Consider the following 288,358-nt stretch of genomic DNA (forward strand, 5'->3'; position numbering starts at 1 on the left):
TACCTCTTAATCCCTTACCACCGTTTTGCCCTTCCTCCCTTCCCTCTCCCCGCTGGTAACCATTAGTTTGTTCTCTATATTTGTGAGTCTGATTCTTTTATGTTAGATTTACTAGCTTGTTCTATTTTTTTAGATTCCATGTAAAAGTGATATCATACAAAATACTTATCTTTCTCTGACTCATTTCATATAGCATAATGACCCTCCAAGTCTATCCATGTTTTGCAAATGGCAGAATTTTGTTCTTTTTATGGCTGAGTAGTACTCCATTGTATACATACACCATATCCTCTTAATCCATTCATCTGTTGATGGACACTTAAATTGCTTCCATATCTTGGCAATTATAAATAATACTGCTGTGAACATTGGGATGCATATATTTTTTTTGAACTAGTGTTTTTGTTGTTGTTTTTGTTTTTCAGATATATATATCCAAGAGTGGTGGAATTGCTGAGTCATATGGTAGTTCTATTTTTTAGCTTTTTTGAGATACTTGCATACTGTTTTCCACAGTGGCTACACCAATTTAGGGTTCTCCTCAACAGGGGATTCCCCTTTTCTCCACTTCCTCACCATCATTTGTTGTTTGTGTTCTTTTTGATGATAACCATCCTGACCTGTCTGTCATGATATCTCATTGTAGTTTGTATTTGTACTTCCCTGGTGATGAGTGATGTTGAGGATCTTTTCATGAGCCTGTTGATCATCTGCATTTCCTTTCTGGGAAAAATATCTGTTCAGGTCTTCTGCCCAGTTTTTAATCAGTTCTTTTTCTTTTGATGTTGAGTTGTATGAGTTATTTATATATGTTGGATATGACCACAAGTTGGTCATATCATTTGCAAATATTTTCTCCCATTCAATAAGTTGTCTTTTCATGTTGGTGATGGTTTCCTTTGCTGTACATAAGTTTTGAAGCTTAAATAGTTCCCATTTGTTTATTTTTTATTTTATTTCCTTTGTTTTAGGAGACGGATTCAAAACAATATTGCTACAGTATGTGTCAGAGTGTTCTGCCTATGTTTTTCTCTAGGAGTTTTATGGTTTCCAGTCTTATATTTATATCTTTAATCCATCTTGAATTAATTTGTGTATATAGGTTCTAATTTCATTCTTTCACATGTAGCTGTCCAGTTTTTGCAACACCAATTATTGAAGAGATTTTTCCCCTCCATTTAATATTCTTGCCTCCTTTGTCATAGATTAATTGACTGTAAATGTGTGGGTTTATTTCTGGGCTCTCTATTCTGTTCTGTTGATGTTTTCTGCCAGTGCCATACTGTTTTGATTATTGTAGCTTTGTAGTATAGTTTGACGGAGAAGGCAATGGCACCCCACTCCAGTACTCTTGCCTGGCAAATCCCATTGACGGAGGAGCCTGGTAGGCTGCAGTCCTTGGGGTCACTAGGAGTCGGACATGACTGAGCGACTTCCTTTTCACTTTTCACTTTCATGCACTGGAGAAGGAAATGGCAACCCACTCCAGTGTTCTTGCCTGGAGAATCCCAGGGACGGGGGAGCCTGGTGGGCTGCCATCTCTGGGGTCGCACAGAGTCGGACGCGACTGAAGCAACTTATCAGCAGCAGCAGCAGCAGTATAGTTTGAAGTCAGGGAACTTGATTTGTCTAGATCTGTTCTTCTTTCTTGGGATATTTTAGCTGCCTAGGGTCTTTTATGTTTCCACACAAATTTTAAAATTATCTGTGAAAAATGCCCTTGGTATTTTGATAAGAGACTGCATTAAATTTGTAGGTTTCCTTGGTATTAATTCTTCCAGTCTCTGAATATGGTATATTTCCCCATCTGTTTGTGTTGTCTTCAGTTTCTTTCATCAGTACCTTATGGTTTTCCCAATACAGGTATTTTACCCCTAAGGAGGTTTATACCTAGGTATTTTAATCATTTTAATGCAATGGTAAATGGGATTATATACTTAATTCCTCTTTCTGATTACTCATTTTTAGTATATAGAGATGGAACCGGTTTCTGTATGTTAATTTGTATCCTACAACTTTACTAAATTCATTGATGAACTCTAGTAGTATTCTGATGGTGTATAGGATATTTTGTGTATAGTATGTCATCTGCAAACAAACAGTGACAGTTTTACTTCTTCCTTTCCAGTTTGTTGTTGTTCAGTTGCTCAGTTGTGTCCAACTCTGTGACCTCATGGACTGCAGCATGCCAGGCTTCCCTGTCCTTCACGGTCTTCCAGAGTTTGCTCAAATTCATGTCCATTGAATTGGTGATACCATCCAGCCATTTTACTTTTCTTGTCCAATTGCTGTGACTAGGACATCCAAAACTGTGTTGATTAAAAGTACCTTGAGTGGCCATCATTGTTTTGTTCTTGATCTTAGAGGAAACACTTTCAGATTTTCACCTTTGAGTATGATGTTAGCTGTGTGTTTGTCATATATGGCCTTTATTATGTTGAGGTATGTTCCCTTTATACACATCTTCTGGGGAGTTTTTATCATAAATGGATGTTGAATATTGTCAGAAGTTTTTCTGCATCTATTGAGGTGATCATACAGTTTTTATTCTTCAGTTCGTTAATGTAGTGTTATACTGATTGATTTGCAGATACCAAAAAGTCCTTTAGGACTTTTTTTTAGGACTTATCTTTAGGATAAATCCCTCTTAATCATGTTTTACGACCCATTTGATGTATTGTTGGATTTAGTTTACTAGTATTTTGTTGAGGAATTTCTGCATCTATCTTTATTAGCGATATTGGCCTATAATTTTCTTTTTCTTTTTTTCTGTAGTATCTTTGGTTTTAGTATCACAGCGATGCTACCTTCCTAGAATGAGTTCAGATGCATTCCTTCTTCTGCAATTTTTTGGGAATAGTTTGAGAAAGATAGGTGTTAATTCTTCTCTAAATGTTTTGTTGAATTTACTCGTGAAGCCATCTGATCCTGGACTTCTATTGGGAGTTATTAAATTGCTGATTTAGTTTCATTACTGGTAACTGATCTATTCATATTTTCTATTTCTTCCTGGTTCAGTCTTGGCAGATTGTACATTTCTAGGAATTTGTCACTTTCTTCTGAGTTGTCCATTTTATTGGCATATAGTTTTCCATAGTAATCTCTTCTGATGTTTCATATTTCTGTGGTGGTGTTTGTAACTTCTTTTTCATTTCTGATTTTGTTGATTTGTGCTCTCTTTTCTTGATGAGTTCAAACTAAAGGTTTATCAGTTTTTTAAATCTTTTCAAAGAAGCATTTTTTAGTTTCATTGATAATTTTATTGTTTTTAAAGTTTATTTATGCTCTAGTCTTTATGATATGTTTCCTTATACTAACTTTGGATTTTGTTTGCTCTTTTTCTAGTTTAACTGTAACATTAGGTGGTTTGAGATTTTCCTAATTTCCTGAGGTCTTGTATCACCATAAACTTCCCTCTTAGAACTGCTTTTGCTGTGTCCCATAGATTTTGGATCATTGTTTTTCATTTTCATTTGTCTCATTCTTTTTTAATTTCCTCTTTGACTTCTTCAATAATCCATTGGCGTTTTTTTTTTTAGTAGCATATTGTTTAGCCTCCATCATGTAGTGTCCTTTGCCTCCTCCAGCAATCTCTATTTTAACATCTATTTTATCAGGTCTAAGTATTGCTACTCTGGCTTTCTTATTATCTTTATTTGCATTCAATACCTTTTGCATCCCTTCACTTTCAATATATGTATGTCTTTAAATCTGAGTCTCCTATAGGCAGGATTCCTTTTTCTTTTTTTGCCTTCAGCCACTTGATGTCTTTTGGAGCATTTAATCCATTTACATTTGAAGTAATTATTGCTATGCATGTTCTTATTGCCATTTTGTTAATTGTTTTGGGGTAGTTTTTGTAGGTTTTTTGTTGTTGTTCCTGTCTTCTTTTGTTATTTGATGACTATCTTTAATATTTGGATTCCTTTCCTTTTGTGTATCTATTATAGATGTTTGGCTTGTAATTACCATGACAATTACTACAGATGGTGATTGCAGCCATGAAATTAAAAGACGTTTACTCCTTGGAAGGAAAGTTATGACCAACCTAGATAGCATATTGAAAAACAGAGATATTACTTTGCCAACAAAGGTCCATCTAATCAAGGCTGTGGTTTTTCCTGTGGTCATGTATGGATGTGAGAGTTGGACTCTGAAGAAGGCTGAGCACCGAAGAATTGATGCTTTTGAACTGTGGTGTTGGAGAAGACTCCTGAGAGTCCCTTGGACTGCAAGGAGATCCAACCAGTCCATTCTAAAGGAGATCAGTCCTGGGTGTTCTTTGGAAGGAATGATGGTAAAGCTGAAACTCCAGTACTTTGGCCACCTCATGCGAAGAGTTGACTCATTGGAAAAGACTCTGATGCTGGGAAGGATTGGGGGCAGGAGGAAAAGGGGACGGCAGAGGATGAGATGGCTGGATGGCACCACGGACTTGATGGACGTGAGTTTGAGTGAACTCTGGGAGTTGGTGATGGACAGGGAGGCCTGGCATGCTGCAATTCATCAGTTTGCAGAGTCGGACACGACTGAGCGACTAAACTGAATTGAACTGATTTATATAGCAATCTATTTATACAAGATTGTTTTAAGTTCTTGACCTCTTAATTTCAAATGCATTTTAAGAATCCTGTGTTTGTACTTTCCTCCCCTCACAATTACTGTTTTTGATATCTTTTTTTTGTGGTTCAGTTTCTAAGTTGTGTCCAACTCCCTGCCACCCCATGAACTGCAGGACACCAGGCTTCCCTGTTCTTCACCATCTCACAACGCTTGTTCAAACTCATGTCCATTGAGTCACTGATGCCATCCAACCATCTCATCCTCTTATGCCCCCGTCTCCTCTTGCCCTCAGTCTGTCCCAGCATCAGGGTCTTTTCCAGTGAGTCAGATCTCTGCATTAGGTGGCCAAAGTATTGGAGCCTCAGGTTCAGCACCAGTCCTTCCAATGAATATTCAGGGTTGATTTCCTTTAGGATTGACTGGTTGGATCTCCTTGCTGTCCAAGGGGCTCTCAGGAGTCTTCTCCAGCACCACAGTATGAAAGCATCAATTCCTCAGCACTCAGCCTTCTTTATGGTCCAACTCTTGGTCCGTACATCCATATTCTTGTTTTTTAACCTCCCTACTAGCTTTGTGCGTGGGTGATTTCCTACCTTTACTGAATGTTTGCTTTTACCAATAAGCTTTTTCATTTTGTAATTTTCATTTTTCTAATTGTGGCCTTTTTTACTAAGAGAAAATCCTTTAATAGTTCTTGTAAAGCTGGTTTGGTAGTGCTGAACTCTTTTAGCTCTTGCTTATCTGAAAAGATATTGATCTTTCCGTAAAATCTGAGTGAGAGCCTTGCTGGGTAGGGTATTCTTGGTTGTAGGCTTTCCTTTCATCACTTTAAATATGTTGCCCTTCTGGCCTACATAGTTTCTGATGAAAAGTCAACTGATAGCCCTTTATGAGTTCCATGTTATTTGTTGTTTTTCCTTTGCTGGTTTTAATATTCTCTAATTTTTAACATTTAATTACAGTATTTTAGTGTGTTCTTCTTTGGGTTAATCCTATATGGGACTCTGCACTTCCTGGACTTGAATGTCTGTTTCCTTTCCCAGGTTAGGGAAGTTTTCAACTATTATGGCTCAAATATGTTCTCAGCCCCTTTCTCTCTCTCTTCTCCCCTGTAATGTGAATATTAGTGCATTTGATGTTGCCCCAGAGGTCTCTTATACAGTCCTCATTTCTTTTTCTTTTTGTCTCTTCAGCAACAGTGATTTCCACTACTGTGTCTTCCAGGTCACTGATCCATTTATCTGTACCATTTAGTCTATGTTGATTCTTTTTAGTGTATTTTTAATTTCAGTTATTCTTCATCTTTGGATATTATTTATATTTTCTAGTGAGTATGAGTGATAGTCGCTCGGTCATGTCTGACTCTACGGCCCCAGGACTGTAGCCTGCCAGGCTCCTCTGTCCATGGAATTTTCCAGGCAAGAATACTGGAGAAGGTTGCCATTTCCTTCTCCATTATATTTTCCAACTCTTTGCTGAAAACCTTTTAACTTTCACTCCGTGTACCCATTTTTTTCCCCCAGATTCTCTAATCATCTTTATGTTCAGTACCCTGAACTCTTTCTTAGGTATTTGCCTTTCTCCACTTCACTTATTTCTTCTCGTGGGGTTTTATCTTGTTCGTTCATCTAGAACATGTTCCTCTTTTGCCTCATTTTGCCTAAGTTGCTGTTGGTATTTTGTTTCTGGTGAGTTGGTTATGTGCTCCAGCCTTAGAGGAGTGGTCTCCTGTAGGAGACCTCCTGCTGTCCCAGCAGTGCACTCCCCTCTCATCACCCAAGCGGTGTGCTCTGATGGCTCCCTGCTGTGCGGGGCCTTCTGTTGTGCTGAGCAAACTATGTGGGCTGTCTGGTAGGCTTGATTGGCTCCTGGTCAGGTTAGTTGCTAAGCCCTGCCCTGTGCAGAGGCTACTGGCCCCTGGTTGGTAGGACCAGGTCACAGGGTAGCTGACTATAGAACCCCAGGAGGCCCTGGGCTAGTCCTGGTTCATTGGTGGGTAGTCAGGGTCTAGAAGACTCCTGGGCTGTTGCCCACTCTGTGGTGGGTGAAGTCAAGTCCTGAGTTAGCACTGGTCTACTGACAAGCCGGGGGTCCTGGAACTGTTTTCAGATCACTGCTGGGGAGGAGGGGTAGAAGAGGGGCTGTTCCTGATGCAGTTGGGTACAGGGTCTCAGATATCCCAAAGCTTTTATTGGGTTGCTAGTGGGCAGGGCAAGGACCCAGGCCCATGTCATCCCAGGACATGGCCTGGGCTGCTGGTGGGACTTCAGGCTACAGGACTGTGGCTATCTTGGATCTGGTGTCTGCCCTGGGTGAGGTCGGTCCAGAGGTTGGAACTGGCTCCCTGAACAGTAGAGCCAGGCAGGGCTACATCTTGGGGCTAAAAACTAAAGGGAAGATTCCACAAAGGCCCTTGCCAATACCAGTGTGTATGTGGTAGAAGAAACTCCCAAGGATGGCTGGTGCCAGTGTCTGCGTCCCCAGGGTGAGCTGCAGCTGCCTCCTGCCTCTGAAAGACTCCACAATCAGCAGGAAGGTCTGACCTAGGCTTCTGTCAAATTATCTCTTATGCCCTGAGTCCCAGAGCATGTGAGATTTTATATGTGCCCTTTAAGATGAATTCTCTATTTCCCCTGGCTCTCTGGGAGTCCTGAAAGTAAACCTCACTGACTTTCAAAGCTAAATACTCTGGGGGCTTATCTTCCTGGTGCAGGACCCCTGGTCTGGGGAGCCCAATTTTGAGGCTCAGACCTCGTAGTCCTTTGGGAGAACCTTTCCGATATAATTAGTCTCCCATTTGTGGGTCTTCTTTCCAAAGATATAGGACTTGACCATATCTTCAGTATTACCATTTATCCATTTTGTTGTGGCTCATTATGCTTAAGTTGTGTAAGATCTTTTGGTAGGTTCCAGTTGTTATCATCAAATGTTGTTCTGGAAATAGTTGTGATTTTGGTGTGCCTGTGAAAGGAGATAAGCTCAGGGTCTTTCAAGATGACTGACTGCCATCATGGTCAGTCTCCTCCAGAGTGAATTTTTAAAAGAATATTAAGTCTCTTGCAGAATTATAGAGGGCTAGAGCTATACAGCCAGGAATAAGGAATGCCTAAAATCATCATATCATTTTGGGCAGAAGACAGCTGCCGTCTTTGAAACGAAATGCTTACTTGATGGCTGACCCCACTAACACCAGACACTGTTCCCTATCACTACCAGACTTCCTCACAGTTCCCCCGTCTTTTGGTCAGTTGCTCCCAATCCACAGTCCCTTCCAATTTGAGGTGACACATGTTGTCATGCACACCAGAGTACAGGAAAGCACCTAACAGGCATTTCAACTATAGTAGGAGGTGAGTGCTGCCCTCTACTAAGACCCACAAGATGGAGACTTCCCCAGACTTAGAAAGGGCATTGAGGGCATGGTCAGCCCAAAAGAACAACATAACTTCTGCCAGGTTTTAGATCCATGCTGCTTCACCTTTAATGTATTCACCACCTGGAGCTGTTGCTAAATGCCTAGTCCAGTTGAGAGGAAAGGGCTTGGTTGAGCCACACTGGGACCTAAGGCAAAAGGGAAAATGAGTAATACTGACCCCGTATTTATTTAAAATTTTGATACTCGTTCATCATAGAATTTCCATTAATCTTTAAAAAAATTATTGCATTAAAATAGCACTTCTCTTACTTTTTTAGCACCCAAGGCAAGTGCCTTGTTCACATTACTCCATTTGCCCTCTGGCCCTGTGAGTCAGTTGGTCTGGTCTGGGGCCCTAACCTGTGTTTCTCACATGCTCTCAGCTTGTGCCATGCTGCTGTTCCATGGCCCATACTTTGAGTAAAGAGGTTGTAAAATCATTTTGTCTGAGACACTGCTGCTGCTGCTGCTGCTGCTGCTAAGTCACTTCAGTCGTGTCCGACTCTGTGCGACCCCATAGATGGCAGCCCACCAGGCTCCGCCGTCCTTGAGATTCTCCAGGTGAGAACACTGGAGTGGGTTGCTATTTCCTTCTCCAATGCATGAAAGTGAAAAGGAAAGTGAAGTCGCTCAGTCGTGTCCGACTTTTAGCGACCCCATGGATTGCAGCCTACCAGGCTCCTCCGTCCATGGGATTTGCCAGGCAAGAGTACTGGAGTAGGTTGTCATTGCCTTCTCTGTGTAAGTGTGGTGAGTGGCACTTTATACACCTGGTCTAATTTAACCCTCCAAAGAATCCTGTGAGGTAAGATAAAGGTCTATTCATTTCAACATCAAACATTACCATGTGGTCACACAGGTATAACACCTTTATGTCATGAAGGGCAAAAACTCATTCCTAGAACATACACTGTGACTAGCAACTGCCTCCCCTGCAAAAGCGGCCATCTCCTCAGAGGCTTGGGCTGTCGGGAAGTAGTTCAACTTGGTGTTTTTCACACAAGTGCAAGCCTGTTAGCATTTTGCCAAACACACATATCAGTGTGTGTTTCAACCTCTTTGAAGTCAATGCAGAATGTATGGAATGAAGATACGTACATTTTTGGTGTCTGAGACACAGACCAATTCAAATTTAGGATTCAGATAAACATTTTATTTGTCCCCTACTCATTGAAGTGAAAAAGTGGAAGTGTTAGTCACTCAATTATGTCTGACTCTTTGCGACTCCATGGACTGTAGCCCGCCAGGCTCTTCTGTCCAGGCAAGAATACTGGAATGGGTAGCCATTCCCGTCTCCAGGGGATCTTCCCAACTCAGGGATCAAACCTGGGTCTCCGGCATTGCAGGTGAATTCTTTTTTTATCATCTGAGCCACCAGGGAATCCCATTTTATTTGTCCCCTACTCATTATTTTTCTCCCAAAATATCTAATTAAAAAATAATAAGGTACCCTATAAAATGCCTTGAAATTTATCTTTCTTAACAAAAGTAAATATGAAGTCTCTGTAGATGGTCACTGAAATCGGTAAAAACTTCAACTTAAAAAGGAAATTCCATCAGTGCTGAAGATCTTGTGGGTATTTTTTATTGAAAGGTCTTTTTCCTTCAATAATGGACATTTTACATTAAAACTTTATACAACCAAAATCTCAAAATAATATTAAAATCACACTAAGGTATTTTCATTGTTAAGTCTACTACATTTTATTGTTGATAAAAATATTGCAAGACACTTGTAATTCTAATGTTTCTGCTTTAAAATAAGCAATTAAAACTAAATGTCACAAGAAGAGACAATACATACTACAATTTGCTAATAACTGGCTAAAATGATAATTTAATAGTAACATGTATAAGAAACAATTGCACTTGAAAAAAAAGTAAACAAAAAACCTCTAGTTTTGTATATTTAAGTCTTATGAACAGAGGTTAATCATCTATAACCTTGCCAGAAGTGTATATTTGTTTAAAAAAAAAAAGCTTGTGTATTTAACTAGCAATCATTCATTTCTTTTAAAAGTCTTGAATTCTTATATGCTTTACAGAATTTCCCCCATAGTTTGTTGATCAGAAAAGACTGCAACACAACTAAAGAAAAATAACACTTCATTGGTATTTAGTGCAAATTTGGAGTAATTTTTACATGAAGTATTAAACATGTAGCCTTTAGAAGTTGTTGGAAGTGCTATGACTGTCTTTTCTTCAGTATACTCTTAAAGATTTTGATGGAAAATTTTTAACTGAGGTATTTCTCCTCCTTTGCACGGGCTCAGTGGTAAGCCAGAACAGACTTGACTTATCTACCATTCTTTGTTAATGACCTGATCTCTTCGCCTGTTCTCTGCCATTACTGTGATTGTTATTCAAAGCCGACAGCATGAAAGAAAAAGTCAATGCAGAAGAATTAAAGTAGCACTATAATTCTAGGGCTCTAAGTGGAAAGATTCTTACTAAAAAAGTGTTATATTTGTGAGGAAATCATCAAAGGTAACAAATGCCTACATATTTGATTTAGAAATGAACAGTGTGGAAAACGTGCAGTGGAATATTAATTGCGTCTCATAGCCATTAAAAAAATTAACGTCCCATTGATTCTGTTGAAGGTCCACTATATATGTTAACTCCAACTTGCAAAAGTACAACTATCCATTTCACCACACATGCCAGGTACTACCATGAGGCTGAGCCATTGTTTCCAGAAAGAAGATGCCTTGTATATGGTAAATACTTTTGCACTCATCCTTTCTTTAAGGTACATAATAGAATAACAGCACATTGTCATTGCATAAACAAGGAAAATGATACTCATAAAATACTAATAAAATGTGTTTTTGTAGGAGAGAAAAAATGGGTGTAATTCCTTCCCCTGCTGCACTAAGCAAAGGATTTGTATTTAGATTTTGAAGTCAGAATTGAAGAAAAAAGGACTATGTCAACATCATGAAATGTAAGTTAAGTTCTAGCAACGTGTGGGTTTGCTCTGTGTTTCATGTAAAGCAAATTTAGGGAAATAAAAGTGAATATATGTGGCTTTTAAATTGCCAAGCCCCCCCCACACCTTTTAAAAAAATCTCATGTATATAATAACAAGGCCACTTAAAACTCTTGAGATGTTTTAATGCTATTGAACATTTGACTCCAAATATGAATTACTTGGCTATGGTAAAGAAAGAAATTCCCCACAGGAAGTCCTTAGTACAAAAGGCTTCAAATCTTGTCTTAACTGTTAACTTTCCCTAGCGACTTCAAAGATTTTCAGAGACATGTAATGTCAGTAGGCTCTTTTACTCCATAATAAATGGCTGGCTTGGAGGTTGTTTTATTCTTCTTCTTGTCTCACTTTTGCTGCTTTGGGTGAAGTGAGCCTCCCCTTCCGAGTTTTAAAAAGTAGGTAGCACTAGAAGCAGTGTATCCTACGCTTCTCACCCTTTGTGATATATCAGAACTGAAGCGTTTTTACCAGAATATACACAATCTGGCCTCATCCTTACAGGATCTCTGAGTAGGTCTGGGATAAAGCCTGAACTTGTTAAGAATAACTACACTAAATGGGGATTCTCAGAGACAGAGAATTTGTAGTTTTTTTTTTTTTCTTAATCATTTATTATTTAAACATTTAAATTAAAATGTTCCCTAGGAGACAGCTGGGCCAAATGGTTAACATGTCCCTAAGGAGAGTTCTGGTATAACAGGGCCTGTAGCTCAACAGCACAGTACAAGAGTGAATGGTCTCGCTGTGTTACAGTTTCCGGTCGGGGCAAAATCATGAGAAGCAGAGACGGGCACAGAGTTGGAAACCAGACTTTTAACTTGCTGTTCCCAGTGGCTGCATTCAGGAGAATAGGCGTTCTTGTCCTTTCACTAAGACTTTAGAAAAGGGTAGAAATCCCCAAGCACATGGTAAATAAATGGTTCAGAGAAAAGAAATTGGAGTAAAGAATCAAGAAAACCATTAATATTACAAAGGTTGGCAAAAGGGCATGTTCTGAATGGTGTGTGGGTGTGTGTGTGTGGAAGGGCCATGGCAGGCTCTTGTGAGGTCTTAGTCGAGAGATTTTACTTCATGTGGTCCCTTGGACGGAATTTTCTCTTCAAAACTAGGAGGAGCTCAAGGCACCAGGACCTAGGGTTGTGCAAATACACTCTTTACAAGGAACACCACCAGTTCAGTTTCTAAACATTATTTTAGAGCCTATCAAACATGCTTCTTTTCCCTAGTTTGGTTTTCTGTACCTCATATAAAAAATAAATAAATAAAAAGGGCAAGAGAAGAGCCAATGACTGCAATAAGAATGGATAAGAGTCACTCTTTACTTAATAATCTGCGGACAGTCGCTCCAGGCCTTGGCTTTCCTTTTGGCCAAAGCCAGCCAGGCTGGCTCTGTTGACACGGGGGCAGCATCTGGGTTGGAGAACCTCTTTGTGACTTCTTTCACCAGTGGCGCTGGGGGAGCTGAATCAGAGATCTCCACTGGATTTTGAAGGAAAAGGAGAAAGGAATATAAGTCAGAGCCACATTTTTTTGATTTATCACAAGTATGAGATTAAGAAAGCAAAACCCACTGAAGCACCGAGCATCTCTGGCAAGAAGAAATTAGGGAAAGAAACCTATGTGGTCCTAACAGCTGCATACAGAATTACAGTGATCACAGTGCAGTCAATCTTAATTTCAAAGAATTTCTAGAAACCCAGTTTTCTCTGTGCTCAGAAGCTATACCTGCACAATAATAGTAATAATAGGTAAATTCTGTGATTCTAAGTCATGCAACCAGTCAACTTGATGAAGAAAAAGATTAAACCAGTAGTTTGAAGTTTGAACTTGTTAGCTGGTAAGTTTAAAAGCTACTTCCTCCACCAAGCATGCCCTGGGTCCCTCCTCCCTCCAAGGCCTATGGATCCTTCCTGCTCTTATGACTCAGACTTGTCTAACAAATTCTTTTGTCTCCTATCACTAGTTATCAGACCTCAGAGGCTTTGTATGGTGAGGGCTCCCATCTTATTTTTGGGTCATATGTAGTGCCTACGGCAGTGGCCTTACAGGTATGCAGAACTCTGGAAATACTGATTAAAAAGACAAAACTTCAGAAGAAGGCTTGCTTTATTAAGGTGGAGCCAACTCTGAATTGCATTTACCCTTTGGTGTCTCTAAGAAATCAGGCAGACAAAGGTTGATCTCGTTGTTGACTTTGGAGAATTCTGAAAGAATTCTCTCTTGACCCTTATCAATATGATGTTTAGAATCCTTAATTCCTGGGTATAAGATCAAATTAAGTAAGTCCCTTGGAAGTTCTTGAGAAAATGTTCCAAAGTAGTTTTCAAATGTAAAATTTTTTTCCTCCACACCAAATAGTAAATATAGCTTTCCTCATGAGACTTCTTTACATTTCCAGACATCAGCTAGCAGGTATTTCTTAAGGCATAAAAAAATCTTGGGTCTAGAGGGTGGGTGTCCTCTGAGGAACAGACAGGGCTGCCTACTGGGGAAAACAGGGACCCTAACAGCCCGCGAGAGGAAGCTCTTTCAAACTCTCCATCCTCCAAGTGACTTGCAATAAGGAAACAGTCATAAACATTATTGGATCATTTTAGCTTTTAACAGGATAAAGATTTTTTTTTTTAACTTGCCCATGTCTCTTACATGTCATGAATTTGTATGAACACTGCTGTTGTTCATTAACATCAGGGACTTAGAGCAGAACAACTGTGCTCTCTAATGTCACACCTGAGTCAGAAGTTAGCTATCTGAAATCACATCAGTGAGAAGGGGCCAGCCCACTTTTGCCTGGAGCATCTGAGCCACTTGGCTCACCATGATTCAGAGAAGCAGTTTCCATTTCTAGCCAGGGCAGAGCTCCAGGTAGGGGATTTCTCATACAGCTTTTTCACACTGGTCTTAAGTATGTGGCGTCAAAGGAAACAGGCTCCTGAATCCGCTTTTCAGCTCAGGCTTGATGTCAACTACTTGGCTTTGAGACTATCAAAAAACACTGGCTCCATTTAAATTCTACCTAAAATTCACCCTTTCCTCACATCCTAATATAAACTTGTCTCATCTTTTGTTTAGACGGTTCTTATGGTATGCAGTCTTCCTTGCTACAGGAAGTCAAAAAACCTCATCTTGTTGGACCACAGGCAATGGAGGTGGAGAAGGCTCATATCACCTTGTTAAAGGCTCAGGAATTTAACAAGCCACTTGATATCACATTGGCAATCTGAAATTAGCCATGGTTGGGAGTATTTACACCACAGAAAAGGACAAATACTACAAATCACAGGTATCTCTAATCCCTGAAGACCTGACTGTTAAATGTGTATCATCACCCCACTGATAGTGGGTATGTTTCTGATGATATTTATCCATGTCAGAGTTTATGAATGGGGTGGCAAGACAGCTTGTGCTCTGAAATGCCTAAAATGCTGTGCTAGTTTCTACACTGGAGGAAATAAAACACGCTTTAAGGGGAAAAAACCTTTAAGTACACTTAAGTAGAAATGGACCTGTTCTCTCTACCTGTCACTGATGTAGGAAGAGTGTTGGCCTTTTTAAGTTGTTCTCTGCGCTCAAGCCTGGACACTGGTGTCTCTGGCTTCTTCTCTTCTGGCTGAGTGGTGGGCTTGTGCAGGGAACCAGCTCTGCTGACGCTGCTGCTTCCAGGCTGTGGGGTGACACTGACCTGCATGGACAGAAAGCCAAGGAAAGCATGTATTCATCCTAAAGACAGAGAAGGACCGACCATGCAAGGCAAAGCCGCTTGGAGGTTTCCCTCAGCTGGCCCCCATCTTCTGCTCCCAGAGGAGGAGCCAGACTGCACAGGGAGCAGTGTGTGCTCAACCCTGGCCCCCAGCCACGGAGCAGCTCAGTCAAATGTCTCAAAGAGGGGATGCTACAGGCTTTCCCGGAAGAGTCCCATCAAACTATACAATCAGAGCCACAGAGCAAGACTCCTAATTTCCTCTCGACCCACTGCTTAAAAGAAAGTTATTTTCGTTATTTTTCATAGAACTGTTGTGTGCGAGGATTCTGCCAAATCAGGTTAACCTAAGAGCATAAGGAAACCAAATCAAATTTCTAACTGAAAATACCTCTTTGGCTTAACAGTGGTCAACTGATTTACTGCTCTACTATCTAAATATTTTCCACCATTCCTGACCAGCCTTTTCTCATTACTGTTGTTTTAAATCCTGAACTAAAAGAAAGCCAAGCTTGGAAGTTCCCTGGCTGTCCAGTAGTTAGGACTTGGCACTTTCACTGCCAGGGCCTCGGTTCAATCCCTGGTCAGGGAACTAAGACCCCACGAGCCTTGTGGTGCTCAAAAAATAAAAGAGAGAGTGAGCCAAGCTCAGAGTTAAAGCCGAAGACCAGGCTACTTACTTGTTCTCTGGCGAGCTTCTCTGCCTGTTTGGCCTCCCTGGCCTGCTTCCTCTCTTCCCGAGTTGCCTGCTGCTCCCGAAACCCCTTCTGTTTCTGCAGTGCCAGCGTTATCCACAGTGGCTGCGCGGTCTCAACCTTCTCCACAAGTTTGGAGCCATCTAAGGAGTGTCTGCTCTGAAGCATTGGCTTTTCTATGGGGGGAGAAAAGACTGATATTGTGATATACTATAATACATACATATTTGATCTTTGTCCCTGTTTCTGGCACTGAATTCCTAAAACCCTTGCAATTTCCTAACTGATGAGAGCATAAAGGTCTCTTTTGTTCTGCTAAATGAGGTGATTCCTGGGAAGCATGTAAAGATGGAGTCTGGTTGGCAGTATCCATGTGATCAGAGGGTTAGAACTTTGAGTCCCACCCTCAAGCTCTGGGGAGGGGCAAGGGGCTGGAGGCTAAGTTCAGTCATCAGTGGCTGATGACTTAATTGATCACAACTCTGTAATGAAGCGTCCATAAATACTCAAAAGGACTAGTCTGGAGAGCTTCTGAGCTGAGAACACATAGAGGTGCTGGAGAGTGACTAGCTCGGAAAGCATGGAAGCTCTATGCCCATTTCCCATACCTTGCCCTCTTCATCTCTTCCATCTGAGTTATATTCTTTATATATATATATATATAAACTTTTATGTATGTGTGCGTGTGTGTGTGTGTGTGTATACACACAGGTTTCCCTGATGGCTCAGCAAGTGAAGAATCTAACAATGCAGGAGACACACGAGATGCAGGTTCAATCCCTGGGTCAGGAACATCTGGAGAAGGAAATGGCAACCCACTCCAGTATTCTTGCTTGAAAAATCCCATGGACAGAGGAGCCTGGTGGGCTACCATCCAAAGGGTCACAGAGAATCAGAAATGACTAAGCACAGCACACATATAAACGTTAAACTGATAACCTCGTAAGTAAAATGTTTCCCTGAGTTATGTGAGATCTTCTAGCAAACTAACTGAACAACGTGGATTTGCAATTGGCATCTAGTTTGGGGGCAGTCTGGTAGGACTGAGCCCATAACCTGTGGACTCTAATGATGTCTCCAGTAGAGAATCAGAACTGAGTTGAACTGACACCAGCTTGGCTATGTGGGACCCACACCCCACCCCGCCACAGAATCAGTCAAGACAAAAAGCAGGTTTGCCCTGAAACTAACTGCTCACTCATCTCAGTCCCTCATCCCCTAAAACTGTGACATATTAATCAGCCCAAGAAATAGTCAGCCATCCCTTTCTGACACAGCGTGCCAACGCCTGAGTGACTACCCTGGGCGGGAAAGTAGCATCTTCAATGGAAAAAAACAGGAACATTTCTCTTTCCTCAAAATGGAAGAAAAAATCGTCTCCACTGTCAAAAAACATCTGGCCTACAGAGGACCCAGGTAGTTATTTGATTGTTCTTTTTTATATTGCTTTTTAAAATTTATTTTTTCAATGGAACTTCCTCCTCCCCCAGCCCCAACCCCACACTGTCCCCTGACGAAACAAGTGGACCGAACGTATGAAAGAGGAAAAGGGGGCACTGCTCTGCTTAGTGGGGCTGCTAAGGGCACCAGGACTCAGAGGAAGACAGTGAGAAACAGTGGTTTTGGCCCATTGCCCTCATTTTATAGATGTGAGTACTCGAGTCCAAAGCCATCAAGGGCAGTGACCATGGTCATTTAGTGCACAGCTGAAGCCTGAGCCAAGGACTTCTGACTTCCAGTCTGTGCTCTTACCATGGTGGACTGTCTTGCCTGTCCAAGTCGGGGCAACAAGCTTCCCAGGTGGAGAGGATCAGAGGTTGAGTAATTGGGCTCTGGAATTGAGCAGATCTGAGTTTGACTTTATGTGACCCCAGAAAAGCTACTTAACCTCTCCAAGCTTTCATTTTCTAATCCATAAACTAGACTCAAGAATGGCACAGGCCTCATCAGGCTGATGTGAAGATTAAAAGGGGTCCTGGGTGTGAAAACGTTTAGAACAGTGTTTGGCATATAGTAAATGCTCTACAAAAGTAAGTGTTCTTGGGAATTCTCTGGTTATCCAGTGGTTAGAGCTCTGCACTTCCACTGCAGAGGGCATGGGTTTGATCCCTGTTCAGGGACCCTCAGTCTGGGGAGCTAACAGATTGAGCCACAGACTGGGCATCCCAGTCCTAGTATCTTTTGTGGAGGAGACAAGTCCCCTTGGCTGCTGGGAGAACCTCTGGGACAGAAGGCTGGAGAAGCAGAGACCTACTCATGAGGATGGTGCATGTACTGGCTTGTCAACAAAGTGGAGAGAGCTCTGCACTGCTGGCTGCCAGCCTGCTGCACTCTCCAGTCTGAGCTGGGTGAACTCCTCAGCCTTACTCCACACCACAGTTTGGCGTGTGACCTGGGCCAACTGTCCCCTGGGAAAAGACTTAGTCTAGCTGCTCAGAGACAGACTGGGGGCCCTGGGATGTGATCTGGATGGGGTGGTGGCCATTGTCAGCATGTGGTTGGGTGACCCCCCAGAAGCCTGCTGCAGTTTTGTCTCCCAGCCTGGCCAGAAAGCCCCAGCCACACCTCACTGCAGTTCAGTGCTGGTTCTGGAGCAGACCACCCTGGGAGAAAAGTGCCACAGAGGCAGCCAGATTTCTTGTGGCAGCGTAGCCATCTCAATTCCTGCAGCCAGAGTCTCTCCACTCCACAGCCATCCACTAGATCTGGGATGAACACAACGAGGAAGGGACAGAACCCTGGGCTGAGTATGAGCAGAGCACCTACATAGGTGTGTAGGTCCTCTGTGAATGCACGGGCTTCACTTGTTTCGGCAATCCCCTCCTTTGGAGCAGGGCATGCACTCAAGGAGAACAGAGCCTGATCAAGCCTGACCCACAAGGCTACTCTAACGACTGCAGAGCAGACCTCCCTGCTGAAAGTGTGGCAACAGCCACAGAGCAGAGGAGAAGTCCCATCTCACATCCCACATGGGCTCTAGATCCCCCAGTACACACCCCCTCCTCAAGGTGATAATGGCCAGCACAACTTGAGGGAAAACGTGGCTGGCATCCGTATCAACCCAGCCTTCATACCAAAGACACTGGGCACACATAATCCATACAGGGATGCACCCATGTAAAAATACTCCAAGACCACAACAGATAATGTTTCTCCTAAATTCATAAAGTAAAATGAAAAGGCAGAGGAACTACTCCCAGTTAAAAAAGCAAGAGAAATTCCCTGAAATAATGAAACAGAGCTCACCAGTCTACCCAACCCCAGTTCAAAACAGTGATAGTAAAAATGTTAACTGAATTAAGAAAGATTACTAATAGAAATTCAGGTCACTGTAACAAGGAACTAGAAATTGTAAAGATGAACCAATTAAAAATAGATAATTGCCAAGATTAAAAAAAAAAAAAAAGGCAATCTAAGACCAATGAATAGCCAGCTAAAAGACAAAGAATAAGTAACCTGGAAGACAGAATAATGAAAACCACCCAATCAGAACACAAGACAGAAAAAATAAATTAAAAAGAAAATGAAAGCAACATACAAGATCTATGGTATATATAAAACTTGCAAGCCTGTTTATAATAGGGGTTCTAAGAAGGAGAAAAGAGAAAGAAGATTGAAAATGTATTTGAAAAAACAGTGGCTGAAAACTTCCCAAAGCTAAAGAAGCAAACAGGAATCCAGGTACAAGAAGCTTGGAGGGTCCCAAACAAAATGAATCCAAACAAAACCACAACAAGACATATCATAATTAAAATGGCAAAAGTTAGAGAATTCTAAAGGCAACAAGAGAAAAACAGTCATTTACAAGGGGATTCCAGTAAGGTTATCAGCTGATTTCTCTGCAGAAACTTTGGAGGCCCCAAGGGAGTGGAGTGATATATTTAAAGTCTTGAAAGGTCAAAACTTGGAACTGAGAATACTCTACCCAATAAAATGATCATTTAGAATAGAAGGAGAAAGAATTTCTCAAACAAGCAAAAACTAAAAAGAATTCAGCAATAATAAATTTACTCTAACAGAAATACTGAAGTTTCTTCTCTAAATAGAAGAGAAGAATTTCTAGGAAAGGGAAAATCATGACAGGAAAGGCAAACCTTCAGTAAGAACTGAAGATCACCCAAATAATCCAGTGTGTGTGCTCAGTTGTGTCCACCTCTTTGTGACCCTTTGGAGCCCACCAGGCTCCTCTGTCCATGGGATTTCCCAGGCAAGAATACTGGAGCAGGTTGCCATTTCCTCCCCCAGGGATCTTCCGACCCAGAGATCAAACCCGAGTCTCTTGTATTTCCTTCATTGCAAGTGGATTCTTTACCACTGAGGCATCAGGGAAGCCCCCCAAAAAATCCAGTACTTAGATCAAAAAACAAACAAGTGTAAAAGCAATTATAACTATAATAAATAGTAAAAGGATAAGCATGAAGATGTAAAACAGGACAGCAAAATCACAAAACATGAGGGAGGAGAGTATAAAACTAGATCTTTTAAAATGTATTTGAACTTGAATGACTATCAGTTTAAAGCAAGCAGATACAGTCATGGGTCAACATACATGAACTCCATCATAACCACAAATCAAAAACATATAACAGATTCACAAAAACCAAAAATAAAAACTGAAGCACGTTACAAAAAAAAAGCATCAAACCACAAAAGGAAAAACAAAAAGAAATGAACAAAGAACTATAAAAATTACTGGAAAACAAAGATTAAAATGGTAATGAGTACATACTTATCAATAATTACTTTATGTTAAATGTCAAAGGACTAATGCTTTCATTACAGGGGGCACGGGTTTGATCCCTGGTCAGGGAACTAAGATCCTGCATGACATGCAGCATGGCCACAAAAAAAAATAGGAAAACAAAAAAGGACAACCCAATTAAAAAATGGACCTGAGAACTTTCTTGATGGTCCAGTGGTTGAGAATCCACCTGCCAATGCAAAGGACATGGGTTTGATCCCTGGTCCGGGAAAATCCTACATGCTGTGGAGCAACTAAGTCCACGCACCCCAAGTACTGAGTCCAAGCTCTAGAGCCCCCGAGCCGAGACTACTGAAGCCCACACACCTACAGCCTATGTTCCGCAACAAAAGAAGCCGCTGCAATGAGAAGCCTGCCAACAGCAATGAAAAGTAGACCCTGCTCACCACAACTAGAGAAAACCCACATGCAGCAACAAAGACCCAGCGTGGCCACAAATAAATTTTTTTTTTTAATGGACCTACATAGATATTTTCCCAAAAAAGATACACAAATCACTAACAGGCACATGAAAAGATGTTCAACATTGCTAATTATTAGTGAAATGCAAATCAAAACCACAATGAGACACAACCTCACACAGGTCAGAATGGTTGTCATCAAAAAGTCTATAGATAATATCGGAGATGATATGGAAAAAGAGGAACCCTCCTACACTGTTGGTGGAAATGTAAATTGGTGTCATCACTGTGGAGAACTTTATAAAAAACCACTATGGAGGTTCTTTAAAAAACTAAAAATAGAACTACCACATGATCCAGCAATTCCACTCCTGGGTATATATGTGGAAAAAATGAAAACTAATTTAAAAAGATACAGGTACCTCAATGTTCATAGAAGCATTATTTATAATAGTCCAGATGTGGGAGCAACCAAAGTGCCTGTCAACAGATAACTGACTTAGGAAGATGTGGAGTGTGTCTATATTGTATGTTTATATATGGGCTCACACAATACACACACATACATGTGTATACACAGGCTTCCCAGGTAGCGCTAGTGGTAAAGAACCCACCTGCCAATCAGGAGATGTGAGAGATGCTGGTTCTATCCCTGTGTTGGGAAGATCCCCTGGAGGAGGGCATGGCAACCCACTCCAGTATCCTTGCCTGGAGAACCCGTTGGACAGAGAAGCCTGGCGGGCTACAGTCCATAGGGTTGCAAAGCGTCAGACACAACTGAAGCGACTTAGCACGCATATGTATACACGAGTACATATATATACACACACCACATCTTTTTGGTTTCCTGGACTGGCATGTTGATCAGCAGTGTAAAGACCATATCTCCCTATTGGTTTCTGTTTGTCTTATGGAAGAGGAGCCACAGTGGAATATTACTGTCATAAGAACAAATGAAATGTTGCCTTTTGCAGTAACATGGATGGACCTACAGAATATTATGCTTAGTGAAAAAAGTCAGAGAAAGACAAATACTATATGATATGCATAATCTAAAAAAAATAATACAAATGGCTATACAAAAAAGAAACAGATTCATAGGCAAAGAAAACAAATTTATGGTTACCAAAGGCGAGAGAGAGGTGGGAGGGATAAATTAGAAGTAAAGGACTAACAGATACAAACTTCTGTACAGAAAATATGGAAGCAACAAGGGTCTACTGTACAGCACAGGGAATTGTACCCAATATCCTATAATAACCTATAATGGAATATAATCTGCAAACAAAATACACAAAAAATCAATCACTAGGCTATACACCTTAAACTGGCACAATATTGTATACCAACTGCACTTCAATTTTTTAAAAAATAGAAAATACAGACAGACTCAAGGGAAGCTGGAAGCCCTGTGATGTGATGCAGGGAGAGAGCTTGTACGCGTGTCCTCACTTGCTTCGCTCACTTGTACTAAGGATCTGCAGTTCAGTGAGTTTATGACATATCCTATCTTCTTTGAAGCAAATGATCTCTTATGAAATGGACAGATGGTATAATGAAATTCCAGCAAACAAACACAGATTAAACATACTACTGATAATGCAAGCATAGGAACACAGCAAAGCTGTCACGTTCTTTGCCTGATACTCCGTGAAGCAATCAGATCTGACAAGAAGTTGGCCCAATAAAATAAAAATCTGCACCATGAGCAATGTGGACTTACATCCATTGTTGTTTCAGTGAATCTCAGCCTCAGTACATGCGGTGCTCCATGGGTTTTAGCTAATGATGGCACTATATACATACAATTAACAAATAATTTGGAGGTCCAGGCTTAACACTTTTATCCTGATAGGCGTTCAGCTAAAGAATTTGGTCAGCCCAGGCCTGGAGTTGTAGTGTAAAACCCCAACAGTCTCAGGTAGAGACCACCATGTGGTCCTTGCTCTCACACTTCTTTTCTACCAAATAAAGAAAAATCCAGTTAGCAGAGACTGTCAGCCCAGAATCTCAATACTGAGAAAGAAAACAGGGGCAGCAACAGGTTTTAGTAAAAATTAGAAGAATTTCTCTAAGACAGAGCAGCAGGAAACAGGGCGTTGTTTCTCTGGGAGAAGATAGGAGAATCAGAAAGTGGGTCAGCTGTGAGAGGAGCTCTGATGGTACCACAAAAGGGAACAACACAAAAGCTTAAAGTCAAAACTGAAAACAGCGGTTCTGTTTCAAGATGGTGACGTAGAAAGATCCTGAGCTCCACTCTTCCCACCGACAACCAAGTTTACAGTCACATACAGAACAATTCCTTTGTAAAGAGATCCAGAAACTAGCTGACTGACTCCAGCACATCAGGGGAACAGAAACAAAAACCATCCATGGAAATGGGTAGAAGAGACTGAGACACAATCTCACCATAAACCCCATCCCCGGGCACAGTGATCCACAACCAGGAGGGAACTCAGCGGAATGCCCACTCTCTCTCTGAGAAGCAAAGGATTTGGACCCCCACCTCTGGACCTCAGCTTTTAAGACTTCTACTTCAGTGACCGGCCCCCAAAACACCTAGTTCTGAAAGCCAACGGGGCTTATGTCCAGAAGACCACAGGGAATCTAAGGCACAGCTCTTAACAGGCTTGTGGGGACTGCAGCTAACCCCTAGAGCCCAGTGCAGAGGTAAGACAACAACAAAAACCTGAAAATGGGCTCCTCTTTGGGAGGACAAACAGAAACCAATAGGGAGTTATGACCTGGTGCTGCTGATCAATGTGCCAGTCCAGGGAGCCAAGGACAGCTTGGTTAAAAAGGATGACAGGGTCTTCCATAAGGCAAGTAACCAAACCCATGTCCCTGAGGGAGTTCTTATCTCTGTAAAACCCACCCCAAATCTAAACAATTAACTAAACTTTCCCTAGAAAAACCTGAGGAGCAAATTTTGGGCTATGACTCAAACCTGACCACCTACTCTGCAAAACCAAAAAGTATCAGAGGAAGGTTTTTGGGGCCCCAAAGTCAAACCAAGTGATCACCACACTGCCCCAAACATCCAGTATGAAGAAACACGAGGGGCAGCCAGGAGTAAGGGTTGCCCTAAAATTTCCTTACCAGAGAGCTTCACAGTAGCAAGCTGGTGGGGCCAGGGCCCCACATATGCATATGCAGGGCCTTGTGCATAAACAGACAAAGTTGATTATGCACACTGCGGCTCCTTGCGGGGCTAGTTAAAAGTCCCCTAAGGTCCCACCTTAGTTTCTGTCGCTACTGCCCAGAAACAGAGCGCGCACACTGGGGTAAGAAACCAGTCTTTATCGTCACTGTACAGGCCCCTCATAAAGATTAATGACACCTGCTTCCTAGTGGCTCAGACAGTAAAGAATTTGCCAGTAATGCAGAGATCCAGGTTGGATCCCTGGGTTGGGAAGATCCCCTGGAGAAGTGCATGGCTATCAACTCTGGTATTCTTGCCTGGAGAATCCCATAGACAGAGGAGCCTGGTGGGTTACAGTCCATGGGGTCCCACAGAATTGAACAGCACTAAGTGACTAACAATTTCACTGTCATCCTAAAGTATATCAGTCTGTGCAGCATCTCTAACTTACTACTTGTGTAAGTAAGGGTCACTAATGGGTGTGAGCTGCAGACACGCAAGTCAGTCCACGTTTCCAAAACTGTGAAGACAAGTACAGAGCCTCACTCTGACTCAGGAGTCATGGCCCCTGGGGAACGGGGCACCAGCCTCTAATTAAGGAAAGTGCTCCAACAACAGCTCCAGGGGCTACCTCCAGCCCTGGGCAGTTCTGCCTTTAGCTGTGACTCAGGAGGCTGGACAGAGGCAGAGCTTTGCGATCTACAGCTACCCACCTTTCCTCCCCGCCTCCGGTGTTGGGACAGGCTTCTCTTGCCCAGTGGATGGCACTGGGGAAGCCGGTTTCCTCTCGGTTTCCACCTCTTCCTCCTTATCCCGCTTCTGCTCCTTTCTCTCCTCAGGCGGCGGGGGTGAGGGCGGCCAGCCACTGTCCCGGCCCTCCTTGCACGGCTCGCTGGGCTCCATCTCGGGCTTCCCCACCCGGCGAGTCAGCAACTCCACCAAGTAGGGCCTGCTCACCTTGGAGAGCGGGGAAGGTGGTGGGGTCTGGCCCGTAGGCTTGGGGGCCAGGGCTGGCTTCTGGGACAGGGGCAACCTGTTTGCTGTCTTGTCCTGCTCCGGAGCCGGGGGCTGGCTACCTGCCAGTGGGGGCCCGGGCTGGGCCACAGGAGGAGAGAGGCTGGGAGGGCTTTCAGAGGAGTCCTTCCAGGGGGCCGGGGCTGGCTTCCTCTCTGGGGGGAGCAAGGGGCCAGGCTTGAGGGCTGCAGCCTCCGTCTCTGGCTCTGCATGTGTGCTCCCTGGGGCTGACGGCGCCCCATCCATACTGTCCCCTGTGCTGCTGTGCCTTTTCTTCTTCTTCTGTTCTGTTTGTTGGTCGCAGTGGAAGCGCAGGGAGTAGTTGGTCCTTCTCAATTTTATTCCGAAAAGGGAAGCTTTATCCTCCCCACCTGGCATCGTGGGCTCTGACTTTCCTGCTCCATCTGTGATCTGGCCGTCTGAAGTGGTCACAGGCTCCACCTGGGCCACTGCTTTCTGTGGAGGGTAAGGGAGGCCTGGAACGAGGAAAGATGGAAGGTCTTTGGCAAATTTGCACCCCTCTGTGGTGTCTGTTGGCTCCTGGTGTGCCCTGGGTTTCTCTGCATCTTTCAGGGCCTCTTTAGTATCAGCAGCAGGGGGCTGGGGCATGGCCTCTTCGCTGGGTCCCGGCCCGGGTCTTTTCCTGATGCTCTCCCCTTCCCCACCCCCATCGGAGAACTTCTGCCAGGCAGGTTTAATGGAGAATTTGGCATTTACGGGCGGGGTCCTCCGGAGGTTTCCGCGGGAATCACACCGGCCCCTGGGCATGTGCTCATCCCCGGCCCGAGACTGCTCTCTCTCGCCACGCTGGTCACTCTCTGAGCTCTTCAGGATTCGGGATCGAATGGAGGCCCATTCAGCGAGCGCGGCTGCGCTGCTTGTAGACTCTGGTGGGGGCCTGGTCTTCGCACTGCCTGCCCGGGGTTCCCCCAGGGCTCGGGGTGGGTTTTCCAGGGTCGGGACATCCACCAGCTTCTTTTCTTCCGACAAGCCCAGGAGAGACTTGCACGCAGTGTCCTTGATCTGGCTCAGGTTGACGGCCGGGCCGCAGAGCTGGGCTCCGGTGACCAGGATGGCCGTGTGGGGGATGCTCAGGGTTGAGGGCAGGGCGTGGGAGGCCGGGCTGGTTTTGGGGGCCTTGGGCTCTTGGGGAGCTGAGGTGAGCCCCTCATCTTTCACGGGCTTCACCGGGCTCAGATTGACTTTGGGGAAGAGAATTTGTTTCCCTCCTGATGACACCTGGAAAGTGTAGGGTCTGGGCATGGTCTGCCTCTCATCCACCTCCTGCCATCTGAGTTCCTCCAGCTTTCTGTCTGTTTCTGGAGTGAAAGCTTCCTTCTTCTCTCCTGGCGCCAGCATTTCTTCCACCTGGGCCTCTTGCTTCTGGGGAGGCTGCATGTTGGTTTCTTCCCTCATTTCCTGCCGTCCACAACCACGATCCCCAGGAACATCCCCCTGCTTTCTGGGCTGCTCCCCCGATGTCTCAGTGGCCTCGTGGCTCTGCTTCACCCAAATACTCGGTTTCTCGGAGTTTTCTCTCAGCTTTTCGAGTTTCGGGTGATCTTGCTCTTCTGCTTTCTCTGCTAAGTCGCTCTGAAATGGGCTCCTCAAGCCGCTTTTGTGGTCCAGCTGCGGCTGATTCTCCTCTTCCACTCTCGGTGCTTCCTGAAGCTTCTTCTCCACTTCCTGCCTCTTCTTGGCCTCCAAGTCTTCTTGCTTCTTCAGTTCTTCCCTCTTCCTCACCTCCTCCTCCTCCCGCCATCTCTGGGCCTCCAGTTCCTCCTGCCTCCTGAGCTCCTCCTGCCTCCTGAGCTCCTCCAGCCTCCTGAGCTCCTCCTGCCTCCTGAGCTCCTCCTGCCTCCTGAGCTCCTCCATCCGTTTTTCCTCCTCCAGCTCCCGCTGCCTCTCCTCCTCTTCCAGCTGCTGCCTCTCGGCTGCCCACCACCCCTGCTCCTCCAGCTCCTCCAGCCTTCGGAGTTCCTCCAACTCTCTTTCCTCCTCCTTCCACCGCAGCTTCTCGGCCTCCTGCTGGCTCCGAGCCTCCATCTCCTCCTGCATCGAGCATCTTCCCAGGTGCTGTGCCTCTTCCTCTGGGCACACGGGCTCCTTGGCCTCCGGGAGTCCTCCATCCTCTTCCTCCCTCTGCTCTGGGCCCTGGGAGCCCAGCTCTTCCAGGCTCTGCGTTTCTTCTTCACGTTGCCTCTTCTTCACCTCTAGCTGTATTTCTCTTTCCTCTTCCTCCTCCTCCTCTTCTTCCAAGAATTCTTGCCTTCTATTCTCCTCCCAAAGCCTCCGCTCCAGAGCCTGGAGCCTCTGCTCTTTCAGGCGTCGCCTCTCCGCAGCTTCAGCCTTTTGCTGTTTGCACTTGGCCTCAAGTTCTCGCCAGTATTCTTCCTGGCGTCGCTTCTCTTCCTCCAAGTCCAGCGGCTCTGGCTCTCTTTCATGCCAGATTGGCTTGTCTTCTCCAGGGTGTCCGTTTTGGTCCAGGGACAGCTGATGCGGGAGGCCACCGTGCTCGTTCTGTCGATCCTAACATGGGTAAGGGAAACAAAATTAGCTTTCCCTGTGCACAGGCCACCTTTATTTACAATCCCATTCACCAATGTGGGTGGCCCTCCTAATCGTGAAAGAGGGACCACGTTCAAGCCAAAGACACAGGTCACCTCAGGCAGGGAAGAACTTCAACCGTTGGGTTTCCTCTCTATATGTCATCCTCAAATTCTTTTTTCTTAATACACATGCATAATCATAGGAAAACCAGTAGCCCAGCATTAGAAAGGTGAGGAAAAATAAGATTAGCACGTCATCAATGTCCCCTGAAACTTATGACTCAGAAGTCTAATCAAACTGAAGAAACTTTGACTCAGGCTATGGCATAGGAAAGTGAGCCATCTGTCTGCTGCAAAGCAAAATGTCTGGAGCCCCTCAGAAGGAAGCCTTTCTCTCTGAGGTCCATCAGCCACTGATGGGGGGCAATAGGTCAGAAAGGGTGGTGGAAAGGAAATGGGCCCATTCACCCTTGTGCCGGCAACAGAGCCATATCCCCGACAGGGAGAGACCAAGTTCCTTCCATAGGCGCCTCACAGCACCACCCGCTAGGCAGCATCAGGATGTCTGCCAGGCCACACATACCCCGACAAGTCGCCTGTGCTTCCTTGACACCCTCTGGTTTTTTGGCTTAATGGACAGTTTGTGCTTGGCAGCACTGTTATCCAGTCGAGCGATGGCCAGGGGGATGGCATCCAGGTTGACACTTTCGATGGTGCCAGCAGAAGAAAGGTGCCTCTTGGGCCGGGACGGTTTAACTGGAGCAACCTACAGTGGAGATTGAAAATATGCAGTCAGTCCAGATGAGAGAAGAGCCTGCAGGGAATCTAGCATGGCGGCCCTTGTTAGAGTCTGCTCCTGGTCCAGCCTGGCCAGGAGATGCTGTCAAGCGCAGGGGGTTCATGGGCACAGTGAAGTGAGCACTGCTTTTAGAACCAAAAGACACTGAGCATTTGTTTTGCCAGTGATATCCGTATTAACTGGTAAAGGCCATTTAATCTCTCAGGGACTAATTTTCCTACTGTGAATAATATGTGGGTTAGATTAGATCGGGGGTCAGTAAGACATAGTCAGGGGTCCTGTCTGGGTAAAGTCTTGCTGGTACACAGCAACACCACTGCCCGTGGCTGCTTTTGTACTACAAAGAAGAGCGGAACAAAGGAGAGTCTGGTAGTTGCAACCTTATGGCCACAAGGCCTAAAATAAGCAGTAGTGTGCTAAGCCCTGGACAAGCTCATCGCTATGCTAACAACACTGTAACTCTAAGTGCCTTCCATTGCCACAGACGTGCACACACCTCAGCTCTTACTTTAGCCCCTTTGGAACAGGTTTCAATGGAATGCCGAAAAGTTAAAAACCAGAAATACACATAAGTGAAGAAATGTTTATTGAAAGAAGGAACAATAAGTTCTCCACCTAGGGCATAAGATGTGTTATCGGCAAAAATGCTTTGCCACAATCACGCCAGAGTCACAGGGCACTGGCGCACTGGAAGCGAAAAGGAGGAGGCCCCCAGGTGAGAACGTGAAGGGCAGTTCTTCAAAGGATGAACTGCAGAACCGCTTGCAGCTCTGTAACACAGGTATGTATGGTCACTTAAAAACCACAACCTGAGACCAATCGTAAACATTTAAGACGTGGATTCCATCCCCTGGCTGGGAATCCCCTAGAGGAGGAAATGGCAACCCCCTCCAGCATTCTTTCCTAGGAAATCTCATGGACAGAGGAGCCTGGCGGACTACAGCCCGTGAGCTCGCAAAACAGCTGGACATGACTTAGCGACTAAACAACAATAGAAGGATACTCTTTCCTTACAGGCTCTTCAACTTCAGGTATTCTTGAATGTTTTTTTCAATGGCTTACCAGTGCCTTGAAGTATTAATACATGAGGCTGTTAGGAAAACTACCGACACCTGAGACTCCAAACAGACTTGGCGAGAGCGTGGCAGTTTTTCAGAGCAGGGTTCAGTTCCAGCTATTGCATTGCCATGGAAACAGATGCCAACATCTACCACTGGTTGAACTTTGAAGGGATTTAAAGTAATAGATGAAGGCAGCATTTATGAATGGAAAAATGAGGCAGCAGCTCGCCCAACAAAAAGAAAAACACAAGTTAAACTAAGGAAGCTACGCACACAAGTTCAAATCACATTACCTTCTCTTCCATCTCACTTCTGGCTCCCGGCAGATTCAGAGGACTTGGGGAACTTGGCGTCTCACTGGACTGGAACGGCAGAGAGAGTGCTCAAGTCAAACGGGAGCACAGGAAGTCCTGGGCAAACGCAGCCAGCGTCTGTGTGGAGGGCCACCCCCTCCTCTGAGCAGAGGGTGCTGGCAGGTTCACGGTGGAGACTCTGCTCGTGTCTGGATTCCACCAGGGCTCCGGAGGCTCAGTATTCACTCCCCTCTCCCTAGAGTTCAATTCATTTCCCATCTGCGTAGGCTCCAAACTCAGTCCCTGATGTGTTTCCCCACTGCTGAGAGAATCAGGGACTGCCCTGTCGCCAGCCAGGCAGAACTCTGACCTCACAGCTTTCAGCCTGGCTGGCTGCCTTCCACCCCCTTCACCTGCCAGACCTCTTCTCCATGAGAAAGCAAGGGGGCCCTTCCAGTGGCACACACAGGCCTGTGCTGAGGAGGTAGGTGACCAGAGGAGGCGAGAAAACGTTGGCGGAAGGGAGGGAGGGAGAGAGGAAAAGAGAGAAGAGGAAGAAAAAGGCTAACGATTCACATCCCAGTCACCTTGCAGGTCCTGGGTATATCACGCATATCACGTCACGTGTGCCAGCTCTACCTGCTGTCTCCTGTCACCTGTGTTTACAAAAGGGTCTCACTGCCCCTTCCGGATCCAGAACATCATCTCGCCCTACCCCAGTCCATTTTCTGCACAACACTTAGAAGCATCTTTAGAAAACATAAAATCAGATTGTATCACTGCCCTACTGAAAATTACTCAGAGGGGAACTTCCCTGGTGGTCCAGTGGTTAGGACTCCACACTTTGGATACGGGGGTGTGTGGGTTCAATCCCTAGTCAGGGAACTAAGATCCTACATGCCTCATGGCACGGTCAAAAGGTAAAATAAGATACTAAGATAAAAATAATAAAAAATATGGGGAGGGAGGAGGGAGGAGGGTTCAGGATGGGGAACACATGTATACCTGTGGCGGATTCATTTTGATATTTGGCAAAACTAATACAATCTTGTAAAGTTTAAAAATAAAATTAAAAAAAATAATAATAATAATAAATAAATTCAAAAATTTCTCAGCAGTTTCCTATCACTTTCAAAACAATTCACCCCTTCTCCCGTGGTCTGAATGACCCAGTATCTACACTGTGATCCACAGCCGCCCTTCACCCTCATCCGCACTAGCCTGCTTTCTGTGCCTCCTTCAGGACAAACTGAGTTCCGTCTCTGGGTGTCTGTACTTGTTCTTCCTTGTGCCAAGAACACCCTCCACACCTTCTCAGGGCCATCTGACTTCCTTATCTAAAGAAGCAAACCCCTCTCCAACCACATTGCTCACTTTTGTATCACCCGGTTTCATTTTCTAGGCAGCATTTTTATTAATCCGAAATTGTGATATCTATTTGCTGAGTTGTTTGTTGTGAGGCGCTCCTCTCACGAGAATGTAAACTGCACTATGGCGGTCCTGGGTTTACACTGTGACCCCTCGGCTGAGGGGGCACCTGCTGAACAAACGACCCACCTTGTCCCCCAGCCCACTGTGCCTTGTGCTTATCAGATCCAGTGACAGGGAAGACAGTTGCTCTGGTCCAGAGGAATCCCTGAATCAAGGCTGATGGCTGATGTTCCTGCCCAGCACTCAAGAGACTGGAGATGAGGACTGTTGGACCAGCCAAGAGAGAGGGGCTCTGTGCCTGCTTCACCTACCACCCTCAGGTGTGGGCGCCAGGGGGCATCAGGGCCGAGCCCAGGCAGAGACAGACAGCAAAAGAGACTGTCATCTTTTATCTCCTTCCTTCTTTTGCTCTACAACGTGGAGAGCACTTATCTTTCTTACTATTCTTATGATGCATTAGCTGATAATTAGTATGACTTTTTCCAGGGGCACTTTAGTAACACCCAACATCATTTCAGGCACCGTGGTAGGCATAGCACAGAGAATGCTTTCTTGTAAGCATGGGAAGACTCAGAGCCTCAGCTAAGAACCACTCTCTATCTACCGGTAGGTAGGTAGGACTGTTTTTCCCATAAGAGGCCTTCCCTCCTTTTCCCATATGAGGCCCGAAGGCACTCCTGCTGCTGCTAAAGGGACTCTTATTTCAGGATCTGCTCAGAGTGCTTCTCTCAAAGTGTCAGAAGAATGGACTTCTCTGGGGATACAGTGCATAGGAATCTGCCCACCAATACAGGGGACATGCGTTTGATCCCTGCTCTGGGAAGATCCCATATGCTGTGGGCTAAGCCTGTACACCGCAACTGAGTCAGAGCCTTAGAGCCCACGATCCACAACTACTGAGCCTGCGTGCTGCAACTACTGAAGACCATGTGCCTACAGCCCATGCTCCACAACAGGAGAAGCTACCACAGTGAGAGGCCCTCGCACTGCAACGAAGAGTAGCCCATGCTCACCACTACTAGAGAAAGCCCACACACGGCAACAAAGACCTAGCACAATCATAACTAAACTAAAAAAATAAAAAGAGACAAAATTTAGATAGGATAGTGCTGGATCAACATGAATTTGCACACTTAGTAAACTTAAGCTGGTCGGTTTGATATATTCTATTCTTGTGCAGCACCTGCTTCATTCTTTTCTCATTTCACGTCAGTCCAGTTCCACAAGTAATTATTCAGTGCTCCTAAGCAAGCAGTGATGATATCCTGGGGAGACAGATGTGTAAGATCCAGTCTGTCCTCAAGGAGCTCAACAGTTTGCAGATGGAGAGCAAACAGTTACATGGCCACAGATGCAGAGCAAAGACGTGGAAGAAACACTCAGGATGCACAGTGATGGCAGAGAGGGGACAGTGCAGCTCAGGGGTGAGGGCAGCCCGAGTCTCCAAAGAGTTAAGCGGAAGACGCTGGGAAGAGGGAGTGCAAAGGGCACATCTCCCTCGCCTCCCCCTCTTCCCAGCGGGCCCCTCTGCAGCTCAAGGCACTTGTGCCAGAGGTGCTGGGCTACTCATCAGGAAAGCTTCTTCCACCTTACTCCCCACCCTGCAGACCCCGGGCTTACTGACGCCCCTGCCCACTGCCCAGCCTCCTCCCGGCCTTGTGAGCAATCAAGTCATTCCCTGGAGGAGCTTTACTTTGTTCTCGGTGTCTGAGAGGATGAGGTCTTGCTGAGTCACAACTTCCACAGGACTGGTGAGGAATGGGTCCTCTTCGAAGCGAGCCTCGCCACTGTCTGCCTTCTTCATGGGAATGGCGTTGGGTGGTGGCTGCCCAAACTTGATGTTCTTGCCCAACTGTCGCTGGAGAGAAACAAAAGAAGGACGTTCTGAAGCAGTGAAGCGGTTCACAATAACCACAGTCAGGTTCCCCAGCATAGCTAGCAGGCACTGAGGCATATTCTCTACGTGACTGGTTTCTAGACTAGACACCAAGCCAGAAACCCCTGACGCAGTCCTGTAATTACTGAGTCTCCTTCCCAGTATTTCCTTTTCTTTCCCACCTTCGAGCCATGAGCCTTTTCATCCAGCCACCTCTTTCATGGAGATGCCAACATTTCCAAGGGGGCTAGAGAGATCATATTTCTGATCAAAAAAGTTGGGTATGACAGAAATTTTTTGATTTTTGTCAAAAAATCAAAAGTCTTTCAAAGGCACACAAGTACTTGAAAGGTACAAAAATTATATAGAAAATAGTTTCATGAGCTGCAAGAACCACTGCGGGAAATCAAGACTGTTATGGCTGCACAAACAAAGGAACCCTCCAGCCCCTTTTGGACACATTCCCCTTGAATATTTATTTCATCTACCTTCCTCACCAGCCCCTAACTTGAACATCCTGTTTGGGTTACAGTGGGTACCACGGCCAAGAGGAAGAAGGCCCCAGGCCAAGAAATCTTTCCATGATTGATGCTAAACACACGGAAAAGATGAAAGCAATCTTGTTCTGCCACTAGGATGTCCTCTTTGCCTTGCTGCAGCTGCCCACTGTGACCACAGGCCAGAAGGAACACAGTGGATCAGAGGAGGCGGCTGGAGTAAGGGCCAGAAAGAGACTGATCACTGGTGGGAGGGAGCTGAATGGACGGTGGCAGGAGGGTAAAGGACAGAAATTAGGAAGAAAAAGAGTATTTAGAATTAAAAGCCGGATTAAAAAGGGAATTATTTTAAAATATATAAACAAAATAGTTTTTAATATGAGGCAAAATATTTAATGGGCTTGATAAATTAGATATAAAATATTTAATATGTACAGAAAATGAATGACATTGAGGAAGAAAAAGAGGTAAGCCGTGGTCATCTGAAAGAAGACTGTAATGAATCGAATATATTGTAGAAATTACTGCCTTTATCTACATCGGGGATTCTCAAGCTCGGCACGATTGACATTTGAGGCCAGATAATTCTTTGTTGTGGGGAGCTCTCCTGCGCATTATGGGATGATTAGCATCACCCCTGCCCTCTGGACACCAGACGACAGCAGCAACCCCTGTTCACTTCTGTCTGGACAACCAAAAAAATGCCTCCAGGTGTTGTCCAATGTCCCCTGGTGGGGAAGATCGCCTCTGGCTGAGAACTACTGCTCTAGACCTAGGTCTTTTATGATTCAAAAGAAAAAAAAAAAAAAAAAAACAAAACAAAACAGAATACATCATCTGATCTTTATCTTTAATGTGGCTAATATTTAATCCCACAAAGCTGCAAAAAGCCTTAGCAATCACATTATCGGAACCCCTAGTTTTACAAAAAAAGTCAAGATCCAGTGACTGGCCCAAGCTTATGGAATGAATGAGTGGTACCAAAGGGACCTGAATCCACGTCTTCTAAAACATATTCAGTGCTGTTTTCATTGTGCTCCACGGGTTCTCATAAATTTACACTAAGCTTCCCTCTTCTTACTGGGACAGAAAGAGAGGATCCGGCATTTTTACCACCTTACTGAAGGTGGCCTCCCTTGAGGAAAATGCCCCTTCTCTCTCTGAACTCAAGAGTATCAAATCCACCTTCACCCAACTCCCCCTCGGCTTTACATGGCGGACGGTGAAATTGCAGAGACATGAAAGAGATGAGCCCCAGGTCCCCTCCCTGCACCCCGGGCACCCCAGCATGCCAAGTCAGGAGCACAGAGAGACAAGGACTCAGATTTGATCTGCTGTATCTCAGCCTGAACCCGGCTCCCCCTGACACCACGGGGAGGGAGCACACATCCAAAGCCCAAGTTCAGCCAGTGAAGTACAGCTTTTACAGCCTAAAGGAGTTTCAGGGAGGAGAAGGCTGCAATAGGGTGTCTTCTAAAATGAGTTTAGCAGGAAGCAGCAGTTAGTGTCTACTCTAAGCAGATCAATAAGCAGGCACAGTTAGAACAGCCGATGGTGTTAGACAAGAGGACATGGTGTAACAAAGCCACAGGCCCTGTGGCACTCTTGCTGCCCTGTGGGAGACGCATGGGGGCCTGGGCAGGAGTGGCAGGAAGAGCTCCTGCATCCTAGTCACAGTCTGGGCAGGGGTTCCCTCTGGGACTCCCAGCCCAGCCTTTGGTTGACCAGTTATCTCTTCTCTAAGTGTGCTGGTAAAGAGCTAAAAACTTTTATCCAATCACCCTAGAATGAGACCTCCTGTGTCAGGGTCTGCCACCTACCAATGTTCTTGAATATCTAAAATGAGGGTATTTCTTCTACTCAGAATGGAAAGAATAATTCTTTAATGAGTTCCCCAGGAGACTAAGCTTAATACATTAATGCTCTTTCATTAGGATTTTGGCCACCATCACAAAAAGAATGAATGTGCTGATTTTTTCGTTTGTTTTTGTTAGAGCCCTTTTTAGAACACTGATGTCAAGTTCACATTACTTATATTGAAATAAACGCCGAAGATGGGATGGTTATTGTGGCTACCAAAGGAAAATGAAAGAGAAAATGGGGGGGGGGCGATATTAGATGTGATAAGAACAGATGAAATAAGGTACGTGGGACAAAACTGGGGAAATGGAGAGCATGACGTTAAGAAACAAAGTTGAGAGTTAAAGTGGAAAATTGAGAGGAGGGTGCAGGGGGCAGACAGGAGGCCCAGGGAGGAGAATCTGCAGCCCTGATGGCAGGTACAACAGCTGAAGGGGGCAGGATGGGGGAGATTGGAAAGGAGGGAGAGGGAGAGAGAGGGAGGGAATGAGAATGTGTGTGTATCTGAGGGTTGATTTATGTTGCGGATATGTTCATCCTGGCAAAAGAAACACAATGCTGTTGCCTTTGAGAATAACAATGAGCATCTCCATAAAGTAGCTGATTTAAAATTCCTCCAGAGAAAACAAATCCAGGCTGCTGGTTAGGGAGCTTGGGAGGAGGGCGAGGGAAGGAGGAGGGGAGGACCCAGGTCATGCAAAAAGTGACGGCCACCATCCAGGGACAGGAAGGCAGCCGCTCTGTCCAGACAAAGGACTGTCCTCGCAGACACACCCTGCAGTGGTCACAGGCCAGGGCAGGGCTGCAGGGCCAAGGCCATGGTGACTGAGCCTCAGGCTCTCAAGGCCAAGGCTCTTGTACCTGATCTGTGGTTCCTGCTCCAAATGTTTCCTTTGGCTGACTCAGAGGGGACGGGACTGCTGGACACTTTGTCTGACTTTTTGACAACTAAAAGATGACTGCCAAAACCTATCTGCCATCTCAGATGTCGAACGAATTGAATACAGGGATAAATATGGCTTTTTGGTGACTTTTATTCTGCCCACTACTCAGGCATTGTCATGGGAAGAACTGTGATGCAAGCAGTCACTCAAAACCAGACCGTTAAGATGCGCTTGCCCTTAAGCTTCCAGGGAAATAAACTATTACCACTCCTTCCATCTATGGGCAGATGTATTTTAATAAATATGTATATTTTTACATATCCATGGATTCTTTATATGCACTGAGATAATAACCAGAAGGGAGAGTGGAACCTCTGTGCCTAAACTGAGTCTGTGTTACCGATGGCAATGAATAGAGTTACTGTTAGACTGGAATGTGAGCTAAAGGGGCAATATTTTATTCATTCAAATTTGGCCATTTGGCTGTAAAATGGAATGCTGGAGAATGATATTATAGGAATGCACATCTATATTTATGAGGCTCTTTTCCTATGGTGTAGAAATTCCAAGCACATCATATTCTGTAGCTCTCACACTGCCAATTTAGATTTCCCCAGATTTTTCATAGCCATCTTTCATACTACGACTATAAGAACAAGGCAGAGAGAAAATAAAATTGCTGTCTTCTCGAGCGAACTCCAGATACTCCCATAGTTAAAATGAATTTAAGAGAATAAGCAAAATCAAACACACACAGATTTAAAGACATCTGCTCTGTGCAGAAGTGGAGAAGAGCAGGTATTTATCCTTTGTGTCGACAGCAGCACGAGGTGCTCAAATCCTCAAAGGTAAGACACTTTGGCATTTTAAAGTGAAATCCAGCCTGGCAGGAGACAGCAGCTACTGAAGACAGAGGTTCTTCCTCCTGAGCTAAACAGTCCGTGGACTAATAGACTAAGCATTTTCCGACAAAGCTCTGGCATTATTCTAAAAATCACCTGCGGGCTTGGACTGTGATATTCCTGATTCCTATCATCAGTAGGTGCATACATACTTCACAGCCTGGTTTGCTCTGAAATAAACAGGCACCTCCCTGATATGTGCTCTGGGAGCATCAAGGTCATTGGAGTCCAATGCATTGCAGTGCAAAGCTTACAAAGCCACTCCGTGCTCTAGCAGATGAACAGTGACTTTCTATAAATGGCAGATTTTAAGAACTGGAGGGGCTCTTCAGATCATCCATCACATGCATCCTCTTGTTTTCCAGATGAGGAATATGAGGGTCAGAGAGCTTTAATGATTTGTCCTGAGGCCACAAAGCCAGGTGATGGCAGAGGCCTGTCAGGCATTTTTTATTTCACTTTCTGGCCATAGAACAACTGACTGTTATGTACAGGGTCCTCAAAAAGGACACCACTGTCATTTCTGTCCCTTATAACTATCCTGTATATTAAAATTGTTCTATGCACATGCATTATCTTTATACTCAGGGAAAAAAAGGTAATTTTTCTTTTAAAGGTTCAATTGCTTGCTACAGAAATTTTGGCAGGTGGTAGATTCACAGTGTTCAGGAAAGAGTAGGCTTATTTATGCTCTATTCAGTCATTCTGTACTCAGCAGACGGATACTAACCATTACTGGTACAACCTAGGACAGTTCTGGCTGAGATGACTATATGTGGACACTAGGGGGCAACCTTTCCAAATGCAGTCATTACAGGCACAGCTCTGGTTTCCATGGGCTGGGAAGTTTCTTGAGCCAGAAAAAAAAGAACAAACACGTTTTTGGGTTTTTTTTTTTTTTTTTTTTTTTTATGGCATTCCAGTAGAAATCTCATTTCAAAAGAATGTCTTAATAATGGTGGCAAATTAGCTTGCTAGGACATTTACTGTCAAATAGGTGTTATCCACTACTCTCTTTTTAAAATAAACATACACACATACACAAAGACAATTCCAGACATAAAAAACATACATGCGTCTGACATAAATAAACACCCTCATTCCATGCTGGAGTCTACGAGGGGGTAGTCTTTTATGCTGCTTACTAAGCATCAATACCAGCATAACGTTTTTATGGAAAAATGCAAAGCATTCATGCAAGTTAATAAGTTAACTACTATTTCTATGACTTACCAGGAACATACTGCTTAGTCGACTGAAAAATAAAGCACAGTCTTTTGGGAGTGATACAGTGATATCTTATGGCACTCCAAAAATCACATTTGCTATGATAAGGGTCCCCATTTCCCTCCTTGAAAAGCAAAAGTCTCTTATTATATTGTTTCAAAACATAGCATTAGAGCTGTAAGGAAGCTTATGCATATCCATGCAGCAGAAGCAAAATTAGGCAGACCTCATGTGAGTACATGTCGTCCAGAGGACAGCGTTCAATTAGACAGCTATTCTGTTTCCCTCACATTTCTCCTCCTGCATTAACAGAACTGTTGCTTCAGAGAAGTTAGTTGTTTTACATTTTATTAATTATGAAATCAGATTCCTTAAACTTATGCCTTACATCATTAACACAAACACATATTTCTACTGAGTTTCTACGTTTTCAATATTGCAGAATTATCTATTTTTTACAACTCCAAATCCACTTCATGGAGTGGTGCTGGCATGAGGTGTGGTATTACACAGGTGCTACCGTTAAAGACAACAGACTATTACCTAATTTTAAAGAACTCCTTGAAAGCCCTTGTGAAATACAGTTGGTTTGTAGGCTGAGACCTGCAGGTCACTCCCCTTAGAAAGGGACTATTATGAGGGTTCATTACTTCTTAGGAATAATATCCAGGAGCCAGAAACTTCAAGAAGGAAAGGTAAGGAGGAGGGGGGTGGGGTCAAGGTTTTCTTCGGCCATCACTGCCCTTTCCTCTTCTCCATCTGAAGAGAAGTGACTAAGGCTAACTTTCCTTTCTGAGTCTATAAAATGTGTAGCAGTACGGCCAGCAAGAACCAAGAACGGGAGCTAGTCAAGATGTGCTGGAATTTGAAGGAAGTTCCTAGGTTAGTTCTGAGGGCAGGACTATGGCATTGGGCAGTGAGGGGGTAGGTATAAAGATCTAGGCAAGTCTGGGTGTGGTTCCAGGGTGATGGCTGTTTCCCAGCTGCCATATGCTATATTTAGCTGAGTACATGTGGAATATGTAACCAAACACAGGTCACAAAATACATAGCTTAATATTCAGTAGAAACAAGAATATTTCAAGCAAGTAGAAAACTCTGAGTACCATGCTTCATCATGTCAATAGCTACTCAAGCCAGCTGTCTCCTTTGTTATTTTTTTGCTTGGTTCATTCATTCATTTGTTCATTCACTGTTGCAGACTTACAAACAGATGGAAACCAGCACACTAGAGTCCCCTGTACACAGTCTGGATCGCCTCCAAGCAACCCAAGCTCAGAGAAGTGCTTGCTTAGGCACTTCTGCCGGGTGAGTGAGTTCTACTGAGCACTCAGGCAAACCTATGTTGTCAGACTGCAGGGGTCTTCGCTCCCCTTGCTTTTCCTGGATTTCCCATTATTTCAATCTCACTCAGTGAAGAATTATTTTATCTTCATTATTAAAGGAGTTACCACCTGAGTCAGTTTTATGGAGGAAAACTGCCCACCTCTGCAGCGCAAACAGGAGGGAAGTGGAAAAGCTTCACAGCGTCCCTCTGGGACAGGATGGCTCGGGGAAGCCAGGGTCAGAAACACAACAGAACCCGTGACAGCCATTCACTGTCCAAGCACAGAGACTCAGAGAGGGTGCGTCTGCTGTGCATGCCTCCAGCCAACAGTCAACCCTGCACTCAGGCATTACGGCCAACACTCAGTGGAAAGGAGTGCTCTCCTCCCACCCAAGTTCTGCAGCTTCTCTAGGGTACCTGTCTTCATTAACTCCAGTTAAAAATGAGGAAACACCTTGAGAGAAAAGGAGACGGGGTGTTCTGAAGGTGGGTACAACACGACAGTGTACCTCTCATGGGTGCACAGAAGCTTCCAGAGAACTAAGCCAGGTTTGAGAAAGCAAACATTCTCACCGGGAGTTACCCCTGGACTTCCCAATCCATGACTCAAGGCCAAGCCAGGGACCTTTCCCACTTCCCTCCATGGCTGCCCCCCTCCCCCTTCCTATGCCTCTGACCTTCAAGCTGTCTTACCTGAAGAGTTTTGACTTTGCCCAGGATGTTGTCCTGTGACATTGCTTGAACTGTCTGCTCACTTTCTGCTCCCCCATCAGGGATAAAAATACTGTCATGGGAAAATGCCCGGGTTCCCATAGAATAGTTGAAGGACCTGGAATGCAAATCATGTGCTTCATTTTATTAGGATGATAAGACTTCTTTTGGCAATTCCATCATCTCCTGTTTCTCCTGATTCAGGGGACTCCACCCACGTCCCCAATCTCACTCAGAAAGCGCTTCCAGCCCGCTGTCCTCTTCTGCGAGGGGTCAGCCAAGTAGCTGGGCAGACAGAAGTGTCCCTTGGGAATAAGAGAGCATGTCTCCTACACAGCATGTTTTAGAGCCACTCACTGGGAGAACTCTGTGTACTTGCTACCTGTTTGTGGAGGACCCAGGACAGAAAGCACTGCAGAAATTTTAGCTGCAGGAGCCCTTTTCCTGATGAGCTGTCAAGTATGTCAAGCAGTCCTTTTTAAGCAACATGAAGATCTCGAAGTATGAGGCAAGAATTTCTCTCTCTCAGATTTTAATCACATTGGGAAGAAAAATACGTACATCTAAAACAAAGACTTGATGAGGACTGGAACTGCTGATGGGCACTATCGGAATAAAGAGTCTCTCTGTTGAGACTCCTCAGGAATTCAGAGGGGTGGGGGCACATGTGCTAAGGAGACTCTTAAATGGGCATTCTGCATTGGGCAGCTTATCAGTGGTAGGTTCCTAACAATAAGAACACTTCACTTGAAAGGCTGGACTTCAGAGGAATTCTAGACTTCTAACCTGACTGTGAGGTATAGGTTGGGTGAACTGCAGGAAGAGGGGGCAGCAGATGCCAACTGTTCCTCACTTGATCTGGGAAATTAAGCTATTTCTGGGAAGGAATACACAAGGACAAAATCACACACTTTCTGTAAGGTAAGACAGGCACACTTCCACAATGCCAGGCACACAGGCAGCTATCCCAGAGCTGAGAGCTCTACTTCTTCCTCTCCCCTCCCCCACAGAAAGGGGTCCCATCAGGAGGTTTTATTAGTGATCAAGGGCAGGAAAGAAGAGCCAGTACTGGGGGAAAGGGGTCTCTGGCTGGTACCTCTGAGCTGAATTACAGAAAAGCTGCAGGCAGGGTCCTGACCAAGTTTCTTGGGAAGACTGAGTACCAAATTATATCATCAAATTGGCCAAATTACCAGCAGTATGATAACAAAACATGAAGTTTAGAGACAAAAGACTTGGACATAAGCCTCCTGGCTGTGTGATAATAAAAACAATAATAACCACCAATTGCGACTTTGATGAAAACACTGTGCTGAAAGCTTTACTTTAGTGATCTCATCACCAATTTATTGTTGCAAATAAAACTCAGGGGGTAAATAGCCTTATATGGTAGTGCTAGCGGTAAAGAATCTGGCTGGCAATGCAGGAGACACAAGAGACTCAGGTTCGATTCCTGGGTCAGGAAGATCCCCTGGAGTAGGAAATGGCAACCCACTCTGGTGTTTTTGCCTGGAGAATCCCATGGACAGAGGAGCCTGGTGGGCTACAGTTCATGGGGTCACAAAGATTTGGACACTAGTGAAGCGACTTAGTACACAAGTAGGCAAAGTCACCTAAATAGAAGCTGTAGCATGAGAAACTAGAGAAGGCAGTGGCACCCCACTCCACTACTCTTGCCTGGAAAATCCATGGACGGAGGAGCCTGGTAGGCTGCAGTCCATGGGGTTGCTAGGAGTCGGACACGACTGAGCGACTTCACTTTCACTTTTCACTTTCATGCATTGGAGAAGGAAATGGCAACCCACTCCAGTGTTCTTGCCTGGAGAATCCCAGGGACAGCGGAGCCTGGTGGGCTGCCGTCTATGGGGTCGCACAGAGTCGGACACGACTGAAGTGACTTAGCAGCAGCAGCATGAGAAACAGGATTCAGAACAGCTGACGTCTATGGGGTCGCACAGGGTCGGACACAACTGAAGCGACTTAGCAGCAGCAGCAGCATGAGAAACAGGATTCAGAACAGCTGAACACAATCCCAGGCCAGGCAGCTGAAGTGTTTTAAAGTGGTAGAAGGTCTCTAGTATTCCTTCTCTTGGGCGGAGCAGTGGGAGAGGAATACAGGATGCCAATGTCATGTGGGCTGGAATATGGGAAGGCTGGAGATACTGAATAGCTGGAATAATCGGTAAGCCTTCGGCTACATAGCACGACACTGTGGAGTAGCAACCCACTTTATGAAATATGAGGCATTGTTTTAGAATATGAATACAAGAGGAAATTAAATGTGTCATTATGTCCTCGTTCCTCAGAAACTTTGTGACCTATGCTACAAAATGAACTTCCAAATTCACCCAAAGATGCTAGGAATTAAAATTTCATTCAAAGTTATGGAATCAAACCTTTTAATATCCTGTCTAAATTTTTTTCTCAGATTCCCTGGCTAGGATTCAGATGAAAGAAGAGGTAACGAACTTCATTTTCTACACAGTGTTTTTACAAATGGCTTATGTATACACAGAGGCTCTCAGATATTCTTACAAACACATATATGCACAAGTCCACTTTAGATGCTTAATAAATGTTTACTAATGTCTCACAGTTATATGCACTTAACAGGCCGACACTGGAAGGCCAAGTTCTCCTCCAGTTTCCAAGTCAATCTTCTGGCTGAATCATAACATTTTTTTTTTTTTTTTAATGTGGACCATTTTTAAAGTCTTTATTGAATTTGTTACAATATTGCTTCTGTTTAATGTTTTGGTGTTTTGGCCTTGAGGCATGTAGGATCTTAGCTCCTGACCAGGGATGAACACACACTCCCTACACATTGGAAGGCAAGTCTTAACCACTGGGCAGCCAGGGAAGTCCTTGAATCATGAAGTTTAACTCTCAGCTCCAATTCTTTTTTTCCAGGAAAACTAAGAACTAACAGTTTCCTGCTCTTCTGTGTTTGTCCCAAATGTCCCTTGCTGCTAGCCAGGATTTAATGTCCCCACATTCCCCACTTCTAGATGATCTTATTGCAAAATAGAGAAAATGAACAGTAATAGGAGGAGGAGTAATTATACTAGTGTAGTCAAAGTAGTAACATTAATACTGGCTAAATTTTATTGGGCACTTGCTATGTCCCCTCCATATGTGATAACTTCTTTAACATAACATCTCAATCCTTGTGATATACACTATTTAAAGCTTATGTGGTAGGAACTATTATTAAGCCCATTTATAGATGAGGAAACTGTGGCTGAAGACAGTGAGTGACTTGCCATAAATTAAATGACTGTATATATGTGAACCTGTTTCTGGCCTGTGTTCTACTGGTCTATTTGTCTGTTTTTATAGCAACAGTCCCATGCTGTCTTAGTTACTATAGCTTTTTTCTCACAGCCCCCCCCAAATTCTTTATTTATTTTTGGTTGCTCTGGGTCTTCGTTGCTGTGTGTGGGCTTTCTCTAGTTGTGGCGAGTGGACACTACTCTTCACTGCAGCGTGCAGGCTTCTCACTTCAGTGGCATCTCCCAAGGGCTCCAGAGCACGTGGGTTTCAGTAGCTGCGGCACAAAAGGGCTTAGGTGCTCTACGGCATTTGGGATCTTTCCAGACCAGGGGTTGAACCGGTGTCTCCTGCAGTGCCAGGTGGATTCTCACCCACTGTACCACCAGGGAAGTCTTACAGCTGTTTCATGAGTCTTGGTATCTAGCAGTTTATGTTCTCCAGCTTTGTTTTTTTCCCCAGGTGGCTATACTTATCTCTGCATTTCTACATAAACTTACATATACACAGACACACACACACTCTTAACACTCCTAGGATTGCTTCTGTGATGGCATCTGTAAATAAACTGATTTATTTACTGGATCTGTAAATAAACTCTGAGGATAACTCATATCTTTACAGCAGTCATTCTTTTCATACATGAACACTGGATATCCCTTCATTTATCTAGATCCTCTTTACTTTCTCTCCATAAAGTTTTGTAGTTTTCTGCATAGAGGTCTTTTACATATTTTCATAGATTTAGTCCTACATATATGATGTTTCTGAATCTACTGTAAATGGTATAGTTTAAAATGTTTATTTTTCTAATTGTTTATTGGCAGAGTATTAAAGTATCACCTGGTTATTGATTATTGACATCATAATTAGGCTTAACTAAATTTATTTATTAATCATAGTAATGTGATTGTTGATTCTTTTGGATTTCCTATGTATACAATCATTTTATCTGTGACAAAAGACAGCTTTATTTGTTTGTTTTCTTTCTTTCTTCTTTTTCGGCCACACCATGGTTTGTGGGAGCCTTGTTTTGTGACTGGGGATTAAACCTGGGCCCCTTACTGTGGAAGCACAGAGTCCACCACGGGACCATCAGGGAATTACCCTATTTGTCCATTTTTCAATCTCCCTCTTCCTTCCTTCCTTCCATACTGCAATTAGCTAGGATCTTCATAGGAACTTAAACAGAAGTGGTGATGGTAGACTTTATCATGTTCCCAAACTGACCAAAAAAGCGTTCAATATTTTTCCATAAATTATGAGGTTAGCTAGGCTTCTCAGATGGTGCCAGTGGTAAAGAACCCACCTGCCAATGCAGGAGACATAAGAGACGTGGGTTTGATCCCTGGATTGGGAAGACCCCTTGGAGGAGGGCACGGAAACCCACTCCAGTGTTCTTGCCTGGAGAATCCCCATGGACAGAGAAGCTGGTGTCCTATGGTCCACTGGGTAGCAAGGAGTCAGATATGACTGAAGTGATTTAGCTATAGAATTTCTGTTATATTATTGTTTCTTTGAAAAGACTTCCCTGGTGGCTCAGATGGTAAAGCGTCTGTCTACAATGTCGGAGACCTGGGTTCGAGTCCTGGGTTGGGAAGATCCCCTGGAGAAGGAAATGGCAATCCACTCTAGTACTATTGCCTGGAAAATCCCATGGACAGAGGAGCCTGGTAGGCTACAGTCTATGGGGTCGCAAAGAGTCAGACACGACTGAGCGACTTCACTTTCACTTTTTCTTTGAAAAGATAGGCAATCTGTCTCTTACAACTGATTTTAAGATTTTCCTTTGTCTTTGGTTTTCTCAGTTATTATCTGTTGTGGCTAGGTGTGAATTTCTTCTGATTTATCTAGCTCAGGTACATAATACTCCTTAAACCCATGGCTTGGCGTCTTTCCTCACTTTGGGAAAATTCTCAGCCATTGTTTCTTCAAATACTGCTTCTGCCCCATTTGTCCCTATTCTTCCTCTGATTCTGCAATGTTAGCCCTTTACAATATAAGTCATGTCTTTCATGGTCTTTTCTGTATTCATCATTCTTTTTAATCAATATGATTCAGTCTGGATTTTTCTACTGACCTAACTTTCAGCTCATTAATGTTCTCTTTAGCGGTGTTCAGTCTGCTGTTAAAACTACCTACTGAGTTCTTACTCTCAGTAGCAGTTTTCAGACCTAGAATTTCTATTTGATTCTTTTTAATAGATTCCAGTTGTCTCGTGAAATTATCCATCTTGTCAACTATTTTACTGAATATATTAATCACAATTATTTGAAAAGCTCTGTCTGAAAAAGCAATATTTTAGTCCCTTTGGGTCTTTTTTTTTTTTGCTGTACAGCATGCAAGATCTTAGTTCCCAGACCAGGAATCAAACCTGGGCCCTCTGAGGTAGAAGCAGTGTCCTAACCACTGGACCACCAAAAAAATCCCTTTTTAAGAAAAAATATTTATTTTTATTTATTTGGCTTGGGTCTATTTCTATTTTCTTATTTTCCTCATAGTCTGTTTCTTAAATGCCTGGAAATTTTTTATTGAATTAACACATATGCATGAAAAATTGTAAAGGCTGGGTACTCTCCTTCCAGAGAGGATTTGCTGGTTCCTCTAGCAAGCAGTGAAGGAGTAGATCACATCAATCCAATCAGGATGATCCAGTGATTAGCAACCTTTGTAAGGCTCAGGCTACCTCTGCTTTGTCCTTGCTTCTAGCATATAGGCCTCCTGGAGTCTCAGATAAAAACCTGGGTTATTATATGTAAAACAGATGACCAGTGCAAGTTCAATGCATGAAGCAGGGCACTCACAGCCGGTGCTCTGGGACAATCCAGAGGGATGGGGTGGGGAGGGAGATGGGAGGGGGGTTCAGGATGGGGGAACACATGTACACACATGGCTGATTCATGTTGATGTATGGCAAAGGCCACCACAATATTGTAAAGTAGTTATCCTTCAATTAAAATAAATTAATTAATTAAAAAAAACAACAAATGGGTTATTTCCTAAAAGTCCTTCTCCTTGTTAGGTTGGTGAGTCTTGAAACTGTGTACAAAACCCCTGTGTCCTTGTCTTTTGAAGGAAAATGCTGATTCAAGAGTTAATGACTGGGGACTTTCCTGGTGGCACAGTGGACAAGAATCCACCTGCCAATGCAGGAGACAGTTTTGATCCCTGGTTCAGGAAGATTCCAAACATCACAGAGCAACTAAGCCCTTGGATCACAACTACTGAGCCCAAACTTTAGGACCCGCAAGTTGCAACCACCGAGCCCATGCGCTGCGACTACTGAAGCCCATGCCTAGAGCCTGTGCACTGCAGCGATAGAAGCCGCTGCAAGGAGAAGCCCACGCGCTTCAACGAAGAGCAGACCCCGCTCGCTGCAGTTAAAGAAAGGCTCCGCAAATCAACAAAGACCCAATGCAGCCAAAAATAAAATAAATAATAAAAATTATTTTAAAAAGAAAGAAAAAATTGAGTAAAATTATACTAAAAAAGAGTTAATGACTGGGATATGTGAAGACGTAGAAACAAAGAACAGCCGTTGGACTAGGAAACTGATAACAATTTAGACTAAAATTCTGCCACATAGCAGAATCATCGAACTTACGGTTCCTTGAAAGATACAGATAAAGGTCTGACACACATTCCTAAGTTGTTTTTTATAGGAAGCAGAAGACAATGGCATCCCACTCCAGTACTTTTGCCTGGAAAATCCCATGGACGGAGGAGCCTGGTGGGCTACAGTCCATGGGGTCGCTAGAGTCGGACACGACTGAGCGACTTCACTTTCACTTTTCACTTTCATGCATTGGAGAAGGGAATGGCAACCCACTCCAGTGTTCTTGCCTGGAGAATCCCAGGGACGGTGGAGCCTGGTGGGCTGCCGTCTATGGGGTCGCACAGAGTCGGACACGACTGAAGCAACTTAGCAGCAGTAGCAGCAGCAGACCCCCTCCAGATGAAAACTGCTGACCACAAGAACACAGATCCTAGACTGGTTGAAACCAGAAGGTTGATGAAGCTTGAAACTCCACCTTGACGCCAACCAATCAGAGAATTTCTATGAACTGATCATGCCCTGCTCCTTGAACACTATAAAACTCCTCACTACCTGCTCCAGGGTGGTTAAACAGTCTTAAGAGCATTAGCCCACTGTGGCCCCCTCTGCCTGGCAAAGCAATAAAAGCTCCTTTCTATATCACCCAAAACTCTGTCTCCATGTTTCTATGTGGCACCAGTGAACAGAGGCTGAGTTTTGGCAACAATCTCAAACTACAATTTTTGTCTTTCCAGCACCAAAGATTGCCAAAAATTCTGCTGTTTTTCAGCCTTCATTCTTGTGCAGCTTTACCAACAAATGCCTCAAAAGGAAAACTGTTACTTAGATTTAGGTTTCATTCTGGGCTTCTCTCCTCTTGGGGAATTTAGTCCCTCAAGTCCAGTCTCAAACTCTAATTTTTGTGTTCCCAGCCCCATGAGTTTGCCTACAGCTCTTCTGCCTTCTCTTCCTCTTGGTGGCCACCCTGAACATTTCTGGTCTCTTGGCCTATACTCAAGAGTCAATAATGCCCACTGGAAAGAAGCAATATGCAGAAAGTATGGCTCAATTCAGTGGATCTCCCTTCTCTCCAGGATCTCATTGCTCAAGTCTGGGCCCCAGCAGCAATCTGACACCTTCAAACAGACATCCCTGTTAGAATATTTTATTTGTATTTTCAGTTGTTTTGGTGAGAAGACTGATTTGTTATAAGCTACTTCATCACAGCCAAAAGTGAAAGAACTAATTTTTTTTTTTTTTTTTTTTTGATATTTACTAAGTTTCTACACACGTCAGAATCTGTTTTTTGATATGGCCATTCCTGTTATGAGAATTACTTTACTTTTTCTGTTATACACATTAGTTTATTTTGCCTTTTCGTATGATAATTCCAAAATTTAACTTGAGGATAAACACAGAAGCAGCTGTGACATAAAAGGAAAGAGTCACTTGGCAATGCCCTGAGTCCTCCAGTGCTGGTATCCAGCCTCCCAGAACACTAGCAGGAAGACAATACCTACTTTTTAAAGTGATGAAAAACATTTGTACCTTTCTCTTATATCTGTTTTTGTGCCTTTTTTAAAGCCCTGAGAAGAAACGGCAGAGGAGAATGGTCACTGATTTATTAGTAACACTAATGAACACTCTCTTCTAGATAATTCACTTTACATAACATGAGTTTAACATTACATCCTTGGCAATTTGTGTAACTTTAGATCTTTGGTAATCATGGTTACCAATTTTGTCTCCAAACAACTCTACAATGCAGATTATTTTCTTTTCTCTGAAGAGGAAGCTGACACAAAGAGTGGGTAAGAATGTTGTCCAAAGTTCCAGATTTTGAGACAGGGCTGGAGTGGAAACTGAATAGCCCACGTGCAGAGATCTCAGCTTGAAACTATGTTCTAATGAACAAAGAGCTCGGTGGGATCTTTGTCCTTAACCAGCTGGGAACTATGAATTACGTGATTAGGAGGTGGAGGGGCAATTTACCACAAATTGCACCTTAGCCAAGTTCATCTGGACTTCTTTATTCTTGACATTTACAGATCTTTCACGATTGATTGCAAAGTAGGCCAGTTCTCCCCTTTCTGTTTATTAAGAGTGAGCCAAGAGGCAAGGGGTCTCTGCGCCTCCATGCTGCAACTTATCCTCGGAGTATCTGTTCAAATGGAAGAAATGGGACCTGCTGTGGCCAACTTCTCTTGTGATGCTTAGAATACCTAGCATTCTCTTGATCAACTGTGAGATGTATAAAGACCTCTAAAACTCCCCAGATTTTTAACTTCTAACTGAAAGATTATCAGTACAGTCATTTAACAGTCATCTTAATTTAAGCAAGATCTGAAGTCAAATGTAAAGCACATGGGGGAAAAGCAAACTCTAGAGGACAGGAAGAGAGGCCCACTTGGGAAATTTAGAACAACACTGGGCCCTGAGGAACTGTTTTCATAAGCTTAGAGAAGAATCACTGAGCCATGACTTACAGACGCCACAAAAATGGTCCCTTTGGACTTGGAGGTCCAAAGAGCAGAGAAGTTCCTGGGGCCTTATAGAAAGAAAGGATTCACAACTCTCATTTCTAGATTTCTGTTCTGGTTTTTTTGTTGTTGTCATTGATAATATTGTTATTTGCAGAGAGACTGGGATTCCAAACATCTATCAGAAGCTTCTAATCAGTTCATGGAGACCACTATTCATCTTTCTCCTCAACGTCTTACTGACTCGTTTGGTTATCCTTCCAAAGGCAGAGACAGTAGAATGGCCTGAGACTACTCTTTGGGCCTTAACAATCAGTTTTTAAAAAAAACGATTTATTTTTTTGGCTTTGTCGGGTTAGTTGAATCATGCAGGTTCTTTCCAGCATATGGACTCTCCAGTTGCAGTGCAGGAGGATTTCAGTAGTTGTGGCGTGCAGGCTTAGTTGCTCTGTGGCATGTGGGATCTTAGCTCTCCGACTGGACATCAAACCCATGTCCCCTGCATTGCAAGGCAAATTTTATACACTGAAATACCAGGGAAGTCCCAATAATCACTTTTAATAACTCACTCCAATACTGTACTCTCTTCTACCCACCTGTCTCCAGCTACACTAGTGGACCCCGTTGCTGCAATTTAGTCGCTAAGTTGTGTCAGACTCTTGCAACCCTATGGACTGTAGCCCGCCAGGCTCCTCTATCCATGGGACTTCCCAGGCAAGAATACTGGAGTGGGTTGTCATTTCCTTCTCCAGGGGATCTTCTTGACCCAGGGATTGAACTGGTGTTTCCTGCACTGGCAGGCGGATTCTTTACCACTGAGCCACCAGGGAAGCTTACTACTTGGACTGATACTACAGTGGACCCTACTACTTGGCTAGCCCATTGTCTACAAATTTGACACAAACAAAAGCAAACTTATCAGGCGTTTCCCACAAAATTCCAATCTTTCCTATTTCTTTGTTACTATCATCCCATAGGTTCTGTGCTACAATATTTTGTCAGTGAAGTCAGATCCAGGTTAGGGGAAAGGTATTGTACCAAAGGCCTTAATGAGTAACATTATCTGCCCTTTCACAGGTAGAAATCCTTCAAAAATAATATCAAAATCAATGAGTAAGACTGCAGATCCTGAGCTCCGGGACCCATTTAAACCTGCACTGGATCACGGCTGTGCCTGGAGTCCTGCAGAGTTCCTCGCCCCATCTCCAGCGAGTCCCTAATGGAAACCAGCACCAGGAGAGAGAGCTGAGACCCAGGGCGGCAGCAGTCCTCGCCAGCCAGCAGTCTCTGCTGACTCTGTGATCATCAAGGCATGACTTGTCCTTTTGGACAAAGAAGCTGAGGACCGGAAGGTAAAGAGAGAGGCTTTATCAAGACAGAACTGAAGGATTCCCTGGTGGTCCAGTGGCTAGGACTCAGTGCTCCCAACACAGGGGGTCCGGATTTGGCTCTGGTCGGGGAACTAGATCCTACATGCTGCAATTACAAGAACCCAAATGCTGCAAGGAACATCAAAGATATCCTATGTGCTGCAACTAAGATGCATCACAGCCAAATACATTTCTTTTTTAAAAAGAACTGAAACCAGGAGGGACAGTGACAATAATGTTCACTAGCCCTTCAACTGCCCTTTGCAGATCCTCTGCTTATTTCCTGTAATACGACTGACATCTGTAAATGATCTCCAACTGAAGTCTCCTCCGATTCCACCTCCTCTCAAACCTGACATTCATCTTTAAGCAGTTAATTCGCCAGCTCAGAAACCTCTAGCAGTTCCTTTTTGCCAAATTCTACCAGATGAAGCTGCAGTGGCTGCCTGGCACTTAAGGCTCTTCATGACGGCATTTAGGGACCCTTAAGCACGCTGGTTTTCTGAAGCAGAGGCCCTGCAAGCAGGGATTTAGTACTCAGACTGAAGCCAGTGTCCTCCCTATGAAACCTGGTTCTCCCACTTACAGCTGTGTGGCCTTGGGCATGTCACTAAACCTCCAGGGTCATCGGTTTCCTTATCTGTAAATGAGGATGATAATATGACCTACTTCATGAAGCTTAGGGCTTCCCTGGTGGTTTAGATGGTAAAGAATCTGCCTGCAATGTGGGAGACCTAGGTTCAATCCCTGGGCTGGGAAGACCCCCTGGAGAAGGGAAAGGCTACCCACTCCAGTATTCTGGCCTGGAGAATCCCATGGACAGAGGAGCCTGGTGGGCTACAGTCCATGAGTTCACAAAGAGTCAGACACGACTGAGTAAGCACAGTACATGGGGCTTATTTAGGATTAAATGAGCTACCATAGGCAAAAACCTTAGAGTAATGTGTTTACATAAATATTACCTGTTATTATCAAGTGTTACCCCACTTCAAACATCCAGAAATGCAAACCCAACCATTCAGTCCCCCAAATACCCTCTCTTGGCTCCATCACTGCATGGGCTCTTCCTCCCCATGACTGACTGCCCAGTGCCAATCTCTCAGTACAGGTCCTACTTATCCTTCACGGTCCAACTGACACCTTATCAATCCCACACAGCCTTGCCTGTTTTGCTGGAAGAAGGGGATCTTTTCTCCCTCAGAAAGCCCTATGCATGCACTTCTCGTTACATACATGTTTATGTTATGGTTACTAAAATCATGCCTTAAATGAGAAGGAAAACAAAAGTGCTTTCGCACTGTAAGATGTATCATTATATTTTCACTACAGCACTTGGAGTTGCATGAGGGTAGGAATCATAACTGTTATCTTTGTTTCTCCCATGAAAGTGTGAAAGTGTTAGCTGCTCAGTCGTGTCCGACTCTTTGCGACCCCATGGACTATAGCTCTGCCAGGCTCCTCTGTCCATGGAATTCTCCAGGCCAGAATACTGGAGTGGGTAGCCATTCCCTTCTCCAGGGGATCTTCCTGACCCAGGGATCGAACCTGGGTCTTCTGCACTGCAGGCGGACTCTTTAGCCCAAGTGCCACAACTACCAAAGCCTTAGTGCCTAGAGCCTGTGCTCTGCAATGAGAGAAGTCTCCGCAATGAGAAGCCCATGCACCACAGTGAAGAGTAGCCCCCGCCTGCCATAACTAGAGAAAGCCTGTGTGCAGCAAGGAAGGTGCAGCCACAGATACATAAATAATTTAAAAAAGAAATTTCTGAGATGAAAACAGGAATGTATATTTTAAGCAAATTCTATTTTCCTATTTTTTCAATTTTAAAAATATTTAAAGATCCATTTTTAAATGCATTGTCCGAAGTTTAGAGCCCATGCTCCACAAGAGAATAGCCTCTGCCCGCAGCAACGAAGACCTAGTGCAGCCAGAAATTAAAATAATAATGATAATAAATAAATTAATTAGGAAAAGAAAAGCTACAAGATGAACAGTGAGGGCTCAAAGGACAACCAAAGTTAGAGTGAAAGCCTGGAGAAAGACAGCGGTGAAGAGAGCTCTAGAGGTCAAGGCATCAGGAACCACAGCAGCTGTCCCAGCCCCCCACCCCCCTACACCCCCTCCCCCCCCTCAAAGAGCCCAGTTACAGCCTGCTCTCCTGGTTGTGTCTTTACTTCCTGGATCCACCTGCCCAGTCAAAGCCCTAGGAGACAAAGGCTGATTGGCCGGGCCAGATCACATGTTCAGGCTAGGCTTCAGCAGGAGGGCAAGTAGAAGATCCCGGCCTTTTGGCTTCTGACCTAGGAAGCAGGCACCAAGTTCTGTCAGAAGGGCACACAGCAAAACTGATTTCCTGAAAGGAAATTTGGGTGCTGTGGAGAAGGAGAACCAGAAGCTAATAGATGAATGACCCAAACCAGCCACCACACTATGCTTTGGGATCCCCTTTTGATTCTTGTCTCTCATTCAGCCCATCCATACAGACCAGTCATTTGAACAGCTAGCTCTCTGGTGTTCGGATTCCACTTGTCCTCCAAGAGGCTGCCTTTCTTCTCCATGGCACATGCTGTGGCCTGAGAGCAAAGGATGCCACACCCCATGCTCCTGGATGTCCACACCTAGCTCCAGTGCCCTATGCCCATGCCTCTCTGCAGAAGTGGCAGAGATCAGATAGAGGGTGCATGATGGGCCTGTGGCCTGGAGCTTAAGCCCTAGAAAGGGACAGTAGAGAGAGAAGGTGAGAAGGAAAATAAAACGAAGTTATCCCTTAGACATACTATTGCATCCCTCACCCACTGGGCAGTGAGTGCTAAGGAGCACAGGGAGGAGTCAAGCAGAGCCATCTCCATTTTAAGTTGTGTTGTCTGGAAGTACTGCTTCCAGTGGGGTCTGGTGTGAAAGGAACAATGAAACGGGAGAGAAAGTTTGCTGGTGGAGGTGTTTGGGGGTAAAAGTCCCCTCGTGAATAAAATGTGACACAAGACAGGGATGATCTCCTTTTTTGTTCCTGGTTTGTGTCATCTGCATGTGACAGCTGGAACAGAGGCAGCCACATTGGAGCCATGAGGAAATAAGCCTGGGGATAGCCATACTCCCTGAAAATGCCAGAGAAGAAAAGGAATCAAACTGGATCTTGATTATGTTGCTAGGTTGCTGCATCAATGGTCCTTGGAACATGGAAAGTCATCTAGACTATCAGGAATCAGATAATATACTTCATTACCATTGCAGAAAGATACCAGTAGATGTGTTTTCTGTTAACTCATAATGCCTGACACAGTCTTCTAGCCACTACTCTAAACTCTGGGCACATCTAAGACCCACTGACATCACCTAACCTTGGAGTAAGAGCCTACAGAGGGAAATTCTCCCCACCCAAAAAAGGAGAAGGCTTTCTGCAGCTGCACAGTTAACACATGTCTCAGGCCAGCCCTCCTACTCCTTCTCCTTTGTCTTTTTTGGACAAGCATCATGTAATTTGGGACCATAGATATTGGGTAATTATCATGGCAATGATTAGGGATTCACTTCAGGAATAAGGAAATATAATTATAGTTCAATTGCAGCTTGTTTCCATGACAACAGGGGCAATTGTAATTGATCAGCACTTTTCTTCCTAAACAGAGCCGTGCGTCTCATTTAAATGAAATGCTGAAGAGCAATTAACTATCATCATCAAACAAACTAGAGTTGCTGGAAGAGACTGAAGTCAGATTACATTTTGTGTGACATCTTGGAGACTCATCCTGGACTCTGACATTCTATGAAAATACACAGTTCTCAATGGGCTAAAGGGTACCGAATCACCTATAATTACAGGAGAAATAGGATATGTCATAAAAAATTCAAGGAAGAGGAAGAAAGTTTGGAGTCTTAAAACACAGACACTGAGGACTGTAAGTCAAAGGATCATCTACTCCAGCCTCTAGGCTCAGTCTCCGGTCTACATCACGTAGGACGATCAATCATCTAGCCTGCCTCTAACATTCTGTAGGGACTCCTCAGCCTTCCATGCTACCTGTTCCACTCTTCAGGTGCCCCACCTGGAGTAAGGTCTTTTCACAAACCTCTCTAGCCACCGTGGGAATCAGTTTAGTCTTGGTCTATGCTTTGGAAATAGAAAACTAGTTATCAACATCCTCTTCATCTCAGTAGTAATATTAGCCTGCATTTGGAAAGTACTTTTTTATAGCAAATAGTGTTGGGTCCCATGAATTTTTAAAATAATTTTATTTGGTTTATTTATTTTTGGCTGTGCTGAGTCTTCATTGCTGCTTGGGCTTTTCTCTAGCTGCAGTGAGCAAGGGCTACTTTTTGTTGTGGTGCTCAGGCTTCTCACTGCAGTGGCTTCTCCTGTGTGGAGCACAGGGTCTAGGCACATGGGCTTCAGCAATTGCTGGGCATGGGCTCAGTAGCTGCAGCTCACAGGCTTAGTTGCTCAGCGGCAAGTGTGATCTTCCCAGACCAGGGATCAAACCCATATCTCCTGCATTGGCAGGCACATTCTTTACCACTGAGCCACAAGGGAAGCCCCCACATGCATTTTTTGTCCTCATAATTATTCCGGAAGACAGCATATCCATTTAACAGATCAAGAGGCTGGCTTGGTTAAGGTCACACAGCTCTGAAAACACCTGGATTCACAAGAGGATCCTGGCTTCCAATCTACTGCCCTTCCACATTTTGTATCTCTAATAATTACTGAAACTGATCATCAGCCTTCTTTCTCCGAGACTTATTCAGCCCAGTCTACTCCTGCTTAGTCCTAATTTTCATGCATTTAATGTTTTTTGCACCTCTTGTCTATTCTCTGTTCAATTATAGCACATCCCAGGTTCTCATGGATAGAGAATAAATGATCAAGTAAAATAGTCTTTTCTGACTTCATCTTTTGAAAAGCAGTAAGGCCAAGGAACCGAAGCACACACAGTAATCAGAGAGCCTGAGCTTCACTGTAATTTCATTGGTGACATGCTGTCTCACTACACCAACCGTATAATTTTCCTTTTCCAGCAGGTCAAAGGGACAGAGATCCTCTTCACCACGGTGGGAAACTGAAGGATGAATTAGAAGAATACTGACTGGTACAGTGAGTGGGAAGAGTCAGTATGGTAAAAAGGGGAGGATTCATGTATTCATTCATTCAATGAATAATTATTGAATGCCTGTTATGTGCTAGGCACAGTGCTAGAGGCTGGAAATAGGATGAAAGGTAAGGTGTGCAGGCCTACTTTTAAGGAAAAGTAAAGAAAGTTGTGAGAACAAGGGCAGGGGGTCCTGATCTAGGCTCAGGGGGCCAGAGAAAGCTTGCTCCCTGGAGGAAGGTGCATTTGTGCAGAAAACTGCAGGATGAAGAGGAATTAGATGAGGAAGGAGGTAGAGGTGGGGGATGGGGCTTTCCAGACGAATTACCATGTGCAAAATCAGCTGAGTTGGAGTCATATGGTAAGTCTATGTTTAACAATTTGGAGGAGCTGTCCAAGTGTTTTCCAAAGTGGCGGCATCATTTTACATTATCAGCAAGTAGGAGGGTTCCAATTTCTTACATCCTTATCAAAACTTTTAGACAGTGGATTTGGTTTTATGGAGTTGTACAGTCCATGGAATTCTCCAGGCCAGAATACTGGAGCGGGTAGCCTTTCCCTTCTCCAGGGGATCTTCCCGACCCAGAGATCAAACCCAGGTCTCCTGCATTGCAGGCGGATTCTTTACCAACTGAGCTGTCAGGGCTTCCCTGGTGGCTCAGAGGGTAAAGCATCTGCCTGCAATGCAGGAGACCTGGGTTTGATCCCTGGGTCAGGAAGATCCCCTGGAGAAGGAAATGGCAACCCACTCCAGTACTCTTGCCTGGAAAATCCCATGGACAGAGAAGCCTGGTAGACTCAGTCCATGGGATCGCAAAGAGTCAGACATGACGGAGAGACTTAACTTTCTATCAAAACTTACTATTGTCTGTCTTTTTTACTACAGTCTTCCTAATGGGTGTGAAGTGATCAGGTCAGAACCTGTGCCCCAGGAAGAGGACTCAGAAAGAAAAGGAGACTATATGGGCAGAGATCCTGCCTAGGCAGTGAGGGGTTCAAGCCACATACTGGGTACCCCAGTCCTGGGGTCCAATGCAGGGAAGATGAGCCCTGGTGGCTGGTTGGAGGGCCAGTCAGAGGGACTAACAGGAGGGCTTTGGGAAGCCTGGACTTTTTTCTTAGGAGTAGTGGGCACACTGAAATACAAAACCCTAATCTTTTTTCCTTTTCCCCCCAAACTTTAAATGTCTTCTTTTGTATTGGGGCTTAGCCAATTGCCAATGTCATGGCAGTTTCAGGTGAACAGGGAAGGGACTCAGCCATACACGTATCCATTCTCCCTCTATACTCCCTCCCATCCAGGCTGGCACACAACACTGAGCAGAGTTCCATGTGCTATACCTAGGTCTTTGTTGGTTATCCATTTTAAATATAGCAGTGTATACATGCCCTTCCCAAACTACCCAACTGTCCCTTCCCCCAAGCCCCCTCCAACCCCACCCCCACAACCATAAATTTGTTTTCTAAGTCTGTGAATCTCTTTCTGTTTTGTAAGTAAGTTCATCTGTATCATTTTTTAGATCCCACATAGAAGGGATGTCATATGATATTTTTCCTTCTCTATCTAACTTACTTCACTCAGTATGATCCTCTCTAGGTCCAAACACAGAGTTGCTGCAAAATGCATTATTTCATTCTTTTTAATGGCTGCATAATATTCCACTGTATATATGTACCACATCTTCTGTATCTATTCCTCTGTCAATGGACATTTAGAAAACCTGAATCTCGTATTCTGCAATCTTGCTCAACTTTATTAGTTGAATGGTTTTCTTGTGGATTCCTTGGGATTTTCTATATATAAGATCATGGCATCTGCGGATAGATAGCTTTATTTCTTCCTTTCCAAGATTAAAGCTTCTATTTCTTGCCTAACTGTCCTAGTTATAACTTACAATAAGTACAGTGTTAAAAAGCGATTCTTGTCTTTTTCCTGATCTCAAGGGAAACGCATTTTTTTCACCATTAAGCATAATATTAGCTGTGGATTTTCACCACTGTCCTTTATCAAGTTGAAGAAATTCCTTTCCACTCCCAATTTTGAATGTTTTTTTATCATGTAAGGGTGTTGGATTTTGTCAAACGCTTTTATCTCCATCAGCTGAGATGTTGTGGTTTGTGTCCTTTACTTTGTTAATATAGCATATTATATTGATTGATTTTTGGATATAAAACTAACTTTGTATTTCTGGCTTAAATTCCATTAGGTCATGGTGTATAATCCTTTCTATATGTTGTTGGAATCAGTTTGCTAGTATTTTGTTTCGGATTTTTATGTCTTGATTCCTTAGAGATATTGGTCTGTAATTTTCTTTTTCTGTGATGTCTTTGCCTGGTTTGGGTATTAAGGTTAACAGTGGCCTCACAGAATGAGCTGGAAAGTTTCCTCCTATTTGCCACATTCGTTCTCAAGAGGAAGCCTCTGCTTATGCCATTTCTGACTGGAAACATCCGTGCCTTGTCTCTCAGCCACTTCAAGTCCTATCACTTGTTGGGAGACAGCTCAAGGCCTCCTCATTCCTGAGCCCCTTCCTGTCCTGCTCCAGCCCCAGGGTGAGCTCACCCTCCAGGGAGCCCCTTCAGTTCTTAACGTGCTTAGAGCTGGCACTTGCTGTTAAGTGCTGTAGCTGTGTGTGATACAGTCAATGCCAGGTGTTAAGTAGAAACTGGAAGCAGGACAAGTGCTGTCCTCGTAAGTAGCAGAACCTCCGTCAGCAGCTGAGGGCCAAAGGATACCCGAGCTTAGTGACCCAGGGCCACGTGACTAGCTCCCTAGCACAGCTGCAGCAGGACAGAGGCAGAGTAATGGGTGGTTCCGAGGGCACTCATTACTGTCTGAATAGTGCCTCAGCGACTTACCAGCAAGTCATTCTCAAATGGGAGTAATAATGTCAATCTCAGAGAGTCATGGTAAATATTACATGAATTCACCTATGTAAAACACATTTGTATTAAGTTTAACACGTGGTAACTTTAATATACACCAATGGATATTCTCTGAGGGGGGAAAAATTGTGGTTAAAGGAATCTTGGAAATGCTGCAAACGACAGCTCTCTTCTTGGAAATTCCCAGGGCACAATGGCATAGTAAAAGCTCTGAAAAGTCCTATGTAAAGAATTCTATTTAATTCGTTTCGGTCCAGGATTTCCCAGACCTTTTTGTCAAAATGACCTTCTCCCCCTTTTGAAATTTAAAATCTATTTAACACACTTTGGGAAACACAGTATTAGCTGTCTTTAGTTAATAAAGGAAGTCATATTAAATTGTTAAAAACTGATCATGTTTTACTGTTTTGCTTTTCCCACTGGCATGTATAATTTAAAAGTAGCAGCCTAGGAGAAATAAAGGCTTCTAACCTAGAGAAAGACAGAATGCTTTAAGACCCAAAGGAAATGAGAAATTTCAGGCAGAAGGAGCAGATCAATAATGAGCTATTTTTGGCCATGGAGACATTTCTAGAATTACAGATTCTTGGAGTTTGACAGCATGTTAAAGTTCAGCTCCTTTAAATTCCTACCCGGTGCAGAAATTGCCCTTCATCAGTCCCAATCCCCCTGGCATACATCCAGCCTCTCCATTTTTAAACAGCTCTAGTAATTATGAAATTCTCCTTCACACTGGGCCGAAGTCTGCCTCCTTGGAGCCTCCACCTGAGATCATGTTCACAGAATTTTGAGTTTTGTATTTTAGTACCAGCTGCCCATTTTGGAGATTGACAAATAAAATACACTACGTATATATATACTTTTTGAATCCTACACAACGTAAAAGAGCGTATCTGTTAATTGAGCAGCAAACTGAAAATAAGGATTGTTAGAAGCAGCATTTCTCATCTTCTCCTTCTGTAAACAGGGCAGATAATCAGAAGTTCAGCTATACTGTAAGTGATGCATGTAATATTTACTTCATGGGTGGAATTATTTCTCAGTTGGAAATTTCTGGGACTTCCCTGGTAGTACAATGGATAAGAATATGCCTCCCAACGCAGGGGTGAGTACAATCTCTGGTCTGGGAAGATTCTACATGACTCGGAGCAACTAAGCCCATGCGCCACACCTACTGAAGCCCGAGCACCTAGAGCTTGTGCTTTGCAACAAGAGAAGTCACCGCAACGAGAAACCTGTGCACCGCAACGAAGAGCAGCCCCTGCTGGCCACAACTAGAGAAAGCCTGCCTGCAGCATTGAAGAACCAAAGCAGCAATAAATATGTAAATAATTGAATAATTTAAAAAAGAAAATTTCTGAGAAGAAAACAGGAATATATATATTTTAAGGAACTTCTATTTTCCTATTTTTTTAATTTTAAAAATATTTAACGAGCCATTTTTTTTTGATTTTAAATCTTTTTAGTTTAAAACATATTTATAATTCCCAAAATGTCAACATTCATTACTAATTATTTACAGATTTAAAAATAATTTACATGATCAGATCATCCTACAAATAAGGTTTTTTATCTAAAGCAATTCTAACCAGATATGTTGTTGGAAAGGAGATTTTAATGGTCAGCTTCTTCAGATGATTGTGTATATTCTCTGATATGTTACCCAAAGTTGAGAAGTGATGCCTCCTTGAGACCTCCCCTGACTTCCCAAGTGCAGGTTCAAACAGTTGCTAATCAGGAAAGGGAGAAAATGAAGAAACCAGGATCAGTCAAGAAACAACAGTTCAGTTCAGTTCAGTTGCTCAGTGTGTCCAACTCTTTTCAACCCCATAGACTGCAGCATGCCGGCCTTCTCTGTCTATTACCAACTTCCGGAGCTAGCTCAATCTTATGTCCATTGAGTTCATGATGCCATCCAACCATCTCATCCTTGTCCCCTTCTCCGCCTGCCTTCAATCTTTCCCAGCATCAGGGTCTTTTCCAGTGAGTCAGTTCTTCACATCAGGTGGCCAAAGTATTGGAATTTCAGCTTCAACATCAGTCCTTCCATGGAACACCCAGGACTGATCTCCTTTAGGATGGACTGGTTGGATCTCCTTGCAGTCCAAGGGACTCTTCAAAAGTCTTCTCCAACACCACAGTTCAAAAGCATCAATTTTTTGGAAACAAGTGTTCAATATTAATACTGTATAGTAGCTCTTTGATATTGCTATAGTGACCCCATTTTACAAAGGTGAATCTGAATTTTCTTGTATCTTCTTTTAGAAATGAGGATAAAAGCTTTATAAGTAATATAGAAAACTGATGAAGCTGATCATGTCTGCAAATGGTCAAACATGCAAACTTAAAGGGAATGAATATATTTACATGTGTATATTTATAGTATGTAGATACTGACTTCAAAAAGAAAAACATGAAGTTCATTAGCTATTAAATATACCATCTAAGAAGAAAAGTAATCTACAGTAGGAGATTAAACCCTCTTGTCTATAACAATTTCCTGTGTGCCGTGCTGTATTTCTTGCCCATTTCACTCTTGCCACTATCCAAGCACAAACTGTGGTACAACTTTATGAACTGTATCATCCCAAAGAACAAGGGTTAGTTTTTATTAGTGCAATAAAAAAAGCATACTGTTTCAGAGGCAGGATTTTAGGGTCATTAGATCCCAAGAGGATCAACTGTCAATATGCTAAATCATCAAATTTGATCTGATATTGCAATTAAGACTTTCAAAATTATGAACTATATAATCATTTAAAAGTTATATTAGGATACACACCACTTTTTTGCTTTCATATAATAAAATGTGAGTGCCCCCACTGAAAAGCTGTAAACAAGACAGGCATGGTCCCTGCCATTGTAGAAATTAGATTCCAAGGAAGAAAGAAAACAGGTAAACAAAGTAAGTAAACTAAATATGTTCTGCTGCTGCTGCTAAGTCGTTTCATCGTGTCTAACTCTGTGCTACCCCAGAGACGGCAGCCCACCAGGCTCCTCTGTCCCTGGGATTCTCCAGGCAAGAATACTGGAGTGGGTTGCCATTTCCTTCTCCAATGCATGAAAGTGAAAAGTGAAAGTGAAGTCGCTCAGTTGTGTCTGACTCTTAGCGACCCCAAGGACTGGAGCCTACCAGGCTCCTCTGTCCATGAGATTTTCCAGGCAAGAGTAGTGGAGTGGGGTGCCATTGCCTTCTCCGTTAACGAGCCATTTTAAAACTCACTATCCAAAGTTTATCCTTCTAGCTTCCTGTACTATACAAATGTGTTAAACAATTAAAATACAGCTGTTATTTTGTTATATAATGTTTCATAAATATAGGTTTATTAACAAGAACAGGTAACATTACATATATTTAATGGAAATGTAGCTGTTAGATCCAATATAGATTTCCCCAAGGCTTTGTAAAACTTTAAACCTTAAGGAAAAAACCTAAGGGTAATTGGAATACCAATTAAGTGGGATGAGAACCAGAGTCTAGGGTCTTCTGAGTCTAATATAGTTCAACAAGAAATCAGAGACTTGACAGAGCTATAAAAAGGATAAGTTGTGCTTCCATAGGACAGTCCTTCTAAAGGAGAACTTTCCAGACTTGAGCTCAGATTTTGCATTAAACTGCTACTTGGTCATATTTTAGTATCTGTACCTCATTCTGACGTGTGAAGCAAAAAGTTTCACAGTCTTACTTTGCAAAGGAAGAAACTGAAGTAAAATCAAAACTGATTCATGCTGAACAATACTCAACTCTACATCAGTACTGATATTCCAGCAATTGGGTTTAGTTTGGTGCTAGCTGTGTTCTCTTTCAGTGAGATCGTTTCCTTTGGTCAGTAGTTTCCTTACTAAAGACAATGGAAAACAAATAACGGGCCTGTGGAGAAAAGAAGTCAGCATTACTTGGAACTAATAAATGTTGTCGTGGGCACTGTAAAGCTTAATGTGGATGGCTTGCTTGAGGATTCTGTAATCTGGGCTCAACTGCAGCTGACAACACTATACTCACAGACAGACCACTGAGGATGTTTTTGTCTTTGTCCTTGAAACACAATAATATCACAGATGACATCATCTATGCCATTAACACGTACTTAATGCATTGCCAAGCATTCACAGGAAACACTTTCTAAGCGCCTAAGATGAGGCTGAATAAACCCTGTCCCTGACTTCACAGAACTGACAGGTGAGTGAGAGAGACAGACAAGCCCATCAATAACGTCCAGAGAAAGCGACAAGCTCTTTGCTGGAGCCAGGCTCCCGATGCTGGGGGAATGCTGTCAAGGGCAAACAAACCAGAACTGGTAGTGGGAAAGGGCTTCTCAGAGGAGCTGACTGCAGACCTGTCAGGAGCAGAGCTTAACCATCTCTGACTTCAATTCCCAGCACTCAGGTGAGAAAGTACTGCCTGACCCTGCTTGTCTAAGTTCTTGACACTGTCACAGCCAGATGTAGTGTGCTCTAAGAGGAGGAGAAAGGGAGAGAGGAGGAGTGAGAGCAGAGACAGGGAGACAGAGAAGGAGGAGAGAGCAGAGACGGGGGAGAGAGAGAGAGGGAGAGAGTAGAGATAGGGAGAGAGACAGAAGGAGAGAGCAGAGACAGGGAGACAGAGAGAAGGAGGAGAGAGCAGAGACAGGGAGAGAGAGAGAAGGAGGAGGAGAGGGAGAAGGGATGGAGGAGTGCAGAGAAGAGGGGAGACAGGAGGAGAGAGAACAAGGAGCAGCAACTGAAAGCTCACTGGAGGCAGGTTCTGGAAGTTGCAAGAGATGGCCAGGGGTATGAGGGTGACATCCTGTGTCCCAGCAGTCTGTGTACTCAACATGGGTGTGAAACCTTTCTCCTTGCCAGGCAGTGGGACAGGGGACACAGTTTCCTTCAGCCCACGGAAGCTTGTTGAGCTGAGGCAGTGAGCTGCCACTTTCCTCCCAGGGCGAGGGCAGCAAGAGGAAGGCTTAGACTCCGGTGGTCTCCCGGCAAGTGAGACCCGTGTGCCAGCTCCCCGAGGTGTCTGCGTAGAGCAAGCACCCCGTGCACCCCGATCCTCCACCTTCCCGGAGGTGGAACCCTGGCCAAGGTGGCCCTGCCTCCCTTGGGACTCCACTCCCCACCCCGGAACTCCGCAGAAGGTCTGGGGGTAAAAAGTGTGAGTGATTACCTCAGACTGCCCTCCAGGGTCTCCTCGTCAGAAGAGAAGGTTCCATTGCTGACACTTGGGGGAGAGCAACACTTGCGCCCCGCAGATGCCTCCTGGGATACAGATGTGCCTTTCTTTTTCCTTTTGCCGAACAACTTCTTAAAAGGCTGGAATTTGCCTCCTTTCTTCTTGTCTGTGGATTACAAGATAAACACGCTGCAGCTGGACAAGGCTGCACCTCTGAGCCTAGAGCAAATTATGACCGGGGCTGCGAGCCAGGGCAAAGGGCGGCCGTCGGAGCCAACAGCCACCTGGCCCGGCGCCAGCATGGTCCTCGGGCAGCGGGGCCACACAGCTGCCGGGACGACGCGCCCCTGGGCAGGGTCTTCTGCCCCATGGGCACCACCAAGGGCTTCCAAGCTTCATGCTGGCTGGCAGGGCATCCCCTGTGTGTGCTACATGATGCCAGTGCCTGCTTTCTTTAACAAAGCAGATGGCCAGGGCCCCTTTCCGTGGGAGATGCTGAGAAAAACACCTAAGTTAGACAGGCGGTTAAAAGGTTTTATATATAGATATAGATAGATAAGATAGATACACATATAACTTTATATATATACATACATCATCTTCCCTGAGAATCACTCACTCTCTTTCAGCCTTTATTAGGTAATAGAAGATAACTGCTAACTCTTGGCATAAGCTTTGCCCCCAATTCCCTCCATCCCCATATATTTGCAGTTTATTCCTCTTGTCTCCTTTTAAGACATACTATGAAGAGCCCCAGAGGAGCTGTTATGAACATCTTTCCATATATTATTAGATCCAATCAGGACCCAGGCTTACTGCCAGCACTTTCTACAGTTATTTTAGGTAATACCTTTCAGTTCTACTCCTTTGTATACGAATTCTTCTAAATTACCCCACTCCTACACCCCAGAAGAGAAAGTGTTAATCAGCCTCTACTAGGAGAAGCTTCCTCTCAGATCTTTCCTTTCAAAAGCTTAGTCATTTATCCAGAGGCCAATCTTTTTTTTTTTAATTATTTAATCCTTACTATCTATGTATGACTGCTGGCTCAGCAGGTAAAGAATCAGCCTGCAATGCAGGAAGCACAGGAGATGCAGGTTTGATCTCTGGGTCAGGAAGATCCTCTAGAGAAGCGGTAACCACTCCAGTATTCTTGCCTGGAGAATTCCATGAACAGAGGTGTCACAAAGAGTCAGACACGACTGAATGACTAAGCATGCACATATTTGACACACGTATGACTTCTGTAAGAACTTTACAGATATTACCTCAGTTATCCTCAAAACTACCTGGGAAGTAGATACTGCAAACATCTGTGTTTTCTGGATGAGAAACCTGAGCCCAGAGATGAAATTACTTGTCTGTGTCATGGGAAACATATCTTGGAAGCTGGAGTCAGGAGCTTTGAGGGGAGAGGAGAGATGAGCGTTCATCATATGTATGGGAAAGTACCTGCACAATACACACAGGACTGAGCCCCCATCTGGGTGTCAAGTCCCCAGACCTCTGCTGTCCAGAGATCTGGGTATTAAAACAAGGCTAATCATCTCATTTCCTCTCGTGATCTGCAGTTATGGCCTTACTAAGAGTTCACAGAAAATCTGATGTGAGGAAGAAGTGGTTTAAACTACTTTGCCCTAAGCAGTGGTGAGAGAAAGTGAGGAAGCATGAAGAATAATTATCAATTACAAAAAGATAACAGTCTGGGATCCTTAGTATAGATGCAAACACACCTTCAGACTTCATCGATCCCTGAAATAACATATTGTATCCCCTTTAAAAGGAAAGGAGATTGATAACATAGCAAATAAGGCACTGTGTTAGGCATGTAGTCCTCAAAAAGAGTTAAATTATTTAAAAGACATGGAAATGTGCAATATAAATGAGATTACATTATTTAAAAATGGTAAAAACAAAAAACAATTGGAGGGTTTAATTTCAAAATGTTTTCAGTAATTATTTATTCAGGCATATAGGTCAGAGATTTTCACAAAACCTACTTTTGGTTTTCATCAGTAAAGTCTCCAATGGCTAATTTTAAAAATTATAATCAGTAGCTTTTGAAGACCATCACAGAACATTAGGTAAGTGTTAGAAGAACTGACTTCACATGTTTTCCTTGGTGGTCCAGCGGTTAAGAATCCACCTTCCAATGCAGGGGATTCCAGGGGGGATCCCTTGTTAGGGAACTAAGATCCCACATGCCGCTGGACAACTAAGACCACATCCTGCAACTGGAGAGAAACCTGAGACGCAACAAAAGATCCCGTGTGCCACATTAAGACCCAAGGAAGCCGAAAATAAATATTTTTTAAAAAGAATTGACTCTCTATAAAATGAGTCAATTTAAAAATTTAAACTAATAACATTCTGTAAGGTGCCACAAGTATTGTTACTTTACTATATAATTGGTCTTTGGCACTGCCTGATGAAATAAACGAGCGCAGTACTTTCTCCATGACTGTCCAAGGTTCAAAATACGTAACTGACATCACATCTAATTTCTAGGTCGACGGCATCAGTAAATGGTCAAACAGCAACTTACGCTACACTTCATTTATTTAGGAGGTAAAATTCTCCTTTTATATCAATTGCTTCTCTTCCCACTGTAGAAATACCTAACCCCAAGTTTTCTAATTGGAAATATTCTAAAAGATCATAGTAAAGTTCTAAAAATATCAGTTATGATGACATCATTACCCCCAGCCTGGGTCCACAAATAAAGCTTTTAAGCTACGTAGAGAATTTTAGATTGTCAGAATTTACTGATAGGAAAAAAGTCATCCCTTGCTCTAAAATTAAGGTGGATTTAATGGGGTTCAATTGAGCTGGAACGAAGGGAGTTATCTATAATTAAAGGCAAATTAAATGACAGTTTCTTGAATGGCTATTTAATTGATGGGTGACTTGGTCTACATGGCCAGGCAAGAAGGCTGATGAGGGCCTTTGTAATGCCTCAGTGTCTTGAATGGTGGCAGCCACCATATAAAATATTGGCTGCATTGATCATATTGATGGGGAGGACAGAAAGTGAACAGTCTGGGAGAGGACACCAGGCTATGGAAGCCTTAGCTCAGAGAACTTGGTGGGCTTCATGCAAGCACAGAAAGGCCCTCTTCGGGTGACTTGTTCTGCAGAGCTGGCTATTTAAGGACTGTTTGTAAACCAACCAGCCTAGCACTTTGTGCTGCATGTTATATGGGTAATCACTTGGCAGGAGTCCACACATATCATCATGCAAGACGTATCAAAGTCCACACGTCAGATAGCACCCTTCTCGTGAATTACTCAGCAAAGACTATTTCTTCAATGCCTTACTTACTACCAGAAAGGTACAGGAACAGTAAAACCTACCTGAACTCTGCAACCAATAACCATTTCTCTTACCACGGGAAAAAAAAAAAAGATTCTAAATCCTAGGAACACCAATCTTTCTTCAGGGGAGGAATCACAACACAGAAGCTTTCATTAGAAGTCTACTTCAAAGCCTTAGTGTTTAGTGACATCTCAATTATTAAACAAAATTTCCCCTGTCCCCATTTCCACAATTAATTAATGTTCCTGTTGGAAATATCTTTACATTTTAAATAAAACTCAAAAGTTTACTTTTATGATTATTTTATTATTGACTGCAGCAGTTAACTAATTTTCCAAGATTAACTTTAGGAAAAAAACTTAGTAATTCCAACTAGCAGTTAGGCCCACCCAGTATTCAGACAGCAGACTATGACCAAGCAACCTCAATGCTGTTGTTGTTCAGTCACTCAGTGGTATTCGACTCTTTGCAACCCCATGGACTGCAGCATGCCAGGCTTCCCTGTCCTTCACCATCTCCCAGAGCTTGCTCAAACTTATGTCCATTGAGTTGGTGATGCCATCCAACCATCTCATCCTCTGTCATCCCCTTCTCCTCCTGCCTTCAATCTTTCCCAGCATCAGGGTCTTTTCTAATGAGTTGGCTCTTTGCATCAGGTGGCCAAAGTATTGGAGCTTCAGCTTCACCATCAGTCCTTCCAATGAATATTCAGGACTGATTTCCTTTAGGATTGACTGATTTGATCTCCTTGCAGGCTGAGGGACTCTCAAGAGTCTTCTCCAACACTACAGTTCAAAAGCATCAATTCTTCGGCACTCAGCCTTTTTTATTAAAAGTCCAACCCTCACATCCATACATGAAACTACTAGAAAAACCACAGTTTTGACTATATGGACTTTGTCAGCAAAGTAATGTCTCTGCTTTTTAATACACTGTCTAGGTGTGAATAGTATGAAAAAGCAATCTTAATAGGGAATAAAATTTTATAAATCAGGTAAGGAGTTATACTCTTATTTACTTGACTCCCCAGTTTTATTCTCAATGTTTAGGTCTAAGATCTTCCATATCAAAAAGGCAAGTACCTACATTTTATGAAGCACTTGCAATTCTATACCACAGAAACCATCATGAAAACCTGAGCATATGTCTGTACATATCCTTCATTAAACTATTTTATGATCAATTTATGATTTGGCAGCTGTTATCAACAGTCTGTCTCCACCACAGAATTAATTGGATTAAGTGAGTGGTCATCACTAGCAGCTATTTTCTTGACAAATAACCCCAATTGTTATTGTGAATATTTTTGTACAGATGGGCCTAAAAAATCAAAGCAGTTTTCACAATGTAGCAAAACAGACAACTTCTGCAATGCTAATATGAAATACTCCCAAAATACGACAGTCATACAGAAGGAGTAGGACATAGCAAAATATTCTCTAGCATTAGAATATTTAGGATGGCATTTTACAACTTTACCACAGAAATTTACTCTTGTTGGGTGAATTAGGGCAGTGGGGAAAGGAGAGAAAGGAGAAGAAATAAGTATTATTTCTACTAAATTTGTTTTTTCTTACTGACTGTGGCTCTAGTTAGGGGTTAAGTGTGTGGGCCCTAGAGATGAGAGTGTGTAGTTGGCCTGAATCCTGATCCCATGTCTTGCTAGCTATGGAACATCTGCTTAGCAGCCTCTGTGGATACTTACCATCTTAAAATGATAAGACTGAGTTGATAGGAGAAAAAGCAGCGGGTATCACATTTTCTTAATATTTCAGCATTTTTCTGCTATAATTTTTCACATGAAAGAACCTATATCTGCATATACACTGCTTCGGGGATCACAATAATTTTCATTCTTTAAATACTGAATTGAATTAATTTACTTTCATCATCTAATAATTACTTAAGGGGATTTTTTTTTCATTTAAAAAAGTGCTCACTATCTATTATTTCATGGATATAATTACATACCATTTGATGGCTACATCAGTATAATTACTAGTTTATACAGAAGACTCTAAAAATTAAAAACCACTGGGCAAGTCAAGCAAATCTGATTCATTTTTCCATTTGTCATGAGGATGCAACTCTTACATTTTCATTTCTAAATCTAAAATAATAAAAGCATACAATTTCTCTGCATTAGATTTATATAACACCCTTCCAAATGAGAAACAGAATTTCCTCTCTTGGTTCATTTAGAACATCGTGTCTTAGTCTGGAGTTTCTCAGACTGTGCTCTGTGGGTCAGTACCAGGCTCTTATTCAAAGACCAGTCCACTTGAGAATCCATGTAAAACAAAGTTAAACTTGTTTCTTCACTATGGGACCTTTCAGGGTTTTTAATATGCTGATACCAAGTATTGTGCTCCAGAAGAGCAGTGCTGCCCAAACTTGACTTTCTGAACATCCATCATGACTAGTGCTCCTCTGAATACTCTGGGAAACAATGTCTTCATTATCTCTTTAAAATGTCTTGTAGTTTCTTTAGGTCCCATACACTCTAAATTTCTCCCCTAAATTCCAGAGCACACTGCTCAGTAAACAGGAGTTTACTAGAGTGTAGCTCTAGTGATCTTTTTTTTTTTTTTAACTGAACAGCTTCTTCTCAAAAGTATTCTGATGTTCCAGAATTAAGAGAAGCACTGCAGGATTCCTCTTAAGTTAGTAAAATTACAGGATTCAGGCAATTGCTGTGTACCGTGTCCTAACACAATGCTTGACACAAAACAGACACTCGATATACAGATCAACTGTTTCATTAGAGTCAGATGTGCTTTGAAAATCAGAAGTTTTCAGACTGTGTACGTGAAAGAAAGTGAAGTCGCTGAGTCGTGTCCGACTCTTTGCGACCCCGTGGACTGTAGCCCACCAGGCTCCTCTGTCCATGGGATTCTCCAGGCAAGAGGACTGGAGTGGGTGCCATTTGCTATATAGAGGCATGTTAAAACCCCACGGTGTGTGACTGCACTTTACAATCAAATGCAGTGTTTCTGGAAAACATTTATATTCATCCTAGTGTTAATAAATGAATTTTGCACCAAGCTGACAAAGAACCTTAGTGAGTTTGAAAGTACAGATAGGAGGTGGTGATCTCTTTAATCTCTTTAGGCAGTACAGTCAGTCTCACAATCACACTTGTTTTGAAACTGCAAATTTGTTCCAATGTGACTGCTACATGCTATCTCATCCATGACCAGCGGCAGGTGAGCGCTTGTTAAAGTGCACTCTGCTGAAATGAGGTGTGTGGAAACACACAAAACCTCCACCCACATACACCTCAAACGTCTACCAGTTCCCCCAGATGGCCACCTGTGCTTTGAGATAAACCCGTGCACACGCGGTGTTGCCGCTTTCTGTCTCCCTTCCACAGCCTCACAGCAACTCACAAGGTGCAGCCCTCCAATACTCCAATCCACAAGAAAACTCTAGGTCTTTTTCAAGGTAGAATACCATATATATTACAGTATTGGTTTATTTCATGACCATTTAACATGTGTAAAACTGTGATACCTTTTTTTAATTAGTGCCTACCCTTTTAAATATGGCACGGATAATTTTTTTGTGTTGTGCTGCTCTCCCATTTTCCAATGAGTCCCTGGTTCTCCCTTTGTGGTTCAGCATAGCTCATTGATTTTTAGCAAGACGTATGTCATGTGATAGTAGAACTCACTGCACATACTAAGGAAAACATACTGAAACAGGTTTGTACTGTACTTACTAGATCTACGCAAGGACCAACCAAAGAAAATGTAACTTCCTGGCTGCTTCTTGGGTCCTTTGTTTCTCAAAACCAATTTTTAATTTTCCCAGTTTTTCCCATTGGACTCTCAGAACCTCCTTGTACAGATTTCACAATAATTCACAAGAGAAACTAAATAATACTGAGAAACAGTTACAGAGGCAGACATAATTTTTAATGTGAAGTCTCAGTGTTTGGCCACATTTCTCCCACATACTAGAAGACGTGTGGGTGGTGGTTCTTTTCACTGCCAATTTCTGTCACTTGAGTTTCAGAGGGTGCTGTGAATCAACACCCAACTCTGAGAGGGAAATACTGGTTGGGGGAGCTGCCTGCTACCTTGCTCTGCAATTTAGTGCAGTAGCAAACTACCTCAAAGGATACCTCAACCCAAGGGCTGAACACCTTAAATTCATTTCAATTCAACATATGCTAACTAAACACCCAACACCTGTAGGATCTGCGTGGGGCCCAGCAGGCAGCACTAGTGAGTAAAGAAAGTTTTAGGGACATCTGAGTCTGTATCCGTCAGGGTTTAATCAGAGAAACCAAACCAGCAGGAGGTGTTTTTACACAGGCATGCGTGAGTGTGTGCATGTGTACGTGTGTGTGTGCATGTAAGATCCATTAAGAGAATTATTGCAAAAAATTGGCTTATGCCAGGTGCGGGCTGGCTAAGCAAGTTTGAACCCACAGGGCAACTCCTTAGGAAGGGCAGGCTCGAGTCTGCTGCTGCTTCACAGGTGGAATTTCTTTTCTCAGAGAAGCCTCAGCTCTTTTTAAGGTCTTTCAATGTATAGAATCAGGCCCACCCAGATTATCCTGAATAATCTCCCTTGCTTAAAGTCAACTGATTATGGACTTTAATTACATACAAAATATCTTCACAGCAACAGTTTAATTAAACAACATTTATGTTTCATTAAATAACTGGGGAGTATACCCTAGCCAAGTTGACACAGCAACAAAATGATCATCACACTCCACCCTCTCAACTTGGCTCTCATGCACACTCACACCACACTTCATTTCCAAATAAAGCCAATAACAAAGTCATACTTTCACTGACATGATACAGCTATCCTACGTACATCTGAAAACACCCATTCCGCAGAAGAAGTTCAAAGTCCTTGGGCAATGCTCACACTTCTCCTATAACTTATATACTGAGATATAAAGTAAAAGTGAAAGTGTTAGTCGCTCAGTTGTGTCTAACTCTTCACAACCCCATGGACTGCAGCCCGCTAAGCTCCTCTGTCTATGGAATTCTCCAGGCAAGAACACCGGGCAAGAAGCCATTCCCTTCTTCAGGGGATCTTCCTGACCCAGGGATCGAACCTGGGTCTCCTGCATTGCAGGCAGACTCTTTACTGTCTTAGCCAACAGGGAAGCCCCACTGAGATACAAAAGTTATTATTAAAACATCTTATGTTTGATGATGAGATAGGAAAACATATTTTGTTACTATACAGAAAAACATATTCCTATCAAAATAAGGAAGAAGTACCCATAACTAGTATGGGTTGTTTCTGCAACAGTCATGTGGTCTTCAGAGCTATCTTCTTTTTTTTAATATTTATTTTTAATTGATTGATGTTTGGTTTACAATACTGGTTTGATCATAGCTATCTTCTTCCACTACCCATTGCTTTTGCCCTCAGCAAGGACTTCAGCTGGTTGTGGTTCTTTGCCTGGTGAGTTGATTCACACCTGAAGAACCTGGTCTATTAGCTGTCCCCAACTGGGCTGTTGTAGTTTTCGATTACCCCACAGGATGTGGGAATACTAATATGCCCTAAGGGATCTCCAGGAGTCCAGACATACTCTTCCTTGCTTCCATTATACAGTAGCAGCAATTTTCCCTTGATAATCAGAGTCAATCACTGCATCCCGTACAGTAACTCTCTTCCTTGCCCATTGAATGAGAAGCAGGAAGAATCCACAGGGACCATGTGAATCTCAACAATTCACTATGTAGTCTCCTGGAATCACTGCTGTGTCTACTGATGGAAGTAATCCTCCTACTGTAACTAAGAACTCTAGACAAACAGAACTTGAGGTCAAGGGAACAGGAAGATACATTTTCCTAGTGGATCACAGAAAATGAAGCCACTCCCATTTCTACCCATTGATTCCTGGACCAATGAAGCCTGGCTATGAGAGAGACATTACTACATATTGGACACTGACATAGAACATATACCATAACCTAGAAGACACAGTCCCAGCCCCCCAAGGTATCGTTATGTCACTGCTGCTGCTGCTGCTAAGTCACTTCAGTCGTGTCCAACTCTGTGCGACCCCATAGACGGCAGCCTACCAGGCTCCCCCATCCCTGGGATTCTATAGGCAAGAACACTGGAGTGGGTTGCCATTTCCTCCTCCAATGCATGTAAGTGAAAAGTGAAAGTAAAGTCACTCAGTCGTGTCCGACTCTTCTCGACCCCGTGGACTGCAGCCTACCAGGCTCCTCCGTCCATGGGATTTTCCAGGCAAGAGTACTGGAGTGGGGAGCCACTGCCTTCTCCGGCTATGTCACTAGCACTATATAATTGAGTCTTCAAAGCCACTGCAGTATGATATCAAGCCAGCTGCTACAGGATGATGGGGAGCACAGACAAGACCAATGAATTCCACAAGCCAGGGCCTCTCAAGTTCCTTGATTAAAAATGATATTGTGGGTTGCAGCCCACCAGGCTCTTCTGTCCATGGGGATCCTTCAGGCAAGAATACTGCAGTGGGTTGCCATGCCCTCCTCCAGGGGATCTTCCAAACCCAGGGACTGAACTCAGGTCTTCCACATTGCAGGAGGATTCTTTACCATCTGAGCCACCAGAGAAGCCCCAAACTACCATAATAGAAGATAAGATAGTCTGTAAGTGCATGAATGATAGTTTTGACAGAAGCACCACAGGCAAAGAAGGCAGATCTTTTTCCAGAATGTCTGTTCTAGTAAGAATAAAGTGTTGTTCTTTGCATGATGGAAACAGGTCTTCTGTGCCTACCTATGGGTACTGAAAGTGAAAGTTGCTCAGTCATGTTTGACTCTTTGTGACCCCATGGACTATACAGTCCATGGAATTCTCCAGGCCAGAATACTGGAATGGATAGCCTTTCCCTTCTCCAGGGGATCTTTTCAACCCAGGGATTGAACCCATGTCTCTTACATTGCAGGCAGGTTCTTTACCAGCTGAACCACAAGGGAAGCATCTATGGGTAGAACTACTCTGATATAATTTCTGGAAACAGAAAAAAATACTGTTTTTAAAGATTTTCAAATGGAATTATATAGTCTGTGTCAGTACTCCAGATTGTGTCAGACAGTCCTGTCAGGCTATTCTTCTTTGATCTGAACCCCTTCCTTTGCACCAATACCATGTTTATTTCTTTTGATTCTACTCTGTTCTCCCTGGAGAGCATTTTGTGGGGATGAGGCGGTCCTTTGAGAATCACTGCCCTCCCAGCAGGTTTCTCATACCTAGACTAAACCTTGGACAATAGCTCAGACAGGTAATAGATTCACCCTGGCAATGTCCTATTCTGGGGAGACAAAAAAGACACAACCACTGTGTTTTATAGAAACCTTCCATTAGTTCGTGCACCAGATACTGGTAGAATAAGCGACAGCCCAATCCTGAGAGTCCAAGGGAAGGTGATTTAAATTTCCTCCAGTGTCTGGGATGTATTATCTCTTTGACTAATAATCCCTGGGTTCACATGATGCGGAAGTTGGAGAGAAACCTCAAAGGTGTCCTTTGTCCTTTTATGGTTGGGCATCATTTTGTAAGGTAATCTAGGTTCAGGGGTTACAAACACCTTAGAAATGCAAATGTTTCCCACATAACTCACTGTCCACAGCCTTCCAGGAGAGTCACAGGAGCTCTACTGCGAACACAAAGGTCACTCCTGAACCAAAAACGTTGTGGCTCAGATTTTATTACCTAAACACAGCCCTCTGGGCAAATACTGCTGCTTTTTGGTTTGTTTGTTTTAGCATCACCAAGTCTGCTGCTGCTGCTAAGTCGCTTCATTCGTGTCCAACTCTGTGCGACCCCAGAGACGGCAGCCCACCAGGCTCCTCCGTCCCTGGGATTCTCCAGGCAAGAACACTGGAGTGGGTTGCCATTTCCTTCTCCAATGCATGGAAGTGAAAAGTGAAAGTGAAGTCGCTCAGTCGTGTCCGACTCCTAGTGAGCCCATGGACTGCAGCCTACCAGGCTCCTCTGTCCATGGGATCTTCCAGGCAAGAGTACTGGAGTGGGTTGCCATTGCCTTCACCAAGTCTAACAGTGGCTAAACCTGTGATTTTTTTGTGTGTGTACTATTTCTCAATAATAAGGAGAGATGCTCTTCATCTCAAGAGGTTATGTAAATGCAGGGAAACAACCCCTCCAATCTTGAAGATCTGGGTTTATTTGGTCACCACTGCCATTTTCTAGCTTCTTGGGACCTCAGTTTCCACATCTGCAAAATGAAGCACCTAAGCTCTATACGAGGGTCCCTCCCTGTTTTCAAACTCTAAGAATCATTTCTTTAAAATGTTTGTGAACTTCAGGGGCTTCCCTGGTGGTCCAGTGGTTAAGACTCTGCCTTTCAATGCAAGGGACACCAGTTCGATCCCTGGTCTGGAAAGACATTACATGCTGCAGAGCAACTAAGCCCATGTGCCATAACTGCTGAACCCACGCTCTAGAACCTGCACTCTGCAACAAAAGCTACCACAATGAGAAGCCCATGCACCACAACCAAGAGCAGCCCCCACATGTAACTAGAGAAAGCCCACATGTGGCAATGAAGACCTAGCACAGCTGAAAATAAATAAATAAATCTTAAAAAAAAATGTTGGTGAAGTTAGAATATATTCTGGCTCATAAAACCTCTCTTTTCGTAAGTTATCTGTTAATTATATTCATTATATTTTCTCCATTCCTGGTTTGTCTCCTAATTACACTGGTTTTGTTACCATCATACTTATTTTGCAAAATTAAGGACCTTCAGGGTTTGGAAGAAGCAATAACATAGTCTGCAAGTCGGCAAAAAGAGAGCCAAGTCATTCCATTTCTTTGTGTCAGAATCCAGGTTCCCATTCCTAGGAATGCCAGTGCTGATGGAGAAGAAACAGTGCCACAATCCTAGAACCTGAATCCCCAACCCCATCACCCCACTGCCATTCTGGGTCTGACTCAGTGAGGTCTTCTAAGACAAGTGACTAATGTGAGCCTCAACTCTGGGAAAAACTTTTTCTGAAGGGAAAAAGCCTTCAGACACACTTCTGAGATTTCAGGGATTATATTAGGCACTCAGGGTTCCTGTTAAGTTCTGAAGGACAAAGTCAGATGGGTCCCAGACAATCTCAGATTTATGGGCCAATGATACAAATGGGGACAGCTTTAGTTGCTGACCAATTCTACCCCAGTATATTGGAAAAGACCCTGATGCTGGGAAAGACTGAGAGCAGGAGGAGAAGGAGGAGACAGAGGATGAGAAGGTTGGATGGCATCACCAACTCAATGGACATGAATTCGAGCAAACTCCGGGAGATGGTGAAGGACAGGGAAGCCTGGCGTGCTGCAGTCCATGGGGTCACAAAAAGTCGGACACGACTGAGCAACTGAACAACAATATTCAGATTCTGCTAGACTTGCATTTGCCTGTCTGCTTTTCTTAGCTGTATATTAAGGAATGCATGCCCTATCTGGATTCTTACTGTACTTAATAATACTACAACTTTATGTCCTGTCTACCAACTCAGCCCATCTGTGGAGAAGCAGTGTTATTCTGTCTAGCACAGGTCCTTGCTACCTCTGCAAGAGTCCCTTTTCCATGGTGATGAGTGCAGACCTGGGACACTGACTGATCAACCATATTGACTGCAGTCCTGCAGCACTGAGCTGGCACTGGCATATCACAGGAATGTTTGAGTTCCTGACACCAGCTAATAGGAACTCAAAATTTAGGAGGAGAATAAGTTGTTTTTCAAAATTCAAGAAGTTTTCAAGATTCTGGTCTCCTATGAGAAAAAGGTAGAGATTTGTTAGAAGAAAGCATCCTGGTAATGGTTCATAGGGCTCTCTCTACTGGGCTTCCCTGGTGGCTCAGATGGTAATGAATCTGCCTACAATGCAGGAGACCCAAGTTTGATCCTTGGGTTGGGAAGATACCCTGGAGAAGGGAATGGCAACCCACTCAAGTATTCTTGCCTGGAAAATTCCACGGACAGAGGAACCTGGTGGGCTACTGTCCATGGGGTTGCAAAGGGTCAGAAATGACTGAGCGACTAACACTACCCTACTTGATGGTCCAAAGGTTTTACTGACAGCGGTGATGGCAGTATGTGTGTACCCTGGGTCAGCTGAAAAGAAGATACAACGTCCTCCCTCAGGGGCTGGTGATGCTAGGGAAGCTTGGATGAAGGGAATCCTAAGGCCAGTGTCCTGTACATAGTGAGTGATAGCACACTTAGTAGTAGACCCCACATTCAGTTTAGTAGAATTCAGAATCCTTTAAAACTAAGTAGAAAAGAGAAGAAAATGGAATAAAATACAAAACAGGATGAGTATGATTTCAGAAAACTCTTGTCTCTAGTTTATATATGTGTGTTTATGTCTGTGGGTATACACAATTTTGTGCACACATATGTTCTGATATAAGATGTATTTCTTGCTCCAGATCAAGTCAAAAATACTTGAGAAATGCTAATAAAAAAATTAACACACTTTCCAGTAAACCAGGCATGCATTTCAATGCAAGAGTCAAAAACTGTTTATCAACACAAGCCATTGCATATGTTGTAGGCACGCTGGCTAAATGAGAGAAAGTAATACATTCAAAAACAAGCTAACAGCTGCCAAAGCAATTAAATAAGCTCCCTGACACTGCCAAAGCCAAAGCTGATGTTCATACTACACTCTACTTTGGCTTTGGTCATTCTATAAAATCTTCCACTGCTGAATTAAAAAAGGAAGAAAGTTTCATGAAACTTGCACCTTTGTGGCTGCTGAGCTTGGTTTTGGAGCATAACTTAAAAACTCCTAATTTGGGAAACATCTTTTAAAAAGGTATTACGTTTCACCTTTTGTACCTTCTTTACCCTCAATATAAAATTTCATGCAGGAAATCCAATCTGCTAGCACAAGATTCATTTTTGCTGAATCACATCACTTTATTTTTCAAATTCCTTTCTCAGAACAATTTCAAGGAGCTGGGAGTGACAATTAAGTCACTACTTGGGAAGTTAGCCGAATAAGGTCAGATGCCAAGTGAGTGAAGAAATCAGGTCTCTTGCCTCTGAGCCTGCTGTCCAGCCATCTAGTCAGGGAGGCACTCTGATCAGAAGATGGACCACTGAGGAATATCCTGCTTCTCTCCATCACTCTTCCCAGGATTCCTCTCCTAGACTGATATCCAAAGTATTGATGAAGCACTAGGATATTAGGCAAAAGAATGAAGGAGATCATTCTGGAACTGCTGAACAGAAGTACTGTATTAGACTCCTTCACAAGTCATGTGGGAAATTTCAGAACTTGTCACTAGCCCCTAGAATCACACAGGTGCAGATATCAATGGATTCAAGGAATCTTTAGATACTCTTAATGCTAAATTCCAGTGGTTATGGAGGACCCTTAAAAGACTATTTCAAAATATGACTGTAAGAAAATGAAGTTGCTAGCCGAGGAGTAAATGGTATTTTTTTTTTTTTTACCATAAAGAATAAAACTTGTTCAGTTCAGTTCAGTTCAGTCGCTCAGTCGTGCCCGACTCTTTGAGACCTCATGAATCGCAGCACGCCAGGCCTCCCTGTCCATCACCAACTCCCGGAGTTCACTCAGACTCACGTCCATTGAGTCAGTGATGCCATCCAGCCATCTCATCCTCTGTCATCCCCTTCTCCTCCTGCCCCCAATCCCTCCCAGCATCAGAGCCTTTTCCAATGAGTCAACTCTTGTAAACTTTGTTAAACTTTGGCTATGTGCCAGGCTTGAAGCTTTACATGTAATATCTCACAACCACTCAATAAGTTATTATTTTTCACATTTATAGGTGAGGAAACTGAGGCTCAGAGAGGTGAAATGATTTTTCCAGTGTTACATGGCTGATAAGTGGCAGTGCTGAGATTCAAACCAAGTCTGTCTAATTCCAAATACCATGATCTCAACCATTTTTGCTGCATTTCAAATGTGCGTCTTGGTGATGCTTCTTGACTGAACACTCCCTCTACAGGAGGCAGATGAGCTCTGAAGTAAGATCCTGAGTTTGAGTCTCAATTCACTTACTTACAAGAAATAAGACTCAAGTTTCCCAGTCTCCTAAGTTTCTGTTCTCTTGTCTATAAACCATGAATAACAATAATACAAAGCTTACTGATTTATAAGAGTTAAATACTGCATATAAATCATTTAGCAGAATGTGAGCATATAGTAAGTATTCAAAAAAAATTAGGAATTATAGTGATAGTATTAAGAAATTCATTGAACTGATGAATGGATATGTTATGACCTTTAAGTACCATTTCTTAGTTGCTACTAAAAAAAGAAAAGAGATGAGGAAGAGAAAGGAGAAGAGTGGGAAACAGGGTGCAAAATGGGAGAAAAAAGAAAATAAAGAGGAAAAGGGAATGTAAGGATATATTTAATGAGAAAAAAATTTAATTTTAGGTATTTTTCAGAGTAATTCAGACTTATTCAGAAGATGTACATAAGGCTTCTTGATCCTATCTCACCCCAATCCCAGAACATATTTAATCTCACTGGCATGTGGCAGTGTTCCAGATAGCAAGAAAGTAATGCTAACCCTCTTTCCAGTTGCCTACAGTTCTAGACAAATATATAAACAAGTAATGTTTGTAATATATCAGCGACACAGGCAATAACAGACACATGCACAATTTAAAATTAGAGTTCAAATAACCATGACATGAGGCATTCTCTTTTTTTCAATGAGGGCTAGAAACCAACCTGCTGCTGCTACTGCTGCTAAATCACTTCAGTCGTGTCCGACTGACTCTGTGCGACCCCATAGACGGCAGCCCACCAGGTTCCTCTGTCCACAGGATTCTCCAGGCAAGAACACTGGAGTGGGTTGCCATTTCCTTTTCTGAGAAACCAACCTCCATCCTAATAATTACACTAATCCAGGATGCTGCCAGGCTTTGGGGTAAAAGGCAAATAGACACATTCCAAGAGGAATCCTCCTCCTCCTCCCTCCAACACAATCCAAGAGGACTTTGTGGAAATGGAGGCTTTAGCAGACTCTGAAAGACAACTGTCAAGGTAGGGAACCTGGTGCTTTTGGCAAAATTTAGTGTCTCTAAATAATGCACTGAGCCTTGACTACATTTTAATTCTAAAAATCCATGCTGTTGTTCCCTCTCCAAACAGACTGCAAGCTCCATGACAGCAGGGCCCTCTGCTTCCTTGCACCTAACGGTGGTGGAAGAATGAGGCACTTAATAAATATTTCCTGGATGAGCTGTACTTCTAGCTCCCTGAAACAGAGCAGATGAATTATCCAAAGTTTAAAACAGAGTCTTCCATGTATGAACAACACCAGGTCCCTTAAATGTACATTTTGCCTAGTAAAGCATCAGCTCTCAGGATGAATTATTTCAATAAATATTTTTCGAATAACCTGAGTGAAAGAAGCTCTCTGAAAACAAATTGCACTGGGCTGCCCTCTGTGATGCTTCTGACTTTTGAGTGAGAAACAATCACGCTCCTGGTGTGTATGTAAGAAGAGGCTGCATGAGGACCACCAGCTAAGTATTCTCTAATGTGATCCCACAGCCCTGCTGTCACTTGGAAGATTAATTCCACATCTGGGGCTACTGGGATGTTTTATTCATTTACTTAGTTATTTGGGGGGGTACCTACAGAATTATCCTCAGCCTCACAGAATCCACTCCCCCATTTTATCATGAGAAAATACTGTGGGATGCTGTAAGTGTGAGACATCTGATGCAAAATCCCCTCCCGAATTTCACAACAGAACTCTCTGGTGAGTTCCTCTCCCAGTTAGGAACTGGAAGTCTCCCAACTCCTGAGAGAGAGGAGAGAAGCTGAGATCCATTAACTCAGCAGTAACTCTGCTGCTGCTGCTAAGTCGCTTCAGTCGTGTCCGACTCTGTGCGACCCCAGAGACGGCAGCCCACCAGGCTCCCCCATCCCTGGGGTTCTCCAGGCAAGAACAATGGAGTGGGTTGCCATTTCCTTCTCCAATGCATGAGAGTGAAAAGTGAAAGTGTGAAAGTGAAGTCACTCAGTCATGTCCGACTCTTAGCAACCCCATGGACTGCAGCCCACCAGGCTCCTCCATCCATGGGATGTTCCAGGCAAGAGTACTGGAATGGGGTGCCATCGCCTTCTCCATATATAACTCTGGAAAACCAAAATGCGCTTTTATTTAAATGTCCAAGTTACCATCATCTCCCACTCAACACCTACCAGATCACACAGCTGGAAAAGTGGCCGATACATTATTGCTCACTCGCCAATACAGAAATAAAGCCAGGTGAGCAAAGGCCACGAAGACAGTGCTTAATCATACAGTATGGATCCAGCAAGGGAGACTTGGGAGTGTCAGAAGATACGGACTCCACCTGGGTCTCGACTCAGCTACTGAGACGGAAAGAGAGGACCAGTTGGAAAAATGGTCTCAAGTCACAGTGGTTTTCAGCCTTTCCCTCAAGCCTCATGGCAGACGATGGTCACAGAGCACAAAGCCTGGATTATGAGTAACTACCTGACCTAGAGATAATGCACCCTGTTCTCTCACATGCAACAAAGTTTATTAAAATGAAGGCAAGTAGGATGATTTGCAGAGGGCTAACCAGGAATGCACTTGAACTCTTTTGAGAACTCAGTTCAGTTCAGTTCAGTCGCTCAGTCGTGTCCGACTCTTTGTAACCCCATGAATCGCAGCATGCCAGGCCTCCCTGTCCATCACCAACTCCCAGAGTTCACTCAAACTCAGGTCCATCGAGTCGGTGATGCCATCCAGCCATCTCATCCTCTGTCATCCCCTTCTCCTTCTGTCCCCAATCCCTCCCAGCATCAGGGTCTTTTCCAATGAGTCAACTCTTCGCATGAGGTGGCCAAAGTACTGGAGTTTCAGCTTCAGCATCATACCTTCCAAAGAACACCCAGGGCTGATCTCCTTTAGAATGGACTGGTTGGATCTCCTTGCAGTCCAAGGGACTCTCAAGAGTCTTCTCCAACACCACAGTTCAAAAGCATCAATTCTTTAGTGCTCAGCTTTCTTCACAGTCCAACTCTCACATCCATACACGACCACTGGAAAAACCATAGCCTTGACTAGACGGACCTTTGTTGGCAAAGTAGTGTCTCTGCTTTTCAGTATGCTGTCTAGGTTGGTCATAACTTTCCTTCCAAGGAGTAAGCATCTTTTAGTTTCATGGCTGCAGTCACCATCTGCAGTGATTTTGGAGCCCCCAAAAATAAAGTCTGACACTGTTTCCACTGTTTCCCCATCTATTTCCCATGAAGTGATGGGACCAGATGCCATAATCTTCGTTTTCTGAATGTTGAGCTTTAAGCCAACTTTTTCAAGAGAACTCAGGTCCCTTATAAAAATCACAGAGTGCTTAGGGGATACACCACTGTAGAAAACTGCTGCCATGGAGGTCATGCTCTGATGCCAGTAAGGGTTGACACTGGTTGCCTATTTTTTTTCCCCATTTCCTAATTTCAGAGGGCAAGTCCAGGGCCTTTTCTTCACATTCCACACACTCACCTTCTGGACTAACTAAAGCCAGCAGTTTCCCAATCAAACAAACAAGATTCTCCCAGCCAGCAAGTTATTCCAGTCAGAGACACTGCAATATGAGGGGGATGCATGGTGTGTTAGGATAAGACCTTCCACAGCTCAACTCAGGTTAGGTCCAGGTACCTTTGGGGTGGCTTCTGACACGGTTCTAATTCCAGTAAGGAGAAAACTGCCAAAGGAGTATTCAACTCAGGATTCTGTCCCTGACAGTTACTCCAAGAAACCCTGTGTGAAACAGCAGAACTGTCCTCCATGCTACTGTATCTGCTTTAGTTATTTCTACAACAACTAACTTCTCTTAGATTCACTCCCATACATGGCCCCCAAGAAAGGGGTGTGTGTGTGTGTGTGTGTGTGTGTATATATATATATATATAATCTTTTCATTAAAATAAGGGAGTTGACTTCCGTGGTGGTCCAGCAGTAATACTCTGCACTCCCAACGCAGGGGGTGCAGGTTTGACCCTTGGTCAGGGAACACAGATCTCACATGCTGGGCAGTGTGGCCAAAAGTAAAATAAATCACATAAAGTAAGGGAGTTGAGAGGGAAGAGATTAGATATTTTGGTTCCATTCAGCATTTCCTAGTGTTAGAAGACAGGAAAGTGGATATCGAAGTTTCATTTCCCCTCTGTCTGGCAAAATAAAGATTTTCTGAGCTCTGCAGACACGAGATGCGGCCAGGCGCGGGGGCTGGACGTCACAGCCGTATCTACCCGCAGGTCTCTGCCAATCCTCCTTTCCATCACATCTACCTAGAGCAAATGCCAAACATGGCTTCTGAGCAAAACAGACTGAGGTGTCATGTGAGAAACACATCAGAGTCTATCTTTTGCCTGAATCTTATTTAAAAGAAGAGAGGGAAAAAAGGAAATTACATGTATGCTAATATACCAATGACCTTAAGTACAAATTACTTGCTACCTCAACCAAACATTGGAAGTTTGATTTTCACTTCACTTCCACACAGGGCAACAGGAGTGAGTGAGTGAGAGAGAGAACAGGTAGCGAGGTGCCATTAGTTATCCCGCTCTCGTATCTGACTTCAGGAAACACTTCGTCCCAGCCAAGCGATGACTCATCTGCCGCTGCCAGTGTTACAAAAGGAGCCTGATGTGCTGCAGCAGAGCAGACAGAGCAAACGCTCCTTAGAAGAAAAGCTCCGCTCTAGCATTTCTGAAAGATTCATTAAAGCCAGTGCAGAAATGGAAAAACACCATCACCCTTTCACATGAAAGTGGGATGACCACAGCACAACTTGATATAGTTCAGAAAATCAGCAAACATTTCTGCATCTGTTTGTGGTTGTTGCTGTTTTGTCTTATTTTGTTTTTTGGCATGTAATGAAATATCATATTATAGAAATCAGGCCCAAGGAGATCTGGGGAGAAGCTGAAATTCTACTATATGAATATTCAAAAGAAATGATGAAACTGCTAGCCACTATATACCAGTGATAATTGGTAGAGTTCTTATATTTAGATTCATATCCTAATCCACCCAACAATTACTATTGCCTATGCACTATGAAAAATTCTCTACAAGGATTACAGTATCACCAGCGTAAGATAGAAAATGGTATGCTACACGGGAAGGAGATGGTCATTTCAAGGTGGGAATGATCATTTCTAGATAAGGAAGGCTTTCTGGTAGAAGGGGACAATGAACTGATCTTAAAGGCTGAATAAAAATGTGGAATGTTCAGAAATCAGGGAGAAGTTTTTATGAATAATGAGCACAGAGATGAGGTGAGAAAGTGTAGGGAGTCCGGCAGCAGTGAATAGTAATTCAGGTAGTCAGAGGCAGAGGAGATGTAAAGAGGAGAGCTACCAGATTTGCAGAACAGATTCGTGGAAGGTCATGACACAGACTAAACACATGCATATGTGGGGAATGGATCCAGCCTTCACAAGCTATAAGCAGAAGTTAAATAAAAACTTTAACAATTAGAGCAGACAGGACAGCTACAGGGCTGGGACAGCCCACTTCTGGGCCCTTTAGCTGCTGTAAAGGATTGAATGGATCGACAGGAAGAGTTAGGACAGCTAGAGTGTGGGGAGAAGTGGCACTGGGGGCTGTGAAAGAGGTGACCGTTTACCAGTGACTACAGGGTATTTCATAATCTTGGCAACTAATACAACCAGACCAATGTATGCTAGCCGAATTTCAGTTCTAAGGTTAAATAAATAAATAAGAGAGAGACAAATAAATAAATACATGCCTAAAGCTTACTTAAGCTTCTGTTTTTCAGATCTGTGGACTGGATCTCTACTTGGGTATCCCATAGATACCTCAAACTCAGCAGGTCTAAAACTAACCCCATCGTATTCTTTCCTAAACATGTAACATCTTATGATCACTTAAGGGAATGGTATCATAAACTGCTCAGGCACTGATGCCACAATCTGGGAATCATTATCAGGCCTAGAACATTATTGTCAGCACATGGACCATCTTCCTAGTTTGGGTGAACCATCATCATGTGAATTTTGATGGGAGCCCAGGGCTACTCTCTGGAGAAGGCAATGGCACCCCACTCCAGTACTCTTGCCTGGAAAATCCCAAGGACGGAGGAGCCTGGTGGGCTACAGTCCATGGGGTCACTAGGAGTCGGACACGACTGAGCGACTTCACTTTCACTTTTCACTTTCATGCATTGGAGAAGGAAATGGCAACCCACTCCAGTGTTCTTGCCTGGAGAATCCCAGGGACAGGGGAGCCTGGTGGGCTGCCGTCTATGGGGTCGCACAGAGTCAGACACGACTGAAGCGACTTAGCAGCAGCAGCAGGGCTACTCTCTCTCTCACACTGTGCGTCCGCCTCCAGGACCTTCTAAAATTTCCAGAACATATCAAACATAAGGTAGTCCTGAATCACAGGCACTCTTGCATTTTTCCTGTAAGACTATCTTCCTATCCCCTGACTTTCCGATCACCTTACATAACATTTTAGGGATACAGTTGAAATATAGTCAAACATTTTCTTCAAATACATTAGTTTAATTGTGCCTATATTAAGTTAAGTAATATATTAATCTGGAAATACCCTATTATTCAACTCTGACATTTTATAAATCAATAATAAATTGTTTTTGATAATTTTTCTTTACGAATTCTCACTATTTCTCTTCCCACTGTTTCTGAAACTCATATTAGTAATATGTTGGTCTTACTGGAATATTCTCCAGTTTTCTTAATTTTTTTTTTTCTCACCCTGCTCATCCTTTTTTATCTTTCTGGAAATTTCTGCAGCTTCATCTTCCAAAACTTTTACTGAACGATCTACTTCATAAATGATTAATTTCCAAGAGTTCTTTCTTATTCTCTGAATGAATAGGTTTCTACTCTTTTTTTCACATAGGCTGTGTCTTTCTCTTATATCTTTGAGGATTTAACTGTTTTCTTTGAAGTTTTCTTCGGCTCCCTGCATTGCTCTGATGTCTTTGAGTTCTCTTTTCCTGTTTCCTCACTCTGGTCTCTGTCTTTCATGCTGGATACTTTAATCAAAGGTTGAGTGATTCTTAGCTATCTACTCATATTTAATAATGAAGCATGAAAAAGCTATTTTGAAGCTAGCATATGAACTGGTAGACTTCACAATAAAGTATTTGAGCAAAAAGTCAGGTTAATTTTTTTTTTAACTACATAGTGTATTAGGTTATAGGCTAAGTTGCTACAACAAAGAGGTCCCCAAATACAGAGGCTCACACAAGTTAAGACTTTACTTCTTTCTCTTTTAACATTTCATAGTTGATGGTTGGTCCCGGCTGCTGCAATGCTCTTTCTGTTCTATTCTGCTGCTCCACTGTCTCCCAGGGTCTTGTCCTTCCCTTATCAGCACCACAACCACATCCCACCCTAGAAGGGAATGAGGGAAAGGGGAGAAAGAAGTAGAGGCTCCTCACAGGGCTCAGAAAAGTTTAATCAGCAGTCACACCTCACCGCAAGGGAGCCTGGGAAATGTAGTTGCAGCCTAGCCATGTTCCTTGCCAAAACTTGCAGGTATTCTATTAGTAAAAAGGATAGAAGGGAAAAGAGATAGGGGCAGGGGCATTAGAGCCTTCTCCAAATTATGAAATCCCAAATGACAGGATCTCACTAGAGGTGGATCATCCAACCTCCTCCCTTGCAATACCCAGGCTGTTGGCATTCACTCTCAGGTGTTTCTCATGCCCACCTCCTCTGTGCCTTATACCTGAGTCTGGCAGTCTTTTGGTTTACTTCTTCCAGAGGATAAACTTCTTGTTTTACGTGAGGAGGGGAGGGAGTGGAGGCCTGGTTTCCTGCCCAAGGGGAATGGGGATGGGGATCTGGGGTGCAATGGCTCCTTGGACAGACTTTCTTCTAAATCCCCTACTTCTCAGCCTTCTACCCACCACTCCCTGTGGTCCCCAGTGCCTTTATTTTTTCAGGTGTCCTTTGAATGCCTGTATTGCAGGAACTTGTTTGACCTTCCTTACCATTCTTACCATCTCTCTGTCACTTTGCAGTCTTTAAAAATTCTAGTTCAAGGTTACATATATCTCTCCTAATGTCATCAAAGGTGAAGTCTGAATTTCTGTTTCTTGTTCACTTTACTATTTTGGGGAACTGAAAAAAGGGGAAAGATGTGAAAATGGCTTTCCTTCTTCATCTTGAAACTGGAAATAGTTTTTTCATCTGTACATGATATTATCACTGGAAATTTTATCCCAAGCCACAAATATCCATTTGCTTAAAATAAGAAGAGTTTTATTTTTCCATTCATCCTGTGGGTGTACACTCATGATCTCCACAAAGTAACCACTAATTGTATTTCATTTTGAAGTGATCTTTAAAAGGCTTATTTGCAATGATATCCAAGACTTGCAGTTGAAAAGTCATTCCCCATCCCTGCCCCCAAATACTTATTAAATCTATATTGAATTTCTTTGCTTCCTTGGTCAAATGACCTCTATAAGCATACAAACCAGCAGTGACCTAGGTAATTCTGGGCTATTGTGTCTTTCCTAAACAGTTCTTTGTGGCTCAAAATAAAGTAATTGACAGAGTGCCCTACAACGTAAAAAGTTTTAAAGACCTTAATATAAGGCAACTCTCTTTATCCTGAAAGATAATTTCGAGGAACAAAATTTTATATAAAAACTTTATAATTTGGCATGTCTTTTACTTTCCTATTTTCGCTTATGTTACATTATGTACACGGTACACCCTCTTCAATTTCTTTCTCTGGCTAACTCGTGCTCATTCTTCGAGACTCATTTCAGGTGTCAGCTCCTATAAGAAGCCTATCTTGACTGCCTCCCAGAGCTCTTCCAAAGGCTGATCAAGTGCTGTCCCTGTGTTTCTGTATCACTCAGTGCTTCCCTAAATAGCATTTACTATATTGTAATCCCTGGTTTATTTGTCATTTTCCTCCACTAAACTGTGAGCTTCTGGAGGACAAGGTCCATATCTTATTTAATCTTCACATTCCGAGCACCTATAAACCATGCCTGGAACATAGCACTTGCTGGTTATATATTCACTTATTGAAGGAATAAAAGAAATCCTGGCTTCTAACTGTAATAAAAGTCCCTCAATGAAATGAAGGGCAGAGGAATCAGGAGGGATCATTCACTTTGGTTACTTCCATTCACTCATTCCCTCAATGACTCAGTATTATCTGACCCAAGCATAGAAAACATCTTCTGTAAGACTCAATTCAATGACATTTCAGGAAGAGAAACTTATCTTGGAGAATTAAGCCACTGGATTGCTGATCAGATAAAACAATGCATAAATGTAGGCTTTGAGAATATCTGTCTTAGTCAAGGCCCTTTGGCTGCAATGGGCAGGTTAAAGTGGGGGGGATTTATGGACTCAGAAAACAGAGAAGCCCTATAATGGGCAGCCATACTAGAGAGAAGAGCCGTAGAGGACAGGAAAATTTCATGAGCAGAAATAAAACCCAAGCAGACTTGGGTTATAGTCTTCCCTTTTCCATATGTCAACCAGATACACAGAAGAAAAGAGCAACTGCCCTAGTGTGGATTTTGACTCCTAGGCTGAACAGCTGACTGCAAGGTTTGAGCTTCTCTACTGCCTTCATCCACTGCAGCTGCCATGACATGGGCCCATCCGTCATGTGGGATGTCTCCCAACTCATGGGGGACGTGCAGGCGGACTTACAGCTGTATTAATGGGACTCATGGTGGGGGAAGGGCTACATCAGAATAAGTTTCTGAGATAGACAGGAACGGGCTGGAGGAACAGCAGACACAACCTATGAATCTTCTTTTAAACGGTCAGGCATAGTATTAGTCGCTTCAGTCGTCTCCGACTCTTTGCGACTCCATGGACTGCAGCCTGCCAGGTTACTCTGTCCGTGGGATTTCCCAGGCAAGACTACTAGAGTGTGTAGCCATTTACTTCTCCAAGGGATTTTCCCAGCCCAGGGATCGAACCTGGGTCTCCCACATTGCAGGCAGACTCTTTACCGTCTGAGCTACCAGGGAAGACCAACGATCAGGCATGCACCTAGCTAAATGCAAGAGCACCTCTGTGACTAAGCCTAACCACCGACCCCCTGCTTAAAGTCGTGGTTGGTCTCCCAGGACGAAGCAAGCCAGGAGAGGGGCAAACCGAGCAAAATGTAAAGCACACATACTCAACAAGACTGTGCTGATTTTTGTGCAGTTTATTTACTCCTCCAGGGACTCTTTCTCAGGGGTTACACCCCCACTTCAGTCTGTATTAGGTGGTCCCTCCCCAGCCACGCTGTGCTTTGGAGATCTTTGGCATATCTCTCCCAGGATATTTATCATCTGAATTCTTGTCAATCTTCCCCACTTCTTGAGGTTGGGGATAATACCATATATCTTTTAGTATGAACAAGGGTATACTTTTTTTAAATTGGACAATAATTGCTTTACAATGTTGTGGTGGTCTCTGCCATACATCAACGTGAGTCAGTCATAATTATATATGTATTCCTCCTCTCTTGAGCCTCCCTCCCCCCAAGGGTATACTTTTAATAAATGAATATTATGCCATAAGCTCTGTAATCTTGGAGCCTAGTATACACCTGGGTCATGTTAGAACAATGAGCAATTTTAAAAATCAGGAATGAAATTAAAACATCGGGAAATTAATTGCTTTTTACAAGTTCTATATAGATTTAATACTTTCATCTGATTTCATACATTAATATCAGCAGGGCAGATATCCATGTGTTCATCTTCCAGAAGTCTGTAAGTTTGGAGGTAATTATAAGACAAAACTTTATTATGGTCAGTCTTCAGACACAGAGGAGACTAGTGCAGGGAGTCTGGCTGGGGTTCATAACAAAGCTGAGGACTAATCGACTCTGATGGTGGCTGATTTTGTTTTCACAATGGTCGATTGAAGCTGACAATAACCATCCTATTTCTAGATTTAGACACTTTTTTTTTCCAGGTGCAAAGATGACCTGAATTTGCTGCAGGTTTAGTTCTGCTTAAATGCATCTAGATGGCATGTAGGCCATTACTCGTTTCAGCTAAATTTGGAGACATGGGAGATTTTGACGGTTCTCTGATGTTGATGTTTTACATAAAGGTCCATTTCCACATCTGAAAATTGAGCACAGCGACATCCTTCTTCCAAGGCCACAGTGAAGGGATAAATAGGATGACGTCAGTTCACCACAATGCCTGCCTAGGACATTGCAGGTTCTTGGTCCATGTCTATGGATCTGAATCAATTTAATAAGAATTCAAGTCCAAAGATGCTACTTTTTCTTTTTTTTCCCTCACAGAAGGCAACTTTTCTTATAAAGAATTTCTTTCTCAGAAGATTGCCAGAGAGAAAACAGAAAGTTTTGATGAAACAGTGGAGAACAAAAAGTCTGAAAAACAGAGGATCTGGATGCTGTTCCCTGCTTCCTCTAAGCTGCTCCAGCTGCTCCAACCCCATTCAGTTCTCTTCTGAGAAACCCAAGGCCTTCATCGTGCCATTTCTCCTCTGCTTCAGGAGGTGAGGGGAAGCCAAAAGGGGAGTCAGAAGGCATGTCAAAAGGTGTCTTTTCTTCCCTTGCCTGCTGGAGCATCAAATCAGAAACCCACGGTTCCCTCTGGACAGCTCTGGCACCACGGGGCCACAGCGAAGTCACTCTGACATGTTAGAGATGGATTCAGAAGAGGTCATGGTCAATAAAGGCTGAGCCCTCCAGGATCCCAGGACACAGAATGAATCAAAGGCAGCACTGAAGTGTGAAGCAGAATTCCAGTTACCCCTACCTAAAATACTTGTCACATTTTGCCTATCCACCATCAGCACCCTTGTCTAAGTCACTCTCATTTTTGCTTGAATGACTGCAATCCATTTACATGCTCACCGACTCCAGCCCTTTAATACTTCCATAGTAGCCAGGGGATCTTTTAACAAAGTAGGTCAGATAAGGGCCAGAATCTGTACTGCTGGCTCACCAGCTACGGCCTTGCTGGCCTCTCTAGATGCATTTTTGCTCACTCCCCTCGGGGCACACTGATAAATCCTTTCAGCCCCCTCCTTTCATTGGGTCTTTGCCTCCTCAGTGAACACTCTTCCCTAATTCTTGCCTCAGCATCTCCTACTCCTCTTTCAGTTTCAGCTGAACTGTCCACTGCCTCAATAGCACTTCAACAGACCCCCTGCTCGGTGTTTCACGCACCCTGAACTTTTCCTTCACAACATTCATGGCGACTTACAATTTTATATTTGTTTCATGATTATTTGTTTCATGTCCACTGTTACCTGCAGAGGAAAAGCTCCTGAGGAAAGAGAATCTGTTTTACGAACCACTGTGTAGCCAGGACCCAACATACTGCTTGACTCATTGTTAAGTGTGTGTGCTTAGTCACTCAGTCGTGTCCAGCTCTTTATGACCCCATGGACTGTATCCCACCAGGCTCCTCTGTCCATGGGGATTCTCCAGACAAGACTACTGGAGTGGGTTGCCATGACCTCCTCCAGGAGATCTTCCCAAGCTAGGGATCGAACCCAGGTCTCCTGCATTACAGGTGGATACTTTATAGACTGACCCACCAGGGAAGCCTTGTTAAGTAAGTTGAAAGCAAAAAGGTGTTTGTTAAGCACCTGCTCTTTTGTTGGGGATGTCCTCTGGAGTAGTACTGAAATCTTTCTTAAGAGCTGCTGCTGCTGCTGCTGCTAAGTCGCTTCAGTCCTGTCCGACTCTGTGCAACCCCATAGACGGCAGCCCACCAGGCTCCCCGTCCCTGGGATTCTCCAGGCAAGAACACTGGAGTGGGTTGCCATTTCCTTCTCCAATGCATGAAAGTGAAAAGTGAAAGTGAAGTCACTCAGTCGTGTCTGACTCTTAGCGACCCCGTGGTCTGCAGCCTACCAGGCTCCTCATCCATGGGATTTTCCAGGCAAGAGTACTGGAGTGGGGTGCCATTGCCTTCTCCATCTTAAGAGCTATATTATATATATTATCTATAGGAAGAATCTTCATAGAGAAGGGTTCCTTTTCACTAAATTTCTACCAAGACATTATTGTCAACCCACCATGGCTCCATATGATGAATTATTTTCAATCACAGCCACATTCAACCAGTGTTTAATATCAGTTTGAAGTGCTGGATTACCTGACATAAGCTTTGCACGAGTTCATGGAACTCTGAACTTGGGGCTCTTCGTGACTCAGTTTCCCTATCAGTAAAAGGAGTGGGTTTGAAGAAACTGCCCTCTGAAATTCTAATTAAAAACCAGACTTATAAAGAAGACATCATGACTATCTTATTACTTCTGGAAAACATGAGAACAGGCAGCTCACAAGATAAATAAAAATGGCCAAGAGTAACCAAAAAAGTTAATTTAAAAAAATGAAGCACCATCTTTGCTGATCAGATTGGCCAAAGGGAAAAATAATAAGACTCTTGTGTAGCATTTCCTTTTTCAAAAAAATAATTTTCATCACTGTACAATATTTGAAGTGGCTATCTGGCACTATGTACAAAATGTCTTAAAAACATATGTTATTCAATTGCTCAGTCATGTCCAACTCTTTGCAACCCCATGGACTGCAGCACACCAGGCTTTCCTGTCATTCACCATCTCCCAGAGCTTGAGCAAACTCATGTCCGTCGAGTTGGTGATGCCATCCAAGAATCTTGTCCTCTGTCATCCCCTTCTCCTCCTGCCTTCAATCTTTACCAGCATCAGGGTGGCAGATTATATTTTCCAAAGATGGCCACAACAACATAGCCCCTTATCCCATTATGCTCTTCCCACAATGTGGTCCTGATGCTGCTCCGTTGAGAGGTGGGAGTCTACGTGTCCTCCCCAACCTGCATGGGCCTCTACAGTGGAAGTGATGCCGCATGGATTCCAAGGCCAAGTTAGAAAAGACCACATTGCTTCTACCTGTGCTCTAGTGGCACACAAGCCTTTGGAGCCCTAAGCTGCCATGTGAGGAGCCCAGCTACCCTGAAGTGACAGGCTCAAGAGATGACGCACAGATAGAGAAAAATGCTGGGCAGTTCCAGCTGTTCCCACACCAGGTATGAAACTCTTCCCCACCCAGCACCACAGAGCTGAGTAAAAGCCTTCAGAAGAGTCCAGCCTCCCGGCTAATGTCAAATGAAACAGAAATAAGTAATTTCTGTGTGTTGATTTTATATCCTGCAACTTTACTATAATCATTGATTAGTTCTAGTAATTTTCTGGTGGAGTCTTTAGGGTTTTCTATGTAGAGGATCATGTCATCTGCAAACAGTGAGAGCTTTACTTCTTCTTTTCCAATTTGGATTCCTTTTATTTCTTTTTCTGTTCTGATTGCTGTGGCCAAAACTTCCAAAACTATGTTGAATAGTAATGGTGAAAGTGGGCACCCTTGTCTTGTTCCTGACTTTAGAGGAAATGCTTTCAATTTTTCACCATTGAGGATAATGTTTGCTGTGGGTTTGTCATATATAGCTTTTATTATGTTGAGGTATGTTCCTTCTATTCCTGCTTTCTGGAGAGTTTTGATCATAAACGGATGTTGAATTTTGTCAAAGGCTTTCTCTGCATCTATTGAGATAATCATATGGTTTTTATTTTTCAATTTGTTAATGTGGTGTATTACATTGATTGATTTGCGGATATTGAAGAATCCTTGCATCCCTGGGATAAAGCCCACTTGGTCATGGTGTATGATCTTTTTAATGTGTTGTTGGATTCTGATTGCTAGAATTTTGTTAAGGATTTTTGCATCTATGTTCATCAGTGATATTGGCCTGTAGTTTTCTTTTTTTTGTGGGATCTTTGTCAGGTTTTGGTATTGGGGTGATGGTGGCCTCATAGAATGAGTTTGGAAGTTTACCTTCCTCTGCAATTTTCTGGAAGAGTTTGAGCAGGATAGGTGTTAGCTCTTCTCTAAATTTTTGGTAGAATTCAGCTGTGAAACCGTCTGGACCTGGGCTTTTGTTTGCTGGAAGATTTTTGATTACAGTTTCAATTTCCGTGCTTGTGATGGGTCTGTTAAGATTTTCTATTTCTTCCTGATCGAGTTTTGGAAAGTTGTCCTTTTCTAAGAATTTGTCCATTTCTTCCACGTTGTCCATTTTATTGGCATATAATTGTTGATAGTACTCTCTTATGATCCTTTGTATTTCTGTGTTGTCTGTTGTGATCTCTCCATTTTCATTTCTAATTTTATTGATTTGATTTTTCTCCCTTTGTTTCTTGATGAGTCTGGCTAATGGTTTGTCAATTTTATTTATCCTTTCAAAAAACCAGCTTTTGGTTTTGTTGATTTTTGCTATGATCTCTTAAAAGCTTCTGCACATCAAAGGAAACTATTAGCAAGGTGAAAAGACAGCCTTCAGAATGGGAGAAGATAATAGCAAAGGAAGCAACTGACAAACAACTAATCTCGAGAATATACAAGCAACTCCTACAGCTCAACTCCAGAAAAATAAATGACCCAATCAAAAAATGGGCCAAAGAACTAAATAGACATTTCTCCACAGAAGACATACAGATGGCTAACAAACACATGAAAAGATGCTCAACATCACTCATTATCAGAGAAATGCAAACCAAAACCACTATGAGGTACCATTTCACACCAGTCAGAATGGCTGCGATCCAAAAGTCTACAAGTAATAAATGCCGGAGAGGGTGTGGAGAAAAGGGAACCCTCTTACACTGTTGGTGGGAATGCAAACTAGTACAGCCACTATGGAGAACAGTGTGGAGATTCCTTAAAAAACTGGAAATAGACCTGCCTTATGATCCAGCAATCCCACTGCTGGGCATACACACTGAGGAAACCAGAAGGGAAAGAGACACGTGTACCCCAATGTTCATCGCAGCACTGTTTATAATAGCCAGGACATGGAAGCAACCTAGATGTCCATCAGCAGATGAATGGATAAGAAAGCTGTGGTACATATACACAATGGAGTACTACTCAGCCATTAAAAAGAATACATTTGAAGCAGTTCTAATGAGGTGGATGAAACTGGAGCCTATTATACAGAGTGAAGTAAGCCAGAAAGAAAAACACCAATACAGTATACTAACGCATATATATGGAATTTAGAAAGATGGTAACAATAACCCTGTGTACGAGACAGCAAAAGAGACACTGATGTATAGAACAGTCTTATGGACTCTGTGAGAGAGGGAGAGGGTGGGAAGATTTGGGAGAATGGCATTGAAACATGTATAATATCATGTATGAAACAAGTTGCCAGTCCAGGTTCAATGCACGATACTGGATGCTTGGGGCTGGTGCACTGGGACGACCCAGAGGGATGGAATGGGGAGGGAGGAGGGTTCAGGATGGGGAACACATGTATACCTGTGGCAGATTCATTTTGATATTTGGCAAAACTAATACAATTATGTAAAGTTTAAAAATAAAATAAAATTAAAAAAAAAAAAAAGAAAGAAACAGAAATAAGCCACCCTAACTGAACCCTGTCCAGACTGCGGATTCATGAGAAAAATTAATGACATTTGAAGTACTAAGTTTTGGGTAGTTTGTTATATAGCACTAAATAATTAAAACATTATATATATTACTAGGTTAAAAGATATATGTATTCATATATATATAATAGATAGAGTTCTGGAGTAGTTATACAGTACTAGGTAACTAGAAGACTATATATTATATATATGCTAATATATTATACTATAATATATATTACTGCATTTAAAGATAGCTATATGATTTATACATCTGTATTTACATATCAGTCTATCTATCTATGTATAGGTGTATACATATAGATATCTTTTAACCTAGCAATTTCAATTCTAAGAATTTATGTTAAGAAAATACTTAGAAACTATGCAAAAATGACTCTAGCATTATTCATAAAATGAAATATTTTGAAACAATCTAAAATGTTCGGCAATAGGAAAATGATTAAATATATTTCTCTATATTCATATGATCAGTTACTAAGCAGCAACAAAAAGGTGATATATGAAGCTGCAGTTGCTGACAAGATAGTGAGTCATGAATCAAAAATTATAATTAATCAAATTCTTTGTGCCTAAGGTCCATTTTTCTTACTAGTTTTTTATAGGACCTTATGTGCAAATAAATGGACCTTGGGTGTAAAAAAACTAGATTAATCATATTCATCAGTAGCTCATGCCTGGCTCTTTTAAAAATTTTTTATTCATACAAAGATATTAAAGGATATTTGCATGCACCCTCACCAGCAACTAACCCTCCCTCCCTCCCTCCCTCTCCTTCTCGCTCTCTCATGGGTAGAAAACAGTCCCATATTTTACATATCTAGGTTATAAACTTCTTGTCATATGTTGCAAATATTTTTTCTGTCTGTTTTTAAACTGTTTTCATGGCATGTTTTGTAGCACAGATGTTATAATATGGTCAGATTTTATATGGTCAAATCTCTCAATCTTTTCCTTTATAGTTACTTAGACCTTTGTTTTAAGAGCTAAAGACACTGTTAATGATTAGCATTAGCAAGTGCCAGAGCCACTGAATAGACTCATCTGGACAGGACTGTCCTTTCTGCACGGGGCACTGAAGTCTGACCTTCACTTAATACTTTGCTGCCACCGTTCAGGGAGCCTATACTTCTGTGATCCTGGGCTCTAGACAAGTGGTTTGTCTGACACTTTTGTTCAAAAAAGAGCAATTCCATTCCTCAATGAACTAAGCTTTACTGATGGGATGTGAGCTGGTATTTAATGTGCTTATAGCACTACAAAGCATGCTAATATATTTCTTGTTCCTCCAAGGAAATAAAAACAACCTTCAAAATAATCTTTCCATAGGCATTTCATAAAATGCAAGTTTCTAAGTTCTACAATTTTTCCTAAACAGAATCTTTCAGTGGTTTATGCAAATCCAGGCTGCTCCAGCTTTAGATGCCTTATCTGCTTTTGATGAAAGCCTTGACTTGACAAATACCCTAAGATTTATTGCTTTATGGCATCTGGCCAGATATGAGTTCATGAGATTTTATAATTCTTCCCCTACTCCCATTGTATTTCTTCAAGGAAATCTTGTGTTTTATAGTGAAAATAGTGTGAGGCATTTTAATTCTTTTAAAATCCACAGTATGAAGACATCTTAAAATTCAATTTTATTATAAGTCTACACATGTCAATGAATTGTTGAAAACATGATCTAAAACAAAATAGGATGTTATCCTCTGAATACGATAGGAAGGTGGGGCAGAGGGCAGCATGTGCTTAATTCCCTATTAATGCTTGGGGGAAATCAGAGAGCTCCCTTGGCTTTCACTGTACTACTATGGTAATTTCTGAGTCTATATTTTCAGTCCTAATCATCCTCCTAAGTTCAAATTGTCTACCAAAACTTTTCCACTTGTCATGTCATATACAATGAAGTCAAGTAAAACCAAATCAACTTACCATTTCCCAACTTCTGTCAGTGGTACCACCAATACTTGAAATCCTGGAATCACCTTTGCCCTTTTGTTTACCCAATCAAATTCCACTGACTTTTTAACCATTTAGTCATTCAATAAACACTGACTATTCATCTACTCCCTTCTATTGTAGTAAAATATTATTATTGTTGTTTAGACTTTGAGTTGTGTCTGACTCTTTTGCAGCCCCATGGACTGCAGTCTGCCAGGCTCCTCTGTTCATGGGATTTCCTAGGCAAGAATACTGGAGTGGGTTGCCATGAACCAGGGGATCTTCCTGACTCAGGGATCGAACCCACATCTCCTGCACTGGTAGATGGGTTCTTTACCACTGAGTCATCAGAGAAAACCCATTTTAAGCCACTACCCACCTATTAACATTTGCTAAAATCAAAAGGACTGAACGCATGGATTACTGACAAGGATGTGGAGGAAATGTAATTCATATACTGCTAGTGGGAATGCAACTTCAGAAAAATACTTCAACAGTTTCTTTAACGGAGAAGGCAATGGCACCCCCCTCTAGTACTTTTGCCTGGAAAATCCCTACGGTGGAGCCTAGTAGGCTGCAGTCCACTGGGTCGCTAAGAGTCAGACACGACTGAGCGACTTCACTTTCACCTTTCACTTTCATGCATTGGAGAAGGAAATGGCAACCCACTCCAGTGTTCTTGCCTGGAGAATCCCAGGGACAGGGGAGCCTGGTGGGCTTCTGTCTATGGGGTCACACAGAGTTGGACATGACTGAAGCAATTTAGCAGCAGCAGCAGCAGCAGCAGCAGCAGTTTCTTTAAAAGTTAACCATACATCTATCATACGATCAGCCACTTCACTCCTGGGAATTTCCCCAAGAGAAATGAAAACATACCAAAGAGAATGAAAATATACAAAAGAGTATTCTATTATACTAGAATACTTATTCATCGAAGCCCCAAATGGGAACAACCTAAATGTCCATCAGTAGACGACTGGATAAACAAACTGTGACACAGCCATACAATGCAATACTACTAGGCAATGAAAAGGAGTGAACCATTTATACATGTTATACACAGATGAATCTGAGTTATTCAAATTAATTATGCTGAGTTTAAAAGATAGAGAACAAACATACTGTATGATTCCATTATATAAAACTCTTAAAAATGTAAACTAATACAATATGACAGAAAGTAGATTAGTGGTTACCTAGGGTCGGGGTAGGGGAACAGGAATGGGAATGGAGGAAGGGGTTATATCTCTGCTGATAGAGATGGGTTGTTTTCATTTTTGTCCATATTTGTAAACTTACCAAAACTACCATAAACATTATCAAAAACTATCAAACTTATGAAAAATGGCAAAACAGCATTATTCACCTGTATTGTTCTTTTATGATGCAAAGTGTATATTCAATAAATGTTCTTTAGTGAATTAATCACTGGAGGATTAAATGTATAGCTGCCTGAATGTAAAGTCTGAAAAACTAAATTGCTGGATCAAAGAACAGCCAGATTTTAACAATTTTTATACATTGGCAAATTTTACTCCAAAAAAATGCCAACTTTTAAGTGGGGTTTTATTTAATTTTTTGTACCATAATTTATCCATACATAACTACTGCTGATCTGTTGATGAAAATCTTCAGTCTTTTTTTTAATATGCAGTTATTTTTCTATTGTCCTGTATGCAGGACAAGAAGCAACAGTGAGAACTGGACATGGAACAACAGACTGGTTCAAAGCTAGGAAAAGAGTACACCAAGGTTGTATATTGTCACCCTGCTTATTTAACTTACATGCAGAGTACATCATGCGAAATGCTGGGCTGGATGAAGCTCAAGCTGGAATCAAGATTGCCAGGAGAAATGTCAATAACCTCAGATATGCAGATGACACCACCCTTATGGCAGAAAGCAAAGAGGAACTAAAGAGCCTCTTAATGAAGTTGAAAGAGGAGAGTGAAAAAGCTGGCTTAAAACTCAACATTCAAAAAACTAAGATCATAGCATCTGGTCCCATCACTTCATGGCAAACAGATGGGGGAACAATGGAAACAGTGAGAGACTTTCTTTTCTTGGGCTCTAAAATCACTGCAGATGGTGACTGCAGCCATGAAATTAAAAGACATTCCTTGAAAGAAAAGCTATGACAAATCTATACAGTGTATTAAAAAGCAGAGACATCACTTTGCTGACAAAGGTCTGTCTAGTCAAAGCTATAGTTTTTCCAGTAGTCATGTATGAATGTGAGAGTTGGACCATAAAGAAGGCTGAGTGCCGGAGAACTGATGTTTTCGAACTGTGGTGCTGGAGAAGACTCTTCAAGAAGACTCTTCAAGACTGGACAGCAAGATCAAACCAGTCAATCCTAAAGGAAATCAGTCCTGAATATTCATTGGAAAAACTAGTGCTGAAACTGAAGCTCCAATACTTTGGCTACCTGATGTGAAGAGCTGACGCATTGCAAAAGAGCCTGATGCTGGTAAAGTTTGAAGGTAAAAGGAGAAGGGGACGACAGAGGATGAGATGGTTGGATGGCATCACTGACTCAATAGACATGAGTTGAGCAAGCTCTAGGAGTTGGTGATGGACAGGGAAGCCTGGCGTGCTGCAGTCCATGGGGTCGCAAGGAATCGGACACAACTTAGTAACTGAACAACAACAATAATCTATCAATGAATTTGACTTTTTTATTGTTTATTTGCTTATTAGCCATCTTCACTCCTTCTTCTAGCTCTTTTTACACCAAATTTGTATAGCACACAATTAACACTCTAATATACATTTTTATTTGTATTGAATAATTTGGCATTTTATCACCTTCCCATACCATGTGGGTATATATATTAATGTTGTCTTTCTGTAGCTTATGTAGAGGCTTGACAGGGCCTCTTATTAGTTGCTGCTGTTGGCCTTATAATCCCAGCATGCAATATTATTATTCATTAATTGTTTTTCCCATGTGTATATAGCACATATTTTTATTGTTTCTTTTCTTTCATATGTATTTTTTAAGTAGATTTAAAATTAACTGATATAGTGCTCAGTGCTCAGTCACTTTACTCATGTCTGACTCTTAGTGACCCCATGGACCATAGCCTGCCAAGCTTCTCTGTCCATGGGGTTTTCCAGGCAAGAATACTGGAGTGGATTGCCATTTCCTCCTCCAGGGGTTTTTCCCAACCCAGGGATCAAACCCATGTCTCCTGTGTCTCCTTCATTCCAAGAGGATTCTTTACTACTGAGCCACCAGGGAAGCCCCTAACCGATATAAAGACCATATTAATTATGTATTACGGCTTGGAGAATTTTGAGCATTACTTTACTAGCGTGTGAGATGAGTGCAATTGTGTGGTAGTTTGAGCATTCTTTGGCATTGCCTTTCTTTGGGATTGGAATGAAAACTGACCTTTTCCAGTCCTGTGGCCACTGCTGAGTTTTCCAAATTTGCTGGCATATTGAGGGCAGCACTTTCACAGCATCATCTTTCAGGATTTGAAATAGCTCAACTGGAATTCCATCACCTCCACTAGCTTTGTTCGTAGTGATGCTTTCTAAGGCCCACTTGACTTCACATTCCAGGATGTCTGGCTCTAGGTGAGTGATCACACCATCGTGATTACCTGGGTCATGAAGATTTTTTTGTACAGTTCTTCTGTGTATACTTGCCATCTCTTATTAATATCTTCTGCTTCTGTTAGGTCCATACCATTTCTGTCCTTTATCGAGCTCATCTTTGCATGAAATGTTCCCTTGTCAGTTTTCATTCCAATCCCAAAGAAAGGCAATGCTAAAGAATGCTCAAACTACCGCACAATTGCACTCATCTCACACACTAGTAAAGTAATGCTCAAAATTCTCCAAGCCAGGCTTCAGCAATATGTGAACCATGAACTTTCTGATGTTCAAGCTGGTTTTAGAAAAGGCAGAGGAACCAGAGATCAAATTGCCAACATCTGCTGGATCATCGAAAAAGCAAGAGAGTTCCAGAAAAACATCTATTTCTGCTTTATTGACTATGCCAAAGCCTTTGACTGTGTGGATCACAATAAACTGTGGAAAATTCTGAAAGAGATGGGAATACCAGACCACCTGACCTGCCTCTTGAGAAATCTGTATGCAGGTCAGGAAGCAACAGTTAGAACTGGACATGGAACAACAGACTGGTTCCAAATAGGAAAAGGAGTACACCAAGGCTGTATATTGTCACCCTGCTTATTTAACTTATATGCAGAGTACATCATGAGAAACTTGGACTGGAAGAAACACAAGCTGGAATCAAGATTGCCGGGAGAAATATCAATAACCTCAGATATGCAGATGACACCACCCTTATGGCAGAAAGTGAAGAGGAACTCAAAAGCCTCTTGATGAAAGTGAAAGAGGAGAGTGAAAAAGTTGGCTTAAAGCTCAACATTCAGAAAACGAAGATCATGGCATCCGGTCCCATCACTTCATGGGAAATAGATGGGGAAACAGTGGAAACAGTGTCAGACTTTATTTTTGTGGGCTCCAAAATCACTGCAGATGGTGACTGCAGCCATGAAATTAGAAGACACTTACTCCTTGGAAGGAAAGTTATGACCAACCTAGACAGCATATTCAATAGCAGAGACATTACTTTGCCAACAAAGGTTCGTCTAGTCAAGGCTATGGTTTTTCCAGTGGTCATGTGTGGATGTGAGAGTTGGACTGTGAAGAAGGCTGAGCGCCGAAGAATTGATGCTTTTGAACTGTGGTGTTGGAGAAGACTCTTGAGAGTCCCTTGGACTGCAAGGAGATCCAGCCAGTCCATTCTGAAGGAGATCAGCCCTGGGATTTCTTTGGAAGGAATGATGCTAAAGCTGAAACTCCAGTACTTTGGCCACCTCATGCGAAGAGTTGACTCATTGGAAATGACTCTGATGCTGGGAGGGATTGGGAGCAGGAGGAGAAGGGGACGACAGAGGATGAGATGGCCGGATGGCATCACTGACTCAATGGACGTGAGTCTGAGTGAACTCCGGGAGTTGGTGATGGACAGGGAGGCCTGGCGTGCTGTGATTCATGGGGTTGCAGAGTCGGACTGAACGACTGAACTGAGCTGACTGAAAGTAAAGGAAGGTTATTATATGTAATTAGTAGATGATCTGAGTCAAAACATAAAAGATTATCAAAAGAAAGAATAGAGTGTTGGTCTGATATGATTCCAACTATGGTTCTGCAGCACTATTTTTAAGGGATTTAGAGCTCTTTCCTTTAACTGCAGTTTTCTCCTGTACAAAATGTGTGCAAACTCAGGATAAGGACATAAACTTTGCAGAACATCATAAATAAGACACCAGAATGACCACCAGGAACCCAGGACAGTACCCCTATTCACAGATCTTCCTCATGTGGCCTATTCATTCTATCCACTCAGCAAGTTCTTGAGTCCTACTGGGTGCTGATGATATAAGAGTGATCAAACTAGACAAGGTTCCTGAACCCAGAAAAGTTAAGATCTACTGTGGAGAAGAGAAAAACAGACAATTAAAACATAGTCTGGTATGTGCTATATAACAGGGAACTAACTATACAATGACATCAGAATATGTCCAAGGGGTACCTTGATAAATGGATGCATACGAGATTCCATTCTACCTTTTAATGAATATATTATGAAATCCTTAAAGTACTTAATAGTGGTTTATTATTATATTAGATCATCTGTAATTTAGCAAACAACAGGTTCTTTCAAAATTAAATTATATTTAAGTATAATAAACATACAGACAGCACTCATATCTTAAGCACACAGCATGATGAGCCTTTGCAAACGGATGCAATCATGTAATCAGCCTTCAGAAGAAGAAATCAAACAGTGCCAGCATCCAGAGGTCTTCTCCATGCTCCCTAAACGGGATTCTAACAGAACAGATTGGTTTTTCCTGAACTTTTAAATGAAATCATGTAGCACGAATTCTTCTGTGTCTAGCTTTGTGTCTAGTTGTGGATTGCACGTTATCACTGCTGTTTTGTATTCCCTGTGTGAATCCACAGATTTATCTCAACATATGTTGACAGACTGTTGGGTAATTTTTAGGTTAGGGCTATTATTAGCATCGCTCCTACGACATTCTAAAACATATCTTCTAGTTAATATATGTATGCATTCTATTCAGTATTCACTTAGGACTGGAGTTGGTGGATCCTCCAGTGTGTGTACATTCAGTTTTTTTTTTAAATTTTATTTTATTTTTAAACTTTACATAATTGTATTAGTTTTGCCAAACATCGTATACATGTGTTCCCCATCCTGAACCCTCCTCCCTCCTCCCTCCCCATACATTCAGTTTTAGAAATAGGCAACAGGAGCTTTTAATATCACAGAATAGGCAGAAACAGAACTTTCAGATTTGCTTGGAATTAACAAGTAATTTGATTAGTTGCTATTTGTTGACCACATCCTGTTAGCCAGGCATTGTGCTACAAGTTTTTTTCTGGCTTTTGCCTCATAGCCCTCAGGAAAACATTTCTGCTATAAGATTAAATAAAAAGCCAGAATATAAAACTGTGTGTGTATATATATACATATATATATGTGTATACACACACAGAATATAAAACCATGTGCTTGTGTGTGTGTGTGTGTATATATATATTACACATTCAGAACTATGTTAAAATATCATGGTATACAGGAAAAAAACCTGGAAGTAAAATAAGTCAGCAACATAAGAATAATTGTCTTTATTAAGTGGAAGATCTATTAACAATTTTTTTCTACTTTTTTATATTTTCTAGGACTACCAGCCATATAAAATTTCACATAAATTTTGATCTAAGTCCACAGCATACCTAACTGAAGACAATATGGTGTTCAGAAGCTACAATATTCTCCAATCTGCAAGGAACCTAGTGAAAGCTGAATGACTAACAGAGAATTCTATGTCACACACTTAGCATATGCTTCTTAAATGTTCTTATATTTTGTTGCAAAGTCTCGGACTCACAAAAAAAAAATCACAATTAGAAGAGGTGTTTTCAAATACTTTTAGCTCTGAAAGCCTTTTTTTTTTTTTAAACATTTTATATGGAAAGCTAATACATAAAAGTGAGGGACTTGGAGCATTTGGTAGAAGCCTTGGGAACTAGAGCCCACTTGCTTAGCTCTCTAAGGTTGATAGTCCTAAGCATCTTCAATTCAATCCATTCATTTTCTAAAGAAAAAAAAAAAAAGCCAAAACAAGGCGATAAAACAAGATAGCTGCCGATAATTTGACTTGGGAGTCTAATCTTTTGCAACCCACCATGGACTTCCCTGGTAGCTCAGCTGATAAAGAATCTACCTCCAATGTAAGAAACCCTAGTTCAATTTCTAGGTCGGGAAGATCCACTGGAGAAGGGATAGGCTACCCACTCCAGTATTCTTGGGCTTCCCTGGTGGCTCAGTTGGTAAAGAATTCGCCTGCAACATGAAGACCTGATTTTGACCCCTGGCTTGGGAAGATCCCCTGGAGAAGGGAAAGGCTACCCACTCCAGTATTCTGGGCCTGGAGAATTCCATGGACTGTATAGTCAGTCCATGGGCTTCCCTCATAGCTCAGTTGGTAAAGAATCTGCCTGCAATGCAGGAGACCCGGGTTCAATCCCTGGGTCAGGAAGATCCCCTGGAGAAGGAAATGGCAACCCACTCCAGTATTCTTGCCTGGAGAATCCCATGGGCAGAGGAGCCTGGCAGGCTACAGTCCACAGGGTCACAAGAGTCAGACACGACTTTGCGACTAAATCACCACCACCACCATAGTCCATGAGGCCACAGAGTCGGACACAACTGAGCAACTTAAGATTGCATTTCAAGTAGACTCTACTCTCAAATTATAGAAGCAATGTCTTACATCTCCATGTCTCCCATCCAGGCCAGCATAGACAGATGGCAGTACTCAGAATATCTTTTCTAATCAAACAATTGATATACACTTGCTATTCAATTGGAAAAGGCCAGATCACCACCCAAGGTGAAATATATACAAAAAGTTTACACATGCTTTTTATAAAGAAACTAGGGACCATTTCAGTCTCCAAACTTAATCTGCTCAGTGGCACCAAGGACATTTGCCAACACCAAATAAGAGGAAGATTAAGAAGTTAAACAATAAATCAGCTGGGGTTACGTAATGGACTTAAAATCAACAGCAGGAAGAAGATCTATATTGAAGAAACTCCTACCAGCCCAGAGCAATTAATGTGGTGAACAGATGGGAAGGGAAGTGGACTATTTTCAGCTTTAAAAGGAAGATAAAAGACACAAAGAAATAATAAGCAGGAAGCCCCGCAGTGCAGGGGCAAACATGAGGGCATGCCTTTCTTTGTTGTCCAAGAAATCTTTTCATTGCTATATTAATTTTTATTACTATATTGGCTCCAAGTTTTATCCTGTCACTGGTTTCTCCATCAATAAAGGACCTGAGGACTGGAGAGAAGGAATAACACAGCTGGAGAAAAAGCGCACAGCAGAGATATCCAAGGAAGCAATGGAGTGAAAAGGAGCTCCTGAATTCTGGCATGTGCCTTTCCCTAGCTGAGTTTATGAAAGGGCAAGCTTCTCTTTATTTAGAAAATAGCATACCATTTTTTTAGAACTGAAGTTTATAATAATGACCAGGAGGTGGCATTTGTATTAACAAAGAAGCATCAGGGTACAGGTTCAATAAAGTCTTACTGTGGATTCTTAAAATTGTGTTTGAGCTGTTTCTCCATTGGTAATCCACACATAGTATAGCACTTTGGCAACAAAGGGAGGTACCATATGCTTTGATTCATGGACATGTACCAATGTCTGGCACAGGATGGGCACTCAACAACAAAAGTTGATTATCTTGGTTTTGTTTCAATAAAGTGCCTAATGTTGTAGGAGGATACCGCCACTGCAGTGACTGGGGTTAGAGGATAAGGCAGAATGTCAGTCTTAGGGGAACCAGAGTGCCAGGAGGGCTCCAAGGTAGGAACCCAACACCGAAACTAAGTACACAGTGAAAGTAGACCCAGCAGCAAGGCTGACTTGATGCTCCTTATACATCCATGGCTAACTGGATACTGAGAAACTTCAAAGAACACTTGCTTTTCATGGTCAGGATTTTAACCCACAACAAGAGCTTTAAGATGCATTTCCAAGAATAAATTTTATCTAAAAAAATGGAGGTTTCTCTGTACTACACGGTAATATCTCAAAGAATCATTTTAAAACAATCTTGAATCACTTCCTAAAGATCCAAGAGACATTAGGGAGTCTCCAACACAAGGCTCCTGCCACTCTAACCTGTCATCCTGCCTCAGCTTCACAATGACAAAGATAAAAGTCTTAAATATTGGTACCCAATAAAGCATGTTAAGTCTAGCTATAAGATTTTTTTTATAAGAAGAATCTAACTACCCCAAGACTCAAAATCAAATATAATACAGAGAATAACGGAGAACTGGGGAAAGAGAAAAATAGAAGAGAGAAATAAAAGAGAGGTAAGGAAAAGGGTCCAGGGAAGCAGAGGGAAGGGGCTTCCCATATTGCGCTAGTGGTAAAGAATCTGCCTGCAATGCAGGAGATGTTAGAGACATGGATTCGATCCCTGGGTCAGGAAGATCCTCTGGAGAAGGGCATGGCAACCCACTCCAGTATTCTTGTCTGGAGAATCCCCATGGACAGAGGAGCTTGGCGGGCTACAGCTGATTGGGTTGCAAAGAGTCAGACACAAACTGAAGCAACTTAGCACGTACACACGGGCAGAGAGAAATAGAGGCAAAAGAAAAGACAATCTAGCATAGAAGGGGAAGATTCAATCAAGAGGTCTATTCAAAAAATTACAATGTTGAGAGAAGATCACAAATGAAGAGCTATTTACCTATTCCCCTTAAAAAAAAAAAAAAGGTGTGAAGAGCCTACTGTTTAGATGGAGAGACACGGCCTAGTGCTTGTATCCTCTGACACCCAACTCTCCCTAGATCTGATACCAGTTGGTCATACCTGGCATGCAGCTCCAGGCAAAGGAGGCAGCTGTGTCACCTGCTGCCAGGTAATGCTGGGAAAGTGGGATTTAATCCAAAGCAAATTTGCAGTAAAGCAGCACTAGCAGCTAAATAAGTGAAAGGTTTATCCAACACAATAGAAAGGAGTTGGATAAATAAAAGAGTGGAGTAGAATAAGTTAAATCACATTATTTGCAGATGATATGATGAAAAACCCAAGAAAAGCCACTGAAAACTACTAAAACAGAAGAGAATTTCTAAGTCTGATGGAGTAAGGATCAATGAGAACACAGAGCAGATAGAATGGATGAAAAGTCCTCAATTATAATGACAGTCAAAACAACAAAATAAATTTAATAAGGATGTAAAGGGATTGAAAAAGGAAAATGTCAAGACATTTCCAAGGGCTAGACAAGTGATCAAACAGAAAGGCATACCATGCTCATGGAAAGGAAAACCTGACATCATGAAGATATCATTCTCCTAAACTTAACAAGTCAAAGGCAATCCCAGTAAGAAAGAAGAATGAGCAATGCTCTGAGAAAGAAGACTAACAAGAGGAAACTAGCTCTACCAGACAATAAGATGCTTTATAGACCTTCAGTAATTAAGTATGCAGAGTACAGCATGCGAAATGCCAGGCTGGGATTAATCACAAGCAGGAATCAAGATTGCTGGTGAAATATCAACAACCTCAAATATGCAGACGACACCACTCTAACAGCAGTAAGTGTAGAGGAACTAACACTAACACTAAAGAGCCTCTTGATGAGGGTAAAACAGGGCAGTGAAAAAGCTGGTTTGAAACTCAACACTCAAGAAACTATAAGATCATGGCATCTGGTCCCATCACTTCATGGCAAATAGAAGAGGAAAAAGCAGAAGCAGTGACAGATTTTACTTTCTTGGGCTCCCAAATCACTGAGGATGGTGACTGCAGCCATGAAATTAAAAGACGCTTGCTCCTTGGAAGGAAAGCTATGACAAACCTAGACAGTGTACTGTAAAGCAGAAACATCACTGGGACCCCGATAGGGGTCCATACAGTCAAAGTTATGGTTTTTCCAGTAGTCATGTATGGATGTGAGAGCTGGCCTGTAGGGAAGGCTGAGCACCAAAGAATTAATGCTTTCATATTGTGGTGCTGGAGAAGATTCTTGAGAGTCTCTCCAACTGCAAGGAGATCAAACCAGTCAATCCTGAAGGAAATCAACCCTGAATATTCATTGGAAGGACTGATGCTGAAGCTGAAACTCCAATATTTTGGCCACCTGATGCAAAGAGCTGACTCACTGGAAAAGACCCTGATGCTGGGAAAGATCAAAGGCAAAAGGAGAAGGGGGTGGCAGAGGATGAGACGGTTAGATAGCATCAGTGACTCAGTGAATATGAATTTGAGCAAACTCTGGGAGACAGTGGAGGACAGAGGAGTTTGGCATGCTACAGTCCATGAGGATACAACTTAGCGACTGAACAACAACAAGAAGAATTAAGACAGTATGAAACAACTGTATGGAGACTTCTTTGGAGGCCCGGTAGTTCAGACTTCACCTTCCAGTGCAAAGGGTATAGGTTTGCCCTTTGGTTGGGGAGCTAAGATCCCACATGCCTCATCACCAAAAAACTGAAACATAAAACAGAAGCAGTATTCTGACAAATTTAATAAAGTCTTTTAACATGGTCCACATAGGGGAAAAAAAACTTTAAAAGGAAAAGATTGCATGAATATACAGATCAATAGAACAGAATAGAAACTCATAAAATAGACCCAAATACACTTGGGAATTCAATATATAATACACGTGGCATCTTAAATCAGAGGAGAAAGATAGCTTACTCTATAAATGTTGGAATTACTGGATAGCCAACTGGAAAAGGATAAAGCTGGAACCATACTCACATTGTTCACTAAAAAAAACTCCAAATGGGGCAAAGATGAAAATATTAAAAAATGAAACAGTAAAAGCAACAAGAAAAGAGACAACCTGGTATTGTCTGCCTCTGTTGGAAGAACACACCACCTATGAAACAGTCTTGGAAAAAAAAATCTAATCTAAATCTGATAACACTTTGATCAAACCACTAATTTACAAAAAAACACAAAGGACAGAGGAACATATAAACTCCACTGCAGGGATGCAATCAGCAAAACCAGACTGTGGGAGACTCCAGGATACCCATGGGGCAAAACTCCAGTAAAAACAGCAAGAATCGTGTGCCTGGCAACCATATTCATTACAAGGTATAAAAGAGTATAGAATAGAATCTTCTTGTATATACATTAAAAAAATCTCTAGAGTCACATAAAACTAAAAACAGTGATACCTTGGGGCGGGAGAAAATGAGAAATGGGATGGGAAGAAGAATTCACTTTATAGTTTTTAAACTTTGGTGTTTTCGACATATGTAAATTCATTACCTGTTTTAAAATTAAAAGAAATTAAAAACCCAATGAACTTAAAAAAAAGAAAAAGCCTCAGCTCTTAACTCCTGAGTAGAAGCCCTTGTAGCGGTTAACAGCAGACAAGAAAAAATAAACACCTGAACCAAGGGACTGTGCCTTGCTTTTCTCAATGGGGTATTGCAATCGTTTCCAAATTCATTTTCCTGACTGATTTTGGGCCTTCCAGTCCATACCACATGTGGCTGTCAGAATGATCTTCTAAAATGCAGATCTGATCATGTTTAAAAACTTTCAGTATCTCTCTTACCCTACAGGATCAAGCTCAGCTCCCAAGCATGGCACAACATTGACATCTTTCATAATCTAGCCTTAACCTACTCCCTTTCCAGAGGTCTGCCCCATCCCTCCTCACTACAGACCCTCAACAGAAGCACACTGGATTACCGGCTAGATTCTGAACACATCAAACACATTTTTCTTGGTCGTGGTTACCCATCTGCCTTTCCTTCCGGATATTATTTACTTTCTATTCACCCTTTGAGACCCAGGTAAAATGCTACATCCTTAAGAAGCCTGCCCTCCCTTTTCTCCAAGCAGGAGTTCCCTTTCCACTAATTTCCCCCTCTCACTAGGCTCACAGAGTCCTTTGTTCAAACCTCTAATACAGCATGTGTCACAGCATGCCATAATTATTGTTTCTTCTAGTCGGTATTTAATAAATGAATAATCATGCCTTACAGGCAATCCAACTCCTTCAAGGGTCGTAAGCTCAAAGAAGAAAATTTTTAAAAAAAATCAAAAGCCACGCTTGCAAAAAAAAAAAATGACTAGGCCACCAAAATGAATTTATCAGCCTATCCTCATTGCAGATGGTCCTGAAATCAACATCCTGTATTATTCACACAGCACACCGAGAACCGAAGCGAGGCTTGGGTCCCTCCTCCAACAGGCTCCGGCAGACTATGCACTCCTTCAAAGAAAGGCAAGTTTCCCTTAGGCACAAAAACTAAAACCCCGCTGTCTCATTTCTTAGGGAGCAGAGTGAAGTCCAAAGAGCTCGTTTGGATGAGGGCCAAAAATTGGTCTCAAGAGCGGAGACTGGAAATCACAGGTTGTCCTAACGAGACTCCTGAGCTAATCTCCTAGAAACCAAAGAAAGCCTGCAATCTGAGAACTTTCTCTAGCATGTTCAGGATATTTGAGATTCAGAGAAAGTAAATATTTGGCTTCAGAAATACACCTGAGTGGTAATAAAGACACAGGTGTGGCTGCTAGAGTTGAGGAGGCCCTTCTGACAGGTGCCTGCCAACCACAGCCAAGGGAGGGCTTCTGAAAGCTTTCACTCATATAGAATCCTTTGATCTCCTTTCTCATATTTCTTACAACCGAATTTCCCCATTTCCTTATTTTACCTCCTTGCAGTATAAGCCTCAGCGCACCTGATAATCATTTATCTGTTTCACAAATTATGTGGAATCTCTAACAACACCTTTTAAGATCTTGCCAAGCACCATGTTTGGGCACTGATGGAAATCATTACTATCTACCTGCATTTACTTATGCAGCAGTGACCCTGAAATCACAGGACTTGAGCTGAAAGGTCATCTAATGACCCAATGCCCACAGTGTAGAGACAGTAAACAGGTGAATTTGCTCTTCCAAGGTCACATTAGCTAACTGCAGAATCTTGACCATAATCTGGTCTCCTAATACCCAGCTGACCATTATTTCTATTGCATCAAGCTATCTTCATCTGTTCCATTTCATTTCCTAATCTTAGATATTATATTCAAATTTGTTTCATAACAAACTGTGATCAAGGCCACCAGAATCTTCAAATGAAGGAGTCTCCTGATACTAGAAACATCTTCCTGAATTATATTCAAATACCTCTGTAACAGGAAGAAGTGGTGGGCAAGAGGAGAACTAGGGTTGGGAAAAGACCCATGTTATTTGGTTTTAATTGGAGGAACTCATCTTCAATTCCCCTACTGGTTAGAAGGTGCTGAGACAATCTGATATTGTCAATTCTTTCACAACATCTTGTATTCATAAATTATATTCAGGGCAATGAAAGTCAAAAGGCAGTCAGGCTCCACTGCAACTACTTGGCCAAACAGTTGGTGGTTGTTGTTCAGTTGCTCAGTCATGTCCAGCTCTTTGCGACCCCATGGACTGCAGCATGCCAGGTTTCCCTGATCTTCACCATCTCCCAGAGCTTGCTCAAACACATCTCCATTGAGTTTGTGATGCCATCCATCCATCTCGTCCTCTGTCGTACCCTTCTCCTCCTGCCTTTCCCAGCATCAGTGTCTTTTCCAATGGAAGATGGTAGCTTTAAATGCCCTGTAGTATAGCCCAAGGGGCCTCCCCAGTGGTTCAGTGGTTAAGAATCCGCCTGCAATGCTGGAGACACAGCAGATGCGAGTTCGATCCCTGGATTGGGATGATCCCCTGGAGGAAGGCATGGCAACCCACTCCAGTATCCATGCCAGGAAAATTCCATGGACAGAGGAGCCTGTAGGGCTATAGTCCATAGGGTCACAAGAGTCAGACAAGACTGCAGTGACTGAGCACACACACATAGCCCAAAATAAATAAAAGGAACAATATCAATATAAAATAAATAATATTTTGAGAGGCTTCCTGCAATCATCCAAAAGTCTTCAGGGCACAAATTATTTGTAGCTATTGTCAGAAGAAAATTTTTGAATATTCAAGTAGACACCTGTTATGAGCTGAATGGTGTCCCCTCCAGAAAAGATATGTTGAATCCTAACCGCTAGTGCCTTAGAATGTGACCTCATTTACAGAGAAGGTCTTTACAGAAGTAATCAAGTTAAAGTGAGGTCTGTGGGGTGGGCCCTCACTCTATGACTGGTGTCCTTATAAACAGGGAAGGTTTGGATAGAGATGCACATAGAGGAAAGATGGTGTGAAGACGCAGAGAGAACATCATGTACAAGCCAAGGAACACCTAAAGTCCCAGAAGCTTTGAGAGAGGAATAAACGTATCCTTTCTGACAGCACTCTGCCAACACATTGATTCTGGACTTCTAGCCTCCAGGACACAGAGAACAGAACAATCAATTTCTGCTATTTAAGCCAGCCAGTCTATGATAATTTGTTATGGCAGCCCTAGGAAATAATACAACATTTTATGACCAAGGCCGAGTGCCGACAAATTGATGCTTTCAAACTGCGGTGCTGGAGAAGATTCTTGAGAGTCCCTTGGACTGCAAGGAGATCAAACCAGTCAATCCTAAAGGAAATCAACCCTGAACATTCATTGGAAGGACTGACGCTGAATCTGAAGCTCCAATACTTTGGCCACCTGATGTGAAGAGCCAACTCATTGGAAAAGACCTTGAGCTGGGAATGATTGAGGGCAGGAGGAGAAGGGGACAACAGAGGATGAGATGGTTGGATGGCATCATCGACTCAATGGATGAGAGTCTGAGCAAACTCTGGGAAATAGTGAAGGACAGGGAAGCCTGGTGTGCTGCAGTTCATGGGGTCACAAACAGTTGGACATGAGTGAGCGATTAACAACAACAAGGTTTCCAATGACCACCTGCCAATGCTGGCAGGAATCAACTTCAGGTTGGCAGAGGAATGTTAACAGAGGTGTACTGCTCAGCTTATTGCACAAAATAAATCCAAGGGTTTTTCCACTTTACAATACGTAATTCACATATTTATGCAAAGGCAAATTGTAAATGACACTTCTCTGTAAATATCACACAGCTACTTTTGCCAAACTAGAGTACAGAAAGTGGTCTCACTCACACAGTCACACACACAGTATATTCCTATATTTGGCCTTGAATAGATTGGACGTTTCCACAGTTGCTGGGACGATGATTCCAACGATTCCTGTCAGTTTAGCAGATGAGATCGGAACAGCTGCATCTTCAATACACATCATTGTCTTTAAAAGATGCTCAGAGTGAATTACAATTAAATTACAGAGCTGTCAAAAAGGGTTATAATTATAGTATTTATTCACTACATTTACAAGGCCAGACATACACAAAAGGAACTGAAAGCTGAAGAGAAACACACAAACCCATTCCACATTCCTTACCTCAGCAGGAAATCTGGGTGAGGGGAGAGGGGAAGACGAGGCAGTTATCATGCAAAGAGCCCATTTACTGCGACAACAATGCTTCCTGCTTCCAGAGGGGCTTCGTTCCAGGAGTCGGAGGCACGTTGAGACATCTGGTGGCAAAGGCATCTCTCTTTTACAACAAGGTTGCCATGACTCACCCCCAGTTACAGACAAGTAAGGGAGGAGCCGGGACCTGAACCGAACGGTAGGCGACTCCCACCAGTGGGCTGCACAGGGAAATCACAATCAGGGCAGCCGACCTGACCCCTTGCTTTGCGCTCATCTAGAGGAGGATATTAATTTATCCAACAATTATTTATCATGCAGCATGGAGAGCCTTGAAAATTGCCTTTCACTTCTCCTGCCACAACAGCATCAGGTAGAAGAGAGGAAGAAAACCCTCAGCTGCCATTTATGCTAGTCAATTCTGCTACTAATCAATAACGCATTTAGAACTACCGGAAGAACGGTACAATTCACTTAGTCACCGTCAACCTCAGCATCCGGAAGACAAACAGAGGTAGTAATGCTTATGCAGTGAGCAAACTCCTTGAATACACAGAAGCACTGCAAACTAGAACACCATACATGGTTTCAATCCTGCAATGAACAAATATCTCTCACTCTCTCTGTAAGACCTTGCATGTAGACTGGTTTCTCAAGACCGCACAGTTAGTTGAGAGAAAAGCAAAACAAGGCAGTACACACACAGAATCTGAAAACTACAAACTCAGCCACGTCAACAAGTTCAGAGCAAGGAGAAAGTTAATTGATGCTTACCAATCTGTTTCTCACTCTTTTCTGAATATAATCACACAATGGTGGGCTTTCTTAGTACCTTTGGGTTTTCTTCTGTGTTCTAAAATTTTATTTCAATCGGTCATTCAATAGACCCTGCTTTTCCACTAGTCAGTGGTATTTCCATTACATATAAAACCCCAGCCCCATCCTCCATTAAATGCTTGCTTGGTGGCAGTGAAATGACTCATTGGGGAAAAGAGAAAACATCTCTAACAGTGCTACCGACAAAAAGAATCTATGACTTTACAAGAGTCCTTCTCTGAATTAAGATGATGATAGCAAACATATGACCGTATTATCCTATCTTGGGCCCAGGATAGGAGAATAACTTCTCACTTATTGATCATGTAATTATTTTCCTGTTCAGCGCAAATACAGAACCACAGTTCTTCTTAACATGCCACAGGCAGCCACTGGCATATGATCAAAATTGACTGCTGATATGGAAACCGTTTGCAATTCACGTCAAATTTCGTGTCTAACTTCTTAATGAGCCAATTAGGTCATATAACATTTAGAGCTCTGGTTTTAACATGTGATGGGCAGAATGATCTCAGAGATGAGTGGGATGGAGACTGACAGCTGTAGCTGTCCCCCGTTTCTACTCTCCCTTTCTTCAACAAGGTTAAACTCCACCATGTTCAGTGAGTGTCTAGCCATCCACTATGAAGTTTATGGCCAAGGTATGACTCATGGGATGTAGGAAACTCCCAGGGTGCGTGCTAAAAAGAAGGCAAAGGCCGTTTTCCTACCCTTCCTCCACTCTGGTGCCAAGAAAGTGCACACGGTGGGAAACGATCCTGGACCACCTTGGTGAGGAACACACACTAAGGATGGCCAAGTAACAAGGGAGAAGGAATTTAGGTCCCAGATGTCCTTATGGAGCAGGGCCACCATACTGTCCTGGGCCATCTACCCCTGAGCTGTTACAAGAGAAGGAAATACGTTCCCATCATATTTCTGTTATTTGGTGTCTTGGTCTTCATGGTCAAGTTCACATCCTAACTGGTAAAGTAAGCACATATCAATTCACACTAACCTAGTGATCCAAATCCTTTATCAGAAACAAAACAATATGGAAGAGTAAAAAGAAGTTCTGCTTTCAAATAAAAATCAAAGAAAATATTCTTCTAGTCTGCCTTACAAACTTTTAATGGCAGAAACAGCATATTCCTATAAATTCTGAGTTTGCCTAGAGAAAAGATGAGCAAGAACCTATGCACACATATCATACATTTTTGTTTATCAGTCAGTTCAGTCGCTCAGTCATGTCTGACTGTTTGCGACCCCATGGACTGCAGCACGCTGGGCTTCCCTGTCCATCACTCACTCCCAGAGCTTACTCAAACTCACATCTATAGAGTCGGTGATGCCATCCAACCATCTCATCCTCTGTCGTCCCCTTCTTCCCCTGCCTTCAATCTTTCCCAGCATCAAGGTATTTTCCAATGAGTCAGTTCTTTGCATCAGATGGCCAAAGTATTAGAGTTTCAGCTTTACCCTCAGTCCTTCCAATGAATATTCAGGACTGATTTCCTTTAGGATGGACTGGTTGGATCTCCTTGCAGTCCAAGGGACTCTCAAGAGTCTTCTCCAACACCACAGTTCAAAAGCATCAATTATTCAGCACTCAGCTTTCTTTACAGTCCAACTCTCACATCCACACATGACTACTGGAAAAACATAGCTTTGAGTAGATGGACCTTTGTTGGCAAATCTTTGTTTATAAATCTGTTCATATACAATATCTCTAAGTTCATAAGTACAATACCAAGCCACAGGAGTATCAAAATCTGTTCCAAAATCATAGAGCCTGAATTTCTGCCATCAGAAATGGCAAACAAATCAGAAATAGATTTGAGGATCCAAGCAAGCAAATACAGTATTTTTTTTTCCACTTTATTTAATAAGTACTGGAGTTTTAGTTTCCAGTCCTCTCTCCAACACATTCACACATGCATGCTCACACACACACATGCTCACACACATACACATACACAGTGTCCGGAGGTCATAATGTTTACACAGGTTATGAAAATGCTTAGAAAAGTTCATGGGCGCTTAGTGTGTTTTAGATGATTTTCGCCTGTCCCATTCCTGGGTACGACTACAATCTGAATACCAGGCTGGATGGTCTGGAAGTAACTCAGCACAGCCCTTCTGCTGCTCTACAAGCAACCTACATGTTGCAACTGAGTTCACATGCCAAACTACAATTTCTGCACAACTAAAGCTTATACATGCTGCAACTAAGACCTGGTACAGCTAAATAAATAATAAATAAATTAAAACAAAACAAAACAAAACCTAACCCTCTCAAGAACATGACTTCATTTGTTCTTCTCTCCTCTCACCTCAGTCCTCACCCTTCCCTGGCTTACTCTCAAGCAACTCTAGCCATAAATTATAAAATACTATAGAGACTATAACAATTCATCTTTCTCTTTTTATACTTCATTCATTTCTTTTCTTTGTTTAAACATATATCATCTTAAGGGTGAGGCTGAAAACCCCTCCAACTTAGAACAGAAAGAGTCTAATGGATCTGTTTGCCTACTCTTAGTAGGTGGATCCCAATAACATATGACTTTTATTCGTAAGAAAAAGAATTTTGAAAATGAGTGAGCAAAACCAACTAGCAAAAAGGGCAAAGAGTTATATCTTAGAGTACAAATCCAAGAAGCCTAAGTACTCAAGTCAAAGGATTTGGATCTTTATGTGGGGCTTCCCAGGTGGTACTAGTGGTAAAGAATGCTCCTGCCAATGCAGGAGACACAGGAGACATGAGTTTGACCCTTGGGTCAGGAAGATTTCTTGGAGGAGGAAATGGCAATTCACTCCAGTATTCTTGTCTGGGAAATCCCACAGACAGAGGAGCCTAGAGGGCTGCAGTCCATGGGATTGCACAGAGTGGAACACAACTGAGCAACTGAGCACGCAAGCGCACAGGAACAATTAAGGAGAAAGGACATTTAGCCCTGGGCAAATGGTTGGATAGGATTATGCAGGCTGTTCCCTGCATGAGGATGTCTAGTCAAGCACACTGGAGGTGAATGAAATCCAGCTTGCACTCCACTCACAGAATGCTGAGCTAGGGGCCCCAGCACGGAGTCGTGTCTGCAGGAAGGGCAGTCTTTTTTGAAATATACTCAAGGTGTCAGATGGGGCTCCATCTGCCCAGGAAGGACACTACACGGCAACAGAAAATGCCACCCCAATGTATGCCACTTCACCATGAGGATTATATTGAGCTGAAGGCAACTGAGAAGAAGCAGATAGAAGGAAAGCTCTCTGTCTTCCTTCTATTTGCTGAAAGTGAAAGTGTTAGTCACTCAATCAGGTCCGACTCTTCGAAACCCCAGGCTCCTCTGTCCGTAGGCCTCTCTAGGCAAGAATACTGGAGTGGGTTGCCATGCCCTCCTCCAGGGGATCTTCCCAACCCAGGGATCGAATCTGGGACTCAAACATGGCAGGCAAATTCTTTACCATCTAGGCCACCAGGGAAGCCCCTTCATTTGCCTAAAGCAGAACATAAATTTACAAAGGTGTCCTCCCTCTAACTCTCTACCATGAAGAACAAGGGTAACCTCCAGAGACTTTAGACCTGTGTCCACCCAGAGATGGCTCCAGAAGATTCTACATAACAACTCTTACTAACTAGTTCTTACTTATTATCCATTAGTTACCCATATATTTGCTTTCTATCAATTTACTGCCCCTAGAAACTCAAAGTCCTTTGTCTCATCACTTCTCTAAAAATGCACTGTTCCCTTGCTAAGATGCTATATAAGCCCAAGCTCTAACCATTCTTTGGAACTATCCATTTCCGGGTATGCCCATGTGTAAGTGTTTTGCAGACGTTAACACATGTTTGTTTCTTTTCCCCTAGTTAATTTGTCCTTGTTAGTACAATCTACAGGGTCCCAGATGGAGAATCAAAAGAGGGCAGTAGGAAAAAGAATGTTTTCCTCCCCAACAATACCTGTCCTTCTCAAAGAACAGGTTTGTCCCAAGGATCAGCAGACCCATAGCCCCATGTAGATAGTAAGTACTAAAATGAACTCAGAAAAGGAAAGGAGCCAGAATGGGGGTACTATCTATGTGCCCTCTGTTCAGCAGATGGGGCTAAGGTGAGCAGAGCCAGCCTCGTGGGGCTGCATCCTGCAGTTCCAAAAGGCCCCCACTTGTTCTAATGCTTTGACTTAAAATTCTTAATTTTTGAACAAGGGGCCCATGTTTTTGTTTTGCACTGGACAACAAAATTTATGGGCCATCCTTAAGGTGAGGATGGCCTAGTAAAAGTGCTGAGGAGTTAGAAAGAACTCAAGGCTCTAGCCTCTGGTAGCACAGCACAATATATGATTCTGGCCTTGGGAGTGAGGGGACGAAGGGACTGCACAAAACCACTGACCAGACCTGCCTGTGATGTATGGACTAATTATCAGGGAGGAATCGGGGTCTGTCGTGGCAAACAGAAGACTTAAGGAGCAGTACCAGGGGTGAGAAGCTTGGGGTGGTTAACTCTGTTATCCAGTCTCTCCCCCAACAAGTATGAGTATATCCTGAGGATTCGAGTCCCTCAGACGATCACCCTCCAGGTACCAAATAACACCGGGCTTCCCACGTGGCGCAGTGGTAAAGTATCTGCCTGCCAACGCAGGAGATGCAGGAGACACAGGTTTGATCCCTGGATTGGGAAGATCCCCTGGAGGAGGAAATGGCAACCCACTGCACTATTCTTGCCAGGATAATCCCATGGACAGAGGAGCCTGGAAGGCGACAGTCCATGGCGTTGCAGGAGTTGGACACAACTGACCACACGTGCACGTGCCAAATAATACAAGTACTCCTCACTGATGGGCCTTTCCCTTCTCACTAGCTCCTCAGTGACTGTTGGTTGTCTGCCAGCACCATCAGCAGGAGGGGAGAAACAAAGGGAAATTTCTTTTCTGGCTGGTTTGATCACAGACACTTCTACTCCCTTCTTTAATTACGTGAAAATATAGGATTTGCTTGTCACACTTGTCTATCCTTCGAGCTCCCTTCTTTTTCACCTTCCAGCATTTCTACCCTTCTCTTTTAACTCTGTTTATAACGTGGAACATTACCAAAGCTAATTTTCTATAGGAAACATTTCAGGAAACTTCAATAAGATTGTATGGATTCCCTCTCTAATTCAGTAATTAGACAAGGTGATTAAGGTGAAGCATACTCTCACTGAAAATAAAATCTTTTTGAACTTTCAAATTGATGGCACAGATGAGGTTTTAAGACTTAGCCTATTATTATCTCTAGGTGAAAGAATTACAAGTAATTTTTATTATCTTTTAAAATTTTTTTTCAAAGTGTTTTCTAATGACATTTTACTTTTATGATTAGAAAAATAAAAATTACTTCAAAAGATTTAACCTAAGTGAAAACTATTTCCACCCACTTTAGAAACATCTTTTTCCATATAAACTGCTAATATCCTAATTAGAAATCAGTTAGCTATTCATTAAAGCTGGTTCCTTAAGGAGTTCTACTTGGCAATATTTTGACAGCTTGGTTCAAATTATTGCATTCTTTGCAAGAGCCTTATAAAAATGTCACTTAATTTTCCTAATTCTGGATTCGAGAAACATGGGGTGGTAAAGGGGAAGAAAATAAACATGGGCAAGAAAGTAAAAATCACTCACAATCCAATCAATTGGAAAAAAAGCATATAAAACAAAAAGTAAAATATTCCCCCACCCCTGTTTTCCTACACATAAACAGACGTACCTACAATCACACTTTTTAAAAAATAAAAGAGGGATTATCATATTTCTACTTTTTCACATACACATCTGCACTGGGCAATACATATATATGTACCTTGTCCTTTTTATTGGCTATCTGAACCATAATTTATTTAGCCAATTTTCCTACTGCCAAGTAACAGGTTCTTTCCAATTTCTTGTTATTGAATTATGGCTTCAATGAACATCTATATACATGTATTTTTATATACAGTGATATTACTTCTGCAAAATTCTTAAGAGTACTATTCTCCAATTAAAGATGAGTTATTCTAAATCTTAATAAATGCTATCAAATTAGCCTCTTAAAAGGTTGAACGATTATACTCTCATAGTGCAAGTACTTCCTTTCCATTTATAGTTATCCATTTTTTTCAATTGTTCTTAATCTGATTCCAGAAAAAAGGTTTTCATTCATAACCTCAGAGCACCTTTTCATATATTTTGTGCCATTTCTGTAACTTCTGTAAACGTGTTTAAATCCACTATGAATGTTTTACTGTCTTTTTCCTATTGTTCACTCTTACATACTTACTGTCCAGTCCTCTCTTTGATGCTTGCTGAAATCACTCCTTTACAATACTCAATACCAAGTCTGCCCTGAGTTTAAGGAGACACCATCATCTAAGGACATTCCAGCTTCTAACGTTTTCATACCGTAGGAATAAAAGACACCCATTCACTATTAGTGATCAAAAGTCTAAAGCTCAGCAGTGCACTGAAAATGCTCAAATACCAAGAGAAACAGCATCACACCACAGGATACACAGCCATGAAGTTATTTCTTCACTTGAATAATTTCATGTCCCCACACCACAGTAAGAATCACCACACACTTCATCACACTGGGAGCAGCTTAAAGAGACAAAGCCATCTACTCTCAAATTTTTAAATAATGACATAGAACACTCTCATCATTAGTCATAAAAATATCTCAATGCTTAAAAAATCTAAAATAAAATGCACCAAGAATGACAAGAATTTGGTTAGAACGGGGAGTTTGAAGGATATTTTTCTCCTTTTCTTTAAATTTTTTAAATGGCATTTTACTTTCATCATTTAAAAGTAAATCTTAATTCTGAACTTAGAGTGGTGATGGTTACTCCATGAACATACTGAAAAACACAGAATTGTACAAGTTAAAAAGGTAAATTTTATGTGTGTATAATATCTCAATGAAGTTATTTTTGTATAAGTAGAATTTTAAAGTTAAAATATCACATTGATTTTGCTGTGACTCTAAAACTGCTGTATAAAATATATTTAAAACAAAAAACCTTGAGTACTCTGTGTTCTCATTAATTTTACATTGAAAATTCTAGAAGACAGTAGGATACATAAAAGCTACAGTGTGATAGGCCTCTTTGTAACCCCTTGTTCTTTATAATAATATCTGATGAGCAAGTGGAGTGGCTTCTTACAGAATCAGTGAAAAGATTATCAGCATATTCAAAAACATCTAGGTGACTTTTATCCTAAGGCAACTTATAGATCCTGCATAGAGTGACCCATGCTCCCATTATGCTTATTAGAAGTTAACAGTGTTAATACTGGAAGAAAGGCTCACAGAGTCTTAAAGGCATTAGCCCTTGTGGCCCCCTTTAACTGGCAAAGCAATAAAACTATTCTATTTCACCCCTACCCTCAAAAACATAGAGAGAGAGAGAGCCATTCCTTCTCTTTCTATTCTGGCTGATGATTAATGAAAATTTCACTGTGTAGCAATATTTCATAGGAAAAAAACATAAGTTTTAGGTTAATTAAAAAGCAGAAGAAAATAAATTAATCCCATTTATCACTAGCATAATGAAATGAATGAGAGCACTCTGGGGGATGGCTATACTCTTTTAGAGCGTCCTCAATGAATGCGTAGCTCAGTCAATAAGGAAACTGGCTGCAATTCAGGAGACCGGGTCTTGATTCCTGGGTCGGGAAGATCCCCTGGAGAAGGAAATGGCAATCCACTCCAGTATCCTTGCTGGAGAATCCCATAGACAGAGGAGCCTGGCAGGCTACAGTCCATGGAGTCGCAAGAGTCAGACACGACTGAGAGACTAAACCACCACCACCAATGAATGCTGAGCCAGAAAGAAAGGAGAACCTGCAACAAATATTGCATCCAGGATGCTAATCAAGAAGCTGGAGTAATCATCAAGATATGAGGGAAACTGTTTCATTCTAATGAACTTGATAAAAATAGACTTCTGCATGTTTTAAAGTTTCTACTTTTTGAAAGTAAATAATAAAAATAAAATCCATTTTTATTCCCAGATCAAGCACGGGAACAAAAGAATATTTCCGTGTTATGGTTGACAGGTCTCTGGAAAGAGTCACTACCCCCATCTTGGGAGTCTAAAAGTTAGAAACTTCAGTTAGCTTTCAGTGACATGAAATCTGTTCTTGGAAGTTCAGGGGAGAGAATACTTCTTTCTGGAAGGAAACTTGAGAAGTTCTTCGGGAACAAGGGATAAGTCCCACCAGTATTGGTTAGACTTCAAACTAAGGGCAGAAAGAAATGTTAGATTCTCTCTAACCAAGCCAGTCCCTCATTTTCAAAAAGAACATACCACCAAAAGTATGAAAAAAGATTTAAACGGTGTTTGCCACAGAAGTTCAGCATTTCTTCTACTTTCAGTTTGCCACCCTGACAACATTTCTGTGGGAAGTACCTTATTCCAAGGCTGTTTTTTCAGATCATCTTCCCAAGACAGTGTATCTTAGGGGAAGCATCTACGTCTGGAGGTAACTTCCTTTAGGATCTGTCTTGTCTGCTATGCCTCTCGTTGTGGGGGCTGACCTCCCCAAAGTGCCATTCTGTTTTGGAAGAGACGAGAAGGAGCCCACCAAAACACAGACAAAAACCTGGAAGCTGATAAAGATCAAGGGAATCCGCTTGATGAGTGAAAAATGTAGGAAACTTTTGACTAAACCTAAGTGATCTATTCCCACTCCAAATCAGGAAAGGAGTACGTCAAGGCTGGTATATGCAGAGTACATCATGCGAAATGCCGGGCTGGATGCAGCACAAGCTGGAATCAAGATTGTCGGGAGAAATATCAACAACCTCAGATATGCAGGTGACACCACTAATGGCAGAGAGTGAAGAGGAACTAAAGAGCCTCTTGATGAAAGTGAGAGAGGAGAGTGAAAAAGTTGGCTTCAAGCTCAACATTCAGAAAACGAAGATCATGGCATCTGGTCCCATCACTTCATGGCAAACATGGGGAAACAATGGAAACAGTGAGAGACTTTATTTTGGGGGGGCTCCTAAATCACTGTAGATGGTGACTGCAGCCATGAAATTAAAAGACGCTTACTCCTTGGAAGAAAAGTTATGACTAACCTAGACAGCATATTAAAAAGTAGAGACATTACTTCGTCAACAAAGGTCCATCTAGTCAAAGCTATGGTTTTTCCAGTGGTCATGTATGGATGTGAGACTTGGACTATAAAGAAAGCTGAGCGCCAAAGAATTGATGCTTTTGCACTGTGGTGTTGGAGAAGACTCTTGAGAGTTCCTTGGACTGCAAGGAGATCCAACCAGTCAATTCTAAAGGAAATCAGTCCTGAATATTCATTGAAAGGACTGATGCTGAAGCTGAAACTCCAGTACTTGGCCACCTGATGCAAAGGGCTGACTCTTTAGAAAAGACCCTGATGCTGGGAAAGACTGAAGGTGGGAGAAGAAGGGGAAGACAGAGGATGAGCTGGTTGGATGGCATCACCGACTTGATGGATATGAGTTTTGAGTAAGCTCCGGGAGAGATGAACAGGGAAGCCTGGGGTGCTGTAGTCAGTCCATGGGGTTGCAAAGAGTCAGACACAACTGAGTGACTAAACTGAACTGAAAGTGATCTATGGCTGCTCAGGTTTTTCTACATTTGAATTGCCAATCAGCAGCATGAAAATTAGCACCCTAAGGTAACTCTTTGGCCTCATTTTAAAGTACATTATTTTCTCTATGCCATTTATTTTCCCCTTCAACTTTAAAGACAACAGTCTTCTATTCTGCCTTTTTTTAAGTCAGCATGGGAAACAGACAAATGGTCTCTTTCCATCCTGTGGACAATAAAGCCATGGCTCCAAGGAAAAAAATGATACTTGTGAAGTAACGTAGAGCACAGTGCCTGGCACACAGTAGGTAATCAAAACAACTCCAATAAGAACAGAATAAGAGCTCTTTTTATGACGGTTTCATGTATCTGCTTTTTCACAGGTACTAAGCAGTTCAACAAATACTTTCTTTTTTTCTCCTTCCTATTCCTGCATTGGGCTTCCCTCATGGCCATGAATCTGCTTGCAACACAGGAGACCCAGGTTCAATCCCTGGGTCAGGAAGATCCCCTGGAGAAGGAAATGGCAACCCACTCCAGTATTCTTGCCTGGAGAATCCCATGGACAGAGGAGCCTAGTGGGCTACAGTCCATGGGGTCACAAGAGTTGGACACAACCTAGCAAGTACCCCACTACCATTCCTGTATTAAATACTACCCATACGTTGTCCACGAACAGACAGAAATATCTTGCTGTATTACAGAAGTGTAGGAATGAGATCATTACAGGTTTGTTTCTTTCCCAATTAAAGGCTAGAGTCAAAGATCAAAAATAGTATAAATTCCCTAAGGAGAAATTGCCTTCTCTCATCTTTCTATCGAGGTTCATGGCCAATGGGCTGGACAATTTCTCATATGTCAAAGAAATAATAGCTTAAAACAGATAGGAGGTATACTGCCATTATGTATATGGTAGTATATATGCTTTTTTTCCCCCTAATCCAAAAATAGAACCTGGTTTATTTGGGGTTAAGATAACAGAAACTTGAGAAACCAATGCTTTTGGGATCTTTCCAACTCAGGGATCGAACCTGAGTGAGTCTCCTGCATTATAGGTGGATTCTTTACCATCTGAGCCACACAGGGAAGCCCCTTTTATATTCCAGATAACAATAAATAACTGTAGAACTGTGTAGATGAATCACACAGCAAAGTGAAATTGTGATTTCTAGTGATGAAATATAAGAAATAATGTTGTCAACTGAGTCACCTGATCAAGAAAAATAAAATACATGTCCTAAAATTTTTTTTTTTACTCCAAACAATATAAGGAAATAGGGAGATCTCATAGACTTTGTATTTCCCTAAAGATGCAGTAAAAGCTTCACAGTCTGAGTCACAGAAAGCTACTCTCAGGACAGGGTTTCACAAACACACTGAAAAGCCATGTTGGCCCAAGGGAGTGTGTTGAGGAGGAAAAGGAAGGGACGTTTAGTGCAGGCATCATGCAGAATGTTTTCCAAAGTTCTCACTTGCCATTGTTTAGATTTCTATTTTCTCAAAGAGAAAAATATATAAACATCTAAATATGCTATTTTCAACCTAACTCCTTTTTTGAAAGGGAGAGAAAATTGCTCTGGATAAAATAAAATGAAAACATTGAACACCCAGGACATGAACCAGCAAGAATGGACTAGTATACACATATCATTTTTATCTCTGCCAAGGAAGGTAGGGTAAATCCAATTGTTGGTAGTTTCCATGTAATTCCTTTGAAGGAATTTTGAGGGGAAAACAAGAGAGGAAATGGAAGTTGAATATCAAAATGTTCTGATTATTAGTGACAAAAACAGATGTATTTTAAGGTTCATTTAATGCTCTATATTATAATGCTTCCTAGGTGGCACTAGTGGTAAAGAATCTGCCTGCCAATGCAGGAGATGCAAGAGGCACAGGTTCAATCCCTGGGTCAGGAGGATCCCCTGGACTAGGAAGTGGCAACCCATTCCAGTATTATTGGCTGGAAAATCCCATGGACAGAGGAGCCTGGCAGGCTACAGTCCATGGGGTCCCAAAGAGTCAGACGTGACTTAGCGACTAAAGCTGAGCAAAGCAGACTGAAGGAAGAGGTTAAGTAAATGTTATCCCTATCAGTATCAAAATTTTAAAAAATTAAAGCATTTTGAACAGAAAATTTTTCTTTAATAAACAATACATTGTGTAGAATATAAATTAATGTCTTGATGTCTCAGGGCTATTACTATTAACCTCAGATGCAATAACTTGAAGAGAAACTGAAGTAGACAGGATGGTCTGTCTCTATCAGTGGCCCTTCTGCCTTAAAACATTTTTGTGCCTATTTCAAAATAAGTTTTCTGCCTCCTTCTTTCACGTGTTTAACTGTCTCTTCTTATTAGGTTGTGTGTGTGTTAGTCACTCGGTTGTGTCCGAATCGTTGCAACCCCATGCGCTATAGCCCACCAGGCTCCTCTGTCCATTGGATTTCTCAGGCAAGAATACTGGAGTGGCTCCTCCAGGGGATCTTCCTGACACAGGGATCGAACCCACGTCTCTTATGTCTCCTGCACTGGCAGATGGGTTCTTTGCCACTAGCACCATCTGGGAAACCCTCTTATTAGGTTGGTGAATCTTAATTCTCATGATTCCTTCTCCTTTCTAATTTATGGCTTCTTGTGCCTGTGAGATAGGAAATTAGATCATCTAGCATGATAAGATTATATGCAGAGAGTCACTAGGTGCTGAGGGAAAGACTAGGAAAGTCCCCCAGGAGTTTAGAGGATGAATGGCTCCTGTTCTGCTGCCTTTGCTTTGCTCGCTTACATCCGGGTGTTTCACTGTGTCCCACACAGTTGAGGTTATTGTACGGATTTGTAGTTAAATCCACTCAAAACAATAGGGAAGAGATGGCTTCTGTCTCTTTAATTTGCAACTCAGAGTAGCCACTTCGTACCATACCTGAAACATCAGCACTCAGAGACTCAGTATGGACATTCTGTGTAAGTTTAAGTTCCTCCATGGCCAAGATTTTGTTAAATGTTACTGAAATAAAAAGTATAGCATACAGACTATGAGCACAAAGCTTATGACACTGGAAAAAAACAGTGGGCCGCACTTATATTACCAATTCTGTTCCATGTCTTCCACTTCAGTGAAAGAAAACACATTACCTTTCATCATGTTGATGCATATGATATGTAATAAAATGGAAGAGATGGAGGAGACAAAGTAATACCTGTAATAAAACCCTGAAATCATTATTGCATTTCACAGTCCACAAAACTGCACATTCAGTGAATTACAGTCTCCATCAAATTGCTGACCCCTACCCCTAGGGAGAAATTTACTGTATTCCTCATACCTGAAAAGGAAAGGCAGAATTAGCTCAGGGATGCTTTCTCTTTTAGTAGTAATAAAGTCAATGTTTATTCTGAGTAAAACGACATAATTTTAAAACTATGCATAAGAAAAATATATCTTGCCAAATATACAACTTTCTCACATCTCTTCAATTTCAAAAGCTCATGAATACCCAAGATTTGTAATCTGTTAGTGTAAGTCTAATTTCTCATAATATTTTTATGATAAGAGAACAGGTTTAAAAAATATCATTACGATCCAAGTCTTCTTTTATTCCTGTATTATTTCCCAAGTAATTCAAAAGTGTTTACCTTGTAGAGATTATTAGAGAAAAAAATCTTCCTGGCTTGCCAAACTAAGGCAAAAATCATTTTTTGAAATGTTTGCATTTATATAAGGTCAATTTTTATCCTCCTACTTTCCCAGCTATAACACATTTCCATTTTAAGTTCCGTTTCTTTAGAAGAATTAAGTTCCATGAGTTTTTCTAGCTTATGCCCACAGGTTCCTTTGGCAACTATCTCTCTACTTGGGTAAGTAATCACCTGTGTATGTGCTCAGTCACTTCAGTCGTGTCTGACTCTTTAAAACCCCATGGACTGTAGCCCACCAGGCTCATCTCTCCATGGGATTCTCCAGACAAAAATAGTGGAGTGGGCTGCCATGCCCTCCTCCAGGGGATCTTCCCAACCCAGGGATCGAACCCGCATCTTCTGCATCTCCTGAGTTGTGGGCTGATTCTTTACCCACTGAGCCACTCGGGAAGCCCAAGTTATCACCTAAATTGTCTTAGTATCATAATGTCATTTATATCTTTTTACCTTTATTAAACTTTTTCAAATTCCAATCACATTTTTGAAGCATTCATTTCTCTGTGCTTCCACAAAATTCTAACTTTGGATCTTTGCAATTTGTATAGTTTTTATCAATTGTTTCTTATAACATTTTGTCATGAAGCATTTGTACATCTTTTCCCTGCATATTAAAGCCATGTTGTGATTACACCCACTTCTATGCCTTGAAACTCCCATATCACAGTGGCTGTGTTAAACAAGTTAAATATCCTCCCTACATTTACATCCCAGTATGAAGTGTTTTCTTAAATTCAAAATACCCTTTTCATGACCCACGTTGCTCACAAAAAATCTCAGGTAGAACGATGAAACTGAATGTTTTTCTTACACCTTTCCTCAACATTACAATACAAATCTCTAAAGTTATTACTTCCATCCCTCTCTATGGTTACTGAATTTATTGATAAGACAATCAGTCTCAAATGTCATCTCTCTACTTAGACTAGTCCAGATGTATCCAAGCTGGTCAAACCACAGGAGGAGGTCAAGCCACTCTCAGAGGACTACTTCTATCCCCCATGGTTTTACTTTTCATTTTGGTTATTTTTAAAACATAAGGTATAATATTTACAGTTCTTTATTCAATTTTGATTCCTTTTATGCACCTCTTAGCTGCTTCCTTAGCTTCACAACTCTGTTAAAGGTAACCTTAAATTCCATCATCACTGAACAACTGGATATTCTGAAGCTTCACTACTTTTTTCTTTGGTACCACTGTCATATTGTTATAAAGGACACAATATTGCTTTTGAATGCAATTTTCTAGGGCTGACTTACAAAAGTCCTCTGTTAGATCCACCTGGAATCAGATACATGTTTTCTTTCACAGGCTCTATTGGTATACTGCGAAGCATAATCTACCCAACCTATGTGAAATGTTAGGACAGGGTCCTGAAAATGTATCAATATAGTTGATACATGCAAATGTGTTTCTAATCTGTTATGCCTACCCACACTGACTTTTACAGTGCTCACAATGGTATATTTTTCCATTTAATCCAAGTCCTCTACTACTTATTTACTGAATGCCCATGAAGGCCACAAAATTGAGCTACATAAATTGGGGAGAGAAAAGAGGCATAAGTCATATTCTGTCCTCAGAAAATTCATAATCTCAGTGGAGGCAGAATAGAGAATGCTCCAACTGGAATACAAAAATGACAAAACTTGTCTTCCTAATCTTCTAAGTAAAACATAGTAGCCTGTCAGAATTCTTTGATCTAGTAATTGCCAAATTTGATTATTTGCAAGTGATTCCTTAAGATTATGTATGCAATAGTGGGTATACCACAAGTAACATATGCAATTTAGTTGAAGAATGATTCTCATAACTTAATATCAACATCAGAATCTCAATATACTTTTGTTGTTCTCTATTGATAGTGCATATGTGGTTTTTTTTTGATGTAATACTTTAGTATAACTGTAGTAAAATGAACACTTTGGGAATGAAGAACATCTCTAGACATCTTCTTTGAGAATCTCAACATACCACACTCCTTCTCTTTTCTCATACACCCCTCGCTTGTCAGCTTTTTCAAACATAATTTCCTCAAAATGAATCATCATACAGGAAGGGACTAACTTCGCAACCATTTTACTTGGTGATCAACAAACATTATGATAATATGCCAAATTACACACTATGACACATGCCAAATTACATGTGAGGGCTGGGGACTCAAAGATTAATGAGACAATGTCCTTGCCTTGGAGGAACTTGGTGTCTCATGAGACAATGTTGTCTGTGTGGGCTGAAGGGAGGCTGATATCAATCAGTTTTACACTGCTCCCTCTTAATGCCTGATAATGTAATTCTGTATGGCATTTCAAAGATCTTTCATGGCTGTATTTTGTAATAAAAATCCAATTTTTTGACACTAGGGAGAAGTATTCTCATTCTAGTTATGTGAAATCAAGTAGCTTCCTTAGGTAACTTGGTTTCCTTTGCACAGGACAATGTTTATGGGTTTACTCCCCCACAAAGTCTTTTAAAACATGACAGACTTTAGACTTCAATTCATAATTCTATCCCTTGGTCAGCTTTTTTTTTTCATCTCTAGTTTGATTTTTAAAAACATCTGCCTGGGGTATAGTTGCCTTACAATGCTGTATTAGTTTCTGTGGTACAGCAAAGTGAATCAGCTATATGTTTACCTATATCCCCTCTTTTTTGGATTTCCTTCCCATTTAGGCCACCATAGAAACCATAAAGCACTGAGTAGAGTTCCCTGTGCTATATGGTAGGTTTTCATTAACTATCTATTTTATATATAGTATCAACATGTATATATGTTAATCTCCCAATTCATCTCACCTCCATTTTCCCCTTGTTGGTGTCCATATGTTTCTTCTCTACATCTGTGTCTCTGTCTACTTTGCAAACAGGTTCATCTGTACCAGTTTTCTAGGTAGGTTCTACATATATATGTTAATATATATTTGCTTTTCTCTTTCTGACTTACTTCACTTTGTATTACAGTCTTGAGGTCCATTTACAAATGGCACAATCTCATTCCTTTTTATGGCTGAGTAATATTCCATTGTATATTTCTATTCTTCCTCATAGTCAACCTCTTTCCACAAGTCTTCAAACTTTATCAAGCTTCTCATGTACCATGTTTCTAGTTTACCATTTGCATCATGCCCCTACTTAGTGACTATAACCCTGGATAGATGTTACTCAAGTCTATGGGGCAGTGGGTAAGACATGGCTAAAAACAAGACTACCAGAAGTGTACAGCTTCCTGTACACAGAATAAACTCATTGCAAAATGATGTATAACAGGTTCACATTTGTAAACAGTTTAAAAGGTCATGAAAAACTCTCAAGGGAAAAATAATCCTAGTGGACAGTTCTATCATAAAATTTGTCTGATGTACTGTGAAAACAAGGGCTATATACCTGGGACTGTGAGAGAAGAGTTTAGGCAGATTTGGGTGTAGGATGGCTGTCAGCGATTTTTACTGTCATAACTGCTGAGGTTGCTATACAAAGAGTTCACAGTTCATCCATGATTGTGTATTGCAGATGTGAACTTGTTTAGCACCACAACTCAGAATTCCCTTTCCATTAGAAATAATGGTGTAGCTGGTGGTGGGTATTCCATCCAGTTCGCCGTCGAGGAATGAAAGGTTTATTCCCCTAACTGCTGCAGACACAGGAATCCCAGAGATGGTGACTTTTTAATCTCCAGAACCTGTGAAAGTGCTATCTTCTGTGCACTGGAACTTTGCAGAGGTGATTAAATTAAGGGCATTGTGATGGGAAGAGTATCCCATGGGAAGGATTTTCCAGGTGGGCCCAATGCAAACACAAGTACCTTTAAAGGGGTCATAGGAAGAGACGTGATGACAGAAGCAGAGGTCAGAGAGGGAGAGAGACTGGAACATAAGACTGAAGGCAAGCAGAATATGCCACCCTAAAATACGCCATCTGGGCACCCTGATCATTTTGAGTTAAAGTTACTTGGGAAAGAGCCAGTGCAAAAAGGGCACTTTGACCTTCACATGTCACCCTTAAAAATGGGAAATAAGTCTCCCATGTGAAAGGTATCCTCCCTGGGGGATAGAAGGCATCCTTCTCACCAGACATGGGGAATTCAGGACCAAGAAGGCTGTGCAAAGAAAACTTGTTATTTCTTCACTAATTTACTACCCCAAGCCCAAACCTCTTTGTCTATGCTGCACAAATTTATTGTTCCTTTGTCTAAGAGGTATAAAAACTTCCTACTTTGGTGATTTGAGTTTCATATTTTTACAGGACCTCCATATATACAAAATTAAATTTGCTTTTTTCCTGTTAATCTATCATAGCTTCCCGGGTGGTGCTAGTGGTAAAGAACCCACCTGCCAATGCAGGAGACAGAAGAGATGCAGGTTCAATTCCTGGGTTGGGAAGATTCCCTGGAGAAGGAAATGGCAACCCACACCAGTGTTCTTGCCTGAGAAATCCGATGGACAGAGGAGCTTGGTGGGCTACAATTTATGGGGTCGTAAATAGTCGAATGTGACTGAGTGACTAAACAACAACAACAGACTTTCATATGGCAATTTAATTATTAGATTAGCCAAAGAACCTAGAAGGGAAAAACAAAAAAATTTTCCATCCTTATACTACATTGCCAGCTTTGAAGATGGGAGAAGGGGCCATGAGTCAAGGAAGGCAGACATCTCTAAAAGCTAGAAAAGGCAAGGAAAGGGATTCTCCCCTCAAGCTTACAGAAGGAACACAGCCTTACTGCCTCATTTTAGACTCTGAAACTAAAACTCCTCAATGCTTACAACGTGAGAAGTCCTACAGTAAGAATTCTGTTTAAAACTTTGTTTAGAATTTCCCAAGCGTTTTTAACCATAGACATTTTAAGAATTCTTTTTTAAACATTCTTCAGAATAGTTGCTCATGAAACATACTTTGGGAAACACTGGTATAAAGATTTATGCTATGGATTATGGTATCTGGAAAAGATGTAGACATTCTTGGATACATTTACTGAGATGGAAATTCCATCCACTGACTCCATTTAGTGAATTATTACCAAGTATCTGTTTTATTTTGAGACAGCTATTGGGATGAGAGAAGAGGGAATGATGAGGGAAGAGGAGATGAGACATATATAAAGACATAAAGAAAATATCACGGGCTCCATGGGAAATATTATTTAGTAGGAGGTATATTTACCAAAAAATTATAAACCAGGTAGAAAATGTTAGGTTTTGAGTGTGTATGGGTGGATGAAGGGACCATAGTGCTATGGATGTTTGGAGGAAGAAAAAAAACCACTTCTGGGAAGAGTGGGAGGCGTCAGAGAATGAATTATGAAAGACTTGGCATTTGGATTTGAAGTTCTTTGCAGATAGTGATTGCAGCCATGGAATTAAAAGACACTTACTCCTTGGAAGGAAAATTATGACCAACCTAGACTGCGTATTAAAAAGCAGAAACATTACTTTGCCGACAAAGGTCCGTCTAGTCAAGGCTATGGTTTTTCCAGTGGTCATGTATGGATGTGAGAGTTGGACTGTGAAGAAAGCTGAGTGCCGAAGAATTGATGCTTTTGAACTGTGGTGTTGGAGGACTCTTGAGAGTCTCTTGGACTGCAAGGAGATCCAACCAGTCCATCCTGAAGGAGATCAGTCCTGGGTGTTCATTGGAAGGACTGATGCTGAAGCTGAAACTCCAATACTTTGGCCATCTCATGCAAAGAGTTGACTCATTGGAAAAGACCCTGATGCTGGGAGGGATTGAGGGCAGGAGGAAAAGGGGACGACAGAGGATGAGATGGCTGGAAGGCATCACTGACTCGATGCACATGAGTTTGGGTAAACTCCAGGAATTGGTGATGGACAGGGAAGCCTGGCATGCTGCGATTCATGGGGTCGCAAAGAATCAGACATGACTGAGTAGCTGAACTGAACTGAAGCACAGCTAGGCTGATGACTGGAAAAGCAAGAGAGAAGAGGGAAGTTTGGGTGAGCAACCTTACCTATAATAAAGCTTCCCTGGTGGCTCAGACGGTAAAGCATCTGCCTGCAATGCGGCCCAACTCAAGAATTACATAAGGGACTTTCCTGGTGGTCCAGTGGTAAAGAATCTGCCTTCCAATGTAGGGAACACAGGTTCGGTCCAGGAAGATTCCACATGCCGCAGAACAACTAAGCCCATGTGTGCTGTAACTACTGAGCCTTTGCTCTAGAGTCTATGCTCGGCAATATTCGAGAAGCCACCGCAGTGAACTTACACAGCGACTAGAGAAAGCACACGCGCAGCAACAAAGACCCAGTGCAACCAAAGATAAATAAATATTTTTAAAAAGGAACTACATGGGGAAGACAAGATGGGCTTTGCTAAGTGACATCCTCATCTGTGTAATCATCAGAATTATAAATTGGGGTTCCAGTCCTAGGAAAATTCTTAAGTTCTACAACACACTGAAATTTATCATAGATAAATGAAAATAAAATGATACAGGCTCTTAAAATACATGAATATACATAACCAAATAATAAATGCTCCTTTTGGGTAAACGCTCCTTTTGGGGGGTATTTTTCTGCATAGAAAGGACTTTCCGAGGTTTCTTAAAATATATGCCAGTGAAGTTTGGACTAAAGATGCTCTTCTGGTAAATCTTTTGGTAGTGAATATGGTTCTTTTCACTGTTCCCTGGGCCTTGAAACTTCTAAATTTCAGTTCAGGGATGTCCCTGGTGGTCCAGTGTTTAACACTGCCCTCTCACTGTCGAGGGCCTGGGTTCGATCCCTGGTCAGGGAAATAATATCCTACAAGCCATGCAGTGTAGCAAAAAAATAAATTAATTTTTAAAACTTCAGGATTAGAGTCAGCTATGTCAAAAAGTGTCAATGTCAACTCTGTGTGCAAGGAAGACTTCGCTTTAATAGTAAAGGGCAGAAGAGGAGCACTTCTGTGCTGATGTTCGCTTCTTGTTTGGTATGGATTCTGGGCTTCCCTGGTGGCTCAGACAGTGAAGAATCCACCTGCAATGTGGGAGACCTGGGTTCGATCCCTAGGTTGGGAAGAACCCCTGGAGGAGGGCATGACAACCCACTCCAGTATTCTTGTTTGGAGAATCCCATGGACAGAGGAGCCTGGCGGGCTATAGTCCATGGGGTTGCAAAGAGTTGGACACGACTGAGTGATTAAGCACAGCATTAGGCTCTTTAGGAGCAGAAAGTCTCTCCCTGTTGGGTCTCTGTAAGTGTCCACTCCAGAGCAGTACAGGCATTCTCTGGGTGTGTTTGCTGCAAGGGTGAAAGGATCATTGGAGTGAAATCCTGGCTCCAAATCAAACTCGTTTAGGAAATGAAATTTTGAATATTTAATATTTCAATAAGGAAAAGGAAGATGAAAGCAGGTTGCATTTTAGGGGTGAGGAAATCAACAGACTTTTCTTTTTTTTTGGTGGGAGAGGGGCTTTAGGCCCTAGAAGAAACCAGCTTTGTCACCTTCTGGAAAGGCACCGGTACTGTTTCAGTTGTTGTTTAGTCACTCAGCCGCGTCCGACGCTTTGTGACCACGTGGTATAGCCCAAGAGGCTCCTCTGCCCATGGAATTCTCCAGACAAGAATACTGGAGTGATTTGTCATTTCCTTCTCCAGGCGATCTTCCCGACCTAGGGACTGAACTCGCGTCTCTTGGCAGGTGGATTCTTTCCCACTGAGACACCAGGGAAGCCCATACTTAATCCCAGACTTGACCCAAAGCTACTGGCAAATCAAGCAGAATCACTTACTTCGTTTGAAATTTCATTAAAGAAAGAAAAGGGCAGGATTAGAGGATGACCTCCCAGGAAACATTCACGCAGGTGAGACCTCAGGAGACTGGGCACCCCCTTTGTTTGTCTGGCAAACTCCTTCTCATCTTTCAAGACAGCTCCAGTGACACCTGCAGGAGGCCCGCGGCTGCCTTTGGCAACTGTTGACTCTGCCCCATGTGCTTCCAAGCACTGTGCAAAATTTGCTCAAATATCACTAACTGTATTTTATCCAGTTATCTCTTTACATATCTGAATTCAATTCAATAAATTTCTGCTAGGGCAATGCTATCAATAGAATTAAAGGCTCAAAGGCAGGAAGGACTCTGGCCTTTGGCAGCTACTTCCTACTATGAGAGATGGATAAACACACAGCTGCTTGCAGTTCTCTGTAACAGTAGAAGAACAGGAAGCAAAAGAGAGAAAACAAAAAGGGAGTGACCAGGAACTCCTGGGTGGCAGGGTCTCATTTCACATCCTTACTGGAGAAGGCAATGGCACCCTACTCCAGTACTCTTGCCTGGAAAATCCCATGGACGGAGGAGCCCGGTAGGCTGCAGTCCATGGGGTCGCTAAGAGTCTGGCACGACTGAGCGACTTCACTTTCACTTTTTACTTTCATGCATTGGAGAAGGAAATGGCAACCCACTCCAGTGTTCTTCCCTGGAGAATCCCAGGGACGGGGGGAGCCTGGTGGCCTGCCGTCTGTGGGATCGCACAGAGTCGGACATGACTGAAGCGACTTAGCAGCAGTAGCAGCAGCAGCAGCCCTTAAAATATGTTTGTTCCTTGGAAGAAAGCTATGACAAACCTAGACATATTAAAAAGCAGAGACATAACTTTGCCAACAAAGGTTCGTATAGTCAAAGCTATGGCTTTTCCAGTAGTCATGTACAAATATGAGAGTTGGACCATAAAGAAAGCACAGCACCAAAGAATTGATGCTTTAGAATTGTGGTGCTGGAAAAGGCTCTTGAGAGTCCCCTGGACAGCAAGGAGATCAAACCAGTCAATCCAAAAGGAAATCAACCCTGAATATTCATTAGAAGGACATATGCTGAAGCTGAAGCTCCAAAACTTTGGCCACTTGATGCGAAGAGCCCACTCACTGGAAAAGACCCTGATGCTGGGAAAGACTGAGGGCAGGAGAAGAGGGTGACAGAGGATGAGATGGTTGGATGGCATCATCAACTCAATGGACGTGAGTTTGAGAAAGCTCCAGGAGATGGTGAATAACAGGGAAGCCTGGCATGCTGCAGTCCATAGGGCCAGAAAGAGCTGGACTGAAGAACAACAACAAAAGCCCTCAGCACAAGGTCTGGTTTACAACAAGTTCCTTACAGGTTAATGAAGGGAGGGAGATGGGGAGAGAGGAGAGAAGGAGGGAGGGAGGGAGAGAAGGGAGCAGGAATCAACAAAAATGCTCCATCCCATCCCTGTCATTGCTGGACCCTATCAAATCCATCAGCTACTCTAAAGTGGAATTTTCAGGCTCCCGGAAGAGATATTTCAGAGCAGGCAGTCAATGATTCAATCTCACCTAGCACATAAAACAGTAAATGATAATCACCACTTGGTGCAGACAAGTCATCATTTGTCTCATATTTAACTGTCATCCCACAGAACACATTAGTAACACCCCCGGGGGTCTACAGAAAAGAAATTTCACTCGATAAACCCCTAGCACTACATTAATTTATTTCTTGGATTCCGCATTATTAGACCAGCCGGCTCTTTTGCTCCCACAAAAGGATTTAGCTAGGATTTTCGATCCCTTAGAACCTTGTCTGCCATCCGGTTCCCCATTTCTCTGCCAGCTTCATCTGTGCAGCTCATCTTGGATTACGTCCGGCAGATGAGAGAGGCATCTTATTTCAAGCCTCTTCTGTCTGCATCCCAAAGCCCTCTTGGGCAGCCTCTATTTCATCAGGGAGGGAAGAGAGGAGGGAGGATGAGCAGCCTCCCTAAGAGAGGAGAGTGTAAAGTATTTCTCAAATTTTCGTCTTCAACAGCTAGTATCATTTTACTCCCTGGGGGGAAACTATGCTTTGTTGTTCAGGCCAGCAATATAATCTCTAGTATCCTGATGCCAAAATATCAATTACAGGTTCATTTGGATAATGGGATAAATTGGTGTCCAGACCACTATACAAGACATAAACTGGAGATGCTGCTGGAAGGGACCAAGCCTCAAGATAGATGTGAATAAGGTAAAGTCCAATTCTTCATATCCTTGCAAAGTCAGTAACTTCATTCTCAACTGTTATTTGTCTCATAAGCTCACCAGCAACCAAGGTGAAGTAGATATTCCTGAAGAGGTTTTCTTAGGTCCTAATTAGAGATTTTAATTTTCCCAGAGCATTTCAGCTATCCAAGGGCAATGCTAGGAGCAGACTGAAAGAAATAAATGACTTATAACAGAAAACAAATGCTTCACCAGACACAGAAAGAATATTGCATGATTCCCTTTATATGAAATAGCTAGCACAGGTAAACCCCTAGAGCCTGGTGGCTCAGATGATAAAGAATCTGCCTGCAATGCAGGAGACCTGGGTTCAATCCCTGCATTCAGAAGATCCCCTAGAGAATGGAATGGCTACCAACTCCAGTATTCTTGCCTGGAGAATCCTGTGGATAGAGGAGCCTGGCGGTCTACAGTCCAGGGGGTTGCAAAGAGTCATTTCTAGTGTTTGTCACCCTTTAGTCTTTCTTATAGAAACTCCAGTGTTTTGCCATAATGTCTGTTTCAGGGAAGTAATTTTAATCATTGACCCCTGATTTGCTTGGTCCTTCATCATCATCACCATCAGCAGCAGCAGGAAGAGCAGCAACTGTTCACCTGCAGTTACCTGTGTGGCTGGAGAATCACAAGTGGACCGGGTGCCCCTGTGTTCATGAGCCCTCTGCCCCCTGCCAGAACTGTGTGACCAAGCAGTGCTCTGGGGAGTGGCCTTCTGTGGTGGTGACATCAAAGGCCAGGGGTCATTTTTGTTTAGTATTAAAATATGAAGACACTGCTCTTTCCACACACTTTCAGGATCACAGATAATCAATTTTAACAAAGAGTAGAAGCATCTTTGGAGAAGGAAATGGAAACCCACTCCAGTGTTCTTGCCTGGAGAACCCCAGGGACAGAGGAGCCTGGTAGGAGGCCGTCTATGGGGTCGCACAGAGTCGGACACAACTGAAGCGACTTAGCAGCAGCAGCAGAAGCATCTTTGGAAGAAAGGCAGTTTTTCCCCACTTTTTTCTGATACTAAGAAGAACATATGCTTCTACACATAGATCTAAAGCAGTCAGCTGTTAAGTGGAAAGAAAAGTCCCAGAATGTAGGGGGAATAAGAATAGAGTTGAGGTAAAAAGCAGGGAATTTGAAAAGAAACTTGTAGACTATGTAACAACAAAAAAACAGCTACTGATCATATTTGGGAAAAGCAGGTATGGGACTGCCCAGTCTTACCCAACAACTTCCTTCTTGGGGCCCCGCCCCGTGCAGTTAGGCCCACAGAATATCAGGCCTCCCTAACGCTCACCCGATCAATTTTCTAAACCACTCAGTTAGTCTCCCACTAGACTTGTTGATACAGCTCTGATCTTTTGACCTTATGACTTCCCTGCCTCTGAAGACTTCATGTGTTCAGCCTGGCCAGGGGATGTTGAAACCAAGTCCCCCCGAAACTGAGTTTCTCTGCTGAGTTTATGATTAATCCCTTTATCCAAAACTTTGCTTCCTTTCTTTTCCCGAACCTGTTCCCCTCAAGATTGAGGAGTATCAAAAAAAAGTGAAACCCTAAAAAAGCCCCTGTGTACCTGTACTTTGAAGTAAAAGGCTTTTGCTTTAGTCTCCCAGGCCTCCCTTGAGTCTCTATGGGCTGACTCAAGAGTTAATGATAAGGAAATGTGAAGATATAGAAACAAAGAAGAGCTGTTGGGCCAGGAAATTGCTAATAATTTAGAATATAAATCTGACACATTGCAGACTCATCAAACTGAAGGTTCCCTGAAAGATACAGATAAAGGCCTGATACACATTCCTAGTTTGTTTTTACAGGAAGCTCCAGATGAAAACTGACCACAAGAACATAGACCCCAGACCGACTGAAACCAAAAGGCTAATGAAGCTTGATGCCAACCAATGAAACTCCACCTTGATGCCAACCAATCTGAGAATTGTGCGCTGATCACATGCCCTGGGGGCCCCTCCTTCACGCTGCTTTTAAAATCCCTTCTGAAAAGCTGCCAGGGAGTTTGGGTCTTTCCACCATGAGTAGCCTGTTCTCCTTGCTTGGTGCCCTACAATAAATGCTGTATTTCCCCTCATGAGAACCTGGTATGAGATTTGCTTTACTGCACAAGGGTGAGTGGACCCAAGTTTGGTTCCATAGCAATGTCACTGCTCACTGTGACAAAGTGTTCAGTTCAGTTTCGCTGTATCCTTCTTTTTTTTTGGTGTTTCCCTTAGTCTTAAGACTGAGCATAAACAAGGTTCTAGAGTTGATTTCAGGCTTACCAATGGCTAGATAAGCTTTATGTCAAGAAGAAATACTTAAATATAATGAGAAAGCAAAATATATTAAATGCTTTCAAAATCCCCTAATTTTATTGCAATATGCCAACTGATTCAGAGAGTTGTATTTTTTTTTCCTTTGTTTTGTGAGAAAAAAAACATGCGGTCCTGTCACAAAATGTTCTACATGCCACAGAAATTGTAGCAATATTTTCCCGGGAAAAAATCCTGAAGGAGGGAAAAAGCATCTGTTTCCTAGGTTTATCATGCTATGGAATGAAATGCAAAATGGGGAGTGGGCTATGGAGGGGTACCTATTTTCCCTCTGACAGGAATGCTGAGGTAGAGTATTAATTGTGAGCTACCTTAGGGGTAAGCAGTAGGGATGAGGACCACAATGCGCGTACGTGTGTAATGCCTGCCCTCGACCTGCGCAGTGCTCTGTCACCTCCATCCTTACGTCACTGTCACAGCATGGTAAAATCGCACTGATAAAAGCACTGATACGTCCATGATAAAAACAGCACTAACCAAGCTCTTCTGCTTACTGGCTCTGACCTTGGCCAAGTCATTTAAGCTTTCTGAGCCTGTTTCTCTACTTGCAAGATGGGAATAATAATGACTATTACATATTATTTTAGGTACTGTCATGGTTGAATGTGTCCCCCCAAAGGATGTGTTGAATTCCTAACCCCCAGTACCTCAGAATGTGAACTGATTTGGAAATAGGGTGATTGCTGATGTCATAGTTAAGATGGCGTCATACTAGAGCAGTTCCCAGTCTTTCTGGCACCAGGGACTGGTTTCGTAGAAGACAATTTTCCATGAACCATGGTGGGTGGGGAGGATGGTTTCAGGATTGACTCAAGCACATTTCATTTATTGTGTACTTTATTTCTAGCATTATTATTATATCAGCTCTGCCTCAGATCATCAGGCATTGGATCCCAGAGACTGTAGACTCCTGGGTTAGACTCTTAATGTCTGGATTCCTTAAAAAGAAAGGACCACCAAGGGAAGACGCAAACATTTAGGGAGTATGTCACATGCCTACAGAGGCAGAGACTGGAGTGACCCAGTTCAGGCCAAGGAACGCCAGCCAATGACTGCCACCACCATGACACCCTCCCATCCCATGGGAGGGAGCATGACCCTACCTTCATTTGGGACTTTCGCAGAACCAAAAGACAATAAATTTCTGTTGTTTTAAACCACCCAGTTTGTGGTCTTTTGTTATAGCAACACTCGGAAACTGATAGAGTGGTGGAGGTACAGTTTACTTATTGTGCATGTGTGTGTTTTAATTGCAGAGGAAAGACACTTAGAATAAGCCAGAGAGACAAGAAGAAGACAAGGTAACTTTTCTTATGTATCTAAACCAAGGAAATGACATTATTTCCTCTAAAGCTGACATTGCTACTCTCTCTCCCATCCACTCTACTCTTGCTCATAGGCCTCCTGGCAATGTCTGGGACATCACCATGTTCCCTTGTTAGGAGCTTCGTATTAGCTCCTTCTCGACTTGGAACACACCAGGGCTAACCCCAGAATTCCTGTCTTTCCTCAATAAGGCAGACCCTGCCACCTCACTTAACCCTGAAATCTATCTTCCCACCCACCCAGCATATTTCCACATTCCCTTACCTGGCTCTGCTTTTTCTTTTTTCCATATTCTTACTGGCTTCTAATATCCTGATTACTCTTAATTTATTTCTCTATTGTGTACATTATTTATTATTTGTTTCTCTCCATACTAGAATAGGCTCCATGAGGGCAGGGATCTTCACCTGTTTCATTCATGATGGGAATTAGCATCTAGAATAGTACCTAATTCATAAGACATGCTCAACAAAGATTTTGTTAATCCATTATTTATTTTTAATTAGGCACTTTGTCATTATAGAAACTGTACATGTCATCAAAAACATTAGAAAAAATTAAGAACTTCAAGTTCCTTCCATCCAATATCTTCCCAATCATTATAAAACAAAATGGTTTTTATCTGCTTTTAAGTGATTCCCTAAGGAATCCTGTCTCTTGAGAAAAAATGTCATGGTAGGTATAAAACCCACTTTCCAAGGCTTGGTGTATGCATTAAACAACACTGAATATAATGCTTGTTGTAACAAATAATACAGGTAGTTATTTTCTCATCTTTGGTCTTGTCTTTAACTTTCACCCTTTCCTCCAAGTTTCAAAAAGTAGGTGACAGATAGCTGCAGTTGAAAGAAGGGTATGATGCTGTTTTTACTGGGGGGCAGGTGTGAAATGCCTTCCATTCCAGGCACTCAGGACAAAGCCCTCAGTTTACAGTACCAAGCTCAACAGACCAAATGCACCATGAGACACAGGGCCGCTAACTTATTCCATAGAATTTTATAACAGCAGCAAATAATAGTTATTAACAATAAATAATAACAGTTTTATTTTTATATTATACTCTCCCATTGGCAAAGCATTTTCATACGAAATTTTTTCTTACAGATAAAAGAACTGGAGCTCTGAGAATTTAAATGACTTGTCCAAATTTACACAGATGGTGAGTAAAAGAACTGAGAATTAAATCTAGAATTAGAAGACCATCAATGACAAGGATCTTTTAACTTGATATTTAGTGAAATGCATACCATCCATGTCAAGTCCCACTCACAATAAATGAAATATTCTTTAGTATTTTCTTTGTGAGCTACCTCTTTCCCCATCCTCTAAACAAATGACTTACCTCTCTGAATAGCTATACGTCCTTTCCTTGTAGATAGCTCTTCTCCAAAATTTTCTTCTTGTAAAAAGAAGAATTTATCCTCAGTGGTAAGTGTGCCCAGAAATAGGGTACATTGTTGAGAAAGCCTGGGAATCACTGCTCTTGTGACCTGTTGAGAAAAAAAAAATCATGAGCTTTATATCTTCAGTTCTCTCTGAAGACATCTTTAAAATGAATCTCTTTTCCATTCCCTGGCAGAAGTCATTACAAAAGAGGTTTTTTTATTGCTTGTTTTTTTTCTTGAGGTTTCCAATTAGGTTTAGTGATATTAAATTTGCATTCTTTAGCCTAAATTTATTCTAAGGCCTTAAAAGCACTTATTATAAACTGTTTCCACTTTTGAAGAGGCTGAAAGGATCATGAATATTGAGGCTCCCATCCTTCTTATACACAGAATTCTCATGTTTATTTTTCATGGTAATTCAGCTAAAATTCAAGGAGCTAGAAGACACAAATTCAGTCTCGGGAAGGCAGTAATCATTAGACTATTTCCTTCCCTAGAAATAATGAGGGCACCTTTTTATTCAAGTACCAACTGCAGCATTAACTAGGTTAATGGGCTCCCTGTGAGTAGGGCACACACAATCCCTTTAAATACACTGGAAGGGAAATGACTTAATGACTGGAGATGTTAACTGGAAAGGAGATGGGAAATGTCCAGGAACAACTCCAGATTTATATATGCCCTTCACAAACCCCAGGAAAAGAAGACAACATTCTGGGGCAATGACACAGAAAGAAATCACTTCAATTCTCAGGATGACAATGGCCATTGGGAGGAGTTCACAATGTGGGCTTAGAGAAGGATTTCCAGTCATGGCTAAGAGGGAAAGCTTGTATCAGACCAACTTTCATTGAAACAGCTAGAAAAGCTATACAGAATTATTTTTAAAGGCTATTGAAAGGTACTGGAGTACTACCAAGGCAGACAGGACATAAGAGGATAAGAACTTAGGGAGAAGGGAAATAAAAATGAGGTACTACTTTTCCTCTGAAGAAATCTACTTTTTTTTTTTTTTTTACTTATTCATTTATTTTACTTATTATTTTGTGTTGGGTCTTCGTTGCTGGCTATTTCTCTAGTTGCAGTGAGCAAGGGCTACTCTTGCTGCAGAGCACAGGCTCTACAGCATGTGGGCTTCAGTAGCTGTGGCACATGGGCTCAACAGTTGAGGCTCCAGGGCTCTTGAGCACAGGCTCAATAGTTATGGCACATGAGCTTAGCTGCCCTGGAGCAAGTGGGATATTCCTGGATCAGGGATCAAACCTGTGTCTTCTGCATTGGCTGGAGGATTCTTTACCACTGAGCCACCAGGGAAGCCCCTGAAATCTACTGATCTTTAAGAGGCACAGGACAAAACTGCTGAGAAGCCAAGCAGCTGCTTATAGACAACATGAAGTGAGGAGACCTTTTAATAGGCTGACAAGGTTGAGGAGACCCCAAAGTAAAGGGAAGTCCAGAGAAGCAAGTTCCACATTCTTTCTCTCTAAGCATTTGCTCATTGATAGACAATGTAAACCAAGCAGAAAACAGCAGCTAAGAGGCTGGGGAGTTAAACAGTGCATTTGATAGTTCGATGATGCTGGAGGAATGAAAAGCAGAGTTCAGGGCCCACTGATAAAGGAAAAGCCCAGGTAAATATCCCATGCTTTCAGTTAGGATGCCTTAAAGGGGAACATCCTCGGAGAGGGCAATGGCACCCCACTCCAGTGCTCTTGCCTTGGAGAATCCCATGGACGGAGGAGCCTGGTGGGCTGCTGTCTATGGGGTCGCACAGAGTCAGACACGACTGAAGCGACTTAGCAGCAGCAGCAGCAGCAGCAAAGGGCTACGTCCTAGAATGAAGGCCTTAAAAATACAACTGAAGCCTTCAATCAGTTCAGTCCCTCATTAGATTAAAGAGGTCTGTGTTACTCCAACTGCCTGTCAGAAGCAAATGTAAGCCTCTGGAGAAAGATACTATCATCCATAGCAACTATGACTTTTTATACATGTGTGTACTTAGTCACTCAGTCATGTCTGACTCTTGGCAACCCTAAGGACTGTAGCCTGCCAGGCTCCTCTGTCCATGGAATTCTCTAGGCAAGAATACTGGAGAAATGGATTGCCATTTCCTCCTCGAGGGGATCTTCCCCACCCAGGGATTGAACCAGAGTCTCCTGTGTCTTCTGCATTGCAGGTGGATTCTTTACCCACTCAGCCATTATGTATCAGGGAAGCTTATACATAAAGTCCCACATTCATTCAACAATTACTAGGCAATGATTTCTCTTTCAAGAAAAAAAGAGACAGTGAAAACTGCACTCAACAACTGTGATTACATAGTGCTTAAAGAACACACATTAACGTTTATGGAAATTAACCACATGTGGATCACAAAAGTTTCAAGAAATTTCAACAAATGGAAACGATAGAGTACTTTTCTGAACCTATTATTTTGGATTAAATAGATTCACAGGAAACTACAAAAATAATATAATTTTTTAAGTTAAAGTAAAATTTACATTCAGTAAAACACTGGTTTTAAGTGTATAGTTTGATACATTTTGACAAAGAAATCAAATTGTGCAATAACCAACAAAATAAAAATACAGAGGCTTTCCATCATTCCAGAAAGTTCCCTCAGGTGACTTTTAATCAATCTCCACATTCCAAAGGCAAGCACTGTTTTCATTGCTATTACCATAGATTAGTTTTGCCTGTTTTAGAGCTTTAAAAAAAAAATGGGCTCATATAGTATGTCAGTCAGTCAGTCAGTTCAGTCACTCAGTCTTGTCTGACTCTTTGTGACCCCATGAACCACAGCATGCCAGGCCTCCCTGTCCATCACCAGCTCCCAGAGTTCACCAAAACTCATGTCCATTGAGTCAATGATGCCATCCAACCATCTCATCCTCTGTTCTCACCTTCTCCTCCTGCCCTCAATCTTTCTCAGCATCAGGGTCTTTTCAAATGAGTCAACTCTTCGCATCAGATGGCCAAAGTATTGGAGTTTCGGCCTCAACATCAGTCCTTTCAATGAACATCTAGGACTGGTCTCCTTTAGGAGGGACTGGTTGGATCTCCTTGCAGTCCAAGGGACTCTCAAGAGTCTTCTCCAACACCACAGTTCAAAAGCATCAATTCTTTGATGCTCAGCTTTCTTTATAGTCCAACTCTCACATCCATACATGACTACTGGAAAAACCATAGCTTTGACTAGATGGACCTTTATTGACAAGGTACTGTCTCTGCTTTTTAATATGCTATCTAGGTTGGTCATAACTTTCCTTCCAAGGAGTAAGCGTCTTCTAATTTCATGGCTGTAATCACCATCTGCAGTGAATTTGGAGCCCCCCAAAATAAAGTCAGCCACTGTTTCCACTGTTTCCCCATCTATTTGCCATGAAGTGATGGGACCGGATGCCATGATCTTAATTTTCTGAATGTTGAGCTTTAAGCCAACTTTTTGACTCTCCCCTTTCACTTTCATCAAGAGGCTCTTTAGTTCCTCTTCACTTTCTGCCATAAGGGTGGTGTCATCTGCATATCTGAGGTTATTGATATTTTTCCTGGCAACCTTGACTCCAGCTTGTGCTTCTTCCAGCCCAGCATTTCTCATGATGTACTCTGCATGTAAGTTAAATAAGCAGGGTGACAATATACAGCCTTGATGTACTCCTTTTCCTATTTGGAACCAGTCTGTTGTTCCATGTCCAGTTCTACTTGCTTCCTGACCTGCATACAGGTTTCTCAAGAGGCAGGTCAGGTGGTCTGGTATTCCCATCTCTTTCAGAATTTTCCACAGTTTATTGTGATACACACAGTCAAAGGCTTTGGCATAGTAAATAAAGCAAAAAAGATGTCCTTTTCATTACAGGGGACTGGAATACAAAAGTAGAAAGTCAAGAAACACCTGGAGTAACAGGCAAATTTGGCCTTGGAGTACAGAATGAAGCAGGGCAAAGGCAAATACAGTTTTGCCAAGAGAACGCACTGGTCATAGCAAACACCCTCTTCCAACACACAAGAGAAGACTCTACACATGGACATCACCAGATGGCCAACACTGAAATCAGACTGATTATATTCCTTGCAGTCAAAGATGGAGCTCTCTACAGTCAGCAAAAACAAGACCAGGACCTGACTGTGGCTCAGACCATGAACTCCTTATTGCCAAATTCAGACTTAAATGGAAGAAAGTGGTGAAAACCACTAGATTATTCAAGTATGACCTAAATCAAATCCCTTATGATTATACAGTGGAAGTGAGAAATAGATTTAAGGGCCTAGATCTGATAGATAGAGTGCCTGATGAGCTATGGAATGAGGTTCGTGACATTGTACAGGAGACAGGAATCAAGACCATCCCCAAGAAAAAGAAATGCAAAAAGGCAAAATGGCTGTCTGTGGAGGCCTTACAAATAGCTGTGAAAAGAAGAGAAGTGAAAAGCAAAGGAGAAAAGGAAATATATAAGCATCTGAATGCAGAGTTCCAAAGAATAGCAAGGAGAGATAAGAAAGCCTTCCTCAGCGATCAATGCAAAGAAATAGAGGGAAACAACAGAATGGGAAAGACTGGAGGTCTCTTCAAGAAAATTAGAGATACCAAGGGAACGTTTCATGCAAAGATGGGCTCAATAAAGGACAGAAATGGTATGGACCTAACAGAAGCAGAAGATATTAAGAAGAGGTGGCAAGAATACACATAAGAACTGTACAAAAAAGATCTTCACAACCCAAATAATCACAATGGTGTGATCACTCACCTGGAGCCAGACATCCTGGAATGTGAAGTTAAGTGGGCCTCAGGAAGCATCACTATGAACAAAGCTAGTGGAGGTGATGGAATCCCAGTTGAGCTATTTCAAATCCTAAAAGATGATGTTGTGAAATGCTGCACTCAGTATGTCAGCAAATTTAGAAAACTCAGCAGTGGCCACAGGACTGGAAAAGGTCAGTTTTCATTCCAATCCCAAAGAGAGGCAATGCCAAAGAATGCTCAAACTACCGCACAATTTTACTCATCTCACACGCTAGTAAAGTAATGCTCAAAATTCTCCAAGCCAGGCTTCAGCAATATGTGAACTGTGAACTTCCAGATGTTCAAGCTGGCTAAAGCCAGCTTCTAAAGAAAAGGCAGAGGAACCAGAGACCAAACTGCCAACATCCGCTGGATCATTGAAAAAGCAAGAAAGTTCCAGAAAAACATATAGTATGTACTGGCTTTATTTACTCAGCATAATGTCTTGAGATTCATCTACACTGTTGAGTGTATCAATAGTTCACCCTTCTTTATTGCTAAGCAATAAGTCCACTGTATGAAAATATCATAACTTTTTAATATATTCCCTTATAAATGGGTATTTGGCTGTTTTCATCTGGGGCTACTATGACTAAAGCTATTATATTCTTACATGTCTCTTTATGAATAAATATTTTCATTCCTGTTGGGTAAATACCTAGGAGTGGACATGCTAGGTTATAGAATTGGTGAATGTAACCTTATAAGAAACTGCCGAACATTTTCCCCAAATAGCTGTTATCATTTTATACTCCCATCAGTAACACATGAGAGTCCAGTTTACACAGACTCATCAACATTTGGTGTTGGCAGACTTTTAGTTTGTGCCATTCCAGTGTGAGGTCGTGATATGCATTTCTTTGGTGGCTAATCATAGCTTTTTGCATATCTTTCTGCACAGTGTCTGTTCAAGTCTTTAGTCCATTATTTTCAAATTGTTATTTTTTAAAATTACTTATAGGAGTTCATTTTATATTGATGCCAGTCTTTCGTCAGACATATGTATTGTTTATATTTTCTCTGAGCCTGTGGTTTGCCTCTTCAATTTCTAACAGTCTTTTGATGAGCACAAGTTTTTAATGCTGATAAATCCTATTTTATCATTTTTTTCTTTACATTAGTGCTTTTGGCATCCTTTAAAAAATCTTTCCCTGCTTCAAAGTTTAAAAGATATTCACCTACTTTTTTTCCAAGAAGTACAGTTTTAGCTTTATGTTTATGCCTATGACCTATCTCAAAATAATTTTTGTTTGTGGTCTAAGGAAGGAGTATGTGGTTCATTTCCCCCCAACTTATTCCCACAACATTTGTTGAAAAGACTTTCCTTTTCTCATTAAACTGTCATAACACATTCGTTGAAGATTAATTGACATATATTAAAGTGAAAGTAGTAGTCACTCAGTCGTGTCTGACTCTTTGTGACACCGTGGAGTGGAGCCCACCAGGCTCCTTTGTCCATGGAATTCTCCAGGCAAGAATACTGGCGCGGGTTGCCATGCCCTTCTCCAGGGGATCAAACCCAGGTCTTCCCCACTGCAGGCAGATTCTTTACCATTTGAACTACCTGGGAAGCCTGACATGCATTACAGCATGTTTTCAATGTTTCATGTTTTCTTTAGTCAATCCTAAAGGAAATAAATCCTGAATATTCATTGGAAGGACCGATGCTGAAGCTGAAGCTCCAATACTTTGGCCACTTGATGCAAAGAGCTGACTCTTTAGAAAAGACCCTGATGCTGGGAAAGACTGAAGGAAGGAGGAGAAGGGGACGACAGAGGAAGAGATGGTTGGATGGCATCACCAACTCAACGGACTTGAGTTTTAGCAAGCTCCATGAGATGGTGAAGGACAGGGAAGCCTGGTGTGTTGCAGTCCATGGGGTTGCAAAGAGTTGGACATGACTGAGCTTTTGAACAACAATAGCATGTTTTTAATTAAGCTAGAAATCAACACAAAAATGCTAACCAGAGAATTCTCAAATGTTTGGAAATGAAGCAGTACACATCTAAATAGCACAGGTCAAAGAAGAAATCACAAGAGTAATTAGAAAAAATTTAACTAAAGTAATAAAAAATGACAAATAAAAACTAGTGAAGTGAAGCTAAGCTATATTTTAAAAGAAAGATAGAAATCAATCATTTATAATCTATATCAAAGAATTAGAAAAAGAACAAAGAAATAAATCCAAGGAAAGAAAGAGGAAATAAACAATAAGAAAAAAAATTAATGAACTAGACAGAAAACAATTAAGAGTACAGAAAAATAAGCAAAGGCAAAAAAGTTGGTTCTTTGAAAAAGACTAGTAACACTAAACCTTCAGCTGGTCCTCAAAAAGCATAGTCAAAGCCTTTCACCCCATCCCTATGACCTAAAAATCGTCTCCCTACCACACTGATTTCACACAGATTAAGTCTTATTTCCCTATCATTGGTCCCAAAGACACAGGGTCTATTTTGCCTGTAAGACTTCTGTGTTCATTCGTTACAGAGAAACAAATAGAGAAAAACAGAAATAAACACAAGGAGGTTCCAGAATTTCTAATATGAGCTCTCTGTCAGCAACTCTGTGAAGTTAAAACAACGGTGGCCTGAAGAAACCTCAGCTTCCAAGATGTGAAACCGTCAATACGAGTATTTGAAACACTGCTTTCCATCCATGATCATTAAGAACTTCATTCTAAGTGCCTTAAAAAGGCAATGAACAAAAATATAAAGCCAGTGTGATTAGTAAGACATTTTACAATTAAGTCTACAAAATGTGAATACAAATCTATTTTCCCCTGATACTAAGGCACTATGATACTCAATATTAGCAATAATTATGTTCAAACAAAAGATAAGTCACACATCATCTGTGAAATATTTGTTCTCCCTCCCTCTGTATAAAATGATTTTATAAATGATACACAAAAATCAACCAACAGTATTAATAACTTTCTGATAATTAATGCACAGATGAAAAATTGGCAATAAATCTAATTCATTTCTTAGTCAATAGTTAAAATGTTGGTGAAAATTTGAGGAAATATTTTAAAATTACTTGAGATGAAAATGGATCATACTATTGATGAAAATACAGAAAACACTGTCTCAATAATGAAATCTATAAAGAATTATTTTTTAGTGAGCCACTAAAGAAAGAAAGGCAGAAGAAATATACATTCTAATAATAAATGACTTCTTGAATTTAAAAAAAAACAATTGTTTTATGAAGAGCCTGTACAAATTGATGGAGTAAAGAAATGAGTCCAGGAAAAGATAACACCAGCTGTGAAAGGCATTCATTGCATCACTCAGAGGCAAGCTATTACAGAAAAGAAGTTGACTCCAGAAAAACACCAAGTGCTACAGAATGTCACTGGCATTGTTAATTTAGTAGAATCATTGTGCAATCTCGTCATAACATGGAACTGAGCATGAAAATCTTTTATACTACACAGTGGTTCCTTGGTTATTTCACACCATCACACCAAGACTTGTCAAATATCAATCTGACTTATACTTGTTCTTTTATAAGTAAACATGTGATCTAAAATATCCTGACTGCTCCAGTGAAAGCAACTGTCAACTGTTTGCTTCAAAAGATATGCTTTTGGTGAAGAAACAAAAAGAGAACATGCTTATTCTTTTTTTCTTTCCAAACATTTTCCTAAACAGTGATCCAGGTTATAAGCTAGTTGTCATTTAATTTTCTGATACAGTTGAGGCTTTAATAATGAGTGGTAAATAATTACTTTTCAAGGAAACTGACTCTGAAAAGAATATTTTGAAAATGGGTGTTTGGAGAGTTTTCCATCAGGTGATTTTTGTTGTTGATGAAAATGATGGAAGTCATCACCTTTAGGAGTCATCGTTGAATCCTCTTTCTCACACTTCCCACAATTGTTCCAAACCTAATTTTTCTCTTCTGACAGCTAACTGGTAACACTTTTAAAATACATCAAGACCACAACCGTCTTATCAGCTCGGATGCTCCCAGGCTAGTCCTGACTACTACCATCTCACTCCTAGATTAAAGCAGCGGCTTGCTGTTGACCTGCCTGTGTATACTTCCCCAATTCCTTCACTACACCACTGCCCCCAGCAGCGAGTCACCCTCACTCTTCTGCTCAAAACCGTCTGACGGTTTCTCACATGTCTCTGAGTAAAAGCCAAATTCCCTACAATGGTCTACAAAGTCCCTACATGATTGGACCATCACACCCACCTCCAGCCCCGATGGACCTATGCCTCGAAAAGGCCAGGCACACGTGGTCTTAGGTTTTGTACTGGCTGCTCCCTTTGCCTGGGGAATATTTCCCCAGATATCCTCCCTTACCTCCTTCAGATTTTTACTGAAATATCACTTTCCCATGTGGCTTCCCTGGTCCCCATCTAAAACAGTAACTATTCCCAACACTTCACATTCCCTTTCATTGCTTTGCTTTTTTCTTTAACGTTTATCATCATCTAACAAATTTTAATTACATGTGCTTATCTGTTATTGTCCATCTCCCTTTCTCACTGAATGAGGGGAGGAATTCTGTCTGTTTTGTGTTCAGTGTTCTAGCTCCAAGATCTGTAACAATGCCTAGCAATAACACTTGAATATGTGAATACCTGATGTGCAAAGAATAAGGAGTTTATAGAAATCTTCATATCTGCACACTTTAAAAACTTGGAAACAGCATTTTCTAAATCTTCCGAATGAATTTTAATGAATTTTGAACTCTTTCTTAGAAATATAAAAATGTAATATGCTTTATAAGGATGATTGAGTGGGAAAAATAACAATTACTAGCTGAACTGAAACAAAAACTTTGGCACTGTTGGTGAATGCCATTGAAAAAATATATATTTTGATTTACTAAGTGCAGCCAATGATGTCATTCTTCTATTTGGATCAATTCCTCTTTATGAATTACCTTTTTTGGCTATTAAAACTCAATTATCAAAATAAAATGAACTTACAACCACATCATTAAATGTATCACACAGGGTTACATCAAAACAAAGCACAAAATGATATATATTCAATTACTGTGCTCTCACAAAGCAAAGGGAATTTTTCTGAAATGTTAATCAATAAAACATCTACTTCTGCTTTACTGACTACACGAAAGCCTATGATTGTATGGATCACAACAAACTGTGGAAAATTCTTCAAATGATGGGAATACCAGCCCACCTTACCTGCCTTTGAGAAACCTGTATGCAGGTCAAGAAGCAATAGTTCGAATCAGACACAGAACAACGGACTGGTTCAAAACTGGGAAAAGAGTAGGTCAAGGCTGTATATTGTCATCTTGCTTATTTAACTTATATGCAGAGTACATCATGTGAAATGCCAGGCTGCATAAAGTACAAGCTGAAATCAAGATTGCTGGGAAAAATACCAATAACCTCAGATATGCAGATGATCCCACCCTCATGTTAGAAAGCAAAGAGGAACTAAAGAGCCTCTTGATAAGAGTGAAAGAGGAGAGTGAAAAAGCTGGCTTGAAACTCAACATTCAAAAAACTAAGATCACGGCATCTTGTCCCAGCACTTCACAGCAAATAGATGGGGAAAAGTGGAAACAGTGATAGGTTTATTTTCCTGGGCTCCAAAAATCACTGTGGATGGTAACTGCAGTCATAAAGTTAGAAGACATTTTCTCCTTCAAAGGAAAGCTATGACAAACCTAGACAGTGTATTAAAAAGCAGAGACATTACTTCGCCAACAAGGTCCGTATAGTCAAAGCTATGGTTTTTCCAGTAGTCAGGTATGGATGTGAGAGTTGGACCATAAACAAGGTTAAGCACCAAAGAACTGATGCTTTCAAACTGTGGTGTTGGAGAAGACTCCATGGAGTCTTGGAGAGTCCCATGGACTGCAAGGAGATCAAACCAGTCAATCCTGAAGGAAATCAACCCTGAATATTCACTGGATGGACTGATGGTGAAGCTGAAGCTCCAAAACTTTGGCCACCTGATGCCAAGAGTCACCTCACTAGAAAAGACCTTGATGCTGGGAAAGACTGAAGGCAAAAGAAGAAGGGGGCAGTAGAGGATGAGATGGTTAGACAGCGTCACTGACTCAATGGACATGAATTTGAGCAAACTCCGGGAGTTAATGGAGGACAGAGGAGCCGGGCATGCTGTAGTCCATGGGGTCGTAAAGAATTGGACACAACTGGCACCCTACTCCAGCACTCTCGCCTGGAAAATCCCATGGACAGAGGAGCCCGGTAGGCTGCAGTCCATGGGGTCATGAAGAGTTGGACATGACTGAGCAACTTCACTTTGACTTTTCACTTTCATGCACTGAAGAAGGAAATGGCAACCCACTCCAGTGTTCTTGCCTGGAGAATCCCAGGGATAGGGGAGCCTGGTGGGCTGCGGTCTATGGGGTCGCGAAGAGTCGGACACAACTGAGCGACTTCACTTTCACTTTAGTGATTGAACAAGAATGACTTGGCCTCTGTCCTCCTTTACACCTTTGGCTCTCACTACCACCAAAATGATTCCAACTCTACAAGGTTTATGTTCCAGCAACACCTAATTTCTGGTAATTTCTCATGTACAATTCCTGATTCTGGACCCCTCTGCATGGATCTAGGGCTGCCAGGTAAAATGCAGGATGCCCAGTTAAATTTGAACTTCAGATAAACAATAAATAATTTTTAGTATAGGTATGTCCCATGCAATACTGAGGTCTCCTGCATTTTATCTGGCAACCCTGTGCCATTGAAACTCACAATGAGGGCACCTAACTCAGGCTGAATTGGAAATGCTTCCCCAGAAAGGTAATGCTTGAGATAATACTTCTCTTCCACTTTCTTTTCTTACTGTGTCTAAACTCTTAACAGGATAAAACACTGATAGCAATCTAATATTAATAATCTTGGAGGAGATCTTCATCTACAACTTTTAAGAATAAAAGTACTGGAAGGAACTTTAAGATAATATAGTATCATATTGTATTTGTCAGGATTCATTTAGTTGCATGTAACAGAAACTGACTTAGGCAAGCTTGAGCAAAAAAACTGTAATTATTATAATTAAAATCTATTATAATTATACTTACAAATTTACACAGAATTTTTGGAATAAATATACAGACTGGCTGAAGAAAACTTGAACCTACAGATCATTTCTCATATCTGTTTCTCTCTTTGTTTCTACTATCTGTTTTTCTCTCTACAGGGTCATTTTTTTCCTGGTATTGTGTCTATTCAGCAGGCAGAAGATGGGTCATGCCACACACTTTAGATATCTTCTGTTTAATAGTACAGCCCAGATTAAGGTTAAAACCTCTTAATTCCAGTGGACTCTGATTGGGTCCAACTGGGATCCAATATAATTTGCTATAATCTGAAAGACAGAGTTACAGTGTGTAAAAATGGGTACCAGGGAGTCATTCCTGGAGAATGGAGGGCAGCTATTTGTAATTCACAAAGAATAAGGAATGGAAGTTACTGATATTTGGGCAAATACCACAAAGGGGAACTTAGCACATACATCCACGTGTGGGCTACACAAAACACTCACATCCACCACCATCATTCTTCCCATCACCACCTACCATGACCCCTACCACCTCCACCACCCACCACCACATGGTGCATATCCTTCTCTCAATCTCCACTCTTGCGATCAAGAAGGTAATGCTTTCCTGGATTTAAGGACGAGGTAAGGCATCTAAAGACTGGGGTCTTTGTTACTGTATATGCTTTCCTAAAGTATCCTGGAAGTTAGTCTGCCCAACATGATTATCACAAAAGGACAGAAAAAAAGTATCCAGAATCTTTGCTTTCAAAATTAGCAGGACATCAAGAGGCTGTAAGTAAATGGCTCACAGTATTTAATGTTCTAAAATAAATTCAAATAAAAAGAAAATAAATTTTAATAAATTAAAATACTTATCCCTTTCTTTAAATTTTGGTTTAAGTTTGCTACAACAAGACTAAAAAACAAACACAACATCTTTCTCAGTCACATTCTAAAAGCAAACATACATACAAACACACACACACCAGTCAAGCTGCAAAACCATTTTCTGGGCAACAGGGATCAAGAAGAATTATTAATATCAATTTCCCCAGGAAAACAGTGAAAGTAGAGGATAGCAGCAAAAAAGGCAGTCCTTAAAAATATTTGCTTTCTCTTAACTTTTTATCTTTCTGTTAGTGAAAACCGAGAGCTAGGTTTAAATAATCACTGAGCGGTACTGTCTAGAGGGCCTCTCATAACCCACCAGATGCTGAAATGAGCTCATCCTCTCTCTTAAAGAATCCCCCCTTCTTCCGGCACTCAAGGATCCAAGCGTTGACCAGCAAAGGCAACCCCTGCTCCTCAGTCCTTTGAAGACTCACTCCAGCCTTATGATGTTTTTATCATTTTCATGAGTCACTTGAGGTGGCATTTACTATACAACATTAACCCAACCTTATGAGTGAAATGTTGCTTATTCTAAAGGAGGCACTCACTTTATGTATAGCTGCTTCTCATAGTAGGTGTTTTCTATAAACTTAATATGGACACTGAATTAATGAACACTAAACCACTGCTCCTTGGAGAAGGCAATAGCACCCCACTCCAGTTCTCTTGCCTGGAAAATCCCATGGATGGAGGAGCCTGGTGGGCTGCAGTCCATGGGGTCACTAGGAGTCAGACACAACTGAGTGACTTCACTTTCATTTTTCACTTTCATGCATTGGAGAAGGAAATGGCAACCCACTCCAGTGTTCTTGCCTGGAGAATCCCAGGGATGGGGGAGCCTGGTGGGCTGCCATCTATGGGGTCTCACAGAGTTGGACACAACTGATGTGACTTAGCAGCAGCAGCAGCAGCAGCAGCAAACCACTGCTCCTAGAGGAAATATAGGGTTAGGTTCCTGAGAGCCCTGTTCGTAACATGTTCAGCAATCAATACATGTGTATCATTTTAGGTGGGTTTCTGTTTAAAGATACCTTATTTAGTACATATTGATTCATTAACATTAAACTCAGGCCAACAGCCTACAACTCATGACTGAATTAAGTTTACCTAAGGCTATGGTTTTTTCCAGTGGTCATGTATGGATATGAGAGTTGGACTGTGAAGAAAGCTGAGCACCGAAGAATTGATGCTTTTGAACTGTGGTGTTGGAGAAGACTCCTTAGAGTCCCTTGGACTGCAAGGAGATCCAACCAGTCCATTCTGAAGGAGATCAGCTCCGGGTGTTCTTTGGAGGGAATGATGCTCAAGCTGAAACTCCAGTACTTCGGCCACCTCATGGGAAGAGTTGATTCATTGGAAAAGACGCTGGGAGGGATTGGGGGCAGGAGGAAAAGGGGACGACAGAGGATGAGATGGCTGGATGGCATCACTGACTCAATGGACGTGAGTTTGAGTGAACTCCAGGAGTTGGTGATGGACAGGGAGGCCTGGTATGTTGTGATTCATGGGGTTGCAAAGAGTCAGACACGACTGAGCGACTGAACTGAACTGAACTGAACACACACATTTCTCCATAAAGCACATTACAGTCTTCCTGCATTTCAGTAATACTGCATATAGCACACTGGCATCATGCTGGGTTAAGTAGCAAAATCACCTCCACCACCAACAAAAACCCCACAAATATGAGAAAACACAGCAATAAATAGACTGCGAAAAGGACACTTGTTTACACAATGAGAGCAGGAACAATAAGGCCGAACACTGCCTTGTCTTACCTTGGCTGGGAATGTGTATGTTGGACAACTCAAATTTTTTTGCCACTCTGTGTATGTCTGCAAAGGACGACTAAAGTGTCACGAGTACTGATTTTAGGGTTATAAATAAATTTTAACTTGTAGGCAAACTGTCAAATAGAGAATCCAAGAATAATGAGGACTGACTGCAGGTATGGTTCCAAGTCTGATATCTGGTTTTCTTCTCTTAAATTTCTTCCCATTTAGACAAAAGGGGTTTGGTGAAGCTCCAAGTAAATTTCATGATCCCCAAGCAAGGTTTTAACTGACTGGAACTAGTTTCATGGAAGCTCACTTACTGTGGAGATAGAAATTTACATCTCTTTGGGGGTTTTTTGGCCACGGCATGCAAGATCTTTCCTGACCAGGAATCAAACCTATACCTGGTGCAGTGGAAGTGAGGAGTCTTAACCACTGGACCACCAAGTAAGTCCCTACAACTCATCTTTCATCCCAAGTTGAAAACCTAGGTTTCAACCCTCAACCCACCTCTATTCACTTCCTTTCTCACATCCTCAGGGGGAAGCTTAGAGAACCCATGAAATGTGACCAGTTTGCAAATTCCTACACCTGGGTGTTTTCAGACACAAGAACAAAATCAGCAATAACGATGCCATGTATGTTTGATACCATACTCCAGGGACTGCCTGTGATCCTTCACTGGACCCAGAGTATGTATCCCCAGGTAAACTCCTTTGAACAAACTGAAAGGTGGAAATTTTCCTTCTTCCAGGCCATGCATAGACTGTTTCATAGCCCCTAACTGGCTGTGGGGTCTGCCCCCCAAAAAGCAAGTGCTAAGAATCACTTTCCTGCATTTCTAGCTCTCATCCAGCAGTCAGTAAGGCAGGGTGTCAGACCACAACTCCAGGATTCATTTACTTCTTCAAGTCAGGATGCCTATGACCTGCCACTTGAGAGCAGATTGTAAAAGAAACAGCAGCTGAATGAATATCTTGGAAGGTTTCTGCCCAGACTGGTAACTGCGCTGCTGGTTATGGCCAGGTAGAATTAGGTTTTTTGAGTGGCTTCAGCTTTGCCGGCAGATGCAACACAGTCACCTGGAACAGTGTCTTCTCAGCCCATTATCAACAGTAACGGGAAGAAAACCCGGGACACCAAATGGCTCTCAGCAGACAGCAGGTCCTGAGTAGTGATACTATCCTCCTTTTCCTCCTGTAAGGCCCCCACCTTGACAGCAGGGGGCAGTAGGAATAATCTGAACTTCAGGCCAGGAGAGCCACAATCCAGTCTTCACTAGATGTGAAATTATATTGTGAAGTTCAAACGAAGGGTATCAGTGGCCTCCTTCCCTTTTTCCTCCATCTCCATGCAGTAGCAGGAGGAGAACAGAAATTCTGTTCCTTCATCTCTCGCCTTACCCAACAGAACTTCTGGGAATTCGCAGGTACAACAGCTACACGTAAGTAAAGCTGTGTGGTATAAATAAAGACAATCTAAAGCCATCAGCACATGAAAACATCTCACAGATGCTCCATTCATAAAAGTCAGGCTCAAGGGTTGGAATCCACCCTTTTCCCCTCCCAGATCTTACAATTTTCTAGAATTCCTCTGCACAGAAAACAGGTGGCTAAACCACAAGTTTTGGTGACCTGTAAGGTTGCTGTTACTATTAACTTTAATTAATAGTCTTCCTTTCACTGTTCACTTCAGAGGCAAGTGGTCTGTACCCTTTATTTATCTCAGCATTGTCTTCTTAACCCCCCCAAACCACTCTTGTTCTCACCGTTCTACTCAAACTGCATAGTGACCCGAGTCCCAAACAAGTCTGTGCTCAATTCACACGCGTCTCAACACTCACCACCCTCCCGTCCACAGCTGCTAGTATACGATGCTGCCAACTGGACACCACTATTTGAATTTGTCTGTTTCTTTAGGCTCCTTGAAAACTGTCTTCCTGATTGCTTTTAATCCTCTACATACATTTCCCCTTCCACTGATAAACCTTCAAAGCGAAGAAAATATTACACAGTTTTTCTAATACCTGTAATTTTACTTTTTCATTTCTGTCATTCTCCATGCCTGATTAGTTTTCTTTTTAAATCTTATTTGTTTCCTTCCCTGATGCCTCTTTAATCTGTTCTCCATTAATCCATGCTGTCATCTACTCATGCCTGACTTGCTCAATATCCCATTATTCAGTCAGTCTCTCTCTGCTCTGCTCTAAACATTACTGTCAGATTAATTCAGGAAAATCTGCTTGCATTGTTACTCCGTTTCCACAAAACATGCAATGACTTCCTATTATTTATTTCAGAAAATATTTCTAGCTGAGTCTGGCATTCAAGACCCCTCACCCCAAAACCTGGCCCCACTTAACCTATCCACTCCAGTTTCTATTACCTAACATCTACCATCCCCCATTACAAATTGCCTGCTCTGGACAAATCAATGTTTCTGCATCCCACAAACATCCAGGATGAGTCTCAACTCTAAGCCTCCCCTAGTGTCAACAAGCATCAGAAAAAAACCCTTTTGTTTTCCCTGGACTTCCACTTTACATTCCCTCTACCACTGTGACTCATGATCACCATTTCCAACAGAGCTAGAGCACACATATATCCCCCAACAAGGAGCCCACCATCGTCAAGGCTAACTGGAGTCTACCACAAAGTACTAGTTCACTCAAAGCAGAATGCATGTGATAGGGAGTGTCAAACCAACTGATGAAGCCTTCTGTTTGTAAAGCTGGCGTCAGGAGCTTATTCTATTAGAAGGTGGAGGAGGAAGAACAGGGAAAAGGAAGGTGTTCTGTTCTGCTACTTGGTGAAAGTACAAACAGAATCTAAGCATCACACCCTGAATTTATTTAATTCTTTGCAGGAAAGTACCTCACCAGATAAACACCTCTGCTGGTTGTTTGAAATACAGATGAGTAAACTAATCTGTTTCTTTATTTGCAGCTTCTAAAAGGTAACTGTTCAAAAGCACATTTTAGGGAATAAACTGCATCTCTCTGATATTTAGTTGGAGAATAAATGGCTATTTTATTTCCTATATTCTTACAGGAAATTTTAGGGTTCAGGCATGAGAGGACAGACATAATATGGGATCAAGAACTGGTTCACCTGTTCACCAGGTATCAAAGGTAGAGTTCTTTTTTTTTCTTTTCTTTTGCTTAAAATGACTGCATTTTCTTTTTTTTTTTAATTTTATTTTATTTAACTTTACAATATTGTATTGGTTTTGCCATATATCAAAATGAATCTGCCACAGGTATACATGTGTTCCCCATCCTGAACCCTCCTCCCTCCTCCCTCCCCATACCATCTCTCTGGGTCGTCCCAGTGCACCAGCCCCAAGCATCCAGTATCGTGCATTGAACTTGGACTGGCGACTCGTTTCATATATGATATTATACATATTTCAATGCCATCCTCCCAAATCATCCCACCCTCTCCCTCTCCCACAGAGTCCAAAAGACTGTTTTATACATCAGTGTCTCTTTTGCTGTCTCGTATACAAGGTTATTGTTACCATCTTTCTAAATTCCATATATATGCGTTAGTATACTGTATTGGTGTTTTTCTTTCTGGCTTACTTCACTCTGTATAATAGGCTCCAGTTTCATCCACCTCATTAGAACTGATTCAAATGTATTCTTTTCAATGGCTGAGTAATACTCCATTGTGTATATGTACCACAGCTTCTTATCCATTCATCTGCTGATGGACATCTAGGTTGCTTCCATGTCCTGGCTATTATAAACAGTGCTGTGATGAACATTGGGGTACACGTGTCTCTTTCCCTTCTGGTTTCCTCAGTGTGTATGCCCAGCAGTGGGATTGCTGGATCATAAGGCAGGTCTATTTCCAGTTTTTTAAGGAATCTCCACACTGTTCTCCATAGTGGCTGTACTAGTTTGCATTCCCACCAACAGTGTAAGAGGGTTCCCTTTTCTCCACACCCTCTCCAGCATTTATTGCTTGTAGACTTTTGGATCGCAGCCATTCTGACTGGTGTGAAATGGTACCTCATAGTGGTTTTGGTTTGCATTTCTCTGATAATGAGTGATGTTGAGCATCTTTTCATGTGATTGTTAGCCATCTGTATGTCTTCTTTGGAGAAATGTCTATTTAGTTCTTTGGCCCATTTTTTGATTGGGTCATTTATTTTTCTGGAATTGAGCTGTAGGAGTTGCTTGTATATTTTTGAGATTAGTTGTTTGTCTGTTGCTTCATTTGCTATTATTTTCTCCCATTCTGAAGGCTGTCTTTTCACCTTGCTTATAGTTTCCTTTGTTGTGCAGAAGGTTTTAAGTTTAATTAGGTCCTATTTGTTTATTTTTGCTTTTATTTCCAATACTCTGGGAGGTGGGTCATAGAGGATCCTGCTGTGATGTATGTCGGAGGGTGTTTTGCCTATGTTCTCCTCTAGGAGTTTTATAGTTTCTGGTCTTACGTTTAGATCTTTAATCCATTTTGAGTTTATTTTTGTGTATGGTGTTAGAAAGTGCTCTAGTTTCATTCTTTTACGAGTGGTTGACCAGTTTAAAGGTAGAGTTCTGAGAGAGATGGTCAACGATCCTTCTGAGACTATGTAGCACTGCTTGTGCTATGCTAAGTCACGTCAGTCGTGTCCGACTCTGTGCGACCCCATAGACGGCAGCCCGCCAGGCTTCCCCGTCCCTGGGATTCTACAGGCAAGAACACTGGAGTTGGTTGCCATTTCCTTCTCCAATGCATGAAAATGAAAAGAGAAAGTGAAGTCGCTCAGTCGTGTCCGACTCTTAGCGACCCCATGGACTGCAGCCTACCAGGCTCCTCCGTCCATGGGATTCTCCAGGCAAGAGAACTGGAGTGGGATGCCATTGCCTTCTCCGTAGCACTGCTTAAGCTGATGCTAAGCAGCTGTGGTTCCTTCAGTTCAGTTCAGTTCAGTCGCTCAGTCCTGTCCAACTCTTTGTGATCCCATGAATCGCAGCACGCCAGGCCTCCCTGTCCATCACCAACTCCCGGAGTTCACTCAAACTCACGTCCATCGAGTCTGCGATGCCATCCAGCCATCTCATCCTCTGTCGTCCCCTTCTCCTCCTGCCCCCAATCTCTCCCAGCATCAGGGCCTTTTCCAATGAGTCAACTCTTCGCATGAGGTGGCCAAAGTACTGGAGTTTCAGCTTTAGCATCATTCCTTCCAAAATCCCAGGACTGATCTCCTTTAGAATGGACTGGTTGGATCTCCTTGCAATGCAAGGGACTTTGAAGAGTCTTCTCCAACACCACAGTTCAAAAGCATCAATTCTTCGGTGCTCAGCTTTCTTTGCAGTCCAACTCTCACATCCATACAGGACTACGGGGAAAACCATAGCCTTGACTAGACGGACCTTTGTTAGCAAAGTAATGTCTCTTCTTTTCAATATGCCGTCTAGGTTGGTCATAACTTTCCTTCCAAGGAGTAAGCATCTTTTAATTTCATGGCTGTAATCACCATCTGCAGTGATTTTGGAGCCCAAAAAGATAAAGTCTGACACTGTTTCCACTGTTTCCCCATCTATTTCCCATGAAGTGATGGGACCAGATGCCATGATCTCCATTTTCTGAATGTTCAGCTTTAAGCCAGGTTTTTCACTCTCTTTCACTTTCATGAAGAGGCTTTTTAGTTCCTCTTCACTTTCTGCCATAAAGTGGTGTCATCTGCCTATCTGAGGTTATTGATATTTTTCCCGGCAATCTTGATTCCAGCTTGTGCTTCTTCCATCCCAGTGTTTCTCATGATGTACTCTGCATAGAAGTTAAATAAGCAGGGTGACAATATACAGCCTTGACATACTCCTTTCCTATTTGGAACCAGTCTGTTGTTTCATGTCCAGTTCTAGTTGCTTCCTGACCTGCATATAGGTTTCTCAAGAGGCAGGTCAGGTGGTCTGGTATTCCCATCTCTTTCAGAATTTTCCACAGTTGATTGTGATCCACACAGTCAAAGGCTTTGGCATAGTCAATAAAGCAGAAATAGATGTTTATCTGGAACTCTCTTGCTTTATCCATGATTCAGTGGATGTTGGCAATTTGATCTCTGGTTCCTCTGCCTTTTCTAAAACCAGCTTGAACATCTGAAAGTTCATGGTTCCTTACCAGATGATAAAAATGATTTAGACTTTAGACATGATTCTAAAACAACAATCAAGTGTGTATCCTTCTTGAAGTCTCTCCAGAATTGCCAATTCTCCTATTTTACTTCCTTTCATCTTGTACTTTTCGACTCAACTTGTTTCCTTTGATGAGATTTGAACACAGTACAGAATCTTTCCTGATTTAGCTACAAAGAAAACTTCTCCAGTTAGTTTGCTCTCCAGCAACAGGAATAGACTTCCACTGATCCACCCACACTCCTGCCCTGATGAATCTCACCAGCTTCAGTAATGACTTTATTGTGGCATTAATGTAGGCAGTATTTAACCCCCCAAAATATGATTTTATATCCTGCTTTGTAAAATCAGTGTCTGTTCTATATGTAGGTTCTATATGTTGGTTTTATATGTTGGCTTGTAAAAGCCCATTGTGGAAATGTTGATGGTCTTTTCTTATAAAATCCATATGATAAATTGGCATTAGGCTCTCAGGCTGGTTCTCATGATATTATCCACATCACTGCAGTAGTGTCAGAGGGATCTCAAGTCCTTCTGTGTTCCTAAATCACCTTGATCTAAAGGAAGGTGGGTAAGGATGGTTCTAGCTTCTTCTGTCTTTCCAAGGAACCTTTGTATTTATCACATATATGTGTATGTCCTCAACTCTTTTCCTCTTTCTTTCTCTTAACACAAAAATTAGATATAACACACACTGTCTTACACGTTTCTATTTTCCCTTAACAACTAAGGCTATTGCAACAGTACCATGTAGACAAGTGTGTTTATTTTTAGTACAATATGGCTTACTTTAAAAATTAAAATAATGTATGCTGCGACTGCTGCTGCTGCTAAGTCACTTCAGTCGTGTCCGACTCTGTGCGACCCCATAGACTGCAGCCCACCAGGCCCCGCCGTGCCTGGGATTCTCCAGGCAAGAACACTGGAGTTGGTTGCCATTTCCTCCTCCAATGCATGAAAGTGAAAAGTGACAGTGAAGTCACTCAGTTGTGTCCGACTCTTAGCGACCCCATGGACTGCAGCCCACCAGGCTCCTCCGTCCATGGGATTTTCCAGGCAAGAGTACTGGAGTGGGGTGCCATTGCCTTCTCCCAAAATAATGTATAAAGGTATTAATAATAAAATAAATTTTAAATTACACTACAAAACATAAACCAAGACATTTAAAAATTATCCACAATCCCACTAAGCTATGTTGGTTTAGTTCTTTTAAGATAGTGTTTTTAAAGTCTGGATGGATTGTTCATACCAGAATCACCTCGGTGCCTGGCAAATAGGCAGATTTCAAGGTCCCATCCCACACTTGTTAAGACGTTCAGAGCATGGGGCCTTAGCACTGCAAGATTTACAGTTCAAGCTTGAAAATTTGAAGACCTTTGCTCTGCCTTTAAAAAAGTTTTAACTACCTGTCAAGGAGATTAAAATCTGCCAGAAAGTTTACAATCGGAAAATAATCAGGCAAAGTTTCTATTTAATTTGACAGTCCAGGGAGGCAAGAGAAATTCCTGAGGCACTTGTAATGTCCTGACCCAGATGGCAGTTTTAATGCCTCCAAGGTCAGTCCAATTCACTTCAGTCCCTCAGTAATGCCTGACTCTTTGTGACTCCATGGACTGCAGCATGCCAGGCTTCCTTGTCCATCCCCAACACCTGGAGCTTACTCAAACTCATGTCCATTGAGTCAGTGATGTCATCCAACCATCTCCTCCTCTATCGTCTCCTTCTCCTCTTGCCTTCAATCTTTCCCAGCATCAGGTCTTTTCTAAGGAATCAGTTCTTCGCAGCAGGTGACCAAAGTATTGGAGTTTCAGCTTCAGCATCAGTCCTTCCAATGAATGTTCAGGACTGATTTCCATTAGGATTGACTGGTTTGTTCTCCCTGCAGTCCAAGGGACTCTCATGAGTCTCCTCCAACACCACAGTTTAAAAGCATCAATTCTTCAGCACTCAGCTTTCCTTATAGTCCAACTCTCACATCCATACATGACTACTGGAAAAACCATAGCTTTGACTAGATGGACCTTTGTCAGCAAACTAATGTCTTTTTGCTTTTTAATATGCTGTCTAGATTTGTCATAGCTTTTCTTCCAAGGAGTGTCTTTTAGTTTCATGGCTGCAGTTACCATGTGCAGCGATTATGGAGCCCAAGAAAATGAAATCTGTCACTTTTTCCATTGTTTCCCCATCTATTTGCCATGAAGTGATCCAACTGGATGCCATAATCTTTGTTTTTTGAATGCTGAGTTTTAAGCCAGCTTTTTCATTCTCCTTTTCCACTTTCATCAAGAGGCTTTTGAGCTCCTCTTCACTTTCTGCCATAAGGGTGGTGTCATCTGCATATCTGAGGTTATTGATATTTCTCCCTGCAATCTTGATTCCAGCCTGTGCTTTATCCAATCCAGCATTTCGCATGATGTACTATGCATGGAAGTTAAATAAGCAGTATGACTATATACAGCCTTGACATACTCCTTTCTCAATGTTGAACCAGTCCATTGTTCCATGTCCAGTTCTAACTGTTGCTTCTCAGGAGGCAGGTAAGGTGGTCTGGTATTCCCATCTCTTTCAGAATTTTCCACAGTTTGTTGTGACCCACACAGTCAACGGCTTTGGCATAGTTAATAAAGCAGAAATAGATGGTTTTCCGGAATTCTCTTGCTTTTTAATGATCCAACAGATGTTGACAATTTGATCTCTGGTTCCTCTGCCTTTTCTAAATGCAGCTTGAATATCTGGAAGAACATGGTTCATGTACTACTGAAGCCTGGCTTGGAGAATATTGAGCATTACTTTGCTAGCATGTGAGATGAGTGCAATTGTGCTGTAGTTTGAACATTTTTTGCCATTGCCTTTCTTTGGAATTGGAATGAAAACTGGCCTTTTCCAGTCCTGTGGCCACTGCTGAGTTTTCCAAATTTGCTGGCATATTGAGTGCAGCACTTTCACAGCATCATTTTTTAGGATTTGAAATAGCTCAACTGGAATTCCACCACTTTCACTAGGTTTGTTCATAGTGATGCTTCCTCAGGCCCACTTGACTTCTACATTCCAGGGTGTCTTGCTCTAGGTGAATGACCACACCATCGTGGTTATTTGGGTCATTAAGATCTTTTTTGTACAGTTCTTCTGTGTATTCTTGCCACCTCTTCTTAATATCTCCTCCTTCTGTTAGGTCCCTACCATTTCTGTCCTTTATTGAGCCCATCTGTGCATGAAATGTTCCCTTGGTATCTCTAATTTTCTTGAAGAGATCTCTAGTCTTTCCCATTCTATTGTTTTCCTCTTTTCTTTGCACTGATCACTTAGGAAGGTTTTTTTTAATCTCCTTGCTGTTCTTTGGAACTCTGCATTCAGATAGACTTATCTTTCCTTTTCTCCTTTCCCTTTAGCTTCACTTCTTTTCTCAGCTATTTGTAAGGCTTCCTCAGACAACCATTTTGCCTTTTTGCATTTCTTTTTCTTGGGGATGGTTTTGATCACTGCCTCTTGTACAATGTCATGAACCTCCATTCATAGTTCTTCAGGCACTCTATCAGACCTAATCCCTTGAATCTATTTGTCACTTCCACTGTATAATCATAAGGGATTTGATTTAGGTCATACCTGAATGGTCTAGTGGTTTTCCCTACTTCCTTCAATTTAAGTGTGAATTTTGCAATAAGGAGTTCTTGATTTGAGCCACAGTCAGCTCCAGGTCTTGTTTTTGCTGACTGTATAGAGCTTCTCCATCTTCAGCTGCAAAGAATATAATCAATCTGATTTCAGTATTGACCACCTGGTGATGTCCATGTGTAGAATCCTCTCTTGTGTTGTTGGAAGAGGGTGTTTGCTATGACCAGTGCGTTCTCTTGGCAAAATTCTATTAGCCTTTGCCCTGCATTATTTTGTACTCCAAGGCCAAACTCCAGATCTTTCTTGACTTCCTACTTTTGCATTCCAGTCCCCTATGATGAAAAGTTGCCTCCAAGGTAGCTACTCCTATTTTCTATATTTTGCAGAGGAAGAAACTCCAGCTTAGAAGAATCAAGCGGCATACTCAGCATCACACCATGAGTGGGAGGATTGAGATGTGAGCCTGGACAGTATGACTCTAAGGCAGGAACTGCCAAACTTTTTCTGTAAAGGACAAGTACATGTTTTAGGCTCTGGGGCCAGATGGTCCCCAACGTAAGTACTCAACTTTGCTGTTTTCGAGACACGGCATCCACAGCAGACACTTTAATGAGTAGGCGTGTCTGTGTTCCAATAATTTAACGGGCCAAAAACAGGCTCCTGCTCTAGGACAGATAGCCTATTGCACTCCCTCATGCGGCCAGTCTGATATATTGTGCACCTTCTCCGTGTGAGGTAAATGCAGCCACACACGAGGCTGCAAAGTAAATAAAATGAATCTCTGTCCTCCAAAAGCTCCAGGATGAGAAAACAATCAAGTAACTTGAGTAAAACATTTAACCTCTGTCAATGGGCTTCCCTAGTAGTTCAGTTGGTAAAGAATCTGCCTGTGATGCAGGAGACCCAGGTCCAATACTGGGGTCAGAAGATCCCCTGGAGACGGAAATGGCAACCCACTCCAGTACTCTTGCCTGGAGGATTCCAAGGACAGAGGAGCCTGTCGGGCTACAGTCCATGGGCTAGCAAAGAGTTGGACACAACTGTGTGGCTAGCTTTCACTTTTGCTTCCATCAATGACTCCATTTTAAAATAGAAATATTGATAATATTCCCTTGTACAACACAGATGTTGTAAAGACTGATGAGATGGTTTACATTTTCCGATTGCTCAACTGAATGACTTTTTCTTATGTTAAATTGATTCGTGCTTTTTAGCAGTCTAAAAGGAGATGAGTAATAAACCAATCAATCCTTTGCTCACATAGGAAGGAGTCCCCTTATGTAAGCAAACTAGCAATTTTGTCTAGTTTAATTGCAACATTTTATTTTTAGGATGCACTTGTAAAATTTATAATATATATAATTTTCTACTGGGACCAAATAGTTTTTAAACTTTTATTTCTTAACACAATGGAAAAGAACAGAAACAAAAAAATCAGTGTAATTCAGAAACACTTCAATATGTACTCAGCAAGTTACACATCCACAATATCCTCCTGTTACTCAGATTTTCTGAGTCATAAAAGTCCTTTGTGTGTACTTCACAGGCATTCTGACACTCAAGGAGCTTCTGTTAAAACAGGCAAAAAGAGTCAGCCATTTACTCTTGGGGGTAAAGAAGATCATTTCTAAAATTGCTCACAAAAGCATATACTCAGAAATAAAAAGGGAGGAAATACTGATACATTCAACAATGTGGATGAATCTCAAGAGCATTACGCTGAGTGAAAGGAACTGAACTCAAAAGGTGAGTGTTGTATTGAGTTGAGCAAAATCTCATTCTGGTTTTTCTATAAGATGGTACAGAAAACCCCGAACAAAGTTTTTGGCCAACCCAATATGATACCCCTTATATGGCACAGGAAAGGGCAAGACAATACAGACATATTTCAGATCAGTGGTTGGCAGGTTTGGAACAAGAGGAGGGGACTAATGAAAAGGGACAAGAAGGGCCTTTTTGGAGTAATGGGAATGTTCTCTACCGATTGTGATATGGTCACACTGTTCAAAGTGCTCCTGAAAAAGGTTGAAATTCACTGTATGTAAACTAGACCCCAATAAACCTGTACAAAACTGCTACGGAGAGTTCCTCAGGCAAAGATAAATGGAGACTAGGTCTAAAAGGTTCCAATAAATTGTTCTTCAAGTTAAATTCTGAACGGGAGTTAATACTGTGATCTAATACTGTGATTTTGGTCAGAGGCGCTTCATTTGTTGCCTCTCAAAGATTGTTCAGGGGGCAGCTCAGGGCCAGGCCAACCTCTGAAAGCAAACGGGAGGAAGGAGAAACAGCCTGGGCATCTGGAAGGTCCTGACCCAGATGGCAGTTTCTGGCCTTCTTCACAGACTCCTGAAAGGTTCTTGATCCACTGTGTTAAGGAAGCTGAGGTCAATCATATCACTTCCTGCTGTGTTTGGCCGACCCTTACGTTCATCTCAAACTGCCCAGGAAAAAGAAAAGTGCCAACTGCAGACACTTGGGCAGTCATATCACTGCTCTCAGTGATGTTTCTAGGACTAGTTACTGAAGGAACACCCATGAGGGTATCTCCCAAGCATGTGACATAATAGCAAACAAGACCAAAGGCCCTGCTGTCCTGGAGCTTAGGTTCTGAAGGATGGCAAACAGCACACTTTTTTTTTTTTTTCCAAACAGCATACATGCATTAAGTGCTTGCTGTGTGCCAGGTGCCACAGGGGCTGACCTTGAATTCATACAACTATGGAGTGCAGAGGCAATTATTAGCATGTTCATTTAAAATTTAGGAACCTGAAGCCCTGCAAGCCAAGTAACTTGTCCAAAGATGCACAGCTAGAAGGTGGCAGAATCTGGGGTGAAACCCAGGCAGACTCACTCCCTAAGTCCATGCCCTTAGTAGGAACACTGCCTCTCTGAGTGGTGGACAGTCAGCAGAAATGTTGTCCTTAGAGGGTTCCAGAATGTCAGTGCTAGATGCCTTATGAAATATCGATAAACATCAAAACTTTCCCACTTATATAGAAACAGTGTTACCTCATGAGATAAAAGGTCAAATATCAATAACAGACAATTTACAAAAAAAATGAAAGGCTAATTAACATATATAGAGAAAAATGATAACCTTACAATCAAGGAAATAAAGCAATTAAATGAGATTTAACATTTTTCTTAGGAGACTTCCCTGGCAGTCCAGTGATTGAGACTCTGTGCTTCCAATGCATGTTTGATCCCTGGTCAGGAAATTAAGATCCCACATGCCACGTGGCCCAAAAAGAAAAATATATATTTTGCTTATTAAATTAACAAGCAAAGAGTTCACATAGAGACAGCTAAGATGAATGCATTGTTAATGGAAATGTAAATTAATACAGTTTGGAAGGCAGTTTGCATTTTGAACCATATTCATTTCTCTCAATCAGGTTTTCAGTTTTATGACTTTAGGAAATAATCCAAAGCATGGGAAAAGTTACGTGCAGCAGAGATGTTTGTTGCAGGAAGTGGAGTTTATAAATTTATAACAATATTTATTATTTATATGATGCATTCCATTTGGCAATTCCATCATAAAAATAAAAAAATAAAACCTACACAACTCTGATCCCTAACTGTGCTTTTCAATAAAGTAGGTTATCTGTATAGTTTCACCTGCCCCAGTTAGGATGTGGTTAATATCAGCCAAAAGTATGCATAAGCAGAAGTGTATCAAAACACAAAGTATCAATAGTTCAAAAAGAAAGAGATTTCAGTTGCTGGAAATGGGAAGAATCTGGTGGGCATATGTGATAAAGTCAGTCTTGGACCCCAAATCACATCAATCTGTGTGGCTCTCTTTCTGTTTTTTAATCCACAAATGCCAGAGGAAAACAGAAAGGCTTACACATTGCTTAAACATGCAAATGTATGCAAACACAAAGTGCTATTTTAGTCCTTCCTCTTAGAATCACTTTCATTAAGTGATCTTCCTATAAAAACAAACATCTTATGCTGTTACCCCTGCAAATCCAAAGACTGAGAACTAGTTATTACAAATATCAGGAATAAGGAACACTTCTCAGCTAGTTATTTTCTTGATACACATTAATTTTTTTTTTAGACTACAGATCTTATTTAGGATAAGGACTGTGTCTGTAGTTATCTTCCTCTATCTAGAACCTCCAGGAAAAGCCGTTGTCTCCAGTCCTTTATCTTCCCCTACATCTTCCCTCTGCACTAGTGAACACAGCAGGATGTAATGAGTCATGAGTACATCTGCACAAGATTCGCTGGTCTAGTTGATGAACTGCAGGAAGATCAAATGGCAGAAGCACAGGGGGCAAAGGTCAGTGACAATAAAGCTCCACAGGTAGGTAGAGGTGAACAGATTAAAAAGATTATGTAACAGGTGCGTGTATGCACATCAAATCATTTCATTTTTATGGTGCCTGGAAAAGGTAGGCATTAACTGTCCTCATTTTACTTGGGAAAAAAAAAACGAAGGCTCCCAAGGTTTAAGTAGCTTGCCCAAAGTCACCCAGCTGACAAAGAGCAAAAGCAGAATTCAGACCTGGATTCAGTGCACAGTTTCTATTTGATGTCCTTAATGATCCATCACGCAGCACTTGTCTTCTACAGAAAGGGGACATATTTTCTGTAGAGCTTGCTCATATTAATACAAACTTTATATAAGTAACTTGGTTTAAAAAGCAGGTAGCAAAATAGTTATGAAACTTTTCCCAATTCAAAATATGGGATGGTTAAAAATATCAAAACACAAGCGTGACCTAGCTGTGAGTTTTCTTGTCTGGCTGTTTTGCCAGATTTTCTATAATTTTTATGCAAAGGCAAATTCCAATAAAAATTAGTTTTAATAGTCTACTTTTTTTTTAAGTCAAGATAAAAGCACAGGTACTATGTAGCAGTTCACCCAGGAGGTTGGAGTTAGTTAACACTTTGGTGATTACAGCATGTGGACAGCGTGACTACATTTATGAGGATTCTGTATAGCTTTACAAGAAATGCTCTTCCAAGAACTAGGAGAAAATGTACGAAATAGGAGAATAAATGCTAGAATCTTTTTTCTCCTCTGTGAGTATTAATGATAAGTTTCCTTATTTTTTCATGATAGTTCTATAACAGGACTTTAAGAGTAATTCCTCCCCAGGGTGGTGAGCAACCACAACACAACAAGTCTTATAGTAACTGCTATCGCATAACATACAACATGCAACTACTTCTGCATACTGGAGGTGAGCCGTGGTCTACAGAGCAAGTGACCTTGGGCTGAATGTGAAGAGTCAGATTTTTACCTTCTGGGGAAAGAAGAAAGGAGAAGAGAAAAGAGCGTTTAAAAGTTCAGAGGAACAGGGTACAAGCTTATATTTCTTTAGAATTCAAAAGATGTTACTGAAAAAGAAGTTGTGCTCTAAAATCCATCCTGATCAGCTATACTCCAAAATAAAAAGTTTTTAAAAATAAAATAAAATCTGTCCTGAAATAGTTCTCTACTTTTCATCAATATGTGAATTTAGAATTCAGCCAGAACCCTTAAAAAGCTGATTGATGGTGGTGCCAGCTCAGAGAAATCACCCTGGCGGATGTGGCACTTTGCTGTCACCTGTCATTATTTGCTGTTAAATATCAAATAGACAAGTTGTAGGTCTTCTGAAGAGCTTTATCCTTTTCTACAAGCCACTAATAATATAATTGCCAACTGAGCTGAAATGATTCAGTTCAGTTCAGTCGCTCAGTCGTGTCCGATTCTTTGCCACCCCATGAACCACAGCATGCCAGGCCTCCCTGTCCATCACCAACTCCCAGAGTCCACCCAAACCCATGTCCATTGAGTCGGTGATGCCATCCAGCCATCTCATCCTCTGTCGTCCCCTTCTCCTTCTGCCCCCAATCCCTCCCAGCATCAGGGTCTTTTCCAATGAGTCAGTTCTTCACATCAGGTGGCCAAAGTACTGGAGTTTCAGCTTCAACATCAGTCCTTCCAATGAACACCCAGGGCTGATCTCTTCAGGATGGACTGCTTGGATCTCCTTGCAGTCCAAGGGACTCTCAAGAGTCTTCTCCAACACCACAGTTCAAAAGCATCAATTCTTCAGTGCTCAGCTTTCTTTACAGTCCAACTCTCACATCCATACAGGGCTACAGGAAAAACCATAGCCTTGACTAGACGGACCTTTGTTGACAAAGTAATGTCTCTGCTTTTTAATATGCTATCTAGGTTGGTCATAACTTTTCTTCCAAGGAGTTAGCGTCTTTTAATTTCATGGCTGCAATCACCATCTGCAGTGATTTTGGAGCCCAGAAAAATAAAGTCAGCCACTGTTTACCCTGTTTCCCCATCTATTTCCCATGAAGTGATGAGACCGGATGCCATGATCTTAGTTTTCTGAATGTTGAGCTTTAAGCCAACTTTTTCACTCTCCTCTTTCACTTTCATCAAGAGGCTCTTCAGTTCTTCACTTTCTGCCATAAGGGTAGTGTCATCTGCATATCTGAGGTTATTGATATTTTTCCCTACAATCTTGATTCCAGCTTGTGCTTCATTCGGCCCAGTGTTTTCATGATGTACTCTGCATAGAAGTTAAATAAGTAGGGTGACAATATAAGCCTTGACGTACTCCTTTGCCAATTTGGAACCAGTCTGTTGTTCCATGTCCAGCTCTAATTGTTGCTTCCTGACCTGCATACAGGTTTCTCAAGAGGCAGGTCAGGTGGTCTGGGATTCCCATCTCTTTCAGAATTTCCATAGTTTATTGTGATCCATACAGTCAAAGGCTTTGGCATAGTCAATAAAGCAGAAAGAGACGTTTTTCTGGAACTCTCTTGCTTTTTCAATGATCCAGCAGATGTTGGCAATTTGATCTCTGGTTCCTCTGCCTTTTCTAAAACCAGCTTGAACATCTGGAAGTTCACGGTTCACGTATTGCTGAAGCCCGACTTGGAGAATTTTGAGCATTGTTTACTAGTGTGTGAGATGAGTGCAATTGTGTGATAGTTTGAGCATTCTTCCGCATTGCCTTTCTTTGGGATTGGAATGAAAACTGACCTTTTCCAGTCCTGTGGTCACTGCTGAGTTTTCCAAATTTGCTGACATATTGAGTGCAGCACTTTCACAGTATCATCTTCAGGATTTGCAATAGCTCAACTGGAATTCCATCACCTCCACTAGCTTTGTTTGTAGTGATGCTTCCAAAGGCCCATTTGACTCACATTCCAGGATGTCTGGCTCTAGGTGAGTGTCAGTGATCACACCATCGTGATTATCTGGGTCATGAAGATCTTTTTTGTACAGTTCTTCTGTGTGTTCTTGCCACCTCTTCTTAATATCTTCTGTTTCTTTTAGGTCCATACCATTTCTGTCCTTTATTGAGCCCATCTTTGCATGAAACGTTCCCTTGGTATCTCTAATTTTCTTGAAGAGATCTCTAGTCTTTCCCATTCTACTGTTTTCCTCTATTTCTTTGCATTGATCGCTAAGGAAGTCTTTATCTCTCCTTTGTATTCTTTGGAACTCTGCATTCAAATGGGTATATCTTTCCTTTTCTCCTTTGCTTTTACTTCTCTTCTTTTCACAGCTATTTGTAAGGCCTCCTCAGACAGCCATTTTGCCCTCCTGCATTGCTTTTTCTTGGGGATGGTCTTGATCCCTTTCTCCTGTACAATGTCAGCAACCTCCATCCATGAAATGATTACAACTCCTCAAAATGTCCTTTTTTTGAGATTAACAGACAGAGCACAAACATGGTCTACTTTTACCCAAGAAGGCAAGGACTTACTGGATGATCTTTGGTCTTTCCTTTGAGCAAGTTACAAAAAAAATTCATTTATTTATAGGATGGGCCAAGAGACTTTCAGGTAAAAGCACTACTTTAGCAAACTCAAAGAACCCAAAAGTAGGCCGCCTTCTCAGAAAGCTACGCCTGATCCATACCTTTCGAAGAACTTATTTATACTGTAGGAACCATGGAGACAACACAGAGAAAGAGCATATGGGAGTTCTACTTGATCTGTGGAAACGAGATTCTTGCTACTAGGTGTCAGCAATCCAATTTAGAGGCCTTTGTATACATAATTGCTTTGGGATGGTAAGAATGCATGAGTGTGTATTTATTTATAATTTACCTCATTCCATAGGGATTTGGGGTGGCTTTCAGCAAGTACATGTGTAACCACGTAACAGTAAAATATTAATAGACATTTTAAAATCCAGACAGGGAGGACATAAGTGAAAGCAAAAATTCCAGACCTCTGAAATGAAAGATACAAATATACTATAATTATACTCCAAGTTTGACTCCGGGGCTCCAGGGAGTCAAACTGAAACAAGAGGCACAATTAGTCACATCGTTTTCACAAGCAGAAAGAAGGAGGCAGACAACACTTCAGGAAAGCAAAATTTTCCTAGCATGAAATTTTAAAGGTAAATTCTCAAATGGAATCCTCTTTGGGGAGGTTTGTTGGGGGTTGGGGTGGGTGGGGAGTGAATTGAGACAACAGACACTGCCCTCAAAACGTCTGTAATAAATGGAGTAACTAATTTATTTACTTCCTTGTATCATCCTTTGATTAAAAATAAACACAGCCCAAAACATTAAAACTCAGCTCTGTGAAGGGAATTCTTTAAGTGACTAAGGTGATTTTGCTCAGCAGTGTTATTTGCTAGCAGAATGAATGACAAGACTCAGGAGTTCAAAAAAAAGTGGATGGATGATATTTCTTCATATCAATCTTTCAGAGAATAGACACTTGTCCATCCATTCATTTGTCCATTCATTTCTTAAGCTTCTCCAAGATGCTGAAAATCAAGCTAATTGTGTGGATTCAAAGGTACAGTAAGACACATTCTCAATTCTTGAAGAACTCATGGTTTGGTAAATTCTGATTTCCAAAAATATATATTTTTTTTGGTCAGAGACCTTATTCTCCACAAGTTTTGTTTATAACTCTTCATGGCAACTTGGAAAGGATGATACATAGAACAGTATTTACCATGCTTCACTGAAAGCATTAAAAACAAAACCCACATAATTTCAAGGCCATGCAAATAGACATCTAGTCAAAGTGTAATGAAAGAATCAGAGAACTTGTAACTTAATTTAAGGTTAAAGGATACAGTGTTGATAGTTTATTTTAAAAACATTAACATACTATTTTCCTACAGGAATCTCATAGAATTAATTTTTTAAATAGGATGTTTTGATTCAATAATAGTGATGACTAATCATTATATGCCAATAAGTGTATTTACTAATCAGCTAAAATTCAATCTCCAAATATTCAAAGATTAAAATAAGAGCAACGATTTTTAAAAAGCACTTACTACATATGATTTCACATTGTCTTTTATTTTTTTCTCCACAAGGCTTATAATGTTCACTCATTCATTCAACAAATATTTATTAAGAACTTATTGTTCCTAGGCACTATTCTTGGCACTCAGTCATGGCTATGAAATCACTGCCCTTATGGAGAGAGTGTGTGTGTGTGTGTGTGTGTGTGCGCTCAGTGGCTCAGTCATGTCTGACTCTTTGTGACCTCATGGACTACAGCCCACAAGGCTTCTTTGTCCATGGAATCCTCCAGCTAAGAAAACTGGAGAAGATCCCTTCTCCAGGGGATCTTCCTGACCCAGGGATTGAACCCAGGTCTCCTGCACTGCAGGCAGATTTTTTTTACCGTCTGAGCCACAAGGGAAACCCATATGGAGAGCATGGTTGTTGTTCAATAGCTAAGTCGTGTCTGACTCTTTGCGACCCCATGAACTACACGCACACCGGGTTTCTCTGTCCATTATTATCTCCCTGAGTTTGCTCAAACTCATGTCCATTGAGTCAGTGATGCCATCCAACCATCTCATCCTCTGTCGCCCCCTACTCTTCAATTATCCCCAGCATCAGGGTCTTTTCCAGTATGTCAGCTCTTCATATAAGGTAGCGAAAGTACTGGAACTTCAGATTCAGCATCAGTCCTTCCAATGAATATTCAAGGTTCATTTCCTTTAAAGAGCATACATTAAGAAAAAAAATATTTGGCCACACTCTGTGTCATGTTAAATCCTAGTTCCCCGACTAGGGATCAAACCTGTGCCCCTGCATTGGAAAGTAGAGTTTTAACCACTGGACTGCCAGCAAAGTCCCATGGAGAGTATATATTCCAGCAGATAATGATATACATCAGGCAAAGTTCCCCACAATAAGCCAAGAGATAAAGATATCATTACTACTTCCATTTTACAGATTAGAAAATTAAGGCAGGGTAAGGTTAAATACTAAAGGAGATAAGTCCTGGGTGTTCTTTGGAAGGAATGATGCTAAAGCTGAAACTCCAGTACTTTGGCCACCTCATGTGAAGAGTTGACTCACTGGAAAAGACTCTGATGCTGGGAGGGATTGGGGGCAGGAGGAGAAGGGGACGACAGAGGATGAGATGGCTGGATGGCATCACCGACTCGATAGACGTGAGTTTGAGTGAACTCCGGGAGTTGGTGATGGACAGGGAGGCCTGGCGTGCTGCAATTCATGAGGTCACAAAGGGTCGGACACGACTGAGAGACTAAACTGAACTGAACTGAACTCAAGGTTAAATATGAAGCTGATACAGTGAATGCACAGTAGAGCAGGGATTTAAACTCAAGTAGTCGGGTCCCCTCATAGCTCAATTGGTAAAGCATCTGCTTGCAATAACGCAGGAGACCCAGGTTTGATTCCTGGGTCAGGAAGATCCCCTGGAGAAGGAAATGGCAACCCACTCCAGTATTTTTGCCTGGAGGAGGAATACGACAGGCTACAGTCCATGGGATCGCAAGAGTTGGACACAACTTAGTGACTAAACCACCAGTCGGTCCCAGAGTCCATGTCCCTAAGCACTGCAGTGACTGTCCCAAACAGCAGGGTCCAGGAAATATCCGTTGGGTGAACCAACAGAAGAGAGGACAGAAAGGTCAGGGAAGAAGTCAGGAAGAATGTTATAAAGATTAATCATATCCTTACATCTTTGCAGAAAACTTTAATGGTCACAAAGTACTTTCAAATGAAACATTACTGAAGCTTCATGACCGTTCTGTGAGATGTATATCCTGATCCTCTTTACTCAGAGAGGACAGAGCCTGCCCCCAGGTCACACGGTTGCTAAATGGCAACACCAGGTCTCCTGGGCTCTTTCTAATGCACATCAGAGGCAGGAGTGGCAAACTTAGCTTGAAATGCCAAGGAAAGCTTCCCAAGGGAAGAGATGTTGAGCTGTGCCTTTAAGCAAACCAGTAGGATTTTAATGTCATACTTTGGTTTGCTAGGCAAATAGTAAGAACTCAATAAATATATAAGCCAAATATATTTATTTCTACAGGTTCACAAATCAGAATGCTGATATGAAAGGCAACTTGGAATGGAGAGAATTCTCAGGTCCTTAGAGATCAACAGACTGGTCCATCTAGTTATCAGAGTTAACATCTTTTTAAATTTTATGTGTTAGTCGCTCAGTCATGTCTGACTCTTTAGCCGACTCTATAGCCCACCAGGCTCCTCTGTCCATGGAATTTTCCAGGCAAGAATATTGAAGTTGCCATTTCCTTCTCCAGGGGATCTTCCTGACTCAGGGATTGAACCCACATCTCCTGTGTCTCCTGCATTGCAGGCAGATTCTTTACCCACTAAGCCATGGGGGAAACCTTATAGTTCCTTGGAAATATACTCTACTTCGGAGAATAACTACCAGTATAATGTAACATTAATTATTATGCAGCACTGTTCTCAAAAAGAACACACCAAATGTTTCAATACAACTTGTGCTCATTCTCAAATTTCCTAGAATGAGGATGCCTTAAAAACTAGATGCCCAGGTTTGAAGCCTGGCTCATACCTGCCAGCTATGTGGACCTGGGCCTCAATTTCCATATCTGTAAAACAGGAGTAAGTAATAAAAGCTATCTGATTGGATAATTATAGGGACTAATGAGTTAATATGGATAAGTAACTGGCAAATAGCTTCAGTAAATGTTTGCCAACATGGTATATTGCACTACTGTTTCCAAATACTCAGTTCCCAGGCTCCTCAGGTATTCGCAGGATGTGCCCTGTTATCTCCACTGGTTCCATGTGGTTCATAGGATCCTTTAAGAGAACTTTTATCCCCAACCCACTGACGAAGGGCTTGTCCATGTGGCTTGCCTTGGCCACAAGCCTGTTAGTAGACACAACACAGATAATGCCTGATCAGAACTTTTAATAGGCAATGCACATTTCCACTGGCTCTTCTCCTTCTGCCAGAAGCACATCACATCCCAGAGAGAGGCTGCTCCTTCGGCCTGGACCACAGGATGAAAAGACACGGGTACCAGGAGTAGATTCAATGCCCATCTGCCAAAGACACATAATGTGTGCAAGAAATAACCCTCTGTTCTTGAAGACCACTGAAATTTGGGGCTATTTGTTACCAAAGAATTGCTGACTAAAACAGTCATCATTATTATTGGATTAAATTTCTATTTTAACTAAAAAAAAAAAATTAGCTTTGAAAAACTTAAAAAAAATCAATATGTAAAAATTCTAAATCTTTACAACAGATCTGAATGGGTCTAATTGTTACAAAAATCTCAGGAAAGTAAGTAACTGGGTTCCTGTTCTTTCCCATGGCTTGTTGTCCCTTTACCTAGTAACTATGTCCCCTGACCAAACCTTATGGATACTGATAAGCATCTCTGCTGAGTTTGGTTTACTATTCTACATATACTACAGGACATCTTTCTTGGGAGCTATGAGTTACACAATGGAAGTTGGTAGACTGGCTTTCAAAGGCCTCTCTTATAAGCGCTGTGGCCTTGGAGAATAACGTGGGTTTTTGGTTTTAAAGGTAAGAGAACTCCCTGATGCAGATTTCATCATGGTCTATTCATAGATTCTCACTGATTTTCCCTTCTTGGCCATTTGTAGTTTTGGAAAAATTAAGCTTCTAAAAATCATTTTATTCTCTTATAGTAACAGTAGCACTTAATCTTCTTCTCCATACCTCAAGAAGGATGCATTTCCTCTTTTAGGCAATCGCACCGCATTCATTTCTGGTGGCCTTGAGTACTGAACCACTGTTACTTTCTTCTAACACAATGCTGTGCTTGGGCACAAGCTACTATTCTCCTAAGCCTGGAATCTAACGGGCTAAAGAAGACAACAAGCAAGTAAAGAAGCAATGGAGACCTCCTTGGAGGTCCAATGGCTAGGACTTCGCCTCCCAATACAAGGAGTGTGGATTTGATCCCTAGGCAGGGAGCTAAGATCCTACACACTTCGTGGTCAAAAAACCAAAACATATAACAGAAACAATACTGTAATAAATTCAATAAAGACTTTAAAAATGGTCCATATTTTTAAAAAAAAAAAACCTCTTAGGAAAAAAAGAAGCAAATACCTTCAGATCATATAAAGTGCTATGAAGAAAAGAGGGTGTTTTAATAGCGTAATGATGTGTGGGGCGAGATGAACTTTGTGATAATCCAGGAAGACCCATTTCAGGAGGGGACAATTAAGGTGAGACCTGAAGGCTAAGAAAAGTGTAGCTGTGTGAAGGGCATGAAGACACATGTTCAGGCAAGGCCTTAAGGTAGAAAAGAGCTTCCAAGGTTTAAGAAACTGAAAGAAGGGGGTGCTTCCCTTGCTGTCCACATTTCAGCAGGGAAAAGAGAAACATGAGATACAGCTGAGAAACAAAGCAGAAGCCAGAGCCTGCAGAGCTTCATGAGTCTGGCTTTTATTCTGAAAGAATGAGAAGACATTGCAGGGTTTTAAGCAAAGGAGTGACCTGGTCTGATTTGCACTGATAAAAGGGATATGGGAAAGGACTTGAGTGAAGCAAGAGTGAGAGTGGAGAAACCAATGGAGAGGCTGCTGTAAACATCCAAGAGGAAGGAGAGAGTGAGCCCAGAGGGACTGGAAAGAAGAGGGAAGACAAGATGCATATTTAGGAGGTAAATGTACAAAATTTGCTGACAGCCTGAAGCTGCGTACGATGGGGAAAACCACAAAGCCCAAAGGTTGAGATCCATGTTTCTCAGCCTGAGGAAGGAAGAAGATGGCAACGCAACTGAATGAGATGGAGATGCTGAGGGGAGGAAGCCATTTGGTTTATGTCTTATGGAAGTCGAGAATTGCATTCTAAACTTAAAATAAAATTTAAGATGCCCATTAGATACCCAACTAGAAATGCCAGATAGACAACTGGACAGACAGGGATGAAACTCAAGAATGGAGATCTGAGCAAGCAATAAATCTGGGAGGGGTTACCTACAGGCAAAGAGGGCATTCCCATGGAAGGGTGGCCTAGGCTGGGGAGACTATGCCAGAAAGTAAAGAAGTAGTAAAAGAGGGTGACCTGTAAAAAAGATAGAAGCCAGCTTGCAGTGATTCTCACTCGCCAAAAATTTCTTATTTATTACAAGACGAAAAGATTAATTGTATGATGTAGAACTTCAGCGGTCACCACCTTAATCAAGTGTTCAGCAGCTGCAGCAGTAATAAGACAAATCAAAATAATCTGTCACTGGATAGGATGCAATGAGAAGAACACAGCAGACCATCTTCTGTGATGCTCCTGGAAAGACACCTAATTGAATCTAATCATGAGAAAATAACAGAGAATCATAAACTGAGAGAGAGTCAACAAAATGATTTGCCTGTTATTTGCACAAGTATCAAGGCCATAAGAGTCAAGGAGAGACTGAGGAATGGTTCCCAGACTACAGACCAGAGGAATATACCAACTATATACAGTACATGTTCTAATATGGATCCTTTCATCATAAAGGACAGCATTAGTTGCTCAGTCATGTTGCCTCTTTGGGTCCCCATGCATTGTAGCCCACCAGGCTCCTCTGTCCATGAGATATTCCAGGCAAGAATATTGGAGTGGGTTGCCATTTCCTTCTCCAGGGGATCTTCTCCACCCAGAGATCAGACTCAGGTCTCCCACATTGCAGGAAGATTCTTCACTGTCTGAACGACCAGGGAAGTCTAAAGGACATGCATCTGACAATTAGTGAAACCGTTTATGGGGTTTGTAGATTGGATGGTCATAATGTAATTGAGTAAGTTTCCTGATTTTATTGGCTATATTATGGATGCATAAAAGAATATCCTTCTTTGTAGAAGACATAAACCAAAATATTCTGGGACATTAGGGTATCATGTTGGCAAATTATTCTCAAATGCTTCAAGAAAAAATGGTTATTTGTACTGTACCTGCAAGTTTCCTATAAGTTTGAGATTTTTTTCTAAACGAGTTCTAATAATTTATCTACATACCAGAGTGTACACATTAAAAGTCTGACCAGTACCAGGTATTTGTGAGAATATGAAGTAACGGGAAGCCTCATTCAGAGCTAATGACAGTGAAAACTGGAAGAACAATTTGACAAAACTGTTTGATTACAGAAAACTGAAGATATATATCCTATATGACTCAGCAACTGCATTGCTAGAGAATTTCTTGAATATGAACACCACAATGTTAATGATAGCACTGTTTTTAAAACGCAAAAACTGAAAATAACTTAAATATCCATCATAATAAAATAGATCAATAAGTTATTTATATACTTATATAGTACAATACCATACAGCAACGAAAAGAAATGAATTAGAGCAACACTCATCAACAAGGATGATTCTCACGGACAGTGTTATAAGAAAGAGCAAAACACAGCCATTTTTAATAATCCAAAATAGACAAAACTAACCTATATTGCTTAGGCAGTAAAACATAAGAAAATGATTGTAACACAAGTCAAAAGAGTAGAGGCAGGGAGGGAATAAGCTGTGATGGGGAAGATGCAGAGTCAATTTCTATATGTTGGCAAAGTTCCATTTCTCACCACTGGCGTGGTGATTCCTTTGGAGCTCATTCTATTATGATTTGTTAAATGTATATATGTATGATTTGCTCCCTTTCTGGATATATGTAATATTTAATCATTTAAAAATCGTTAAAAACAATCGCTTACATTTAGTGAATGCTTACTATGTGTCAGCTACTATATTGAGCACATTTACATGTTTTATCCTATTTAAACTTGCCCAGTCTATAAGGTAGGTACTATTATATCCTCATCATTCTACATATGTTCAAACTGAAGCTTAGTGAGTTATCCAACATCAGCACTAACAAACACGGACATAAGGCTGACTTGGAGCTTGCAAATTTAACCGCTAAGTTGTGCTTTCAAGCACTGCTTTGATTTTTCTCTATTTTTTGATATATGTCCTTAGAATTTGGGTTCATGAGGGATTTCTCTGTAAGTTTCCACAGTATTTAGAACAGTGCTTTAAAACTGAGGCTTGATTAAGGACCGTTGACTAGCTGAGCAATTTGTTGTAATAGCTGTGTGCTGAGATATTGTTTAGTCCTTCCATCAATGCTGAGAGCCTGAGCTTTAAAATAAAAGGCAGAATTCTTTAAAACCTTATTTAAACTAGAAAAGCATTTATACTAAAGCAAAAGGCAAGAGGTTTACATGATTTTGACAGCAAGAATGCATGTAAGTACATTAACGCACTCTCAAAGAGACCAATAGGCTTGAGACAGGATTCCATACATAGCTCATTTGAAGGAATGATGTGTAACCATAAAAATTCAAACTCACTCTGAAAACCAGTTTTTTATTGGACAAAGTTCTACTGAGCCAATTTCACTATATTATATTTTGAAAAGAAATCATACTTTTTGATTTTCTTTACTGGTTCTGGATTTATGTAATGTCTTTCTCCCTAAAAAACCCCACATTTTGTTTTGCTGAAACATTATCCCACATACTTTTCAGGGGTTAGTTACATTTCCAAGTGTAAAATTTACAAATAAATACAGAACATTTAAAAGAAACTTTAAAAGGCGAAGCTCAGAAAGCGATCTTTTTTTTTTCTATTTAAAAGATTTACCAATCTCAAGCTATAGAATTCAAGAAGTTTAAGAACTGTATCTTTCTTTTTGAAAGGCAAGAACTTTGTACTGAATCTGCAGTACAGTCCAGCAATAAACTTTATCTCTATGTGACTCTAATCAGTTTTAAGATGACAGAAAATACAGTTGTGGCAGCAGGGGACTGGGAAGGAGAGTTGGCAGTCACAGAATTGGAGAAGAGAAGAAAAAGACTGCTATGGGTCTCATACTTCATTCTTATGGATAGAAAATATGTGTTTAAATTCATTTATAAAAATCCAAGGATAAATGTTATTACAAATGAAATAAAAATTTTAACTTATTAAAGTTAACTCAGCAAAAGATAAAGAAAATTAAAGGAAAACATGAAATCATAATAAATAGAAGACATTAAAAATGCAATGGATAAAAACAAATATAAAAGATGCTCAGTATCCATGGAGAAGGAAATGGCAACCCACTCCAGTGTTCTTGCCTGGAGAATCCCAGGGATGGGGGAGCCTGGTGGGCTGCTGTCTACGGGGTCACACAGAGTCGGACATGACTGAAGTGATTTAGCAACAGCAGCAGCAGCAGCAGTCATTTGTATCTTGGTTTGAAGGGGGAGGGCTTCCCTGGTAGCTCAGCTGGTAAAGAATCCGCCTGCAATGCAGGAGACCCTGATTTGATTCCTGGGTCGGGAAGATCCCCTGCAGAAGGAATAGGCTACCCACTCCAGTATTCTTGGGCTTCCCTGGTGGCTCAGTTGGTAAAGAATCTGCCTGCAATGCAGGAGACCTGGGTTTGATCCCTGGGTTGGAAGATCCCCTGGAGAAGGGAAAGGCTACCCACTCCAGTATTCTGGCCTGTAGAATTCCACGGGGTTGCAAAGAGGAGGACACAACTGAGCCACTTTCCCTTCACTTGAAGGTGGATGAGTGGGTTGTTGAGTGGAGTTTGGAGAGAGAGAGAGAATCTAGATATTTGAGGGTTGGAAAGGTTGAAAGCACCATTTAGAGGAATAAAGGAGGAAAGAATGAGAGTTTTGGAGCTCTAAGATATATTTCTGCTACTTTACATTATAGTTGGAGCTGTGCTCTCAAAAAAAAAAAAAAAAAAAAAAAGATGCTCAGTATCTTTAGCCATTAGGGAAATGGAAACCAAAAGTGCAATGAGATAACAATTCACACCAATTAGAACATTGCATTAGTTTGCTAGGGCTGCCTTAACATACCACAGACTGCAGAGTTTAAACAACAGAAATCTATTTTCTCATAGCTGTGAAAGCTAAAGTCCAAGATCAAGGCCTCAGCAGGTTTAGGTTCTCCTGAGGTCTCCTCTGGATTGCAAATGGCCAACTCCCTGTGTCCTTACATAGCCTTTTCTCTGCGTTTGTTCGTGGTATCCTGGTATCCCTTTCTCTTCTTATAAGGACATCAATGCTGTTGGATTAGGATCACACCCTTAAGACCTCATTTAACCTTAATTACCCCTTTAAAAGCTGTATCGTTAACGCAGTCACTGTGGGGGCTTAGGGGCCAATACACAAATGGCAGGGGAAAAGGAGGCAATTAAGGACATAGTAGTTAATCAAAAAGTCAGTAAATAAGAGTTGGTGGAGAAATTACAACCTGTAAACATTGCCAATGGGAGTGTAAAATAGTGGAACCACTTTGGAAAACAGTCGGTTAGTTTTTCAAAAGCTTAAACACAGGGTTACCATATTATCCAGCAACTCCACTCCCAGCATATGCTCAAAATGAAGGCATATAGATACACAACAACTTGCACATGAATGTTCACAGCACTATCATTATAACAGCCCAAAGGAAACAACCAAGTGCTTATCAACTGATGAATGGATAAATAAAATGCGAAATATCCACATAGTGGAATATTATTTGAGAATAAAAAAGGAATGAATTATTGACACATATTACAACACAGATGAACTTTGAAAATATGCTAAAAGAACTCAGTGACAAAAGCCCTCATATTACATGATCTCATTTATATACAATGTCCAGAATAGGCAAATCTATAATAGAGACAGAAGGTGGATTAGTGGTTGCCTAGGGTTAGCACAGTTTTGTCAAAAGAACACACTTGTCACAGCAAACACCCTTTTTCCAACACAACAGACAACTCTACACATGGACATCACCAAATGGTCAATACTGAAATCAGGCTGATTATATTCTTTGCAGCTGAAGATGGAGAAGTTCTATATAGTCAGCAAAAACTAGACCTGGAGCTGACTGTGGCTCAGCTCATCGACTCCTTATTGTAAAATTCAGGCTTAAAATGAAGAAACTAGGGAAAAACCACTGGGCCATTCATGTCTGACCTAAATCAAATCCCTTATGATTATACAGTGGAAGTGACAAACAGAGTCAAGGGATTAGATCTGATAAACAGAGCGTCTGAAGAACTATGGACAGAGGTTCATAACATTGTACAGGAGGTGGCAACCAAAATCATGCCAAAGAAAAAGAAATGCAAGAAGGCACAGTGGTTGTCTGAGGAGGCTTTACAAATAGTTGAGGAAATAAGAGAAGTGAAAAGCAACAGAGAATAGGAAAGACATATACAACTGAATGCAGAGTTCCAGAGAATAGCAAGGAGGGATAAGAAGGCCTTCTTCAATGAACAATGTAAAGAAGTAGAGGAAAACAACAGAATGGGAAAAACTAGAGATCTCTTCAAGAAAACTAGAGCGATCAAGGGGACATTTCATGCAAGGCTGGGCACAGTAAAGGACAGAAACAGTAAGAACCTAACAGAAGCAGAAGCTACTAAGAAGAGGTGGCAAGAATACACACTATATAAGAAAGATTTCAATGACCCGGATAACCACGATGCCGTGGTCACTCACTCAGATCCAGACATCCTGGAGTGTGAAGTCAAGTAGACCTTAAGAAGCATTACTATAAACAAAGCTGGTGGAGGTGATGGAATTCTAGTTGAGCTATTTCAAGTCTTAAAAGATGATGCTGTGAAAGTGCTACACTCAATAGGTCAGCAAATTTGGAGAACTTAGCAGTGGCCACAGAACTGGAAAAGGTCAGTTTCATTACAATCCCAAAGGGCAACGCAAAGAATGTTCAGACTACCATACAACTGTGCTCGTTTCGCTTGCTAGTACGGTTATGCTCAAAATCCTTTAAGTTAGGCCTCAGCAGTACATGAACTGAGAAATTCCAGATGTACAAGCTGGGTTTAGCAAAGGCAGAGGAACCAGAGATCAAATTGCCATCATTCTTTGGGTCACAGAGAAAGCAAGGGAATTCCAGAAAAACACCTACTTCTGCTTCATTGACTATGCTAAAGCCTTTGACTGTGTGGATCACAACAAACTGTGGAAAATTCTTAAAGAGATGAGAATATCAGACCACTTACCGGTCTCCTGAGACTCCTATATGAGGGTCAAGAAGCAACACTTAGAACCTTACATGGAACAACTGACTGGTTCAACATTGGGAAAGGAGTATGACAAGGTTGTATATTGTCACTCTGCTTATTTAACTTTCATGCAGAGTACATCATGGGAAATATCAGGCTACCTAAATCACAAGCTAGAATCAAGACTGCTGAGAGAAATATCAACAATTTCAGACATGCAGATGATATCACTGTAATGGCAGAAAGTGAAGAGGAACTAAATAGCCTCTTTTTTTTTTTTAATTTAATTTAATTTTATAAATAGCCTCTTGATGAGGGTGAAACATAGAAATGGAAGAGATTAAAAATAAGAGAACTGCATGTAAGCTTTATACTTAAAATGATGCAAATATACACAAAATGGACAATTTTTAAGAAAAATATGCATTACCAAAGTTTATTGAAAAAGAGGTAGAATAACAAATAATTTAACAACCATGAAAGAAATACACATTAAACACCACAAGTACAGTCAAAATCACTAACTCTTCTTGGAACAGAGGAGCTTCCTACTTCTCTAGCATACAGTAAAACCCTAGTTTTCATTACCATCACCCCTTCCCAGGAGCACCACAGCAGCTTTCCAACTGCTATCCTCTCTCTCTCTCTAACAGCTGAGATTTTCACCAATCAATAAATCTGATTAAAGGACGCTTACTCCTTGGAAGGAAAGTTATGACCAACCTAGACAGCATATTCAAAAGCAGAGACATTACTTTGTCAACAAAGGTCCATCTAGTCAAGGCTATGGTTTTTCCAGTGGTCACATATGGATGTGAGAGTTGGACTCTAAAGAAAGCTGAGTGCTGAAGAATTGATGCTTTTGAACTGTGCTGTTGGAGAAGACTCTTGAGAGTCCCTTGGACTGCAAGGAGATCCAACCAGTCCATTCTAAAGGAGATCAGTCCTGGGTATTCTTTGGAAGGAATGATGCTAAAGCTGAAACTCCAGTACTTTGGCCACCTCACGCGAAGAGTTGACCCATTGCAAAAGACTCTGATGCTGGGAGGGATTGGGGGCAGGAGGAGAAGGAGATGACAGAGGATGAGATGGTTGGATGACATCACCGACTCAATGGACATGGGTTTGGGTGGACTCCGGGAGTTGGTGATGGACAGGGAGGCCTGGCGTGCTGCGGTTCATGAGGTCGCAGAGTTGGACACGACTGAGTGACTGAACTGAACTGATCATACCACTTCTCCACTTAAAATCCTTTAAAAACTCATTAATCTTGGGATGAGAATCTAAAGTTCTGAACATATTCTACGAGGTTCTGTCAGTTCTGATCTCCGGGAAGCATTCTAGCCTTATGTCTCAGCTGTCCACTTCCTCCCCTTTTGCTCAAATCCTACTGAACATTTTTCCTTTTTTTCAGAAGCACCATGTTCTTCTTCACTTTCAGGTCTTCCCACAGGCCCCTCCATCTCTCAAGGATACTCTCCTCTCCACTCCACTACTCTTTAGAATGGACATTCTTACTTAAATGTCAGTTTAAATGCTACTTTCTCTAGAAAGTGTCTTCCCATTTTCCCAAATATGGGGTAGAAGCTCCTCCTATTTCCCCCTTATCCTTACTATAGCATTTATAACACTGTGCTTTAATACCTTGTTTTCTTAACCCTACTTCTTAACAGACTACAAGCTCCAAGACAGCAGAGATTTTATCATCTTGTTCAACACTTAATCCCAAGTACCTAACAGCATTCCAGACACATAATAGAAATTCAATACAAATTTATTGAGAGAATGAATGAAATTGAACACTGATACCAAAGATGAGAAAAATAACATTCATAATAAAACTGTAGGTCCAGTTCATCTATGAATACAGATGAAAATCTGAAATAAAGCATTATCAAGTCAAATCCAGCAGTCTAACAATATTATATCATGGTCAAGATGCATTTACTCTAAGACTACAAGGATGAGTCAACATTAGGAAAAATGACATAATTCTTTGGATAGATAATACAGAACATTTGGTAGATATCAAAATTCATTATGATGACCATTCGGTAATTTTAAATAGATATTTAATTTTATATAAAGCTTTTATTATAAGAGAATAGAAATTCTATCTTAATGATAAACCAATGGAGACAAAAATGACTAAGACTGGAGGTCTGTGAAAACTGATATTGTTTTAAACACTGTAGCTGAAAGGCAGTAAGACAAAAAAGAAAGACACAAAATACTGGAGTAGAGACAATTATCATTATTTTAGCTTATGACTATCTACCTTAGTACTACTGAGAACTAATTAGAAATTTTAATACATTTTCCAGTTACAAGATAACAATTTTCCCACACTAGCTAATTAGAAAGTATAATGAAGGAGGAAAAAGGTACCATTTATGAAAGCAACAATAAAAAAATAAAATTCCTGAGAATAAACTTAACAAAAAAAGTACAAAATTTAAATGAAGAAAAATTCTCCAAACTAGTTCCTCATTTATTAACTTAAGTCCAAAAAAGTCAATGAAATTTTTATGCCTGGAATTGGATACTATAATCTAAAATTCTTTTAATAAAATAAGTGATTGATAATATGTAAAAAAAAATTGTGAAAAAGAAATTCAGTGGAAAAGGGCCTGCTTATTAGATGGTAAAATGAAATACAATGCTGAAATTTAAATAATGTGATACCAAAACAGGAACAGCAAAAATAATCAGGACCAAGCTGGAAAGTATATAAATAGATCTAAAAATCACTGGAATTCAATAAGGTTACATATGGACTTTTAAATTAGTGTGGAAAGATCAACAAAATATTGTAAAGCAATTACCCTCCAATTAAAAATAAAATTTTTTTTAAAACATGAAGGAAAAAAATCTTAAAGAATCAGGTGTTGTTTTCCCCAAGGTATAGGACTGCTGAGACTTTTACTTTCAATGTCATTTATTTACGTGCTTGCCTATTTCATAAATCAAGTATCAAAAGGAATAGAGATTTTATCACTTAAAGATATTTGTAATTGACTATATGGAAGAATCCATAGTGAAAACAAACTTCCAAAATGACTTTTCTGGCTTACTTTGGACCCACTGATAAATAGATGCCATTGACAATTTAATTAGCAATCTTCTTCAAGTCATCAATAGACCTTACAGAGAATAATTATTATATATACTGCCCTAATTTTGAAGTCCACTAAAATTACGCTTATTACTGGAACACTGATAATCAGAGCTTTTTGAAATCTGCTATCTTCAGGAAAGGATGAGAATCAGAAATTATCAAATGTATTTCCTCTGTTGATTGAAAGAGAGACAAATTATTTTCAGTTTTCTAGGTCAAAGGGCTTGAAATTAGAAGAGGACTTTCTTCTAGTCTTCAGTTCCGTTCAGTCGCTCAGTCGTGTCCGACTCTTTGCAACCCCATGAATCGCAGTCTTAGATAGTCTTAAGTCTTCTAGTCTTAGATAGGGTCAAACCTTTTCAAATCTCATGTTTCAGACTCCTCTGATAACGGATGATAAACTGTCCTTTACACACAGGGAGTTGAAGTGCAACCACATGGTACAGGATAGTTAATAGACAAAGTCTGAATTCAGAATCAGAGACTGAAGTGTTAGTGATTTAATATCACTCTTTCATCAATCTATCTCCAAAATCAATGATTTAAACCTTTAGATCATCAGTTCAGTTCAGTCACTCAGTTGTGTCTGACTCTTTGCGACCCCATGAATCACAGCACGCCAGGCTTCCCTGTCCATCACCAACTCCCGGAGTTCACCCAAACCCATGTCCATCGAGTCAGTGATGCCATCCAGCCATCTCATCCTCTGTCGTCCCCTTCTCCTCCTGCCCCCAATCCCTCCCAGCATCAGGGTCTTTTCCAATGAGTCAATTCTTCGCATGAGGTGGCCAAAGTATTGGAGTTTCAGCTTTAGCATCAGTACTTCCAATGAACACCCAGGACTGATCTCCTTTAGGATGGACTAGTTGGACCTCCTTGCAGTCCAAGGGACTCTCAAGAGTCTTCTCCAATACCACAGTTCAAAAGCATCAATTCTTCGGTGTTCAGCTTTCTTCACAGTCCAACTCTCACATCCATACATGACCACTGGAAAAACCATAGCCTTGACTAGACGGACCTTTGTTGGCAAAGTAATATCTCTGCTTTTGAATATGCTGTCTAGGTTGGTCATAACTTTCCTTCCAAGGAGTAAGCGTCTTTTAATTTCATGGCTGCAATCACCATCTGCAGTGATTTTGGAGCCCCCCAGAAATAAAGTCTGACACTGTTTCCCCATCTATTTCCCATGAAGTGATGGGACCAAATGCCATGATCCTAGTTTTCTGAATGTTGAGCTTTAAGCCAACTTTTTCACTCTACTCTTTCACTTTCATCAACAGGCTTGTTAGTTCCTCTTCACTTTCTGCCATAATCATAATCTCAGAGAAAGTCATGTATATGTATACATATATCTGAAACAACTCTTTAAATCCACATTCCATTTTTCTCACTGTTTAAAGTGTTATCTGAATTGTGGCCATGGTGAGGTATAAGGGACTAGATTTTTTTTCTTAGCTTAAAACAGCTAAGAATTGGACAAAATACATGAGGCAATGTTTTTCAGACACTAGATAACAATCAGCACAGGACAGAAATCCCCAGAAGAAGAGAAATAAGAGGGGTAAGGCCTTCAATTGCCCTAATTTACTGATTGGAGAGAACTTACAGCCCATAGTACAGGAGGAAAGGGACCAGGAGCAGCCCAGTGATCTCTCTGAGTTGAGGAAAAAGAGTTGAGAGTTAGGAAAACCAAGTCACCTAGAATTCAGGGACAGGGTATTAATCAGGAGAGGGCCACAGAGAGAGAAGTCTAGAGATGCAGATCACCCCAAGTCTGTAGCTGAGTACTGACTGGCACATGCATGTGAACAAACTACCTAAACCACGGATTAGAGGGCACAGTAAGCGGGGTTCACACAGAACCATGAACAGTTCATGTTCCCACCAGCCAGAATAGAAAGACCTTCTGAAGATGGGCAGCAGTACAGTCCTCAGAAGGGTACTGCCTGAGTAGTGGGGACAACTGAGCCCTAGAATAAAGGCTGTTATGAGCTCACTTAACAAAGGCCAATACGAAGATTTGAACAGATCAGCTACTTCTCAGAGGATCAAATTGTTCCCCAGTTAGCTGCATCCTTAGTTTAGTACAAAGTCCAAAACTATTCTAAGGAATTAAAAAGGCCAACACCCAACAACATAAAAATCACAATGTCCAGCATCCAATAAAAATTTCCAGACCTAGGATGAAGCAAAAAAATGACCAATAATAAGACAAAAAAATCGTCAAGAGAAACAGATCCAGAAATGACATGGACAAGAAACTGAGTAGTCAAGGGTGTTAACATGTTAGCAGCCTGAGGATTTATTTATCTGAGTCTGAATATATCTGAGTCTTGAACATATACTCAATATGTTCAAGAAGACACAGTCATGTATGAGAATGATAAAAAGAAAATATATAAAGAAGACCAAATCAAATTTCTAGAGATGAAAAATACACTGAATGGGATCAATAATAGGCAAGATAGTATAGAAGAAAAGATTAGAAAATACAAAGACACAGCAATAAAAATTCTCCAAAATGCAATACAGAGAGCAAAATTACTGAAATAAAGGAAACAAACAGACCAACAACAAGCTGCGGGAAACAGCAGTGCCCTAACGTAAGTGTAACTGGAGTTTCAGACGGAGAGAATAAAGGTAAGAAGAGAGAAAATTTATTTGAAGAATAATGGTGACAATTTTTTCCATTTTCTAAAAACTATAAATTCAGATTCAGTAAGCTAAACAAATCCTCGAGTAGAAAAAATATGAAGAAAACCATACCAAGATAAAACAAAACCAAATTATTGAAAACCACTGGTTAAGAGGAAAACATTAAAAAAAAACAAAAAAAGGATATAGTATACACCAAAGAATGGCCTTCCCAGATGGAAGTCAGTCAGTCAGTCAGTTCAGTCGCTCAGTCATATCCGACTCTTTGCAACCCCATGGACTGCAGCATGCCAGGCCTCCCTGTCTGTCCATCACCAACTCCCAGAGTTTACTCAAACTCATGTCCATTGAGTCGGTGATGCCATCCAACCACCTCATCCTCTGTCATCCCCTTCTCCTCTCACCTTCAATCTTTCCCGGCATCAGGGGCTTTTCAAATGAGTCAGTTCTTCACATCAGGTAGCCAAAGTATTAGAGTTTCATCTTCAACATCAGTCCTTCCAATGCATATCCAGGACTGATTTCCTTTAGGATGGACCGTTTGGATCTCTTTGCAGCCCAAGGGACTCTCAAGAGTCTTCTCCAACACCACAGTTCAAAAGCATCAATTCTTCGGCAATCAGCTTTAGAGTCCAACTCTCACATCCATATATGACTACTGGAAAAACCATAGCCTTGACTAGACAGACCTTGTTGGCAAAGTAATGTCTCTGCTTTTGAATATGCTGTCTAGGTTGGTCATAACTTTCCTTCCAAGGAGTAAGTGTCTTTTAATTTCATGGCTGCAGTCACCATCTGCAGTGATTTTGGAGCCCAAGAAAGTAAAGTCAGCCACTGTTTACACTGTTTCCCCATCCATTTGCCATGAAGTAATGGGACCAGATGCCATGATCTTAATTTTCTGAATGTTGAGCTTTAAGCCAACTTTTTCACTCTCCTCTTTCACTTTTATCAAGAGGCTCTTTAGTTCTTCTTCACTTTCTGCCATAAGGGTGGTGTCATCTGCATATCTGAGGTTATTGATATTTCTCCTGGCAATCTTGATTCCAGCTTGTGCTTCATCCAGCCCAGTGTTTCTCATGATGTACTCTGCATATAAATTAAATAAGCAGGGTGACAATATACAGCCTTGATGTACTCCTTTGCCAATATGGAACCAGTCTGTTGTTCCATGTCCAGCTCTAACTGTTGCTTCCTGACCTGCATACAGATATCAGGAGGTAGGTAAGATAGTCTGGTATTCCCATCTCTTTAAGAATTTTCCACAGTTTGTTGTGATCCACAGTCAGAGGCTTTGGCATAGTCAATAAAGCAGAAATAATGTTTTTCTGGAATTCTCTTGCTTTTTCTATGGTCCAACGAATGTTGGCAATGTGATGTCTGGTTCCTCTGCCTTTTCTAAATCCTGAACATCTGAAAGTTCACAGTTCACATACTGTTGGAGCCTGGCTTGGAGAATTTTGAGCATTACTTTGCTAGCATGTGAGATGAGTGCAATTGTATGGTAGTTTGAGGATTCTTTGGCATTCCCTTTCTTTGGGATTGGAATGAAAACTGACCTTTTCCAGTCCTGTGGCCACTACTGAGCTTTCCAAATCTGCTGATCATACTGCATTCAGTATGCCATTCACTTTCACATTCAATCTTTTAGGACTGAAATAGCATCATCTTTTAGAATTTGAAATAGCTCAACTGGAATTCCATCAACTCCACTAGCTTCGTTTGTAGTGATGCTTCCTAAGGCTCACTTGACTTCGCATTCCAGGATGTTTGGCTCTAGGTGAGTGATCATACCATTGTGATTATCTGGGTCATGAAGATCTTTTTTGTGTAGTTCTTCCACGTATTCTTGCCACCTCTTCTTAATATCTTCTGCTTCTATTAGGTCCCTACCATTTCTGTCCTTTATTGAGTCCATCTTTGTATGAAATGACCCCTTGGTATCTCTAATTTTCTTGAAGAGATCTCTAGTCTTTCCCATTCTATTGTTTTCTTCTATTTCTTTGCACTCATCACTGAGGAAGCCTTTCTTATCTCTTGTGCTATTCTTTGGAACTCTGCATTCAAATGGGTATATCTTTCGTTTTCTCCTTTGCTTTTCACTTCTCTTTTTTTCACAGCTATTTGTAAGGCCTCCTCAGACAGCCATTTTGCTTTTTTGCATTTCTTTTTCTTGGGGATGGTCTTGATCTCTATCTCCTGTACAATGTCCTGAACCTTCATCCATAGTTTTTCAGGTACTCTATCAGATCTAATCCCTTGAATCTATATGGTGGTGCTAGTGGTAAAGAATTTGCCTGCCAATGTAGGAGATGCAAGAGACGCAAATTCAATCCCTGGGTCTGAAAGATCCCCTGACGCAGGAAATGGCAATCCACTCCAGCATTCTTGCCTGGAAAATTCCATGGACGGAGGAGCCTGGTGGGCAGGCAAGCTACAGTCCACAGGATCGCAAAGAGTGAGACATGACTGAGCGTGGGAGCACACACACACAAAAAAGAATAAAGAATGATAATGGATTTCAATAGAGGCTAGATAAGAGTAATATTATATTTGTCAAGTCTGAAGGAAAAAACCACCCTGCTAATGTAGAATTACTTTGGCCAATACTTTGGCCACTTGATGCAAAGAACTGACTCATTGGAAAAGACCCTGATGCTGGGAAAGATTGAAGGCAAGAGGAGAAGGGTACAACAGAGGATGAGATGGTTGGATGGCATCACCAACTCGATGGACATGAATTTGAGCAAGCTGCGGGTGATGGACAGGGAAGACTGGCATGCTGCAGTCCATGGTGTTGCAAAGAGTCAGACATGACTGAGCCACTGAACTGAACTGAATGTACGATTCTATATCTTTCAAAAATAAAGGTGAAATAAAATGCATCACCAGCAGAACAGCACTACAAGAAAGTTTAGGTAGAAGAAAAGTGATATCAGATGAAAATCTGAATGTATACAGAAACATAAAAAGTACCAAAAACAGTAAATATGGGAGTAAACACAAATATTTGTTTTTCTCAAATTTAAAGTATTTTTAAAAGATAATTAAATGCTTAAAGTAAAAATAACAATAAATTACAGGGCTTAGAACAGCAAATAATGTAGAAGTAAAATGTATGATAACAATATACAAGGGTACGTAGGGGGAAACAGAAGCATACTGTTTAAGATTCTTATAGTATATGTGAGGTGATATATTATTACTTGGGTACACAATAAATCCTAGAGCAACCACAAAAATATAACTAATAAGCCAATAAGTAAAGATAATTAGAATCATAAAAATACTCAATCCTGCCAAAAAACAAAAAAACTTAAGGCTAAAAGAAGGCAGGGAAAGAAGAAATGAGGGCAAAGAACAAAAGAGACAAATGAAAAACAAGTAGATAGTTTTATGGTAGCTTTAATTACAGTAATCAAAACAGCATAGTATTGGCACATATATATATATATATATATATATATATATATATATATTTGTGCCTATATATATATATCAAAGGAGCAGAAGATAAGTGCAAAAATAAACCCACACACCTGTGATCAATTAATGTATGACAAAGGAGGCAAGAATATACAGTGGAAAAAAGATAGTCTCTTTAGTAAGTGGTGTTGGGAAAACTGGATGGCTACATGTAAAGCAATGAAATTAGGATACTCTCTCATAACATTTAAAAAAACAAACTCGAAATAGTTTAAAGATTTAAATATAAGGCATGACACCATAAAACTCCTAGAAGAGAACATAGACAAAACATTCTCTGACATAAATCATAGCAATATGTTCTTAGACTAGTCTCCCAAGGCAAAAGAAATAAATGCAAAACAGACAAATGGAACCTAATCACAATCAAAAGCTTTTGTTGAGCAAAAGAAGTCATCAATGAAATGAAAAAACAACCTATGGAATGGGAGAAAATATTTGCAAAAGATGTGACCAAAAAGGGGTTAACATCCAAAATATATAAAAATCTCATACAACTCAGTATCAGAAAACCGAACAACCCAATCAAAAATGTGCACAAGACCTAAATATATATTTCTCCAAAGAATACATACAGATGGCCAACAGGCTCATGAAAAGATGCTCAGCATCACTAATTCTAAACCACAGTGAGGTATCACCTCACAATGATCAGAACGGCTATCATCAAAAGGTCTACATATTATAAATGCTGGAGAATTGTGGAGAAAAAAAGAACTCTACTACACTGTGGGAACGTAAAGCAATGAAATTGGTAAATCTCTACCCAGACTGATGAGATAAAAACCAGAAAGAAGACATAGATTATCAAGATCAGGAATGAGAAAAGAGACATCACTACATAGCTTAAAAAACATTAACAGATGGCAAGGAAAAAGTCAATAAAATGGATGAATTCCATAAATATATAAGCTACAATAACTTTTTTGGAAATACACAGATAACTTGAAAATCCCAATAGCTGTTAAAGAAACTGAATTTTTAAAGTCATTTCCACAAAAATAATTGTAGACTCAGCTGTTATTCTTTTTCTTTCAGTTTTATTGCAATATATATAATTGACATATAGCATTGCATAAATTCAAGGTATAGAATATAATGATTTGACCTATATTATTAGATGATTTATTACAATAATTTTAACCAACAACTACCATCTTGCTGCTGCTGCTGCTGAGTCGCTTCAGTCATGTCCGACTCTGTGCGACCCCATGGACTGCAGCCTACCTGTCCATGGGATTCTCCAGGCAAGAACACTGTAGTGGGTTGCCATTTCCTTCTCCAACTACCATCTTACTTAAATGCAAAAAAAAAAAAAAAATAGAAAAGGAAAGAAAAATTAAAAAAAAAATTTTTTTTTCTTATGATGAGAACTTTTAGGATCTACTCTTTTAGCAACTTAACACTTATTAATTCCACCTATCATTTAAAGAAGACATAATACTAATCTACAAAACATTTTCAGAAAATAAAAGATGAAAGACACTTCCCAATTCATTCCATGAAGCCAACATTACACTGACTCCAAAACCAAAGACACTAAAAGCAAGAAACAAAAACAAGCAAAACACCCTATCTACCTATCCCCTTCATGAATGTATGCACAAAAATATCTGTCAAATAAAATCTAACAATATATAAACAGGTAAATACAAAGACCAAGTGGATTTCACTTCAGGAATCCAAAGCTGCTTCAACAATCAAAAATCAATTTATTTTACCATATCATCAGACTAAAATAGAAAAAATACATGACAATTTCAATAAATGTTAACAAAATCTACATTCACCCATGATAAAAGCTTTCAGCATACTAGAAACAGAAGAACAAAGAACATTTATGAAATATCTACAGCTAACAGCATACCTAAAGGTGAAAGACTGAATTTTCTCCCCCTAAGATCATGAACAAAGCAAGGATGTCTGCTCTCACCAGTTCTATAGAACACTATTAAGAAAATAACAGCCAGTTCAATAAAGCAAGAAAGAGAAATGGCATACAGTTTGAAAAAGAACAGTAAGATTGTCTTTATTTGTAGAGGACATTATACTCATAGAAAATCATAAGAAATATATTAAAAACTATAGCACTAATAAATATGCATAGTAATATTACATGATGCAAAATCAATACAGACAAAATTAAGGCTTGCTTGGGGGCCCAATGTAAAGAATCTGCCTGCCAATATGGGAGACATGGGTTCGATCCTTGGTCTGAGAAGATCCCACATGCCACAGAGCAACTAAGCCCATGTGTCACAACTATTGAGGCTGTGCTCCAGAGCCCAGAAGCGCAATTACTTGAGCTCCCTGTTCCCTAGAGTCTGTACTCCACAAAAAGAGAAGCCATTGTAATGAGAAGCCCACGTACTACAACAAAAAGTAGCCTCTGCTCACAACAACTAGAGAAAAGCCCAAGTAGCAACGATGACCTAGCACAGCCAAAAATGAATAAATTCATTAAATTGTTAAAAATACAGAAAAATTTTGTTTCTAGATATTAGCAACCTACAATTTGAAAATCAATACCATTAACAGTATTAAAAGAATATTAAAATGGGGACAATGTGACAGAGATACACAAGATATACACTGAGAGCTCTAAAACACTACTGAGAGAAATTAAAGATGACCTAACAAAATACAGTATTTATTCATGCTCATGGACTGGAAGACTCAATACTGGTAAAATGTCGATTTTCGCCTAAATTGATTTAGTGATTTAACATAACCCCAATCAACCTCAAATCCTTGCAAACAATTTTTTTTGGTAGAAAAGAGATTCTAAAATGTCTATAGAAATAAGGGACTCAGAAGAGCAAAAAAATATTTTTGAAAAAGAACAAAGTTGGAAGTGTGTTTTCAAGACTTATTATAAAGCTGCACTAGTCACAACAGAGTGATATCGGTGTAAAAACAGACTAACAAAGAATGTAACAGAATAGAGAATCATCAATAAACACATACACATATGCCAACTGATTTCAACAGAAGTATGAGAGCAACTCAGGGAGTATATGCATAAGGAAAAAAAAACCTTGCTCAATCCTTATCTTACATCATAAACTAAAATTAACATGAAATGGATGACAGACCTAAATGTAGAATCTAAAACTAAAACCTCTAGAAGAAAATATTTTGGATTAGGCAAATATTTCTCAACAGGACACAAGCAAGAGCTGTAAAACAAACAATACAGGGGACTTCATCAAAACGGAAAACTGCTGCTCTTCAAAAGACATTTAAGAAGATGAAAAGGCAAGCCATAAAGTGGTAGAAAATGTAAAATATCTATCCAGTGAAATACTTATATCCAGAATACACTCTTACAACTCAACAACAGGAAAGTCTCCAGTAAGAAAACAGGCCAACGATTTGAACAGATACTTTACCAAAGAGGATATACAGATGGCAAATAAGCACATGAAACGTCATTCAGCGTTCAATGCTCAAAGTCATTAGTCAAATGCAAATTAGAACCACAAATAGATATTATATACACTAGAACAGCTAAAATTAGAAAGACTGACAATAGCAACCATTGCTGAGGATGTGGAGCAACTGGACTGCTCAAATACTGCTAGTGAGAATGCAAACGGTACAGCCACTTCAGAAAACAGTTTATCAGCTTACAAGCTTAAACATATGTGTACAATACAATCCAGCCACTTCATTCCTACACATTTTTATCCACGAGAAATGAAAGCATACATCCAAACAAAGACGGGCATGTGAATGTTCATGGCAGCTTTATTTTAAATTTCCATCAGTGGAAAACCAAAATTGTACACCCATGCTAGAGAATACTGGGCTTCCTAGGTGGCGCTAGTGGTAAAGAACCCACCTGCCAATGCAGCAGAAGTAAGAGATTAAGATTTGATCCCTGGGTCAGGAAGATCCCCTGGAGAAGAGCATGGCAATCCACTCCAGTATTCTTGGCTGAAGAATCCCATGGACAGAGGAGCCTGGTGAGTTACAGTCCATAGGGTCGCAAAGAGTCGGACACAAGTGAAGTGACTTAGAACACACGTGACAAGAGAACACTACTCAGCAATAAAAAGAAACAAACTATTAACATACACAACATGGATGAATCTAAATTATTATGTTGAGAGAAAAAAAGACCAAAAAAGGGGGGGTACATATCGTATAATTTGATTTACATAAAATTCAAATTAATTCATTGTGACAGAAAGCATGTAAGTTGTCTGCACCAGAGATGGAAGGAAGGATGAGTTTCAGGGGAGCATGAATATTCTTTGCAGGATGAAATATTCCTGCTTGTGGTGACAGTTTCCTCATAAGTTCCCTGAGAGAACACAGTTCAGATGAATTCGTATGTCAAATCTCATCAAATTGCACATTTTAAATATGAAATTGCACACTTTAAATATGTGCCATTTATCTTATGCCAATCTCACCTCAATGAAACTGTTAAAACACAAATAACCTGAGCATTCAACTGTTCACTGTTCCTTCAACAAGCAATTTCACATTTCCTCAATCCCAACGCACTCAATACCTTTTTAAATGGCATTGGCATCCATCCACAAAATACTATTTATATAAGACCCTGTTTTTCTTTACTAGAAAGTGAAGGGGTCAGGAGATAATAGAGCAGACACCTGATCAACACTAACAGGGAGAGTGGAGCGGTGCTGCCAGTGAACACTGGTTATTTTCTTGTTCCTTTTCATCTGCCTGAGGCTCCCTGATCTGGAATTGCTCTGGAGCTCTCAAAGTTGACCTGTCGTTCTTTGCCAAATAACACACCATTCTAAGAAACTGCTTGAAGGGCCACACAGTTTTTTAGCAAAAACATAACTCAGCTTGTGTTCTGTTGATATGATACACGCTATATCAAAAAAAAAAAAGGAACAAAAAAACCTGTGTGATGAGTCTATAAATTTTTTTTTTTTTAAAGAATGGCTTTAAGGAAAAGATCTAGAAAATAGCAGTCTATAAATTTTTTTTTTTTTAAAGAATGGCTTTAAGGAAAAGATCTAGAAAATAGCAATCAAAATGATCAAGGAGAACTGAGAGTGTAAAATTAATGCTTGGATAAAACTAAGGTATTCTGAGTGGGAAGTTAATAAAAATCTGCAAGCTATGGAAGTCATGGTCAGAATGAACAATGACTACTTCATCACATCTCAAAACAGAAGTCCGGTTTCCAATGAAGAAGAAAGCCCCTCTCCTTCATCCCACTTGCCTCTCAAAAGAAAGGTAGAAGGTGGTAACAAAAACTCATTTCATGTTAAATAAATAATAAATTACTGGAGAAGGCAATGGCACCCCACTCCAGTACTCCTGCCTGGAAAATCCCATGGACAGAGGAGCCTGGTAGGCTGCAGTCCATGGGTTCACTAAGAGTCGGACACGACTGAGCAATTTCACTTTCACTTTTCACTTTCATGCACTGGTGCCGGGAGCCGGCATATTGCATATTGAGTGCATATTGCATATTGAGTGCAGCACTTTCCACAGCATCATCTTTCAGGATCTGGAATAGCTCAACTGGAATTCTATCACTGCCGGGAGCCAGCGTGAGGAACTCCGCCCATGACAAAGGTCATGAGGAAGGAGGCTCGGCATACGCAAAGGCGGGATCGAGCCTCAGGAGTCCCCCTGGAAATTCTCGAGCATCTACCCCCAAAACCAGAGTCTGCCTACTTTCTGCTTTGTGCTTTCACCCACACCTCTGACTTTATGGGGGGCTGTCCCCCACTACCTCTCTCTGGAAAAAGAGTTAGCTTACAGCTCCAGTTGATAATTCCTGGGTGTGACAGTGTTTAACCTACAAACTCCTTTGGAAATCCTCTAGCCTGCCTGAATGGGTTTTTCCGGCCACATGTGATTGTTCAGAGCCTCCCAACTGTGAGAGGCAGGAGATGTTCTAAACTGCCTAAACACAGATTCCTTTGAGTAGTTAAAAGATTGATTAGAAATTGTATTGGTGAAGGGTTTTTCACTTGTTGGGCCAATGTTTGCTGCTAAGTCTCCATACTCCTTACCTACTGTGTCCTTGGCAGTGTATTGATTGATATAATGGGTGTATAGAAATGTAAAATGCAGCTTTGTCCAATGCTTTTTTGGAGGCTGGTGCCTGACTTTGGAATAATCACCTTTAGAGAAAAATAAGTTTCTTAAAATGTTAACAGGCCTCCGGGCCAGAAGATGATGTCAATCACCTGAACTTTTGCATATGATAAGTTTGAAAGCCTGGCTTGGATTAGGACCAGGAACTGCTGTCCTTGCATGACTCCACCCCTTCCCCCATTATCCTCTATGCACAACTTAAGGTATAAAAACTACTTTGGAAAATAAAGTGCGGGCCTTGTTCACCAAAACTTGGTCTCCCCATGTCACTCTCTCTCCCAAATTCCAGCTGAGTCTCCATCTGGAGCACGGAACCCACCATGCTTGCTAATTATGCCTGGGCTTCTAAGATCCGACCGGGGAAGCCTCAGTGTCTCCTCTCCTTCGGGAGAACGGAAGGACGCCTGCGGCCTACGTAAGTGGTGCAAACTTCTTGTCTTGAAGTTTTATTGGTCTCCCGAGTAAACCAAGCTACTCAGCCTCTTTTCTCCACTGAATTTTCCTACTGAGCTATCCTTATTTCAGCCGCTTTTCTCCACTGAATTTCCTCACTGAGCTATCCTTATTCTATTACTCTTTGTATCCTTAATTAACGTGTAATTAAGCAGTTGTTTCCTGACCCTCGCCTATGCCGTCTCTCCTTCGAATACCCTGGATCAGCTGGGGCTGGACCCCGGCACACTGGAGAAGGAAATGGCAACCCACTCCAGTGTTCTTGCCTGGATAATCCCAGGGATGGGGGAGCCTGGAGGGCTGCCGTCTATGGGGTCACACAGAGTCAGACATGACTGAAGTGACTTAGCTTTAGCATAATAAATTACTAAAAAAACCCGTGTGAATCTGTTCTTTCTATCTGAATCACAGACAGAGTTCAAGTGCTACCGTCTTCATGCAGTCAGCCTTCCCTGACCATTCTGGGACCCGCTGACATCCCTTCTAAAGAATTCTTTATTTGTGTCACGCAATTTATCATGGGCGGTTGTCCATTTTCTTACCTAGTATAGAGGGATTTCTTCTATTCTTCTCCTCCACTTTCCAGCTTTGCCTATACTATTGGAACTTCGGCCCTTAGTTCTGCTCTCTTAGGAAAGTAATGAGGCGGAAGTTTTCATTTTACCATTTCTCATATTTCCTCCCCTCAAGAGACATAAACCATCTGACTGGGGAGAAGGGCGATGCTCAGGCATGACAGCTTCTGGCTGGTCCCTTTCTCAGAGTCTTGTACATCAGCAGAGCACATCCTCCTCCGGAAGGCAGCACGAAGGTTCCCAGCTGCTGTGCCTCTGAATCAAGTAGACACATGAACTTGGGGAGGAGGGAGAAATGTAGTAGGTCCCATGGGTCCCAGGCATACTCCTCAATCCAGTTTGATGAACAGTTCAGCTGATGAGATATGTTAATCCCCGTCACTAACAGGAGTGGATAAGAGGTATGACTAATTAGCAGCACCACCATCTAAAATGCCTTTCCTCCCTTCATTTGACTGTCAAAATGTCTACCCCTCTAGGCTGACTTATTATTCACAGAGTTTTTTTTTGCAATTCCTGAGGTCCCAATTAATCATTTCCTAATCTTTGCCCCAAAGTACTATCTTTATGCTTCGACTACAAGATTTATTTTGCCTGGCATTCTAGTAAGTTGTATATATCTCTTTCAACACTTAAGGTATAAGCTCCTTCAGAAAGGGGGCTAAATCATATTTATCTTTGTAGCACTCAATTCAGTTTAAGTTTATACACATTTAATCTGGATCACCTTTGTAATTACCTGTTTACTGTTTGTTTTCAGACAGACTGTAAATTCAAAGAGGCAGACAGTCAATTCTTATTAACTGCTGTATCTCTTCCACTGGCACTGCTCTGTAAATATTTGTTAAATTAAATTAATTTTCCCTCACATGTTTATAATCATGACTAATATTCGTTGACTGAATGGTTGATTATTTTATGGGGGCGGTGAGATGAGACTGATGAATCTAAAATCCAAGTGTCATCTTTTAAAATTTCAGAACAAATAAAATCAAAAATATCAGCAACAACAAACATGCACTTCCTTTGAAGATAATATGAGAATGATGAAAATTATCCCTTTGCCCACACCACACATTGTGCTTTGGAGGCTTCATACCTATAAATCATTAACCTATTACAAGTACTCAATACAAAGGTAAAATCCTTGCCTCATCACTGATTGCTCTCATCTATAAATGACCAGTATTTCATGAAATAAAGATTTTTCACATTGCAGGTATAAGAAAATGTCAGAAACAGAATCCAGCCAATCTAACAGAGTTCTGAAATAGTGACTCAGCAAAAGAGTGCAAGCTACAAGGGCAATCAGACCTCCAATAGCTTTCTGCTGTGTTGCTACTGCAAAACTGTTCAGTACTAGAGCTCTCTACTATCCACAACCAATGGATATTGATGCCTCTTGGACATACAGAGGTCCCTTGATTTTTCTCCAATAGCTCAGTAACACTATAGCATTTATTTTAGATGCTAAGAATTTATTTAGATGTTAAGCTGCTCAAATTTAGATGTATTAGCTAACTGATTAAAAAAGGGAAGAGAGAAAATAAAACTCAAGAAAGTGCCTAATAACTTGAAGTATGTACTTAGTTGGAGAAGGCAATGGCAACCCACTCCAGTACTCTTGCCTGGAAAATCCCATGGACGGAGGAGCCTGGTAGGCTGCAGTCCATGGGGTCACTAGGAGTCGGACATAATTGAGCGACTTCCATTTCACTTTTCACTTTCCTGCATTGGAGAAGGAAACGGCAACCCACTCCAGTGTTCTTGCCTGAAGAATCCCAGGGATGGGGGAGCCTGTTGGGCCACTATCTATGGGGTCCCACAGAGTCGGGCACAGCTGAAGCAACTTAGCAGCAGCAGCATATACTTATTAAGTGACTACTGACCATCTAGTCTTGTGTTGGGTTCTCTGGGAAGAAAATGTCTGTCCTCTAGAAGCCCATAGGATAGTTGACTTATGCAGAAGCCATTATATAACTTCACAACATTACATATGAAGCAGACTATAAGGAAGTGTGAGCATCCATGGTACAACCAATCAGAACAGAGGAGAAGGTAAGAGGGGTGTTTCGTTGATGAGTCTTGAAAGAAAAGTGGGATTTAAATGGATAGAGGTGAATGCAGAAAAGGAGGTAAATCTCCAAAGTTACACACTACCTGCAAGAATACTTTCAAAAGTCCATGTTGAAGCTGAACTTGCTCAGAGCAGGTAACAGTCATTGACAGATCTGGGTTACAAAAATCAAACCTGAGTAAGACTCCTGAGCAGCTTCTGAGTGGGTCCCAGTTTTAGAAAAGCCCCTGAAATTTCTGCAATCACTAAGGCCAGGAAAAGGGTACCCCACAATTTATACATACCTAACAGAGCATTTATTATGACCATCAGATGATTACTATTTTTCTGAAGCTTTTCTGGGAGATGTCAACTACCGGTGAACCAGGTACCCTTGGGTGACTAGTTCATGTAGATTATCTACAGCTAAGCTTGTTCTGATGAAGTGGTTTCTAATTTGTGGAAGATACGGAATCATTCCAAGGATTCCAGTAAATTCATATGACCACCAAGTTCATGCTCTGAACACCATTTTCCAAACATCACATAGACTGTTTCAAACAAAGATATTGCCATGTTTCTGATGTATACAATTGCTCTTGTCTTTAATTTTTAAAATATATTTTAAAATATAATTAAATTCATAGCCAGTTTATTCACTGTATCATCTAAGATTACTATGTTAAAGAAGTTTTCCACGTACTTACATGGAAAAAGGTCCAAAATGAGCTAAATCAGAAAGGCAAAGTAACTATTTATCTATCTATATATATATACAAATTTTGTAAAAGAAATGTTTATTATATATACTACTCTAACATATGTTAATGAAGGTACATGTCCATAGAAAATTTTAGAAAATATAAACTACAATATTAACTTTTGGTGGTGGTTTAGTTGTTAAGTTATGTATGACTCTTGCAACCCCATGGACTGTAGCCTGCCAGGCTCCTCTGTCCATAGGATCTTCCAGGCAAGAATACTGGAATGGGTTGCCATTTCCTTTTCCAGGGGATCTTCCAGACCCAGGGATTGAACCCAGGTCTCCTGCACTGCAAGCAGATTTTTTACCAACTGAGCTACCATGGAGTTGGTTTTGGGTGATGGAATTTGTAAGTGTGTTTTCACTGTCTATAAATTTCCGCATTTTAAACTGTTATAATGAGAATGTATTGTTTTTGTAATATGCTGCTGCTGCTAAGTCACTTCAGTCGTGTCCAACTCTGAGCAACCCCATAGACGGCAGCCACTAGGCTCCTCTGTCCCTGGGATTCTCCAGGTAAGAACACTGGAGTGGGTTGCCATTTCCTTCTCCAATGCAGGAAAGTGAAAAGTGAAAGTGAAGTCACTCAGTTGTGCCCGACTCTTAGCGATTCCATGGACTGCAGCCTACCAGCCTCCTCCATCTGTGGGATTTTCCAGGCAAGAGCACTGGAGTGAGTTGCCATTGCCTTCTCCATTTGTAATATGAAAAAGCACTTAATATTTTAAAAGACTGTATTATTCAATAAAGTAAGGAGTCCTGCTTGAAAAAGTTGTAAAGAGTGTCTTCCTAAATGTATTAAATTCATAGTCTCCTGCTCACAGAAGCAGACTCTGCAGAAAACTCCACTCTACACAAGTACAACGCGAACTCAAAGGACTGCACTGAAATCTTTATTATATCCAGTTTCATGTCTGTCACTATGTTTGGGGTGGAGAGTAAACTAAGGGCAAATAAGCCACCACTCGTGCCTAAGTATGATTTCAGGACCATTTTTAGATGACTCTTGATCCCCAGACAACCTCTGGCTCTCACTAGAAACAGGCATGAGGGAAAGGGAAAGTGAAGTCGCTAAGTCGTGTCAGACTCTTTGCGACCCTATGGACTGTAGCCTACCCAGCTTCTCTGTCCATGGGATTTTCCAGGCAAGAGAACTGGAGTGGGTTTCCAGTTCTTTCTCCAGGGGATCTTCCTGACCCAGGGATCGAACCTGGCCCTCCCGCATTGCAGACAGACACTTTACCCCCTGAGCCACCAGGGAAGTCCAGGCATGAGGGAAGGGAGCAACAATTTATTAATCATCTGCAACATGTCAGGCAAGTGTTCTGTAACACATTAGGTCAACTTATTAAATAACTTTGCAAAATATTAGCACACCTATTTGAAGATGAGGAAACTAAGGCTTGGGGAGGGTAAGTAACTTGGACCAGTCTATCAGGCCGGACCAGTAAGTTGGACCCATCTACTAGGTTATACCATGCGGAAGCCCAAGCAGGAGACAAAATCTTTCATTCTATTACCAGATTTAATTTACGAGTTTAAATTCATGGTGGGGTTTAAATTCATACTAAAGTGCAGACACAAAGGCATGATGATGCATTTCCTTTGCACACTGCTTTATGACTCACAAAGCACTTTTTATGCACCGCTTTATTTTATCGCTACAACAAAGAAAACCTATGGGGCAGTTAGACAAGCATTACCATCTCCGTTTTACATAGGAGGAAATGAGGCTCAGAAACTGACAAATGGCTAATCTCTTTCCTGAAAGTAGAGGCGGAAAGCGGGAGAAAGAGACAGACAGGGAGGGAGAGACGGCGGGGGGGGGGGGGGGGGGGGGGGGGGGGAGAAAGAAACACACACAGGAGGTAGAGGTCCAGAAGGAGGAGCTAAGTATGTTGACACTGATATTCAACCAACATTTCCTGAGGATCGGTAACAGCACTGCCCAGGAGAAACATGATGTGAGTCACATATGTAATCTGAAATCACCTAGTAGCCACACTGAAATAAAACAGATGAGACTAAAATGTATATTCAAAATACCACCATTTTAACATGTCACCAGCATAAAAACTATTAATAGTCTACCATTCCTTCTTTGCAGTGTATCTTTCAAATCCAGTGCGGATTTCACATTGACAGCACAGCTCCCGCTTCACGTGTTCCGAGCCACATGTGACTAGTGGTTACCATGCTGAACGGCACAAGTCTAAACTGTGACAGGAACTTGGGATGATCTCATTAATCCTCGCAGCTAAGATGAACTAACAGGCTCAGACACAGCTAGATGTGGCAAATTCCAACCCTATTCTGCACTCTGAATTCTAGGTCTTTTTCACTGGTGGGAAGGTCGTTGTCCTAATATCTAGAATGCATTTTGACAATATACATCAAGACTCATATTGAAATTTTGGAAATAACCTAACATCTAAAATATGGGGATGTAATTGTCTCTTCACTTTCTTCCTCCCTATGTGCTAGTCCGGAAGTACCTCTAGGTAGAGGGTTATCTCTTATTCACCATTAGACACTCATGGCACATGGTAGACAATAATATTTCCAAATCAATTATGCCTAATATGGTAATTAGTCCATGAAGATAATATCAGGCAGCCATGAAAAGTTATATTTATGAAACATTGGCCAATACTTATTATGTTTTTAAAAATAATTCTAAATAGTATAAACAGTATAGTTATAAAATAAGAACAATAGAAAAATATTAAAAGGTAATAAAGGCAGTTATCCACTTAGCTCATTCAGTTCAACCCTAGTACTAGTATATAACATATGCCAGGCACATACATGTCATTAGCAAGAATATAGTTCATTTTCATTTGAAACCTTAAATTTCACCTTTTCTGAAACCTTAAAAATGTTCCAAATGAACATGTTACTGCTCTTATGACAGAATTATTTACAATAATATTATAAAATGACAGAAAGCATGCTAATGGCAGAACACTGTACATGGTAACAATAGAGATGCCAGGTCTTCCAGTGGAGAGAACCAGAGCCAAGCATGGGAAAGTGTCAGATTTCAACTAGCCAACTGAAAAAGTATTTACTGAGCTAATAAGCACAGCACTAGAGGTCAGAGATGGAATTAGAGTAAGAAGAACTCTAGAACTTAAAGACATCATTGGACAATGAGTCCTATGGAAAGAGGTACAGAAAAGAGGTTCATCATCCAGACTGGTGAGGTGGGCAGAGGTGCCAGCGGAAGGCTTTGAGCTAGTGCGTTTTTTCAAAGAGGGAAGGTGCTGCCAAAGTCTGGACATTTTCTGCAAGACATTTTTAGCTTTGCATTTTTACTCTAATAACATTCTTTAAAATTAGGTAAGTACATACTGGATCACCTGGATGCCTATTTGATAACTGAGCATGCAACCAAGGGTGAGAGTGAAGTTTGCGTCTATAAAGTGTTAAGGTACCCTGATCACCTGAGTTGAATTACATGCTAAGCCTCTGGAGAGTTTTAAATAAAAGTGACACAATCCCAGTTATCTTTTTAAAAGACGATTCTTATGAATATGTAGAGAATAGATTACGCAGACGGGAAGAGCAGAAGTAGAAACATCAATTAGGGAGTTTTTAGTATAGTCCAGAATAATGATTGTTGAGACTAGAGGGGCTGGAATTGAGACTGGAGAAACAGGATGGATTATTGCAACATGACTGGGGCTTAGTTTCTTTAAAAGGAAAGCATAAGTCTGAACTCAGACTGAAGGGATGAATAGGAGTGGGCAGCAGAGGTGTTGAAAGAGGACACAGCAAACAGCAATTCCTGGAGATGAGGGAGACCGAGTACATTCAAAACACTGAAAGGTCAGTTGTTTGGGATCATAACAGTGAGTGGAGAAGCATGGTAAGAGATGAAGCTCTGGAAGCATGAGTAGGGTCAGATGTGGCCATATTAAAGAGTTTGGACTTCATCCTAAAAGCAGTAAGGTCACGAATTGTTCTAAGCAGAGAAGTGACATAATCTTTTCAAGAAACATGTGCACTGAGAAGTGTCTATGAGATTTAGTAACAAGGAGATGGTGACCTGATTAAGCCAGCTTCAAGAGGGTGGAGTGCAAGTCAAGCTGGTTGAAAGCCAATTTGTCTCAGGCAGATAAAAAGACAAGCACTGTCCAACTGTTGAATATTATATACTAACCAACTAGTGGATGAGAAAATTAAATAGAATACAAAGTCTTTTTTTAACTCCAAGCTACCTTGAAGTCCTTAATTCTGATAGATGATAAGATAGATAGACAGACAAATATATAAATAAAATAGACATACAGAGCTAGGAAAGGGAGGATTGACTGATGCTTTTTTCTTTTCCATGATGGCTTATTATAGGATATTGAATATAGTTCCCTGTACACTACAGTAGGGTCCTTGTTGTTTATCCATTCTATACATAAGAGTTAGTGTGCATCTGTTAATCCCAAACTCCCAGTCCACCTCTCTCTTACCCCATTGCCCCTTGGCAAAGACAAGTCTGTTCTCTATGTTTAGGAATCTATTTCTTAGTTTTATCTGTGTCATATTTTAGTTTCCACATATACATAATATCATATGGTATTTGTCTGTCTCTTTCTGACTTACTTCACTTAGTATGATAATCTGTAGGTCCATCCACATTGCTACAAATGGCATTATTTCTTTTTATGGCTGAGTAGTATTCCATTGTGCATGCATGCTTGTGTGTATGTGTATACCATATCTTCTTTACCCATTCATCTGTCAGTGGACATTCAGGCTGCTTCCATGTCTTGGTTATTATAAATAATGCTTCTATAAACATTGGGGTGCAGGTATCTTCTGAATATATGCCCAGAAGTGGGACTGCTGGGATCATATGATAGTTCTATTTTTAGTTTTTAAAGGAACCTCCATACTGTTCTCCATAATGGCTTTACCAATTTACATTCCCACCGACAGTATAAAAGGGGGGTTCCGTTTTCTCCACACCCTCTTCAGTATTTGTTATCTGTAGAGTTTTAAATGATAGCTATTCTGATTGGTGTGAGGCGGTACCTCATTAAATTTCATTTGCATTTCTCTAATAATTAGTGATGATGAGTATCTTTACATGTGCTTATTTGCCAGCTGTATGTCTACTTTGGAGGAGTGTCTTCTGTCCATTTTTTGATTGGGTTGTCTGGATCCACTGAGTTTTGATCTTAAAAAGTTTAGGGTAGTTTTTTTTTTTTAATTTAGGGTAATTTTAAGATGATTTTAAACCAAGATCAGAATAAGGACTGGTTGTTAACAATGGGAGATTAACCAAATGATAATTAAATATAAAGACATCCATATTCTTTTAAATTTTGTTCTAAATAATTTTCTTACATGTATTATATAATTGCCACTTCATAGCAAATAGAAGTGGGAAAAATGGAATTAGTGACACATTTCCTCTTCTTGGGCTCTAAAATCCCTGTGGATGGTGACTGCAGACATGAAATCAGAAGATGACTGCTTCTTGGCAGGAAAGCTATGACAAACCTGGACAGTGTGTTAAAACGCAAAGACATCACTTTGAGGACAAAGGTCCATATAGTCAAGGCTATGGTCTTTCCAGTAGTCATGTATGGATGTGAGAGTTGGCCCATAAAGTAGGCTGAGTACCGAAGAATTGATGCTTTTGAATTGTGGTGATGGAGAAGACCCTTGAGAGTCCCTGGGACTGCAAGGAGATCAAATCAGTCAACTGTAAAGAAAATCAACCCTGAATATTCATTGGAGGGACTGCCTGGGGATGAAGCTCCAATATTTGGGTTACCTGATGCAAACAGCTCATTGGAAAAGGCCCTGATGCTTGGAAAAACTGAAGGTAGAAGAAAAGGGCGACAGAGGATGAGATGGTTGGATGGCATCACCGATTCAGTGGACACGAACTTGGGCAAACTCCGGGAGATGGTGAGAGACAGGGAAGCCTGGTGTGCCGCAGTCCATAGGGTCGTCAAGAGTTAAGGTGACTGAACAACAACATTATATTATTATTTTTAGTCATTGGAGATTTAGGGTTTTAAATGAGTTTATGATCATAAATTTCCCGAAAAAACACAACTTATGTATGTCCTCTTGGAATCACTTGTCTACAGGACCATCCCCACTTTAAACTCACAGCCACCCTCAAGGTGTAGCTCCATGGCAGATCCCTTCAGAGCATCTTCCATAAACATCAAGGTTAGTGATTTGTTTTCTCTTTGTCCTTCTGGAGCACAGTACATGTAATTCTATCACTTTACTGGTTTTGTCTAACTCTTACAGGCAGAGATTCTGTCTCATTCATCCTTGTATCCCCAACACCTAGCACAGTGCTTGACGCATAGTGTTCAATAAGCACTTGTTAAATTGCTGAATCGCTGCCTTCCAGTTTGGACCGTGTAGCCATGCCTAGGCACCAGCATCCACCTGGTGGCAGCAGCCCCACAGTGCAGCAGAGCAGGGAGGAAGTAAACAGTTATGGAGAATCACTCCTCAAGCCTAAAACATCCGCAACCCAAAGCCGGTGCTCTGTCACAATCTAGAGGGGTGGGATGAGGAGGGAGGTGGGGAGGGGGTTCAAGAGGGAGCGGACATATATCTACCTATGGCTGATTCATGTTGATGTATGAAAAAAAATCACAATATTGTAAAGTAATTATCCTCTAATCAAAAATAATTTTTTAAAAAATCTATAAAGTAACAGTAAACCTACATATACTCCAAATTCCCCACTTTCTCTCCAGCTCTTCCCCCACTTAAATATCTAATAAATCCATACAACAAAAAGCCAGTTCATAAAAGGTTTTAATGCTTATCTGTTTTCTCAAAATCAATCAGTTACTTGTGATGAACAAAGTAAGAAAAAGTTTTACAAGTAAAATAATTCAACAGTACTGCTAGATTTTTTAAAACAGATTCCTAAAATAACTATGCCTGGTATATCTTCTACTGAAAAATAAATGCTAGTTCAAAAAATTTTATCTCTGAAATACTCTTGACTCAAATAACATTAGTCAATATAGCCAAGTTTATTACTTATTTTAAAGTATCTTTAGCACTTGTCCAATTATCACAGAATATAGTCTTTGATTTTTTTTTAACATAAAAGAGAACATTTTACATGGAAGGTTCAGGAACTTAAGAAATATTTTTACTTATATCTTATTTAAACTATTGCTTTTATCCATCTACTTCATACAAATAAAAGTTGAAACACCTTTGTCATTGCCTTTCCAGTTTGTTTGCATCTTGCAATAGCAGAAAACAATCCAGTCAACCTTGTCAAGAAGCATTTACAGGGACGGGATGAAAGATCTGCCCAGTAAACAAATTAATTACAATACCAGGCACCAATTCTATGCCACTGAAGAATTCCAGAACCAGCAGTGACTAAGGATTCCTTTTACACACAAGGAGAGAGAAACGGGAAGTCTGCTGTATCGTGATAAAAGCTCTGTGATCAGTGTTCTCAGGGGTCTGCAGGTCATGCTTTGCAGACTATTTTATACTCTATGAAAAGCAGTAAATTAAAGTCATTATTATTTTACAGACTCTCAGTCTTAGCCTGTTTGAGTTAAAATCATTCCTTGATTTGTCTACATTTTAAGAAGCCTGTATTTTTCCAGCATTACACCACACCTGCCTACACACACACACACACACACACACACACACACACACACACACACCCCAGGAGATATTGATAAGATGGGACATCATGAGAACTATCTCATTTTGCTCAAATTCTCCTGACTGCCTGTATTCAGTCACTCTTCCACTACAAGAAAACACATAGAGAAAGCAGTAACATTTCCCTCTTCCACCACTGCAATACCAAGGAGTCCATAATAGAAGTGTCCCTTTGTGCAAACAAAGCCTACAGACAGCTACAATCTGTGCTGCCTTGGAGCCGGCTTTGGCTCTCTGGAGCAAGGCTAAGATGCACTGAGGCTTTCCAGATTGAAGGTCACAACAGTGTGTTGAATAACAAGGTTTCTGCAGAAATCCTTAAAAACTACATTAATCCTAAAAAACTGCACATGGCTCAGAGACAACTGAGACATACTAACAGAAGAAACCCAATGAGCAATGAGAGTACTTCATAAAACCAGCCAGTCACACCCAGACACCTATCTTACGAGACCCTATGGTAGTAGGTGCTATGCAAGAGAGAAAGTGCCTGTTCACAGGAGCAACGTTCCATCATCCGTTCATTTCCCAAAATACTGCGCTGGCTTCTGCCTCCAAATACATCAACCACTTTTCACATTAAATATAAGGGTGAAGAAAGTAAGAAAAGGGAATTACAGAAAACATAATTTCAGTAAAAAAAAAAAGAATTATATTCTCTGGAAATTGGAAAATTCAGGATCCCAGCTTCTATGGACTCGTGTTCTAAAAATAAAAATCCACTCCTAGTGTGTCTTCACTCTACAAGGTCATTCTTTTTATCTGAAGTTCTTGTTCTCACTACATTGCAGAGCTTTTTGTGATATAAGTGGGGGCAAACCAGTTGTTCTTCATGAGAATAAAAAACAAAAACCCTTAGACTCTAGTTTGTTTCTGCTTCTGTGTAGCCTTTAGGAAGTCACCTAAACCTGCCCAAGCTTCCCTGTATATACGTAATATGACAGAGGTGGAACACAACCTAGGATCTTATATAAGGGGTGTTTTGTAGAGATAACTCGGCTTTACAAGGTCAAGTACCGATAAAATTGTATATAAAAATGTTTGTGTTTGAGCATTTTTCCAGGGCTAGTATCCACTTCCATCACATTTTCAAAACAGTCTGAGACCTGAAATTGGCAAAGAATCACTGGTTAAGACAGTTTCTAAGTAAAATATTGTAAACTGAAGTCTGCAATTCCATGATTCTTCTATAACAGAGCAGGTAAAACTGGAAGAGAAGCAAGTCATTCAGGAAACAGACTACCAATTTTCATCCTTAGGAAATGGAAAAACTAGAAACAGTGCTCACTGTTGACGATACTAAGGGATCTGAGCAAGATGAAGGGGTTGTCTCAATGGGCTTGAAGAGCCAGGTATCTCCTCTCCATCCTCCGCAGAAGACTTAGGGCTGCATCAAAATGGACATGGAAAGAAGCAATGAGGACAAGTCCCAGATCTTGGTTTTTAAATACCATTCCTTCACTACAGAGGGAGGACCCCTTGAAGAAATGGCTGAGTTCTAGTCTGGGAAAGTATGAAGCCATCCAGAGATGTCTCGTTGGGCAAGGAAGGGCTGAGAGACTAATGGATCATGTTATTAATAAAAGCTGATGAAAGTTGATGTAAAGGGGATCTCGCTGGCCAAATTTGAGCAATATGAACATCCAAAAATGACAGTAAAAGATTATAAACATTAAAAATTTTAATTTCATGAGCATAAAATTATGAAATAAAAAGAGGGTGTGTAATCAGAGCATATCAAAGAGAAAAATAAGGGCAGTTTTTCTTTACAGAAGAATGCCAACTAACAAATGTAGAGAAAAAACAATAAAATTAGAAAAATCACCATTTTGCAACTCTCCTGTAATAACTGATTTAGGCACAGATCATCAATCAATGTAAAAATCACTGGGTAATTAGATATTCACATGTTCTCAAAGTACGACCCAACGTACTCCTTAACACGAAGGTTTCCACTTCCTGATTCTAGATTTTAAGAATAAATACAGCATTGCATATTCTAATTAAACTGTATCCCAGTTAATGAAATTAATTTTATCAAACATCTGTGAACTTATCAGTTTTCGAAGAATTCGAATGTATCAATTAACACATAATCAGTATCATTTGATAATTATTTGAGAATTCAGAAGGCACTCCTGTATCTTTCTGTGCCTCTTTATTATCAGCATGAATATAAAAGATAAAAGGATCACTGCTCAGAAAGTGGTCCCCAAGAACACACTGGGATTGTCAAGGCGGCTGCTGTCCTGTACTGCCTTTCAGTAGCCATTGGTTCCACTTAGGGATAACACAGTCCACAACTGTTCTCCTCCCCTCTCCTACACTTTACAGAAATGAAAAGTAATTCTTTCTCACCCCAAGGTAGAGCAAGACAACATAGAAAATTCTACAGAACAAATGACCATGTTTCATCGACAAGTGGTAAGAGGGAAAACAAAAGGAAGAGAGGGAATGTTGATGGATTAAGAGACTCAAGAAATATATCAACCAAATGCAACATGAGACTCTTATTTGGATCCTGACTCAAACAAACCAACTATAAAAGCCATTCATGGGACTTGCTTGGTGGTACAGTGGGTGGGAATCTGCCTGCCAGTGAGCGGACATGGGTTCAATCCCTGGTCCCAGAAGAGCCTGTGCGCCACAACTACTGAGCCCACACTCAGCTGCTGAAAGTGTGTGCCTAGAGCCCGTGCTCCGCAACAAGGGAAGTCACTACAATGAGAAGCCTGTGCACAACAAAAAGTAGTCCCGCTCACTGCAACTAGAGAAAGCCCAAGCGCAGCAACGAAGACAAAAGTAAATCGTAAAATAAAATACATTTATGAAACAGGAAAATTTGAACACTGCTAGCTATTGGATATCAAGTTAATTAATTTTAATGTGATTTTTAACAGAGTCCTTTTTGGATAATACTGTTGCTAAAACTTGGCCTCGGTACATCAGGGCTGAATAGAAACATGGAGAAAAGAGTTTGGGAGAAGTAAAAAAAGAGTAGCTTTTATTGCTTTGCCAGGCAAAGGGGGCCACAATGGGCTAATGCCCTTAAGACTGTGGGACTCACCCTGGAGGGGGTAGTGAGGTGTTTTATAGTGTTCAAGGAGCAGGGCATGATCAGTTCATGGACAACTCTCGGATTGGTTGGCATCAAGGTGGAGTTTCAAGCTTCATCAGCCTTCTGGTTTCAAGCAGTCTAGGGTCTATATTCTTGTGGTCACAGTTTTCATCTGAAGGGGGCCTGCTTCCCGTAAAAACAACTCACAACTCAGGAATATATGTCAGGCCTTTATCTATATCTTTCAGGGAACTGGGGGTTTGGTGATTCTGCAATGTGGGAATTACAGTCTAAATTGTTAACAGTTCCCCAGCCCAACAGGTATTCTGTGTTTCTACACCTTCATATTCTCCAGTTGTTAAGTCTTAGTCAGAAATTTACTTCAAAAGATGGGGACACAGGGGCTTGTATACTCTTTCAATACATACTGAAAAACTTGCCTGAAATTTGCTTTAAAATATCCCAGTGAGAGTGGTAGGGGGCAGATACAGAGGAAACAAGAGTGGTCACGTGTTGATAATTGTTAAATCTGGGAGATGGGTTTGCAAGGGTTCACCGTACCATTCGGAGAAGGCAATGGCACCCCACTCCAGTACTCTTGCCTGGAAAATCCCATGGACGGAGGAGCCTGGTGGGCTGTAGTCAATGGGGTCGCTAAGAGTCGGACATGACTGAGCAACTTCCCTTTCACTTTTCACTTTCATGCATTGGAGAAGGAAATGGCAACCCACTCCAGTGTTCTTGCCTGGAGAATCCCAAGGACGGGGGAGCCTGGTGGGTTTCCGTCTATGGGGTCGCACAGAGTTGGACACGACTGAAGCAACTTAGCAGCAGCACTGTACCATTATTCCCTCTACTTTTGCATATGTTTGGAGATTTCCATCATTACGATTTTTTTTTTTTTAAAGTAAGGAAGCCCTACTAGTTATAGATGAAGGACAGAGAAGCCTAGATTGCTAGAGTCCATAGGGTTGCAAAGAGTCAGACACAACTGAGCCACTGAACAACAACAATGAACAAAATGCCTTTAGTTTAGATGTGTTCAGATTCTGGATTAACGGTATGGTGGTTTAGTTGCTCAGTCGTGTCCAACACTTGGCAATGCCATGGACTATAGCCCACCAGGTTCCTCTGTCCATGGGATTTTCCAGGCAAGAATACTGGAATGGGTTGCCATTCCCTTCTCCATGGGATCTTCCCCACCCAGGGATTGAACCTGGGTCTCCTGCATTGCAGGTGGATTCTTTACCAACAGAGCCATTGGGGAAGTTTGATTTTCAGTAACCATTTACTGAATGTTTGTCAGGTCCTGGCATTTCTAGAACTAAGTGATACCCAATGGTTCTTTTAAGTACCACTGAGGATGTAGCGGTTAATAGTGGGGTATCTGAAGTCAAATGGCCCAGACTAGAATTCCAGGCCTTCTACCTACTAACTATGTAATATGGAGAAAATTGCTTAAATCTCTCCATGCCTCAGTTTATAAAATGGGAATAATAAAAGCCTCCCTGGTGTCTCAGATGGTAAAGAATCTGCCTGCAACGCAGGAGACCTGGGTTCAATCCCTGGGTGGGGAAGATCCCTTTGAGAAGGAAATGACAACCCACTTCAGTACTCTTCTTGGAGAATTCCATGAACAGAGGAGCCTGGTGGGCTACACTCCATGAAGTCACAAAGAGTCGGACACAACTGAGCGACTTTCACTTTCACCATGCCTCAGTTTTCTCCTCTTTTACCTCTCCTCTTTTACTTTTTTTCCTCAGTTTATACAATGGAAATAATAAGAGCACCTACATCTACTTCTGTCTCATTGACTACGCTAAAGCCTTTAACTATGTGGATAACAACAAACTGTGGAATATTCTTAAAGAGATGGGAATAGCAGACCACCTTACCTAATTCCTGAAAAACACGTACGCAGGTCAAGAAGCAACAGTTAGAACCAGACATGGAACAACAGACTGGTTCCAAATTGGGAAAGAAGTATGACAAGGTTGTATATTGTCATCTTGTTTATTTAACTTATATGCAGAGCACATCATGTGAAATGCTGGGCTGGATGACTCACAAGCTAGAATCAAGATTGCAGGGAGAACTATCAACCACCTCAGATATGCAAATGATACCACTCTAATGGCAGAAAGTGTAGAGGAACTAAAGAGCCTCTTGATAAGGGTAAAAGAGGAGAGTGGAAAAGCTGGCTTAAAACTCAATATTAAAAAAACTAAGATCATGCTATATGGTCCTATCACTTCATGGCAAATAGAAGGAGAAAAAATGGAAGCAGTGAGAAATTTTATTTTCTTGGGCTCCAAAATCACAGCGGATGGTGACCGCAGCCATGAAATTAAAAGATGCTTACTCCTTGAAAGGAAAGCAATGACAAATCTAGACAGCACATTAAAAAGTAGAGACATCACTTTGCTGACAACAGTCTGTATAGTCAAAGCTATAGTTGTGACATAAGAGTTGGACCATAAAGAAGGCTGAGCACCCAACTGTGGTGCTGGAGGACTCTTGAGAGTCCCTTGGACTACAAATAGATGAAACCAGTCAATCCTAAAGGAAATCAACCCTGATTATTCACTGAAAGGACTGATGCCAAAGCTAAAGCTCCAATACCCTGGCCACCTGATGTGAAGAGCAGACTCACTGGAAAAGACCCTGATGCTGAAAAAGATTGAGGGCAGGAGGAAAAAGGGGCAACAGAGGATGGCTGGATGACATTTCAGACTCAATGGACATGAATTTGAGCAAGCTCCAGGAGATGGTGAAGGACAGGGAAGCCTGGTGTGCTATAGTTAGTCCATGGGGTTGCAAAGAGTCAGACATGACTTAGTGACTGAACAACAACAACAATAAGAGCACCTACTTCAGCAAAACCCATATGAAGTACTTAGAACAGTGCCTCACACATAGTAAGCACTCAACAAATATTAACTATTATTAACATTCATCAGTTGATCATATTAAAAGTAAATCTAGGACTTTCCTGTGGTCCAGTGGTTACGAATCTGCCTACCAATGTAGGGGACACAGGTTCCATTCCTGGTCCAAGAGGATCCACATGCCGTGGGGCAACTAAGCCCTACAGCCTAGAGCCTGTGCTCTGAAATAACAAAACCACCTCAACTAGAGAGTAGCCCCACTCACCGCAACTAGAGAAAGCCCACGTGCAGCAACAAAGACCCAATTCAGCCAAAAATCCATAAATAAATACATATGTAATTTTTAAAAAAAAAATCACATTGAAAAAGCAAATCTATGACTTCTGGTGGGCTGTAGTCCATAGGGTTGCTAGGAGTCGGACACGATTAAGCGACTCCACTTTCACTTTTCACTTTCATGCACTGGAGAAGGAAATGGCAACCCACTCCAGTGTTCTTGCCTGGAGAATCCCAGGGACAGGGGAGCCTGGTGGGCTGCCGTCTATGGGATCGCACAGAGTCAGACATGACTGAAGTGACTTAGCAGCAGCAGCATGACTTCTAACTCTACTGCCATTGAAAATCTCATGTAAAACACTGTCTTCCAAATCATCCCACCCTCTCCCTCTGCTCCTTTGGCAGCAAAAGGCCTTCAAAGTACCAATAACATAAATTTAATAACTATAATATTTTCAAGTTTTTGTTCCCATACTCATTAAATTTTTTAGTTTATGTACACTTTCTTAACATTATTTTTAATAAAAAGTTTTGCATTCTTAAAAAAAAACAAAACAGTCTTACTTTGATAGCTATTAAGAACTTTCATACCATTCCAGATTTCCTAATATTTAGTGGATTTGGAATTTGGTGGTGATATATCTATGCTTATAACAGTTTGAGGGAGCATTATGTTTCTTCATATTAATTAACAACAACAAAAAATCAAGATGCAGAATAGCAAGAAGTCACTCCAGCTGCCCTTCTGTGAACCAATTTATTTGGAAACACATTTTGTCCTCAGGCAATACATCATTGATATTCCTGTGCGGATACGAGGTCAGAACAGCATAAGCAGGGCTGGAAAATGCAAGTCAAGTTGATTCACCAATAACAGTTCCTACTGTTGAGATTCTGAAATATAATAAAGCTAAAGCTTAATAAAAAGGGACGACCTCCTGCCTCTTGCCTGACAGCCAGCATTTGGTGAAACTGCTGATGTTACTGGGAATGAGGGATGAAGATGGGGAGGGCAGATGGTGGGAGATACTGCAGGCAGTGGGATACAGGTGAATTTAGGACAGAGGTCGGGCTGCACCTGAAGAGAATATGTAAGTAACGTTCATCAATGCGAAAGTGAAAGTGTTACTCACTCAGTCATGTCTGACTCTTTGCGACCCCAGACTGTAGCCCACCAGGCTCCTCTGTCCATGGGATTCTCCAGGTAGGAATACTGGAGTGGGTAGCCATTCCCTTCTCCAGGGGCTCTTCCCAGCCCAGGGATTGAACCCAGGTCCCCTGCATTGCAGGCAGATTCTTTGCCATTTGAGCCATCAGTGTAGGTTATGATAAATGGAAACACACAAGAGAAAACAATTTAAGACTCTGATTAACTGGTATCCAAAGCTCAGGGCACTAGGAGTGGTCTGCTCCAGTATAGACAGTAAGGGTATATGATGTCTGTAGAGAATTTAAAAACATGGATAAACTGACTAAACTCAGTGTGAGTTTTATTATCATCATGCGCTGGAGATTTAAAACACTGTTAGTGACAAAACAGTCCTCCCTGCCAAAATCTTTTTTTTTTAAAGGATATACTTTAAATGTTTTATTTATTTATTTTGGCTGTGCTAGGTCTTCACTGCTGCGCTCGGGCTTTCTCCAGCTGCAGCGAGCAGGGACTACTCTCTAGTTGGGGTGTTTGGGCTTCTCCTTGTGGTGGCTTCTTTTGTTGCAGAGCACGGGCTCTAGAGCAAGGGAGCTCAGTAGTTGTGGCACATGGGGCTTACTTGTCCCACAGCATATGAGATCCTCCCGGACCAGGGATGGAACCTGCGTTTCCTGCATTGGGAGGTGGATTCTTAACCCCCAGACCACCAGGGAAGTCCTCTGCCTAAATCTTTCGTTCTCTAAACTCTAAATTACTACTGCAGTCACTGTCGAGTTTTAATAATACATCTGTAGGCTTCAAATTAGCACATTTCTAATTTTGTAACTTAAACATTTATTCTCCATGGTAGGCGAATGCCCATTTATATACCTGAGGAAGCAGATTCAGCTACAAAGTTTCATTTTTGGAATAATTTGCAATGGTTCAGAATTGTTCAGTCTGGCTTCACAGTTTATGTAATAACCCCTGTCATGTCACATATTTCTGCACTGAAATGGCAGATTAAAAAAAAACAATAGTCCAGTGACTGTCATATGAAGAAACAGAATTTTAGTTTCTTCATATCTGTCATTTGTGACCATTTGACCTTTTTAGTTTGCATTTAAAACAGTGAGACTCGAAAGATGCAATATCTCTGTTTGGTATGCATAAAGGTTGGGCTTCCCAGGTGGCACAGTGGTTAAGAATCCACCTGCCAATGTAGGAGACGGACGTTCAATCCCTAGGTCAGTAAGATACCCTGGAGTAGGAAATGGAAACACACTCCAGTAGTCTTGCCTGGAAGATTCCATGGATAGAGGAGCCTGGCAGGCTACAGTCCATGAGGTTGCAGAGTCAGACACGACTGAGTGACTAAGCGTACAAAGTTTATTTTATATAGAAAATATTTTAATGAATATAAATAATACCTTTATAATTGGAATTTATTATTGTTTAAAAACGGTTTTATAAAACTAAAGAATACAGTAATCCTTTCTAAAATTTATTTATTTATTTTAATCAGGAGGATAATTATTTTACAATACTGTTATGGTTTTTGCCATATATCAATATGAATCGGCCATTGGTATACATGTGTTTAATGAAATGATTATTTACTGATATTACAATGATTATTATATAGAATATAATTACTATCTCTGACATTAACTGGTTAACAAAAATAATTATGCCATATGTATTAAATTAAAAATTGATGTGTCCTAGGAGAAGGCAATGGCACCCCACTCCAGTACTCTTGCCTGGAAAATCCCATGGACGGAGGAGCCTGGTAGGCTGCAGTCCATGAGGTCGCTAAGAGTCAGACATGACTGAGCGACTTCACTTTGACTTTTCACTTTCATGCATTGGAGAAGGAAATGGCAACCCACTCCAGTGTTCTTGCCTGGAGAATCCCAGGGACAGGGGAGCCTGGTGGGCTTCTGTCTATGGGGTCGCACAGAGTTGGACACGACTGAAGTGACTTAGCAGCAGCAGCAGCAGGGTAAATAAAGTCAGCATACTACTGTCTTTGATACTCCTCTTTTCTATGATTAATGATTCAGAAGTATTAAAAAACCCAAGACCTTGAGGATAAATATCAGAACTAGTAGTATTAACTGGTCATGTTCTAGCTGTCAATGCAACAACAGACAAATCTGTTATTCTGTGACATTCCCACATATAAATGTCTTCTGGTCTTTTAAAAAATTATTTATCTAGTTATTTTTGGCTGCACTGGGTCTTCATTGCTGCACAGACTTTTCTCTATCTGCAGCAAGCCGGGGTTATTCTGTAGCTGTTGTGTAGGGGCTTCTCCTTGTGGTGGCATCTCTTGTGGAGCACAGACTCCAGGGCACTCGGGCTTCCGCAGTTGCGGCATGTAAAACTCAGCAGTTGTAGCACACAGGTTCAATGGTTGTGGTGCACGGGCTTAGTTGCTCCACAGCATGTGGAATCCTCCTAGGTCAGGGACTGAACTCATATCTCCTGCTTTGGCAGGCAGGTTCTTTACCATCAAGCCACCAGGGAAGCCCTATAAATGTTTTTTAAAATCAGATAAACAACTGTCTTTCACAAAAGAAATATGAAATAAGACCCAAATTACTAATTGCTGGCATTATGCTACTGAATCGTGACTCACACATGAATATTTATAACCATTGTGTGTACTGTGGCATACTATCTACCTTATTTTCACATCAGATTTTAAGATCCTTCAGGGAAAATCCCATGGACGGAGGAGCCTGGTGGGCTGCAGTCCATGGGGTCGCTAGGAGTCGGACACGACTGAGCGACTTCACTTTCACTTTTCACTTTCATGCATTGGAGAAGGAAATGGCAACCCACTCCAGTGTTCTTGCCTGGACAATCCCAGGGACGGGGGAGCCTAGTGGGCTGCCGTCTATGGGGTCGCACAGAGTTGGACACGACTGAAGTGACTTAGCAGTAGCAGCAGGGAAGAAATGAGAGGCTGAAGCTTTATAATCACAGAGTTGAAAGGACACTGGATTAGTAGGTGATGAGCAGCTACTCAAGATTTTTAAGCAGTGACATTGTATATTATGAGATTTAACCCATTGTCCTGTGTGAATTAATGTGAAGAAGGCTAAGATTTTCTAAAGTTATTTGATTGACCACTTATTAATATAGAACAATTTGATAACTTCTTAGATGATTAAATTATGCTTTCCTACCCTACTTGTGGTTAATTTTTTGGTCTTACAATTATTGTGAATCAGTCCTTCAAACAGCAAATATTATTTAAATATTTGCTCTGTGTCTGGCACTGTGCTTGCTGGTGGTGGTTGCGTTTCAAAAACATATAGAACCAGAGTCTCTGCTATTCAACAGAATGGTAAATATAAACAATTGATTATGAAAACGTGACCAGTGAGACAGTAGAGATACATACAAAGTGCTACAGGGGCAAAAAGAATTAGCTCATAGTAAGTTCTAAAGCTCAACTACTTTGAAATCTTGATATCAAGACAGAATTCTGACATATAGATATATAACTGTGAAAACTGATTTTGCATGGACTTTTTCTTCACATTCAAGCAGTGTGAAAATGCTGAATAGTTTCATCTTCATGAAACCCATTTAATAAATGATGTCTCCTTAATTAATTCATCACAACATTCTGAAATCAGAATGTTTTAGACAAATGCACACAATGAAAACGGCAGATTAAAGTGGAGTTAGCTATAGGATAACAAAAACAGGGCATTGTCTGGATGCCTGTGCTTTGGAGAAGGGCACAGACAGCAACGCCAGTAACAAATTCTGGAACAGAATGAGCAGATATGGATGAGCAGCTCACAAGTTTATTTTCAGACATAATGAGTTTGAGATGCCCATGGGACAACAATACGCACATGTCCAGCAGAAGTTGTAAAAGCAGGTCTGAAGTCATATGAGAAGTGGGGCTTGCTGATACAGGTTCAGAAGTCATCAGTTGAGAGATGGGAATTACAATCACCAGGCTGGATAAGACTGGCTACAGGGAGTATGTGTAAGTTGAGGAGAAAAGACTAATCATGGAACTTGATTATATATGGTTTCACATTATTCCTTACAATTTTACTTAGTCATGAAAAAGCATAAACTTTCCTAAACTACAGGTCCCTATCTTTTACTTCGTTTATCCAGAGTAGTAGTTAAGAGCAGAAAGCAACAAAATTCTATAAACCAATTATCCTTCAATTTTAAAAAATAAGTAAAATCAGATTGAAAAAAAAAAAAAGAGCATAAATTCTCAGACAGACAGGCCTAACTCTGCCACTAGAAGCTCGGAGATCATGGGCAAGTTTCGTAATCTCCCTGGGCCGCAGTTTCCTTATCTGTATAATAGGGATATCACTGTAACCACCATTATGGCTTTTGTGAGAATCACACGAGATGATGCGTGTAAAGTGTTTCACTCAGGTCTAGCAACACATGTTAGCTACTATAATGGTGGCCGTGATGAAGCCTCCACAGAACTACGACAACTCTGGCCATATGACAGGAGCTTAATACATACTGGCTGTACTGTTCTATGTTTTTAACATCTATTTTAATTTCTCAGTGAATCACTCATATAAAGAGTATTTTGTTGATCTGAGTAAAGCATAATCCACTATACAATAAAAATATAAACTGAGTGACCACAGGGAGTTATATTCAGTATTCTGTAATAAACCATAACGGAAAAGAATAAGAAAAAGAATGAATATATATATACATATATATATATGTATCTGAATCACTTTGCTGTACACCAGAAATTAGCACAACATTGCAAACCAACTATATTTCATTAAAATGTATATAGAGAGAGACTATAATTATATGCATACAATTATTTAAAGAACTTATTTGAGAAGTTACTGCATTTAAAGAAACTGCATTTTTATATCTTTCCCTGTTAGTATTAATAACAACCTGCTGTCTCTGATCCTTTCCAACTCTAAACGTCTCAAGAATCCATGAACAAAAATAAAACAAAACCCTAAGCTTCCTAATCATCCACTACAATAAAGGATGAAAATGTTAGGGCAGAAATAAACAAGGTATCTTTAAAACTTCCACAGTTTATGGCTCCATTACTCTACTTATCAAACTGTACCATAGTTAGTCATATGTGAGTATGTTTCTTCCCCATAGATTTGGAGGCACCTTGAAGTCAAAACGTGTTGTTTTCATTACTGTATCTTAGGACCCAAATCAATATTTAGCATGCAGTAGTGTTCTGAATGAATGAATACATGAATGAACAAACAAACAAAAGAAATCAGGAGCATGCAGGACAGCAAAAAGGATAATTTGGATTGTACAAGTAAGGAGGCAGGGCCAGATGATCTCTGCAGTCCCTTCTGGTCCAGCTGATGATAAGCCTATGGTTGATGGGTCTTTTTAATAATGGCATTTCATATGTCCACTGTCATTTATGATGAAAATCTGTCAGTTGAATAGAAACAAATGATACAGAAGACAGGCTTTGTTTTAGTTGTTGCTGTTTTTATGAAAAAACAATTTTAAAAATAAAAAACCCAGTCACTTGAAAAAAGCCTAAAAGAACACTGTTATGGCACATGTTTTTTATTGCTTACATTTCCTTACAATAAGGAGGCAAAAAAGACAGGGCAGAGCTTTGACAAACTTGGTGATGAAGACTAAAATTGCTGCAGCAGAGCCTGTGAGTATCCCGGCCTTTTAAGAAATCCACTATAAAGCAAAGATCCCTTCCCCTGTCCTGTATCACCACTGGGCAGCCCAGAGTGGAATTCGAAGGACCTGGGATTGAATTACAGCTCGACTACTTACTCTGACCTTGTAAAATGATGACAAGAATGTCTGCCCCATAGATATGAAGACAGTGACGCTCACACTGGTTGTCTACAGGGTCTATCCTGTCACGTCTAGGCTCTAGATAAAATTGCTTCCGTTTATTTTTTTCTTACAAAAGTCCCTTTTTCCATATACTATTATGAAACCAGAACTTCAGTGCCAGTCTTCCTAAGTCAAAGAGCAGAAGTCACATCATTCATGCAGCTGGACGAGATCTATATACCACAGGAGAAAGAAAATTTACTAAAATCTCTGATAGGACAGAAAAGGGTACACCTTATCACCTTCTGCACCAGAGAAAATGACTAAGCTTGCTGGTTAAAGCAATTATTCAGGAGTGCAGGCAGCAGAAAACAAGGAGCAGCCAACACCTAACACTGGCTGGCAAGGAGGCAGATTAGCTGATGTTTTTGATTCTGAAAATGGGTCACTGTATCTCCAGCAGTAACCTCGGAATTCTAATGACTGCAGAACTTGGTCGGTGACACAGAGAATGCTGACCAGAGAACAGAGCAGTAGGGATGAAAACAATGAACTTTGGTGGTTCTGTCTACATTAGTGTCACAGAATTTACAAAGTGTGAAATCATTTTGTTTCTAGCAAGTATGGAAGGTCCCGAAAAGAGTATGCTCCTGAGTTCTCACTTCCTCATCCCTCTTAAAATTACTAACTGGTGATAGTAACACACAGCAACAGGCTAGGAAGTCAATGACCTGGCTTGGATTCCTGGTTTATGGCTCATTACTTTAACTTTTTTGAATCTTTATTTCTTCAGTATTAGTTAGATGAGGTTGGGCCATCTACCTCTGAAGGATCCTCCAATGACACTAAAATGCCAAGTTTAGGAGTGCTTCGATTTGTAAACAAACTTTAGTTTTATTTTATTGGCAACATCAATCTTATATTTCTAGAATTTATTTTTAATTTAATCTTATATTCAATTTAATTATATTTTAATTTAATCTTATATTTCTAGCTTTACCATTATCTCACTGAAAAAATACAGGAGCACATATATGACCCTATTTTTTCCAATAAGAAGAGAACAGCAATTATTAACTAAGACCTAGAGTTAAGATGATTTGTCCAAAAGCTGTCCTAATTATTCTGGGATTTAGAAATGCAGTCATTTTTTTAAAAGGCAAAACGAACAGGTCCAGGGTTAAACAATGAAATAGAGGTATTCTTAAAATTCTTTAACTCTAAAACATTTGGGTATGAAATGGGCCCTATCACCTCTGACACAGATGTGAACAATGTCCAGTGCATTACAAGGCAGGCAAAGAGTAGAACCCTCTGATGCATCAAGCCTCAATTCAAATGCCACTCTCCCTTCAAAGACCTTTCAGGACCTCTGCTCATTCCACCCTTCCCCATTAGAATAACTGTAAATAAAACTCCACTGCATTTTTTATCAATAACTTTTATAGCATTGACCTTTCACAGCATTTTTTATCAGTAACTTTTATAGCACATACAGCTTTCTTCCTGGATTACAAATGCACGTTTTATCTCCTTTAAGTTCATCATATTGCCTGTAATAATAAACACTTGTAAAATCAATGATTCTCCAGAAAAATGGCTCTCGATGTTTTTAACTATTAATAGAACGTACAGAAATATTTTACATTGTGATCCAGTTCAGTTCAGTTTAGTCGCTCAGTCGTGTCCGACTCTTTGCAACCCCATGAATCGCAGCACGTCAGGCTTCCCTGTCCATCACCAACTCCCAGAGTTTACCCAAACTAACGTCCATCGAGTCAGTGATGCCAACCAACCATCTCATCCTATGTCGTCCCCTTCTCCTCCTGCCCTCAATCTTTCCCAGCATCAGGGTCTTTTCAAATGAGTCAGCTCTTCGCATCAGGTGGCCAAAGTATTGGAGTTTCAGCTTCAGCATCTGTCGTGAACACCCAGGACTGATCTCCTTTAGGATGGACTGGTTGGATCTCCTTGCAGTCCAAGGGACTCTCAAGAGTCTTCTCTAACACCACAGTTCAAAAGCATCAATTCCTTGGCGCTCAGCTTTCTTTATAGTCCAACTCTCACATCCATACATGACTACTGGAAAAACCACTGGAAAAGCCTTGACTAGATCAACCATTGTTGACAAAGAAGTGTCTCTGCTTTTTAATATGCTGTCTAGGTTGGTCATAACTTTCCTTCCAAGGAGTAAGCATCTTTTAATTTCATGGCTGCAGTCACCATCTGCAGTGATCTTGGAGCCCAAAAAAATAAAGTCAGTCACTGTTTCCCCTGTTTCCCCATCTATCTGCCATGAAGTGATGGGACCGGATGCCATGATCTTCGTTTTCTGAATGTTGAACTTTAAGCCAACTTTTTCACTCTCCTCTTTCACCTTCATCAAGAGGCTCTTTAGTTCTTCTTCACTTTCTGCCATAAGGGTGGTGTCATCTGCATATCTGAGGTTATTGATATTTCTCCCAGCAATCTTGATTCCAGCTTGTGTTTCTTCCAGCCCAGCATTTCTCATGATGTACTCTGCATATAAGTTAAATAAGCAGGATGACAATATACAGCCTTGATATACTCCTTTTCCTATTTGGAACCAGTCTGTTGTTCCATGTCCAGTTCTAACTGGTGCTTCCTGACCTGCATGCAGGTTTCTCAAGAGGCAGGTCAGGTGGTCTGGTATTCCCATCTCTTTCACAATTCTCCACAGTCTATTGAGATCCACACAGTCAAAGGCTTTGGCATAGTCAATAAAGCAGAAATAGATGTTTTTCTGAAACTCTCTTGCTTTTTCAATGGTCCAGCAGATGTTGGCAATTTGATCTCTGGTTCCTCTGCCTTTTCTAAAACCAGCTTGAGCATTTGGAACTTCATGGTTCATGTATTGCTGAAGCCTGGCTTGGAGAATTTTGAGCATTACTTTACAACCCACTCCAGTATTCTTGCCTGGAAAATCCCATGGATGGAGGAACCTGGTAGGCTACAGTCCATGGGGTCACAAAGAGTTGGACACAACTGAGCGACTTCACTTTCACTTACTAGCGTGTGAGATGAGTGCAATTGTGCGGTAGTTTGAGCATTCTTTGGCATTGCCCTTCTTTGGGACTGGAATGAAAACTGACCTTTTCCAGTCCTGTGGCCACTGCTGAGTTTTCCAAATTTGCTGGCATATTGAGTGCAGCACTTTCACAGCATCATCTTTTAGGGATTTGAAATAGCTCAACTGGAATACCATCACCTCCAGGAGCTTTGTTCATAGTGATGCTTCCTAAGGCTCACTTGACTTCGCATTCCAGGATGTCTGGCTCTAGGTCAGTGATCACACCATTGTGATTATCTGGGTCATGAAGGTCTTTTTTTATACAGTTCTTCTGTGTACTCTTGCCACCTCTTCTTGCTTCTGTTAGGTCCATACCATTTCTGTCCTTTCTCGAGCCCATCTTTGCATGAAATGTTCCCTTGGTATCTCTAATTTTCTTGAAGAGACCTCTAGTTTTTCCCATTCTATTGTTTTCCTCTATTTCTTTAGGCATTGATCACTGAGGAAGGCTTTCTTATCTCTCCTGCTATTCTTGTATATAAATGAAACAAGTGTTTCACAAATACTTGCCCTAATCAAGTCAAGATATATTCTGATATTCTCTATTCTTTTCTATTTTAGTTTATTTCATTCTTTTTAATAATGGTAGCAACTGACTATGTTGCTATTAATGAAACTCTAATGAATCTCACCCTACAGTTTGAAAATTAGTGCTCTAGAAGAGTTATTGAAAAAGAAAAAATATTTAAAGGAAGATCCATTTTAGTGAATGAATACCCAAAAGCCATTCACAATTTATTTCTTGCCTTCCTACAGATGCTGAAAAGCTAAATACTTATCTTCCCAGGCTCCCCTGCAGCTATGCACAGCCATGACCCATTTCTGGTAAATGAAGTGTACACACGGTCACTGGAGTGACTTTTCGAACATTTTTAAAAGGGGCCAGATTCTCCTGCCATGCCCCTCAGTCCTTCTTCCCCTTTTTCTTGTCTAAAATGTGAAGATAACACATGGAGGTGTGATGGGTACCTACTCATAGGCACAAGAACAAGACTACAAGGAGTGGAAGAAAAGGAACCCAAGTCCACTGTGATATCAACAAACCATCAGATGAGCCACGGGGTGTCCACTGCAAACATTTTATCATGTGAGATGAATAACATCCTTACTTGCTTAAGCCACTGTTAGGATTTTGGTTATTTATAGTTCAACATATTCCAAAATGATCCTATACTCTTCTGGCCTCAATGACCCTCCATGGGAGGTAAGTTTTTTTTAAAAGAGAAGGGTATCTTTTCTGAAACTTTCTATGGAGGGCCTCCAACATTTTATTTATACAAGTGAGGCTTTGGAGATCTCCAGTATGGAAAATGCTGACAGTGATCAGTTCATAGAAAAGAATTCTGTTTTGTAAAAATTTAGATTGTGTATTAATTTCATCCCTAGGCACAGTACCAGTCACTGAACATACCACAAAGAACAGAACTCTAAGAAGCTTACAATCTGGTGCAAGAAGCAAAGAGATAACAGGTCTGTACAATATTACAAGATAAATGCTGTGAAGGTGCCACCAGGGCCCTGGGAGGGCACCAAGAAGAGACAGAAAGGGTCCATGTGCCTTTCAAAGTGTCACAGACAGAAAAACTAGCAAATTTTGCTCAAGTGTCTTAGCAACTTCTCTTCTCCTCTACAAATGCATTGAAAAGGATTATTTATGATGGAATAATGGAGAGAAATATCTTCCTGTGGTCTCCAGTGAAACCCTTCTGTGATCCCTAAAAATGTCCCATGATAAAGAACTTCATTTTTTTTTCAATTAAATCTCCAAATAGCTTTTCATAAACTAGGAAAAAGACACTGCCTGTCATCTCACATCACACTTATTTTGTATTTGTCATTTAAACTGGTGCCATTGTGGCTGTCCAATGTTCTATTTTAGCACTTTGAAAGGGTCAACAACCAAAGATAACTGATATTTTTATTCATCATCACTCACCAGAACAATAGGCAGCAGACTGACCAGAACAGTGAGACCATAAATGCTGTCAAATAAAAAAGATAAAGATAAAAACTTAAAACAACACATACTACAAACAAGGATTTTTATTACTGCAGTGACTTACTGAATTAAATCAAGCTATTAGAGCAAAGTCCACATTAAGATCTCAGTGACCTCAATACCATGGTTTCAACATTGCAATCAGACTCGGAACCGGTAGACAGATAGACCTGCTGAAGTCTATCTGGGATTTTTTTTTTTTTTTTTTTTTGGTCTTAGACCCAACACCTTTACTCACACATTTTCAAAATTAGTAATTGAGTCTAATTACTGAGACTGAAACTAACCTAAAAAATCAGTAACTCAATACAAATAAACACTATGCCTAATCCTTAGCCAGTCAGAAGAAACGGGTGTGAGAGAAAGCAGGTGTTGTGCTCAGTCACTCAGTTATGTCCAATTCTTTGCCAACCCCATGGATGGCAGCCTGCCAGGCTCCTCTGACAATGGGATTTTTCAGGTAAGAATACCAGAGTTGGTTGCCACTTCCTTCTCCAGTAGAGAGAATAAGGATTGTGTCAAACACAAATGTCAAGCAATATGGTTTAGACTCAAGTTCTGTGAGCTCATGAGTGTCTTTTTTTCTGAAAGAAAACAAAACGTTCTGAAGAAGGTTTAGGAAAGCAGGACAATTGGCAAATTGTCACGTACATACCGCCAGTGTCTCCTCTAACTATAAATTCTCCAGCTGCTTTTTATCACTCTTGTGTTAAGGTTGCCATTCAGAACCATAAAACATTCACTTCTTAGGACAAACTGAATATTTTAAACTTTAAAAATAACTTACATTTGGGGTGTTACTTTCCTTTCATTCACCTTTCAAGATTTTCTCTTTATCTCCAGTATTTTGCTGTGTCATCCCAGGAAGCTTCAGGGTGGGCTGACCAGCATCTATAGTGCTGAGCGCTCAACAGGCCTTCCAGTATGAAAACTCATGGCCTCCAGTACTGTCTGGGAAACCGTTCTGAAATATTTCTTTGATGACACTCTCCCTTCCATTTCTCCCTCTTTGTGGATTTCCTGTGATTGGGATGTTGGGCCTCCAGTACTGATATTCTTTCTTTTATTTTCTATCTGTCTTTTTTCTCTACTTTCTGGGAGCTTTCTTCGATTTTATCTTTCAAACCTTTTAATTATATTTAAAAATTTACCTATGGTATTTTAATTTTGTCTTTTTCATATTTAATTTTGAAATACTTAATTTAATAAAATTTAAAAAAAATTAAATTTATATGAGTTGAAAAATTTTACAGAGTTCATACATACCTTTCACTCAGCTTTCCTAATGTCCACAATGTATACCAAAACAGTACAATTAGCAAAACCAGAAAATTAACATTGGCATCAACTAAACCACTGACCTCATTCAAGTTTCAGTCTTTCCCCTAATGAATCTTCTCTCTTCCAGGATCCAATCCAGGATCCCACATTATAGCTACTTGACTCCTCTCATCTGTGACAGGGCCTCAGTCTCTCCTTGTCTTTCATGATCTTGACACCTGGGATGAGTATTAGTCAATAGCATTTTGTATAACCTCTCAATTTGAGTTTAATATTTTCTCATGATTGGATCAAGGGTGTGCATTTTTGGCAAAAACAGGAAGAAGTGATGTTGTGTCCTTCAAAGTGCACTGTACTAAGGATACTGATACATTGCAGTTTTGATGGTGTTAATCTTTTTTTTTTTTTTTTTTTTTTTTTTGCTGTTCTGGGTCTTCGTTGCTGAGTGTGCAGGCTTTTCTCTAGTTATGGAGAGTAGGGGCTGCTGCGGCTGCTGCTGCTGCTAAGTCACTTCGTTCGTGTCCGACTCTATGCGACCCCATAGACGGCAGCCCACCAGGCTCCCCCGTCTCTGGGATTCTCCAGGCAAGAACACTGGAGTGGGCTGCCATTTCCTTCTCCAATGCAGGAAAGTGAAAAGTGAAAGCGAAGTCGCTCAGTCATGTCCAACCCTTAGCGACCCCATGGACTGCAGCCTACCAGGCTCCTCCATCCATGGGATTTTCCAGGCAAGAGTACTGGAGTGGGGTGCCATTGCCTTCTCCAGAGCAGGGGCTACTCTCTAGCTATGGTGTTCTGGCTTCTCATTGTAGTGGCTTGTCTTTTTCTGGAGCATGGACTCTAGGGGGCACAGGCTCAGTAGTTGCAGCTCCCAGGCTCTACACAGGCTCAGTAGTTGTGGCACACAGGCTTAGTTGTCCAAGGTATGTGGGATCTTCCTGGATCAGGGACTGAACCCATGTCTCCTGTGCTGGCAGGCGGATTCTTTACCACTGAGCCACCAGGGATGCCCAATGCTCTTTAAATATTATGTCTTTTGCCTCCATTCGAAGTTCACATACGTGGTTGGCAAATTTCACCAACTGTCTCTGGCGCCACCCAAGGTACTATTATCTTAAGTTGCATAGCCTGAGTGAGAAAACAGAGCTTGGCCTTAAATATGACTTGTGCTTTTCCAGCAAATATAGTATTTGTGCTTTCCCACAAGGACAACCACCACAGCTCAATGGTGTCCATTAAATATTCTCAGGTTCTTGCACAGCCCAAATGAGATCTGATTATTAAAGACCAAGCTATTATAGAGGAACCAAGAAGGAGAAAAAAAGAATAATGATTTCTCTTACTGTACCGGTAAGCCAGCCTGCTATTTGCTTTAGGAAACTATTTGACCTGCTCTGACTATAAAACAGCTCTCTTATGGCTGATGAGAAAATTCCCACACAGCTAACACTGAAAAGGTTTGCCAATTGGAATAAATAAATCAATCCTGCCAGTCTAGGAACTTTCCAAATATACTATTCAGGTTGACAGTGTCAGAAAGGTCAAGAAAGTACAGATCTCCCTCGATGAGAGTAAGTGCTTTTAAATACCAGAAGTCTCCAGAGTTTTGTCTTATAATTCTGTACAGTAGGATTCACTCTGGGGGCATGAACTTCATGTCTCCTCTCACTGTGCTTTTGGCTGTTTATGATTTATAATTCTGAGGATCCCATGGGCCTTTCCTAACTCTTGCAGGAATCTAAAGCACAGAAAGCATCTGGCTTGAAGATGTGTGATTTCTAAGGCTTTGGCCTGGGGACAACTGAGATGAGATAGAGCTTTAAAAAGACAAGAAGCCAGACCTGCAGGAACAGTCAGTCACTGCATCCAGGCTCCCAATTGGGAGATCAGAAAGGATGCTACTGAGAAAAACATCCAAAGTGCCATTTCACCCCAGCCTGCAAATCATTCAAGAGAGACCAAGGTCTAACATAACTTCCACATACACACAGCAACTTTCCAGGGTTTTAATGAGGACAAGAGCTTGCGGACGGAAAAAAGATTCTGAAGGAAATCAGATGTCACAAGAAGGATTACTTGGAAGCACTTGCCCAAAGCTCAGGAAGAAAGAATTAGATTTTCTGGGGATGGATTTGCAGAGTGTCAGGAGTGGAAAGAAGAGAATAGGATCAGATGTAATATACATCCAACAGACATCATAGATACTCCACGTTTAGAATGGGATTCTAGCTAATATTCAGACTCAATAAACTTTGATAGAAGACAAACAAATTAATGGCCAGAAAGGATACTGTCTCTTCACAGCCTAGGTTTGCTGTATGAAAGGTATCAGATGATAGTTATAATAATAAATAATTAATAACCAACACTTCACATAAAGTTTCTTATGTTGGAGGCAAGCTCTAAACCTATAAACTCATTTCTATTACCCACGTAACACTCACACAACCATATGAGGTAGGTCCTTTAATGGCAGTTTAGTAGGTCCTATTATTTTATTAGAAATGAGAACAGATTTAATTGTGTACTTTGCTCCTAGCACATGAAACAACTCAGGCTCACTGTTTCAGTTATTTTTACTTTATCAAAAGTCAAAATAACTAGATGCTCATAATAACTATCTTAAAGAGTCCTTTGAAAGATCAATCATACTTCAGGCAAATATCTTCTATTTTATAGCAAAAGACATAACTTGGGAACAGGTAGTTTTATTTAGTTAGTTTCAATGTTCTTACTCGGCATTCTTGCAACATCATTGTTGCTCTCTGCTTTTAGTGAAAACAGAACTCAAGGAGTGCATTCCACTGAGAACCCTAAGTTACCAAGGCTGTGAGCAAAGTGAAGACTTGCAACTGCTAAGTGAACAATCCAAAGAGAATTTCTTCTTTCTTCTGATAGTGAATTAAGGATAACATAGAAGAATTATAGCCATTGATTGTTGTAAGAATTATGGACAAGCCTACAAAATGGTAGAGATGTCTCTTCTTTTCTTCTAGCTTAGGCAATGCTGAGTTTAAAAAGACAAAGAATAAAAAATCCAAAAGCAAGATTTCTACTTGAACATGGAATCTCACAACTTAGACTTTGCCAGCAGTTTTGTTGTTCTTTAAGGATTGATGTAATGAAATGATTAGTCATATACAGAACCCATATTTGTCTTGTGCACGTAAAAGTAATCATTTAGGGGGAGAAGAACACAAAACTGCTTCTTCTTCTTACAATGTACCCTCATTTTGAGTTCTCCAAACCAGAATCTGGGCAGGAAAGGCCCAGTTAAGATCTACTCAGAGGTCTCCCACTCTAAGTTAGTTAACACTTGCTTCTAGACTACAAGTGGCCCATCCTATTGTGGTCCAGACCCTCTTGGGTTTGAGTTTAGCCAGCCAGCCAGCTGTACTGGAAACCCTCAAGCATGGCTTAAGTGCCCCATGCTAGGGGCTGCCTGAGGTACCTAGTGATCTAGAGCTCCTCCTCCCAATGGCTAACTTTTTTTTTTTTTTATCTTTTTCTACTCTTTGGCTTATTCCATTGCCATATTCTTTAAGCCATGAATGTGTATCTTTAATACAGTCCATCCGGTATTGCTCTCTTCCTCAAGAATGCAATGCAGGGCTAGGATGACAAGCAGATAGAGAAGTCCAATTAGATACAGCTTTGCCTCCGGGGAGTTAAGTAAGATGAACTTCTTTAAGACTCTGACCTTTTAAATCATCCACCTATTCTACAAATAGTTACTGAGTTCCAACCATCAGTCAGGCTCCCTGCTAAAAGCAAGGGATAGAATGGTGGTGAGGGAGTAGAAACACATGCGGGGCCTGACTCGTGACACTAAAGAACAGGCATGGAAAAGAGACCTTCATAAACAGTCAACCACATAACTGTAAATCTGCAGCTGTGGTGAGTGCTATGAGAGGTACAAGCCTTGAGAGCATAAAGGAGAAATGTGTTCTAGTAGGAATGTTCCAGAAGGCTTGCCTGAGGAAGCGACAGCTGGAGCTGAGGGCTGCAGGCAGAGAGAACCGAGAGCCCTGCTGAGGAAGGGGCTCGCTGGGCAAGTGTGAAGCCGAAAGCAAGACCCGTGGCTGGAGGAAAGACAATGAAGGATCCAGGAGAGCTGGAAAAGGCAGGAGGGGCCTGACCCAACAGACTGAGCTAAGTGGCTCTGACCTTCCAGCAAGCAATGAGAAACTAAGAGGGTTTTCAACAGGAGGTGATGACTCGGGTTTGCAGAAAATTCAGATCCAACAAAATCCCACATATAATCCTCACACACTCACCAATTAAACTCTTCAGCTCTGGACTCTGTTCATAACACCACCAAAAAGGTCATCCATCCAAATACATGATGTGACTGCTTGGTATGATAGAAAGAACAGTCGACTAGGAGTTTTGTCTGATCGGGGACAATGAACTAGACGTTACATTTCTCTAGGATGTCCCTTTGTTGCTGCCTTTTTAAATGAGGAGGTGGGCACTGGATTATCCAGTCCCTTCTGGTTCTGGGACTCTGAAAAAGGAAAAGGAAAAGGAAAAAAAAATAAAAAGATTACACTTTAAAAAACTCAAGTGGCCAATAAACGTGAAAAGGATGCTAATAAGCATACACAATTAGAGAAATTAAACTGTGTTCGATTGGCACAAAATCATTGCTGGCAAGGATGTGGAACAACAGGAACTTATACTATTAAATAGGAGTGTAAATTGGTACAACCACTTGGCGGAACAAATTCGGCAGTATGTGGAAAAGACTGAAAATGTACACAACCCATGACTTAGCGATTCCACCCACAGATACCAGCCCTAAATATACTTTCACACATGGAAAGTCATGCACAAGGAAATATATATAAGAGTGGTTATAGCAGTATCATTCTCTAAAAAAGTAGAAAGAGCCTAAATCTCAGCTAGGGAGATGCAGTATATTCACAAACAGGAAAACTCTATAGCAGTGGACATGAATGAGGTGGAGCAACACATTCCATTTACACTAACAAGGATAAATCTCATCAACAAAACTGAGTGGAATAAAAACAAATTGAAAAGGATACAGTTGACATGAGATCTTTATACAATGCTTAATATATATATATATAATGATACTAAATACTGTTTAAAATTATTTAGTAATATATTCATTTTTGATAAAAGTACAAAATTACACAGAAAAACAAGTCACCTTTGGAAAAGGGAGGGAAATATGATCATGGAAAGAGCTCTAAGTCCTTTTGTATTATTTTAACAGCTTCAAGTGGGTGGTGGATACATAAGATAATTACAGTAAATTCCCTACATACAGGCTTCCTCGGTGGCTCACTGGTAAAGAATTTGCCTGCAATGCAGGAGATGTGGGTTCAACCCCTGGGTCAGGAAGATCCCCTGGAGAAGGGAGTGGCTACCCATTCCAGTATTCTTGTCTGGGGAATTCCATGGACAGAGGAGCCTGGTAGGCCTACATATAAACCTTCAAGTTATGAACTTTCAAAGATGCAAATATGCCCCTGTATGCCAGCTGCTGTACTGTACTACCACACTGTCCAAGGCACTGTACTGTAAGATTAAAAATGTTCTATCTTTTGTGTTGTTTTTAATACATTATTTGTGTGAAAGTATTATAAACCTATTACAGTGCAGTACTATATAGTCGATTGTGTTAGTTGGGTACCTACGTTAACTTCATTGGAGTTACAAGCAATTTGGACTTATAAACATGCTCTCAGGATGGAACTCGTTCGTATGTGCGTGACTCAGTATTATGTTATCTTTATGCCTTTTTGTGTATAGAAAATATGTTTAACAACAACATAAGGAAAAAAAAGGGAGGAAGAAAAACTTCTTTTCTAAATCAAATGTGTCCAAACAGCAGAACCTGATTACATATATACAGACACAGCCTTGAGAAGAAAAGGAGTTGGGCCCAGCTTTGAACCAGGAAGTGAGAGACTTGGGCATGGAGGTGCCCATAGCTAACCATGCTCCCCTGAGGACATCCTCGAAGCACTCCAGGTGGTAGTTGCCTCATTTGGAAAAAAGGAGGCTGCAACCGATGATGCCTAAGGTCCTTCCTTTCTAGATCTAAAACCGCATGGCTTTCTACCATACTCCCCCTCTTCTCCCCCATCTTAACGGGGCTCTGGCAACTGGCAAGAGAGGGACAAAGTCCTGATTTTCCCCACTCAGATCATCTGTACTCTAAAGTAAGGTTTTAAAACTTGCATTTATTTATCTATAAAATCATACATTTTTATTCCCTTGCTCACACCTGATATGTGTATGAGTCAGATAGAGCTGCTGAAACAGAGTACTACAAACTGAGTGGCTTGACAATGGACATTTATTTTCTCACAGTTTTGGAGGCTAGAAGTCCAAGATCAAAACAGGGCTGGTTGCTTCTGAAGCTCTCTCCCTTTGGCTTGTAGACGGCTGCCTTTTCCCTGTGTCTTCACTGTTTCTGTGTGTATCTGTGTCCAACTTTGCTCTTCCTAGAAGGATACCAATCATTACTTTGCCGACAAAGGTCCATCTAGTAAAAGCTATGGTTTTTCCAGGAATCAGGTATGGATGTGAGAGTTGGACCGCAAAGAAAGCTGAGTGCTGAAGAATTGATGCTTTTGAACTATGGTTTTGGAGAAGACTCTTGAGAGTCCCTTGGACTGCAGAGATCAAATCAGTCAATCCTAAAGGAAATCAGTCCTGAATATTCATTGCAATGACTGATGCTGAAGCTGAATCTCCAATACTTTGGCCACCTGATGTGAATAACTGACTCATCTGAAAAGACCCTGATGCTGGGAAAGATTGAAGGCAGGAGGAGAAAGGGTTGACAGAGGATGAGATGGTTGGATGACATCACCAACTTGATGGACATTAGTTTGAGCAAGCTCTGGGAGTTGGTAAAGGACAGGGAAGGCTGGCATGCTGCAGTCCATGGGGTCGCAAAAAGTCGGACATGACTGAGTGACTGAACTGAACTGAATCATAGTGGATTAGGGCCCACCCTCATTTCAGCTTAATTATCTCTGTAAAGACTTTATCTCCAAACAGTCACATTCTGAGATACTAAGGGTCAGGACTTCAACATATGAATTTCAGTGAGGGACATAACTCGGCCCATAACAACAAGAAAGATGTAAATCTTCCTAATGATAGGTTTGTGGAAAGAAGTAGCAAAAATTTACTAACTTGCCACTAATTTAAATTTGCTGCTGCTGCTAAGTCGCTTCAGTTGTGTCCAACTCTGTGCGACCCCATAGATGGCAGCCCACCAGGCTCCCCCGTCCCTGGGATTCTCCAGGCAAGAACACTGGAGTGGGCTGCCATTTCCTTCTCCAATGCATGAAAGTGAAAAGTGAAAGTGAAGTCGCTCAGTCGTGTCCGACTCTAGCAACCCCATGGACTGCAGCCTACCAGGCTCCTCCATCCATGGGATTTTCCAGGCAAAAGTACTGGAGTTAAATTTGCTAGCTACTATTAACTAGTATAACTATAACTGTTTACTTCTTGTCACTAAAATGTCACACATTTTCATAATTAACCTGGAGACAATTTTTACATAGGACTCCTCTGGCTCATAATTGAGTAAATCAATTATGAGATTTAGCTATTTGTGACATGCAGGCAAGGTTAGTTCTGACATTAAAATTGGAAAACTATATCTTTGGGGACTTCCCTGGCAGTCCAGAGGTTAAGACTCTACACTTCCAATGCAGGGGGCAAGGGTTCGATCCCTGGTCAGGGAACTAAGATCCCACATACTATATGGTGCAGCCAAAAAGAAGAAGAAGAAAAAAAAAAAACAATGTCTTTTAAGAAAAACTCATTCATTTTCTAGAAATAATTTGGTTGAAAAAACACCTCCCAACTGGTTTCCAAGAACTAACATCTGGTGCCAGAAATGACATACACATACGATTTCTCCAGTGTATTATTTCAACAGGCTCTTTGAATGGAGAGACATGACCACTTCATAGTTAGGCCACAGCAACACATACGGCTTTATATGATGTGCAGTTGCCCAGTCTGTCCCACTGCCAGCGCCCTGCTCACTTCATTTAGCCCAGTGAGTGACAAATTGAACTCTGCTGGCTTGGCCTGCAGAAGTCTCAATGTCTGCTAACCCACACAGAGCCTCCTTTCTTGAGCCTGTAGTCACAGGAAAGAGAGCCAGGTCTTATTAGGGTGAGACCATCAAAGGACACTGGGAGTCATGGAAACTGGCCATTTCACAACAGTTGATATGCCAAAACCTTAAATGGCCAGTGTGGGCAGCTGAAGGACACTATTCCTTAAGCCACAGACATGTCTATTTTTCATTTGGGGAAACTGTGGTTTTGGCCAAGTCATAGCTTCCATCCAAGACAGGTGAGTACATCATTAAAACATGTCCTCCAAGAGCAGATATGTAAAAGATCCAACTTCATCTGGAAAAATAAGGAGCCAGAGGAAACAGAGAACATCAAATTAATGTCAGATCTGGTCCTAAAAACGATACTTGAACAAGGTAGTCATTAGTAGACGATAGAAGTCCAACAGACCCAAAGTCTTCCATGTGACAATAATGGTACCTATAGTACTCATGAAAGATGAAGGTCCAAGTTCTCAAAACAGACTTTGATGATTCAGACAGAGGCCCACAGCTACCTACATGTTTGCGTGAAACTCAACAGCTACCTATTCCTCAATGAATGGTCACCAGATCTATACAAATGCTGTTTCTAATGTAATTAACAGGGCGGAAATTTCAGCAGAGAGTTCACGCTGTTTACTTTGGTAAAGAATAGCTAATGGTGGCAGCATTAAGTTTAAATGTGGAGGTCGCCTGGGAAACAAGTTGTTGACCCCTGGGAATTATCTTGTTGACACCTCAAGTTCTCGCTGCTGTTAAGTGGAAGAAGTGTTAATTATACCAGATATTAAAAATGAGGCAACAGTGCTCCAAACCTGTGACAACTGAAATTACTCTTAAAGTGGGTCAGAATAAGCTTCAGTAATTAATATTGTTTTTAAAGCTGATCACATTTTGTACAACTCTACAAGACCATAATAATATTTATTTACATTGTTACCAAAGCAGTATAAGCATATGTATACATAAAGAGCTAACATCATTGAACTTACATCATCATATGTGAAAATGAAAACCTTCAAAAAATTTTCAAAGTTTCATATATGAAAATATGAAAAATCAGGCAGATTTTACAACCTGTCCATAGCAAAATCTATCACACCGCTCCACCAGAGAAAAGCCTTGAGTCCTTACTGTTTTTCACATTAGGCTTTAGATGCCAGATAATTTTACTTCAATTTCAAAGAAACTGTACTATGCACTCTACATATGCTGCAGTAAAACATTTGTCAAGTAAATGTGCAAAGCTAGCTTAAGCATCAGAACTTCAAATCAGAAAGTCTAAATTCACTGGATTTGCCAAAGGGCATTTTGAAAATATTTTAAAGAAGCAGCAAAAACCAGCAAGGCCCTTACGGTTTAAAAAACTTCTTTTTAAAAACTAAATATACATATAAATGTTTTCATTTTAGAGTTCTTTTTTGGATTTTTTTTCATGTTAGGGTTCTTGAGGAGAAATTTAAGTATTGGTTTATAGAATGTTAACAAATGAGGGGAGATTAGGTCAAACAGATAATTCTTTAAACTGCCAACTAAAAATCAGACCAAAAATGAAAACTCTACTTCTCTAAAATTAATAACAGCAACCTCTCCATCCAATTCTCTGTCACTTCATTTTTTACCTCCAAACATCTCCAACAATTTCTGACCTCTCTGTATTCACAGGCCATTGATCCCATACCTTTTTCACCATCATTCACTCTTTTTTCGTCCTCAGATTCCTCTTAGTTTTGATCCGTGGTCTAGCATAACCATCCTTGCATACAAAACACCTCGCTAGCCCCTTTTCCCATTTCATCCTATGCATCTGTCGAAACACCAAACCCAGGGAAACCCAATTCTCGCCTCTTCCATAACTGTCCCAGGGCTTTTGAACATGGCTAGAGAAATGCAGTCAACTAGAATGACTGGTCAAACTTTCAATTCACGGTCATGAACCTCAAGCAGCAGAGTTCCTGGTGGGGTCAGACAATCCAAACATAGGACCATACCATCCACTCTTCCACTGTCTGGAGCAACCATTCCATACCTTCCCCCTCTGCTCCAACTCCAACAGGGTCTCCCCACACCATCACTCTCAGCTGACGGAACAGAGACATCAGAGAACTTCCACAAGCTCTCCCCACTACACCAACTTACCTGCCTGTAGCTGGGCCCGTGTATGGTATTCCCTCTTCCTTCCTATCATTATGGATGATGTGTCCATTTCCCTAAGACCAAGCCCTCCACTCTGTGCACTAGAACTCATCTGCTCTCATCCACCCACTGGGAGGCAATTCTCCCCATTCTCCTACACCATTAAATTTCCACTTTATTTGGACATCTGCTGGCACATATGGGAGCACATATACAAACATACTGTATTTTCCACCTTAAATAGCTTTCTTGACTCTTGTTTTCCTTTATAGCTTTGGTTCCATTTCTCTGTTCCACATGAGAGTAAACTCAAAAAGTTGCCTCTATTTGCTGTCTTCAGTTCAACTCCTTTTTTCTCTTAAACCTATTCCAAACAATGTAGCAATCACCATTCCACTAAGCTGCTCTTGTCAATGTCACCAACAGCCTTCATACCTCCAAATCACTAAACCCAATGGTCAATTCTCAGTCCTCATCATCCTTGACCTCTCAGCAGCATTGGAGACAGCGGGTCGTTTCCTCCTTTCTTAAAACAGTGTCTCCTCTAGACTTCAGAACTCCATCATCACTACCTCACCGGAGACTTTCTTAGTCTCCAATGAGACCTCCTCATATCCCAAGCCTTTAAATATGAAAGTGCTTGAGAGCTCAGTCCTTGAACCTCTTCTTTTGTAATTTATACTCATTTTCTGGGTTACTTCATCCAGCCTCATAGCTTAAATACCAGCTATACACTGGTGCTTCCCAGATGTATATTTCCACCCAGATCTCTCCCCTGAATGCAAGTCTCATGTCTTCCTCTCACTTTGTCAAAAACTGAGCCTTTGGTCTTCCCCTCCAAAAATGCTCCTTCTACAACCTTCCTCATCTCAATAAACAGCAACTCTGCCCTTCCAATGGCTCACATGGAAAACTCTGGTGTTACCCTTGACTCTTCTCTTTCACCTCCCACATTCAATACATCATCAATCCTGTTCCTTCTATCTTTGAAAAGTATGAAATATATAAAAACATATTTAAAACATGCCCATTTCTCATTGCTGCATTGCTATCACCATCATACCCCCAAGACGAACGAGAGTCTCTCACCTGGTCTCCCTGTCCCCTCACTGCACAGATGTCAAGAGTGACCTGGGAAGTCAGGTTCTAGCCCTCTCTGTCAGAACCCACCAATGACTTTCCACCCCTCTGAGGTAAAAGCAAAAGCCTCTGCAGTGACCCGCAAGGCAGCAGGCACGAGGGTATGGGCTACTTCCTCTCCCATTCCTCTTCCCCTAACATTCCATTCCAATCACAGGGTCTTGTTCCTTGAACGTGGCAGGCACACTCCCACCTCAGAGCCTCGCCACATGCCCCGTCCTCAGCTTGGTTCATTCCTTCCCATTATAACCGCACACTACCACCTCAATTTCTTCAGGTTTTAGCTCAAAAGTCACCTTCTGAGTGAGACCTCCCTAACGATTCTACTTCATGATTACAGCACTCTCTATTCTCCTTCCCTGATTTTTCTCTATGGAGGTCATTTCACCATTGCAGTACTGACAGTACTGATAAAGTACACCTTCTTGATTTTTAGTTTATTATCTGTTTCTTTCACTAAAATGTAAGTGCAGAAGAGCAGAGATTCTTGTACACAGTTATACCCTCAGAGTGTGGAAGAGTTCCTAGCATATTATAGGGTATTTACTGAGTGAGCGAAGGAATGAATGAATGTATTATCTGATTTAAACTATATATTATATTACATTTTTAATTTTGATGTAGTCTAAGTTATCAATATTCATTATCTATACGTTTTAATGTCTTATTCAGAAATCAAATATAATTCTATGCCATTTCTTTAAAAGGAAACAGTATGGATCATCAAGGAGAGAAAAATACGTTTTTCCTGACTAAAGACAACATAAATAAAGCTAAGAGACAGATGGAAAGAAGATCCAAAATACACAGACTTCCTTAAAGCTGTAAAGAAAAAACAAAAAGACAACAACTGAAATATGGACTACACTAAAGATGAGCTAATTCACAGAAAGGAGGCTCAACAGGTCAATAATTCTAAGATGCTCAGCCAAACTGCTGATCAGAAAATGCAAACTGAAACAGCCATGAAATGCTGTTTTTTAAATAATTTTTTTGATGGGGATCATTTTTTTAAAGTCTTTATTGAATTTGTCACAATATTGCTTCTGTTCTATGTTTTGTTCATAAGGCATGTGGATCTTCTTAGCTCTCTGACTAGGGATTGAACTCATACCCCCTGCATTGGAAAGCAAAGTCTTAACCATTGGACTGCAGGGAAAGTCTCCATGAAATACCATTTTATACTCCTGAAGTAAGTAAAAAACTGAGTTATCTGCCAACAGTAAGTGGTGGTAAAGATGTAGATAAATCATAACTCTTCTTGTTTTTCCAGTAGATGTATACATTCAAACACAATTATATTTCTTTTCTTTTATTATAAGAAATGCAATTTTTAAGGTTTCTGTGATATAATTCTAAGGTTTCTGTGATAATAATTCTGCGAACTAAATATAGACAAATGGAGTTGTGGAATACACATGAATGAATACATATAAAGTCACTATATAAATTCTTTCTATATTTTCCTATGCTTACATTTCCAACTAAAAGACTGCAATAGCCAATGAAGTCAAGTCATAAACATTATTATGACTTGTTAGGGAAGAAAGAGAAAGCTCCTTGAAACTCAGAGATTCAAAAGAAACAAGCAGTTATTGGAAGAAAAGGTATATGTAAACCAACCCAGCTTTCAATACATTTCAAACAGTTTTCTTTCAAATACAATTTCAAAATCCCTCAGATATTTAGTAAAACCGCAAGCTATTTTTCCAATCTGGACTCAGTAACTACTACTTGAATTCAACTAAAATTTAAGCAAACCTTTTCAAGCTCTGCAATCAATTTCACCTTATAAGGAGTCAAATTCAGTCTTCCAAACGATGTAGTTTCAAGGTATCTTTATTCAAATCAAATTATTATGACAGCTAGTGTAACCCAATTTGAGGCCTAGTAACTGCCAGCCACCGGAGAAGGCGATGGCACCCCACTCCAGTACTCTTGCCTGGAAAATCCCATGGACAGAGGAGCCTGGTAGGCTGCAGTCCATGGGGTTGCTAAGAGTTGGACACGATTGAAGCAACTTAGCAGCAGCAGCAGCAACTGCCAGCCACAGTTCATACGTTACTGACAGGGAAATAGAGACCACCTGGGAAGGAAAGACCTTAGTGTTTCGGCCAGGAAAAAAAAAAGGGCATCAGCATTTTCTTCCAACCAATCACTATCTAACATGGCGTTGGGCCAGAGGGCCTCTGATTACCTAACCTCTTGAAGCATAAACAAGGTCTTCAGGATTCTGATATGGTCACTTTGGTAGAACAAGAATATCAAAAACACTCAAAAGATAAGGCATCACTTTGGCATGAAACCTGGCACCAGAATTCCTATTCAGGGCTTCCAGGGGAAGGACTCAGCTTCCTTTATGGAGAAAGAAACTGCATTTAACGGAAGGGAAGGCAGCCTGGTTGCAGGACACACGAGGCCAGCCTCTTTATGCCTAAGGTACTCTACAGGGCCACTCTGGATATAACAATCTCTTTCATTTGTAAAATGGAATAATTATTTTCATCACATGATAAAGACCTCAGAAACCTCATGTGAAAATAATAAGACAAAAATGTAAATTAAAATAGTGTCATGAACCTGCATAGCACTTTCTCAATAAAGTCACTCGCTGAGTTCCAAACATATTCTCAAATACCCACAGGCAGGTATGACTAACTTATGTCACATCAGAAAGTGAGGGAAAGAATGAACATTTATATAAAATTAGAGGCTAGAGCTATCTCCCAGTGCCTGATACACAGTAGACACTCTACCAAAGCTGATTTAACACTACTGCTATTGCTAAGTCACTTCAGTTGTGTCCGACTCTGTGTGACCCCATCGACGGCAGCCCACCAGGCTCCCCCGTCCCTGGGATTTAACACTACAAAGTTGTAGTATTAGCCACATCTGAAAGATGAAAAAGGACAAAGAAAATCAAATAAACTGTCCATAGTAAAACAAACAAATACAGAAACTATAACAAAATCCTTACGTACTCAAACCCCATCAGTCTGAATCCAAAACACTGGCTAATTCATCAACACCAGTGCTGCCCACCAGAAGCAACATGAGCAACAGACACATTGTTTATATTTGGGTCTACTTTCTTTTTTTAATGTATTTTAAAATTATAAATATATTTTTTATTTTATATATTTTTTATTTTATATATTTTTTATTTTATATATTTTTTATTGAAGTATAGATGATTTACAGTGTCATATTAGTTTCAGGCATAGAGCACAGTGATTCAGGTGGCTCAGATGGTAAAGAATTTGCCTGCAATGCAGGAGACCTGGGTTTGATCCCTGGGTCAGGAAGATCCCCTGGAGGAGGGAATGGCAACCCACTCCAGCATGCTTGTCTGGAGAATTTCAAGGACAGAGGAGCCTGGCAGGCTACAGTTCATGAGGTCACAAAGAGTTGGACACAACTGAGCGACTAACACTTTCACATACACACATACATATAAACATATATTCTTTTCCAGATTCTTTTCCCTTATAGGTTATTATAAAATATTGAGTATAGTTCCCTGTGCTATACAGTAGTTCCTTGTTGGTTATCTGTTTTCTCTATAGTAGTATGCTGCTGCTGCTAGTCACTTCAGTCGTGTCCGACTCTGTGCGACCCCCATAGATGGCAGCCCACCAGGCTCCCCCATCCCTGGGATTCTCCAGGCAAGAACACTGGAGTGGGTTGCCATTTCCTTCTCTAATGCATGAAAGTGAAAAGTGAAAGTGAAGTCGCACAGTCATATCCGACTTTTTTTTTTTTTAAACAAATAGAAGAATTTTATTATGATGATATTCTGTTTAAGAAGGCAGGAGATGGGAGTAAAAGGCTTTTAAATGATTTACATTTTACAAATTTTATAGTTCTACTCTAAAAGCTTTAACCTTTCACTCTTCTGGGAAAATTCAGCTATCAAGAGGTACTTATTTCTTTGAGGTTAACAATGGTTAACAATGAGGTCCAAAGGTTAACAATGGATAGCCAAGATTTCCCTGTGCTAGGGACTTCCCTGATGGCCCAGTGGCTAAGACTCCATGCTCCCTATGTAGGGGGCCTTGGCTGGCTCCTGGGTTCCTGGAAGGGAACTAGATCCCACATGCTGCAACCAAGACCTGCCACAGGCACATAAAAAAATAAATACTGAAAAAAGATTTTCCTGTGTTATCCCGATATTCTTCTATTCTGTGTTCTTGAAAGTACATGCTTTCTCAGATTTTAAAATTACATTTATTTGCATGGCATGGGTGGGTATCTATTAGATAAATAGCTTGCCAGCTTCATTATATATTCAAATATTTAAATTTAAAGATTCAAATTTCATTGTATCAGGATTTTCTAATTCATCAGCCTTATAAAATAAACTTCTATCAAATAAGAGTTTGGCATGAGTGAGTAGAACCTGAAAGCCTCCTTGTGAGTCTCAAAATATTGCCCCTCTCCTAGTCTCCATTTCTATCTTTGGGGGTGAAGATGAGCCCTCAAACGTCTTACTTCTGGAAAAACCCCCACCTCTCTGCCCCTGGGTTTTCAAAGCTCCCACCATCATCTACTTTGTTTTTTTTGTGTGTTTTTTTTTAATTTTATTTTATTTTTAAACTTTACATAATTGTATTACTTTTGCCAAATATCAAAATGAATCCGCCACAGGTATATATGTGTTCCCCATCCTGAGCCCTCCTCCCTCCTCCCTCCCCATTCTATCCCTCTGGGTCATCCCAGTGCACCAGCCCCAAGCATCCAGTATCGTGCATCGAACCTGGACTGGCAACTCGTTTCATACATGATATTTTACATGTTTCAATGCCATTCTCTCAAATCTTCCCACCCTCTCCCTCTCCCACAGAGTCCATAAGACTGTTCTATACATCAGTGTCTCTTTTGCTGTCTCGTATTACTCAGCCATTAAAAAGAATACATTTGAATCAGTTCTAATGAGGTGGATGAAACTGGAGCCTATTATACAGAGTGAAGTAAGCCAGAAAGAAAAACACCAATACAGTATACTAACGCATATATATGGAATTCAGAAAGATGGTAACATATCCGACTCTTAGTGACCTCATGGACTGCAGCCTACCAGGCTCCTCCGTCCATGGGATCTTCCAGGCAAGAGTGCTGGAGTGGGCTGCCATTGCCTTCTCCGCTATAGTAGCATATATATGTTAATCCTAATTTATCCCTCCCCAACCCCTTTCCCCTTTGGTAACCACAAGTTTGTTTTCTACGCCTGTGGGTCTATTTTGTAAACAAGTTCATTTGTATACAGATGCAATTTTTAATCTTCTAGTGGTAGTTTAGTGGCTAAGTTGTGTCTGACTCTAGCAACTCCACGGACTGCAGCCTGCCAGGTTCCTCTGTCCACAGGATTGCCCAGGCAAGAACACTGGAGTGGGTTGCCATTTCCTTCTCCAGGGGATCTTCCTGACCCAGAAACTGAACCCAGGTCTCCTGCATTGCAGGCAGATTCTTTACTGATAGAGCCATGAGGGAATTCCAATCTTCTGGCAGTTTCATTAAAAAAGTAAGAATTTATTTTAATCACATATTTTATAAACCCAGTATATTAAAATAATATCAATTCATTGTGTAATCAATATAAAAATAATGGAAATGTTTGCTTTTTTTTTTCATACTAAGTCTTTGGAATCCAGTGCACCTTAGACTTATAGCACATTTTGGTTCAGACTAGCCACATTTAGTGCTCAAGAGTCACTGTGGCTAGCAGTCATGGTGCTGGGACAGCCGGGTCTACACCACACTGATTCCCATAAGCAAAGGGACTGTTCCTCAGGGCCCAGGACTGACAAGTGCTCTCTGCCTCACAGCTGGTGGGACGGAGGGCCATGTCCCTGGAGATACCATGTTCCCTTCTTTCCCTGGGTCAGGTGCCTCTCACCTGGAAACTTTCCTCTTTAGTGATTCCTTTCCTGACCCCAAAGTCACACTCCACCCAACCCCAGTCACTCTCCTTCACCACATCATCTTTATTTTTCGTTCATGGCACAGATTACTAACTACACTGTCTGTTCATTTATTTGTTCACTGTTTATTGCCCATCTCCCTACACTAAAATTTAAGCTCCGTGATGGCAGAGCCTTTTCCACATCGTTCATCACTGTTTCCAGAGCTGGGAGCAGTGCCCGACACATAGAAAATATTCAAAAAATATTTGGTGCACTCATCAATTGCTATAGCCAAAAGGTACAAATTCTCCTTCTACCAACTAGGTAATGCATTTACCAGAGAAACAATGTCATATGGAAGTCAGTTTCCCAGACTAGCCCACCAAAGTCTACTTAACCCATAATGTAACCAAAACCTAGGAGAAAATAACAGTGCCCGTGACAATGCCAGCAAGTGGTTTAGTGAAAAGCAAAAGCTCATCCAACGCCTAGTGCACTTTACTTCTCCAGGTCCTCGTAAGTTCCATGGGACACATCGGGCCTTCAATACGAATGAATGAATCCATTCTAAGGAGAAACAGAAATCAATTTCAACTACACTATGGGTTACATCATCATGGGTCTGTTATCCTGGGAGTCCAACCAACAACTACAACACTGTGTAAAAAGAAAAACACCAATACAGTATACTAACGCATATATATGGAATTTAGAAAGATGGTAACAATAACCCTGTGTACGAGACAGCAAAAGAGACACTGATGTATAGAACAGTCTTATGGACTCTGTGGGAGAGGGTGGGAAGATTTGGGAGAATGGCATTGAAACATGTAAAATATCATGGATGAAACGAGTTGCCAGTCCAGGTTCGATGCATGATACTGGATGCTTGGGGCTGGTGCACTGGGACGACCCAGAGGGATGGAATGGGGAGGGAGGAGGGAGGAGGGTTCAGGATGGGGAACACATGTATACCTGTGGCAGATTCATTTTGATATTTGGCAAAACTAATACAATTATGTAAAGTTTAAAAATAAAATAAAATTGAAGAAGAAAAAAAAAAAGTACATTGTAAGTGGCTTTCCCAATCCCTTGGTTTGGATAAGGTCCTTGTGCTATACATGTCTGTATTAGAAAAGACCACTCTGGTGTCATCAAACAGAAATTCAACCCAAACTACCTTAAGCAAAGAAGGGACATTTATTATAAAGATTCTCACGGAGAACTCTAACCAGAAACCTAAACACTGCAAGATAATTCTCCCCATCTCTGGTACCCACACCTCTGAGTATCAGATTCATTTCCTCCCATTCTCTTCCTGGGGCTTCCTCCCCTCATTCAGGTCTTATGGTGACCCTAAAAGCTCCCATGCTTTCATATTCCTGCTTAGACATCCAGAAATTCCTTGGTCTTCTTGCCTCTGATCCATTTCCAAAGTTCCTGGGTAGGAAAAGGTACTGGCCCAATTTGAAAGGTGCTCATCTTTGAAACCATCAACAGGGACAGCAGCATTGGCTCAACTTTAATAGCCACGTGGATGCTTGGATATAAAGAGTGATTCCTAGAAAAGGGGCGCCAGGCATCAAACCCACTGCAGTCCATTACAGCTTCTCTACATCCTGCATTTCCCCATTCATAGATTCATCATACCTAAGTATAACTATTGATTTAACATTTACCTTTCAGGTTATGCTTATAAGCTCAAGGAAGGTGGAATATGTGAGTCTTGCTTGGTCTCTATCTCTTCACCAAGAGTAGTTTCTGGCACATAGACATCCTCCAATATATTTCTGCTAAATAAATTAAACTATTTTAAAATGAAATTTTTTTTTCTTTTTTTTTTTTTTAAATTTTATTTTATTTTTAAACTTTACATAACTGTATTAGTTTTGCCAAATATCAAAATGAATCCGCCACAGGTATACATGTGTTAAGGTGAAGACACATAGCAAATGATAAACTCCTCATTAAGAACTTTTCATACAAATTAATGATAGACTGTAACTCTCTCAGCCCATGAAATAAATCCTCCTCCTTTATAAACAGACACCTGGAGCAATTCGATTGGGAATCCAGTGTTGGAGACCTTAAAAGCCTTTAATACCCTCACCAAAACCACTCTTGTCTGAATGACTCCTGCACACAAACTAGGTAGGCTCCCTACAGGAAGTAGTGCCCATAGGCGGCAACTTAACAGTAGATATTCTATCAAGAAAAGTGATAGGGCTCAGGGAAAAAAATCCGCAAAGTGAACCCTCAGGTAACAAAAGCAGCAAGAGAACAGTGAGGGAGAGGGAAGCATCGTGTTTACAGCTTCACAAAACGAAGGATAAGCAGCCCTGTGTCTGGAGCAATACAAGCTCCTTTCACTTAGAAAGTGACCCAATTTAGCTGGCACACAAAATCCTACTTCAGCATGAAGGTATGGACGCTTCAAGACATGCACACTTGTACTCCCAGACCTTGGTAGGGCATTCTAAATGTTGTACTTTACCAGTGATACTAAGTATTAATTCATGTACTATTCAAAACTAAAGGAAAATATCTCTAATGTAAAGAGGCTGAGGTATACTACTCCAAAACAATAAAAATAACTCTCCAGAATTTGGTCTCTGAGATTTATCCACATGGGTAAACGCCAATGAAAAACTAAGTAACGAGTCCTATTTGCATAACCCTCATGGAGCACTTCCACATGCCATATATGGTTTGAGCAAAGGCTTCGAGGGAAGAAGTAACTTGGCATAAATCGGTTTGGCTAAAAATCGCTAAAACAATACTTCGGCCGAGGCCTTTGATATTAAATCTATTGTTCTTTTTTTTTTCCTTCCAGTTTTATTGAGATATAATTGACATACAGCACTGTCTAAGTTTAAGGTGCACCATATAAAGATTTGACTTACGGATATCATGAAATGTTTACCTCAGTAAGTTTAGTGAACATTCATCATCTCACACAGATACAACACAAAAAAACTAAAAAAAAATAAGTTTTTCTTTATGTTGAGAACTCAGGATTTACTCTCTTAACTTTCATATATAACATACAGAATGTGTTAGTTAGTATGCATTTATCATGCTGTAGAGCATATCCCTAGTATGTATTATCTTATAACCGGCAATTGTACGTTTATCTGCCTTCATCCTATTCCCCCTTCCCCCATGCCACTATTCTTTCTACTTCCTCAAAAATCACAGCTAAATTTTGGTAAAGTGAGTATTTCCTAAATTTACAACTGCAAACTATTCTTTCATTCAGGATGTATAACCAGCATGTATAAATGCTAACAAAATCCCAACTCTCCTGCTACACTGGCAATGTGACATTGAGCAAGATAGTTATTTAGCTTCTTTTGAGCTTTAGCTTCCTCATCCATAGAATGGGTATAATAATGTCAACTGCACAGGGTTATCATAACTGTTGAGAAGGAAGCCCTTAGATTCAATGAGGAACAAACAGGATTCTTTTCTCTTGGAAGAGTGAACAGTCCATAAGTAAGACACAGATACTAACAAATTACTTCAATAATAATGATGAGAGGGATCAAATATGAGCTGAAGTCCATGAAAAGGATCAATGCCCAAATTACTAGTCATTCTTCCAAAAGAAAAAATGGGACAGTGTATTTCTGTGGAGTAGGGGGAGCTATTAGCAAATTCCTGAGGTGGAGGAGAGAACAGAAGGTGAAAGAGTATAGTAGGCTGCTTCTTCAAATGTGCCTGCCTGAGGACAGAAGGGACATGTTCAGAGTGGTTCTGGAATCAAAACCCCAAAGATAATCAGGCCCCATGGCATGAAGCGGGGGAGGCCAATTCACCCACCGTGCCACCAATAACAACAGTGGAGAAAGTTGGAACCCACTGGGCCGTGACAGGAAAGTGCTATGGCCAGACAGTTCCTGGACACCATGGAAATCAGGTAGTCTGAGAAGACAAAGGAACGAGAGGGGTGCTGGACCGGGGTTCACAGGGGTACTGGAGTGTATGATCCATAGCGCCCTCTTCTGAGTCTTGGCCTTCAGGAAACAGAAAAGCCAGTACATCCCAGTATGGGCTAAGGGGTCTTTATACATAGAATTCTGGACTGTCAGTTACAAGTGAGCAACAGGATGCAACTCCATCAGAAAAAGAAGGATTGGGGTATTTCTTAACACTCACCACCATCCACCCTATCCCACTCCTCCCCACCACCAGCACCGCCCGCCCCTCCCCCATCCATTGCTCCCTGCCAGCCGCCCCCTCCCAAAGTTCAGAGCTGCTGGGGTCAGGCCTATTTAATACTTCTTTTCTTAGGCTTCCAGGGGCAAAAAAAATAGCTGCTTCCTTTTTGTAAGTGAAAGGTCACATCTGCATCTGCAAAGAAAGCCATTCCTCTAACTAGTTTGCTTCTCTGAGCAAATAAGAAATGTGCGGAGAGCTACCAAGGGTAAACAGTAATATGCTTGGAAAGATGAAGATTAGGACTTAGGAGTGAAATCACGTTTAAAACTGAGAAAAGTACAAACAAAAGGGAAACTCAATCATGAAATTAATACATAATATTTAAAATAAAAGAAAAACCCTTGCCTCCAGAATCTATGCTTTAGCCGGTGTACCTCACTCAGTCTTATATCTAAAAACTGCCAGTTCAAACTCCTTTTATTTCTCCCCACTCCTTTTCTGTTCTATTTACATGGTGGTGGGCAGACTAAAGCAAAGGGGCCAAGTTTAGCCCACAGCTTGCTTATGTGTGGCCCAGGAGCTAAGAATGTTTTTTATAAGGGTTCTAACAAACAAATAAAACCAAAGTAGAATATTTAACAGAGACCACATGTGGCCTGGGAAACCTAAAATATTTACTTTCTGCTCCATTCCAGGAAAAGGTTGTCCCCCAGGTACAGTTGTAGACTCCAGTGCCCAGCAGAGCAGACATTCCTGGAGTCACACAGCTGTTCAGCAGGAGAATTTCCACAAGAAACCCTGGCTCCAAGTCCCAGGCACTCTCCCAACCATCGCACACTAGAGCTGATACGACTGTCAGCCAAACACAGACTTGAGTAATTCCCACTTGAAAATAAAAAGGGGCGACATTGAGGTTTCCAAGAGAACCACATAAATAAATGTTAAAATAAAGATTCCACTACTATTTTTTAAAAACTACTGGTTGAGGGATGCGAAAGCGGCGGGAACTATTTACTGAGGGGCAACACACATCCCTCAGACTTTCCCCTTCTACACTCACCTTTTCCTCCTGAAATCTAATCTCTTGTCACCTGGATAAGAACGTCTGTAGAGAAGCTATGCCAGGAAGTAGGATTTGCTCTTGGCCAAGCACCAGCTTTCCACTCAGACCTACCCACACTTGCCCATAAACCCAAACTGTGAAGCTTTGTGACAATCACATCACCTTCAGTGAAGGCTGTGCCCCAAGAGATTTACGCATGGCTTAAGTGTTAATTCAGGTCAACATGTCTCTCTTTTAACATATAAAATGGTTTCCTATGTAATCCATTTACCTAACCTTTGATGAAGTTATGTGTAATGATCAAAACTCATCTTGAAACGTCCAAGAAAAATTCACATGGTAACAACCCCTGCATAAATCTTTCTATACTAACCAGACTATTTTCTGGTCTACCTCTCTGTCCTGAATGGCCATTCATAAACAAATCCTCTTGGGGGCAGATATTTAATATCATTCACTGAGAAAGGATGGTGATAATTTATCTGTCTTTCTAAATCAAAACACATCCCCAGTCATCTCATCAGACATTTCTCAGTGCCTGTGGCCTCCTTCTGTCCTGAAGCCGAGCAGAGCTGAGCCTGATGGTAACAATATTATGAACATCATCATAAATATCCCAAAAGGCAAGAAGCCAGAACAACAGGATAAATGCAAATTTCATATTGAGTATTGTTTTCGAGTGTAAAAGGAGATTCTAGAAATCTAGTCCAGTTGTTTTCACAAAGATACTAGGTCATAATCATAAATAACAGAATCCAAATATTATATAATGTCTTAACTGAGTGCTCCTTCCATGCCCCCTTAAGAAAATATTAAAAATTTGAAAAAAAAAAAAAAAAAAAAAGAAAGCAAGACAAAGGGAAGGAAGAAGGAATGAGTAGGCGGGATACAAAGAAAAATCCTCAGCCCAGTGTAGTTTCTAACTTTTCAGTCCAATGTAGTTCCATGGCTTTTAAATTCTGAAGTATTTTTATTATTTGTGATCATTTCACTGGTCTTTGCAGATGAAGCAAACCCAAGGTCCCAATAACATGTATTTTTACAGTGCACATAGCAAGTTTCTTGGTCTTCTATTTATATACCTATCTAAAACCCTCTTCCTCTTATCTCTCTGTTGACTAGATTCATTCATAGGTCCTTAGGGATTCTAGTAAGCTCATTTCTAACCAATAACCAATTTTTAAGAAAATTAATAATGAATCTAGGCTGGCTATAGATCCTCCTTACAATAATGAAACAGAAAAATCTCAAATTGTTTTTCTATTCTAAATGGAGCCTATTTACTAAATTAAATGCAGGTGCGTTTAGAGTATGCTATGGCATGCATGAGTTTACTGTTGTATTTGTTTATGTGTATATTCCCCCAGCTCAGCTTAGCCTGTTAATTGATAGCTAATCTCTCAATTTTTCTACTAAGAAGAAAGAACTCCTTTGGAAAGCCTCTTTTCTTTAACAAAAGGAATAATTGTGCATTGCTACTGATTTATTTTTCAGGTTATATTCATAACAAACTGTAAAAAACATTTTCATCCTGGAAACACTTCAGGGTATAAGACCCTTTCTAATAACAACGAATGGAAGAAAGGAATCTCTTCCACTTCTGAAAAAGATTTGGTCTCATTTGCCTTTGGTTGGTAACTCAGTACCACTTCCACAGATAATTACAAGAAAGAAAAAATGTTCTGACCTCCTTATAACTGCCTCCAGCATCCATCTTTGGCTTTAAGTGTAGAAAGCAGGAGAATGCAGAATCTGTGTGGGATTGCGTGCCCTTTGTGTCTCTAATTTTGAGCATCTGTCTTTTATCTGTAATTTTTTTTCTGTATCTTTCCATCCCTGTGTCTTTCTCTGACTTGTTTATTCCTCTTGTTACCATTTTCTACTCTTCTTTTCCCCCAAACTTCCTGTTCCACTTCTGCTGACAGGCCATCACACAGAAAAAACAACACATTTATAATTTTTTCCCAAATATACTGAATAGAATATGATGTCTCTGTTCTCGGAAGCACTGAGAAAAACTTCTGGTTTTTATCAAATCATAAAAGTCTACCCCATAAGCTCTATCTGTTCCTATCTCTATGTTTGAAACTCTTGACTCTTTTCCTCCAAATTCCATCCTTTCTTCAAAGTTCATCATCATTTATCCAGTTGCTTAAGCCAGAAACCTATAAGGCATCTTTGATTACTATTTTCCTCACATCTAATTTCATTTTTTAAGTTGATATATAGTTGATTTACAATGTGGTGTTAGTTTCAGGTATACAGCAAAGTGATTTGGTTAATATATATATATATATATATATATATATTCTTTTTCAGATTCTTTTTCCATATAGGTTATTATCAAATATTGAGTATAGATTCATGTACTATACAGAAGATCCTTGCTGTGTATTCATTTTCTATATAGTAGTGCCTCACATCCCATTTTAAATCCATCAGCAAATCCTGCAGCCTCTATATCTAAAACACACCCCAAATCTACCTCACTTCATGCCCTCACCACCCTCTGGGAGAAGACACCACAGTCCCTCACTTGGACTTCTACAGTCGCCTCCTACTTAGTATCTCTGCTTTTGCTCCTGCCTTCCTCAAATTCATTCTTCAGTGTCTACAATGAAATTCTTCAATAGAAATAAGCTCGTGGCCCTCCTTTGCTTAAAAGCCTCCTCCTGTTTACCACTGCAATTAGCATTCAATCCAAAACTATCAAAACCCCACAGGCCCATGTGATCGAGGATCCCTAACAACTCTTCTTATCTCATCACCTTGTTCCTCAAACAGATCAAGCTCCTTGCTGCCCGAGGGCCTGGGCCCTGGCTGCCCCTCTGACTAGAGGGCTCAGATGTCACATGGCTGCTTCCTTCTTGTCATTCAGGTCTCAGCTAAAACCACCACTTCAAGCAGCCTACAGACCAAAAATCTAAAACAATCTCCCAAGATGTTCTATCATACCACCTTACATTAAAGTTCTGCAGAACCATTATCAAATATTTCCTGTTAAATAGATTCTTTTGCCTTGTTCTTCCACCAGAATTTAAGTTCTTTAAGAGCAGAGAACTGGTCACTCTTGTCCATTACTATATGCCTAATACCTACAGAGGTTCCAGGAACTTAATAAGATCTCAATAAACCTTCTTTTTTTAAGTTTTCTATATTTGTATACAATTTTTAAAGGTTACTTTCCATTTAGTTATTACAAAATATTGGCAATATCCCCCATGTTGTACAATACATCCTTGAATCTTATCTTACACCCAACAGTTTGTGCTTCCCACTCCCAACCTCTATCTTGCAACCTCAACCCAAAACCACTAGTTTGTTCTCTGTATCTGTCAGTTCACTTCTTTTCTGCTATATTCGCTAGTTTGTTATACTTTTTAGAATCCACACATAAGTGCTACCATACAGTATTTGTTTTCCTCTGACTTGTTTCACTTGGCATAATGCCCAAGTCCATGCATGTTGCTACAAATGGCAAAATTTTGTTCTTTTCTGTGGCTGAGTAGTATTTCATTGTGTTTGTGAGTAGGTGTGTGTAAGTCACATCTTCTTTATTCATGCATCTGTTGATGTACACTTAGGTTGCTTCTATATCTTAATTATTATAAACAGTGCTGCTATGAAGCTCAGTTGGTAAAGAATCTGCCTGCAACGTGGGAGACCCAGGTTCAATCCCTGGGTTGGGAAGATCCCCTGGAGAAGGGAAAGGCTACCCACTCCAGTATTCTGGTCTGTATAGTCCATGGGGTCGCAAAGAGTCAGACATGACTGAGTGACTTTCACTCACTCACTCACTCACTCACTCATGAACACCAGTGCATGTATCTTTTCAAATTAGTGCTTTTGTTTCTTTCAGATATAGGCCCAGGGTGGAACTGCTGGATCATGGGGCGATTTTTGTTTTTTGTGTGAAACCTCCCTACTGTTCTCTACAGTGGCTGCATCAATTTGCATTCCCACTAACAATGTAGACCAGTACCCTTTTCTCCACATTCTCTTCAACATTTGTTACTTGCGTTCTTTTTGAAGATGGCCATTCTGACAGGTTGGGAGGTGCTTTCTCATTGTGGTTTTGCTGTTCATCTCCCAGATGATTAGCAATGATGTGTATCCTTTCATGTGCCTGTCGGCCATCTGCATTTCCTCCCTGGAAAAAACGCCTATTCAGGTCTTCAGCCCATTTTTTAATTGAGCTGTTTGGTTTTTGATGTTGAGTTGTATGAGTCATTTATATACATTGGATATTAACTCCTTATCTGTCATATCATTGACAAATATTTTCTCCCCTTCAGTAGGCTGTCTTCTCATCTTGTTTATGGTTTCCTTTGCTGTACAAAAGCTTTTAAGTTTAATTAGGTCCCATTTATTTATTTTTGCTTTTATTCCCTTTACTTTGGGAGATGGCTCCAAAAAAACTTTGCTGCATTTGTGTCAGAGTATTCTGCTCTTGTTTTCCTCTAGGAGGTATATAGTATCCAATCTTACATTTAGGTCTTTAATCCATTTTGAGTTTATTTTTGTATATGGTGTTACAGAATGTTCTAATTTCACTCTTTTACATGTAGTTGTCCAGTTTTCCCAGTATCACTTATTGAATGAACAAAAATTCACACAGTCCTCCCAAAGTCCTCTCTTACCACTCTAGCCTAAAATGATATATTTCCTTTATGGCTTCAGAGCGTTCATTTGACTCTTCATGTTTTGCTACATCTCTTAACTGATGTCTTCAACTAACACATTATTTAACTTTTCATGATGTCACCATTATCAACCACAAATATTAATTAACTTAAATATTAAATATGTACCTCCTCTAGTTGAATGAATAGAGGCAGGAAACAAAAAATACTTTGGTCAGAAAATTAATTAGCCCTTTTGTCTGAGCATTCTACCACAAGGAGATCTTTGGATTTCTGGCAGTCCTGCTGTACAGGTGCTCAGATCATTAAAAATAAAACTGTATGTGATACATTGTCCATACACCATCCAGATGGGTCTTCAGCAAAATAGTACTAAGTATTAAGTGGTGTTGATATGAAAGATTTTAAACAGAAGACATCATGCAGGTATTTAATTTGATCTATGATAACAAGATAACCGGGGCAAGAGAAAACAAGTGTACAGATCTAATACAGCTTGAGAAATGAGACATTTTCGGAATTTTGTTTTTAGAGAGAAGGTGTTGCTGCTCTAAACATATCATTTATCTTTGTTAATAAAGGTCTAGTGTCCTGGTTGCTGCTCATAAAAGGGTGGATGCCTTTAAAGGTAATAAATATTTTAAGTCTTGTCACCTTGACTTTGCCACTGAAACTATCTGTTATGAGACAGGGGCCTTTATTTTGTAACTATATCTTCTAGAAAACTGACCTGACTAATGAGTTGGCAAGCTACCACCATCTACCACAGCACATGCCATACTCCAGCTCAAAGGAGGTTCCATAAAACTGGGAGCCACACTTTAGTTTATAAGCAGGGATTATCTGACAAACAAGACTTCTGTAATCACCCATGCAGTACCATGCATGCATGTTATAATATTACTGTAAAAAACTGAAAATGTATATAAGGCTTCTTAGGCAGAGGTGACATCTGATCTCTGGATGCATGCCATGACAGGCCCTGAAGACCAGGGAAAATCTGGTGCAATTTAATATCTGATCCAGCACATGTGGTTGCTTACAAATAATGTAAGATGATTTGTGGAAATCAAACTTGGAATTGTTTAAGCCACCTCTGAAGATATATATCTAGTATTTTATGGGCCAGAACCCATGATCATATATCCAGCAAATGCTACTACTACGAAATAATTTTTTCCAGTTTTTTTTTACCACCATATCTTTCAACATCGTTTCAAAAGGTAATTTAAAATATTCAATACTCAGCTAATAACACAAGAGACATGAGAAAACAGTGCTTCTGAGTGGCAGTTTTCCTTATCCTGTCTCGTATATCCCCATTCATCTCACTCTTCCAGGGCTCAGGTTCTAATCATTCAAATTATTAAACTGTTCAAATGGTAAACCAACTTCTGTCTTGCCTTATGTCACAGGGGAAAAGACAAATCTGTTACTGCACAAAGTTAAAGCTTTTCATTTTTTAAAGAGGAGAAAGAGAATTAAAAGAAAAAGTTATTAGGGGCACATGAGAAATAAGTTTGGTTTGGACCCAGACACAATCAACAATTATTAGACCAAAAAAAAAAAGTCTTAAGCACCTACCTAATGCTGCTGCTGCTGCTAAGTCGCTTCAGTCGTGTCCTACTCTGTGCGACCCCATAGACAGCAGCCCACCAGGCTCCCCCGTCCCTGGGATTCTCCAGGCAAGAACACTGGAGTGGATTGCCATTTCCTTCTCCAATGCATGAAAGTGAAAAGTGAAAGTGAAGTCGCTCAGTCGTGTCCGACTCCCAGCGACCCCATGGACTGCAGCCTACCAGGCTCCTCTGTCCGTGGGATTTTCCAGGCAAGAGTACTGGAGTGGGGTGCCATTGCCTTCTCCAACCTACCTAATAAGCCATGTCTATTCCTACTTCCTCTGAAAGGAGTGGTGGTGAGGGGGACAGTGTGATAGTTCAAATATGAAGTAATCAAAAATCTTTTTTGTAAGTCTTCCTTCCACAAATGAAATCAGAAAGGAGACATCTCTGCATATAGTCCGTCAGAGTCAATGGTAACCTTCAGTATACACTGTGCACTGAAAAGTCTATTCAGCCTTACTCTGAAGTTGTTTTGGGAAAACCTCCAGCGCCTGGTGACTGGGCCGGCATGGTGCCTTTAAATGGCTTCCCCCACCCTGGCAAGACACGCTGGACTCCACGTAAAAGGAGCCTTCTACCACCAGCCAAGTGTCTGCAGACTTCGTTTCCTGTACAGCCCGACTTCACCTGCCTAGTGTTTTTTGCTCCATTCCCCGGACCTGCTGTGCCTCTGAGAGTTCCATCTGTGGATTCTTCCCCTGTAACTAAAATTACCCAGTCTCTCCCAGGTCCCTCTCAGCCACCCTGCTGTCTCACCTTCTTGGTCGAATGCATTCCATTAATTGCATCCAGGGTCAACTCTCTCTGCCAACCAAGCTAAAAGACACCTTTTCCCATGTACTTCAGCAAATAACCCCCTCCAGGTCAATCCTTGTGGCCCAGATGAGAGTCAGACAATGAACACTCAAAGGAAAAAGAAACTTGGGGTCTGTTTATCAAAAAAAGAAACCAAATGGTATCCTTGTCTGTGTTCTCTCCTGAAAAAAACTAGTAACAACAACAACAACAAAAAAACAATAACAATTTAGTCAAATGGGCAATACTAGGTTTTTAATCTGGATGTTAAATTAAGTACAAATATAGACAATGACAAAATAATTCACTCTAATGGTCTGATACAATCATCACAGGCTTTTCTTTCATTTTATTTTGAGTTATGTAAAGAATAGAGCAAAAATATTAAGGGAAATACTAAAAAAGGAGAAAAGAAACCTACCAATAATTCCACAACCATGAAACACCAACTATTCCTTTTCAGTTTTTTGCAATATACACGTTCATTTTTGGACCAGACCTTTCCATGCCTTTGTGTATTTCTTACCCACTTTACATCTAGCAAATTCCCACTCTTCCCCCTTCAAACCTAGCTCACTCACAATACCTCCCAAAATATCTTCAGGCAAAGGATCTGCTGGGCTCGTCAGACCTCACAGCATCCTCCTCAAATCTGCTGAAGCACTGTCCCTGCTGAATTCATCTAACCCTGTAGAATCCATCTGTTTTCATGACTAGAGGAGAGGCTTCCCTTAGTCACCTTCATATCCCAGGACCTAGCCTGCCACTTGCAGGCTGTACTGAAAAGAAGGAACGAAACAATTGCAATCATGTTGTACATACAAGCTGGATTCAGCTCTGTCAGCTTCATGTTGTATCATAAACATTGTCTAATGCCCATCTCTAGCAACAGCTGGAAGGAAGAAGGAAACTGGTTGTATCACAATCTCCAATAAGAAGCTACTTTGTTGTTCAGTCACTCAGTCGTGTCTGACTCTTTGCCACCCCACAGACTACCGGGTCTTTCACTATTTCCTGGAGCTTGCTCAAACTCATGTCCTTTGAGTCAGTGATGCCATCCAACCATCTCATCCTTTGTTGCTCCCTTCTCCTCCTGCCCTCAATCTTTCCCAGTATCAGGGTCTTTCCCAAGAAGTTACCAGGAAACTATAAAAGGACAAATGAGCCTTTTTTGATGTGACAGGTAGCATGAAATGCTCTGGGAACAAGCCAAGGTTGAGTCCATTATACACATACACAGACACACACACACACATGCCACACTGGCAGGATGTGAAAGGGGCCTACAACACATGCAGAGCAGACCCCACTTGAATTCTTTTGTACTTAGAGACAAAACCACACCCATTGTGACACATAATTCAGATGCATCCTTAGAGAATTAGCATGATATCATTGAGAAAGAGCTGAATTTAGACGCTAGAAAACTAAGTCCAAATTATTAGCGATATGATCTTATACATCCAAATAAAATATCCTGGCACTCTGCTGCCGCTGCTGCTGCTAAGTCGCTTCAGTCATGTCCAACTCTGTGTGACCCCATAGACAGCAGCCCACCAGGCTCCCCGGTCCCTGGGATTCTCCAGGCAAGAACACTGCTGCTGCTGCTGCTGCTGCTGCTAAGTCGCTTCAGTCGTGTCCGACTCTGTGCGACCTCCATAGACGTAAGCCCTCCAGGCTCCCCCGTCCTTGGGATTCTCCAGGCAAGAACACTGGAGTGGGTTGCCATTTCCTTCTCCAACGCATGAAAGTGAAAAGTGAAAGTGAAGTCGCTCAGTCGTGTCCGACTCTTCGAGACCCCATGGACTGCAGTCTACCAGGCTCCTCCGCCCATGGGATTTTCCAGGCAAGAGTACTGGAGTGGGTTGCCATTGCCTTCCCCAGAACACTGCTAGATGCTGGAAATTCAGTGATGAGAGACAGAGTTCCCATTCATAGGGCTGCCAGTCTGGTAAAGGAAACAGATGACAAACAGGCAACACAGTTCATGTGATTGGCACCATGGTGGGGAAACAGTGCTAAGAAGCATGTTAGCAGGTCAGAGAAAAGTGTCCTGAGGGAAGCTAAGTCCTGAAAGAATTCAGCAGAGGAAAGGGGCGGGGAGGTATGTAGGGGGCAGGGAAGTGTCTTTCCAGGAAGTAGGAACAACATGTATAAATGTCCAGAGGCATCTATAAAATATGAATTTGAATACCTAAGCCCTGCACAGAGCAATTTCGAGGTTCAAATTAGATATTGATGTGGAAGGATAAATTCCTTTGTGAATGGTACTTATTAATAAGATTATAAAATTGCAATGTTGCAATTTTTTAGTAACATAGAGAATTGGAGAAAATAGATCTAAATTTAAAAGAACATAAAATAGAGTAGGTTGTTCTACACTGGTATGTTTCAAACCTTTTGTCATTATCACCTCCCTCCCTTTATTAGCCTCCTAGGGCTGCCAAAACAAAGCGTAGACAGAATGACTTAAACAACAGAAATTTATTTTCTCACAGTTCTGTAGGCTAGAAGTCCCAGATCAAGGTGTCAGCAGGGTTTGCTTCTGAGGCTTCCCTCCCTGGCTTGGAGATGGCCATCATCTCCCTCTGTCTTCACACAGTCCTTCCTCTATGCTCGACTTTGTACTAATCTCTTCTTCTTATAAGGACACCAGTCATGTTGGATTAGAACCCATCCTAATGAATTCATTTTACCTTAATTACCACTACAAAGCCCTATCTCCAAACTAGTCACATTCTGAGGTACAAGGGATTCGAACTTCAACACACCAGTTTGAAGGAGAAGCACCCTCCAAGGAACCTTTTAAGACATTTTCTTCCCTAATCACTTCCCTCACTCACGAAATGTAAATACCTGTTTATATACTCTGGCCCTTTGGAGGGCCACATACCATTGTGATTTCCAAGATTTAGCCTCTCCAAGAACCAATTTTTGTGCCCTTGAAGGCAGTATCCTCCCTATTGAGAATTCATACTCCCCCCTTAAAAACAACCAGATCAATGTCGAGCTAAAGAGCTGCTGCTGCTAAGTCGCTTCAGTCGTGTCCGACCCTGTGCGACCCCATAGAAGGCAGCCCACCAGGCTTCCCCGTCCCTGGGATTCTCCAGGCAAGAACACTGAAGTGGGTTGCCATTTCCATGAGATGGTAAATAATTCTGAACTAAAATAACTTGTGACTTCAATGTGGCTACTTCAACGATCTTTACTTTTTTGTTAATACTTAGTTCTGAGTTTCATACATTTTTTACGATTATGTCACAGTCTCTCTGATCAGGAAACCAAGCAAACTATCCTTATTATTATCTGTTCACTCATCTCCCACTAGCCAGTGATCTTCCCAAAGATCTTAGTAATCAGATGTGGCACAATAAACGTCAACAGAACAAATCTAAACTCTAGAAACCTGTTCAAGTATGGCAACTGCTTACTAGTTGTTTGTAACAGCTGTGTTGAGAAAGGTCTCCTGCCCTGCCCCCACCCCCTCAAAAGATCCTCATCTGAGTGAAATCAAGACAAATGAAAAAGGACATTAACTGTGAAGGAAGTCCTCAACAAGTAGGCCAGGGGACATGGGGCTAGTACTGAAGAAGGGCAACCCTCTTCCAGCTCATTGTGTGAATACAAGTCTGAGGGTTTATTTCTTTAACACCATCAGAGGATTAAAACATCAGCTTCACTACCAGGCCACCCGCAGCTGAGACCCTCAGAAGTATCTAGGACAGCCTGTCCTCTGAGTGCTTGCCACAAGGTTAATTTCACCTTGCTGTAATCAAAACTGTTAGAGGAGACTTCCCTGGCGATCCAATGGTTAAGACTCTGCGCTTCCACTGCAGGGGGCAACCCCTGGTCAGGAAACTATGATTTCACGTGCCATGCAGTGTGGCCAAAAAATTAAAAACACACAAAAACTATAAGAGACAGAGGTTGATTCATTTTTTATACATTTAAATTCAGGGCTGTAAGTCATCTCACAGCCACATGAAGATATAGAAATTTAGCAAGGAGTGCTGGGAGGCGATGGGGGTACTGAAAGAAAGAGAGAAAGAGACGGGAAAAAAAGGAGGGACGAGGAGAGCCAGGTAGAAAGAGGAAGAAGACAAAGGAAGAGTGGTAGAGAAGGGAGGAACACCAGAAATGAACAGTGTAAAAAATTCTGCCAGCTCCCCAGTCAATGAGCGTCTGTACTATGAGGGATGGGGCAAGGAAATATAAATTTGCACTAAAATTCTAATGCTTAAAGGTCAGTATTTTGCAAATAGCAGGGCCCCTAAATGAAACCTGACTCTAGCTGGTGCTCAACTAAAAAAAAACGAGTAAAAATATGGCTGCGATGAACCAATGAAAAATAGTACTTGACCTCCAATGTTGTACCTTCCTAAGGAAACTGCTACTGTGTTCTGTGCCTCTCCCACTGGCTTTATTACCTTATCCAATAAGAGATGATGCCACTGTATACAACTTAAATGCCCCTTTTTACTATGTGAGTATTAAAAGGAGAAGAGTAAAGCTATATTAATCAAGACAGTGTGTCACTGACATAGGACAGACAGACATACTGAACAAGGGAATAGAATCGACAGCCCAGAGGTAAACCCTCACATTTATGGTCAACTTTCAACAAGGGTGTGAAGACAACCCAATGGGAAAAAGAAAGGACAGTCCCACATCCACATGAAAAAGAATGAAGTTAGAGTCCCACCTTACACAAAAAGTGACTAAACTGGATCCAAGGCTTAAAATATAAGGGCTGAAACCACAAAGCTCTTAGAAGAAACTACAGGAACAAATCTTCATGACCACTTATTAGGCAGTAGTTTCTTATATTTAACATAAAAGGCACAAATAGAAAATAAAAAATAAACTGAACTATGTCACAATGCAAAACTTTTGTGGTTTAAAGGACACTATCAAGAAAGTGAGAAGAAAAAGAGAGAAGACCACCCACAGAACAAGAAAATATTTGCAAATCATGTATCTAGAATATATAAAGAACTCTTACAAAATAATTTTTAGAAAACCAACCCAACATAAACTTGGCAAAGAATCTCAACAGACATTGTCCCAAAGAATATATACAAATGGTCCATAAACATACAAAAAGGAGCTCTACTCATTAGGCATCAGGGAAATGCAAATCAAAATCATACTGAGATACTACTTCATAGCCCTAGGACAGTTATAATCCAAAACACTCATAATAATATAAATGTTGCAAGGACACAGAGAAACTAGAACCTTCATACACTGCTGGTGGGGATGTAAACTGGTGCAACCACCTTGGAAAAGCCTGGCCATTCATCAAAATATTACACGTGAATTACCACATGATCCGGCAATTCTACTCCTAGAAATACATCCAAGAGATTTAAAACATATATCCACTCAAAAACCTGCACACAAATGTTCATTATATACAAAGTATAATATAAATTATTTACCCAATAGAAAAACATATATATAATTTATATATAAACATATATATTTATGAAAATGAAAGTATAAACAGAAGCATAACTTATGTCTCTTGAGCTTTCCAGGTGGCTCAGTGGTAAAGAATCCACCTGCCAATGCAGGAGATGCAGGTTCAATCCCTGGGTTGGGAAGATCTCCTGGAGAAGGAAATGACAATCCACTCCAGTATCCTTGCCTGGGAAATCCCATGGTCAGAGGAGCCTGGTGGGCTACAGTCCACAGGGTTGCAAAGAGTCGGACAGGACTTAGTAACTAAACAACAACACACTATGGACCTTAGCCAGAGTTCATACTTTATCTGGACCCAGATATTCCAATTTTGAAACTTTTATACGAATTAAATATGTAAAAACAACCTCCACAAATAGTAATTGTTACCATCACAACATAATAAGGTAGAGAAAAACCACCTAGATCTTCTATTGACAAGGTAAATACAATTTTAGACAGAAGAGCAAAGGTAAATACAAGAGGACTGACCCTTCATTACTGTTACCAGGGAAACTCTAGTATTTCTCAGACCGTGAAGCAAGAAACTGTCTATCTGAAAAGACAGCAGTCACAGTGGGCACACATCACTGTCATCTGTATCTTTCTTACAAAGAATCAGTTTTCACTTTTCCTGGATTATCTTAAGTTTATCCTAGTGCAAAAACTTTGGGGGAATAGAAAGTTCTTCTTACCAAAGAAGTTACATGATTCTTAGAAACTGTCAGTACAAATAGGGTTATTTAGCTAGCTATTTTAATCCAGACACTAACATGAGAGGGATCCAACTTTAAAACCTTAACGAGGTCTTTTTACAAGGTAATAAAGACTGGCACAATGTCACACAGCCCACGACAGACAAAGCATACAACTTCTGTGAACAGGGACTCATCAGGGAAACTGCCAAGCAAAAAAGACAGTTCTCCTCTCCCTGGGAGCCCAAAGGGACACCTGCCCACGGGGGTGCCTTGCATGCATACACACACACACACACCAGCACAGCCCCTAGGCTGCTCTCCTCTGTATTTACCCAGCAGGTTCTGCTCTGCAACAGAGGCAATAAACATGTGCAGATGAGGGATGGGGGACTGGAAGCTAACAGCACTCTACCCCCCATCACCACCACCACCATAACTGCAGTGCCCAGATACTGTCCTGGGAATCATGCTAGAGAATTTCAAAGAGGAAGAGAGTAATATGACTAGACAGGTCAGGAAGGAATTCACAGGTGTTGTTAGACCGTGAAAATGGGCCAGAATCTGGACAGGGAGAGAGGAAGTGGAAGGGGCTGCAGGCAGAGCACACGTGTAGAAAGCATGGAACTGACAGGGACCAATGGCGGCACAGAGCGGTGACTGGAGACTGAGAGGAGGGCCCAACAGGAGAGCGAAAGTAGTGGGGGAGGACCTGGACTGGAAATGGAGCTGCAGCCAGAAAGCAGAGAGCCTTAGGCGCCAAGCTAGTGGCTTTTCACTGATTTCTCTTTTTGTGTAGCTTAAGGGAATCACTGTTAGTTCCTGAACATCTGAGTCTCCATTTCCTTATCTATAAAGTGACAGTTTAGGATTAGAAAGCAGCTATTAACTAATAATAATTAGCATAAGTCGCTCACCCATTATATGTAGAGCTGTATGCTGCACTTGTACACACACCATCACATTAATTAAGCCCCTTCTAGTCTCAACCTGCTGTGACTCTTTGAAAGAGTCTGCCTCTCTAATTGATTCTAATTCCTCCTTTGATATTAGGAGGTATATTCTCTCTTTATATTCTGGTATATTCTCTCTTTGGAGTAGGAGAGGAGAAAATAGAAGACACAGCCTCTGTGTTGCTCCAGTTGTATTCTGGCCATTTTCTACACAGGCTCATTCGTTATCCGGATAAAGAGTCCCCCATCCAATATTCCTCCTCTGACATAAAGTGTTCCCTGGTGGAAGATATCTGAGGTTAGAACAGAACAAACGGAGAAGGCAATGGCACCCCACTCCAGTACTCTTGCCTGGAAAATCCCATGGACGGAGGTGCCTGGTGGGCTGCAGTCCATGGGGTCGCTAATAAATAGTCGGACACGACTGAGCGACTTCACTTTTACTTTTCACTTTCATGCATTGGAGAAGAAAATGGCAACCTACTCCAGTGTTCTTGCCTGGAGAATCTCAGGGATGCGGGAGCCTGGTGGGCTGCCATCTATGGGGTCACACAGAGTCGGACACGACTGAAGCGACTTAGCAGCAGCAGAACAGAACAAAAGCTAATGAGCATGTTAAACGTAGGGGGTCTCTAAATCAATGCATCATTTTTCCCCTTGATACTTAAAGAAAGATACAGGGCTTCCTTCCCAGACCACGATCAGAAAGAGCTTACTAGTTGATCATCCTAAATCTCCCTCACAGCCAAGCTCTGCATATAGGAGAGCCCTGGGACTTGGTCGATGGACTATTCTCTTCTGACAAATTCTTCCTGGGGATTTCTCCCATGTTACCAAATGGTGGTGGTGTCCAGATGCTCCCCACTCAAAAGTCAACAAACAGGCCAGATTGGTGGAACGGAAAGTTTATTTCAGATGTCAGCACCTGGGTGTGGGGAGGGTGGTGGACGTCTGTCCAAAGGCCCACTCTCCCTCCCCCGGCCTCGCCCTGGGCAACCAGTAGGGCAAGAGGTTTTACAGGCAGATGGAGGGAGCTACATGCAGAAACAGCAGAGTCAGCTCTGACAGTCATCTTCAAAGTGATCATCGATGGTGTGACCAGCGTCATCTTGTTTGTTTTACGTACAGTTCATCTTCACTTCCAGGGTCCATTTGTTCCCATTTCTTAGAGACCAACTCTCAGAACCGTGGCAGCTTATGTCATGGGTACAGTCTGGTCATCGTGTAGTTAAATTTTTCCACCTGGGGTTTCACAGGATATGGCTCTAGGATAGCTCACAGGATATGCCTCAGAATATTACCTATAGTCCTTGAGAAAGAACTAAAGGTCCTTAACTATGCATTACTATCATTTAGTCTCCTTTGACTGTTTTCCTTTGTTTCCACATTTCTCACTTCTCTCATTAAACTTGTTCTTTGACTAAAGTTTTCCACAGACAAGGCAGGGGGCAAAGACCACAGGGTCCTGCTCCATTTCATCCATGCTCATGACTTAAGCATCATCTCCAAACTGAAGGCCGTCCATCTTAAACCATCATAGAAAGTAACAGATCCCAGTCACCAGTGTGACCATAAAGGCTTGTGTCAAGAGGTTCCAGAGGCAGTCACCTGGAGCTCTGGGGAGCCTACGGCATCTACCTCATGTCCTCCACCCATGGCCCAACAACCACAGCAGGTCGCCCCCAGCCTCGATGCCAGCCCTCAATGACTTTAGTTGTCTTCAAGGGTGAAGAATCACTTCTGACATCTGTGACCAGACACAGATGGGAAAAAAAAGGGCACTGCAATTTGGGGGCTGTAATTTAAACTTTTGGTGAATGTGTAGAATGGAGTTTCCATTCAAGATGAGAGTAAGAAGCCAGAATGCATGAGATAAGGAATTTGTGGAAAATTTAAAAGTGAAAGTGGAGACTTGAGGCTGTACTTATGGAAAACCTGTGAGTGAGTGAAGAAATAAAGATAGAATGGCATCTCAAAGAGGAGGTGAGTCTTGAGAATTTGGTTTTAAAAAACTGTTTTACATTGTAAATTGGACCTAAGGATATTGTATTAGGTAGGGAAAGAATCAGTGAGGAAAAGGAGATAATCTGAAACCAAAGCTTCTGAGAAGATGGAGGTAGTAAGGTCAAAAGAACAAACACAAAGCTTGCCTTTGGAAAAAGGCAAGTTTTTCTTTTAGAACACTAAGGAAGAGGAGCCTGGGTAATGATTAAGGGAGATGACACGCATGCAGGCACCTTGTGATGTTTACTGACCTCTCTAACGTTAGTTATTATTAATAACTGACCTCTCTAACATTAGTAATTATTATAATAACACAGTTATTATACTGTGAATGCTCAAGTCACTTCAGTTCAGTTCAGTTCAGTTCAGTCGCTCAGTCATGTCTGACTCTTTGCGACTCCATGAATCGCAGCACGCCAGGCCTCCCTGTCCAACACCAACTCCCCGAATTCACTCAGACTCATGTCCATCGAGTCAGTGATGCCATCCAGCCATCTCATCCTCTGTCGTCCCCTTCTCCTCCTGCCCCCCATCCCTCCCAGCATCAGAGTCTTTTCCAATGAGTCAACTCTTCACATAAGGTGGCCAAAGTACTGGAGCTTCAGCATGAGCATCATTCCTTCCAAAGAACACCCAGGGCTGATCTCCTTCACAATGGACTGGTTGGATCTCCTTGCAGTCCAAGGGACTCTCAAGAGTCTTCTCCAACACCACACTTCAAAAGCACCAATTCTTCGGCACTCAGCCTTCTTCACAGTCCAACTCTCACATCCATACGTGACCACAGGAAAAACCATAGCCTTGACTAGACGGACCTTTGTTGGCAAAGTAATGTCTCTGCTTTTCAATATGCTATCTAGGTTGGTCATAACTTTCCTTCCAAGGAGTAAGCATCTTTTAATTTCATGGCTGCAGTCACCATCTGCAGTCACTTCAGTCGTGTCCAACTCTTGGCGAACCCACGGACTGTAGCTCGCCAGGCTCTTTTGTCCGTGGGATTCTCCAAGCAAGAATACTGGAGTGGGCTGCCATGTAGGGGCTGAAGCCACATCTCTCAACATTTCTGCACTGGCAGGCGGGTTCCTTACCACTAGTGTAGTTTTCACCAAACGCCAACAGAGCAGGCATTCAAAACATGCTTGTTAAAAAACAAACAAAAACACACCAAAAAGTCCGTTAAAATAACTGACATCTAGGTACTTCCCTGATGATCTAGTGGTTAAGAATTCACCTTGCAATGCAGGGGACTTGGGTTTGATCCCTGGTCTGGGAAGATTCCACATGCCGTAGGGCAACTAAACCTGCGAACCAGAACTACTGAGCCCCTGGGATCCAGACAACTAGAGAGCCTGTGTGCCACAGCTGCTGAAGCCCGCACCCTCTGGAGCCCACACGCCACAACTAGAGAATCCGTGCCCCTCAACCAAGACCCTGAATTACACAACTAAGAAAGACCCAACGCAGCCAAATAAATATTTTTTTAAAATAGCAGATCTACAGGAAAACTTAGTGAGATAGTGACGGGTTTTGAAATGTTTAGAAAAAGAGAAGAAAAGTAAGTTCACGCTGAATTTCCTGAGAAAAGCATGTGGTTAAGTCATCCAAAATTGAAGGCACTGGGCTTCCCTGGTGGCTCAGATGGTAAAGAATCCACCTGCAATGCTGGAGACCTGGGTTCATTTCCTGGGTTGGGAAGATCCCCTAGAGAAGGGAATGGCAACCCACTCCAATATTCTGGCTTGGAGAATTTCATGGACAGAGGAGTCTGGCAGGCTACAATCCATGGGGTCGCAGAGTGGGAAACGACTGAAGGACTTTCACTTTCACTTTGATATGTACAAAAAAGGTTTGCAGTAACTGCTTTAAAAATTTGTAAAGTAGTCAAAGGCAATAAAATAAGTGACTGAAGTTTTTAATTAGTATTTTATTGGAAACCTTTTCAGTTCAGTTCAGTTCAGTTGCTCAGTCATGTCCAACTCTTTGAAACCTGGCAACACACTAGGCTTCCCTGTCCATCATGAACTCCCAGAGTTTACTCAAACTCATGTCCATCAAGTCGGTGATGCCATCCAACCATCTCATCCTCCGTCGTCCCCTTCTCCTCCCACTTTCAATCTTTCCCAGCATAAGGGGATTTTCAAATGAGTCAGTTCTTTGCATCAGATGGCCAAAAATTATTGGAGTTTCAGCTTCAGCATCAGTCCTTCCAATGAATATTCAGGACTGATTTCCTTTAGGATGGACTGGTTGGATCTCCTTGCACTCCAAGGAACTCTCAAAAGTCTTCTCCAACACCACAGTTCAAAAGCATCAATTCTTCAGCACTCAGCTTTCTTTAGAGTCCAACTGTCATATCCACACATGACTACTGGAAAAACCAAAGCTTTGACTAGACGAATCTTTGTTGGCAAAGTAATGTCTCTGACAAATAATGATGGTCAGTCAAGGGCTGACAATATGAATGTGTTACAGAACAGAGAAGAGGGCTGGAGGCAGAGAGAAGTGCTCCAGGAGTGCAACAGCTGGGGCTGGGGGTCTTTTCAGGTCCCAGAAGGGGAGTACAGGTGCGTAATGACATGCTTGCCCACGGAGGCCAGGCTGGGCATGAGCGCGGGTAAAACTAGGAGACCAATGCACTGGACAATCAGAACAGGGTTAAAAAGAGGAAAAACTCAGAATGAAGGCAATAAAGAAAGATTACCACTCAGGGGAAATAATGGGACTGAAAGGTGAGAAGATTATGGTCAGAGAAGAGGTTTCATCCACGAGGTTCGGAGCAACAAGTGCAGAGGACCCTACGAGAGGATGAGCTCAATGCTCAATCCTGAATCCCAGGTGTCTCTACCCTTTAAATAGCACAAAGATATGTAGAAGTACACAAAATAAGATCCACTAAGGCCAGAGTCCGAAAGTTTCAATCTACTCAGAATGAGCAAGTCCTTATTTACTTCTTCTCTTGTTGCAAGTTGGTGGGTGGTTTGGAATTTTTATTAAATTATTCTTAGCTCTGGGACAGATGCTAACACATTACTGCAACCTAAGGAAGGAGGCCAAAAAATACTTCAAGACTCTATAACCTGAGGCTAGGGACTGAAATGGCTCATTTCTTTTACATTGAAACATTACTTGATGCAGTAAAACTCCCAAATATCCTCTAAGGAAATAGTTGTTTCCTTATTACCTTTTTAATGATACTAGCTCTGTAACCAATCAAAAACAAATACTCTACTTGGAGAAACTATTTATAAATAAGACTGCATAAAAACAAAGTCATACATATAAAGGTACAAACACATTTATACACATAAAAAGTTCAATAACCTTCAAATTATTCTGGCAAAGCAGTTTTATGATGTTTCATAAAACTTTTTTAAAAAATGAAGGTTCACCTGCATCTAAGAACACCTCTTGTAATCTTACAAAAAGACAAAAGTGTCACCCTCGAATTCTATACTGATGAAACTATCTGTGCAATACTGGGGATATGAAAATCTTGAGAACTGACGCGGCACCTTGGGAGTGGAAAGACGACATGATTATTTGATATGCAGATATATCTATTCCTGCTTTGATATTAACCTATATGTCAATGCTAATTCTATACTTGGAGTTGATTTCATGAACAAAAGTGGGCTCTTCTGTGCACCCCTCTTATCAATTAAAGATGGAACTATTAATGGTTAGCATCTGTGCATCTCCACAGAGACATGTAAGGAAACATCACTAATTCTAAACTTCTTAATAACCAAACTATATGTTTTATTTTGATTTTACTTACGAGACTTAAAGACAGGATCACATACTGAAAACTTATGCCATCTCCACATACTGTTTCTCCATCTATCACACTGTAAGGACAATGTCCTGAAAATATGTACTGCGAGTTTTTTGTTACCTACTCAGCCTCACATAACACCCCAAAGGCTTTGCCAGACCGAGAGAATCAATAAGGACACAATTGTGTTTTCTTCTCCTTGTCCTAAGTATGAGATCGGGGAGAGTAATAAAGGCAATTTTCTTCATTTTAACAATGAAAACCATAAGCGTTACCACTGTAAGCATCAGGTGGTAAACAAACAATGGTAGTTCCAGTCCAAAAGGCTGATTGCTGGAGAAAGTTGGAGACAGCAGTTGCAAACAGATTTATAATTTAAAAAATCTTGTAGGTGGAAATGTCATGGATAAACCTATCTCCAAAAGAAATAACCAGAATTATTTCTGGTTACTCACTGAACTGGTGGGGAGACTTTCTCTCACCAACATGAGACACTAGGACAAATGTACAATTACTAGATTTGGTACAAAAGTCATTACGGTTTTTGCATTGCTGAAATTTGCCATTTGATATTGGAATACATTCTAAATAAATGTGATTATGTTATACATCATTTTAATGCACACTTCTCACTTTATGTTTTTTGGCTAATGACTTTGCTCAGGTCCAACTTCTTGTTGGACCAAGAAGTTCCACAGCACTTCCCAAAGCCAAGCTTGCACCAAAAAAAGGTCATGGTCACTGTTTGGTGGTCTGCTGTGGTCTGGTCCACTACAGCTTTCTGAATCCCAGGGAAACCATTACACATGAGAAGTGTGCTCAGCAAATCCATGAGACGCACTGCCAACTGCAGCACGTGCAGCTGGCACTGGTCAACAGAAAGGCCCGACTCTCCGCGACAATGCCCAACTTCACACTGCACAACCCACACTTCAAAAGTTGAACGAATTGAGCTACAAAGTTCCGCCTCATCCACCACATTCCCCTGACCTCTTGCCAACCGACTACCACTTCTTCAAGCATCTCGACAACTTTTTGCAGGGAAAACACTTCCACAACTGGCAGGAGGCAGACAGTGTTTTCCAAGAATTCGTCGAATCCTAAAGCCTGAATGTTTATGCTACAGAAATAAATTTATTTCTCATTGGCAAAAATGTTTTGACTGTAATGGTTCCTATTTTGATTAATAAAGATGTGTTTGAGCCTAGTTATAATGATTTAAAACTCACAGTTCAAATCTGCAATGACTTCTGTACCAACCTAACAGCACAGAAGGAGATATTACAGGGAAAAGCAGGTGAACACCATGATCAGAATATTACTGCTGAATCAAAGTGGATGAAAATATGTAAGAAAACCAGAACATGGGGTGACCAGCAAAGGCCTGGGAAGAAACATGGAGGAAAAACATATGAATGACCAATAGCCAACTCCACTCTATGTCAAATGCCCTAGCTGTAAGAAGCCTACATTCCTCAGTATTCACTCATGACTTTGGTCACTGGCTTCCCAGAAGAACTGGAAACTGGTTCCCAAACTCTCAGGGAACCTGAACACAGACGATGAGGCAGAGACTTCATCTTGTTTTCTCCTGGAAGCCTTCATCAAACAGCATCAATATTACCATCTACTTGAATAGCTGAGTTTGTGTCTGCTGCTTGCTTTTTAATCCTCTTTCACATCCATGTATTAACTTTTACAATTAAGAAAACATGTAAACATCATCAAGAAAGTGAAGGCAATGGCACCCCACTCCAGTACTCTTGCCTGGAAAGTCCCATGGACGGAGGAGCCTGGTGGGCTGCAGTCCATGGGGTCACTAAGGGTCGGACGCGACTGAGTGACTTCACTTTCACTTTTCACTTTCATGCATTGGAGAAGGAAATGGCAACCCACTCCAGTGTTCTTGCCTGGAGAATCCCAGGGACGGGGGAGCCTGGTGGGCTGCCATCTTTGGGGTCGCACAGAGTCAGACACAACTGAAGCGACTTAGCAGCAGCAGCAGAATAAGAGAAAATAGTTACCAAATGTTGCATCTGATAAGTGATTGATATCCAGAATATATGAAGAATTCCTAAACGCAACAATAAATTAAAGCAAACATCTCAATTCAAAAATGGGCAAATGAGGGACTTCCCTGGCAGTCCAGCAGTTAAGATTCAGCACTTCCATTGTAAAGGACACAGGTTTGATCTCTGGTTGAGGAATTAAGATCTCACAAGCCACATGGCATGGCCTAAATAAATAAATAGATTTTAATGGGCAAAAGTAAGAGGGGTTCTGAGGAAGATGGCAGAGAACTGGTCTCCCCATCTAGAAAACAACTGCACTGCCAGAATCTGTGAGGCAGAAATATCTGGAATTCTGGAGTCTGTTGAAGGCTTGCGATTTCCAGGGGGAGACCTAAACTGTAAATTATGGTTAATTTAAGTCAATTTCAGCTCTGAGCACCATGGCAGTTATCATTCCCCCCAGCCACATGGCAGACAGCTGTGTATGGTTTCTGGAGCAGCTTGTACACAACCTGAGAGAGCCAGGGTGAGCAAAAAAGACTCTGTCCTCCAAATACTCGCGAGCTGCGCTGTAGGCTGACAGCCGCTCCTGATCACAGAAGTGCAAACAAAGGGGCCGGCAGTCAGTGTTGTGTCTCTTCCCATTGTTGTAAGCCCCTCTCCCTGAGGCTGAAGCGAAATCATGGGAGTTCATAAGGCCAGTGCCCTTTCCCTCACTCCCCTGCCATTTTTCACTTTTTCTCCTCTGGGGAGCCAGATATTGAAGACTACAACATTCAAAAACAACTGCATATACAGGCAAAATAAGAAAGTGGCCATATATACTCTGGGAAAGGTTCAGAAAAGACCTCAGAAGATACTGAGTTTACACTTCAGGCTAATTTTCAGCACAGGGACAGCCTACAACATTTATCACAACAACAACAAAATAACAGAAAATAGAAAATCCTGGAGAAGGGGGAAAATCTGATTTCCAGAGTTAGATTCAAATGTCCAACATTCAACAAAAAACATGGCTTACAAAGAAACAGGAAAGCAAGGTCCATTCAGAGGAAAAAATAAATCACTAGCATAGTAACTGTCCCTGAAAAAGACCTAATGGCAGATATACTAGACAAAGACTTTAAAACGAACTTAAAGATGTTCAAGGAACTAAAGGAAGATGTGGAGAAAGTCAAGAAAATGATGTGTGAACAAAATGGAAATATCAATAAATATGCATCATGGAAATCCTAGAGTGAGAAGATAAACGGACATAAAGAATATTTGAAGAAATAATGGCTGAAACTACCCAAATCTGATGAAGAATATGAATATGATAAAAAACATCAATATAAAAATCCAAAAGGTTCAATGAATTTGAAGTAAGTTGAACTATGATAAACCTAGACAGTGTATTAAAAAGCAAAGACATTGTTTTGATACTCAAAGCTATAGTCTTTCCAGTAGTCACATATGGACATGAGGGTTGAACCATAAAGAAAGCTGAGTGCTCAAGAATTGATGCTTTCAAATTGTGGTGCTAGAGAAGACTCTTGAGAGTCCCTTGGACTCCAAGGAGATCAAACCAGTCAATCCTAAAGGAAATCAACCATGAATACTTATTGGAAGAACTGATGCTGAAGCTCCACTACTTTGGCCACCTGAACAGCCAACTCATTGGAAAAGACCCTAATGCTGGGAAAGACTGAAGGCAAAGGGAGAAGAGGGTAGCAGAAGTTAAGATGGCTGGAGACCATCACTGATTCAATGAACATCAACTTGGACAAACTCCTGGAAATAGTGAGGGACAGGGAGGCCTGACATACTGCAGTCCACAGGGTTGCAAAGAATTGGACCCAACCCAGTGACTGAACAACAAGACGTATTATATTCAAACTTTCAAAAGACAAACAGAGAAACATTGAAGTATCAAGAGAGAAGCAAAGGATCAAATACATGGGATCCTCAATAAAATTTCCAGCAGACTTCTCAAGGGAAACTTTGGAGGCCAGAAGCAGTGGACTGGTATATTCAATATGCTAATATAAAAACACTTCCAACCAGGAATCCAATATCCACCAAAACTGTCCTTCAAAAGTGAGGGAGAAATTAAGACATTCCTAAATAAATAAAAGTTGAGGGAGTTCATGACCACTAGACCCAACCTGCAAGAAATGCTTAAAAGAGTCCCACAAGGTGAAACGAAAGGACGCTAGACAGTAACTTAGAGCAATGTGGAGAAATAGAGATCTCAATAAAGGTAACCATACAGGCAATTATAAAATCTAGTATTATTGTAACAGTGGTTTGTAACTATACTTTTTGTTTGCTTTCTATTGGGTAAGCCAAAAAGTTTGTTCTGAAACAAATAAGTAAATAGTAATCAAGAATTTCCCAACAAAGAAAAAGTCCTGTACCTGATAGCTTCACTGGTGAATTCTATCAAATATATAAAGAAGAACTAATGCCAATCCTTCTCAAACTTTTCCAAAAAATTTAAAAGGAGGGATCACTTCTCTAATTCATTCTGTGAGGTCAACATAACCCATACCAAAGCCAGAAAAAGACTCTACAGGAAAAGAAAACTATAGACCAGTAACTCTTAGGAATATTGATGCAAAAATCCTCAACAAAATACCAGCAGACAGAACTCAGTAGCATATTAAAAGGACTGTACACTATGACCAAGTGGGATCTATTTCTAGAATTCAAGGATGAGTCAACATTTGAAGCCTAATCAATGTAACATGCCATATCAAAAAAAGAAGAAGAAAGGAAAACACTATGAGATCATCTCAGTCGAAGGAGAAAAAAATACTTGACTAAATCCAATACCCTTTCATGATAAAAAAAAAATAAAATAAAATAAAAGTAGAAGAGAAGAAAACCATCTAAACATAATAAAAGTTATATATTAAAAACCCACAGCAAACATCACACTCAAAGGTGAAGACTGAAAAATTTCCCCCTAATATCAGCAACAAGGCAAGGATGTCTGCTTTTAGCATTTCTATTCAACTGGATTCACTTCTATTCACCTCTCATTCTACTGGAACTTCTAGCCAGAGTATGAGGCAAGAAAAAAAAAAAAAAACAGGCATCCAAATTGGAAAAAAAGATGTAAAATTATCTCTTCGGGGGACTTCTCTGGTAGTCCAGTGGTTAAGACTCCAAGCTCCCAGTGCATGGGGCCCAGGTTCAATCCCTGGTTAGGAAACTAGACCCCACAAGCCACAAGCAAGAGTTCACACACTGCAACTAAAAGATTCTGTGTGCTGCAACTAAGACCTGGTATAGCCAAATAAATACAAATATTCTTTGAATTATCTCTTTTTGCAAATGATATGATCTTAGATGTAGAAGACCCTTTAAAATCCCACCCTAAAAGCTACTAGAACTAATAAGTGAATTCAGCAAAGTCACAGGATACAAAGTCAGAACACAAAAATCAGTTGTATTTCTATACACATATAATGAACAATATGAAGAGGAAATTACAAAAACAACTCCATTTACAATAGTATCAAAAAGAATAAGAATCAATTAACTAAGGAGGTGTAGACTTGTACCATGAAAACTATAAAACACTTCTGAAAGAAATTAAAGATATAAATAAATGGAAACACATCCCATGTTCATGGATAAGAAGACTTGATATTGTTAAGATGTCAATACTACTCAAAGTCATCTACAGACTCAATGAAACTTCTATCAAAATTCCAACAGCATTTTTTTGGCAGACATAGAAAATTCATACCAAAATTCATGTCTCTAGGAACTCCAAATAGCCAAAAAGATCTTGAAAAAGAACAACAAAACTGGGAGATTCACAATTCTTGATTTCAAAATTTACTACAAAGTTATAGTAGTCCAAAAAGTGTAGTATTGGCATAAAAACAGACAAACAGACCAATGGAATACAATAGAGAGCCCAGAAATAAACTCTTGTATATAGGGGCAAGTGATTTTTGACAAGGGCACTAAGAACATTCAATGAGAGAAGAACAGAAGACTATTGGGAAAACTTGATACCCATATGTAGAAAAATGAAGTTGGACCCTTACCTAACACCATCTACAAAAATTAACTCAAAATTAATCAAGGAACAAAATGTTAAGACATAAAACAATAAAACTCTTAGAAGAAAACATAGGACAACAGCTTCACAATATTATTAGATTTGGCAGTGCCTTCTTGGATGTGACACCAATGACATAGGTAAGAAAAGAAAAAATAGACAAATTAGACTTCATGAAAATGTTTTAAATTTTGTGCATCAAAAGACATTATCCACTCAGTAACAGGCAACCGTGGAATGGAAGAAAATATTTGCAAATCATGTATCTGATAAGGGACTGATAGTCAGAATATACAGAGAACTCCCCAACCTCAACAACGAAAAAGCAAACAATCTGATTCAGCAGTGGGCAAGTTCAGTTCAGTTCAGTCGCTCAGGCATGTCCAACTCTTTGCGACCCCATGGACTACAGCACGCCAGGCCTCCCTGTCCATCACCAACTCCCGGAGTCCACTCAAACTCATGTCCATTGAGTCGATGATGCCATCCAACCATCTCATCCTCTGTCATCCCCTTCTCCTCCCATCTTCAATCTTTCCCAGCATCTGGGTCTTTTCAAATAAGTCAGTTCTTTGCATCAGATGGCCAAGTATTGGAGTTTCAGCTTTAGCATCAGTCCTTCCAATGAATATTCAGGATTGATTTCCTTTAGGATGGACTGGTTGGATCTCCTTGCTGTCCAAAGGACACTCAAGAGTCTTCTCCAACACCACAGTTCAAAAGCATTCATTCTTTAGGGCTCAGCTTTCCTTAGAGTCCAACTCTCACATCCATACATGACCACTGGAAAAACCATAGCTTTGACTAGACGGACCTTTGTAGGCAAAGTAATGTCTCTGCTTTTTAATATGCTGTTTAGGTTGGTCATAGCTTTTCTTCCAAGGAGCAAGCATCAAAATTGGGCAAAGGACTTGAAAAAATATTTTTCCAAAGAAGATACAGGAATGGCCAATAAGCACTTGATAAAGTGTTTAACATAACTAATCATTAGGGAAATGCAAATCAAATCCACAGTGAGGTATCACTTTACACCTGTCAGAATGGCTATGATGAAAAAATAAAAGACAACAAGTGTTGGTGAGGATGTAGAGAAATTGGAACCCTTGTTCACTATAGGTAGGGATATAAAATGGCATAGCCACAGTGGAAAACAATAAAATTGTTCCTCAAAAAAGTTAAAAATAGAATTACCATGTGATCCAGCAGTTCATTCCTGAGTATATATCCAAAAGAATTCAAAGTAGGTTCTCAAAAAGGTATTTATACACCCATGCTCACAGCAGCATTATTTACAATAGCGAAAACACGGAAGGAACCCAAGTTTTCATTGCAAATGAATGAATAAACAAAATGTGACACACATATACAACGGAATATTAATTGTTATAACAAGCAATCACCAGCGAAGCTGTGAAGAAACTGAAACCCTTGTACATTGCTGGTGGGAACTTAAAATGGTATAGTTAGAGAAAGATAAATATTATGTGGTATCGTTTATATGTGGAATCTAAAAAATTAGTACAAATGAACATATTTACAAAACAGAAATAGAGTCACAGATGGAGAAAACAAACAGGGTTATTACCAAGAGGAAATGGGGGGAGGATACACTGAGCGATTCAGGCTGCCATACACACACTTCTATATATAAAATAGATAACCAATAAGAACCTACTGTATAGCACTGGGAACTCTAATCAGTACTCTGTAATGACCTATATGGGAAAAGAATCTAAAGAGCAGATATATGTATAACTAATTCACTTTTCTATACAGCAGAAACAAATACAACACTATAGACCAACTACACTCCAATAAAAATTAATAAAAATAAAATAAAATGGTATAGTTAGTAAGTAAGTGTTAGTCGCTTCGGTCATGTCCAACTCTTTGTGTCCCTATGCACTGTAGCCCTCCAGGCTCCTCTCTCCATGGGATTTCCCAGGCAAGAATACTGGAGTGGGTTGCCATTTTCTTCTCCAGTAGACCTTCCCAACCCAGGGATCAAATCTGAGTCTCCTGTACTGCAGGCAGATTGTTTACCATCTGAGCCACCAGGAATACGACATTGTAGATGAACAATATTCCAAAAAATAAAAAATAAAATGTTATAGTCCCCATGAAAAACAATTTGGCAGGTCCTCAAAAACTTAAACAATGAATTACCATACAATCCAGCAATTCCACTCCTACCCACATATCCAAAAGAAAAGAAAGCAGGGACTCAAGCAGATACTTACGTAACATGTTCATAGAAGCATTATTCACAATAACCAAAAGGTGGAAACAACCCAAACATCCATCAACAAATGAATAAATTTTACATACATTTTATACACACACACACACACACACAGTGGAATCTTCTTTAGCCATAAAAAGGAATGAAGATCTGATATATGCTGCAACATAATGAACCTTGAAAACATTATTCTAAGTGAAGTCAGTCAGCCATGAAAGGACAGACATTGTATGATTCCACTTCCGTGAGGTCCCCAGAATTCACAGAGAGTTCAGAGACAGAAAGTAGAATAGAAGTTACCAGGAGACAGGGGGGATGAGGAGTTATTGTTTAACAGAGACTGAGTTTCTGTTTGGAATGTGGAAAAGTTCTGGATGTAGATAATGGTAATGGTTGCCAACATTCTGAATGTACTTAATGCTAATAAACTGTACATCTAAAAATGGTAAATTCTGTTGTAAATATTTTATCATAATAAAAATATGTTTAACATTTGAGGGAAAAAATAGAATATTGAAAATTAATGTAATATAATGAACAAATCAAATATATACATGATCTATTAGTACAGTGTCCAAATAGAATTTCCTTTCTTCTTTCCCTCCTTTCCTTCCTTCCTCTTTCTTCAGCTATACCAAACTAAACATTCTAAGGAAGAAAGATTCATAGGGAAGTACAATGAGAATTTAATTTTAAAAAGATAAATCATATTGTAAGGGACTGGCAGAATGAGGTAATCCAGAGCAGGGATTATAAACAATCAGCAGGCAGAACCAAAGACCAGGAGATATTTCTATCTTCAGTAAAAGAAAATGAGGAAAAGACAAAAATGTGCAAGCCCCAAATTTGTAAGTCGTTTAGTTCTAGAACAACTCTTTACAGTTATCTTAAGGATAAGATGAGTTAAATAATTCAGGTGGGGCCAGTCTCACTGGCTGTGAACCATGAGGCAAGGAGACAAGCAACCCTGGATTCCATGCCAGCGGAAGGCCGGGGATCACATCTTACACCATCTCTGAAGGTACAGTTTATCACTCCAGCTTCCCAACTCTGTAGACACAATTTGTGGGAAATCAGTTCAAAACTCTATGTGACCACAGGGGAAAGGGAGGGGGATGGGATGAACTGAGAGATTGGGATTGACATAGATACACTGTTGATGACATGTGTAATATAGATAACTAATGAATACCTACATTATAGCACAGGGAACTCTACTCAATACTCTGTGGTGACCTAAACGGGAGGGAAATCCAAAAAAAGAGGGGATATGTATATATGTATAGCTGATTCACTTTGCTGTATAGTAGAAACTAACACAATATTGTCAAGCAACTATACTCGAGTAAAATTAAAAAAAAAAAACACTCTATGTGAATGGTCCTCAATAAATGGTAAATCCAGATTTCCCAACCTCCTGGTTCATGTTCAAGAACAAGCCAGTCGTAAGCACCCTCGTCTCCAGATTATTGCTCAGCTGTTTCACATCTCCAGGAAAAAGGTTTAGGGTCCAAGAAGAATGTTTGCATTCTTCTGTATTCCACTTGATTCAACAAAAATCATCTATAAAACAAACTTGAAAACCTCAGGAAAGACCCAGCTTATTAAGTAAGGATTCTTTTTAAAAAAAAATCATAACGCCAGTGTTATGATTATAACTGGCAGAAATGGTCTCCTAAGATGCATTCCAACTCTAATTAAAACAGAGCTTTCCCAGGGCTCTCACTTAATTTTAATTTATATTAAAATAGAAGAGTCATTCGATATTTTGAACAGCCATCCTAAATCTAGTGGCTTAAATGCCAAGCATCTTCCCTTGCCACAAACTTGGAGATGGATAAAGGGCTGAAGGATAACATTCGGGATTACCCACCCACACAACAGGCTTTTTTCCAGAATATGAAGAAAACTGTTTCCTAAAATGAGATTATGCTGTGCTTAGTCAAGCTTTTTCAAAGATGCAATGCTAAAGAGTCTGCCCATCCATACTGGTGGACCTAAATGAAACTGGAAGAACAACATTTATTTGGAAACTGACTTTAATCAATGTTAAAGAGCTATAACTTTTCACTTAATTTGAGATCTGGAAGAAATCCCATATTGTTCCAAGGCTTATTCCACTTCTCTAGGTTTCTGTCTAGAAACTTCTCACTCCACTCACCCAGCATGACATCCTTTTAGCACTTATTGCAACCTGACACTGTGTTATATACATATTTGCGTACTGTTTCTTGTCCCTCTCTCCCACCAGAATGTCTCTGCAGTTCAGGGGCCCTGGCTGTATGCTTGCTCTCATATTCCAGCACCAATAATAGGACCTGGCACAGACCAAACCCTTGGAAGCACTGTCTTTGTTTACTGTTTGACTGGGTAACTCTTGCTCTACGCTTTTATTTGTTATTGTTGTTCAGCTGCTAAGTTGTGTCTGACTCTTTGAGACCCCATGGACTGCAGCACGCCAGGCTTCCCTGTCCTTCACCATCTCCCAGAGTTTGTTCAAACTCATGTGCATTGAGGTGGTGATGCCATCCAACCATCTCATCCTCTGTCGCCCCCTTCTCCTCCTGCCTTTAATGTTTCCCAGCATCAGGGTCTTTTCAAAAGAGTCGGCTCTTTGCATCAGGTGGCCAAAGTATTACACGAGATTATTTGAGGCTCAGAGGAGTAAAGTGACTCGCCTGTGGTCACTAGGCTAGAGGGAAAGTTGGCTTTAGAACCAAGCTTAAGTAACTCCCAGTCATTCTTCCAAAGTAGATCCAATTATGCCACTCCCTACTTTTGATAGCTCCCTGTTGCTTAATATCAGTACTCTTTGGCCTTTCAAATCCCTCCAAATGTTGCCTGATCCACATGTCTGGTCTGGTCTCCTGCCATTCCCTTCCGTGCCTGAATGCTCCTGCCACCTCCCTGTCATGGCTTCATGCTTGCTGTATCTTTGCTCATTCTGTTCCCTACCTCTGGAATACCTTTCCACCCCCTCTCCATCTGTCAAAATTCTACGCCTCCTTCAAGACTCAGCTCCAATATCACTTCCTCTGTAAGCTACCTCCTTATCTTTCTTCATTCTGTCCTCCTTCACAAGAACAGTCACCCCTTCATCTGAGTCCCCACAGCACTGTGATGTTCTCTCACAGCACATTTTACATTCTTGTCTTTCTTCTCTGCTAGACTGAATTCTTCACATTTATATTCACTAGCATCTCTACAGTACCCGGTATGAACAGCTGGGTCAGGGAAAGGAAGAGGAACACAGGGGATATGTGTTACCCTTCCATGTTCAGTATGACTGTCAACATGACACCAAACGACGGTCCCAATGACCCAAATTTTAGAAAAAATCAGTTACTGCTAGAAATGGGACATGACATCAAACATGACACATGAAATCAACTAGTGACTTGTAGAACATCATCGTGTGTTCATTCATTCTGCAGCAATGTGAAAATGCTACATTCTTTTCTCAAGCTAGAAACTATAACAAGAGTTCTCA

The 288,358-nt window shown here is 41.1% G+C and overlaps 1 protein-coding gene and 2 long non-coding RNA genes across 5 annotated transcripts; 2 read left to right on the plus strand and 1 right to left on the minus strand.

The window, feature by feature from the left end:
• Positions 1–9,547: 9,547 nt before the first annotated feature.
• Positions 9,548–234,253, minus strand: CRACD (capping protein inhibiting regulator of actin dynamics). 2 transcript variants are annotated; one of them, XM_025290025.3, is made up of 12 exons: positions 234,160–234,253; positions 232,736–232,781; positions 143,152–143,299; positions 63,876–64,047; positions 40,084–40,219; positions 32,511–32,675; positions 29,387–29,455; positions 27,817–27,999; positions 24,384–27,213; positions 15,351–15,541; positions 14,490–14,652; positions 9,548–12,449 (listed from the first exon to the last, which is right to left on the minus strand). In XM_025290025.3, the coding sequence occupies exons 1-12, from the start codon at positions 234,162–234,164 to the stop codon at positions 12,289–12,291; spliced, it is 4,269 nt and encodes a 1,422-aa protein (XP_025145810.1). In that variant the 5' UTR covers positions 234,165–234,253; the 3' UTR covers positions 9,548–12,288. The 2 variants fall into 2 exon arrangements, with proteins under 2 accessions (XP_025145810.1, XP_025145812.1); XM_025290027.3 differs by lacking the exons at positions 40,084–40,219; positions 143,152–143,299; positions 232,736–232,781; positions 234,160–234,253 and having other exon boundaries at positions 63,876–64,014.
• Positions 38,641–39,755, plus strand: LOC123334417. 2 transcript variants are annotated; one of them, XR_006552241.1, is made up of 3 exons: positions 38,641–38,758; positions 39,265–39,371; positions 39,508–39,755. It is a non-coding gene; the product is annotated as an uncharacterized LOC123334417 (long non-coding RNA). The 2 variants fall into 2 exon arrangements; XR_006552242.1 differs by lacking the exon at positions 38,641–38,758 and adding an exon at positions 38,810–38,945.
• On the plus strand, positions 42,188–46,584 carry LOC123334416. The gene is made up of 3 exons (XR_006552240.1): positions 42,188–42,283; positions 42,530–42,561; positions 46,447–46,584. It is a non-coding gene; the product is annotated as an uncharacterized LOC123334416 (long non-coding RNA).
• Positions 234,254–288,358: the final 54,105 nt, after the last annotated feature.

The sequence above is a fragment of the Bubalus bubalis genome, chromosome 7, assembly GCF_019923935.1.
Source record: "Bubalus bubalis isolate 160015118507 breed Murrah chromosome 7, NDDB_SH_1, whole genome shotgun sequence".
NCBI lineage: Eukaryota > Metazoa > Chordata > Mammalia > Artiodactyla > Bovidae > Bubalus > Bubalus bubalis.

What these genes read in the sequence shown, in the direction of transcription:
- CRACD (XM_025290025.3), bottom strand. An exon ending in GTCTGCTGCCTATTGTTCTG is followed by an intron (nt 143,300 to 232,735) that starts GTGAGTGATGAT and finishes TTTTCTCAACAG; the next exon opens with GTCACAAGAGCAGTGATTCC. An exon ending in ACCCTGGAGGGCAGTCTGAG is followed by an intron (nt 40,220 to 63,875) that starts GTAATCACTCAC and finishes TTTGCATTCCAG; the next exon opens with GTCCTTCAACTATTCTATGG.